The 206,535-nt window shown below is 34.6% G+C and overlaps 8 protein-coding genes across 11 annotated transcripts; 6 read left to right on the top strand and 2 right to left on the bottom strand.

Moving 5' to 3' along the window:
• The first annotated feature begins 14,117 nt into the window (after positions 1-14,117).
• Positions 14,118-115,669, top strand: LOC110379194 (tyrosine kinase receptor Cad96Ca). 2 transcript variants are annotated; one of them, XM_064037282.1, is made up of 11 exons: positions 14,118-14,341; positions 56,941-57,126; positions 86,396-86,625; positions 91,273-91,752; positions 92,365-92,472; positions 93,929-94,070; positions 99,186-99,337; positions 102,894-103,073; positions 111,234-111,373; positions 112,735-112,876; positions 114,606-115,669. In XM_064037282.1, exons 2-11 carry the CDS (start codon positions 57,078-57,080, stop codon positions 114,828-114,830), a joined length of 1,848 nt encoding a protein of 615 aa, XP_063893352.1. In that variant the 5' UTR covers positions 14,118-14,341; positions 56,941-57,077; the 3' UTR covers positions 114,831-115,669. The 2 variants fall into 2 exon arrangements, with proteins under 2 accessions (XP_063893352.1, XP_063893351.1); XM_064037281.1 differs by lacking the exon at positions 14,118-14,341 and adding an exon at positions 43,036-43,193.
• An 82-nt stretch (positions 115,670-115,751) lies between these two features.
• On the bottom strand, positions 115,752-117,740 carry LOC110379185 (uncharacterized). The gene has a single exon (XM_021338727.3). The coding sequence runs from the start codon at positions 117,738-117,740 to the stop codon at positions 115,752-115,754; it is 1,989 nt and encodes a 662-aa protein (XP_021194402.3).
• A 5,745-nt stretch (positions 117,741-123,485) lies between these two features.
• LOC110379193 (carbonic anhydrase 6) lies at positions 123,486-143,120 on the top strand. Of its 2 annotated transcripts, none has more exons than XM_049838895.2 (9): positions 123,486-123,709; positions 130,644-130,753; positions 130,973-130,987; positions 133,469-133,526; positions 133,793-133,819; positions 135,661-135,828; positions 137,263-137,510; positions 139,348-139,557; positions 142,592-143,120. In XM_049838895.2, exons 1-9 carry the CDS (start codon positions 123,634-123,636, stop codon positions 142,700-142,702), a joined length of 1,023 nt encoding a protein of 340 aa, XP_049694852.1. In that variant the 5' UTR covers positions 123,486-123,633; the 3' UTR covers positions 142,703-143,120. The 2 variants fall into 2 exon arrangements, with proteins under 2 accessions (XP_049694852.1, XP_049694851.1); XM_049838894.2 differs by having other exon boundaries at positions 130,973-131,071.
• A 2,222-nt stretch (positions 143,121-145,342) lies between these two features.
• On the top strand, positions 145,343-156,784 carry LOC110379188 (carbonic anhydrase 1). 2 transcript variants are annotated; one of them, XM_021338731.3, is made up of 6 exons: positions 145,343-145,501; positions 151,426-151,575; positions 154,974-155,112; positions 155,531-155,727; positions 156,135-156,274; positions 156,628-156,784. In XM_021338731.3, the coding sequence occupies exons 1-6, from the start codon at positions 145,477-145,479 to the stop codon at positions 156,751-156,753; spliced, it is 777 nt and encodes a 258-aa protein (XP_021194406.2). In that variant the 5' UTR covers positions 145,343-145,476; the 3' UTR covers positions 156,754-156,784. The 2 variants fall into 2 exon arrangements, with proteins under 2 accessions (XP_021194406.2, XP_021194405.3); XM_021338730.3 differs by lacking the exon at positions 145,343-145,501 and adding an exon at positions 148,139-148,299.
• A 5,973-nt stretch (positions 156,785-162,757) lies between these two features.
• On the bottom strand, positions 162,758-164,804 carry LOC110379191 (MYCBP-associated protein). Its single transcript, XM_021338733.3, has 2 exons — positions 164,199-164,804; positions 162,758-164,080 (listed from the first exon to the last, which is right to left on the bottom strand). The coding sequence occupies exons 1-2, from the start codon at positions 164,705-164,707 to the stop codon at positions 162,832-162,834; spliced, it is 1,758 nt and encodes a 585-aa protein (XP_021194408.3). The 5' UTR covers positions 164,708-164,804; the 3' UTR covers positions 162,758-162,831.
• Positions 164,805-164,816: 12 nt separating this feature from the next.
• LOC110379192 (carbonic anhydrase 1) lies at positions 164,817-176,075 on the top strand. Its single transcript, XM_021338734.3, has 6 exons — positions 164,817-164,957; positions 165,131-165,340; positions 167,067-167,227; positions 172,327-172,413; positions 172,523-172,750; positions 175,603-176,075. The coding sequence occupies exons 1-6, from the start codon at positions 164,948-164,950 to the stop codon at positions 175,897-175,899; spliced, it is 993 nt and encodes a 330-aa protein (XP_021194409.3). The 5' UTR covers positions 164,817-164,947; the 3' UTR covers positions 175,900-176,075.
• Positions 176,076-176,524: 449 nt separating this feature from the next.
• LOC110379195 (frataxin homolog, mitochondrial) lies at positions 176,525-177,587 on the top strand. Its single transcript, XM_021338739.3, has 2 exons — positions 176,525-176,874; positions 177,288-177,587. The coding sequence occupies exons 1-2, from the start codon at positions 176,593-176,595 to the stop codon at positions 177,537-177,539; spliced, it is 534 nt and encodes a 177-aa protein (XP_021194414.3). The 5' UTR covers positions 176,525-176,592; the 3' UTR covers positions 177,540-177,587.
• On the top strand, positions 177,548-187,292 carry LOC110379186 (uncharacterized). The gene is made up of 17 exons (XM_064037330.1): positions 177,548-177,689; positions 177,870-178,003; positions 178,311-178,432; positions 178,850-179,007; positions 179,445-179,628; positions 179,950-180,056; positions 180,360-180,581; positions 181,057-181,257; positions 181,809-181,992; positions 182,661-182,803; positions 183,249-183,368; positions 183,820-184,024; positions 184,439-184,534; positions 184,966-185,174; positions 185,572-185,667; positions 186,166-186,309; positions 186,696-187,292. The coding sequence occupies exons 1-17, from the start codon at positions 177,615-177,617 to the stop codon at positions 186,888-186,890; spliced, it is 2,595 nt and encodes an 864-aa protein (XP_063893400.1). The 5' UTR covers positions 177,548-177,614; the 3' UTR covers positions 186,891-187,292.
• Positions 187,293-206,535: the final 19,243 nt, after the last annotated feature.

The raw sequence follows: 206,535 nt of genomic DNA, 5'->3' as shown, positions 1-206,535 counted from the left end.
TAAAAACGCTTTTGAAGTTAAAAGGACCAATAGAGCTGGTTTGTTATCAAAATTAGACATATTATCCGGAATCAGACCATATTAATATACATGTAATGCAAAATAATTTCAGTGAAAATTGCACCATGAAATATAAAACCTATATTTTATTCTTTACAACAGAATCTGACCAAATATTTCCAAAGAAAAAATATAATATTAAGCACCATAAAACAAATTGGTCATTGGTATTTTGAATCTCGCAGTTTCAATTTATTAAAATGTGCTTTAGAATATCGGTTACCTACAACTAACGTAAAACTACCGAAAATGTTTTTTTTTAATAGTGCTTTACAAGAAAAATATACAACAATTTTATTATAGACACTGAACATTATAATAGGTATAACCGCTTCTAACAACAATAATACAAAGGTATTTGATGTCTTTCAAAAACTACAGTAAATATAAGCTGTCTGCCAATGTCCTTCAATTATGTATATTGAAACATATTGAAGCAACGGGTGCAAGGAAATAAAATATGTATGTTCCTTGGGCTGAGGCCAGGATATGTTACTGCGAAGCTATCGTAAAATCTAACGTGCCTTTGTTTTCTTAGCTGGTAAACACGCGGCTTTACTATATAGGATGTTACAAAAAAATAAGCTACTAAGCCGTTAAGCTATAAGGGAGATAAATGGGGACGATTCATATACTTAAAGATTCCATTTACAATATTTAAAAGCCATAGAAAACACTTTACAAATTACGGACAAAAAAGAAAAAAGCTTCTTTTCATTGTTACGACAAACCTGTTATAAAAATAAGTACCCAAAATGATTTAAAACTTAAAATGCCTTCACTTAATATATTTTTGCAGGCATTTTTGTAACAACTTGTATATGTATTTTTATGTTTTTCTTCCCCTCTCAGTATAATTGGAATGCTCCTTAATATATGGGCCCAGGATTCGTGGTTCATCAGAGTAAGATGCAAATGGCGATATCAAGTTAACATCTAAATGTGCTGTGGCTGAATTTGCTGTCGTAAGTTTCTGCAGTTTTGTAAACATCATGGAGAACAAAATAGTGCAAACCTCCCGTGGTAAACATAGTCAATTTTATTGATGTATTTGATTGAGAACACTGAGAAAATAGCAACTTATGTGTACAAATAAATTCTTTTCATTATTAGGTCGATTTTAGTGTTTGGTTGATACCAATTACATGGTATGTTACTTTTGCTTTTAATTTGTAGACAAATTCTTTAACGAATGAAAATATTCAAGAACCTTTAAAACTTAAGATATTTTTACTTCTTTCACATATAAAACAACGTAGTAATTTCCACCATAATTTCCGCAAATATAAACAAACGTCAGCAAAGTGAAAAAATCTCATAAAACTTAAATTTCTTTAGCAAAGTCAGCTTGCCCCAGGGTATTTGGCAGTACCAAAGCAAGAATGTTCTCGAATGTTGAAAAGAGCTCTTCAAAGACGGTAGTAAGCAAAAAAAACTGAGAAAAATGAAGGTATCTTGTTCTTTATGGGCACTCTTTAAAACGCTAGAAGGAAAACCTCTTTAAAATGGTGAAACATAATTCGTTGTGAGAACATTGACACTTTGAAAGGAATTCTAAGAAAGTCAACGGATCCTTCTGGTGAGTTACTACTAAAATTTTTTGCAAACAGAAATAGGTGTATGTAGGTACGCCCTAAGTGTCGACGCGAGTTTACCACGAACAGTGTTCATAAAATAAGGTTGTGATATCGCGGACATTTGAGAAATGTTCGTACGAAGTTATAAGAATAACTTAAAGTTTGTTTAAGGAATTAATGTTTTTAGTATTTTAGCTGTTTACATGTTGAATCCTTTACATCCTTTACATCAGCATCAGCAGACTCTGAAAACAACTATCAAAATTATTAAAATTGAAAAAAACTTTCAGTATAATAATCTTCCTGCTTGAGCTTTGCTCTACGAAAAAAATATAAATAAAGTTTAATTTCAGTGTCAACAAATAATAAAAAATTGTTATATTGATATAACTTCGCATGATAGATGACTAGGTACTTATTTTGCCAAGTGGTTTAAATATCCATTCAATCATACACCTGGTTTTCTTAGCTTTCTTACTAAATATCGTAGTCTTTGTTTATGACGCGGTTTTAAAAACAAACAAACCATAAACCTTTTTGTTATTTTATTAGCAAGGAACCTTTCCTTCGAAGCACCTCGTAAAGCCTCAATCATGGTTACACAGAATATTACCTGTCATTTGAATTCTCCACAGACACTGCAACAAACTTATTTGTTTACAGAATAATGTAAGTTTTATGTTAGCTCTTAGGTACAAAATTTGTTACATTTAGGTACGATATCGTGATATGCGAGTATGTAATGCAGTATAGTTATCGGCATGAATCTTGAGCTCTGACCTACATCTGCGCAAAAGTGATTTATTAGCAAAGAACCAATCCCGACTGACGGCTATGACGCGATGCACTGCGGGCCAATCACCGCTTTAGCCCGCCCCCACGCCTCACTTCATACCACAAAAGGGACCCGATAAATTACTTCTGCGCAGATGTAGGTCAGAGCTCAAGATTCGTGCCGATAACTATATTAGGTACTGTAATGGAAAAATTTAGCCCCACAGAAATAGTGACAATCTAAAAGTGAAATATTTTTTCAAATCGTTTCCACACTTCTTGATATTAGCGCGTTGAAATAAACAATGAAAAAGCTTTACAGAGTACCTAAAATTAGTCAAAGTAAAAACCACGAAAAAAAATGTTTTAATCAAAATAATGTCCTTACTCTAACTAAATATCAAACATTTTAAAAATCCTTCAAAGGACAATGGGCACAAATATATGGGACCTGGTATACCCCACCAATAGGAATGTCATATATACCATTGGATAGGTCTTTTTATGTAGAACAATATTTACTATGACAGCTTTGTTGAAATGTTTGTCCGTTCTGAGATATAGATCAAAAACTGTGCAAAAGTTAGAACTAAATAATCTATTGATAACTCAAGTTTTTAAAGGAAAATCTAAGTACTACCAAGTGTAAGTCTTGTAAGTGCTACCTGCTGTGCCCGTTAGGGTCCATAATTGTTACTATTAGGTATGTAGCATTTCAACCTTTTATAACGGATAACCAATAGAACAAAGCTGTCATAGTAAATATTGTTCCAATTAAAAAGACCTATCCAACGATATATATGACTTTGCTATTGGTGCGGTTTCTCACTACGCCCAAAATCCAGTTGATACAATAAAAGGTTGAAATGCTACATAATAGTAACAATTATGGACCCTAACGGGCACAGCAGGTAGCACTTACAAGACTTACACTTGGTAGTACTTAGATTTTCCTTTAAAAACTTGAGTTATCAATAGATTACTTAGTTCTAACTTTTGCACAGTTTTTGATCTATATCTCAGAACGGACAAACATTTCAGCAAAGCTGTCATAGTAAATGTTGTTCTACATAAAAAGGCCTATCCAATGATATATATGACATTGCTATTGGTGGGGTATACCAATCTGCCCATTGTCCTTTACCAAAGACTTACTTATTTTATTAGACTTTATTATTTACAAAACTTCACAGCAAGGCAAGAAATTCCTTCACTAATTACAAACTACCTCAAGGCATGAAATGAGTGTGTAAACTGTAAGCTAAATTAATTAGTTCACCACGGCAAAGAAAACTAGGCACTTACTTTGATAGTAAAATAGAATAAAGTACTAAAGCAGACTTAGTTCAGGTAATTTTAATTACAAACAGCTTTAGTTATAACTACTACTACATTTTAAACTTTATAGTTATGCCGTCTACTGAATCAATTTAAAGAACACTGTCTTTTGAAATTAAAAAAAGGATTATCTTGTTTGATTTTAAATTTTGATTGACCAGTTAATACTTAAATATGAAATTAATATCTGATAGGTTTACTAGTCTTGAATGTTTTTGTTAGACCAACAGGGATTCTGAAATAATTTAAAATGTTTCGTAATAAAAGTTATCTTTCACACAAAGTGATTTAGGTAAATAGTTCATAATGTTGTTACTATATGTATGTGTATATGTTGTTATTAATATTATATTATATTGTAACAATTTTAGTGCATTTATTTATCTTACAACATATTATTTATATTTTTAAATATTAGATTATAAAAAAAAAACATTACGTTACTATTTATTATTATACATTTATTATAATCAGATTTTTGCAAACATGTCTATACAATTTTAACATTAAAAGAATTGTTGAATTGGATTTAGGTTGTAAACATCATTGTAATGTAAATAGAATTCGACATCAGCCGCTTATTTGTGAAAAGCCAAAATTATATAATAAATATTTTTATTATCATAGAAGTAATGAATAATTTAAGGAGGGAATAAAATCAGAGGGATATCAAAGGGTTGTATAAAATTATAATAATATGTGAGAATTCTCTGGTTATTACAAAAATTACCACTTCAAAAATAATAACATACGCTGTAGGTACGCTTTACAAAATGTCTGATGGGTGCATACTCGTATTTCAAGGTGACTTTAAAATGTTTTATATCTGTGCATTTTCATGAAATTCAGTCTGCACTACGTCAATGTGAAATTTATGATGATGGCAAAGATTTTTAGGTAGCTATAAAACTTTCATATTGAGAGACACAAAATCTAGGCAGAGTCAGCAACAAATGTACTATCAGGGACACTCACGCCTGACCATCACTAGGTTCCTTTTTACTTATTCATTAGAAACACTTTCTTGCTTTGTCCTACTGATCTTAAATAAACCATATTATGCTTTCCTAAAAGGTCAAATCTATAAAGGATTTTCTTTTTTATTTTAGAATTCAATGGATCTTCTTTGAATAGTGTCGTAGGATTATAAATGTAAGAATATTCGCCAGTGGTCATTCGGAAAAGTCCGCGGTAGTACACAACCTTTTACTATATATATATACTTCGAGCATCGGAGAGTACGTTAATGTCAGTCCTGCGCCTGATCTGTCTCCGATCGCGTCGGATTACAGTCCCATCGGGCTATGAGACTGAAGGGACAGAGAGTACTCCTGTGTCTGCGCAAATGCTTGTACACTATTATATGTCCTGCGCAGTTGGCTGATCTCCTCATATGAAAATATCGAAAACTACGTAGTAAGTCTAGTATATGTATATGTTTTGTATTTAAGTATTTCGGTTTATTCATCTGTCTCACTTTGATTCCAAAATTATTTTTAAATGTTTGGCAACATATTGTTTAGAAACTGAGAAAATTATTCACTAGTTTTTTCGGCTACATAAGGGAAATCCTTGGGTACGTGAGTGAAACCACGGGAATCGACTAGTTAGTATGTATGTATACTAGAAACTTTTAGATCCTCTGGGGTCCTCTTTGTTTACAAGGTAGCTTAATATGAAACCAAAATGTTTTTAGATAATATAAACGAAATTCAAGTATTTTGTGGATAGTGGCAATAATTCAGTTTTCACTTAGATACAGTGTTGTATTATGCGGTTAGAATTATTAGGTATTTTGACTATGAGATATACTGAAATAGTGAGCCTAAACTGATGAGGGAAGTAGTAGTATTATATTATTATTAATTCACTACGGAAAGGATGTGCAAAATTATCTTCATCATCTTACACTGTCGAAAAATATTCTTATCATGCCATCGGAAGGGAAGAATGATAATCAAATGTATGGAAATCAAATTATTTATGCTCTAATAAATTTTGCCCCTGAAGATTCCAGGCTTTGTAATTTCAGGCCAAGTTTTCAATAAAGAGTAACAAACTCAACTTTCGTATGTGTATTTTTGATTAGCAATGTTTTCAAAGTTAAATTACTAAAGTTAAGATCTCATTATTAATGGAACAAGTCAATCAGGGGAATGTTATTAGAATACTAAGTGCTTTACGTGGTTTCATTTGTTTTTTAAGGAACAACTTTCCTCTTTTTTATGGGAAATCATTAAATGACCCTTCCTTGTGGGTGCAGCGTCAAGGATTGTCAGATTCTTACTGACTAAAACCCACCATGTTTCTTCTTAAGCCCTTTTTGTACCAGGAATGCGAGAACTCTTTCGAACAATTCCGCAGCCCCAGAGGAACAAATTTCCTCAGCTCGATTTATTTTCTCACTGCAAATGTGATGTCGTTTTTTTTTCGCGTCCCTTCTGACTGGAATCTCGATAGAGAAGAAAGGAACTTTAATCACCACGTTTGTTCAGGGTGGATTGGCTATTTCAGACTTTGAAAGTATTTCGTTACTTAAGTCAGTCATATTGACATTCAAGATAAGCGTAGAGTTCATAATAATAAAATTTAATTTAAAAACATAGATTAATTTTTAATTTAATTTTAAAAAGTCGCTTTAACCAAATCAACCCTATCTTTTATGTTTCTTGCCATAAATGACGTACAAATGTTGTTTATTTTAATAATCAACTCATTTTAAATTCCAAATTAATTAACAGGACTCTAGTAGAATAGTCAAAAACCTTTTTACCTTTAACCTGAACCAACAATCATATATAAATAGCAGTTGGCCTTTTTGAATTATTTGAAAAGTAGGTTAAAGTGCTTCTTGCTAAAATTGAATTCGAGACTGAGTATACAAAATTGTTATTACTTCTCAAATAAGTCTCATTACTTTGTACAAAACCTATTTCGATTAAACAAATATGTACTTATAAAGCAATCGTAATATTGAAATACTGATAAAAGTAAAATAAATCTTTGTTGTCTTGCTTAGCTCAGTCTGGAACATTTTGAGATAGATTCGAAAGTTATGCAAATAATAGTGCTGTGTAAAATTTAGGACACACTGAACTCAAAAATAAACATAGTTATACAAGATAAAGGCTATTGTCACAACGAAATAATTTGTTTGCTCTGAAACACGTTGGTGCTATCTACAGTTTATACAGTAGGTAATTGGATAGACAATAACATATCATATCATCATCATATCATATCATATCATTTATTGCATATATTGTTGTTTCATATATATTGTTTATAATGAAATAAAATATTCTTTGTACGTACATGCGTATCATCATCATCAGCCTATCGCAGTCCACTGCTGGATATAGGCCTCTCCAAGTGCACATACGTATACGTGTTTACAATCTACCTAACGACTCAGGGAAGGCGTAATAAATTAATTATGTATTTTTCAGTAGTTTAACAACAAAAAGATATTTTATTCCAACCTGAACTAAATTGTATAACTTTGTTTATTTCACATTTACTAGAACTTTTATTTAAACTACTAATTGGATGTGTTGTTAAACTTTTGAATAAATAAATGATATTTGTGTATATTTCTTTTATACAATTGAGTCTCCAGAGCGTTTGATAAAAGAATAAAACACATATAATTTTCGTATACGGCCAATATTTAAACACGGCTTTTTTAAATTCTACTCAAACATAAGTGTGAACAATAAGATTCTTTCACACTTAGGTATGTACCTACGTATTTTGCAGACAGCAATACCTCTAAGTAGACAGAAGGTTATGCACCTATTTACTTATTAGAACCCCACTCGATAAACAAAATAACTGAGTGCGAACAATTTTTCATATTTCTGTTTTAAGTTACCCTTTAATCAAAGTAAGTTGGAGCATCTGTCAGAATATAACATCGAAATACACTCTTATAATGACAGAGAAAATCTACGAAATAAATCAGATATAATATTCAATATCAATTCATTTTGTAAGTATTTTATATATTTCAAATTGAAAACTGACTTTGATGTATTTCAGTATTGAAATAAGTTTACCGCGAGGTTTTAATAAAATACTGAAATGAACTCATGGTATTGTCTGTATCAATAATAGTTACGCACTTGTGTTTAAAAGTATTTAATTACACTGTGTTAGATACCTTTTACGTAAGTAAAACTGGTATAAATGTAGACTGCGTTAAAGTGCCTACCTGTATAGAGTATAATTATGTTTTTTTTTTTCATTTTATTTATGAATAGGTGCCAAAAACTGTATATCAACGACTGGTTATCCACTCACGGTGTTGTTATTAATTCCACAAGAACTTTTTGTACCTATGCAGTGATGATATTAAAATAACAATTTTATCGCAATTAGCTCACTTACGTATATTACATTAATTGTAAATACTAATAAACATGATATACGTTAGAGTAGGATTACAGCAAATTGTTAGTAGGAACGTGGTAGGAACTTGGTGCTAAAAAGTTGAACAATAGAGACCTAACTGGACAGAAGTTCTGATGCTGGCGTCAAGCTTGAATAGAACAAACGAGTGTGGTCAGACGGTCAGACTTTCGCTGAAACGTCAGTAGAAACTACTGGGAACTGACAAATAAATGTCCTAGTCAACTAGTGGCTGGAATTTAAGCCATAATTGGCAATATGTATAGTCTGCATTTACAACTTGATTTTGGTTTCAGGTTTGTAAGTATGTCCCACAAAAACTTACTGAAAAAAAAAGTGTAGTTGGCTCGTATCAAACATAAGAAGAAACTAACTCAACCAAAAGGATTGGATATTTAAGAAATATTTTTCGTATCTACTTAATATTAAAATATTTTTAGCATTTTTTCAAACAAAATAAGATTGTCAAAAACACGATAAAGGATATTAACTTTTGGATACCACTTTGAAGTTTTAGTTTATTAAAAAAAACATAGTCACTAAGCAAAAGACTGACTGATTGAAAGCGGCCTATAAATAAAAGGAAACAGAAAAAGATATCTCAAAAAAGTATTTGTTGAGAAGAAAAATTACGCAATTTTATAAATGGAATCATAAAAAATTGTGTCTCCACAAATGTTTTATTTTCATTCAAAGTTTAGTAAATGTAAAACATTAATATCTGAAAACCGAAACTTGGATCCTCTGAAGACTGTGGTTAACCTAACAAAGTTAGATTGACAGGGGACATTCTTGTCGAAAGTAAGTTTTTATTCAAGAACACTAGAAGATTAGCCTCAAAACCTAGAAAGTTTTCAATCTGTAACACAGTTATTAAGTTTAATTGAGGTTCCATAAAGTTTTGAAAACTGTAACATTGTTATGCTAACTTTTTTATAATATTCAAAATCAAAATCAAAAGTCATTTATTCAAACTTGGCTGCAAAACAGCACTTTTCGAAAGTCAAAAAAATAAATTTACAAAAGACAGCCCCCAAACCGCCCACCCTTCACCACTTCCTATGTGTTTTTGCTGGGAAGAAGAAGTGGCGCAACAAACTCCCCAGCAATATATATGTATATTCATATGCATAGTTTCATGTGAAAAGTCGTGGTGGCCTAGTGGGCAAAGAACCAACATCTCGAGTATGAGGGCGCAGGTTCGATTCCAAGTCACGCAAGTACCAATGCAACTTTTCTAAGTTTGTATGTACTTTCTAAGTATATCTTAGACACCAATGACTGTGTTTCGGATGGCACGTTAAACTGTAGGTCCCGGCTGTCATTGAACATCCAGGCAGTCGTTACGGGTAGTCAGAAGCCAGTAAGTCTGACACCAGTCTAACCAAGGGGTAATGTGTTGCCTTGGTAACTGGCTTGAGGAAGTCAGATAGGGCAGTCGCTCCTTGTAAAGCACTGGTACTCAGCTACATCCGATTAGACTGGAAGCCGACCCAACATAGTTGGGAAAAAGGCTCGGAGGATGATGAGTTTCATGTGAAGCCTATTTTCTCCTAAACTTTTTCATAATTACTATTAGAACCCAGTGGACAATATATACAGTACGTTATTTTCGCTGTATATATGTGAATACATAGAAACAAGCCAACATAATCAGAGGTCATCCACATAAGAGAATGCTCTTCATTGTCCGTCTACAACCATGTCAAGTAGATATAATAAAACCTCTTCTATCACACCCCTTTCATATCACAACGCAGCCTTCATAGCTGCACTTTGTAATTTCATCCCCTCTATCAATTTCAAGGTAAGTTCAAATTACGAGGCAAAATGTACCTAACTACTTAAAACGGAGAATTGATTTTTGCATAAATATTTTCCAAAGTTACCTTAATCTGTTTTTAAAGCTTGTCTTAAAGTGTTGTTTAATTAAATGTCTCCGATATCGCAGATTTAGGTTTGATAAAAAAAAAACACTTTTAAAAGAAAAAGACTGTCGTTTGTTTTTGATTGTCATTTAGATTTTCTTCTCAATTACGTTCTAATTTTCGATAAGATTTGTATCTCTAGGTGGCTACACTTAGGTATATATCAAATCCCGTGTTATGGTATTTTAAAGGTTTATTGTGAGACATAACAATGCATGAATGTACCTCTCCGTTTGGAACTAAGGCGGGGTATGCACTTGCGACTCCTCTTGTCGACATTTACCATCAGTCAACTTGTGTGCTCCTAACTTCAAAAGTGAATATCCTTTATTTTCAGCAGAAATAAATGTTACTCGGGAGGTGAGGGCGCGTAGATATTCCAAAGTATGGAAGGAGAAAACATGTTGCTCCGACCTCAAATAAAATTGGGATAAGGGCAGGAGAATAATGATTTGAGCCAATAAGGTAATCCAGGGCGACTATCAAACGTGTTTTTTCCTGAAACATTAATGGAAAAGTATGTACAAAGTCATTTTATGGAACTTATTTACTGTTAGCAGTAAATTTTTATGAACAATTCCATCGGATCGTAACGATACCAATGGCAAGTGAATCTAATGATGCCTATAACGCTTAAGAGACTTTTATCTTGTGTTCGAAAAAGTGGGGAATTTTGCTTTATAGACTTGGTACCTATTAGATATTTTTGGTGCTTACTCTTGCTTGTGTATGAATGTTGAAGTTTTATTAAACGCAGAAATCTGCAATTAAAAAAATATATGGCACATTTAGTCCTTATCTAATAATAATTAGTGCTTGAATAGTTCTGTCCGTAAATGAAAAATGCCAGCCTTAACCGATTAAATTCATTAACGTTCGTTTAAGAAATCGTTTCTACGCACATTAGCAAATTTTTATTTGAGTGATGGGAAACGGTCACACTATGGGCAGTAGCTAGTGATTTTCATATTTAGGTACACACTATGAACAGCTCTCCTATCGATAAACTCATAGCAAATTACGACAATGCAACTGTACTACAACTTTTATGTAAGGATTTGTTCGTTCGTTTTCAATGAAAGTAAGAATAGTTCTCTTCTTTAGTCGGTCCCTCACTCGTTGAGGATCGTGACCCCATCTCCTACGCCGACTATTAGCTGTCGCCAGCGTTCTCTGTCCTGTGCCAGCCTGTATGCCTCCTGGAATGGTTTCTGCAGGGTCTTACTGAGCAAATCCGTCCATCGGGTTGGTCTGCGGCCCCGTGGTCTCTTCCCCTGTCTTTTGCCTAATAATATTGATTTTTCAATATTGTCAGGGGGTTTCCGCGCTATGTGTCCGAAATAACGCAGGTATCGCTTTAGGACTATCGTAGATAAGCGTTCTTTAACGTGCAGTAGTTTTAGGATGGATTCGTTTGTACGGAAAGCGGTCCAGGGAATTTGAAGCATGCGACGCCAGCACCACATCTCGAATGCGTTTATTCTGTCCATGTCCACAGCTTTAATTAAAAGAATAGTTAATTTCGTTATAAATAGCCTGATTGTATCAATCAATTACCATTGATTAGTGACCTTCTTGACATGACAAATTTCTCCGTATTTTGGAAGGCACGTTTAACTGGTGGATCGCGGCAGTCATTATAACGTTATTGTGAGGCGTTAGTAGTCATCTTAAAAAATGGTACTAATCGGCATCTGGTTAATCTTTAGCCGACCTAAACATAAGAAATAAATTATGTAATCCTAGATTTTTTTTATTCGCTCTTCTTCATAAAGGAGTATACAATTTTTTAAATGGAATAGAAAACGTTTATTTGCAATATATAAGATAGAAAAATAGGAGAATAGTCACTTTTGTTCAATAGAAAATGACCGTCTCCGGACTATTTTACTAGGTATATGAATGGACCTAGATACAAGAGCACTTATAATCAGTGAATAATGCTATCGTGACCTGAATCATGGGAAAAAATCACGATATCGAAACGAAGAAGATGCACATTTAATGTGCCTTTCATAGCGTTTCTCACGGATGCTACAACATAAGCACATGATGCATGCCAATTTACTTTGACATATTCTAGGACAGCCGATGACTTATAACCAAATCAGAAAAAGATGTATGTTTGTATATAAACGATTTTGATGCGGTTTTAAATTTTTGCCACTTAAGAGGTTTTCGGTATATTATTAAAGTAGTTTTTGTTTTTAAGTTTTGGATTAATGATAGTGCTTTTAATTGTATACTAGATACATCTTTATACTTAAGTCTAGAGTACTTAAAAATTTAAACCATATTGCTTAACGCTTAAGTTGAAGATCGCTTAGTAATGGCAACGATGGCAAAATGCTGTGTAAATATTTAGTCTCTCTATTGCTGATGGCATAGTTATTCCCGGTGACCCTTATTTTACTGAGCTTATTCCTCACATGAAAAAGTTTTGTCATAATTTGTGGGAGGAACATTTTAGTTTTGTTACAGTGAGAAAAGGTCTGTGGTACAGAACTATTCAGCATGATCTGCCTCGAGCTCCTTGGTTTGACGTGGGTAACATGCCGATAGAACTTTTAGTGTTAGCATTTAGAATAAGGTCAGGCCATGTGCCTGCTAATAGGTTTCTGCACTTGATGGGTGTGAAAACGGGGATCGTTATGTAATACCTGCACTCATCAAGTAGTGGACGACTTATACCACATTCTGTTAGAATGTTGTGCATTCGACGACTTGAGGCTACAGCTGTGTACGGCGGTCGGTGGCGATATGTATAGTGGTGGAGTTAATGTTTTGCTTGGGAGACCTCTCTCGGAACAGAGTATTTCTATCTATAAATTTGTAAAAGATGTGTTTTTGAGGAGAGATTCTTTTTAGTTCGTCTATTTTATTATCAGTTTATTTTAATTTCTTTTTTCATTCAATCCTTAGTTAATTTTTTATATTCTGTTTCGGGTTGTCTCTCAAGTAAGGCGTAGGATTTGTCATTGTGCATGTCGCCATCGATTATATCGAATGGCTCTGGCATTGAATCTAAGAATGCACAATATTTAATGCAATTCACAAAATTTTTTATTGTTCATTTTTATATAGAGTTTATTATTTGTTTTTTGATTTAATTTGTGTAAAACCTTACGAGGCTGGCATAACGCAGCAGCGTTTAAGCCTCTAAAAATAAAAGATTAAAAAAAATATATATTTAGTCTCTATTAAGGCTCATGACAGGTAATTGTAAATTGAAAGTAAAAATTACGACACCCACTTTTCAAATTAAGTGAAACGTATTTTATAGTTTCACTTTCATTTATGAACACAATAATATATACTTGATCCATACCCACATTTGTAAATGAAATGGGAACAAACACGTGACATTTTTGACAAGTGTTAAGCGCTCTCATAAAATGTTTTATGAGGCAACAAGAGGATCCATTCAGCAAGGCATAAAATAAAACATATGTGTTAAACTATTAACTATATTATAAGCTAAGCGAAGGCTTATTTTACTGATGTAAATACTTACATAAATACATTCATAGAAAAACCTATACCTGTCAACCAATGTTCCTGAACATAGCAAAACGCAGAGCCTCATGGTCCGGTAGAAACATTTTTAGAAAATAACCTTTCATAAAAACTACTCACAAAATAAAACTTTTTCTATTATTGCTGGTAATTTTATCGCTTCTAAAAGCATAGTATTACTTAGGTATGCGTACGCGCTTGTGAATTAAACAAGGTCGTGACAATCGCTTCTAAGGGCTTTCCCGACAAGTTCTATGAGTCAATGCAATCATTATTAAAAGCGTCACAGATGTTATAAAACTTTAAAATGCCTACAGATAACATAATGATTATAATCAGGAATAGATAGTATGCAAGCACAAAAACATTGCGGTCCTCAAGAATTTATATCAAAATACAAATCACTTGATCTATACTGCCAGATGAAAATCAACTCTTCTACTATACGATAAAGTATCTTTTAGCTTGACCAGGTGCTGTAGTGATTTCAAAGAGGGGGAAATGAGGCTCTTGCGCTCGCGCAGCCAGTGTGACGCGAGCGTTGGCGCGCTACGCCCGAACAGTTTTAACGGTTTATAAACTACTAAATCGATACAGAACTGCTTTCGAGTGAAAGTGCCAGGATGTTGTGATCCACGTGCAGTGTTAAGTGTACAATCGATTAGAATAGTGCGATAACCAAAATCGATTAGCAAGTTAACACAGTGATCGAGCATCGAGACGTCGGATGACGCTACGGTAGGTCAAGTGGTTCCGTACATACAACTATCTTTTTATGTACATTCGTGGAGAGAAAACGTTGTTCGTCAGTTTGTCGAGTGATTTTTTCACGGCAATTATTATAAGAATGTTGGTTTGCGAAACTGGTCAAGTGTTCGTCGTTTAATTTATGAAATATGGTGGACATTTGCACGCTAATTTGATATTTCCGTATAAGGAATACGGTTGATTGTTCTTTTGTACGAGTTTTTGTTTTGAATTTGGTTTGTTGCTACCTGGTGTTTTGAATTCGATTTTAGAGAGTCATTGACATTTGGAATTTGCAATCTTACTTATCAGATCTTCATACCTACTCACCATGAAATCTCCTACGCAGTCCTTATTTAGTCACTCATAGTAGATATTATTTTTTTTGAAAGTATTGTTACAAGGAGCAATGAGTAATACAAATGCCAAATCATGTTGCATTAATTTTAAGGTCATAGAGCAAATTTCATAAAGTAACCTTTAAAGAACTATTAATCAGACCCCAACTATGCATACATATACTTCAGTTCAGTTCAGTTATTTAATGAATCATCAATTGTCAGCAACTACAATTTTTTATTTTATTTTATTTTTGTGTGTACTTACTAACTTCATCTGTTTAACTGGGCAATAGAATAGAAATTTGCTAGATTATTACAATAGATATTCCATAAAAGGTAAGCAAATTAACGTGTAACCAGTTAAGATAAAAAATCAAACTACAACATTGTTAGCAACTACTTTAATTTAACAAATATTATCTTTTTTTGACAAAAAAGGTTATAAATTTTACACGACTCGCTTTGAGTGTGACACCGAAAAAAAATTTGATACCTAGTTCGCGACACAGAGTCATAATTTCAAAGGGTCACTTTCATGTTTTTTGGTACATGACAAGCAATATATTAAAAACCTTTTGAGGTAGTAAATGTAAATTTTAATTAACGCTTTCCGTATCTTTGTAAGAAATCTACAAAAAAAAAATCTCTTTTTAGTATTTTGTCCACTGATTTTTATCGTTTGAACACGGGCAAACATTTTGTAATTGACACTTAGGGAAACAACGAAATATTTTTCATATACTTTTGTATAATATTGTTCCTAGATTTCTCTAAAATATTACAAAGATTTAGAACCCATATTTTCATTATATTTGTTTTGTAATTATTGTAGTCTTTTTATCGTCCCACTGCTGGGCACAGGCCTAATCTCACACGGAGAAGGATTCATCATATTATTCGAAGTTTTTCCTGATATTTTTATGTAAAGAGCACACCATGAAATGCACGGTTGGAGTCACAATATCAATAATTGGCTTTCAACATACGTCAATACCGATGATATCATATTTTTTAACTGGTTTCCGAACCAAAGGTTGCATGTATTTGAGGATAAAACCTGCAACTCATTGCTCTGATGAATTAAACCAGCTTCTTAATTTAAAAAATCTATAGAAACCCTTTATATTTGTGAAACATTATCGGTATATTTTCGAGAAAGTTGTAGTAAAAATTGCACTGTCATAATCTATACGATTTTAAAGCAGTAATAAGCTGCTCATTTTCATAAGTGTGTATATATTATTACTTAAAAAAACACTTCGTAGAAAGAACTCATGAAAAATATACTTAGACAAAATTTCGCCAAATAGCAAATTGACGCCAAAATTGGTACCTACCTAGTGACTTCAGGATAGTCAAAATGTACTAACAAAACTCTACAACTACATCAACATTTACTATATCGAAATTTACTATATCGTTTACCGTTTCCAACTCCAGAGTGATAAAGTTTTTTGATGAGAAGTCAACAATTCCAAAAACACTACATCGCCTCTATATATTTTAATACAAACATTAATCACTATCACTGCACCTGGTCACTTTCATACATTTCCCTTTAAATCCATCACGAACGATAAGAGCAAACGTCGAATAATCTGAAGATACAAATAGCAAGTCCTGACTTCAGATAATTTGCTTGAAAACAAGTAGTACATGATAACTGTCTGACAATTTCGAAATTGTCACGATATCGTGAGTTAGTACCACAAAATAGTTGAAGGCTTGATTATATCAAGTTTACTAGCTTCTGCTAGCATTTTCACCCGCGTCCCGTGGGAACTACTCCGTGCTTATGAATAAAAATACACTTATATAGCCTTCCTACATAAATAGATTACCGAAATATTATTTCAGATTGTTGCACCTAGACCAGCCCGTTTAAACAATTAGCTCTTCAGTTTTGGGTACACAGATAGTCTAAGGAAGAACTTAGGATATTTTTTATCCGGGTGTGTTACACAATTTCCGCGTCATGTTATAATAGTATTTTATTTATGTATCGTGTTTTCCTAATAGCTTAACATACAATAGACCTTATAAAAATTCAACATTTCAAACATTTATTACAAACAAGATGCATATTATTAGGGTTAGGACCAAATTGGGACAGCCATTATCATTATAGATCCGCCATTTTCTTCAAGCTTTGGGTCAATCGATCGTCGATCCGGGATCATCGCACTACCTTGCTGAATCAGTGATTTGCATACAAAATGCTTCTGGTTTTTTGCTTACAAGCAGTTAGGCTGGATGCTTTTTTTGACAAGCAGTTTCCGTCAGTTCTACTTGCATGATAGAATTAGTTCAAACACTATTAACAAGCGGATATTACTCCAACTATAACCTCTCTTTACACTAGATTTTTATTAAAATTGTTTCAGTCGATTTTTCTAAAAAGAAGGAGTAGGTAGTAGGATACTTACGCTAAAGTATGGTTAGTGTCTAATCACACTATGCCGAGGATACGCGACGGAAGTTCGGCATGATTACGCCTGCAATGCTATTTGAATTACTGGCGACACATTATGCCGAAATTACGTTGCGTTATAGCGTACAGCCGAACTTCAGTCGGGCGTAAGCTCAGCGGAAATGCGGCGGCAACGTATTCTGTAGAAAACACATTATACGCGACCGAAGTTCGGTTCGACTGGCGACGGAGATCGGGAGCGGCGAGCAGCGGGAGGCAGGCATGCCCCCGCCTGCGCCCCGCGTAAATTGCGCAACTGTTTTTCTGCCGCGTAAGTTCGGCACTTATGGTGTGTCATATCGGGCAATTACGATGGAACGTAAAATCAGCCGCGGAACTTCGTAGTGTGTTTAGACACTTAAAACTGATAACTTATTGTATCACTAACTGTGTGCTTTGCTGGGACTGCGGGATTTCTCGCACGAGCTACCGTGGCCCTGGTCAGTAAAAGTCTGACATTTACCCAGCTGCACCTAACTGATTTGGTGGTTTAAAAAAAATGTTTTTCCTAATTTATTCATCAAGAGTTTCGTTCCTTCCTTGACAATTATTAGTGGACCCGGCAAGGGCTCTGAATATATTATATAGAGGTACGGATGATGGCGACAGGAACCTCTCTTATTACAAGGAACCTTAAAGTAACATCTGCTAAATGAGGGTGAACATGCAATTTGGGACACCTTCATAATATACTATGTAGTTGATTTATTACTGCTACTAATTTAATAACACCTTTTGGCTAAACCTTCAGGTAAAGGCGGCCATTTATGACATGTTACATAAGTACAGTCAACTTCAGGTCAGTGGTAACAGTTTTATAGGAAAATCGTACTTATTACTATTGAGTTAAGGTGCATGTCAGTTACCACTGATGTGTAGTCTACCGTACATAGTGACTTCATAATGTGCGTCATTCAGTCGGAAAGACGCAGGAAATCGGCAAGATTGTTGGTACATATCAAACCTCTTCAAGTCATTATTTTAATGTTTATATGGTTATAAATAACTTTATAATTGGTAGTTAGGGAAATATGACAGGATATGGTAGTGGGTATCAATGAAAGAAATTAGGTAGATCCGGTATGGGTTGTTTAATATGTTACAAACTGTTTAATTTTAATAGCACTGTTATGAACTAGCTCGTGCGTCAGTAACAACCGCCAGAGTCGATCAATCAAGGCTCTTCTTGCCACGAATATGATCTTTGTCATACCGAGACTCTTCCGAGATAGAAAAAGGGAGTCAATGATGCAAAATTAAAACCAGCACCTATTCAAAGTAGGCAGAATAACAACACTTTTCGAACCCCAAAATTACGCCCAGAAACGCCCGCCCTTCACCACTTCTTGCTGGGAAGAAGAAGCGCAATAAACTCCCCAGTAATAAATAAGTTCCTAACATTAAGCTGCTGGGTACTGAAAACTGATCAAAATAGTTTGAAAAAGTCTCAGCAGTATCTACCAGGTTTTATTACACATGCTTTAGTATAACTAGTGAAGACTTACAAAAATTATAACCTCCAACATATTTTGCAAATCAACAATTTGCCATTTAGGAGGACCAACAAAAACAAAATGAATATTGTATACAAAGTACACCTGTCTTCCGTGTTTTGAGATGAAGGTTAAATCCGTATAGAAGGGATTATTGTAGTACAAGTAACTTTTGTTACTGCAGTAACGAACAAGGCCGTTGAGACCGCGTCCGCTAGCAAAATTTGAAAGGACGAACTGGTAATGTTAAGTTATTATTTTGTGCGCTTATTATATCCCTACTAATATTATAAATACGAAAGTAACTCTGTCTATCTGTCTATCTGTCTATCTGTTACGCTTTCACGTCTAAATCACTGAACAGATTTTAATAAAATTCGGTACAGAGGTAGAGTTGACCTTGAGAAAGAACATAGGATAGTTATTATCCCGGACTTTTGAAGAGTTCTCTTGGAAACGCGATATAACCGAACTCTGTAGACGAAGCCGCGGGTAGAAGCTAGTGTGTTACATAATTTGGGTCTCTTGTTATTATTTTCGTGAATAGAACCCGGGGCCCGGAATGGAATAGGGCCGGTAAGTGAGTGATGAGTCTTCATCTGTCATTAATACGAGTATTCACTGCATTGTTATAGGCAGGTGTCATAGTTCTCGTAGTTTCCCCGTACCTAGTCTATTAGCATCCTACCACAATAACCCAAGTAATTTCATATTACTTACTCAAGCTATAGTTTCGCACAGAACCGAGGGTAGTCCTTGGGTACACTTTTATAGTGTATACAGTCTAATCGTCGGTTGTATGTCACCATAATTTTCATTAAAGTTGTCTCATCAGGGCTTCAGCATGTTGGCTTCGGCCCCACGTTTGCCTTCCGAAAATGCGGGACTTTATAGCTTTGTGGTCTGTTAGAGACATATCAAGCTAAAGTGAGTCTCGTTAAACGGCTGGATCAAGTATATGATGCAGAGAACTATACTTCTGGATACGGCTCGCATCATGAGAATGTTTCACTAAGGAGGATAAATGACTGAAGAAAACCGAAAAAACATAATATTTTTAATTTGTTACTTTATCATTGTTTGTGCGTTCTCTTTAGGGAATTTCTTGCTGTTCTTGAACTATAAATAGACTGGAGAGAAACGTCTCCTGAGGCCCATCAATCTCAATGTATTAAATGTGGACTTGTTACCGGAAAAGGGCAGTGAACAAACTTCTAACTTGTCATAGCTAAGATTAAAGTAATAACTTAAGTATGTGATTAGTTCCAGCGCAGCGCACTAACAGTTTTTTTGTTCAAACGCACTAATCTCAAGAACTTGTGGACCGATTTATTTCAAATCGATCAATCGATATTTCGGCGTTAGATAGCCCACTTATCAAGGAAGGCTATTATTTTTATCCGGATGCATGAATAGTTCTTATGAAACACAGTATAACCGCTAACGAAAGTGATTATTATAGAAAAGTACAAGCAGTCATTTTGTTTAATTAAGAATACGACTTTTTAATTCTCGATCTCAAAAAGTTGGCCTCGGATTCAAAATTGTTGGCAAGTATCACCAACAACAAATATTGTCATTTAATTACTCGGGGACGTAGTGCTGTGACACGGAAATTTTCCTCGATAAAACATACATATGGAAATTGTTTACACATGAGCACAAATTAACAGATTTCGACAACATTGCCAATCAAAAATTTTCCCGTATATCGATAATGACTCGCGTTCTTGTTTTCATTGTATGTATTATTTTAATTTGGATGTCGAAAACAGGAAAATTCCTTAGCGAACAACGTGATAAGCCATTTTATGTAAAGCGTATGAAATCAATACATATTAAAAAATTGCTTCATCTAATCTTTTGTTTAAAATGTTTCTTTCATACAAAAGAGCGTGGTAATATGCGTTATTACGTGGACACCTAACTTTAAAATGAATTGCAATCATCACCATTATAATTAGTAATAGCTTCTGCCCACATATGTTCCAAGGAAATCACTTCCCGTGCCTGGAGATAAAGTAGCTTTTATATAACACTGATGTATAAGATATATTGCTGACAAAGCTCATCAAGATCCGTTCTAATTTAATACCAACAGAACTCAAAACAAAACTATAATGATCATCTTTCAAAACACTTACCAAAAACTTTCTTCCATCATTAGCCAAATAAATACCCAATAACAATAAATAATTCTAATAAATACTACAAACGCAACGGAAAGCGAGCAACATTCCTACATAGTCAGTTATCTGTGCGGCATTCCTGCTTCCGATTGACGCGAACTGAGCTATTGAGCAGGTTTGAAGACGAGTTAGGCTGTGATTTTGAAGATTTTGTGGGCGGGTATTGTTACGTATAGATACATATGTATGTCCTAAAGCTGAAAATTTTGTTTGTCTGTTCGTGTGATGGATGTGGATCGATTTGAAACACTATTTCAATTTTAGGTAGCGTATTTATAGAGGGTGAAACCAATGCTAGGAGTTTGTAAGAAGTACCAGTTGTAATATTGGAATACCTCTAGTATTAGCCTAGCTAGTAATATCTACGTTAATATTTACTTTCTTTGTACCAAAAAAAAAAATTGGTCAGTGATTTTATAATCAGACAATATCTTTACAAAGAAATCTTTAAAAAGAAGAGATGGCTAAAATATACATCTGTTTATTTGTTACAAATAACTTCGCCTAATCTTCTCGACGATGCAAAAAACGCATTATAAGCAGATAATTCTGAATAAAACATCTATTAAGTAAAAAAACTGCTAAGTGAAATTTTAATCACCATTTATACTAAATGCACAGTGGTTTAACACTGACTAATGATCGAGACAAAATTATCAAACCTGATTTAATTTTAGATTTGTATAAATTATAAAGATATAAGAAATAAAATCTATCTGACTTTAATGCATGGTTAAACATTTAACAATATACGCGTCTAGACTGGTTTAATCGCAAATTCAAGCTTCCATTTGTCAAAACTATTTGCTTTCTGACAAATGAGACTAAACGTTCACGTGTCTGCTCTGTTTTATTTAAATGTTTCTGCTAACATTCAGGAGTTTTAATCCAACTTTAAATACATTTTTTTTTATTTTTTTTTTTTATTTAATTATCAAAAATAATGTTTACATTTTTTTTCACTGATTCAGCATCACTTAAACCTCTCAGGTTTGTATGTGATACTTCACAATTCTATTCGTCTCACACAATAAATTATACATAGGTAAACGTTACGTTACACATTTTATACAAACACAAACAATTAATCAACACTGCCGAATATTTTCTAAGTACCCACTACTTAGAATACACTCGACAGTGTTCTGTTACAGATTTGAGGAGAAGTGTGTTCTTAATTTATATTTTATGTTATTTTTTGTTATGGCATCACGAGTATCAGTAGGTAAAGAATTGATTAATCGAGGTATTATATATGCACTCGTTCTTGTACCGTAGAAATTTTTTGCAGATGTGGTGACAAGTTTTTTTTGTGCTACGCTCCGCGTGTATACAGGATGACATTTTTCGAACTTTATTGAGTTATTGAAAAATTGTTCTTTTAGGATGTTAAACTTAAACTTATCGTGTACAGGTAATGTCTCGCAGTGCTTAAAATATTCAAGGTCATGTGTTAATGTAGATTTGACTTTAGGTAAAATTATTAATTTTAATGTCCTGAGTTGTAATGCAAGAATTGGATCCAGGTAGGTTTTAAAAGTACGTCCGTAGCTGGATAACCCGTACGATATGACTGAATCAAATAGTGCATTATACAACATGAGTCTAGTTTTATAAGGCAGGCGGTTTTTTATAATATAAAATTTAGCAAGAATCGCACGTAACTTATCACACACTCGTGCAATATGGGGACGCCAGTTAAATTTACTATCAATAAGTAATCCTAAATACATATGCGTATCAACCTGTTCAATAACTGAACATTTGGTATCACAATCAAGAGGATTTTCATGGAGACAACTGTGTGAGTGTGCTACTAGCTTGAAGATTGTGGTGTTATCTTTCAAGTAAGCTGATTTTATGTGCATTATTTTTGTTTTTTGGGCATTCATTACGAGTCCCAGATCATGACACCACATACTAAGCCTGTCGAAGTCTTTTGTAGAAGTGCACCTATAAGGGTCAAGTCATTCCCTTCGATAAGGAGACATGTATCGTCAGCAAACTGATATGATTTAGAATTGAGAAATATTGCATTCATGTCGTTCACATAAGCCAGGAAATGCAGAGGACCACATACGGATCCTTGAGCTGTACCGTTGGTCACACACACGGGGTCACTTAGGCTGTTATCTATTCTAACGTGATATTTCCTGTTTTTTAGGTAGTCAGCACACCAGGCGTACATTGGACCCCGCAATCCACTGTCTTTTAATTTCTCTAATAGTTTGTGGTGGTCTAGAGTGTCGAATGCACGGGAGAAGTCAATGAATAGTGCTAGAACATGTTTTTTTTCATTGAGTGCAGTGTTAATATGATCTGTAAATTTTGAGAGTAACTCAGTAGTGCTTTTATTTGGCTGAAAACCATATTGTGACTCATTTATAATAGAATTTTTTCCATAAAATGTGTATATTTGGTTACAAACAAATTTTTCGACAATTTTGTCTATTGACGATAATAACGTGATTGGGCGATAATTATTTTCGTCGTTTCTTTTGCCTTTTTTGAATACTGGTCTAACACATCCTATTTTAAGATTATCCGGGTACAGGCCAGAGTGAACACTAATGTTAATGAGTCTAGCTATAGAAGATGCAATTTTGTCACTGACTGCTTGTAGATCAGCCACACTGATATTGTCTAGGCCTGGTGCTTTCTTATGATTGAGCGACATTGTAAGCTTATGTATTTGTTTTGGAGTGGCATCCTGAAATCTTAAACTAACCTCAGCAGATTTGCAGGAGTAATTGTTAAGAAGTGGAACTGAGCAATCCGGTAATATTTTTTTGACAGCACTATCAAAACTAACGGCAAACTTGTTTGATATTTCAAGAGATGACATATTTTGTGCTCTAAAAGCTTCCATAATGAATTCATCAACAGACACAGATATTTTACCACATAATGAATTCAGAAAAGTCCAAAGTTTTTTAGGATTATTAAAGTTAGATTTAATTTGATCTTTGTCGTATTCATTTCTATAGAATTCAATAGTTTTATGCGTTTTATTTCTCAATCTATTATACTTTAATCTTAATATTTTATTATGGGGATCTTTCTTCCAGAGGTTAAAGCATTCATCTCTCAGATCACACAATTTCACTATGTTATTATTTAACCAGGGATATGATTTTCTGTTTTTTTTATTTATAACAATAGTACGTTTTGACTTATTTAATGCACAATTAAAAGCCTTAATTATGAACTCATATATTGAGTCCGACGTAGTTAGGTTATCGGTTTCATTCCAGTTAGTGTTATTTAAGACATCATACATAATTTTTTTGTCGTAAATGCATTTGGTCTGTGGCGCATCCTGTATAGCACGTCGAGCGGTCAGGCCGGTTAGACATACGATAGTAGCGCGGTGGTCCGCCAGAACAGTGTCGAGTGCCCCCGCGTATGGTGTTAACGTGTGCGATCGTGTGAATATGTGGTCAATGCATGATTTTGTTATTTGATTATTTCGCTTTTCAATTCTAGTATAGTCCGATATCCCACACGTTAAGCCATTCGCAGAAAGCATATCGATATACATGCCTTTGTGTGAAGTATTTGATCTAAGATCGATGTTCATATCACCCAAAACAATAAGGATAGTGTTAGACACGTAATTATTTATCTACAAGAAACTTTAATTGAATTGGAAAAGCCAGACGTCGTTTTTTTCTAAGGATGCAGTTTTTGACGGCTACTTATTATTTTTAGTGGGAATTCAGAACATTTTAGAAAATTATAACACTAATTACATACATAAAATGTCAAATTATTAAAGCAGTCCGTACGTACCTGCTACTTTAGCTAAGATCTATTTATAGGGTCCTGACCGAAGTCTTGACTCATTTTATTCTACTCACAAAACAATTTTGCTAACAAAAACCCTGTCACACACAACACCAACCTTTTTTACATCCCAACTACACACATCTTCATACGAGCACACAAAAAACCGGCCAATTTCGAAATAAGAACATCCATCTTGACAATGCAGTTGGCACTGCACCTGTCTTGTAGCGGTGACCCAGAAAAACCTGCATCAACAACACTACGACTTTTTGTTTCTCACTAAAATGCACGATAAGGGTTTATGCAGACCGGCGTATGATTGTTTTTGACTTACCTTTGCTCGGTTTTATCCGTATGCTGGGGAATAGCGAACCATAAAAACGTAAAAATCCCGCCGAATTTATTTGATAGATTGTTATCATTTCTAATACTCTGAAATCAATGTTATTACAGAACGACAATTATAGACTTCTATTCTTCAAATTACTGTACTTGGAAAACTACTACATGATAAACTCGATAAAAATTGACACCTTGCCTTAAACACGAGTTCAAAAAAATCTATTGAATTTAAATTGTAAATATTTTTTTTTACATCGTAAATTCTTTATTTATTTACATAGATATTAACATATTTACAATACATATAAAAAAACTATTCTACAAACAAAAAAAAACCACTACATTTTAATACATTAAATTAAAATACTTCTGCAATTCCAACCACCCGTCTGTACAAGCCACAATAATCTGTAGGCTCCGTTTATCGGCAACCGTCTTTATACAACCGTACCGAGAACATAATAAATATGTATGTATGTCTTAGCAAAGCAAGCCGACGATAAAGAAAATCTTCAATGATTGATGAGTCAAGTTGTTCCAAGAAAACCAAAGGTAAAAAATTCCAGAAGTATTATTTTGTAACACAGGTATATTTATTTGAATTTTATCGTAAAAATACAGTCTGGTCCGTATTTAACGTATGTGCTTTTGCCGCAACTAAGTTTATTTAGTGTTAGCCATGGAACTTTTTCCTAGGTTCTACTTGAGACTTTTTCATTGAACAAAAATATCTAGTGATAAAATCAACACTGCAATTGGTCAACTACTTTAAATTCCTTGACGCTTATCGGGTACCCAGGTCACTGTTTTGAGGGGATCAGATAAGCAGTCTCTTCATATACCTACCTAAAACTTCAGACTGTAGCATATGGTTAGACTGGAAGCCAATCCCAACAGTTGGGAAATATGTATAAGTAGATGATGGGATTAAAATCCTTGTTTAGAATGAAATCACTGTTATCTTATTACTAGAAATAATATTAGAAATAGAAGACAACACCTGGGAATAAACAACACTGAATTAGCATCTCCAAAGAAATACTCGATTCTATAATTAGATCTTGCTATGAATATTTATACAATCGATAGATTTTAGAAAGTCTAGAGAAATCTGATTCGATTTAATTTGAGCTAATCATATAGGTGACAACTGAAGCGTAACTAATGCTTAATCAGGCTTGCATTCGAGATAATAATCGGAATATTGAATCGATAAACAAATATCGATTAGTTATTAAATCGATTGTGATTGTTCGTGGCTTCACACTTGAAATACGAGGATGAATCGAGATGCAATCTTTAAGTACATAAAGTGGTGATCACGTTTTATGACAACGTGCGATTACTAAAATAAATAATGTCCTCAGTACCGTATTTGTACTATGAGTATGATGTTCTCAAACAGAGACAAACAGGTTTGTTTCTAGAAAAAGAATAGTATGATTGTCATGGTATTTCACATGCAAACATTATTGTACAACCACCTCATAAAGGTACTTAATTAAAGATTCAATCTAAGCTAATATTATATCTAGAGTTTGTCTGTTTTTTCTAAGGCTACTTTTTATCTGTTTCGAGAAGTAGTTCCCACGGGACGCGGGTGAAACCGCTGGCGGAAGGTAGTAATTCATTCACATAAAGTTGCAACAGTTTATAAAGTACATAACTTAGAAATGATGAAAGGTTACTCGAAGTGTGTATTTTCCAATATCTAACGCAACTGACTAACGGTGAAGGGAAATATCGTAAAAACTTAGCGGTTTTCCCCAAGGATTAGGCAAAAGTATTTGTTAAGTAATAAAATACGCCTACGTTCGCTATTTTGTGTCTAGACCTATTAGATTTTATTTAGAGCAATTAATATTGCAATAGTAATCAACTGGACACAGCAATGTCAAACTGTATTAGGTAAATTAGAATTAAAAATAACTCAAAGATTCTGAGCTTAAGGCCCGGTTGTTCGTACGTTACGGTAAAGTTAAAGTTAAAATTTGACCGATGTCAATTTTGACCACGGTTAATTTGACGTTTTTATTATGAAATTTTAAAGTTCAACAACGCTTTTTGAATTTAAACCCTGTTAATTTTACTGTAACTAGAATTTAACCCTAACCTTGACGTAACTGAGCTTTGAACAACCGGGCCTAAGACGCCCACTACTGCTCTTGTATAGGTTTGATATTTTAACCTACTGCCCTTGCAATATCCTCGAAGTTAAATTCAGAAAAAAGATTATTCAAATTCTTCTCGAACGTCAAAACAAAACACAATCGCCTTAACGCTTACTCTTCACCGCTTGTTATGTGTTTTTTTGCTGGAATGAAGAAGAAGTGACCCAACAAACCTAACCATATATGTAGGTTTGAAGAGTTATAGTTACAGCCTTTTTGTCGTCCCACTGCTAGGCACAAGCCTCCTCTCACACGGAGAGAGATTGAGCATTAAAGGTTGAGGTTTGAAGAATCAGGTTTATACAACAACAAGATTTAAACACTAGATGCAAGATGTCGTCAGTAAAATTGACGTTTGCGTGTACATGTATCACGATCTACGTAGAAAGGTAACAGTCACTATAAAATGGTCCTATTGAACGACATCGACATTTTTATTCATGTTTCTCATTTTTCATCTTCCCGTAAACTTTCCTGCAACCCACATAACGGAAGCCGTAAATAGCTACTTACATATTATTTTAAAATGTATAATTAATTTATTGTTGACGAAGCCGTACACAGCCGTCGATGCCTATGTTATTTTAAATTAATTGCTTAGAGTCACGTAGAAAAATATCTTGATACTTATACGCTTCGCTAAGACCACGTAAACTAATTGAGTTTTTATACAAACACAATATCAGCATACAAAGTATTCATCTTAATGAGCATTATTACTGTATTGTATAAGTTTTTCATGATCTTTTATAAGCGGCTACTTTAATTCAAAGCACTTTTCTATGATAATTTCAGCACACAACTGAGATTAATTGTGATTATTTTTCCGACCCAAATATCGACCAATAGAATTGCACCATTCGACGTCACGTGGTACAACCTACATGGTATTATACTGATAATTTTTTTTGAATATTTTCTCTGGTCGTTGCTACGTCAAACTGACAGGTTGTGGCCGACATTTGGGACGGAAAAATAATCCCCCGAATACCACACGAGCTTCAAAATTATCTGGCATTTCCCTCAAGGTTCGTTGCAAACAAATGAAGGAGTCAAGTTTTTCAGGTTAAAAAATAACGAGCGCGAAGCGCGAGTGATTTTTCCTGAAAAACTTGACGAAAATACCCGATAATTTTGAAGCTCTTGTGGTATTATAAGTGAAAATTGAAATAAATATTTATGTGTGTTTCATAAAAATATAAGTTCAGTCAACTATAATTTAATAAATAAATATAGTGTTATGGTTTAAATATTTTTGCTTTCAACAGAATATCAATTTGTTATTGGCGTAGATATTAAAACCTAGATTAGAAAAGGCTCTGACAAAAATAAAAACAAGAGTAAAAATAAAATATTATTGCAGATCATATAAGGTAAACATTTGGTATGCAATAAGCAAAACACAAATACACATAATGTTAAGACTCAAAAGCGTTCTAAAAACACTAGGTAAGTACTAAAAGCGATACTTCTACTCTATAAATTTTCCCTAGCAACACAGTCATCCTGTCCCTAGCTTATTCTTTTTATCAGCCTTTTCCCATAGGTTGGGGCGGCTTCCAGTCCCACCCCATTCAGCAGAGGGATTTTTTACAAGGAGAGACTGCCTATCTATGACCTTTTCAACCCAGTTTCCCGTTTTCCATCTAGTTTCCCAGTTTAAATATTTAATAAAAAAATGTTCTCGTGTTATTCAGATCTAGATAATCACAAGTTAGCTTCGATTCGAGGACAATCCGCCTTTAGACTGGCAAGGACATCGTGGCCATTCCGCCTTGACCAATAAATATATTGTTCTACTCGTACTGTACGAGTAGATGTGCTGAATTAAAAGGAACGAGTGAGAAAGTGCAGCTTAGTTTAAAGATTTCAAAAGTAAAAATAATTCAAGTGGGATTTTGTAGGTTCTTACGGGAGCAACAAAATACTGTAGCTAAAATACGAGCTTTTTAGTTGCATTTCAGAATTTTTTGTCTTTTAAATGCATACAGTGATTGAATTTTCGTTGTTCTCTTGTAATTAACTTTATTGTAATTCTTTTTTATGAGTAAATATATATTTTTTTTTAAATTTTGGATCATCATCTGGATAGATAGAAATTACAAAAATATTACAGACCTCCACATAACTATAAAACACTGTCTTGAAACTTAAACTACTAACTATTTTTTTGGAAGTTTTATCAAAATACAAATAGTTATTACCTACGTTAACATAACCAATCAATTTTAATATCAAACCAATAAAAAGCTAGGAACATTTTCTTCCTTCTAAGATCTAGTAGAACAATCAAGTAAGAATATAAGGCCTGCATAAAATACCTGACCCGCTGACTCACAAGTCACAACTCTATAGGCCTACTAACGGACCTCCGACAATATTCCCACGATATTTACCATTAAACTACTACTCGAGAAAAAAAATGTATGAGGAATTTCACACAATTACACTGTAAAAGTAGAGTTGTTTGCATATAAGTTTGTATGATATTTCATATCTTTACTAAAGTAATAAAAAACATTGTGTTTCTTTGTACCCTAAAGGCTCCGAAACGACAGAACCGATTTGAAACATATTATACAAACGATATTTCACTGTTGGAAAGCTACACTCTTATCGAATAACAAAGGCTATATATTATCCCGGTGGGAGTTGGTAGCTCCCACGGGACGCGGGTAACACCACGGGAAATTGGCTTGTTACTCTATAAATGTAAAATTGTTTGCATACATGTTTTTACAATATTTCATGTTATTTTTATAGTACTGAAAGTCAGGAAGTTAGTTACCAGTTTTTTTTTATTGTGGTAAAATGTCAAGGCAACAAGAAAATGGAAGAACGAGCCTTTTTTCCAAGGTCTATTACCACCCTAAATGCTTTGATTATGTGGATAATAATAAAATATGTAATATTTTTTCTCAATAAATATTTTCATATATCACATACCTTTGGCTTAATAGCCATAACATAACGAAATTGCTTCCAAGAAAAAATAATTACTCATTGGAAAAATACATGAAGAAGGTACTTTGAAGCTAATAAGAGATGAATATTTTGGCAAAATATTCAATAATAATTGGAGCTATACATACACACCATGGAAAACAAAATGACTAGCGGAGATGTCATAACTCAAAATCACTTAAGAAAATAACGCGCAAAAGTGGATGTTCGGAGAACGAGGAACTTTGCTAGCTCTGCTTTTACACATCTTCTGGGGAACCCGTCCATTATTTTCAAAATAAAATCTCTAATCAAACAAGAGCAAACTTTGACAGATTGCTTTTAATTTGACAAGGAACCCTATTGTTTTGTTAGTTCTAATAACTGATCACGCGTGCTTGACCTACAAGAAGGCGCCTGACCTACCTTCCTTATGGCATCTCCGCTATCTTTCCTTCCTCTATGATAAACATACATTCCCAAATACTTACGAATATTTACTGCTTCTATACAAATTACAGAACATTTACGATCGTTTAAAACATTTCATATGAAGAGCCTTTCTAAATTAGATCTTAGTATACTCAATTTTAAGTCCAAATTAATTGGAAGGCCATTGAATAATGATAAAACAAATGACGTTCGTAAATTACAGCTTTTATTCCGCAATCGTATGCGTTATTAATTGAAAAACCTGTTTTGTCATTTGTCTTTGTGATAAAGTTTTGTTTCTTGACTTATTTTAGATTTTAAAAGCTTAAATGAGCACTTTTAGTTCTGCTATAAACCTAAAGACATCGCTAGGGACTGTAAAGGTGAAAGATTTCATCAAATTAATGTTCAGTTGTCTTCAAATAACCGCTCTAAATTTAGCCATTCGTCGTGCATGCCTAATAATGTTCTATGCGTACATTTTGACAAACATGAAGTCAACAACAATCTGCATAGTTATTTGGTAAGGACTATGTGCTTTAAAAGTACATATTAGAAGTCAGAAATTATGATCATATTATTCGAACAGTGGAGAAGAAGTATGCATATATCTTTATACCAATGTGTATGTAGCTATTTACTTGATTTCACATTTATTTGATCCTAAAACGTAAATAAGTTTAGCACCATTTTCTAACGCAACAACTTAATGACGCAAACACCACGAAGTTTCTAAGTCAAGGCAATTAAAACTATAATTAGTAAGGTACATATATTTCCCTGTTTCTGATTTACGTACAATTAAACCTTATAAAATGAAAGGTCAGGCATCAATAACATGTCATTATACCGTTTAATAATTTAGTGATCATTATCGTCAAACATGAATGTCTAATAAATAATAATTATCGTAAATACTATTAATTTTATATGTATGTGAAGATATGTTGGAGGTCGTTAATCCATCCATAATTTTTGAGACTCTGTAGACATGTCGTTTTTATAGTTTTTTGTCTGCCTGTCCGTGTAGTTTCTTGTCAGTTCTTCTCCATACCTTGAACCACCCACTGCTTGAAATCGTCCACCTAGCTATTGACGTATCAAAGAATCCTTTAAGACCTGTTACTAAAGAAATAAAAACGTTAACTTTGACATTTACGGGTTTAAGGCTTATACTCAAAATATGGTTTTAACTTCCATTCTCACCGTATTATCCTTGTCCCTACAGGCACGTACTTATTCCTGCTGCAAAAAGCTGCCAATATAATTACCACCTATTTTCACATCCATTTCTATACCAATCACTTCAGCTGTAACCATGAAAGCATCAAAAACAAAACACACTCACTTTCGCCTTCACCCATTACCTACACTCATAAGGATTGAACCAGCGATAGAAACTACAGTTATTTCGGTATTGCATTTACCGCATTATTGCTTACAGTCTGGTGGTCTCAGACGCGATTGTTCTGAAATGGATATCCGACTGGCATAAAGTGCTATTGGATTTTTTTGTACAAAGTTTTTTCAGTTCGGTGTTTGGTTTGATGGTATTAGGCTTGCTACATGTGTATGGTGTGTAGAGTGTACGAAACATTAGTATACTATGGGAATAACTATTGTACGTACCTAATTACTTACAACTTGGTGTTGCCAAGAGTGAAATGGGTGAATCATTCACGTGAGTTTAAGTCTACATGCACATTGTCTTTGTACGACTCGGCGAGTCGGCCAATACTGAGAGCTCTTGATTTTACGCATACAAAGACATGACAGACACACAAATACGGCTTCATGAAAACGCTTTCATGAAATAAAACATCTATACTATACTTAATAAGGCACATGATTCTTGAAAGTTTTCAAGGTTAGAAAATAATGCAAATTGAATAATCATGTTGAAATAAAATGTCAAAACGTCTGACTACTCGTGCAAGTCACTAAAAGTATTTTGTTAACACATCTGTTAGAATTCTCACGCATCATATGATTTAATTTTGTGAATGGTTTAACTTTAGCGTGACTATACTACACCTGAATTTTCAGAAAAAAAATCTGAAACCTATGAATTTACGTAACCCGGACCATATTTCACGTAACATTATAATCTAGTATTTGAATGTACCTACTTATATCAGCACCAGAAAGTCTGACAACCAGTCTTGTCAAAGTGTATCGGGTCGCCCAGGTAATAAGGTTGAAGAGGTCAGCTGGACTGCAAGCCGAACCCTCAAAGTTGGTAAAAGCCTAGGCAGATGACGATGTATTCCAGCTATACCAACCTATGGTCACTTTGAGATCATCAACAATGTCTTGAATGCAACTTACTATTTGTGTACTTGTGTATATTCAATACAAGTGACATCAAAGTGAAATGTCTTGATTTACATAGAATGCAATAATGTCAGCTATCTAGTAAGATACATATTCAAATTCTATCATACCTATACAATTCCTAGTATTTCTACTACATGATACAAATAGAGAGATACCTTGCATTGATTACCCTGTGCACCCAAGTTTGTATACTAGTTTCCACCCGCGGTATCACCCACTCCCTGTGGTATGAATGTTTTGCACTCATAATATATAAAGTAGCCTATCGCCTTTACGATAAATGGGCTATCTAGCGCTGACATAACATGTATGAAAACATATTTTTTACTGAGATTAAAATGCAAGCAAACAAACTCTTCATCTTCACAATACACCAAACAGCAACTGACTTTAAAAGTCAGTATCCATATTCTCGTCGATAAAATATAATAAGAGAAAGCGCACGCCATGATAAATGGGTTTTAACTAGCTGGCTGACTTCTGAAGGAGCCCCGGTGACCTCAAGAGTCGTGACTCGTGGTTCATGCTGCATGTATTCGTGAACTATAATGGGCGGTGCTTTATTAATTTAAGTGAACTTAGCTATGGCTTGTTGTTTCCCGTGGTTTCACTTGCATCCTGTGGGAAATACTTTACGTAGTACGGAAAAATATAGCCCATTTTTCCTGGGATAGCCTTATTTTCTCCTGGGATAGTGTAGCTTCACAATAATGAAACAAATGTTTAAATCGGTCTAGAAGTTTCTGAGTAATTGCGGTGCAAAAAGATACTAAACATTAATAGTATTATGATGAGTCAAGACATTGAAAATTATATGAATGAAAATGAGTACAACTTTTTAAAAATTGGTATAGAATAAGTTTCAAAGTGTGTGGCCATCAATATAATGATATCTGAATATCGGCTTTTTAACATTTCAAATGTTCATGTTGTTATCAAATTTTTATGTAAACAAAATCGAAATGCCAAACATCCAAAACAGAAAATAAAATTTTACTTTTTTATACCAGTGTACTAGGTCACCATTACATGATGCTAGTGAAATGAAAAGCCAGCTCTTTACCCTTAAAAAGGCGTGAGATTAAATGCATATTTTAGTAATTAATTCAATGTTTTAATGTGTGGAAAACATAATTAATTTAGCTAGAACGTTAGTGCTCTCTGTGGTGGCTTTTCCGAGCTAACCTCAAAGCAATTTAATTTGTCTTTTCTACTGAACTACTTTATTTATTACTCGAGAATGATAATTTATATTGTTCCTTACCGTTTTATCAGCCAGTAATATTCTGTAGCATTTGATGATGTTCTCCTAGCTTATTATCGGCGTCTCACTCACTCTTTATTCTCATATAAGAAGATCAGCCAGCCGCGCAGGACATATACATACAGTACACAAGCATTTGCGCAGACACAAGTGTACACTATACCTTCACTCTCATATCCCGATGGGACGGTAATCCGACATGACCAGAGAGAGATCAGGCGCAGGACACAGATGAATCAATCACTAACTTCCAGGCTCCAGGTTCCTTTGTGAAAGTTTCTATAACCAAAGCGACTTCGGCCAGACCAAAGAATCGAACCCAAGATGCTATGCAACAGCTACACCCACGGGGCAATTTGTCGGGCAAAAATTCAACGGGGCAAAAATTCAATTCTGTGGTATTTACGATATCACAGACATACTTTACGGCTAGAATAAAAAAAAATAATTTATTGTTTCCAAGCCAGCTTAGTTTATGACCACCGTGCATCGTGACCCATACGTTTCGTACTTTCACTGATTGCAATTCCTTTCTCAATTGTTTTTCTATTAATTATTATTTATTGCTCTTTGTTCGGTATTTAGAAAGTTTTAATCTATAGGTACATGCATGTCTTGAAGCGTTAGTTTATGTGTTGTAATAAAACGATTAGTATCTTTAAAATAAATGTTAATGCTTCACATAAATATCAAAACGAAATATTTAATTTAGGTATGATATTATTTTAGTTGAGAACCTAAATCTGGTTCGTGATAATAATCAATTGGTTCAGAATATGTAAATAAAGCTCTTAAGCCTTAAAAGTATTTTATATTTCGAATTCCAATAAAAAGGATCAAATAAAATACCTATTTTTATCATTATATTACGATGATTGTAAAAAAAGTAAAATAGGTACTTAAACATAGAAGTGGCTATTGTATCTTTCGTATCTGTCGTTGTTACCATCCGAAAAGTCATTGTAACAATATAGTACCCATCTATACTAATATTATAAAGCTGAAGAGTTTGTTTGTTTGTTGGCTTGAACGCGCTAATCTCAGGAACTACTGATCCGATTTGAAAAATTCTTTCAGTGTTAGATAGCCCATTTATCGAGGAAGGCTACTTTTTATCCGGGTTCGTGCAGGGGTTCCCACGTGATGCGGGTGAAACTGCTGGCAGAAGCTAGTATACAATAATAATAAAGTAAGACTTCATGAACAAATGAACATCAAGAACCTACTTAACCCAAAAATAGATAATAGATTTAAGCATTATTTTAAAACCCGAGTGGTTTTTCAATGCTTTCTTAACTTAATATTGTACACATTTGTTTTAACGTTAAATAAAGGGGGAAAAAAAAAGATAAAGGATCATTATATATTATAACAATAGAAGCCAGCAAGGGGCAAGTTAATAAATGTATTTTGTTTGGTAGTATTAGCTACGAGGAATTTTCATTATTAAACCAGGAAATTTGGTTCATTATTAGAATATCGATTTATTGGCACGCTTTGAGAATTTAGACAATACTGATGGTTCAGTATTTAGCCGACTTCCTACTAGTTCCGGATCTATATATATATGTATATGAAATAGGTCCTAAAATGGTTTCTAAATGAAATGACAATGACATGTGTTTAGGGTCGGTACAAAAAGGGTAAAACGGGACCCTATTGTTTACGCTTCTCTGTCCGTCCGTCTGTCACCAGGCTGTATTTCATGAACCGTGATGGTAGTTAGAGTTGAAATTTTCACAGAAGATGTATTTCTGTTGCCGTTGCTGTTGATTTTTTTTGCTCATTTTTGCTCCGGTACAGAACTCTTTGTGCGCGAGTCCGACTCGCACTTAGCCGGTTTTTGAACAAAGCAAGTAGATATTCCATAATATACCTACCTATATTTAATTAACGAGATGACATTGCAAAGTGTGCTAATATATTAATGCTAAATTAACCTTTGCACCGAAATCAATGGGAAAATCCAGCCTCTAAAAACATAATAGGACCAAAACGAAATATGACCAATAAAGTAATTTACCTGTCTATATATAAACCTTCTAAGCCCAGTTTCATTCCAAGATCATTTCTGAAGACCCAAGAGACATGGTCCAAATATTGAGACTCTAATCATTGAAGCGTAAAGAAAAACACATTTGTTAGTAGATATTGGTTTCATTGGCTGTGACGAGTCCCACATATTAATTGCTTTTGGCCGGAAAATCACGGGAAAATATTTGGGTGACATAAGTAGGATACGTAATAAGGAAGGTGGTATATGGGTCATATTGCGAAATATGTACATTTATGGGTGATGTTTTTAGGTCAAGATAAAGTGGCTATACGTGGGTTTAGAAATTTGTATGAAACCAGAACAGATACAAAAATAAGTTGGTGGCTTTCTGCTTGAAGATATAAAACAGTGTATGTTTTGTGTTTTACATTAAAACTATACAACCGCATCAAAACCAGTTAACAGCAATTTTCTTGCGTTCCAACCAGTATTACATAATCAAAATTCACACCTTTCTGAACAAATTCATCAAATTCAACAAAAACTCGGCCAGATTATTCGCCAAACCAAAAGAAACAAAACCTTTCAAGATAAGACATGACGTTTTTTCTCCAAGGAAATAGTTATTTTCATCCCACCATCTCGGAAAGAGTAGTTTTACCCTTTGATATCTGAGCACAAAAGCCGTTTTTATCCTCTAGAGCGGCAAAGTGATTTGAATTTAGAACATCGTGTCTAATACTCCATTTGTGACAATCTTGATAAGACTTTTCAAACAAATACGTATTAAACAAATAAAATACTGCTTAAAATAATTATTCAATTAATTAAGTAATTTTTATTATTGTCTTTACATAGATTTTTAACCTCGTTTCATTTTTAAACTGCGTTTTCAAATAAATGAACTTTAATAGGCACTTCTTTTTAATTTGATACTCATAATGTGCGCGCCATTTTGTTTTAGTAATTTCCTCGATGAGGTGGGATGAGATAGTAGGTAGATAATAGAGTTTTTGAGGTGCGACTGAATTTCTCATTTATGATTAGCGTTGTACAATAAATTACTCTGTATCATTATTATTATAGGACATTTATTTTGTTGCGGTTCTACAATTTGGTAAAATAATAAATTACGTATCTTTCGCATACTTACGTAAAAAATTATAACGTTTTATGGTTCATTGATAAATTACTTCTCAAAATATTTGTTCCTCAATTCGTTCAAGGATCCAGGTAAGGTCCTTTTACTAATGAGCTCAATCCCGAAGTCCGTATCCGCAAGTAACTTGAGAATACCTGTTACCTAATTACTTGGTGGGCTGATTATGTAACATCGGTTGTATAATAATAGCTATTGGAACGTCATCGTTGTCTTATTGCTTTGTATACTTTTGAAGTTGAATAGACAAGTAGCAATTAAGAAAAGAAGTCTTGGATTATTATTTGTTCAAATAATTTAACTTTCTACTACCTAATAGTAGTAGCTTAGCAATCGTAGATAATTAATATTCAGTTAAAATATAATGAATGCATAGCATATTACTGGCATTGTTATATATAAGCAACTAAATGTTGCGCGTCTCGAGGAAAATCTTCTTGTACCGGGATAAAATATAACCTACAGTGAAATATAAAATCGGTCCTGTACTTTCAGAGTTTTTAGGGTACAATCAAACAAATAAAACAATGTTTCCTCCCATATATGGGTATTAGGCAGTGTAGACATCAGAACTACATAGACAAAAAACATAGATCTATTTAGCTCAAAATTTTGTTATTCCAACTAAAAAACAAGTAAGATCCGGGTAAAAACCGATTTCATAACCATCGCTCGTCGTCGATGGCAATTTGCAACGGCCAGACCGTTAAGTTCGAGACAGAATACGGAATAAGGCGCTAGTGTTTTAAATGGCAGCTTTGCAACGTTCTCTGCGTTTTTATTACTGACTAGCTTTTGTTGTGGTTTCACTCGCATTTCGTGGAATTTAATATGGTCTATGTTAACATCGGGGATAATGTGTACAAGTTTCCGACAGATTTTTACAATTTTAGTAGTTTCGGAGCCTTTGGTGTCCAACCGATCAAACAATCACAAAACTTCTATTAAAATTTTGTAGAAGTTTAATAGTAGTGATATTAGTTTCCACAAATTGCGATTTTGTGAAAACTATTACCCGTACCTACCCGCATGAAATAAAGCCTATGTTATAATACTCCCGATAAATTTTTCATTCGGTTCAGTTGTTTTGGAACCTTTACAAACAAACAAAATTTTTTTCCTCTTTTTTATAGAATGGATAGATATGGAAGTTACAGATAGGGGTGGTTGTAAATTATTTTTTATTCAGCTCACAAACTAGTGGTGGTTATTTTCATGCAATGTATTTTTAGTTCTTTTTTAATTAGTTAGTTCGCCTTTTGTGTGCACTCACAGAAACATAAATGCGGATAAAAAAGCGTCTAGTCACTAGTCGTTGTTTTTTAGCTGGTTACACATTAAAAGAGTAGTGGAATTTAGGGACACTAGTTATACAAAATTACCTAATTTGTGGGTTGGAGATTAAACTACTTGATTCACTTTGTAACACTGTTTGACAGCTTTGAAAATAGTTCGTGTTAACTTAGATAATAGCTTTTATGTTTAACAGTTTAGAATTTTTATCTTAAAAGGTCCTAGCAATAAAACATGAGTGTTATTGTGTGTGGTGTGTTATTGTAAGAGAGATTTTCCTCCATATTTTTGTATAGACTCTGTTGACGACTTACATTTTGATCATAAAATATCAACTCCGCATTTACACAACAATCCTTTCATTTCAAAATGAGGTTCTTCGACAAAACCACGTTTCTAAGTAAAATCAATGCGGCCATCACAATCGTGTACGTTTAATAAACTTTACAAAACGAATCCCCAATCGGAGAAACTGCAAAACTCTATTCATTAAAACTTATCGATAGAAAAAAATAAGTAAGTGCAGAACCGACTTTATTCTCTATTTTAGAGTCACGACTTCGTGACCTAAGATAAAACTAGTGAAAGAATCGCTCAAGTAGGTGTTGAACTAGTTTTTGATATTTCTATTTCTTTTATAATAATTTTACAAATGGACTGTCAAACATAGTAGTAAGTATTTGACCCCAACTTTAGGTTAACACTTTCTTAGATCTTACCGAGATTAGATGCACTTGCCATCATCAAATAGTTTTGTGAACGTTATCTCGGCTGTCATTTGAACATCTTTGGCAGTCGATACGTGTATTCAGAAGCCAGTAAGTTTGACCACCAGTCATACCATGGGGTATTGGGTTATCCGGGTAACTGGGTTGAAGAGGTCAGAGAGCCAGTCGCTCCTTGTAAAACAACATAAAAAGGGAAAAGTACATAGATAAGAAAACGTAAAGGTAAGAGCCACGTATAAAATAGTTGGGAAAAGGCTAGGCAGATGATGATCTGAACAAATCGAAACATCACTCGTATCTCAAAAAGCATGTAAGTCGTTGCACCTAATCTCTGCACGGTCGTGACGGATTGCTGGAGCTATGAAAGTGAGCGACTAGAGAGTGCACCTGCGTCTGTATTATCATATTATGTTGATGTTTTATAAAGTGTTATGCACCTTAGCAAAGAAAACATGTGGACAAGTTCTCAGTAAATAAAGATGCTTTCTATCAGTGAATGATGAAGTAAAACTACTTTTAATTAAGCTGTAAATAGAAAGATATTATTATTCAGCATGTGATAGTTACGTGTAATTATTCAATATACCTATTTGCTTATTAGGAATGTAATGTAGGAAACAATAGTGTTCAATTCAGTGCATTACTTAAATTAGCTTGCAAAGTTAACACGAGAACTGGTCGTTCTCGTGTTCATCAAAGAAAACAGCAACAAACTATACAGCAGATTACCGTAATTACAAACTATAATTTTAGTTTAATAAGAAACATAATTTTCACTCGACGCTAACGAGTTACTCGTTAAGTATTCGAGTTGAATGCACTCTTTCTAAATCGATTCTAACGTGTACTATGTTGTAAGGTATTACTTAGTCGATGAGCGGAGAATCGAGAAATTATATCGATTGATGTGTTCTTTGTTAGTTTAAACGGCTGTCAGATGCCGTATAAGTTGAGATGGATAAATTCCACTTCTAATTTTGAGTCTCAAAAAGTTCTGCTTGTAGTCAAGTAATCGACAACAACAATACTAGTCATAACCCATAGCTTAAATACTTATACCTATCTGACTACGTACTTCAATACTAGCCGTGACAAAATTATTAAGACTTTTTAAAATAATGATTTTTTAAAATTAGGAACATGTAAAAAATAAGCGTCTATAATTTTTACCAAAATACTAGGTACAAAAAAACTATCCGTTTTGAAACCACCATCAGATCAACGTCATCAGACTTCAACACTTTTTTTTTATAATTAACCATTCTCATACCTGGGTAATTCTTTAAATACCCAAGTCTTTCCCATAGGTACCGATGTTTCATCGAAGTCTGAGCGGTGCGCGTGAGCACGTGCGCATGGTCACTGACTTTATCTAACGGTAGCGTCATGGTGCTTCACATTGGAGTGACCATTTTTGGTAATGTTTCTTAGGATCTGACTTACCATGTTTTATGGTGGAAATCGTGGAAGGTGGATGGGGTATTTTTGAGTGTCTCTGGTATGAATTGGATAACAGCATCGATTTTGATGGAAATGAAAAGTAAGCTATCAAATGCTAGTAAAAATGATAAAAAGAGAAGTTACTAAATTGAAGTTTAATAAATAAATCTGTGATAATTTTGACCATCGTAAAATACCAAAAATCTGTTATTATCTATTTCTTTTTTACCTATTAAATACGATACTTAATTGCTATGATAACCAAATAGCTGGTGCACATTAAAACCGATTGATCCTTAAATATATATCTAATTGTAGTATTAAATTCATTTGCAAATAAAAGCCACCTTCATTTCTGAATTCAAAACTTTAAACTAAGAAATCTATTTTTAAATATCGACATACGGCAATTCAGTTTGCTGCGTTTAAATATTCAGACAATAATGACACGTTCGCATATTGAATTTGCTTCTATATCGACGTATTTCATGTCAAGGAAATAATGAAGAACTTCGTGTCGTATGGAACATTAAAATATACTGCAGTTTAGATATTTTTATAGTCACTTTTTTTTGTTTCAGGATTTAAATGAAGTTGCTTCAGTTATATTTGGCAGCTTTCTAAAGAAATTCTTGAGAGTTGATTGAAAATTTTATTTAGGTGAATATTGATTTAAAACCCTTTTTATGCAATACATTTTTCCCACAGATCTAAAGACCATAGTCATTAGAAAACTTATAAGACCAGGCTGCCTTGTATATACCTAGGTATCAAGCAAAAACTATTGATGAAAAATAATAGACCATTTTCGTGATTTATAACTATTAATAGTTCGACAGTAAATCAAGGAGTAATTATTTCTTTATGACAGTTCTTGTGAGTGACGTAACATTGACGTCATAAGAGGTTTCCACTATGACAGCTGTCGTTTCTACGACTTGAAGGGTGATTAGGAATGTCCGAGCAATAAAATATTAATATCACGCAATGTATTGCTTGATATTACCTATTGAGTGTCTTTCTGTGTGAAGTCAAGGATCAACCTAGGAACGAAATATAAAACTAGAGTAACAGTTTTGGTTAATTTCAAGACTAGTGTCCAGTTTAACAAAACAAAATACAAACATCCGAGTTTAGTACATCCAAAATAAAAAAGCATTTACCCAAAGTGATTATGCTGAAAAACAGCACTTTTCGAACAATTATACGAGGCCCTTCTTCACTTCCTATGTGTTTTTGCTAGGAAGAAAAAGTAGCGCAATAAATTACTCAGCTTCTCCCCTTTTTGGCAAGTAGGTTAATACCAAAACTTCATTAAAATCAACCATCATAATTATAATGATTCCCAAAAAAATATAACTACATTTTAAAGTATAAATCATGAACGGTATTTCACACAAAATGGTTCAACAAAAATATCAGTGAAATGACAAAGAAGATTGAGAGCTTCGGTTTTATTCAAAGCATATTAAAGGCTCTGAGTTTTAGGTTAAAGGTCAGGCAGACTTGAAGTAGCAACAGGTTGCTTCTGATTCTCCAGATGAAACGAATCAAGTTATGTTTGAGAGCAATTTCAAAGAAGTAATCGAGCCTAAGGTAGACGTAATTTGGAATTAATGGGTATTTAATTAGGTTTCTAATTAAGAGTTAAGTACTAATTGTAGTATTTAAAGATTAGATTTTGTTGGCTAAATATATTTGAGTGCGTCATTACAAACGTTTTATAAGTGTTAGGTAAGATTCTTTAGTGCATTGATTAGCACCTCTTTTGTAACTTTTGTGAAATTCAGTAAATACTTCAGTATTTCGCGCTAAATTATGTTGCCAAATAGAACAATTTTTCATGATATTTCGAAACATCGCCACGCTCTCATAACTATGGACATATTTACAACAATAATTAGCAATAAAATTCAAGTAAAGCCTTAAAAAGTGATCTCAATTAAACCTGTGTTTTCCCTGGCACGCCACTTGTTAATTTGTCAGCCAAAACATCGTCGTGTCAATCTATTTCCCACGTTTAGGCGTTCACAATAGAGTCTTAATTTGATTAGATGACATAAAGTGGTGGGGTTGATGTCATTGCGGAGCTGCGCTTGAGTACAGTCAGCCGCGAGGTATGGTGCGCGCGCACCGCGTCAACGCCATCTTGGATTTACGAAATTTAAACGTATAGGGCCTTACTACAAAAACGTTAAACCCTGTTTTACACTTGTCTAATAAAATTTTGGTTGCAAAATGAACCATGTGTCAACGTCATAATTTGACATTTTTTTAGACAAGGCATAAACTGACGTTTAAAAGTTTTTGTGGTAAGACGGGTATTGTTTAAACTTTTAGTGCTAAGTTTTTTGTGTGCCTTTATTTTTCTGTGCAAATTGATACATGTAGTGATTTGTTATATAAAGGTTGTGTGTTTGACGGATTGTGAACAAAATTTTGACAGAACCATTAAGGTAATTATAATTTGTGTTGGTATTTTATTGAGATAGACGTGTTCGGATCAAGTATAGTGATACAATCAATAAACTTTCTACACTGATTAATGGATGGCTACTCAATGACGTTGCAATGTCTTCGGCGTACACTTTCTCTAATACGCGTTGTCGTTGCGTCACTGCTTTCACAGTTTACTTTAGTTTCCAATAAAATAAACAAGCATTTTATGATTGTAAAATAGAAATTAATTATCAGAGAAAAATCTTAAATAAAACATCAGCTATATTTTATAAAGCAAATGCGAAAGTTAGTGTTGCTTAAGTAATGCTTTCACGTTACAAAGGCTGAACCGATTTGTATGGATTTTGATACAGGGACCTTCTAGGTGGTTGTAGGTTATTTATACTTATTATCGGGGTGCATAAACATCCCCGTAAAAGCTAGAAAATAATGCACTTATGTTTAAATTGAGGATTAATTATAAGAAAAGAGAAAAAACTAGACTGACTCATCTATGTCAGGTTGCATGAATATGAACGAAATATTGTAATTAAGTTTGAAAGTAGACACAATTATGTAGGATAAACTAATTCTGAGTTTTGAATTAATAGAGCCAGTTTTGACTGAAAAAAACCAGAAAGTTGTCAGTCACTAAAATAATAATGAGAATCAAGATACTCTTTCAAAGAAATCCTAGCAATAATAAATAGTTTTTATAGTAACTACTTACTTAAATAATAAATGTTATTATTAACTTATAAAAACTTTAGGTACTTTCTTCGGTTTGATCTTAATAACTTTCAGTAAAGTATTTATTAAAGAAAGTCATTATCAAAATACCAATAAGATCATCAAAGAATTTTAAAGATAAAGATAAGAATAGATAAAGGTGTCGGATTTAAATTATAATAATGGTTTTTAATCAATAATAATTCGTTTTTGCTTTCTAAATACCTATTACTGTAAACAGATAACGTTTAGGAATTGAAAACACCATTAAATATTTTAATGTCTTGTTGGATTTATTTTAAGTAACTTTTAACTGAATATAATATTTAACTAAATAATCAAATGTGTTGTGTTTTTATTTTTAACCGACTTCTCAAAAAAGAAGGAGGTTTTCAGTTCAGATGTTTGTTTTTTATTTATTTTCAATACAATTTTGATAATTATAGAGGTTGATAATACAGAGATACTTTATAGGTACGTACCAATTCCTTCAGGATGCAGGTGAAACTGAGTGATAAGCACAATTTTATTGACACAGTTAAAATTTACGGCAGGATATTGTAACTGCTATCATTTCCTTCAGTCAACACTTTACTTTGATTGTTTCCGTTAAATAATTGAGTTTTTGCTCTAAAAGTATGAAAGTATCCATTTCACTTCAGAAATGTTCTTATTCGATATAGGTTACTTCTTTTATTATCTACGTATGAATATTTCAATCATTGTTTATTTAGCAGGTATCATTTATTTGCCAAAAGGAATATTAGGTAAATAATAGTCTCTTAGAAATAACATAAAATATAATTGCTTTTTTATATTCAGCCCACATTCAGGCTAATTACCTATATGAGCACTAAAAAAATACTACCCTTCATCAGAAGCTTGCCATTATAAACTCACTTTGCTATACTTAACTTACGCTAACAATAAAAAATATCGACACAAACGTTAACTTAACAACTGTTTGCTTCTCTTCGTTACAAAACACATAGTTATTTGTATTTTTTGCCATAATTACAAAGATGTCGAAGTACAAAACAATTTAATTATATGAGTCGTAACTATAGATATGCCAAGCATTGATACGCGTCAATGGTCGAAGAAAAAACATGATTACCAACTGTGCAATTTGCCTTATAACTTAGAGCGATCAACAACCGGAGACGACATGTCGGTCCTTCAACTCTCTGAAAAGAACGAGACCAACCACGACGGCCATACTTGTGTACTAATATAATTAACAGGAAACATTTGTATAGTTCCGAAACTACTGAAAATTATATAGGCTCTATTTTTCTGGGTACGGGAAGAACATACCCCGGGCGGCTAAAACCGCGAGAAACGCTAGTATGTAATGAATGAGCACATTAAGTCTATGACTATGTTTATCAATTTTGTCGTGTGTAAGCTTCAAAGTGCATGGGTGACCTATCATATTTGGTGCGTTTCTTCACTAAGCAGACTTTTTCGATATTTGTGTTGATGGCGTTCCAGTCAGTTCCATGCTCTTAGCCTTACTAGTACAAGTTCACGTTATGTTTTATTTTGTTTTTCAATTGATGATTATGTTGTTACTATTTTAATTTGTTAGTGATAAAAAGAACAAATTGTTGTTGTAAGTACGTTGAATTATTGTTACATTTTCTGTAATTTTACACAAATATTTTTACCAATTAGTATTATGATATTAATTCAAATAATTTTCTATGTGACACTATCATGAAATGCCTTAATTGCTATTATTAGGTAAAGCGTAATTACTAAAGTCGTACATTGACATTGGTAAACAAAATAACAGCATATAATAAGAACGTCTTATCACGTTGTGGCCACGTACAATATTTACGTACAAAAGTTAAATAAACTTTACCTCACAGATTTATAAATAGGGTTAAATAATACCAAATATTATTTTATCTTCAAATTAGGAGATTTCGCGTTATCTCTCTTAATAAAGTAGAATAAATGTAATTAATCTTCTATTCATTAGAAATCTTATGAATAATGTTTTTCCATTAAGTTACGGTATTATCTCAGAAGTTTTCTGTTTCAATTATAAATAAACTTAATTTCTGTGTAGCAGTATTTTGTAGAATTAAGATTACAGTTTCTTCAATTTATGTTTATTCTTAAAAAAATCAAGTTATGATTTAGAATCTACAAGAGAAAAAGTGTAAGAAAAAATGACAGTATAAATAATTATTGGTACATCAAACAGAAAACAGAATCATCATCATCTCCCAAGCCTTTTTTAAACGAACAAACAGAAATACGGGAAAAAATTACAAAAAAAAAGTGTTCCAAATAGGTCCAATTCAGCATTGTACCAGACATCTAGTGCGTGATAGGTACTGGTTATAAACTGTAAAAGAGTGATCAAAAAATAAAATTTCAAATATCAAAATTCCATTGCGCTCTTTCATCGATGAACACGTCAACATGTCAAAGAAACGCTACAATGCAGTATAAAATTGATATCAGTAACATGTTTTGTGAAGCGATCGTAACTAGGCGAGTTGGAAATGCATCGCGTCCATCGGAACAATGAGCGAAATATACAACTAGTGGACGTAGTGTTGCAGAAGGTTTAACTAATTCTATCGTGTAAATATGTCAGTATTTTTTGTTGTAAGTTTGGTGAATATGTCGCTATATTTCGGTAACAACCTTGTTTCCGAGGTCCAATTATTCACATCACATCACTTTTCAATGGGCTTTATTCATCCTACTTTGACACATTAAACAAGAAAAAAAAATTAACAATTCGCGAGGCTATTATGAGTAGCCCAAATACCTATATATAGTTATAGAGTATAATGCTTTCACATGTTTTCTTGTGCTAAGGCAAAGTATCTGATATCTATTTTTATAAAGAACCTAATTATCACAAAATAATTTGTGTATTATAGAAACTTTACTATGATTCATGTTCGAAAAACAGAAATTCGTTTTCAAAAGTATCTAACTCAATTATTTTGTTCCAACGTCTATCTACAGACGATATCAGACTTGGTTTTCTGACTACAAACTCAGCTGACCGCGGTCTACTTGACCACGAGCGACGGACCGTGCCGTCCATAAAATCCAGCGCTTTCTCCGCAATTGACGGATCAGTACGTATGAATGCAGGGTTAATTACCGACAATCAGCGGCTTTCTACCATTTTAATGTCGTTTGTTTACATCAAGCAATTTTCATAGTGTACGCGGTGAAGATGAAGCAATTTTTTTATTGTCATTTTTTTTTGTATTTTTGTTAATGTTTTGGTTTAGTAAATGCCTATTTTTTGTCGTGTGTGAATTTATGAAAGTGACCTTGAAATTAATTTCTCGAAGAGAGTTATATGAAATAGTTTAACGGTTAAATTTCAATTTCTCTTAAACGGTTCAATTTCAATTTTAGAGCAATATTAATGCGCATGAATAATTTTATTTAATAAAAAAATATTTACATTTTCCAAGATTAATTTATTGCTTCTGACTAAATTAAAAAATGCAGCTTTATGAATAATCATGCCGTTATTTTGAATCGAACTTGTTGTGTCTTAAAAGGCAATTAATTTAGCTCGTTAATGTTATGCAAGCTCCTATCAAGACTTTCTCATTTCGCGTGTTGTCCTTTCGTAATATCTGACGTAATCATCCAAAAGAAATCTTCGAAGTTACGATTTTAGTACCAACTAGATTCCATGCACAGTTTTAAGCGCATCTCGAAAGTACCTTCCTCCCTCACCCGGATAAAAATTTGCGGGTCCGCTTACCAAAGTTCCGTCAAAGCGTTAGGTAGTTTTTCGAGAGGGTTACATTACAAACATCTAATCATTCATGTTTACAAAATAACTATGTATTTTAATACCTATCGATATGTTTTACATAAAAAGGAATGTTAAATTCCCAGCCAAGTTTTTAACGAACAAATAAAATATTTTATCACATACATTCAAGCATTTCGTGTAGATAAACTTGTCTGCAATTTTTGACAAACCAACCAAATATTTGGTGAGAGCAAATATCATTGTGTCTCTGACTTTTATATTGGTAAAACTACGCAAATATGCACGCATGATATTATTAGGTAAAAATCATAAATGTGAATATATTGAGAAGAATGTACATAATGGTGTTTTTGAGTCTGACATAAATGACTTAAAAGACAGTGCAATTTTTTTTAATGCGAACATTCTTGCCTACATCAAAGTCAAGTGCCTATTCAGAATTTTGCAAGTTAATGTTCTCGATACGTAAATTAACATACAATTTAATTAACATTTACTTCTAGAATTGCTTATCTAGTACAGGTTTTTTATGTGAAATCATCATCGGCTTTGCTTCCCGCACTCCGCACTCACGAAATAGTAAACGTTGTTTACCGGCAATGAGTCGAAATATTCAAGCCATGTTTTAAAACATTATTTTAGACCAGTTATGATTACGTATCGAGAGTATTATGAGAATTTTGTATTATGATACAACACTGGGAATCAACACTATTCATTCAAGGTAAAACACATAACTTAATTCCATCAAAATCAATTCAGTGGTTTTCCATCATAGGGGATGATAAACCTTTGTATTTGTGTTATAAGGTATTATATCAAGTTCGATGTATGTAGTTCTTGTTTTTATTTGAATACATAGTTTTTTCTTCAAAATGATGAACACACTTCTTGCTAAATTGCTATTATGAACTGAACTCAAAGTCAGTGTCTGATTGAGCTTGTTATTTTTTATGAGCGTTTCTATATAAAAACAACTTTGTAGTAGTTTACACTTATGTTTTTTTCTGCCACTTTTTTTGAGGATTCGTTTATTTTATATTCTATCCATCAATAATAAAATCAAATGTCAATAAATGATAGTATCGTAAATAAATAAGTCCAGAGTTTACAAGCAAATTTTATCTAAAAACTAAAGTACTTCTTATAAAAAAATAAACACCTTCTTTTGTATAGTCGGTAGTTCAGTGAACTCGAAATCTGTTACAATCAATTTTGCTATTGTCCCAAAAATTGCGTTGTTCGAGCAATTTACTTCAGTTATCTTTCTGCTCAATTGACCTTGCTTCTGATGATTGGCAGTTGATGGTGGAATCGTATTTTGTACCTGCTGAATATCGGAATTAATATTTCCATTTTTATATTGAATTTGTTTTAATTTGTGATATGAAGAGTAGTAGAATGATGTCAATGTTTTTTTTTTATTTTAGTCTTATTCCTTTTTTAACATTTTTGCTTTTTTATAACGTATGACTTACATAAATTGTGGTAATCAGAAGTTCTTAGGAGAATATTATACCATGAACTAACCACACTCGTATGAATAACATAATAATATAAATAACGGTCAAGATGATGTAATTACTACCTACCTACTGCTGTGAATGACACAATGATGTGTGTACGTACGTAGATTTTTAAGTAGGTTGTTGACTGTTATAAGGTAGTATACAATACATGACTGCTTTAATATTTGTCAAATCTCATAGTTTAAAGTAAGGGAAAACGTTACAATTTATATACGAGTATATAAAAGAATTCACTTCAAATTCATTTCAAGAATTCAAGAATGTTCTTAGAATTAATAATATTACATATATATTATATTCTATATGTATTATGTTTATATACTGTGTAGCTCTACTACATACATATGTTTAGTTTATTGTTATTTAATATTTGTTTAGTATTTCATATTTGTTGTGCACATATAATTGACCCTACCTCTATCGAATATCTCTATCGCTTTAAGGTTGGCTGTAAGAGAACCCAATTCTGGGTTAAGCTCGCCGTTGTACATAACTGTCTGTATCCCGTATGTATTTACTGTTTAGTGTGCAATAAAGAATAAGAACTAAAACATACCTATAGAAAATGGTGAAGAGTTGAGATTTCGGGGGCTGTTTTTTTATAAAGTAGATCTTCAAAAGGAGCCGATTTTCAGCCTACTTTGATTTCATTTGATAAGTGATTTTTAAGAAAAGTATATCTTAACTGTCTCACTTGACTGTGGTGTCAAACATGTTGATGGTGTCTAAGAGGATAAAGATCATTTCTGATTATGATTTACATTACATGAATATTTTACCAGTGCTTTAACCTCCATAACAAAATTTCATTTTTATTCTAGTCAGATCCTCAAGGCTTCGTTCCTACACACATATAAACAAGGATGTTACACTTAACGCTCGTGCGATCTCTTTATAATGGCTACACAAATAACAATGGCGGAAAATGCTCGGCTGCCGATATAATTAACAGATGTTGGTAGAAATAATGATATGCTTTACCTTTGACAAATATCTTAATAGACAATAAGACATGTGAATAATAATATGAACATACATATGTAAGATATTTCAAATGTAGGTACCTTTTTTCTTTAACGACGTCAAAAATCATCAAATGACCCCTCCCGCTGTGGGTTAGCGGCTTTGAGGGAGTGTCAGACTCTCACTGACTAAAAACCGTCGTGTTCCGTCGTAGGCCTTTTATGTACCAGGACCGCGGTAACTCTTTCGAACAATCCCGTAACCCAGATGTAGGTACCTAAAGTTAGAAATTGAGTGCTTCAATTATTTTTCAATTTACATTATCTTCTTGTATTATGAATACATTGGCACAATTGGCATTGAATAATAATAGGTAGGTTAAGTTTTCCGTCTAGTTCTAAGTGTTTTTTTTTTTCTCTTGTGTATGTCTAAAACAATGAGGAAAGCCGGTCAGCTGGTTTTATGAACATTTTAAACTTTCTGCATGCACCTTGATCTTAAGTAGTTTTATATAATTTGTAGTGTAAAAACCAAGTATTTTAGGTAGGTATATTCCTAAAATTCTTTATCGTTACATAAAATGCCATTCATTCTGATCTACAAAAATATCTGAATCTGAAGCAATATTTTGGGATAGCTTAACGAGCGTAAATCCAAAGGGAATCCGTTTCAATCTCGATCCAATGTGGGTATTATTTTTATTTAAGTATTATATTACAATTTGATTAATAATTCAAGCTGCATTACGTGGAATTTTATCGATTAAAGTTTTGTGTGTTAGATATTTTATAGAGTTAGAAAATGTGTCTTCAGATGTCGCCTGTGTCTAGACGCACTTGGTCCAAATTTCACACATACCTTTCTCAAGATTCTCACATAAGTTTAACATTCCTGTCCAAATAAAACAAACACGAATAAAGAGGATACATAAATTGCAGATTTATTACACATGATAGAAAACAGGTTGCTAGGTGACCTACACGAAGCCATTGATGGCATAGAAGAAATAGAAGAGCTTAATGATGATAAAACACAGCGATTTGCAAGTAAAGATAAACAAACGATAAAATCTGAATTTTTATCGTACACTGGAACATTATCATGATCAGGTTATTGATGTCGGTGTATTTACATTGTATCTTCATTAATTCTGCCGTTTATCCTTGTTCAATCTTGTTGGGCTTCTCATTTAATGCTTGAAGAGTTTTTATCTTGATTTTGGTTTATTAATTTTAATTTGCAATTATACCCTCTTTATACTTTAACAGTTTTGTATACTTGCTTGCATAAGGGTCATGCCAACAGCCAGCGCTTTATTTTGTACTTATTTTTCAACTTGGGACATTTCCATTTCATAATTACTTAGCTCTAAACACCGTTCACCTGCATCTGAAAGGTACAGTTCATTTGAATACGAAATTCTGTTAATTGAGAGCTGTTAAATATAAAGCAAAATAATTGTGTAATGTGATTTTGAAGTTACTAGGAAATCATCAACGTAAATTGACTTCAAAGTAATTCTGTGAAATTATTTAAGTATCTGCTGAAATTTCAGTGTAGACCTGTAGAGAGCTTTCATTAATGAGCATATTAATTTGTCTACTTTATTTCCTACGCGTTTTTCCGCCGCGAATCCGGAGGTGACTGATTCCCCTACCTGAATAAAAATTTGCTTGTAAATATCCCCTACATCCAATTACACCTAACTACAGCGCATCTAAATTTTCTGTAAAAACTTGACAATATTTTCAATGTGTCATCATCATCATCTGCCTAGCCTTTTCCTCAACTACGTTGCGTTCAGTCCAGTTGAACCGGAATATATCATAATTTGCAAATATTACTCACTTCATCATCATTGTCAACACTATCAATAAACGTATACTAATCGTTAACATTTACCTCTTATCTTCGATCATCGCAATGTTCTTCCGCACAAGTACACACATCAACTCGATACATCGTTCCTTCACTGTCTTGTTTACACGGAACTTGTCACAGAACAGCAATCTGTGATGTCACATCGATTTTGTGGTGGATTTGAGGTGTATTCAGCATTGAATATATGTATAGGTACTCTCAACATTGTTTGTTTGTTATTGCTTAAATGTTAATACAACTTATTTGAAGACAATAATCTCTAATTGACTCTGGGGACGATCTATGAGTCAATTTCAATTCACGTACCATTGGAAGTTCGCTTCGGATGAAAGTAGTTAACAATACAAACCTAAAAATATGAAAAGCAAGTTTTAATAGATAAAGTATTGAATAGCTAGACCAATTTACATTTTAGGTCTTATCATAAAAATATAGTTACAATAGCTAAGCTAGGTCTAGACACGTAAATCGATTTAGAAGCCTGAAATAGGTGTAAATAATATATGATTGGAGATTGGAAATATAACTCAAAATACAGACATAAATAAAAAGTTATTATTACCTGGCGTAATTTTTGTAACTGACAATCCTAATCTACTATTTATAGCCATTTCTCTTAAAAATATTCTGTTTATAGGTACATATTTCAGAAAATTTTGATAAAATTAAAAAGAAAGGTTAAACATTCAATAGGTATATAAATATCATCCCGGATTTGAGTTTTTATATAGATAACTCATTAAATGTCTGTAAAAATAAATAACAAATTATAAGGATATTACCTAAGAATTTCCTCTTGGGTGGTAAAAGAAAAACATAAACAGGATGATCTGTTCATAAATTCTTGATATTTTACCTGTATGATTAAGAAATTGGAAATCAATTTAGTTTAGTAGGTCCGGGTCTTGATTGAGACAGATTGTCCTTGGGGATTTCCCCTCATAAACAAAATCCGGCTTCATAAACACACAAAACCGATATGCATAATTTGGGAGTGTCATTTGGCGAACATTATTTGAAATGACACATGTTACACAAAAAATAATAGTTGATAGGTTTACCTTAATTAACTGTTTTGGCATTAATGTTGCCACATTTGAAATGACAGTGGAATATGAAGGAAAAAAGGTATGTAGAACCATTCTACTGATTTGTACCACATAGGTAGAATGGTAGTAAGTACTTAATCAAAAGATCAGGTTACCAAAATCGACCGATTGCATAGATCTCTATAATTTCAAAAAACTCAATGGAATCACAAAAAATACCTTTCACATAACACCGATTGCCTTCCATCATTATAATATGATAACCAACAAAGATCCATTTAAAGCTACACCCATATCATCATTATTCGCATCGGCCATAAAATTGAATACTCATTGGAATATAGCTAGTGGTTATTCACTTTCACGGCCCACACTGTGATACGATAATAATGTATCGACCCATTCAAGTGTGGCATCATTGTTATAGAAAGCTCTATGAATCAATTTAGATTATTCGGTAATTGCTTTGTTTGTAGAACAAGTGGGTTTGTGGTTTGTTAAGTAGCCCTAGTTATTATAATTTGGCTCATTCTAGAAGATTTATTTTATCCATATTATCCATGTCCAGGTTTCATACTCTATTTAGATGACTTTATCTACTTTTCGTATAAAAAAAAAAACTGATTCCAAAAGGGTTACAGGGAAGTGCAGTCTAAAAGCACCATTGAAATTGACAATTCTCTGTGTGTTTTTATCTCCAAAAATGCTTCTAGCATTTTGTACATACTGAGGTCACAAAAGTCTATTTTTTTATGTTTCTGTCTTCAAAAAAATATCTAGCTTTTTGTACTAAGGTCACTAAGATTGTTACAGTTTAAGTTTGCTAGATAATAATTAAAGTTGTACAAGTCTAGACAATGCAAAGTCAATCTCTATGGTCACAGGCAAAGTCAAATCATTTATTTCAACTTGAACATTTACACTTGTGAATTTTCAACCAATGGTTGGTCATTTACTCAAAAAGTTTGCAGCCAGTTCTTTATTGAAATTATAGTGTATCTAGTCTAAACTTTTCTTCTTTGTCCCGAGTAACCTTTGTTCATTTGTTGGTGGGTTTTCAATTAAAATTTGAACAATTGCTAAATCTCCCTTATTTTCGAAAACTATTTATTCTTCCTTTTTAGACGAGGGTGACATCGGAAGCGGTGCAGCTTTTCAAAGTTTGTTTTTAATTTAATTATCTGAACTTTGTCTATCCCACAATGGAGCTGAAGTTCATTTGAAAGCATTTGAATAAAAACTTCAAGGGTTTTATTTACTCGTACTTTTTACTTTATTAATCTGCGGTTTTCTCTTGGCGGGGTTTATCTGCGTCATTAAATCTTATTAAAATTTAATTATCGCCCATTAATATAAAATTAAATAAAACCAATCCAACATAAAAATGCGAATTTGCTGTAAATGCAAATATTATTAAAACGCATAATTATCACCAGTAAACCTCCATTAACTACGAATTTATCTTCAACCGATGTAATTTCGCTTAATTCGACCGTTTCACTGTGGCTTAACAGACAGACATAATTACTTGGGCATTTTCAAAATTACCAATTCTTTATTGGTTTATTCTTCATTCTTCGTTTTCTTTTTCAGAAAAGTCTAACAAAACCGTTTAAATATTACAACAAACAAAATCAGAATTACTAATAAAACAAAAAAAACATGTCTTTGTCTCATCTGTTATGCAAATTAGTATTAATGACATCATTTGTATACCAAATTGATGTTAGCAAAACTATTCAACATAATCCATGAATACCTAACAATATATTAAAGAAGTCATAATCTCGAAGGAGGATAGTTAAACCAATGTGAATACATTTAACACTGAATATAAATGAATGGGTGCCTCGTTATAAGTGCTACGAACTTTTATTAGGTCAATGACAACTTACGTTAATAATATTATCCTTACTTATAATTATGAATTTAACGTCTCAACTGATGGAGTTTGACGTACAAGGAACCTCAAAAGATGACAGGCCCGTGTCGGCCGCGCGCGTTTTTCCACGCGCTCCTCAAAGAGAGTAAGCAAACCCCAGAGGACTCAAGGGCTCAATGAGGAGGATGGTTACATTTACACAAAACTTCCTTTTTCACCCATAGTGCGAGGAGTCCATTTGAGGATTTCCCCCCAAAAAAAAAGTTTGAAGTAACTCTGAGAACTTTTACAGACTCATTTTTATCTAGCCATCCTATACCCAGTACCTCGATAAAATTGCATTACTTATTCACAAATATTGCAATGTATGAATCAGAGAAACGTAGGTATTAATAGAGACAGCAAAGCTATTTAAAGCTAACTAATTAGTATGTATTGTATGTAAATCTAGTTGCGAGTTCTCCGAAGAGGCGGAAGGTGGAATTTGTATTATTCTAATCGTTGCAAATGAGGCAGAGGCCTTACACTAAGAACTTTAGACATGCTAAGGATTTGTGCATAGTGAGTTTCGCGAAAGCTGAAGTTAAATATACAAGCACCAATCGGTATATAACTTCGGTGTTAATGTCACGTTACTAAGTTTTAGGAATTTGGTTTTCCCTTTTCGCTGTCCAGTCATTAATTTATATTGAAATTAAATTAGTATTATTATGATTTTACGTCATTGGTACCTTCAAAATATAGTCCTTTAATGAGTTGGCAGTAACATCGTTTATGTCTCATCGATAAATTTTGGATACAAAGGCAAACGAAGTTAGTAATTGTGTAACCATTTACCTATGTATTAAGTAGGTACTTACAAATATCTGGTATTAGGACTAACCTTTATCGTAGACTGACTTTTCCTTATGGCAATACTTTGATGACCTACTACGCCATGGTGACTTTGAGTTTTAATTAATTAGTAAATTCTAAGGAAACTTCTTGACTTAACCAAGACATTACCATTGATAATTTTAATGAGAATAGTTTAAAAAAATAATAATAGCATGATCCGAATTCAGAACCTCCTTTTTTTGAAGTCGGTAAAAAAATATTACAGCTCAACAAATACCTTTTTTCTGTGCAAACATTATTCTGCGCAAATTGATTAACAATGATATGTGAATCACTTTAGGAGTTATTGAGACTAATTTGATTCATAAAAACGTTTCGAATTGTTCGCAAATTGGTATGAAAGCTGAGCCGATTTTTATGTTTAACTGCCAGTTTTTTAAATAAGTTCTTTTGTGTATTCAAATGTAGTGTATCGGATCAATATTCACATATTGAATGGCATTGAATCATGTACACTCGCTGCGGTGTATGATTGTCTTTTTTTTATTTCATGTTTTCAAAATGGATTCTATTCATTTTATCAGCCTGCAACTGTTGGTACTAACTTAGTTCATCAAAAAAATAAGCTAAATCTGAATCTGTCTCTCTATAAAAATCAACTTATACTAGTTTAATCGCATCAAAGAAAGCTATTCAGATTACGTATAGAATCCAACACTATTCATTACAGCCAGCAGTTTCAACCTTAACCTGGGGGAAGCACTCTGCCTATGAAAATTAGCCTCCATCTATAATATAAAAATGAATCGCAAAATGTGTTGGTAAGCGCATAACTCAACAACGTCTGGACCAATTTGGCTAATTCTTTTTTTGTTGTGTTTGTTATTGTCAGGAGAAGGTGCTTATGAAAAAAAAAATAGGGTAAAGTAGAGAAGTCAGTTGACGGGAGCGAAGCCGCGGGCAAAAGCTAGTTTCTCATAAAATAAGCTATATTTGTTCCTTAGCTCGTTTGACTAAACAAACTCTTCAATATTAGTACCAACAGATTGTTCCGTCACAAAAACTATTTTCATCAACTTTTGTCTGCGAACATTCTAACACCCTCTTCATTTGTTTCAGGTCCCAACAATATCAAGCAATAGTGTTGTGAACGTGCATTTATATGTGTGTGTGAAGTGATGCAGTGCAGTGTAACACATTCACAAATGAAGCGACGTAAACCGCTGTTTTTGACACGGTACAGTGAATAGACAGCCATGTTTCTGACAAGCGTCTGGGTGTTCTTATCAGGATGTTTTGTTATAGGTAAGTGTGTTCGACAGTACTTTTATGCTTCGCTCCTATAACAGAGCTGTCACACTGGCGAATTTTCTGCGCGTGGCAAAACCGATCCGAACCGAAATCTTAAACGCTTTTTGTACCGTTGTATACGTTAGTTATGTCTTGTTTGCTATCCACGGAAAATCCGTCAGTGTGAAAACGCTATTGGTTATATTTAAGCTTTATAGACTTAAGTGAAATGAGAAAGTTATCTCGAGATAGCATGACGTGATATAAGTTTGAAGTTAGGTAGGAGAAAAATGAGAATAGAAGTTTGAGAATAATTTTCTAGATTGTTGGAACAGTATGCTAGGAAATTGTTTTAGGTTGAACAGTAAACAGTAAGTACACCATTATACATAACTTTATTTAATTCAATATCATTTATATTTATAATAGAGTACGTTCCTATAAAAAATATTTATTATTCAGTATAATCCTGTCATTTTTCCAATTCATAGTATTCAACACAAATTTCAAAAGAAATTGACAAACAGACAATCCTTAGGTTAATTGTAAGTAAATCTAATAAAGCAACAGTGCATACTAAGCCCATTGTCTTGTTCCATAGTACCTACAGTTGTTCAAGAATGCCGACAGAATAAGCGAGACTAAACGGATGATAATTTGCGTATAATATAAATTATTTGTTTTGAATATAATGTACACTAGATAAGATACTTGATAATTTTAAATTCTAGCCTTAATAAATGCGTGTTATTATATTTTGAGGAATATTATTTGGCAGGTAATCAATATTTTAGAATTACCAAGCTTTCCTTCAAAACGGAATTTTCAACTGAATTTCATTCGTTAAATTGTCTGAAAACGAAATAATAATTTTAATTTAATTTAATTTAATTATGTCAGGAATACAAATTGTGGTAATTTTTTTCAAATCATGAAACATGGAAAACGACATTGCCAATAAACCACTTTGGGACCACTTTGGGACTCAAAGATTTAAAAACGTTAAGAATTTAATGATCAAAGTTTATTTTATTCAGATTTAAAACAAATATTCTATCGGATTTAAATTATTTGTTAATTCAAAACAAATTGGAAATAAGGGATCAAATCAAAGATCGAATGACGAAAAACGATTAAATCGTTTGATTTTTACTGCTTTATTTATAAATGTTTTTATTTCTATTTACCTAAATTAGAAAAATATACAAATTCATTTTATAAATTCGATCTATTTTTTTAAGATTTTTCGTTTCGTTATTCAAATAAAATCTAAGTTTTATTTTTTAATTTATACTTTTTTTAATAGTTTAATTTTGGCGTTAGTAAAGTAGGTATTAGGTAGCCTTATTGTGGTTAAATTAGTGCCATCTTTATAAAAATTGTGGTGTTTAAAAGAGTATGAGTTTTAATGCAAGTTTGTAAAAGTAGTTAAAACCTAGCACTAAAGCCCAAGAAGGTGATTTATAGCTGGTACTCAATCCTGTACTTTAAAAAGACACGTTCTAAAAGGCAGTCAGTCAAAGCTTAGGTAACTAGAATACTTCTTGTAGCTGTATTTTCCCGATTACATGAGCTGAAATGTATAGTACTTTCTCATTACAAAGGTTATCAATATTAATCATTACTCACATAGACTCAGGCACATTATTTAATGTTAATAGTGCTATTTACTTTCCTGTGTTATCTCTCAACAGTGCATTAGCCAAGTTTAGCTTGTTATCAATCAATTAATTTTGCTGAAAGATGAATGAGGCTTGATATGCCATGCTATAGAATGTATTACTGAAATTAATGTTTGCTAGATATGTATGTATAATTAAGTAGTACTTTTGATTCGTTGAGGGAAATTAATCTATACTCCTTTGTATACTACATAATGTTATGAAGAGGATTTTTTTTTTGTTTCCACCGCAAAGGGTACGTTTCCCAATTGAATTGAAATTTTTTTTCAGGGTTGGAAATCTACATTACTCTCGAGTAAGGCTACCAATTTTTTTTTAAATTCAGGTACGGGAAGTAGTGCCTACGGCATGCGCATGGAACTTTGGAAAAACAGCCAGGAAACTTTTAAATATGTTTCATACTGTACGAATTAGATGCTTATTAGAAAAAAAGGGTTTAAATGCTACTGAAACCTGTAAAAATTGAAACTATGTTTTTTGTAATAATGTTAAAACGCAATATTTACCTATCCTTGTTATAAAGGATAGAAAGTGTCTCAGTTTAAAAATTTGGCGAAGACCTATAAAAATGACGGAGAAGGGAGTACTCTCAACAAAAATGTGACCACTTTAAGTCCAGCGCAGGCTAAAATATTAACGATATTTTCTCCCTAGCTTTGCCTCTAATACCTATTTCCATTAGAAAAAACATTTGCAAGCTCCAAATATTTCGAGTGAAAAGGACTGAGTAAATATGGTTATTTCTATAAAAATGGACCGACATTACCACGAATATTGTTGCCTTGCTTAGTGATTAAAGATGGCCCTTTTGGGGGCTGTACTTTTTTTCAATACACAGGGCCTTTTGAATAAGGGAATAAAGTCATGGTCGTATTTAATGTAGACTTTATAGAATATAGACTTGTATTACCATCCAGGAAGCAGCATTTTTAGACTGTACTTATATTATAAAGCTTTAAAGTCTCTTTACTTAAACATTCTAATTACAAGATCCGATTCGATAAAAAAAGCATTTTATTTTTGGTAGCACATTTATCGGGAAAATGTTTGAGGCTACTTTTAACCCGGGTTTGTAAAGTAGTTTTGATGAGATGCGGGCAAACTGCAGGTGGGAAACTCGTAAAATATAAGTAATAGTTTCTTACCTCGGAAACCACTTAAACATCGTAAGTGGAACCTAGTACAATACAAATAAATATATCCTTAATTTATATACAAATTACGTCCACTAATGAAATTCCTTTTAAACCCAACAACTTGTACCTTGTCAAGATACAAATTCGTATTCAAAGTACCAGGGACACATGAGTCAACAGAGCTACTCGATTGCATTGAACTCATAACGTAATTGGGACTTATGGCCATTCTATGGTAATGTTCTTGCATAGCTGCGACGCAAATAGACCCCATGGCTTATAAATGGACAAACAATAGATTTGCTTTGGCAAAGTATGATGTAGCTAACTTATATAGGCTTGGGAAGCCTGTGAGAATTTAAAATTCTCAGGCCTTCTGGTTACTGATAAAGTGTGAGTTAATTATCTGATAGTGAATGCTATCTCCCAAATAATTGATATAGATAGTGATCTATCTGTATAGATATAACTATCAGAGACTTTATCAGTAACCAGTTAAACTGGCCATTAAGATTATGGAATACCCTCGGTGTTTTCACCCAGTTCCTGAGGGAACTACTTGTCAGCCCGGCTAAAAAGTATTTATGTTAGGTAATAGGTATATGTTAATCTGATGTATAAGCTATATTATTGCCAAGTTTCATCAATATCCATGTAGCAGTTTTTGTGAGAGAGGAAGAATCTATACATACATAGGTAGGTACTCAGGAACTTTCGCATTTATAATATTAAATAGGATAGAATAGCTACCGTTAATTTCCACGCGATACTGAACGAATTCAATGAAAAAGCTAGCGGTTATTATTTATTGAATACCGCAAGTTTATGAATAGTTTAAAAATACACAAAGCAAATACTTACCACAATATTTTCCGCTTTATACGTGAGCTCTATTTAATGTGGTACACCTACATTGTTATAAAACTGGCAAATTGGTATTTTTATCTACAGGTACGCAATAAAACATTTAGGGTTCCGTACCCAGAGTCTATTGATATTGAGGACCCTATTGTTTTCGCTCCTCTGCCCGTCAATCCGTCCGTCCGACCGTCCGTCCGTCTGTCGCCAGGCTGTATCTCATGAACCGTAATAGTTAGAGAGTTGAAATTTCCACAGATGATGTATCATGTTGCCGCTATAACAACAAATACTGAAAACTAGAATAAAATAAATATTTTGGGGGGCTCCCATACAACCAACGTGATTTTTTTTTGCTATTTTCTAAACAATGATACGGAATCCTTCGTGCGCGATTCCGACTCGCACTTGGCCGGTTTTTTTGTTGCTGTTTATCTATATGGAAATAAAAAAATAACAAGTCTGGTACCTAAGTATTCCATTTCTGTTGTTAAAACAAGTAATACTAAAAAAATGCTATAAAAGCTGGTTAGCATACATAATTTGTAAAATATATTTTAGCTAACCATAACTTGAAATAAATTCTTCGATTTATTAGGTTTAAGAACATCGGTACCTATATCCCTAAAACTTTATGCTTTTAATCCAAACCCTAATAAAACATTGTACTTAATAATACCTTTTTCAACTATTTGCGTCATCCATAAAGTTTTCATATAAAATAACCGTTTTCCATAAAATCGTAGACTTCAATCATCCAATTTCCATTTTCAAATCTGCAATTATTCTAAAAGAAACAGGCTGTAAATAACAGTTCGAAGTTCGAAATATCGAATAAGTAATTCAAACTTGGAACAATGCCCTTCAATCATGACATTGTGACAACTGTCCTCAATGGTATAAAGGTATGATTCCGAACGACGCTGCACACAGCAGTGCCGCCGCAGCAGTGCTGCCACGACACTACTGGTCCCCGTACAATTTCTATTGGCTTATATGAGATTACATTCCGAGCTAGGCAGCAATGTCATGGCAGCAATGTAGCGGCAGCACTGCTGCGCGTCAGTGTCGCCCTGCCGCCGCGACAGATTCGGAATCAGCGCGACAGGCAGCACTGGGCAGCACTGCTGCGGCAACACTGCTGCGGCAACACTGCTGCGTGCAGCGTCGTTCGGAATCATACCTTAAGTGTTGCCCGTGGCGCCGCCCACATCGCGACCTCTATAGAAATGTACCAAGCTTAGTCACTTTAGCTTATCCGGTCCAATTTATATTTCGTGTTGTAATTTATATTTAATGATTGTCTGGTACAACGAAAATAGAAACTGTTGTCGTAGGTCGGGGTAAGGTGAGTTGAATTCTGAGAAGAAATAGATAGAATTAATTAGTAGGTAAGTTTTGATGGGTGGATCATGAAGTTAAGAAGGCAAACCCAGTGCTTATAACAATTATAGCGTCTAGCTTGATCTTCTTTCTTCCTCCGAGCCTTTTTCCCAACCATGTTGGGGTCGGCTTCCAGTCTAACCGGATTCAGCTGAGTACTAGTGTTTTACAAGAAGCGACTGCCTATCTGACCTCCTCAACCAAATTACCCGTTCAACCCGATACCCCTTGGTTAGACTGGTCTCAGACTTACTGGCTTCTGACTACCCGTAACGACTGCCAAGGGCATGTTCAATGACACCATGGAACCTACAGTTTAACGTGCCATCCGAAACACAGTCAATGGTGTCTAAGTTATACTTAGAAAGCGTCTAGCTAGATCAATTGATGAAAACTACTGGTATCTCTAAAGATATCAGCCAGCTGCGCAGGACATAAATATAGTGCACAAGCATTGACACAGATGCACTCTCTATTCCCTTAATCTCATAGCCCAATGGGGTGAGATACTAGATCAAAAGATATTTACTCGATAACTTAGATTCAAAGTTATTGGAGCTTGAAATATCTTTCAATCTGTGAACCACACTTCAGATCGTCTCTGAATCTCGATAGATATCCAAATAAATGGCTTTCTGCAGGTCAAAGATTACCAAGTCTTAGTCACCTGAAATGGCTTGAAGATACGATTTTCAGAAAGCGAATATGCATAAACCCTTTTTTCGGATGCCCTTGCCTTGTGGTGGTAGACCGTGTTAGGTCATATTTTTTAAAAAAGTTCAATTTACTGAACATTTTTTCTAAAAAGGTATGCAAAGAAGATGAGCGCATGTAATATTATTCTGGCTTTGCTAGTTGGCTTATATTATTATTACCTACACATATAAAGTACCGAATTTTGTAAGAAGTTTTCAAAAAATTTTTCATACGATTTTTCCAAAACTATTATTGAGTGCTCAGCAGAACTTACTTAAAGCTAGAAAAATCAGCAATATTCTTCAGAATGGCTTCAATAACTTAAATAAGTTATTTAGAAACAAAACTTTGGTTACATAAATAACAAAAGAACGAAGTTTATATGAAATTGGCTACTTTGTTATAAATACAGCTTTATATTCTTACAATATTACAAGAAAATAGTACTTACTATAAATTATTTATATTTGCAATTAGGAATTATGAATTTTCAATAACAAAATCTACAGTATGCTCTTATCTCAGGTTAAATAACACAGAAACTAAAGTATGTAACTTTAGTGTAGTTAATCTTCTATTCAATATTAAAACTACTCGACCGCGTTTCTTTAAAAGTTTTATTTCTCATCACACTAATTAATCACAACTTCCACCACTTTTATAAGTTTTTCATCCGACCACACCTCAACAAAGTTTTTGACAGCTCTGCTATCCCGGCTTGGTCAGTGTTGCCAGACATAAATATTTAAAAATAAACAGGTAGGTATTCTATGTCGATGCTTACGTTAGGAACTTGAGTGAAATCAAGAGAGAAAAGCTCACACACTTACATCAATTTCACTCACTCCGGCCAATCAACTTTGATAGTGAAAATTCTAATCTCTTACGTGACCGTGAGTACGAAATATGTATCTACGTTCACTCCAACAAGTTGCGTCGACTCTGGTGATTCATTCATGCTTATTAGCAGCCATAGGTATGTAATGCGTTTTGATTCATGCCCCATTATTTAGAAACTGGTGCAAATCAAAAAGTAAGTATCGATATTAAATTAGAAACACCAACACTTCTGGATTTTTACATCGTGATTATACCTACATCGTAATTCAAACCTATAAACTGAAAGAGCACTCAACAGGGCGATTGGTTTGGCATATCTTCATTTATTTACGTGATACAAGTATTTAGACACTTAAAATTTGCTTTACTAATATTAAATAACGTTGAAAAAGATCATAATGCACTATCAGATGCTCCTTTCGTTTTATGGATTATAATACCTATTTGCAAAGAGATCATGGACACGACACGACATGAACTTCTTGGGAGCTATGCACACATTATCACATCTCCGTCCGTCTATCAATCCCAAGACCTTAAAGGCTTAGCCACTTGATTAATTGAGTTCCAATGTACTTACAAACATGAGTCCGTCCAATTGGCTTACACCCTAGATTAACTAACTGAAAAGGCACAAGTAAATATTTGTGACAGGACTCAATTGCCCGTTAATGCCTGGTTTTCATAGGCTGGACTGCGTTTGAGAACATCATATCAATACTTTTGGTATATGGTTATGATCCGAATAATTTTTGAGGATCATGTGTTTAATTTATCTGGCAAATGAGTAACTGCTATCAATGATAGTATGTGTAAAATTATGAAAAATCAAAATCAAAACTCATTTATTCAAACTTGGCTGCAAAACAGCACTTTTCGAACGTCAAAAAAAATTATATAAGACAGCCCCCAAAACGCCCACCCTTCACCACCTCCTATGTGAAATGTGAAAACAAAAGAAAAACAGAAACGACTAAGTTACGTTACGTACAAATATGGTTTTTCATTTACTTAATATAAATTACAAAGAAAATACCTTTCTAATAGAGACATATAATTTCATTTCAAGGAAACAAAACTCCTTAGCACTATTAAATTGTATTTTACTTAGTTTGTCCGTCCGTCTCGTAAATAAGGTTTTAAGAGGTATTCAATTCGAGAGGATCCTATCGTCAAACAGTTTATAGACAATGGAAAAGTACCGTTATTTCTCTTAGGAAGAGTTTAATCGTAGTGTGATCGTAAAATGTAGAAAATACTAGCCTTAAGCCTACGAGTTATATATGAGGGTCAATAATGTTCACCTGTTGATTCAAATTGAAGGTTAAAAAAAACAAAATATCGTTATACAGCTTAGGAATATAAATCGATGTTAATACTATCTAAGCTTCAATTAATTAAAAGTTATTTTCATTCTGATTTTTTTTCTCATTAAAATAACCCGCAAATATAGAGATTTCAAACTCATTTATAACCTAATTGGAAATTAAGCCGAGCTAGTAAGTATATTATTAAACCTACGTCTAATAATGTCTTATTCAACCAGTATTCAATCAGAACGTTATTTACATAATAATTTTCCTGTCCTACTTAAGAAATAGGAATTCTTAATTGGGCACTAATTAATTAAACCAGCCTTGGCTTGAATACCATTTACAGGAAAAACTGTCTCATTATTATTTAATTTAATACTTAGAATAACTTACACTTGTTGCAAATTCTAAACAGTATTTTTATTAGTCATACAAAACGTGTTTAGAAATTCCTGTCTTCATTCCACCTGTGTATTAGATTCTTCAGAGCATTAGACGTTCTTAGAAAGTACTAGGATATCATAACGATGCAACAGGTCTAGGCTAGCGTTCCCGTATGTGGAACGCCCGCATCCCGAGTCCTGTTCACACAAACACACATATAAACTCACATTACTAGAGGACTTTTCTATGATCCCTGTACCTGTTTCTTTCTATCATTCGCCAAAAGCAGTGTTAGAACGAGACCACATATGGTCACGCGTCTATGAACTAGCTCGGATGCGTACTACCGGTGTGGTTAGCGGGAACAATTTTCTTTTTTCTCGTTTCAAGTTTGCGCGTGTGATAGAGAGGGAGGTATCGAAAGGCCATTTTCAATGAGTTGAAATATTTCTTAGGAACAAAATTAAAAAGTGTGGCTTTTAGTTTGAAGTATTAGGAGAGGATGAAATGGGGTTAAATAAAGCCTTGAATAAATAACGGGCTGCTTGAATTTATGAAATAAACCTCTTTTTGTTAATCTCGAAGGTAGAACAATGGTTTCGAATAAGACAAAGACGATCGCGTTTTGATTTTCAATAAGATGTTTGTTTACCTAATAGATAGACTTTTGCCGAAGAAGTTATAACGTTATTTTGAAGTTTTCGGGTATTTTCCATTACAGGCAATTGTTAATGGCTTATTACACGTTATTTATCTTTTGGCATGGAAAAGTTTTCCTGAAAAAAGTTACCTACAACTATTCAACTTATTATGGTGACGAGATAACATCGAAGGAAATAAATACAAAGTAGCACAATTAAAAAAAGGAATAAGATTATTTCTTTATGGGTGATAATTTGAAAAGTATGTATGTACTTAATTTAATAATTAATTAAACAAATCACTCTTCAAATTGAATAACGAAATAAATAATATACGGTGAATTGATGTGCATAAAATACACAAAATAATACTGGAAGGAATATTTTATACCTCCGGCTTTCTAACAATACGTAGGTTGTGGCAGGCGTGACAGCCTAGACGGGCAGACGTAAATAGCAAAAAAGCTTTAGATAAATATGCAATTATGCACCAGGTCAGGCCTCCGTCACTCCATGTACTTGCGCGCTATAAGTGCCTACCGCCCAGCCGAGCGGTCTCGGTCCGCCGGCGGATCAAATTCAGTTGCGGTTTTCACAAGCGAAGCGCGCGCACGCCGTTCAATTTTTAACCGACTTCTAATAGTGATGTTCGTTCGTACGCGCATTACGATGCCGTGTGGTGCCTTATGTGCTGTAACTTTAAAGATTTTTTTATTTTACCTACACACTGATGTATATAATTATGTTTTATCTAGGTTTCTTCTACAGTCAGCACCAATAGGTATATAAAACAAAACAAACTTACAAAAATAATAAAACAAACTTTAAAAAAAGAGAACCGACTTCAAAACACTAAACCGTAAGAAATAATTAATTTTTTGATGTCGGTGCTTTTTCGATTCGTAATTACCAGCTGTTAGCACCAACATAAAAAAAAACCAAATTATTTCTTACGGCTTTGTGCCTTATTTGAAGTCGGTTCTCTTTTTTTAAGGCTTTTTTTTTCATTTCTAGTGAACATCTCCGAAGATCATCATCAAACTAAGAAGTATTATACTTATTTTAAAACGTTCTCCTAAATGTAACAAATCCTTTTCTGAAAATCGCATCGATATCGGTTTAGCCAAACGCGAGATTATCGCGCACAAACATACATACCTACAAACCATACAAGTCAAACTTCTCAGTTTGGCCTGTACCTATGTCTAATCACCTCCTTTTTTTTAAGTTGGTTAAATATTTTATAAATGATAAAATTTTTAACTGCCACATAAAAGTCAGAACATATTCACAGTTCTCAATAACATAGATAAAAAGTTATGTTAATTTAATTTTACCGAAGAGGCAGCCCTGCGATTACTGTGGAATCGCGCGGTGCGAAGCAATCACTGCTGTACGCTTGAGCATTTAGGCGCATTTTAGCATACAGTGGTTGCTGACGCGAAGGAGTAGGCAATTATCGTAATAGGTATTGGAAGTTTTCTACTGAGTGAAGTATCTGTAGTAATCTGTGACCAGGTATTCTGTGAATGAAGACATTTTATGGAAGAGTGATGGAACAAAATTGTTGGTTGTTGGTATTTTGTACAACACAAAAGTTTATTGAGGTTTAAAAATAGTGCGTTTAATGCTTAATCTAAAAATAAATTATTATCGATCTTCATAATATTTTACTCATTACATTTGACCACAAAATAAAATTATATCGCATTTTCATTATTTAGTTAGTAAGAACATGACCATCTGAACAGGTAAGGTGGTATATCTAATCTACTACTTGCCTGTGTCTATAAAATTTTCCGGAAACACTCTAAGGATCGAGAGGTGTGGAGACGAGATGGGGAGGCCTTTGCCCAGCAGTGGGACAATAAATAGTAAGAAAAAAAATACTTATTCACTACAATTGCATACAATAACTCTAAATACAAAGTTAGTAGCGTCCTTAAACTGTGAAATAAGATCTGTTAACAACTTTTATGAACACTAAAGTTCAGTTTCAGTTTCAGCTAACATTAATATAAAGTGTTATAGCGTATTAAATTGCTACATCAATCTTATTTGGCTCAAGTTCACTGACAAAATAAACGTTAGGTTTTCTTAAAACAACTGTTTTATATGACTGTTTACGTTCAATTTTCAAACTAAACAGAGTGCTGTAGTGAAGTGAATTATAACCTTACTGAAATAAAGAGGCATATTATGCTACGTCACATGATTTAGATATTACATCTTCATTCATTTTGCCGGTTAATAATGTTTATAATCGCAAAAGTGAGCTCGAGTGTAATACGACCGAGTACCGATGACAGTCTTTATTAAATCAACAATTCTGAAATAAGTGCTACGTGATTCAATGGTATGAAAATATTCGCATCGAAAAAGTTACCTTGCAAAACTCGCACTAGACACTACTACTAGACTCACCGTCGTACCACAAAAACTTTTAAACGTCTGTTGAACACTTGTCTTAAAAAAATACAGATTATGACGTTAAAATAAGGTCCATTTTGAAGCCACACTTTTTTTCGACAAGTGTTCAACAGATGTTTAAGTTTTTGTGTAAATTGTTTTCAGAAAACTGACTTTTATGTTGTTGGTGAACTCAGGCCTTGGTAGAGTATAGATTACGTTCCTGGTAACTGGGGATTTTCTTAGCTTAAACGTTGTAGTGATAAAGTGGCCCCATTTTGGGCTAGCGCGTTTGAAACCCGGAAAATTTATGAGGGGAAGAAAAAGAGTTACCTACTCTTTTGTTAGTATTAATTTCCATTCTAGTGTCCTTTTTTCTGAGATTTAAATGAAGTAGAGAATATTATAAAAAGTTTGCCTAATATTAAGTGTATTGTTTATGAAAACAATAATAGGTAGGTATTCACAGTTATTTTTTTTAATGTTAATTAATCGCTTGGTCTGGAACTCTTTTGGAATAACTTCTGTGAAATATAGGTATTGTAACTAATCTCAACATATGTCCCTCCTTAAGAAACTACCCATCCCGATTTCCCACTTAAGTCAATTTCTACAGATCATTTTTAGTTTCCTATCCGAGTTAATACTCAAAACTGACTACGCCTCTAACCAACACGACCAAAACTGCCAACTCAATTAATAAAACCACAAATTAATTAAGATAGGTTCAATCACATCTCGTTAATAGATTAATCTGTGGATGCATCGTCCCTCAAAGCAAGTACCATGTCCACTCAAGCAATCAAAGTTACATAGTGACGTCACAAAATCGAATTAACCTCTCGAGGCAAGTGACATCGAATGGGAAAATCGATTTGTAACGACTTGACGAGTTTTGTATGGATCGGGAAAAAATATAAAGTTCTGCGGATTTTTTTGTGATTCTCGTCAGACTTAGTGCAAATAACAAGAGAAAAGGTTCAGTAGAAAACACAATTTTTTTCTGGCCATCCATGAAACCGAATTTCAAAAAGCTTTTAGAAAAAGAAAAACTTCCACATTTCATTATAACCACACTACTCACATTGTCGATGTGTTGAAGACCGCTAAAGAAACATGTCAAGACAGGTGGCCTATTGAGCATTACACACACAGCAATGCATGTGAGCTTAACACCATAACACTATGAAGACGCCTTGGTTAGGCTCTACCAGTACCTTCAGTTTTCCCTTCATTGTTCAACGCATTTACATCCGTACAAGCCTGTACTTAGAGTCCAGTATAGAATGTTAATAAATTCAATTTACCTCCTCGGAGTTTCTGTTAGCCTAGTACTCTCGAACGCACACACGTCGTGTCGCCGCGATTCTCATTCCATATATCAAGGTCACATAGACTCACATGCAGCTGCCGTTGCCCGTCCTTGTCACACATACTTCTCCAATATCCGTGAGACAAGGGCGGCAATATTTTTCGTTGTGTGCCTACGCTGTCTAGACGATTGTGGAACTTTCTTGCGGTCACCATCAGCATGCTTTCCTTAGAAACTCGACAATCATAACTTTATTGAGGTACTCGTTGGTAGAAAGAATTTCCTTCGTGACAAATTTTATTACATTTACAAGACAGGTATAATTAATGGAATGAAATGGCTGTTAGTAGGTATGAAAGTTTAAATTAAATCCGTGATGTATTAGCACCAACTTACGAGATACCTCTTACTTTTTTTGCGAACTTAGTAGTAGCCTCACAATTTGCTGCATGCCGCATGACGTAGGTATGCGGTATGGTATGCTATTGCTAAACGATATGAAATACCAGGATAGCATAAATTATAAAAGCAATTTAATATCCTAACATCATGTCGCCGAGTAGAATTTACCGGGACCCTTCATTTATCATTCTATGTTTGATATGAAAGGTTAGCAAAAAACCAGCTTACTAGGTAATGTGTAAATTGGACACTCTCAAAATTGCTTCTTACAATCTTGGGAGAAAAAATCAATTAATTAGGCCCGAAAACAATATCTATCTATCTATCTAAGTTGATCTAAGTTAACAATACATTCTTCTTAAATTTAAGAGCCCAGCTCTTGTCGGTGCAGCTCCTTCCATTTACGCCTATCTAGCGCCAACTCCAGAACTTCATTATACTTCACAACATTCACCTTCTCTTTAATTTGTTTCATGTAGCTGTACCTTGGACGACCCCTTCCCCTCTTCCCTTCGTCTTTCCCTTCCACGATGTTTTTTATAAAATCGTCGTGACGTATAAGGTGTCCTATCATTTTTCCTCTCCTGTTCTCTATGCTATGCAATAGTTGTCTTCTGCTCCCTATTCTACTTAATACTTCTTCATTGCTAATTCTTTCCGTCCAACTAATTCTCTCCATCCTCCTCCAGCACCACATCTCAAAAGCCTCCAGTCTGCTTATATCCTGCTTAGTCAGTGTCCAAGTTTCACAACCGTACAACGCAATGCTGCAGATGTATGTCCTTATGAAATTCTTGCGAATGTTTCTGTGTATATTAGATTTAAATAAATATTTTTTGTTGTAAAAGGCTTGTTTGGCCATTGCTATTCGGCATCTGATATCAGCGGAACACCGGAAGTCAGATGTTATGTTGCTTCCTAAGTATTTAAAGCTTTGAACTTGGTCTATTTGTGTGTTATTAATTTTGATGGTCTTATAAATTGGTGTCACTTTTGCTGTTATTAAAGTTTTTGTTTTGTTGACGTTAATTTTTAATTGAAATTCGGTGAAAACTCTGTCCATATGGTTAAGTAAAGTCTCTAGCTGTATGTGATCTTCGGCTACCGCTGCTATATCGTCCGCAAATCGTATGAATAGAACCCTCTGCCCATTGAATTTAACCCCTCCAAAAGGTTGTTCTGCAATTTTTTTTATTGCCTGCTCTATGAAAATATTAAATAGTATCGGGGATAATAAGTTAATTGGAAAAAAATTATGATGACCCTAAAAAATATAGGAATTGATTTTAGAGACAGACGAGTTATATATGAAATATATAACAATCAGGAAACACTTATTGAAATAGGGGATGAGAAGGCTAAAGCCAAAATAAAACAGGGAGTTCGACAAGGTTGTACCCTATCCCCGATACTATTTAACAATACATAAACCAAGGAAATCCTGAGGATTTTCACTGTATTGAAAATGATACCTGTTAATCTTTTCAGACGTAACAATGACAAAAGACATTGTCTTTGTTTTGTCTACGAAATGGTTTTCAAAGGAAACCGAAAGTGTATATTACACGTCGCTAATTATGTTTGTAGGTTTTTGTTTCTTAGTATTCCTACCTGGTATGTTCTTAACTGATTTCCAAAAAAGGGGGTTTTTTATTAGACAATGGCTTGGATATATTTTCTGGTGTTTATAAATACCTTCATGATCTTAAAGCACTATAATCCCTATTAACTTTAAGTCTTGATATGAACTAGTAAAGTGTTTAACTAATTACAAAATAGAAAAAGGTATATCATGTTTCGTATTTCATGTTGAATCAAGCTACGGTTTTAAAATATCTAATTAACAAAGACAAATCCATTCAAAGATCAATTTGCATTTGTAAATCAAAATCTAAATTTAGGCTATGACTCAGCAGAAACGAGAATCGCGGACAAAGACATTCGTTTCGATGATTCAAAAACCAGATTTTGAGGAAAAAATCGATTCGCTTAATTCGATCTCAAATTCATTGAAATTCGTTTTGTTTTAAAACGACTTTGAAACTAGTCTAAGTATGAAATTGATTTTTCTGTTACATCGAATGGTTTTATTACTTGTACTGAATTTAGTTTTATGTGGTTGTAAATTGTTCGTAATATGTATAACAAACGTTGGTATTTAATAGGTTAGTGGTTATATAAAGTATCCATTAAAGTTTTATAGCGTTGATAGTGTCAAATCTGAGGGGCACGGCAGTGCCCCAGCGAAGTCTCGAGCAAAGTGGACACGACATTGATTTAGGTACACTACAAAATAAGTTGAACAGGACTTGGTTTGTATGATTTAAACTATAAATAAGTTGAATAAAACTTGGCTTCACTGAGATCTCAATAATTTTTACGATAGAGAGATTGAATTGAATTAAGACCCTCCTTTTTTTGAAGTCAGTAAAAAATCTCAGCAGAAACTTGTTAAGTTCTTTAACGTTAAATGCATACAAATACAAGGTAAATATTCCAAGTGTGTACTCAGGAAACTATTCTTTAGTTTCTCTTATTTACTTCTCATCGGAAATGCCTTATTAGCAAACCAAAGTACGTACCTTAAGCGATGTGTCATACATACATTTTATGAAAACCTTTGAGCTTCGAATCTAGCTCCCAGCCTTAAGAATCCGTACATTTTTCTTGTAATGACACTAGAAAATGTATTTTTAATGTTCCTGATTTAGCATTCACTTAGGTGTCACGAAGTTTTATTTGCGCAACGTTAACTTGAGCTAAAGTTGTGACGGTCGTGCTAAGTAAATTGTACGTTCTTACAATTGTGCAGAACTTAAGGAAATGACAGAGTTAATTTTTATTTGAGTTGTTTTGTAACATTGTAGACAGAACAGGTCATAGTTTCATTCTATTTCTCCGTGAAAGACAAAAATTACAATCATCGGCCTTTTTATCGTCCCACTACTGGGCACAGTCTATCACACAGAGAAGAATTGAACTTTAATCAGTTCATCGCTTAGTTGAATATCACCTTTTATTTATTTTTAATAACATATACACCATAATGCATATTTAATTTCGTGTTGGCTCAACATCAAATGTTAGTATCAAAACATGCGCTCGATTGAAAAAGAAACCCACTCTTCAAATTCAAACATCGAACATTGTTTGCAAAACATTTTGGCAGGTCGCATCAAGTTTTTTCGTCCCGCTCTCTCTTCGAACATCGGAAAGAGACAGCAGCTGTTAAATAAACAGTCGTTGGTGAAAGCGACCTCACACTTTCACTAAATAACCTTGGATTATGAAACACGTTATATTATTACTGATTCGGATCGTATGTTGCATAATGTAAAACAATTTCACCATAAGACCCACGGACTGCAAACTTTTAGTCACCTTATTCTTTGGGCTCATACATAAATCAGTTCGAAGATGAATGGTAGTAGGTACGCACATAACAACGATCAGGTATTTGGAGTAGATATTTATATTAGCCTGCTGGGGCTGCGGGATTGTTCGAAGTTACCGCGGCCCTGGTACATAACAGGCCTGCGAAGGAACATGATGGGTTTTAGTCAGTAAGAGTCGCACACTCCCTCACGCTGTACCTACAGCGGGAGGGATTATTTAATGATTTTTATAATAACTATGACTGGAATCAAGATTTTCTTTAGTCAAAAATTGCCAATAATCGGGTTAACTGTCGATTGACTGTTTAGTCTGCAGTGTAGGGATACTCTTAGATATATGGAAATGTAAGAAATGGTTACATTCGCCTCAAGCTATCCGAAGCCGTGGAGACATTTTTTGAGCGTATTCTAAGTTTCTTCATGTCTTCTTCGTGACACGTATGTTTTCTTTTATAAATGGAACACAAATATTTAAAAAAAGCTTTGAAGGAAATTGCTTGTTTCATATCATGTTGTAACATTTTGTGTTTTTCCCTTCTATTTTTTATTTAGTGTAGGTTGAAAAAGTTTTAACATAATGTGGATCTATTTCATAATATAAAGGAACTTTAGGTACCTAGTGGAAATTCCCAAAAGATGTTGCGAAACAGTAATTATCTTTTTGGATTATGTTTCTATATTTTTTTTTGGGTTGAATGTTTTCCCTATATACTTTCCTATATAATAAACCCTATATACCTTCCTATTTTATTTAGTTTGGTTTTGTCGAAGTTTTTTCGTACAGAGGTTGACGTCATTACCACATATTTTGGCAACCGACAACATAATAACCGGTTACGGTAATCTGTAGTGGTTTCGGTTTTTGTTATTTTGTTGAGTTAATTTTACATGAGAGTATTCCTAAAAACATGATGCAGGTCGCCTCCAACAGTTGACCTCCAGCAGTGGACGTCCTATGGCTGAGATGATGATAATGATCCTAAAAACTGTTATGACCGACTTCTTATAAAATTCGTACGATTTACTTTATCTACTGACAAACGTTTTTTTACTACGATTTTCAGTACAGAATGGTTACAAAATACTAGAAACTCATTTCTTCAGATTTTTGATCCACGTGTGTTCCTAATATCCACGTGTGTTTTTCAATTTACTTGGGTTCGGCGCAATGTTTTTCCGCGTCCATTCCTCTATCAGTCATCATGATAACATTCACTCCGTTTGATGTAATCCTTCAGGCAATTTTGGTTCCACGTGTACCCTAGATTTACCTATAGAAATACACCTACATTGGGATTGGAATAAGAACTCACAAAAAGTAGGTCGTCTTATAAAAGTCAATCTTGAGAATTCTAGCTAAATGACACTATACTAAATATTTTCGGCCTACATATTTTGGAAGTAGCTGTTTCTCCCGTGTGTGTTTTACCCGCGTCCCGGGAGAACTTCTTTCCGTACGTTACGTTACCGTTACCTACTCGGATAGTCTAGCTTCCTAAAAGCGAAATAATTTTTCAAACCGGTTCAGTAGTTTTCGAGCTTTTGGGGTGCAAACAAAACAATATTTCCTTTTTTCTTATTACTGTATAGATTCAAACAAAGACTCACTAAAAACAGGAGTTACTTTGCTCGAACTATTTTGGGAATGCTAGCAACGTGACACCATAATATTTTTCGCCCATGTTTGAAATACCTATGGTGAAGAAAAACGCCAGTTGCCGATAAAAATAAACACCATTGAAAATCAAATGTTCCGTGCAAAGGCACTTAGATAGAATTTATGGAATCTCGCATTATAGGATTGTATGGGATTCAATGTTGTGTGAGAACTTCTTGAACATTCCTTGTGAGATAGCGACGCTGGTTGTCCCGTGTTACCTTTCTTTATGATTATTTAATTTTGATAAGCATTGTTTTTGTTTGAATACCACCATGTGCAAAATGTACCTAGGAAATGCTGATAGTCAAACTTATTGAGTGTTCTAATTTTGTTTCACTTTGTATAAAATAACAAATTATCGCTTATGAATTTATTAAAAATTAAGAAGAATAACATTACTATGATTATGACGTTTTCCAAGTAAATAAGATAGATTGACACGGATTTGTCAGTATTATTAGTAACTTTAGCTATGTGTAACTATGAATCATAACAAGCGGTACATTGTGGTATAAAGTTCACAGTGGCGCTAAACTGGTCAAGGTTGTACTGAATAACTTTACAATTAAATTGTCTCTAACTTTACGAATATGTATATAGGCTATATAGGCTATTTATGTAGTCAGTTTTAAACTTAGGTAATGGTGGGTTTGTTATAAATTACCTATGCATTACATGAGTATTCACATAGTAACTTTCGACGGCGGTTTTATCTGCTCACTGAGGGAAATTTCCCGCACCCGGATAAAAAAGTAGCCTATACTTAATTCTGATGTATTACACTATTCCATTACTGAAAGGTTTCATTGAAAATCATTTGTGTTTGGCACGTGAAGAAGTATCAAACATTTAAATAAACTCAAAAACTTTTGCCTTTATAATACTTATTAGTGTGATTTATAAATCTCATGTTCAGCCATCTTACAAATACTATGCATCTTGATAGCTACATATATGTATATAGGCACTACATCAATAAGGCAATCTTCAATCTTAATCATAACATTAATATCAAGGCGAGTACATACCGAGTGTCATTGCGATGAGTAGTAATAATTCCTGACACCGATATCAATGGAGATGAGACCGACCTTTGCGCAGGAAAACTCATTGTCCATTGTATTTAATTACCTGTCCTGTAGTGTAAGGTCGTATGTTTATCTGAAAAGATTCTCCGTGTGTACCTATGTACCTAGTATAGGTACTACTTTTAAACTACAGCTATATACCTTCTGGTATTAAACTATAACTTTCGCTACCAGTTGTGTGGGAACTACTTCGCGTACTAGGCTTAAAAGTAGTTTATAGCCTTCCTCAATAAAAGGGCTATCTAATACTGAAAGAATTTTTCAAATCGGTCCAGTAGCTCCTGAGATTAGCGCGTAAAAAAACTCTTCAGCATTATAATATCATTGTGGGTATGTTATCAAGAAAACTTTGCGTATACGAGTAACTTATTTTTCAAAGTTTACCTACCCAAATGAAAAGATTATGATAACCTTTTTCAAACAGGAAACATATCAAATATCATACCTTTGCATTATACGAAACTTTAGGGTCTTGTTGATATAACTTTTTCACTCTTATTCCATGGAAACAAATACATAAAATTAATATCCTTTTCCCATAATACATAAAAGTTGTTCAGAGTTTGAAAAACAAATATGATTTTGGTATACAAGCTTCAAAATGCCAATATGTCGGCAACAATATGTACCAGGGAAGCAGGAATTGATAGGGTTGTAGCGAAACAGGCTTGTAAAGCGACAGCCAACAGTACAACGTACTCTTTGAAAAATTTAACAAAGCTTTGAAATGTTAGGTGACGTGAACAGCTATCCAGTTATGCGACCCTAGTACTTGACGTTAGTTTTGTTAAAGAGTTGTGCCGTAAATCGGGCACTTAGTATATAAAATATTATAAATATACAAACTACGGATTTGACAAATTTTTCGTTGATGCTTCTCGTGACCAAAAGGCTGGCTATTACCTCGGAAGGATCAGCATGGCCATCCAACGAGGTAATGCTGCTGGCCTCTTGGGTACGCTCCCAGTTGACAGCGACGGGGATGAATTTGTTGTTGTGTGTTTGTGTTGTTTTTGTATGTGTGTTTTAGTTTAGTTTTTTACTAGGTTTGTTTTTATATGTATTGTAAATATCTTTGTAAATAAATCTTAAGAAAAAAAAAACCAAGGCATTTTTCGTATTTTTAAAGAAAAATTTACTTTACCTCACTATAAGTGTACGTATATCTATTGTAATTTAAGAATTAGGAAAAGAACAGAAACATAAATATAGGGCCCCCAAAACAAACCACAATATCCCAACAGCTGGGTTTTATTATATCAAAGGTGTCGTCAAAATTAGGAAGCACGTTCGATTCGAACCAACATTTTCACAGCTCGATAGATACTCATTTATTTACGCCATTTCCTTACCTCTACACACATCTAAATAGTGCCTACGTGTCTAAGCAACAAGAAAACAGCAAAAATACGAACCCGAAAAGAAACAAGGAAAAGAATTACGGTATGGCATAATAAAACACGTAAGAGTTTGTTGTGTTTATCGAGATGTAAGGTGAAGGTGGTGGAATAAATGCTGCTATTTTGTAATATATACCATCTCTCTATGTAAGGTTTATAAAATACTTGTAGGTACTGGGAAATCATTCGTATGAGAGCTCTCGTATACTACAAACTTAAGTCCGCGCATAGTCTGATAAATGAAGTGAACAATATATCGCATATTACAACGTTTAGGTGTCGGGACGGTATTAAGACGGTACCAATTAACGAGTTCTTCCTTTTTAGTCGGTTATTCACAAATTGTTATCTAACATTTTCTAGCGCTCGACTATTTAGTATGCGGAATCTTAATTCATCTGATTGACATTGACGACAATCAAATCCCATGCATACCTTATGTTTGCTCGCAATAGTTTATTTTAAAATAATCGTCATTATGTTATTATCGATTCCTATATAATAGGTACTGTGTTACTAAAGAATGTTGTAGTATGCTCACCATAACAAATAATAGGTACCATATAATGGCGATTATTTTAAAACAATAAAACTATTTCTAATGAATCAGATACAAGATATTTCAGATAATTTTATCCGTTCTAATATTCCCCTCAAAGTAGTTTAATTAGAACTTGTTTTAAAGTTAATTGTCTCGAAAGAAACTTCGTGGTTGAAGTTCGTGGTCGACAGATCAAGTATCAAAAGTTTTAAAAAAGTTCAGAAGAAACTACTTTAACTCCACTGAACTGCAGTAAGATTAAAAATGGAGTATCTTTTTGAAATATTGGGTACATTAAAGTTTTGATTAAAAATAAGCTTTTTCCCGCGACTTTGTCTAATTAAGTAAAGCTTAATTACTTAAGTTCAATATAATTAAGTTGATACAAAGTATTATGACGTATAAATGATGTTTAAGAATGAGTAAACTATAAGTTTGTATGTCCTAGTCCATCCTATTCTGTTCAGGGGTTTTATCTTTGTAATGTCACTGAAGATAAACTGGTTATTGATATAACCAGTAACTTGTATGATTACAAGTAATTATGTAAGTGTGAATTATCATACCTATTCTTCTCTATAACTTATGCCTCTAAACTTTTAAAATAACCTATAAGTTATAGTTTTTTAGAGACATTGAAACGGCCATTACCATAATTACTTTAGTAAGTTGCTCCACTTACTTTTTAACTTCAGTTAAGCTGCTTTTAATTCACCTAAAACTCTCAAGATTTCACACGTCACCTCAATTTAATTTAGATTTTAGATTCAAAATCCTTTCTTACCTAGGCGTTTTCTAGATTTTTATTAGTATAAATTATAGCTAGACTAAGAAACTGTCTAGATAGCATTTTGGTAATGGACTTAAGTAAATCTCTTCGCAGTAAGACACTCTTGATCTCAATGAGAGATGCCTTTTGGATGACATTTTCTTAGAAAATGGAGTTTTAAATATAAATTAAAGTTCATTTTAGTTAACATCATTTTATGGAGTAAAAATAATTTTCTTGGTAGCCGATGGACTATAGCTCACTCTAGAGTTTTTATCTTTTAGTTTTTAAATATCTCGGCGATTGTTCGGCTTTTTAAACACACTTTGCGAATATTAAAAGGCTCAACGAATATAAGCAGAACTGTCGAAATATTTTCGAACTAATTCTTTCAGCACTTCCATTATTTTCATCTATTACTTTCAAACTTTGGCTCTTAATAATATTGGAAAATTAGAAAAGATGAGAGACCTAAAAATAAACAAGTGACTGTCTCAACAAATTTAATTTCCTACAGCAAATAAGAAATACCAAGTACTCTTTTTCACAGAAATAAGCGAACGAACTTTGGAGACTGAAAACATTAAGTAAATAACTATTTGTAAGTTTAAATTACATGGTCTGTACTGCAGATAACTTTTACCACATTTAAAATTAAAAGAATAGAATATAATGATTAGACTGTATTGGTTCGATGTAAGTAAGTACTTATATATATATACTGTCGGAAACTAGGGACTTCTAAGAATACACTTTACAGCTCGCAGTTTGCAGTCGATAGTTTGGGCTCATAACTCTGTAAGAAGATGAATGGAAGTAGGTACGCACTTTACAAAGATCTGGTATTGAGCCGGTATCAGACCGACTAAAAACTTTTGAATTCCCGATTTTCTTTAAAAAAAGTTTTATTGCTTACTTTATTGTGCCAACAATAACTGTCAACCGACTGTTTGGTCTACATATTACTTTATGAAGAATAGCGGTAACTTAATTATTTTAAACCTACTGTATTCTTCTTTTGTTTCTAATAAGCTTTTCAGGCCTTCTCATGCTCTGCCGGGGCTGCAGGATTGTTTGAAAGAGTTACTGCGGTCCTTATTTTATAAAAGGCTACAGAAGGAACACTAAACTCCCGTTAAAACTTATCTGGTTCTGACCATTTCAAAACATGCCTTTCTTATGCTTCTAAGTAAAAGGCTTTCTTGATTCTCAGTAAAAGATATTCCGTTTGCTTATTCTTAAGATATCAAAGAGCAAGTCTCTTGCGTTGCTTCTTTGAAAGACAGGATTTGTGGTGAAACTCGCCTTTTGAGGATTATAGTAGTCGTGAGCTTTGGTTAACTCAACTTGTTCAAAGTAAGGAAGGAAATGTAGGTATTTAATGCTATTTATGTTATCTAAATCTGTACTATTAATATTATGAAGCTGAAGGAGTTTTTGTCTACTTCGTATCCGAGTACGTGAAGTAGTTTCCACGAAACGCAGGTGAAACGCTGGTGGAATGTAGTATACTTATATTATTTAATTAAGTTATAACCTAATCTAAAAAAATGTTAATACTCAATCCTTCTACGAGAAAAGTCGTGGTGGCCTAGTGGGCAAAGAACCAACCTCTCGAGTATGAGGGCGCGGGTTCGATTCCAGGTCAGGCAAGTACCAATGCAACTTTTCTAAGTTTGTATGTACTTTCTAAGTATATCTTAGACGCCAATGACTGTGTTTCGGATGGCACGTTAAACTGTAGGTCCCGGCTGTCATTGAACATCCTTGGCAGTCGTTACGGGTAGTCAGAAGCCAGTAAGTCTGACACCAGTCTAACCAAGGGGTATTGGGTTGCCCGGGTAACTGGGTTGAGGGGGTCAGATAGGGCAGTCGCTCCTTGTAAAGCACTGGTACTCAGCTACATCCGGTTAGACTGGAAGCCGACCCCAACGTAGTTTGGGAAAAAGGCTCGGAGGATGAGGATGATGACTCAATCCTTCTACGTGTAAGAGGTACGGTGCCTAATCTAAATTAATGTTATATTAATATGAAAGCTTACAATTGTTGTTTATTGCCAGGATTATCCACGTGAATAGATCCCACCATTGAGACCAATGGTTGTCTGTATAAGAGTAATTATTATGACGAATAACATTACATAAAACAAGGCCTAATTATAAATTAGGATTAGGAAATAATCTCAACCTCATTTAGGTCTAAATACAAAACAGTAGGTACTTTCTACTACTTGATAGAAGACAAATACAGAACTATCTGGTTTTATACAAAAATATTTACCGTACGTGGGACTTGATCGCTTTTCAATCAGACATTTGAACTCATGTGGAAACTGATCGCAACTGTCTGCGGTATAAACCTTTGGCTGCAAAAGGATAAAAATAGACTCTAGTACTCTTTACTGATACATTCCTGAAAACAAATGAGGGACCTACTCAACCGTAGAACGATATACATTTATACCACTTTCACACTGGTGACTTTTCTGCTCGGTTTTTTTCCGAGGGACACTGTTCGGTACAAAATGGCTATGTTACGAGTAAAAGCGACAAATATTGCCCAGCAAAAAAAGTTGCGCAGTTTAGATGTCATTATTTCAAAGTCAAAGTCAAAACTCAAACCATTTATTTAATTTAGGATTTTACAAGCACTAATGAACGTCAAAAATATAACTAAGTTTGATTCTAGTTGCCCAGTCCAAAAGTAGCTTCCTATGGGGAAGAACGGGCAAGAAACTCCATTTGCACCGGTGGTTGTCAATTTTTTTTAGTCAGTCGTCAGCTGACAGCCTATCGTCCGTATAAAACAAGCGTTGTAACGCAGAAAATCTGAGCGGAGAATTCGCTAGTATGAAAGCGCTCTTAAGTATATATTTTTAGAAACATGACTCTCTGCTTACTTACAATAGTTGTGCACCAATTATATACATTGTTGTTCAAATTATAATGATAGGTACTCGAGGACTACGTTTGGTTGGCAGACGGTCTCCTACGTGAATTGTAGCCATATGAAATTAATACTTAAGTACCTTTACCTTTATGTTATTTATAACTCAGTAATAGTAAAAAGAAAATTCGTTATATAGGGTGTCCCAAAATTAACGCAAGATTTGAATTAAATAGAAAACACAGTTTTTAGTCTTTTGATTGTAATTTTTTTATTGATTCATAAAGTACATAGGATAGGGTTATTTATGGAATAACACATCGGGCAAAATTCAACAAACTCTCTTCGCTGTGCATGGTCATTGTGCTTCTGCGTGCGTGTTAATTGAATTTTGTAAGCATGGAGACGCAGATCTTTAGTGAGTATACGCTGTAGAGAGCTTCTTGAAATTTGCTTTTCTTGTCCACGACGCCGAATTGAGGTTCCTGGATTGTCACTGACACTCGCACGCACTGCCTCTATATTGACATTAGAACGGCTTGTTTTTGGACGACCAGTGTGTTTGGCGTCTCCCACGGATCCTGTCTCTCGGAATTTTTCAATTAATCGTTTCACAGTTGACGAAGTTAAAACACTATTCCGACCATATTTTGTATGAAATTTTCGAACTACGGCCGCCAAGCATTCATTATTTTTGAAATATTGCTCAACAATGATGACACGTTGTTCTATTGCGTAACGCTCCATTTTTACTAACCCTAAACTGTCAACTGTTGATTTTTTTTGTTTTTAGGGTTGGCAACACTGTACTGCATAAATGGCGGCAAATTCAAATCTTGCGTTAATTTTGGGACACCCTTTATTTTGCCATAACCGTAAAATTCTAAGAAATATATTCGCATGTGCTTGATTTTATTTAATACATATATTTTTTCTATAAAAAGCAAGGCAATGATGGCAAAATTGGGAGAATAGAAAATTATTTTGGAAAATTATGTCAAGTATTTTGAATTAAAAAGAACATGATCCTAGAATATTATGAAATAGTTAGGCAGTTACTACTACTTCAGACATATTTCTTGGAAAGGTAATAAATACGAGGACAAAAGGACGTCTTTTATAAATATCATGATTTTCTTTTGTCCTTAGAACCTATAAACATGATTCTTTATGCTTATGTTCATTTGTTTTGTCCTAGGAAAAAAAAGAAAATCAAGCCCTCCAAGCCAAAGAAAGTAGCCCTCTAAGAATAGGTATATAAATAACAAACAAATGAATGATCACAGAGAGGAATGTCCTCTTCTGGATAACAATTATTATAATAATAAGGAAGTAAGAAATAAGTGATATGAGACAGGTAATTAACCTTCCGCTTATAAACAGTTCTATATACTAACCAAGCTATTCTTACTTGATGATCACTCTCTACCCAGACCATGAAGAACAAAATGAGAAGCGGAGATGTCATAATAGCAAACATCCTAAAAAAGTAGCGTTGACAAAATACGAGTTTTCGAGGGATGAGGAAATATTACGCCTCCATAAGCTGTTTGAGAATCCGCCCATTTTTTGTAGAACCAAAAATCGACGACAGAATATCACAAGTAACATGAACGCCTCGTTAGTTCACTCATAACTGCTCGCATTGGTCGCGCAAATTACAATTTGAGTCTACCTCACATACATTTTGTTCTTTATGAAATTGCGTATATGTGCCTTATGGTATCTTCGCCCATCTTTCCTTCCTCTGTGATCTGAATCGACAGAATTTTAGGATGCAACTCCGGTTCATTTGTTTTGATAACCACAGATATTGATTTTATGAATTTACGATGCAGTTTCGAACTGGGGCTTATTGAAAATTGACTTTTATTTGGGTATTAAGTTGATTGAAAAGTTGTCCTTTTTGATTGAATATAAAATCATATAGGTAGTTTATAGAGATCATTTCTATAATATATCCCTCATAAAACCTTAAGAGAAATTATATGCACCTTTCAGTTAAGTTCGCTGTCATTTCAGAATTGTTCAATTTGTCTTCTGGTATTGTGATTACTTATTATAATATCTTAAAAAATAACATTACAATACTACCAAAAGACATCTAAATACATGGTAACTATAACAAAAACATATAGCAGTTTGTCAGCCAATGCACCGCGGATCGCATAGACAGCTACAATAAATCAATAAATACAAGCAATAGAAAAGCTAATACTATTGATTTACAACCAATGCTAGTTGGCATTACGTTTAAGAAGATTTATATCGGTATCATGTGCTAGTTTAATTTACATTCGGCATTTGATACTAGTTGGTTTAGTAGTAAATTTGATAGGCGATAAGAACTCATGTTCATTGCATGTTTTTTATAATGAACTATACAATATTGACCACCGGGTCTGAATTTACGGGTACGGTGAATTTAGTACCAAAGATTATTATAGATTTATTATTATAGACTACATGCGATTTATGCACATTGTCATTATTTTTAATTTTTCTAAAATATTTTCTCAAAACTCAAATCCATATCCTTTGTTTTTGCAACTCATTTTCCGTTACAGCTGTTTCATTGGATTTTGTCACTCGTATATTTTAAGTTTCTTCTATGGGCGTTACATTCCTTGGCTTAGATTATATTTAGTACTTCTTTCCAATACTTTATAATTACCATACCTACGAACTAATACTCTAAAAACGCAGTCACTATTTCGTTCAAAGTTATGTCCATAATTTCGACCATTAATACCCATTCGTTAATGGTCCATGAAAGTTTAAGTTTAAGTAATAGTAAATTCTCAAAACGTTGTCGGCAATACTAAAGTTTGTCCTACAAGTAATACTTAGTACTTGCATCAAGAGATTTGGATTGGTGCCATAGTAGAAATGGCATTTTGCCTTCTCTTTGCCCCGAGGGAACTACTTCTTGAACTGGTAAAAAATATGTACTGATTTTGCTTGTCCCTGGTTTTGAATCTGCATGATAAGTTACGTAAATATTTCTAAATTGCATATTCGAGTATTTACAGACAAGTAATATTATTTAGTACTAGCTTCCACACGCGGCTTCGCCCGCGTTGTGTGTTGATAAAAAGCAGCCTATGTGTCAATCCAGGTATATAATCACACATATCAAATTTCAACCAAATCAGTTCAGCCGTTTTTGGGTGAAGTTATAACAAACATACAACCATACATTCTCACAAACGTTCACATTTAAAATGTTTGTAGGATTAGTAGGATATTAGCAGGATATAAAATTATTAAAACTTGTACTTTGTAAAAACGGTAAGCTGATATTTTTCCGAGTATTTATTATATTATAATATTTACATTAATTTAAAAAAATTAAATTAAACTTATATATACAACTTAAAACTAATACATTGCATCAAAAAATTGCTCCTCATCGCTGTCACTGGGTAATGTACCCAGAAGGCTGGCAGCATTGCCACATTGGATGGCAATGCTCAACCTCTGTGCGAAATAAAAGCCAGCCCTTGGGTCACGAGAAGTGTCAACAAGGCGCTTAGAAATTTCCTTCGCAAGCGCGTGAGCACTCGGACCCCACGGCCCGAGAGTTTCAACCCCAAACGGCTCAAACATGTAATTCCCGATAAGGCTACTATATACCTATATATTTGCGCCGTTTGAGGTCCTCTGCTTGTGAAGCGGCGGAGCCGATTAAGTATTTATTAAAACTAATCTCAATTTAGAGAAGGATTAACTAGGATAAACCAGTTCTGAATGCAATTAATATAATAAAATGTCCTTGCATATTAATTTGCAAGTTTACGATGGGATACTTTTAACTATTATAATAAGGTTAATACAATCTTCCTGAGCAAGATTAATCTCATTACAACCTGAGTGCTGTGATTGATTCGCTATTAGGCTGAGATGTCATACGATTAATGAGTTTAATTAATAATTGACAGCATTATTTGTAAGCCTCGCTGTGTATAAAATGAAAATAAATTACGCGTTGCTATCTTGTAATAACTTGTCAGTCACTATCAATAGTGGTTTGTAGTTTTCATGATAGTATTTTCCTTATTTTTTGAGAGATAAGTCCTGTTTTAAATTATTGTATTTTTTTTGCCTTCACGTTATAAGTTATATATTTTTTTAAATTGGGGAAAATGTATTCCCAACTGCTTCGTTTGAGTGTATGATCATGCTAGCTATATATTTGATGCCTATCCCTATGCAATATAAGCCAGTGTGTCATCGCGACAAAACCTTGACAGAATAGTGGTTTTGAGATGACGCCAAACAGAGAATTAAAAATTATGAAAGATGAAGGCATGCTACTGTGGCTTTAGTATTTCAAAGATGAACCATTTCTGGGTTATCATGACTAATTAAGAAACTTTCTTAATCTGATTTTGATGAAGTGTTTGCTTCTTCTATCTAGTCCCAAAAAAGCTGCTGCTTTAACACAAAATAAATTACAATCCTAACCTTATTTTCTCATTTGTTCCAGTATCATCACAAGGCCCACCGGGCTTCAACTTGCCCGCCATCATGCACGTCGACAGGAACTGGTACGTGACGCCAACGGATCCTATCGGCTACTTCGTGACCAGGGTGTACCGTGAAGGCAGTGGTGGTGGTACTGTGACCTATGGGTTGGAGACTACGGGACCACCGGCGCCGTTCAAGATAGACCCCCATTCGGGTGTTGTGACCGTGAATGATACTCTTGTTGATAAGGTATAGTGGTGCTTTTTTTATTTATTTTTGATCTTTAATAATGGGTAACAGATCTTAAAGTCTAGGTCTTGTGCATGCTTCTTAAAATGACTTTCAAAAACCGATCTATCTGAAGATTTGCTTACTGGAAATAGATAGGAATTTGATACTACTCGTATAGGACTTATGCCGAAATTCTATACTTGGTAAGCCAATTTACGAATAGATTATTGCAGTAGTGTGAAAAGAAGTTGAAATTATTACGAGATGAATACATAGCTCTAGCAACAAAAACGATAACGTTGTTGAAGCTGTCAAAAAAATGGGGAAGCCAAATTGACACCTATTTAATAAAAACAGGAAAGAAAACAAGGAAACATATTGTTATTTTGGGAAAACCGAAATTCGACAACGTATATTTATGTTAGCTATGAAATGGAAGAAAAAACTATTCAATTTTGTTCCCCATAATCTTTCCCCAAAATAAAACAAAAGCGGTCGATATAAAAGTATGCAGTAGTGAAGTGTTGAGATGTATCGATAAATAAAATTATTGACGGTACGATTTAAGATGCAATCGTTATTAAATTGTACTGTAAGAGGAAATTAGACGGATGAAACAAGGTGTTAATTACTTTAGGTTATTCGAAGACTTTGCAACGGTAGAACATAATTAGATTTGTATCGTTATTTGTCATAAATTTTATCGATACTGTTTGATCGAGACGCTTGTTCGAGTCTAATCGGATTCCGATCGTTGACCCCTTTGTAAAATAGTGACGTTTTGCAATTATTTTGGTTTCGTTTTTTTTTTGTGTATTTATATCGGTTTACCTAGTATTTTGCTAACTTTATTATGTACAAGTGTTCTAGGATTCAGATATTTTTTTACAGTGTAACTATTATAGTGGACAAAAGCTTTATAAAAATATTACTCTAAAAAGTACTAAGGATAACAATAGTTTTGAAAATAAGATACTTAAATAGCCCTCCAAACAAATAATGCTGTAAAATCATAAAGATACCGATTTTTATTGAAATTAATTAAAAAATATAAGAGTCCTTTTCGAAAATCTCTCAGCATTTATTTATCTCCACCAAAATCGAAGTTGGAAAAAGTCTTATCGTATTATCCAAACTGAATTTAAGAGGATTTCGTCGTATAAAACTTTTGTAGATACCATTAATCTCACCTGTCGGATGTTGGCAGCAGAAATTGGTACAATTCCGACACCCCGTACCAATGTGGGACACTGAAATATGTTCCATTAATATTAGGTATGTCCTTTTTCATCTAGAAAATAGTAATGTGTAGTTTTCACTAAGCTGAAGTAGCTAAGTATGAAATATTGCTAGATTATTTTCGTATATTTTTATAAGTATAAGACTAAAGCTTTTTTATGAAAAAGTGTTTTAAAAACTGGTAAGCCTATATTTTATATAGCAGTCGTAACTTATACCATTTCAAACATATTAAAAATCAACAACTTTGGAAAGCCAAAAAAAATAGCCTTATGAGCTCTTACAATACATGTCAAGTTAATAGTTCTTATACTTTACGATTATTTTCATAAAATGCATACAATAAAGAGTTATTTATCTAATCTCGTGGCCATGACACGAGACAAATCATTAATTTTTCAATCAATTTGATACTGATTGCAAAAAACACTCTTATAAGATTTCGGATGGTCTAAAAAATGTGCTTACACAAATCAATTTTATTTGTCATTAATCAATATGAAGTGGACAAATGATTGAAATTGACAAATATCTTGAGAGACGAAATTAAATTGCGTTTGGAAATATTTATAATATTAGCGCAGGTTTATAAGTTTTTTTTTCTCTTATCGAAAAAAACTGCTTTACATGACATTTTGTTCATCATTCATCATAGAAACAAATATTGAGTATTAATAACCATTGAGCAATAAAGAATAATAATAACTTTAGCTTCGAAAGTGTACCTACACAGGGATAATCGTCGCTTATGTGTCATCATGACTTTCATTAAAGTTACCTCAAAATGACTTCAATGACATTAAAGTTGGCTTCGGCCCCACGTTCGCCTTACAAAAGTCCAAAACTCTGTAGTCCCGTGTGCGTGACAGATATTTACACAATTTTATTTTTAAATACATTTTTTAAAGTGGATCGCATATGTTATAAATATGCGAAATAGTTGACACTATAAGTTTTATCCTCCTTCCCATATTGCCATCCTTAAAAACAATTCAAATATAAAATAAGAACAATTATTCAAACAAATAAAAGCAAAAAATAACAAAAAACCTCTACCAAAACGAAAAGCTTAACTATGGAGAAGTTAAAAATTTTTCATGGGTCGTTATATTAATAGTTAAAGTGGTGGTTTATGAGTACCGCGGCTTGAGGTCAGATCAATTAATATTGATGCTGTGGGAACTTTGGTGCAATTTGTTACATAGTTTAGTAAACGTTTCAATTTTTTAAAAATAATTTTTACTAGTAGTAATTCTGTTAGTCTGTCTTTTGGGCTTTTACGCCATAAGTACAGAACTGAACATTTTACCCAATTGCGGTTCAAATTACAGTACAAATAGGTATGTATTTTTATGTGTGGGTTCAAAGCGCTCGTATAAACTGATAACGCTTGACCTATCCATATGAAATGTAATTACCTAAAAATATGCAAGCCATTAAAGTATATTTTTACTGAAAGAAATATTATAAAAAGATAAAATGAAATAAACAACATTGGTCCTGAACTAATACACAGTGTAAACAAAACCAAAGTTCTTTGATAATAAAAAATGTTATTGTTGCAAAAATCCTTATCTCAATGTGTTTAAACAGTTGCATATAATGCTTACGTGTTTAAAATTCTTATTTGAAAAATCTTAAATGTATACATGATTGTAAAACTGTAGAGTTGTTTGAAACAGCTAACCTTAGAACGGAAAATATATTTCAGTTAGATAGCCCATTTATCAAGGAATTTACTGGCTCATTTACTGAATGCGCGGAGTACCACGTTACCACGGGATGCTTGTGACAATGCCGGGGAAAGGTATTTTAAAAAACCTTCTCAGGCACATATGTATAAGTTTATAATAGCTAAATCTACAGCTTACAGAATATTTTCAGGTTATTGAACAAAATTGGAAGAATTGGTTCTGTATTTTCAAAATTTATCGTCTAAACTGTAACTAAAGATACTGTGACTTTGTAAAACCTCTTCGTAATTATTAATTAACTAACAACTACTTAATAGGGCGCATCATATTTATAGATTAATATCTGAACTTGTATTAAATTAGCTCGAGTAATATTTCTTCTTGCGTGCTTATCAACATCTTCACAAATAAGTACTTAAAGACTTTAAGCACACTGCAAACTTTTAGTGGGCCGATAGTTTGTTTGGGCTCAGATGGTTCATACATACTTGTATGCTAGCTTCAAGCCTCTTCAACATCTATTGTAACATTATGGAGTGTAAATCAATAAAATCAATGAGATCATAGTAGTATGCACATGACAAAGATCAGGTATCAGACCGACTGAAAACTTTGATTGAAATCATGATTTTCTTTTAAACAAATTTTTTTGACAACCATCGGGTCAACAGTCGGTCGACTGTTTAGTCTGTAGTATGCGGGTACTCTCATTAAGACAGTTATTAACGAAATAATTAAGTGAGTAACAACAATTTGTCTTACCAAGTATTGAATTTCTTTTGTAAATAAAACTGCAAACTTAATCAAGTATTCCAATCAATCATTAATAATTGGCTGTTAAGTTTCTGTTTCAAGTGTAAATGAATAGTTAATGGAATATTATCATCTTTAGCTTGAGGGATTCAAACACTTGTAATTTTGTTGCTCGGTTAAACGTTACAGAGTAAATTATTATTATTATCCTTACACGCATATTTTATTACGCGTATTTATTTTGTCTACCTCGCCCGTTTCTAGGTAACCATAGGTAATTTTTAGGTAGTCTGGAATTATCACCCGTTTCTAGGTAATTATAATTTCTCGGGAGTCTAGAATTACAAAATTCTTTGTTATACCTATTTGGATTTTCGTAGAATTCGTATCCGCTGCCTAATAATGAAATGGAATTATCCTTTTGTAGTATCAACAGAAATATATCCTATTTTTTTGCTAAATAATGTTATGTAATGTAGGTTATTTTCAATATTACCATAGAATATCAAACATCTCGTTCGTAGATGAAACATTCTTGATATACGCTATGCATAAAGTTTTACTCTATACGTGCTCAGAAGTTATAAACATGTTCATAAACTTTGTAATAATTTGCTGTGAAACTGCACCTCCTACTTTTCACTACTTTATGTAAATTAAATAAAAGCAACGGAGCAGTGTTTACTTCAACACGTTTTATGTTGAGAGTAAAACGTCTGTTAAAGTAAAGACTAGTGCCCATGAAACTACCATTACTCTTCATATTTTTGTTTCATTCTTATACACTATTTGTTAGCTGTGTTCTTGGAAACTTATTAATGAACTTAGAAACATTGAACGTCGATCTTCATCGTGTAAATGAATATAAAAAGATTCACTATTGTAGACCTGAAAGAGTATTAGATGTTCATATACGAGAAGATCTCATTCAGTTTACAATAAGGAATAGGTTATTAATTAAACCTTTTTTATTTTCCAGGAGAACCGATCCTACTCGCTCTGGGTGACAGCATACGACGGCTCCATACCACAGAAGACAGAAGTCTACGCCACAGTCTCCGACAAATCAGGGCAACGCCCCAAGTTACCCCACCCACCAACTTTACCCTTCCCCGCCTATCACAACATACCTTTACAACCAAAGTTCACGAGGACGACTCAAAGCACTACCAAAGCAACCAACATTTACGTAACAGTACCTGAAACAACCACTACACTCACTACTCTAAGTCCCCCGAATCCTCCTGATGATACCCCGGGAGGAGAAAGTATAGTACATTATGATGTTGGTACTACGAGCACAGAAGCTCCTAATAAGAATCCTACGACTAATGAAATGCCTCTAACTGTGATTCCCCTGGTAGCTATCGGGGGACTTGTGGTCATAGTTGCAGTTGTGATCCTGTTTGTATGCAAGAAAAATAATGCAACGAAGAAGGATAGCAAGAAAGACGATATGGTAAGCAATGACAAAATTATAACAGTAGGTAATATAAAAATTAACCATGATGAAGTGATAATTTAATCAACACCAAAGCTTGGGTGGGATATAATTACGTCGCAACCGATGCGTTATCAATGTGATGCAATTAAATACTCACATTATTTTAATTAAATGAATTCAAAGGTTAAAATAACCGCTGCATGGATATAATTTCAAATTGCCCATCCATAATTTGAGTACGTTGAATAAAATTCAACGTTCAATAAGCAATATTTCATTCAATTTGGTAAACAGTTTGCTTGATATTAAAATATTATCAACTGCTCGATTTTCAAATAATATTTTTGCTAAATATTTGGTCTGAGTCAATTTGCATTATGAATTTCCATAATTACTTTTCTATTTATACAAAATGTACCCATTTAAGATCATCACTGATATCTTATGATATTTTACTTCTTTCTTCCATATACTTAGCAAATGTATTACTCACATCTTTTTGGCTACTTCTATCATTATTTACATGTAGTTGTTCATTCACACCATCATTTAGTTCTTTAGTGTTCTCATTATATTCATCTTTTTGTTCATCATTAATCATGATTCTAATGATGATGATTGTTGCAGAGTAAAGACTCAAGTGGAATAGTCCTACAAGACGCGTCACTCAATATGTGGGACCATCCGCGAGCGTACTCTAACCGATACGAGTCTTGGGATAATAGTCATTTGCAGGTCAGTTGAATTCATAAGAATCTAGATTAAGCCTGTATTTTTGTCTACACTCAGATAATAAACAGTCTATCTCTGGCTACAAAGTATCTCCACGTGGATTTTCAATTTTTTTTTGTGTGAAATCGTAAGGAACAAAGTCGCTTTTACTTACCTCTAAAATAATAATTTAGTTTTGGGGTATAATCAAGATAGCAATCCTGAATTGAAATGAAAATAATGACTTTTACTTATGTATATCTAGTTATGATTTTTGTGCTAAGAGTAGGAACACAAAATTAAAAGAGTTTATTACCTACTTCTACATATCTATTAACTATTTGATATTTTTATTTGTAACACTAACACAATATTGCACACCGATTTATGAGTGATTGTTGTGCCACATATTTTTTCTGAAATAATATCTACTTTCATTCTATGAATATTATTACTATTTGTACAAGATGACTTGCATTCTGATACAGATGTTCCAATCTAATCTTCGCATATAGATCAAACTTTAATAAAGAAAACGTATTTTTCTTCAAAGGCTTCATAATATACGTAAATATGTTTGCCAATATTGTATTTTTCTTGCCTAAAGCATTTAAGTTGCTTTATTTGACTTAGGTTCTAAATAAGCCGCACAGGTCGATCGGTCATAGGGTTAAACAACGCTTAGCGCAGTCGGTCAGTGGATGTGTGAACATCTTGTCTTGACTTTCCTTCGTGTTCAGTGTGCTACAGTGTTTCAACGGAACTACGTTCGGAAGGACACATCCGATATCAATATTGATTCATTTCAGTTCGAAAGTGCACGTGCTTCAATTTTGTAATTTATTTGTAAGTCTTTAGGTAATTTGATATGTTTAAGGGCGAAATTCAATTTACAAACAGTTAACGATAAGTACTTAAATATTGTCTTAGTCAAAAAAGTAACTAATCGCTAAGTTCTTTTAACCAGATTTTTATACAAATTGCAGCAGACGCATAAATAGTTGCTTTTTGGAATTAACTCTTGTCAGAAACACAACGTCTGCAAGATAGCTTTTTTCAGTTTTATTTTGTGGCTGCAATTTGCATATTATTATGTTTGTTTTGTAAAAGCAACATACATGCAAATGATAAGCATTAAATATATTTTTTGTTGCGAGCTAATTTTTAAACTGTCAGCGAGATTTTTTCAATTTTGCTAGGTAACTGTTGTTAATTTTGTTGATACAATTATAATTTTTTATTATTTAAAGTTATCTTTACTTAATGATTGTTAATGCAAAAGTAACTACATCTGTTCCGTCTGACGCCAAAACTATTGAACCGATTGAAATGAAATTTAGTACACTGATAGGATAGTGACTGAGAATAGACATAGGCTATTTTTTTATCCAGATACGGCAGGTAGTTCCCTTCAATCGCTAGTAAAATCGCAGCGATCAGCTATTTATAAATTAATCAAACATTTTCTTTCATCTTTCAGTTATCAGAAGAGACATCGATATCTAAAGAAGATCAGCCGCCAGACAAGTGGGAGTTCCCGCGGCATAAGCTGAGAATCTTCAACATCGTTGGAGAAGGGGCTTTCGGTCAAGTGTGGAGAGCACAGGCCTTGGATATTGCTGGTATGTGATATTATTACTTAACTATCAGGATCTTAGGACTAAGGGATCATAGGTAATTCGATTATTACGAGTTCCGTTTTCAATGACAAAAAGCACAACAGTTTGTCACCGGAAAAATCTTTCAAGAAGTGAATTATGAATTAAACTTTAATTAATATAATTTTATATTGATGTATTGAAACTGTTGCTAGGTATTTATTGATAAAATTTAGAACCTTGCTGGCTCTATTATTTTTACTTCTATCCAAGTGCATAGTAATGATTCATTACTTGCACAGTCGAGAGCCTATGAAATATAGTGCTTATTTTTTTATATGAAGTATCTTTAGGTTTCCTTTACTGTACTAATTCATATTTAAAGAGAATTAAATAAATGATAAAGAGGTGCGATGAACTTTGAGCGCAAGTTTCAGCGGTTTTAATTAAACTTAAATTAAATAAATGTAATCTACCGTAGTTTATTTTGTCACCCTAGAGAGTTAAGTGAAAGTAACCAAACCACAAAATGATAGTTGATTAAATTATTTACCGAACAAATAGGTATGATACTTTCAGTAATCAAACATTACTAACTTTGTAATTTATTACACATAATTAAATGTGTAATTCAGCGAACTTCTCAGTATTTAGATCTATTTGTTTTATTTTATTTGACAATGTTTCACTTTCAACTGTTTTACATTCGAATAGCAATATTAATTATACTAGCTGTATTACAGCGGTTTCACCCGCGTCCTGTAGGAACTACTGGCAATACCGGTATAAATATAACCTATCTTATCGGGAAGAGTGTAGCTTTCCAACTGTGAAATAATTTTTCAAATCGGTTCAGTAGTTTTGAAGGCTGTGGGTACAAACAATCAAGCAACAAAAGTTTTTTACACTGCTGCTCAGTATTCGGTTCTATTTGTTTTAATTTTATTTGTCAACTTGCTGATCCCGCGAACTTCGTATCGTTCAAACCTTCCCTGGACCTCTACAAAATCGGCTCTATCCGCCCAGCCGTTCTCGAGTTTTAATCAGACTAACGAACAACGATTCATTTTTATTTATATAGATGTATTTAACTCTCAACTGCTTTTGCATGCAAACAGCAATATCTATTACGTAAACAAACTAATCGTCACCATTGTATATTTACCTTAATATTGAACGGAATAAATAATGGAAATGTCAATTATCTGTATCACTGTGGATACTAAGTTTAGAACCAACTTTAGTGGGAAAACGCCTGAACTTAAAAGTTTACCAAGTTTCGAAGGCACGATTTTAAAACGAATAAATTATTGAAAAGGGTGGTTTCGCGCTTATTTTCTTTAAGAGTCTTGGAGAAAAAGGAATAAAAGAGAAATTGAACACGAGTACGATATCAGGTTTATTCAAAATTAAATGTTAAGTAATTTTTTTTATATGAAAGAAAAATTGAGATTTAGGAAGTAATAATAAAATACGCAGAAAATTTTTAGACTATTGATGACCTCACCACGAACTACCCATATAAAAACTAGCTTTGAATCATTAAGTAATTTTTGTAAGCCATGTAGTTATTAACACCCTCTCCCTTCTCATATCACTACTAAAATTCTTCCCTCGATCTACAAAAACCATCAAAAGTCCATAAAAATAAAACAAATGAAACATATGACCCGGAATGCGTGACTCAAACTTTTTCATAGTTTACTTAACCTAAGCACGTCGACTCGAGTGGCGGTCTCAAGTAAAAATGTGAGAAATGTCTCAAAAAAGTAAACATTGAAGCCTTATATAATATAGTAAAGTTTGTTTGTTACATTAAAACAAATAACCGATCAGTACAACGCCTAAAAAAATCCAATACAAATTGACATAAAGTTAAATGGGGCGATTGAAGATCTGACGATGTTTATGTCCTAAAGATTTTTGTGAAACCTAATCAAACACAGAAATAAGATAGGCTTTGAATAACGCAGTATCCTGTTATATAAAATTTGAAATTGAATATTTTTATTCAATCAATTTTTAACCATATTTACATTTTAATTCAAAACTACCTATTCTATTTAAAAAAAACGACCTAAAACTAAAACTAAAAGGCATAAAAAAATTCGTCCCCATCGCTGTCGACTTGGATTTAATGAATATAAACAGAGATCTATAACTAGGATTCAATGCGCAATACCAATGCTTCCCAAAGTAACTTTTCCACGCCGCAGAAAGTCACGGACAAAAGCTAGTAAAAATACCATAAATAAAAAAATGCTGAGTCACGTTCGTGGCTGACGGTGAGCCTCATGTTTTTAATGAATAATGCACATGGGAAATGGATTTTTGGGCTATTTTTAGCGGAGAGTTTTTTTAGTGCAAGAGGATTGTAGTTCATCGGGTATGGGGATAGTGAATGAAAGTTTAAACTGGGATGAAAATAATTCAACTACTTTACTCTTCAAAAGTATAAGCAGAAACCCAAGAATTTGTTTTATTTAAGGAACGAAAGGACAATGCTCAAAAAAAACCCAAGCCCGGCGCAAACGAAAAGTAACTCAAATTATAGGTAATAATAGGTAATGAAATACTGCATAGGAGGCATCATCGAAATCAAAGGCTAAATGTATGAAATTGCTATTTGATTTTTAAAGGGGTAACATGAGCAGCTGGGGCTTATAGTTTAATTAAAGTGCTATCTGAAACAACAAACAAGTAATATGGCAAGTAATAAGCTTCTCCAAAAAGATAAATCAATACCGAAGTACAGGCTGCAGCGCCCACGTCATCGCGTCATGAGCGTTTTACATTACTTAGGGTGGGCTAGACATGAGGAACAGTTCGCGCATCCCGCCACATTTTTGTATCTCGTCGTGTCATCGTCCTTTGTTTAATAGAATAAGCGATTTTCAAACGCAAAAGAGTCATTGAAAATCATCAGCTATTCACTCACGTCCCGTAGGAACCTTACGTCCTTTCTTAGGTAAGACTATCAATGTATGACAATTAATTCGATTGAGTAGATGTGGTATGAAAGCGTAAGACTGAATCACTTTCACATTTATGCACATGCATAGACTTGGGTATATGATGATGATGATGTCCTCCCAGCCGATTATCGGCTACGGCGGCTGTTCTCATGTAAGGAGATTAGCCAACTACGCAGGACATATTATAGTGCACCAGCATTTGCGAAGACACAAGTGCACTCCCTATTCCTTCACTCTCATAACCCGATGGGACGGCAATCCGACACGACCGGAAGAAGATCAGGCGCAGGACCGACATTTACGTGCTCTCCGATGCACGGGTGTATCAATCACTAGCTTCCAGGCTCCGGGCTGCTTTGTGAAAGTCTTCTAAAACCCACAAAGCGATTTCGGCCCGACTCGGGAATCGAACCCGAGACCTCGTGCTCAGCAGCCGCACTTGTGACAGCTAGACCAACGAGGCAGGCAACGACTTGGGTATATATGGTAGCAGGGGTATCGATTTTTCTATCTAACCGGGGACATCAGACCACTATTTGCTGCAGCTGAACAAAGCCCTACAGGGAATGAAAAAATAGAAAAACGATCATTGTTTTTTATTTGCCTGTATGTATATACAGCAGTAGACTGGTCCCTGTTTACTCTTATTTTAACTGAAAGCCACAGTAAAATGTGTTGTCTAGTTCGTTATCTAAGCAAATACAATGTACAGATTTATTCGTGAGAGAAAAATCACATGCCTTAGACAGAAAATTAGTTTCGTTAGGCTTTTTACACGGAAGCCGCAAAAGAGTTGTTAACCTTTTTTCTGAAATGTCGAGATTTGGCTTCAATTGTTACCCGCAATTCCACTCGCAAACTTGAAAACTGAAAGCTGCTGGCAGTACCAGGATAATGTAGCTTCCCAACAGTGATTTTTTTTTAAATCGTTTCAGTTGTTTCGGAGCTGTTAGGATACAATTGAACAAAATAATAATCTTCATTATATTAATATAAGTAGAAGTATAGATTATGTAAAAAAAGGATATAGGAACCAAAGAAACTTTGACAAATTTTTATCTAGGCACGGGAAGAAGTTCCCCAGGGACACGTCTACATAGCTTGACATTATAAATTGTTCAAGTTATTGTATAAATTGCAAACTCCTTACAATTTAACTAGAAAACAATCATGAAGTTTTAATTCAGGCTAAATTACCCAGAATTATTTATTGTTTGTTGTTGATAATATCTGTATTGTTAAAACAATGTTTATTTGTTTTTGGCTTTACAAATCAGATAACATTTAGCTTTGCCAGCTTTCACTGATTCCTGTAACAGTAAAACGTTGGGATGCGGGTATTTTATTATTTGGTTTAATTTGCTAAATTTTGTTCATTTGTTTGTTCATTTCAATGGTTTGGTAACTTTATTGTGTCGTAATAGTTTCTATTTGTTTTAGTAGCTTGGTTTTGTAGGGATTAGTAATTGTGTTATTATTATAGCATGAATTCAAATTAAACGTAACTAGTTATTCTTCGCGGTTTCACCCACATTTCTTGAGAATTACTTTCCAGCAAGCGGACAGGAAATGACCTATGTCGTTTCTCAGGCTCTGAACTATTCGTATGCTTTTTAGTGTCCGAGTGTAATTTTAATCGGTTCATTAGTTAGATTGTGTTCAAGCAAACAAACAAACTCTTCAGTTTTATAATACTTATTGGTGTAGATATAGACCTGCCCACACGAAGTCACGAGTATCCGTGAAGGTCGAATAGAGGCCAATTTATGTATCAAGTAGGTACTACATTTTATTGTTATACAAAAGCCTACTGTTATTCTAGTACAGTATCAAACAAAGCTTGTAATACAATGTATTTATAAACGGCTTCCTACAAACAATTTCACGAAAATGATTTATTCAGTACTTAGTTGCTCGTTTCTTTGTCAAGGGAAAGAAAATATTATTTTAATCATTGATTTTGAGACTTGACCTACCTAATTGATTCGGAATTATTTACCAGAAATCATAGTCGTATTTTTTTTTTGTACAAGGACTTATTTTATTTTAATAATACGATTTCCCAGATTTTCTCGATAAATGGTTTTTGTTTTCCACTAATTAGACCTTGAGAAATTCGTGGGCTTTATATTTATAATATTAGTAATTTTTCAAAATGTTACAGGCAAGAAAGGCGAACAAACAGTAGCTGTGAAAACTCTCAAAGAAAATGCGTCAGAAAAAGAAAAAATAGATCTACTACAAGAGCTGTTAGTTATGAAGAATTTGGGAACCCATCCCAATGTCGTGCAGTTGATTGGCTGTTGTACAGAAAAGGTAAGAAAGCTACAACAACTATGTATTTCGAAGATTAATGATGTCATTTAAAATAAACTTTTCATATAGGAACAGATGATCAAGCTACTCCAATCTCAAATTTCCCAATCAATATTGAACCTTACACTTAAATATAAAGTTCAAAATCTGTTAAAGAAAGACAGATAGTAGTAGCTTGATAGGTAGTGTTGTTGTTTTTCAAAGACAGTGATGACTTCTTATAGTTACCATATGATGAGTAATAACTCTGACAAGAATGGACAAATGTATGTTAAGTTTTTGATAGGGTTGCAACTGATTTCCTATAAACTAATAGTCCATAATACCCTGTGTCTCTTCTATGTGTTTCTGCAAAGCATCACATGCAATGTTTGGCGCCACAAAGCTTGGCGACAAGTTTACCTGATCTCGAAATTACTAAGTTAAGTACTTTTGAAAACTATGTATGTACGTACACATGTATGTTGGTATTTAAGTCTTGTCTGTATTTATTTATCTAATCAGACTGTCAATACAAGTATTTACGAATGTCTTGGCTGTTACCAATCTTAGACCTAATATTAATGGAATTCCAATATTGCAATCTAAATGTCATTTGTTCGCGATATATCTTCGGTTGTTTGTGAATAGGGTATTACATGCATTTTTGAAATATATCTTAAATAAATTCTTTAGTCTTAATATATCTCTAAAAAATTAAAAATATTTTTTTTTCTCACGTTATGTACGAATATAAATTAATTGTTTTATCATAATTTCAAATTTCGCGCGTATTTCGCGAAAACGCGGCACACAACGGACGCCATGATTGTTTTTTGGTCATCACGTCATTACGCTACTACAGCTGTCAGTAATACATATTTTGATAGGGTCATTTCGCCTGTTCGCGACCATTTAGTGCAGTTGGCAAGTTCGACGGCGATAATAAAAATGCTCCAGCACTCATTTCCATGTCAAATTTGTGTAATGTATTCCTTATATACTCTATTTTAAGATTAACTTTCAGATGTATAAGAAATATCTTACGTTTTCTATTTAAATCGATAAACCTCAGAATTAGGCGTTTTACCCAGTTTGCGTCCACAAAATCCAATTCGCGTCCACCCATGGTCCAGTTCGCGTCCAGCGGATTTGAAAAGGAATATAGGGGTGAAATTGTTAAGAATTAATAAAGAAAGATTGTATTTGAACAATTTCTTTATTTAACAATACACTTAATTATTAAAAATCAACATTATCATAATTTAAAATTCACTTTACAAAATAAAAATAATTCTTCTCAACATTGGTTTAAGTAACTTAAAATTAGGCAATTAATTTTGAAACTTGAAGAATAAACAGTAATCAATTCTGTTAATTTTACTCTAAATCACAGGGAATGCTTAAGATCCGCCTTGATTATACTAAGTTTTGGCCATATTATTTTTTTTATTAGCCTATGCTGTCCCACTGCTGGGCAAAGGCCTCCCCCATAGCCTTCCATTTTTCTCTGTCCATCGCTATTTGTGGCCAGTCCGAGAGGAAGCTGTCCAAGTCTTCTCTCCAGCGTTTTCTTAGTCTCCCTCTCGGTCACCTTCTATCCTCAGGGATCCAGTGTGTGGTGATGTTGGCCCACTTGTCCGGGTGCATTCGACTTCAACTTTGCAGACTTATTGCCCACATCTACTATGCCCGGATCTTGGACCGGATAATGGTGTTGCGTAGGTATCCGGTCACTAAGCCGTATGCTGAGCAGGCTACGCTCCATGCTCCTTTGGCATACTTTTAGCCTGGACTTTTGAGATTCGGTCAAAGACCAAGTCTGAGCGCCGTAGGTTAGGATGGGCAGAATACACATGTCGACTAGTTTCCGCTTCAGACATAAAGGGAGTTCTCCCTTCATGGACCAGTAGCTCTTCCAGGCGTTTTCGATCCGTAGATCGATTTCATTTCATATTAAATTAACAAAACAATTTAATAATTTTGTGTAAACATACAACTAAAAGAATTGTTGAGTCAATAAATTATCAGACAAGGTAGCATATTCTTTGCATATTTTTTATCGATTTATTCTTCTCTCGAATAACATTTAACGCTTTATTTAAATCTTCTTCTGTGTATGTTGTCTTTTCCTTCTTTTTTCCTGTATCGGAAGAACTTATCTTAAATGAAATTACTTATATCAGTTGATAATTTAATTATAACCACGTATATATCTTAATAAAAAAATGTACTGTTTAATATATTAATATTAAACAGTATGTTTTAATTATTTTTTATAAGCAAGTATTTAACGAAAACAGTGGACGCAATTTGGTTTATTATTATAGAGGATAGTTTTAGTTCGCGTCCATTGTGGACGCAAAGTGGAAGTTTCGTAAAATTCGATGTAGTAATTCGCGTCCAAGGTGGACGCGATTTTACTCGTTAAATATAAAAAACATTACCAAATTCATAATAAACATTATACTTTTATTCATCATTAAACTGTAGAAATAGCTATCTATCCTAAAATTCACATAAAACAATATAAAACTTACCATCAAACACGCCGCTGCACACTAATTTTTATCTAAAATTCTGCGTGTTTTCGCTTTCTTGTTGAAGAGCCTAGACTAATTATTTTTTCTAAAAGGATTGGTTGGACGCACAGAACGTTTGTCTATCTGTGCGTGCCTCTTATACATTAACGTATTAGCGGTAATGACTTTTCGTTTGATTAGTGTGTTAATTGACTTGTTTTCGAGGATTTTTAAAAGGAGATCGGCAAAATGGACGCGAACTGGGCTATGGGCGCGAACAGGCGAAATGACCCTATGTATTGAAAATTTTAACTGACACTTTTGTTCACTACCGTAATGACGTCATTAGCATGGCGGCGACATTTCGTAGTGTTCAAAGACAGATAAAAAAACCTAAAAACTTTAAACTGCAATAAAAAATATATTTATGTACCTTACGAAGTGAAACTAACATTTCCCGATTGCTTTTCCTCTAAACAATCATTGTAATTCACTTTTAATTTTTTTCTCATCTAGACTAAAATACCCTATTGATGACATTAACAATCTTCGATGAGTGAAGTTAAATTGTGTTTATAGAATAGTTGAAACGTTTTAGGTATTTATATATTAATTTTATGAAAAGTTTCAATGAGCATGATTGAGGACCACGGGAATGAAAAATAATTGCAAAATATTTTTGCAAAGAATTTCAAAATGAATCTAGTTTGAACTTAGAAATATAATTTTTCATGGCCTTTTTGTACCTACTCTTTAAAAAATACCATTTATGAAATTCTAAATGTGTGTTTTAATCAATACACAACCGTTGTCCTTCAGAATAATTCATTTCAGTTTTTATTGTTAAGTATATAAGTATTAAGTTTTGTTAATGTTAAGATTTAGTTGGTATTAGAAATAAGTAACTATGCTATTGTAATAGGTGACACCGGTAAAAAAAGGTTGCATGTTTGGTGGTAAAATAAATAAATATATAAACATTTTAGGTGAATTTTCACGACCAATTTTAGTTCATACAATTAAACTATGGTAAATATTACTTATAATTTCTACAGGAACCAACCCTAGTAATAATGGAATTCGTAAGCCTGGGCAAGCTGCAGCAGTTTCTCCGGGACTCTCGAGCTGAGCGTCATTACGGGAACACGCATGGGAGTCAGTTCTTGACGTCACAAGACCTTACGAAGTTCGCGTTCCAAGTAGCTAGGGGCATGGACTTTCTTAGTTTACAAGGGGTAAGTTTTTTATTATTTTTTATTGCACAGTTTTTGAATATTTTGAGTTTTGTCATGGGTTTGTCATGTATTTCAGAGGTTTAATGTAACGCTTTTAAAATGACTTAGAAGTAATTTGGTTAATTTTGAATTGTAGTAGATATATACTTATAAAGAAACCGACAAGTTATATATACTTATACTTCCCTGCCGATTTCGGCTATGGTGACTGCTTTCAGCTACCATTGAGAGAAGAGCTAGGATGATCAGCTCTTCTATGCGCCCTTTGATGGCTGCAGTACCCTATTTTATGTGTAAACGTGCGCGAGCATTGGCTGCACGTTAGGATACCGCCCACGTAGTTATAATGAATGGCTACTGGTGTTTTAGCCTTAAGAGCATCACGCTTCGCATCCAGTGCGGATTTCCTTTGCTCTTCGAAATCTTTGATCGCATTTTTAAGTAGGCCTCTCCATTCAGGGCGGCAAATGGCTTTTGTCTCCCAGTTCTGAGGATCAATGTTGCACCTTTTCATGTGTCTTTTCTGAACATCCTTGAAGCGTAAGAACTGGCCACCTTGTTTCCGTCTGCCGTTCTGGAGTTCAGAAAGAAGATGCGTTTGGCCACCCTATCATCATCCATGCGTAAAACATGACCGCACCATCTGAGCTGTCGCCGCATCAGGTACGCTTCTATGCCGCAGACATTCGCGCGTCGTAGCACTTCGGTATTTCTAATCCGATCCGACCATTTGATTTTCAGAATGTCTCTTATGCACTTTAGATGAAATCGGTCCAGCGCCCGTATATGTTTCCGATAGAGAACCCATGTTTCAGCCGAGTATAAAAGATTTGGGAGGACTATGGCCTTGTAAACGGAGATTTTGTCGAAAGCTTCAAATCATGTGTGTGTAAGACCTTGGCTCGTAATTTACCGAAAGCAGCTGATGCAGCGCCAATGCGATGGTTTATTTCGGCATCAAGGTCACACTTGGATGTAATTGTGCTGCCCAGATATTTGAAGGTATTCACTTGCTTCAGCTCAGTATCGCCAATGTTTACCTTGATAGGTTCTGTAGCTCCTTGAGAGTCGATTGCCATTACCTCAGTTTTCTTAACACTGATTTTTAGACCGAAACGACAACAGACTTCCTGAAGGTTAGTCATCAGGTTCTGGAGCTCTTGTGCAGAGTTGGTAACAAAACACAGATCATCAGCGTACATGATCTCCGTTATAAGAGCATGAGATACTTTAGTATATGCTTTTAATCTGGCCAGGTTGAAAAGTCCCCCATCAGTCCTGAAACGTATTTTGATTCCAGCAGAAGTTTGTTTGAGTGCTTCACTGACAACGACAGAAAAGTAGAGAGCAAACAGTGTTGGCGCAAGCACACAACCTTGTTTGACCCCACAGGTGACAGGAAAGAACTCTGACTGGTCACCATTATAGGTAACACAGCAGGTCATCTCGTCGTGCAGAAGGCGAATCATTCTCACAAACTTCTCAGGACAACCTAATTTTGCCAGTAAAGTCCAGAGGGCTTCCCTCGGCACGCATTCAAAAGCTTTTTCTAAGTCCACGAAGCACATACACAAAGGTTGGCCTTGTTCTCGGCTTTTTTCCTGGAGTTGCCTGATGGAAAAGATGGCTTCGCCGGTGCCCCTGTTAGGTCGAAACCCAAACTGAGTCTCTGGCAATATGGCTTCGGAGACTGGTAAAAGCCGGTTGAGAAGAACTCTGGCAAATATCTTCCCAGGGACAGAGAGGAGCGATATACCCCGGTAGGAGTTGCAGTCGGAACGATCTCCTTTGTTTTTATACAGTGTCTGTATACGGGATATTTTAAATTCAGGTGGTATTGTTTCCTCGTTCCAAATGCGATCAAAAATTTGCCAGATGTAAGTATGAAGTTGCTCCCCTCCGTATTTCAGCAGTTCTCCGGCGATGTTATCAACGCCAACTGCTTTTTTGTTTTTCTGCTCTTTGATGGCTTGAACAACTTCAGCAAAAGTTAGTGGTTCAGCAAGCGACTCATTCGGCGGCAGAGGATGAATACGCCTTATATGCTCAAGATCTGCTGATCGATCTACATTGAGCAGGTGGTTAAAGTGCTCTGCCCAACGATCAAGTATATCCTGCTTAGCAGCGAGCTTTTGGGAACCATCTAGGGATCTTAATGGAGTGCAGTTTTTTATGGAAACGCCAATCAACTTACGCATTTCTTCATAGAAAGCGCCTAGTTGGTGGGTATCTGCAAGCAACTGTATCTTTTTTGCCTTTTCAAGCCACCATCTATCTTTCATCTTCCTCGTTAATTTCCTTAAGGAATCACCACTACTTCGGACTTCTTGACTGGATTTATGATTTCCTTCATTACGCTTTATGAGTACACGATGCTGTTTGAATGCTTCAGTTAGGGCCCTATCATTCTGGTCAAACCAGTCCTCGTTGTTTCGTTTTTTGTATCCTATGGTTTCCGTAGCCACAGTCAGTACGGTGGATGAGATCTGTTTCCATTTTGATATTAAGTCACCTTGCTGGGCATCAAACACATCTAGCGCATCTGTTAGGCCTTTCTGGTATTTTTCTTGAAGATATTTACAATCCAGTCGATCTAAGTTGAGAGATATTGGTTTAGCCCTGCAGGGTCTTCGTGGTTCACGAAGGCGGAGTCTCAACTTAGTTACCAAAAGCCTGTGGTCTGTCCAGCAGTGCGCGCCGCGCATAACGCGTGTGATATGCACCTGGGAGATATCCCTTCGTCGTGTTATCGCGTAATCGAGGAGGTGCCAGTGTTTAGAACGCGGGTGCATCCAGGTGGTTTTGAATTTGTCGCGAAGCCTAAACAGAGTGTTTGTGATGGTGAGGTCGAATTGGGCACAGAGTGTGAGTAGTAATTGTCCGTTACTATTCATATTGCCCACACCATTATTTCCCATCACGCCCGGCCACGACTCAGAATCTCTGCCAACCCTCGCGTTGAAATCGCCTAGCAGCAGTATTTGTTCGCTTGAACGTATGCTGGTAAGGCATTGGCAAAGTTCTTCATAAAACTGATCTTTGACACTGTCCTCGTTACTCATTGTTGGTGCGTATACGCTTATGACATTCAGGTAGTTGTCGTTTGGTAGGTGAAGGCGTAATGTGATAATGCGGTCCGAGATGTATTGTGGACATTCTGGCAGTTTTTTTACGATGGTGGATTTGATGGCAAACCCTACGCCAGCTAGCCTTCGTTCACTTTGGGGTCTTCGTTTCCAGAAGAATGTATAACCACCGCCGATTTCCTCGAGTTCGCCTTGGTCAGCTAAGCGTGTTTCGCTTAAAGCTGCCACGTCTACATTGTATCGACCAAGCTCACGTGCTACGACAGCAGTTTTACGCTCCGGGCAAAGGTTTCCGTCATTATCGATTAATGTACGCACGTTCCATGCGCCAAATGTCATAAATGATGTTTTTATCTTATTTTTCTTGTTACGTCGACCGCGAGTAATGGGGTGCCCAAGCAGCCGCGGTTGCTACTCCCCCAATTTGACGGGACAAGCATTTTTTTAGGACACCTTTTCTAGCCCCCTCCCCGGCTGAGCGGGGGAAGCAGTGCCTCCCTAAATAGGGCTGCTTCATCACCTAAGGTGCTGCCCAATCCACACTGTTGTCCCAAGTGCAGTGCAGAAACGACCACTCTCCTTAGGCTGCCATACGTGCAGGCTTCAGACAAAGCCGGGTGTGCACCACCACCCAACCTCACTACTTCAGCCCATCGCCGCAGGTCTTTTATCAGGATCCAGTAACCAGAAGCAGTCAGTTGCGCGGGAAATATTTAAGTGCGTAAGTGTTTGCGCAGACACAGACGCACTCTCTCGTCCTCCACCCTCTATTCCCAGTGGAACGGAGAGCCGCCACGACTGGAGAAGGTTTTGGATGCAGTGAATGGCCGACGAGCACTTTTGACCTCTGACGTCGCCCTAAGCCTATCACAAGACTTCACTGCCCCGCCGAATCCGCCACTACCGGTTGCCTATCAGCGTTGGTGTGCCATCTTCGCCGGGGCAGATTCTACGCATAAAGCGGGAGGTATCCGCAGCTAGTGGCTACTAGAGCCTGCTCTCGCACACGTCCGGCGCCGGCGGTGACCGCCGCGCTACTGACGGCGCTCGCCGCCGTGCTCGACACTGTGGCGCCCTCCAGCGGACACGCCAGGTACTGTGGAGAGCCTGCTCTCGCACACGTCCGGCGCCGGCGGTGACCGCCGCGACAAGTTATAACCTGTTTCTTTATAAGTGAGTGAATAGGATTGTATTGAAATATTATACCTGCGCTGATCGGTACCTACCCGTACAGGTTTGTCTGTATCGGAAACCTGTTTCATTATGTAAGCACCCTTAGACTGCTTATTAAGAAATAGTTTATCCAATACCATAGACAAAATGTTATACCTACTTCCACAGACTGTTGTCACAAAATACAACAGAAGTCAATCTACATATAAAGCGCGTTCGAGTCACGCAGACACAGGTGTCTATGTGTGCGTGTTTACAGACGCGCTGTCTCAAAACAACTCAAAACAGTGCGAGCGCGGCTGCCGCTTTCTTGAGATACGCGCGTCACACACAAGGTAGATAAATGTGCACGCGTTGTGATACCTACCTGTACTGTAATTTGACTGTAATATTTTTAATTTTAATAACAAAAGAAAAAGTAATAATGGGGCAACAAAAAAAGTCGAATTATAATTGTTCAGTGGACGGTTGTTTTAATACAACAATAAACAGTGAACTGTCGTTTTCTAGCCTGTCGTATTACCTATAGTATGTACCTACTTATTTTCTCATATTTCGATGGTTCGTTTAATAAACGCAGTAGGTAGGTACAGTTAGGTGGGTAGGTAAGCGCCCCGGCGGCGGGCGGCCTCTGGCCCAATGCCGTAATAAGTTTTGCTAGTGTCGACCCAGGCGAACCTCCCAACCTACCCTCAAAGATTATTACTAGTAGGAGTTGATAATTTTTGTGATCATGGCGAGAGTATGTTGTAAGGTAGACGAAATAAAATTCGCACATCAAGGTTTCTGTAGGTAGAAGCAAGCTTAGATCAGGGACTGTGCCAACCCATTACATATTTTTTTTTTTCGCAACTAAAGAGGTACTTTGTTTTACATTGTGTTTTATGGTATATATGTATGAATAACAAAATTATAAATTGCGATTTCTGAAAAAGTTCGGTATCTCGTTCAAACGAATTTCCGTTGAAAGTGTTTATTAACCTCTTGTATGCCACATTAAATATTTTATTATTATTGGTTTATATTTCATTTTTCCTGTTTAACTCTCAACAATAAATCAAATAATTAGATACGAGTACCACTACCACGTTAGTTTTATGCGCATAAAAAAGTTGACAACCCTAGCGCGACCGCCGAGTTTAGGCATGAAAAGTGAAGTACATACATGAGATTGACTTCTGTTGTATTTTGTGCTGTTGTATTCATTATAGGTGTAAGGTTACACTATAAAGGAAAATAATGAAATCTTTTGTAATAAATAGCGTTCTTTTGAATTCGTGGAACATTAATAGAGCCTAAATAATAATTCTTTAGCGCTTGTAGTATTTCATTTCTTCGAAAATTTCATTATATTTTCAAGTGCCTAAGCACAAAATACATAGGTACAGAAGTCAATCTCATGTATGTACTTCACTTTTCATGCCTAAACTCGGCGGTCGCGCTAGGGTTGTCAACTTTTTTATGCGCATAAAACTAACGTGGTAGTGGTACTCGTATCTAATTATTTGATGTATTGTTGAGAATAAAACAGGAAAAATGAAATATAAACCAATAATAATAAAAAAAATTATGTGGCATACAAGAGGTTAATTATCACTTTCAACGGAAATTCGTTTGAACGAGATACCGAACTTTTTCAGAAACCGCAATTTATAATTTCGTTATTCATACATATATACTTACCCTACTCTTTACTTGTGAAAAAAATATTTTTGTATGTAATGGGCTGGTACAGTCCCCGATCTAAGCTTGCTTCTACCTACAGAAACCTTGATGTGCGAGTTTTATTTCGTCTACCTTACAACATACTCTCGCCATGATCACAAAAATTATCAACTCCTACTAGTAATAATCTTTGAGGGTAGGTAGGCAGGTTTGCCTGGGTCGACACTAGCAAAACTTATTACGGCATTGGGCCAGAGGCCTCCCCGGGGCGCTTACCTACCCACCTAACTGTACCTACCTACTGCGTTTATTAATCGAACCATCGAAATATGAGAAAATAAGTAGGTACATAGGTACTAAAGGTAATACGGCAGGCTAAAAAAAACGACAATTCACTGTTTATTTTTGTATAAAAACAACCGTCCACTGAACAATTATAATACGACTTTTTGTTGCTCCATTATTACTTTTTCTTTTGTTATTAAAATTAAAAATATTACAGTAAAATTACAGACGCGTGCACATTTATCTACCTTGTGAGTGACGCGCGTATCTCAAGAAAACGGCAGCCGCGCTCGCACTGTTTTGAGTTGTTTTGAGACAGCGCGTCTGTGAACACGCACACATAGACACCTATGTCTGCGTGACTCGAACGCGCTTTGTATGTAGATTGACTTCTGTACCTATGTATTTTGTGGCCTAAGCGTGAAACAATATAAAAATACGGTTTACGGCGCCTTTTATCCTTCATAGGACTATAAACAGTCTGCTTTCTCATAAAAATGTAGGAAGCCCACTTGTGAAATGTTGATGAAATCTATTTTATTAATGCGCCCTTTTATTTAAAGGAACTTATTCGGGAGTGACCTTTGAGACGGTTAGTTTAGGACCTTAATTAAAAAATGAAAGTAAAATGGAATCATCAACTGTCTAGTCTTTTCCCAACTATGCTTCCAGTCTAACTGAATGCAGTTGAGTACCAGTGTTTTAAGAGGAGCGACTGCCCATCCGACCTACTTAACCCAGTTATCCAGGAACCTCTTGGCCTTTAAGACTGGTTCTCAGACCTACTGGTTTTTAACTACTCGTAACGATTCCCAAAGATGTTCAAATGACAACTGGGACCTACAGTTTATCGTGCCTTCCGAAACACGGTCATTGGTTCCAAGTTATACTTAGAAAGTACATACAAACTTGGAATATTTGATTGTTTGTTTGTAACTTTGTACAAAAATATAAACTGATTTGTAAATGTGAACACCATGTAGCATTTTAATCATTTTTTTATTCTCATATTCTTTGTCTATTGTGATTCTACATGATCTTCGCATGTTATTATAGTATATATCAATACATACAAACTGTAATACCTATTATTTTTTAAGAGTAACCATGGAGTTTCTTGCCCGTTCTTCTCCATAGGAAGCTACTTTTGGAATGGGCAACTAGAATCAACTTTATTTATATTTTTTGACGTTCACAAGTGCTTGTGAAGGCTTAAATGAAATAAATGATTTGACTTTGACTTTGAATAAAATAAACAATATTTAAATTCAATTTAATTTCAAAAAATGTCTACCCCATTCGGGTCAGTCCTCGTTCCTTTATTGACTTCATAACGCCTTGCAAATTATATTCTATTTTCAGAAGAATTAAATGTTTAATAGCTTCCCCGATTTTGTTATTATTTCAGCTGCCTACAAAAGTCAGTTGCCATTTACAAAAATGCTGTGAATTAATTTTGAAATATCGCCTCTTTTGTTTTTGTGGTATCTGAAGTTCTCAAATTGTCTCTGTTTTCTTAGGTTAATGGCCTGAGGAGTGATATTAATCGTTGGTACAAGAATTTTTACTTAGTTCAGTGAATGACTCTTAGTACCTCTGGATACTTCAGTGCTATATTTATATTTTTCAGTCGATGAATGGGATTCATAAATCATTCAAAATAAGATGAACAAAATAATAATGAGTTTTGACTGTCCCTTCACATCTATAAGAAAAATACTTGTATTTTCAGTTTGCTGAATAAGTCAATTCAGCCATTCCCTGTAAAAATGTTGATAGTATTATTAGAATTGGTTATATTTGACAAAACTTTTGACCTCTTGCACCGCATACAATATGGCCATGGGCTCAAAAACTTTTGTGCGTTTCAAGTATCTAATTCACTCAACTCTTTTATATTTCTTTCAATTTATCGATATCGACAAACCATTAACCCCATCTCTATTTGCAGATAATCCACCGAGACTTAGCAGCGAGGAACGTGCTGATCACAGAAGACAGGGTGTGTAAAGTCGCTGACTTCGGCTTTGCTAGAGATGTGGCCGACACTCACGTTTATGAAAGAAAGAGCGATGGGAGATTGCCTATCAGGTTAGTATATATTAGAATATTATCTATCTGTATCTGAGTATACTGAATATATAAAAATAAATTCCTTGGTCACGCCATCATGCGTGAACGTCTGGACCTATTGAGCTGAAAAAAATAGAGGGGGGGGGTAGCTTAGAACCCAGAGAAGGATGTAGGTTATTTCTGTTACCATCCGGCTACGGCAAGTAGTTATATCGGGACGCAGGTGAAAACGTGGGCGGAAGTTAGTATTTAGGTAATAGTGTATAGAACAGTCTTTATATGGATGGAGCATCATCAAATACTTTAGGCTTCACAGAAGTGTCAGACTGTTACTGATAAACTTAAACCGTTGTAGTTATTTATTGCGTGACAGCGGATAAGTCATACTTATTCGTGTTTATGTACATGCACATTTTGTGAGCTTGAAGCCATGAAGGTAGCATTTTGTTTATGACATATAAGCGTTCACTTTGACATGGGATCAAACATTTAATTACCCAAAGTTTAGTTTCACTATCATGGCTTAATCTCTCTCTTACCCTTCCGGGATAACAGGCAAGGTACCTACTTGCCTATAGTAAAATAATCGTTTATTTATGTCACGCCACGTAACTTTGCAATTCTAAAATTAACCTTTTGACCCCTAGAGCTTTGTTCTTACACATATTTTGGAGAAGTAATGTTAGTCCAAAGTTGTCGGCCTATTGACTTCTCCATAATCAAAAATATTTTGAACAAAACACTACTGCACTTGTTTAAGGCGTCAAATCACTAATTTCAGAATTACAAAGCTCGTGGCGCAAACTACACTTTCCGGGATCCCTGGACCAATTAATTAGTTAGGATCCTAATACCTTAACTTTATTTGCATTTTGTTATCATATTGTAGTACCTATGTTATAATAATCCTAATATTTCGCACGCAAAAGTTAGTGTTAGTCTTGTTAGTTACGATAGAAACTTTCGTTGTTAGTTTCATATTACCTACCTGCTCAATTTGTAACCTACAGGGAAATTTGTAAGTTGATGTTCTAGATTATTCGAAATAATATCCTATTTCGGCGAACAGACAAATGAAGTCAGTTATTCAGACTTGAGTTTCTAAGTTAGGTAATATTATCACGCCTCGAAACCCTTTATAAGGCAAAGCTTTGAAATGAAGGGCAATTTCGGGCCTTAGAATCCAGATTCCCTTAAGATGTTTTCCTTCACTCTCACTCAGTCATTGGTGTCCAAGACATATCCAGAACATCATACTAAAACATTGAAATGTTACATTGGGTACTTACTGAGAGACTTTGGTATTGTAACTAACACTACGACTTACTAATAAACTTTGTTTTTGCCCAAATTAAATGCTGTTATTTCTACATTTTCAGATGGATGGCACCAGAATCTCTGTACGACAATATATTTAGCGTTAAGTCCGACATCTGGAGCTTCGGTATCCTGCTGTGGGAGATCGTGACTCTCGGCTCCACTCCCTACCCAGGGTTATCAGCTAATGATGTCATGAAGAAGGTACGTAAATATTTAGCTAGTGTAATTATTTATAGACGATCTCTATCCTAATCCTTTGTCCGAGGTAGTAGGGAGCGAATCTATCTATCTAAGCTGCTGGTTGACACTTGACCAAAAGACTTAAAATAGCATTCTACGAATATTATAAAGGTAAAAGTTTTTGTTTATGGGATGTTTGTTCCTCTTTCACACTACAACTAGTTGATGAACTTTGCTGAAAAATGGTAGCATGTATGTATGTAGGCTACTCTTTACCTTGTACGGGGTGTAGTTCCCTTGGTACACGAGTGATATCGCGGTTGAAAGCTAGTGTACATAATAAAGGACTAAGAAATTCAATTTAATCAGGCAATTTATATCAACTGTTATTACATTACATATGGAAAGCTATAACGTATTGAAAATATTTGCACTCATTGTGAATAAAAGAAAAAGTTTCAACAATGTTAAGAAAACTTCAGTACGGATTGTATATTTTAGATTTATCAAAGTAAAAATACATGTATTAATAGTTGAGTGGACTAGAAATGAGTTAGATCTATCGACGAAACTAACTCAAAACCCCTTTAGAGTAGACATGACAGAATTTACTCAGCAACTTAGGTGATAAATTGTAAGTTTTTCTAAACCTCTCTCAAGTTATGACATCTTAATCTTAAGTTCAACCTTTACTCTTGAGCTTTGGACAATAAATCATGTGTTTATTCAGCAAATAGTTTCACGTGCTAACATCTTCATGACACGTTATTTTTAAGTTAAAATTACATCGAAAGTCGTAGTTAAATCTATCGATATTGGGCGCATTAACAAATGCTACTCAATAGTGGTTGTGACTTTATTTATGTGATTAAAGTCAATGGGGGTAAAATTACCCCAGTCCAAAATTTTATTCAATATTGCCCTGGATACCTTGTATTCTTGCCGCTATTCAAGCAAGTAAACAATGTGTCATCAGTTCACCATAGACGTTTTTTAATTAAAAACAACAGTATTTTTTTTAATTATTGTTATAAAACTTTAATAACATTACTTTCAAAAGCAAAGACAATATGAAACATGATTTTTGCACTGAAGTAACCAAAATTAAAACGCCTCTTCCACAATCTTCTTCCACGCACAAATAAAGCCCACTAATACTGTCACTTGAGTGATAAAGAAATTACATAATTAAATAAACCAAAAGGTTACACATGTTACAAATTAAACAAGTGTAGGCAGTCACCGACAACTTACCCTGTCAACAATTTAAACGAAGTTGAGTTACCTAGTGACAAGTCGACTGGGGAATTATTTAATTGATTCTATTCTTGTACACCTACGGTTCCGGATTGGTGTAAATGTTTATAGGTACCCAAATCTATTTTAAGTTTAGCTAGTGGAAGTTAGATTATGGGAATGTTGTTTCGCTTATATGCGACTTTTTGAAGTCCCATATTCATAACTATTGACAATTAATTAGTTTTGAATCATCAATTCGTTGACTGCCGTTCCTTCAATGAACCGTTTTAACGATTTTCACAGACTAACAAATACTAGTACCTTAAAGTTTTGAAAACACAAATAATCTGAAAAAAAAAAACCTTTTCACAGTTATTATAAGAACTACTGCGAGATAAATTGGCTATCGAAAGCTGAGAGTTTTTTTTGTTAGTAGGAGATTAGCACGATTATAATATAAGTACTGCCTACATATAATAAAACCACAACTAACCACCATGTTTTTCCCCAGGTAATCGAAGGCTACCGTCTCGAGAAACCAGAGCACTGTCACCGCGAGCTCTATAACATAATGTACTACTGCTGGGAAGCCGAACCGAAAGACCGACCCGACTTTGCAGACATTGTTGCGAGACTTGAACCCCTTATCAATAAAGACATGGACTATATACAACTGGAGAGGTTCCCAGATCATTCCTACTATAATTTGCAGCATTTGGATGGGGAAAAACTATGATATTTTTTGAGTATTTGATTTTATTTTTAAGTTATTTTTTCTGGTTAGACCGTTGACGGATAAAAATTGAACTTGATTTTTGACAGCTGTTGCCAATTAATTATTGTATAACAAAATTAAGGGCAGCTCAACAGGCAAATTCTTACACTATTTGCTAATAATATGAAAATATTTTAATAAGCCTGTATACATTTAAAAGTTTTCTAGAAACAATTATATCTACTGGCTGTGTATGATATTTGTAGCAGCTAGAAAATTCTTGATAGACACTAATGTAAATCAAATAATTTATTTTTAATTGTAAACGAACAAAGAAATAAGTGCGGCATGAAATGTACATTAAAACACAATGATATTGTTTTAATTATTTGTATTATATTGTGCATTATTTAGACTAATTATGAATACTTATCTATACCTTCATTGTTTTAAAACTATGGCTTATAATGTAAATATCTTTTGAATATTACTCACGCTTAAAAATTTCAAATGTGTTTTACAGCAAACTTGGGTACTTAATTGCAAAAGTTGGCGTAACATTTCGTAAAATTCAACTCATTTATTTAATTTAAAAATAATAGGCACATACTCATTACAAATGAGTTATGCAAATGAAAAACGAACGATGCAAAATTTTCGAAAAATCTGAGATTAAAAATACTTTTTAATGATTGCAATAATAAATTTAAGTTATTTTAGTTTCTTTTTTTCACATAGACTAGTCTTTAGAATATCATAATGATTGTAATTGTAACTTAAGAATAATGGTCCTATATTAAATGTACAGTAAACTTAAAATAGGTAAACATACGATTTGTATAATAAATGTTTTGTTGTAAGTGCTTTTTAATTTTTTGACTTCATTCCTGGACACCTACTCCTTATCTAATTCCAAAGTATCAAAGCACAAAGCTTACTGAATCAAGACAAAAGGTTCACTCTCCGTTTGAAATTCGCGAATTTATTTTGTACATAATCACAATTGACAATGACTTCAACAATAAGAACCAAAGTTCCACTAACATACCCCAAAGCTAAAGCCAAGAAACCACCTTGCAAATGCTCCGAAGACAACGGATTAACATCGGATTTCTCCTTCAATAATGCTCTCAACTGTCGAGCTCTCCTCCTTTCGTTAAAATGCGCAAAATGCTGCCTCAGACCTTCGTTTAACCCACTCTGCTTAAATATCGTTATTGTTGTGGAAAACTCCATCATGAAAGGAAAGCCTCTTAAAGCTATCGTTTCTATAGGCACGCTAAACACATTATCTGTGAAAGTATAGTACTTATAATTACCGACGCTGTCACTCAGTTCAGGTGTTATTCCAGAAATGTGGGCTAGTTCAAGACGACTACAGAGTAAGGAAAAATTTCTATGCACAGCAACGTCTATCATTGCTTCGGTGATGTTGGTGATGTCAGTCCATTGATCACCGATGCGGTAGTCGAAAGGATCAGTAGAATTATAAAATAAATCATGCAATTCTTCGAATCCACCAAACTTCAAACCACTTTCAACTAACTCTTCAACTGTTTGTATTTGGTACTCATAAGATGGGTTCGTCAACACTTCGAATAGTTTCGTCTGGTATGCCGTCGAAAAGAGCATACAATAAATGTTGAGAAACACAAAAAATACGCGCAGACTTTCTTTGACTGGGTGCAAATAAGATACGAAGCCTAGTACTGTTATCCAAGTGTTAAGAAAACAGTGGCGAAAAGAGCGATTGTAATCTGAATCCCCACTAAGTTCAGCAATAATCTTCCATGTTATACCACATAAGAAAAATCCAGCTATTACAGAATACCAAACCAAGCTCTTGAAAATGATGACTAAGGCTACCCAGGCTGCTGATTTATGAGCTCTTGGAACCACCCAAGTATATGCATCGGCTAGATATGTTACTGAAGTCTCAAAATCTTCATGCACATCAAAGTCTGGAAATATTCCTCCTAATAACAAATGCCCGGACTTAGAAGCCAATTTCTTCAAACCTCCGTTCCACTCACCAACGTTTTCCCTTTCACCTCGATATCCATCAATAAAGTTATATCTAGCCTTCATTTTAAATCGCTTGAGCATAGAGTCAATCATTAACTTTTCAATATTAGCGTCATATTTATCTTCACTGATAAAAGGATGTCTTTGTAAAGCTAGAACTTCGATAACACAACCCTCCATGTCATGTGGGATTTTGTTATCAAAAACTTTTCTATCATGTTTCAGCACTCCACTTTCACACATGTTTTGTACTACAAGTCTTTCTTTAGCTGTTTCGTTGAAGTAGCCACAATATTTTGGAGGATCATAAGGTCTCCAGCTATAAATGATAGCATTTCGAAAGTTGTTAGCTTTGGGTACAGCTATAATCACGTTTATTGCATTGTATTTGAAAAGGCAGCTGAGCACTCTCTCAACATAATCGATGTTCACTTTATCATCCTGAACAAAATTGAAGAGTAAAATAATAAATTTTGCAAATGGATTCCAACTGCGAGATCGTATAAGTTTACTTGCCAAAAACGAAAAGTCTGTGTAGCTATCTATTATGATAACGAAATAGTTGGCAAATGGTATTGCCACATAAACATCCACGTGGAGTACTCCAAGATTATAATTATCTAGATCACAGATTTCCACTTCGTTGTTAGGACTCATAACTTCAATACTGAACTTGATTTCTTTATGAAGTCTTTTCAGTAGCTTCGTTCTGATTCTCGTAACTGATGTACTTACATTATTAGTGTTTGCAAATATCAAAAGTCCGGGTTCATCAAATTCATTGTCAATTACTTTGGCAATGCAATTTGTGTAATCATTGACTACCGTTGGACCAAATGGATTTACAGCTCCATCCGAAATAGGAACTAATATAAATATGACTATTACTATTTTATCAACAGACATCCGTGTTGCCTTGAATTATAAGCTATTAATACTGAAAGCTAAACTCCGAATAAAGGCTCTGCATGTGTTTATTAATGGTTGGTTATTATCTACACTGATCTCTACTTTAGTAAATAATTGAGACAAATCATGCCATAATTTATGTTATAATTTTAAAATTGCTACATGCAACATTGTTTCAATTCTTTAATATAAATAATTATTTGCGTTGACACAGTCATATATCAAATTATATTATTATCTTCATGAACTGTTCGCTATGATTCAATTTAAACATTGATCGTTTGACTTCTATATATATGATCGATTGTCATTGACTTCTATATAACTTTAAAATTGCGTAAACTATGCACACAAAGCTATGCTAATGGTATTTTAATGTTAAAGTCATGAATTTGGAAAATTATATCAATTATATTAATACCAACAGTAAAGACTTACTAAAACAACGTTTTCACAATATTTGAAACAAGTATAAACTTTCTTTGCTTTCCAAGTTAAAGTCAAAAAATATTATACCTAATATTAAAATTCAGAATAGACTACAAGTCGAGACTGCAAACAGCCCGGACACTACCAAACTTATTGCCGTCTGCATGCATTTAATATTAAAATTTGCGAACAAAATCTACATCCACAATTTCGAAAAAGTGTTCGTACAACATTGAATTATTTGAAGGTTTCCACGGACGGTATCTAAAATACACGGATTTTATAGTCCAATGATTTTAGACAAAGATAAAGGTAGGTCTAGAATCAATCTATCTTTGTCCGTGTAGAAATCCTTAGAATCTAGAGGCAATCTTTTAAAGAATTTGTGAAAAAGATAGTGCCGATTTTTTTTTGTTTAAAAAACTCCAATTAAAAGACGCTTGAAATAGTGTTTTTCCTTAACATAATATGTTATAGCCATATTATGGCTTAGGTACATATAAGTTGCTAAAAACGCTCCCGACTATGTTGGGGTCGGCTTATAATCTAACTGGATGCAGCTGAGTACCAGGTGTGACTGCCTATCTAACCTTTTCAACCCAGTTACCCGGGCAACCCAACACCCCTTGGTAAGACTGGTTGTCAGACTTTTTCTGTTTAGAATGCTCCAATTAAACGAAGCTTAAAATAGTGTTTGCCAAACACATGTCATGTTTTGCTTGTATAACTAATTAAGAATATTCTAGAGTGCTGAAAAATTAGTTTTTAAAAACGTTCAACCCGTTGTGACCTTAGTGTTAACTGGTTGTCATGTAATATTATAGTCTGAACATTGTTAGGTTTAATTAAAACACAAGCTTTGGTTATACGAGGTGGTCCTTTGAGACGCGTTCAAAACATTGTGTTAATAAATGTTTTGGTAATTTGTTGCTTTAAATATTGACTAGTTTGTGAATAATTTGATAGTTAGTCTACTAATGATGTATTTATTTACACAGTCGGGACCTAATCACGATGTTAAATATAAAGGTACAATGGGTGTACAATACAATAGGGGTGGACTGATTATAGCTAGGTATATTGTTCAAAATATTATATGTTATGATATGGGGGGAATTAAGTTCCTAAAGTTACCCACAACAGTTGTCATGATATGTCCCTATGGAACATACGTAAAAAATGGTTTGCTTATTGCAATTGTGCAGTACAAAATATAACAATCATTTTGCGTGAGACTATATTGTAAAAATTTGCTACTCCTTTATTTTTGCAGTCTTTTCTATCGTCTGATGTGAAAAGAATAATGTTTGCACAATCCTCGAGACACCGTCTACGTTTAGAAAATGATTTGTTCGCAATATTTATGTTTTATAGTAGATATATTCTGGTTATTATTTACCGCATATAATATACTTTCTGGTTGTAAAGTATTTTAAACTACACTACTTGTAAACTATGGGATAATATACAATAAAAAATATTTATTTAAATTGGTTATTCAATTTAATTTTTAACACTTTCAAATGGAATTTGGCGTTAGCGTGCATTTTTTTGCATTTAATATTTGATGTTGAATCATTCTTAAAGCTCATATGAAAAGTGCCAATAAGTGATTTTCTGTTATTAAAGATAGTTTTGAATTCATATCGCACGTGTCTAAAGGTGTCTACACACCAAAGCCGCTGATGCCGGCGGCACAGCCCGGCGTCCCAACCCGCCGGCCGTATTTTGTACAATCATGCCGCCGGCTTTCATAGAGTATTTGACAATTACTAGAACACCACATGCCGAGGCAGTCGTGCCGCCGGGCTGTGCCGCCGGGTCAGCGGCTTTGGTGTGTAGATCCCTTTAAACAATTTCCAATCTAAATGCACATCAAATCATTTCATTTCAAATCATGTTCAAACTTGTATCTCACATAAAGGGAAGTTGAAACAATAAAATCCAGACATACATATCTCGAACTTTCTATTCGAAGAGAATTCATATTATGTACTACGGTTTGTTACTGAATAGCACGTTCGAAGTTCAAAGTATGAACTTTTGTTTTCAGAATAGAAACATGGAATTTACATCACTGGCTATATTGGATCTGGATGTTCCATTGTTTATTCAAAAATAGAACATTTGGATAACCGTTACGCTATTGTTTTGTTTGTTCAAAGATTTGGAACTAGTGAATAAACAATATGTGACATGGTTGAATTGTTTTCAGATATTGGAATTCAAAATTAAATTGTGAACTATTTTACATTTATATCTACTGCTAGTAGTTTTACTACAACTTTTAGTTTGTTTTATTTTTATTCACATCGCTTATGTCAGTATCACTATCATAAAATGAATAAAAGGTCGATGCTAGACCGTATTTACCAAAAGATTGAAAATCGTAAAATCGTAAATGTCTAATAAAATCTTTAATCGTAGATTCTTTGAAGAAAAAAAGTCTTATTAAAAGTAGTGCTTTAAATTGTTACTAATTAAACCTCAGAACCGAAACCGACTAAAACAATCTTTAGAAAAAAGCATTTTTTTATTCCTTGTGACTCTCATATAACATGATTCCGAGAGCTAGAGTTGACTATCTTCATAAAAAAGAAAGAGTAATATAAAGTAAACTTTTCAAACACTACTTCACTTGGTATTTGTTCAGTTAATGCAGGGCTATTTTTTCTTTTTATTGGTTAACCCTCACGTACAACATTTTCATCAGACATGAGAAAATGCGACTCAAAGGACCAATTCCATCTCTTTCATGATTCCATGGTTTTCTTTTAGTTTATTTACACCCGGAAACTGAAAATTTTCTGGATGTGAGAATGTTTTTCTTTTTTTATTTGTAACTCACTAGTTCAGACTAAAATATTTGATTTATAAAAATAGTACTTAGCTTCAGATTTAAAGAAGAGACTTAAATCCTTTACTACATTATAAATGCGAAAGTCTGTCTGTCGCGTTTTTACGCCAAAACTACGTACACAGACAGGTGAGTTAGGTGCACATATGGTTGTCTAGAACCTGAAAAAGATAAAGGTTTATATTTTTTATCCCTCTGCGGGTAAAATTACCTCGGGACGCGAGTAAAACCGCAGGTAGGGCGCAGGGCTACTAAAGAATTAATTATAAATCCTGATGATGGTAAACATACGTTTCCTTCCAACTAGGTAAATAAGTTTGTTTAAAGTCTTAGTTCTGTCTTATTTTATTATTTTTAATCCGTCAGACATTGCCTATATAAATATGAAAGCACCTGTTTCATCAACACAAAACATCATGACTCAACACATATAGCCACCTTTATTTAAAGTAGACAAAGGGTTAACATATTTAATTTACGTTACAACCTTCATCATAGTCCGGAAAATGTCTTCCATTGTTCAAAAATGCATTCAAATTTTCCAAAAGGCCCCATGGGTCGTGAAATTACTTCGCATAAAGGAGCTATATAGGGTATATTTTGTTTCTAAACTATGGGAACAAAACAGCATGTGTTGATTATTATATTATTCATGGGTTCCCATAAAAGAGCGTTGTAAACATTTTATGGTCTAATTTTCTGATATAAATTATATGGCTTAGTAATTGAGTGTATTATAATTTTTAAATTAGGTTATGATTTCTAGCCCGTTTTATGACTGACCTCGACTTCACGAGCGATTTTTTATGTCTTAACTATAAAGAGATTTTTTTTTATTAAGTGCTTTGTTTCTTTGCACCCTAAAAGTTTCGAAACGACTGAATAGTTTTCAAAAAATATTTCATTGTTGAGATGTTCTTCTAACACCCGGGTAACGTAGGGTGCGAGAAAATTTTCCGCAGACGAAACCACGGGAAACAGCTATGTATTATATTGCTCTTTATTCTGCGAAATGCGCACTTCCGTAATCCGGTCACAAATATAGTGATGAATGTGCGGAAACTAGAAAAATTGGACTAGTCACCGTATTGTTGACCATTCATAAAAATAGAAGTGTTTTCTTTAATAATAATATAAATTTCTTTTTTTTTCTAATCGTTCCTAGTTTTTGAGAACTGCGAGGTAGGAGTAGGAACATGAGAACTGATATAATATGACATTTGAATAAAGAAAACAAGAGGAAAAGTTGAAAAAATTATCTGTATTTAGAAACAGGAAAAAGGGCAAATTTAAAAAGAAATATTACAACTTGTAGAATTATATTTTTACGGAAAGACTGCCTACGTTATCGCCCACACTATTTCTGTAACATCCTTTTGCTCATTGTATTCTACATATGATAAGTTGGTTGGATTAGTTATTAATTACTAGCTTCTTTTTTTAAGATATATTGTATAATGGCGACAAAGACCGGCCGAACGAGATCAGCCAGGTGCGCAGGATATATTGTCATAGTGTACGAGCATATTTTATGCGCAGATACAGGTGCACTCTCTATTCCTTTACCCTCATAGCCCGATGGAATGGCCATCCGACACGACCGGAGAGTAGGGCTGCTATCTCGAATTTCGGACAAACATTAAAAAAACCCGGACATTTGGCGTAAATAGCATTTTTTCCCCGAACGAGTACGATTTTTTTAAATCAACATAATACCTAATTTGTTATCCATTTACTATTAACATATACTTAAATTCAAAGAGGTGCTTCCTTGCATGAAAAGTGGCCGGGTTTTCTCCGGACACTTCTTGAAACCCCGCCCGGACGGCCCCCGGACGGCCTCCAAACGAGGACAAATCCGGCGAAACCCGGACGGATGGCAGCCCTGCCGGAGAGAGAGACCAAATCCGAGACTTCGCTCTCGACCAAGTTCAACAGCCGCGCTAGGTGACTACTAGACCAGTTAGTACTAGACGAGATAATGGAATAAATTATAGAATTAAATAAATAAAGAAAATATATATCACACGTATTCTATTCTAAGAAAAAGCGATATTTTCTGAGATCTATTCAATCTTATTCATAGGGTCCCTATTTCGTTCCAAATAAGTTCGCATAGGTCCACGAAATGCAAATATGTTACGCTAAAAAACTACTTTCAGACTGATACGCCTACAAACGTGACTAGGTACGTCCCAAAAGACATATTTGGGTTACTAGAATTTTTTCCGCTGAATTTCAGGTCTGAATAAGAATGAACCTATGTTTGTTCATATTGAAGTGAGGACGGTAGAATCTACTTAGAAGATTTCTATGATATTGTACTATAGATTCTTGTACATTGTTAGACCTCTTTGGAGGCATTCATACATTTTCTTGCAAAGAGTTTGCATACCAATTTTTGACACTGTCCAGCTCCTGACAACCCAATTAAATCTGACAAACGTAAAAAAGAAAAACAAACAACAAATTTCGAGGTTATTTATTTGTCAAATCGTTTTGCGTATTTTACGATTGACGAATGTAAAATACACCAATATAGAAAATTAATTTACATGTTAAAATTGTATTTTGTAGGTACCACGTGATTTGTTTTTTTATCGTATGTATCTGGAACGAATACCAAAGATTACACTATGTTGTTTGATGTTCATGCACATTCAGGCCTCCGGATATACAGGTATTCCCAACTGATGGGTTTTTGATAATTTGCATATAGAACGAGGAATTAATTTTTAAATAAACATTTTGAGCGTGACTTTATATTCTGGTTCTTGGTGTAGCTAGAAATTAAGTGCCTCGTTTAGTTGCAAATCTAATGAAATATAGCTTAGTTTTGGTAGTTTAGCCGTAGTAAATTGTTTGGATGTCTGGGTGTATGAAATTTGACTAGACTGTAAATTGTTTTGAGTTATTAGTGTGCTGAAATTGTATACTACGTGGCTTTAGCCTTTTATGCTGTCCTAGTACTTTTGCTGTTGAATGACCTTTGCTATAAGTCTTATATAGTGTTTTTAAATATATTTTTTTATACAGAATAAACCGGCAGTCTATAATGATATTTCTACTTTTATTTTCTCGGTTGTTGGGTGATTAATTGCTCACTCTAATATCATAAAACTTATATACAGCAGACACAAAAAATACATATTATTCATTTCTCTAAAACTTTACGACATTTTACATTAAACTAGTATTTGCATACAAATATAATATTTAAGCACTCATGTCTGAGCGTACTTAATATTTATCTTTAAGTATCTCAGCAAGGTGTGTGCTTAAGTCTCTCGCTTTGACGAGTATTTTAGTTCGTCTTACTAGATCTGCGTTACTCACGTTTTCGGGACTAAAAGTTTTAGCTACGAATATTCTCATGTCTACACTGAAAGTGTGTCTTGAAAATTGCTTTCTGAGCTTAGTAATATTGGCCTGGTTTTAAAACGTTTTTGATATCTCAGGTGTTACATAAGATAGCATCGAAATGCATAGCGGTTATTAAGCGACTTTTTAACCTTATTTTTGTGTTTGAAGGATTGCATACTTTCAGTATTGGAAAATATTTGCTATTTTTTAAAACTTCCCTTTGCTGGTTCACAATCTTCGTTGGTCTTTGCTCAAACTGTGTTACTACGCCATTTTACGCAAGTCTTTATTTCAATTGTTTTTCGAAGAACAAAACCCTATTAGGAACAAATACAACAAGACAACCAATTACTTACAAGCCCTATAAATCCCAAAACAATACGCTAACAAAAACCCCGCAAAAAATAATCACAAAAACAATTACAGTCGTAACATATTTGTCTAATAAAGTCACGTTACATATGTGTGGAAATATCCCTTAGAAATGGGTTCAATTAAATATGAACAGAATTCTATTTGTAGCCAATTCGTGCTTGGCCTTATGATTTGTAGCAAACGTGTTGTTGATCCGTGTGTTTTGAATTTTCAATTAATGGGAATTGGGGCTTTGTCTTACAAATGAAGTGGATTAGGTACATGGTTAATTTTCAACGTATTGAAAGTGAGACAGGTTTTATGTATAAATATGTAGATTCACCAATTCTTTATGATTATTCTAAAGGACTTTACTGCTAATTTTACTGTAGTTAAATTGGTTTAAAACAGTACACATATCTATAATATAAAAATGAATCGCAAAATGTGTTGGTAAGCGCATAACTCAACAACGCCTGGACCAATTTGGCAAATTCTTTTTTTGTTGTGTTTGTTATCTTTGTCAGGAGAAGGTTCTTATGAAAAAAAAGGGTAAAGTAGAGAAGTCAGTTGACGGGAGCGAAGCCGCGGGCAAAAGCTAGTATAACATAAATATGCGTTATTTCAGATAGTTTCAATTCAAACACACAGAAATGAAATAACGTTGGTAGGCTACGCCTGAAAACTCATGTTTCAAATAACCCAAATGCATAGAATATTTTCGCGTTTGCTTGTATTTCAATTTTCCATGCCTCTTGCAATATCATACAGCAGACTGTATGTTGGGTTTCACGTCTAAACTGACACCCATATAGCAAAAGCATTGAACAAACACACATATTTAGAAACATGTTTCTAAACCAGGGGATTATCTCGCACAAACATCGCTAAACATAAGCTTAGCGAATCTTCACGCGTCTGTGGAGTGTTACCCTTATGCGGCTCAACTAAATATTTTAATTTATATTTTCTCTGTTACACTACAGACGAAGGCTAGAAAAGTCCAAATTACATTTTGGAAACAGCTGTACCAAAAACACAGTTATTTATTTATTTTTAGATTTTGCTAGAAACTCGCTAGTTTCATATGGGTTTAAATTATATACCAAAACATTCTTCATGAATCCTTCTATCTGTTGGCGAAAATTCGCTCAGTAGTTTTTGACTGTATCTCGATCAGAGGGGATTTTGTTTTATAACATGTAGTGTATTCTTGTTATTGGGTTACGGCCAAACCCAATAATACTAACTGTTGTTTTCCTAACTAGAGGTAGGAATTTGGGCTGACAAAGTGTAGTCTCTCTATAACTATAAGACATGTCATCAATGTCATGAAAAAGTCGTGGTGGCCTAGTGGGTAAAGGACCAACCTCTCAAGTATGAGGGCGCGCGTTCGATCCCAGGTCAGGCAAGTACCAATGCAACTTTTCTAAGTTTGTATGTACTTTCTAAGTATATCTTAGACACCATTGGCTGTGTTTCGGATGGCACGTTAAACTGTAGGTCCCGGCTGTCATTGAACATCCTTGACAGTCGTTACGGGTAGTCAGAAGCCAGTAAGTCTGACACCAGTCTAACCAAGGGGTATCGGGTTGCCCGGGTAACTGGGTTGAGGAGGTCAGATAGGCAGTCGCTTCTTGTAAAGCACTGGTACTCAGCTGAATCCGGTTAGACAGGAAGCCGACCCCAACATGATTGGGAAAAAGGCTCGGAGGATGACTATAAGACATGTCATCCGCACGAAAGAAGAAGAATAGGAATTTGGCATTGGACCTGTATGGTGCAAATATCAAAATTTTATCTCTAGTAGCAACAGATAGATAGAATATTGGAAGAGGCTGTTAGAAAATACAAACACACTTTCGTTTATGTCGCAGCTCGTATGTACGTCAATATGTTCGTCGTTGCGACAGTCAAAGGTTGTAGAACATCAGATAAATTCGAGCGGGTCGCTCGATTGGACGGTCGCCAACTAGGCTTTCCGCTATGTCCGTCTACCCAAATAATAAGTGTACCGGAATTTGATGTATTGGAAATGTATTTCGGCCTGTATCAAGCCTTTTATGAATGCTTCCACAACGCGTTTGCGCACTGAATAAAATCATTCCTGTATACTTCCATATGTACTTCCTTATGTAAATCTCTTATGTACTTCCTTTGTGTACTTCGTTATATACTGTATTATGTGCTGCCTTTTATATTTCCTTATATACTTTATTATGTACTCCACTTATGTACTCCCCTTTCCCCTAATTACTCTCTTAATGTACTATCCTTATGTACTGCCTTTATGTACTCCCTGGGTTTTTTTTACTATGGAAATTTAACCATCTCCTTTGTAACCTCAAACCATCGGATCGTCTCTCAAACCACAAGTTTGTGTGTGAACCTATACAAACTTTTAGAAAATTCTAAAAGGTGCCTATAAAATGTCTGAAATATGTGTTCTTCTACAATTAGTAACCAAGATTACCCTAATTAAAGTCAGTCCGATTAGAACCAGTATTAATTAGATACACATATATACCTAAGTATATACAGATTGGCCACGTGCCAGTTTAGATAGCTGCTTTTCCAATCAAGCAACAAATTGACCTATCAAGAAACTAATCAGGATCAACATTGACGTGACGCAGATAGTCACTGCTACTAACTATACTAATATAACAAAGAGAAAACATTATTCTTTAGGGTTCCTCACCCAGAGGGTAAAACGGGACCTTATTGTTTTCGCTCCTCTGTCTGTCCGTCCTGGCTGTATCTCATGAACCGTGATAGTAGTTACACAGCTAAAATTTTCTCAGATGATGTATTATTGCAGCCGCTGTAACTACAATTAGAATCTGACTTTCTTAACCCAGTTACCCGGGCAAACCTAGCCTAGTACTACAGGTATTACTGGACTGATTTGAAAAATATTACTATTGTTAGAAACCTACACTATTCCCGAGTTACAAAGGCATCAATGTTTTATCTTTTTATCGGGAAAAACTTCCCCTGGGAAGTGGGTAAACCACGGGAAAACAGCCAATTACCTAATTGATACATTGCGTAGGTGTAAAAATACTCTCAAATTGGTCATGTTCGATATTAATTCCATTTCTATTTCTTTCCTAACTTCTGAAAGCTTCAATCATCGTTTTGATTATACGCGGGTAGAATTTGTAATTATTTTGTGTTCCTAAATTGAAATGGTGTTCGATTTGACTGAGGAAAGTTTTGGAAATATCAATGCTTTCCCATTGGAGTTAAATAAATCGGCTAGTAATCATTTCTTATGCAAAATAAGGGTGTCCTTCTTTTTACAACGTAGGTAAAAGCGAGATTCAGTAGCGAAGCTTAATAAAAGCAGTTTTTATTTTCATTTCACATTACTATTAATTTTTTGGTTGAGCAAATTAGAATATTACAGACAACAATAGAATAGAAGAATATTATAAACATCAAAATAGTTTAAATATCGTTAAAAATCATATTAGGATTTATTAATACAAATAAAAGCAACACATAAATAATACAAAATATTTTTCATATCTTTACCTTCTAGACACCGAAAAGTCTGTTTCTTAAAGTAAAATTCACTGCAAACGCACTTCTGCATTTCAGCAAAATTTTCCACTTTATGCATTTTTCATTTTGGTAGAATAATAGTGTCTTACAGTCTACAGCTGGTTTAAAACAAACATTACTTAGTTTAATAACATCAAAGTAACTACGCTAATATGAAAATTCTGAGGAAAACTAGTTATTTTCTGTGGTATTATCGTTACTGCAGTATCCTTGGTAAAATAGTTGGAGAGCTAAAGGATAAGATGTGTTCCTTTTATTTTTCAAAATTAGTTTACGTTTTGCAATTGTCTAAGCGAATATCAAGTAGAAAACTTAAACAATTCAAAGACATTTTTAGGTAGAACTTAAATAAAATAGTAATGTTATTTTATAAATATGAAACAGCGGTGTGAATAAAAAATAGAATTATAGGAAGTCAGTAAATTAACTATGCGTCCTTAGTTTTTAAGCCAGCACAGAAGAAATTAGTTTTAGAAATATAAGTGATAGGTGACAAAATATTGAGACGAACAAAACTGAAATGAAAATCAAGTAGAAAGTGAAATGAGTTTTTCTAAAAACCTGCCCGATTTTTCACTCGTACCGGTGTCAACTTTTTTCAATTGTAATAAAATTTCTCGTCCACATTCTATACCGAAATACCTTTATATTTTGCTTTTATGCCCAAAAGCGTTACTATGTTGAAAATCCTTTGTTAAAATTTTATATATCCACCTAAAAATAACGGTGACTTTTTTTCAAAAGTGTTATGAAATATTTTCTCGTAATAAGAGGAGAAAAGGAAGCCTTTTCAAATCTTAGTAAGTTTCTGTCTAGACATTATTTAGATGCGAGAATTTCTAAATCAAAATCCTTAAGGAATGAGGTCTTATTTGGCAGTTAGTAACATCTTACTAACACTTCAGGCAAGAACGTTTAAAACTTTAAAGTAAGTTTATACTAAGCTATCAAATCCTTTTCATAGTACAAATGACTTTTGTTTGGTGGATTAGCTAGACAAAACTGTTGAGAAAGTTAAGGAAAAGTTATGAGACAGTAGGTATTTCAATATTGTCGCAATTTGCAAAGATAAAGAAAGAACTTAGTTCCTACTGCTGAAAATATCTCACAGCTTAAGTACCTAAATAAAGTTAATCTTCGGCGAATAAGTGAAGCGGAAACTACAGATCACTGGAATCTCTTCGTTTACTTACTTGCCTATTTCATAGGGATCATTTATCAAAGCGAACGTAAATATGTACTTACCTCGAAAATGATTTTTCGAACTGAGAGCAGGAAAATGGTTGTGAGCATTCCGCTATGTTAAATCTTAGAGCTTAGACTTTCGCACGTGTAACTTAATCTTCATGTTATAGCTATGAAGATTTTTAAGGACTAGGTATAAAAACAAGTCTGCTGTCACTAACACACAGGTAGATAGACAAACCAAACTTCGAAGTATTATTCATAAACCATAACGTTTTAAGGGAAAAATATTAATATTTCACATTTCACTTACAAATTGAACATATGTATGATCATAACGCTTACCTCGACCTCTAGACACTTTCATTACCAAAAGAGATAAAAGTATTTAGCCAGCCTTAAAGACCGCGGATTTCGTAACCAAAGAACCAAAAATATTCCCCAAAACATAAATCAAAGAAAACCCATAAACATTGTGTGATATTACAGTAATTCGTAATAAAATATCGCTTTTATATTGTAGAATACATCCATTTTATCGGCAATATTCCTTTCACTATGAAAAGATAATTTCGGGGTTTACTTTACGATCAGAACCGAGGCCTATAATTTACTTAATAACCGGCCTTAAATTGCTCAATAAAAACATCTTCAGGGAAAAGTTTGAAAGGTCAAAATTTTTTACAATGTGACTCTAAAAGTTAGGGAAACTTTTATTGAATTTTTGTCTCCTGATTTATGGTACTTCTGTCAGGAATATTGGAAAAGGTATAACAATGACATTTCTTGTAATGACCAGCGTATTAATTTTTGAAATTGCTGGTGAGTACGGTTTTTATTTAACGCTTCCTCGAACGACATTGTTTACCTACTTTGATAGGCCAAGCTCCGACGATCAGGGTTCCGTAGAGAGAAAACTCTTGACAATGCGTATGCGTGCCGTGTCAAAAAGTACAGCTTTCTGCAAGCTAAAGTTTGAACCAACCCTTTAATGAAAGATTTTTTAGTTGTAGGATCGAGGCTCTTAGCTATAGAGTTATTGACTGAAACGATTATTGGCACGATTACGAAATTAATACTTTTCATTACCATCGAAATATATTTTATACCAATTCCAATAATACGCTTTTATTTTGCTACAGCACAATCACAAGATCAGACAAGTTCAAGAACAAACACACTATTTGACGACGCCGATGATATTCAGAGGCAGCTCGACAATGAAGCCAGGGATAGGATCAAGTATGGACGAGTAAGTACTTATACATATTCTCAAATACTCAAATATATCCTTTTATATTAAAAATACTAACTTTAATTTTTACGTAATCAAGTAAGTAAATACTACCTATCGTAATATCATCATCATCATCATATCAGCCGATTGTCTTTCCCCAATGGGCGCCAATCGGTATTGGGCTGCATATGGATGCATTAAAATGCCAACTAACATAATTTCTTCTTGTTACAGCCGAAAACAATATGGGTATTCCATTTTCCCACACATTTTCCTGAGCACAATTCCTTGATAGACCCCACAGAGTCTCAAATGAGATGTCCACGGGATGTAGTAAGTGAACTTAAGTCATAAAGTTAGGTTCTAGGAAGGGATGGACATAATCCCGTCATAAAGACAAGTAGGTACATGGATAGTAGGAATTCTTTTGTTTTCTATGCGATAGGAAGGAATAAAAGCAAACATTTTAGTTAAGGAAATACTGAGTCTTAAAGCTAGTAGGTAAATGTTTAATACTTAGGCATAGAATTTTTGACCTATTTCTATAATACAAATAGGTCACAAATTAGCTCTCAATAGGCAAATTTTCTAGGCATTGAAATAACGTTGAAACTTTGTTGAGCGCGTAATATCTATAGGTACTTTAGTTGTTCAAAATGTTTGCAAATTCGAAAATGTAGCCATTTTGTTTTCATAGGTTATCAAAAAAACATTTTATATGAAACATACATTTAAATGAAATATTACAATTACGTTGCTATTTTAAGGATTCTAATGGCGTACTGAGTTACATTTATCACTCTTAAGTTACACGCAAATATGTTAATGTCTTATGACACTCGCTCGCTGTATTAGACTTTGCAAAGTTTATGACAGTTTTGACCTCGGTACTCTGCAGTACTAGGGCATCAGGGAATTGGAAAATTCAATATCCCCCCATGAAGGTCTTCTTTATGAAATTATGCGTTTGCGTATATAAAGTTTTTGCTTAATATTGAAAAACCTGAAAAAAAAACTATTGGGACATGGAACTAGTATTTCAATTTTAAAATGAAGTGTTCTTTTGTTACAAAATTACTTAATACCAAACTTATCACTACAATTAATTTGTCAAAGGCAAAATTATTTATAGAAAACTCCAGAATCCCTTGTATTGTATTTTTAGGAACTTCAATTTAGCTTTTTGTTTATTAACATACCGGTATAGACTATAAATTAACTGAAGGGTTTCTTGTTTGCCTGTTTCTTCTCCATTACTGAGCCGATTTGAAGACCCCTTCAGTGTCAGATGGCACAAATATTATGTCAAATACCAACTTGATTACTTTTCATCGCGTCCGCAGAGTAGTTACTATGAGGTGCGGGTGAAACCTCTGGAAGAATCTAGTTCTAGTATAAAATGGTATTTTAATATTAATAGCGCTTTTGAATTTTGCTTCTATCTACATAGTGTTCAGTTACTCGTCGTTTTAGGAAGAAATTTCGAGGTAATCAGTACATGAAAGCTTTGTGCTCTAGTTGGTTTTATTAGGCGAAATAATTTACGTTGGTATTTCAAAAGGAAAATTAGGCCAGGCCTTGAATGTTCTGTGTAAAGGGTTATGTGATTCTTAAATTCTGCTTTGTTCTAATGATTTTGGGAATATTTACGATTTTTTTTTTGTCCAATAATGAAATGATTGGGGGCGTAATGTTTCTGAAATATCTCATTTTGTAAATAGAGTGTAAAGTTAGGTACAGCGTGTTTAATAAATTTAATTTTATTAGACTTAGTTATTTAGTATTTTACCACAAAGTACCTTAATTTATGACCAAAATCTCGGCTTTACCTCCTGAGATTTTGTCCCTAAATAAATAAAACAGACTGCGACTAAAATCCTTTAACAAAATACGAAAATGTTTTCTTGTTTGAAGTAAAATTATCTTTGAAATGCTTAGGAAAGCTGTTCATAAAAATGTTAAACAATTTGAAGATTGCTTAGGAATTATACTGACAAGTTAATAAAGCTTTTTTTTATTAAATATCTAAAATTGAAGAGAAAAATCTCGCAAATTCTAAGAGCAGATTGAACATTATTTACTAAAATAATTATGCGTTGAATTATAATTTAATTACAAAATTATTATTTTCCGGTAGTGTTAAAAAAAACAGTAGACAATGCCTGTGTATATAAAACATTAAAATCCGATTAAATTGTATGCAGATTTTTACCTTCAAGCTCCCAAAAACTCAAAAGTCGACTAAAATCGTTGCACTGTGTATTTTTCAAGCCTATATTGACCAATTTATGCCACAGCACGTACGGATAGACATTTTTCATCCGAATAAAAGTCAGAATAACATATCAGAAGTCAGGAGTAGAGAATAGAGGGAATAAAAAATAGGTCATGTATGGTTTTTGGAACAATCATCACTTTTTTTCGTAGGAACTGTATATCAAAAAAAGAACAAGCTTACAATCTAATATGAAAACAACAAATATACTACACTGATCCTAGTAACGTTTCATGGTTCACTTTTCTGCTTTGGAAAAATCTAATTTTCATCTAAATCAGTAATAACATCTACACAGTCTTAAAAAAATACATAGATATTTTAAATTTTTTATTTTGGTTTTACCCAAAGGAACAAAGCAGTTTTTTTTTAACTTTCAATAACATTTTCCTCCATATTTTTAATTGCATATAATATCTTATGCTTGTACCCTTTAATTGACATTTTACTTGCAGAGAGTTCGTAAAAGTAACAAAAGAGAAGAAGAAGATGACGTGATGACGCCACCGTTGCGTAATATTCTTATTATATTTTTAAAATTAAAATAACAAACCGCATCAAAATCGGTTCAGCCAAACGTGAGATCACATCATGCAAATACATACATACGTCAAAAATGTATTCCTTTCTTATTCTTGGTTTATTTAATCCCTCTTTGAAAATAAGAGTGTGTCCCTATTTTCCGATACTTTTATTAATTGAACAGTCATAACCGTCAATTTTAAAGTTTTTTATGTATATGTACTTACATTTGTATAATTTGTTTTTCTGTTTTACAGCACCGTTTCGAGATTGGGACTACAATGGTAAGTAATTTTGTCATAGATTAATTTAACTGTAATAACTTCTTGACATTGTTAACTGGTCTAACTAAAATGAAAAAAGTGCAACTATTCCATTTTTTTTAATATTTTAGTAATAACTTTGAAAATCATGAAAAGGTCTGCTACGCATGGTTAAACGTCAATGCATATTTCCACAAAATATTGTAATAAGCCTATTTAAAGTCCTACTCGACCAACTCCGTAGATTTTCCTAACCATTAGCATAATTAGACCAAAGAAGTCACTAGTATGAGAATCACGTTTGCATAGTGAATTTTGTTCTGTATATAGGTCAGTAGGTATTGTTATGTCCCACGGAGGAAAGAAAAACAGCAGAGATGGCATAAGGAAGGTAGGTCATGCGCCTTCTTGTAGGTCAAAGTAACGTACGGTAGGCGTGATCAGTCACTAGAACTAACGAGACGTTCGGGTTTCTTGTCAAATCACGGTCAATCCTAATTGATTTATTGTTGATTTTATTTTGAAAAAAAGGTGGACGGCTTCTAAATAAGCCATGTGAATGCGGAGCTAGTAACTCAACGCTACTTTCTTAAGAAATATTGCGTTATGACATCTCCGCTAGTCATTTTTTTCTCCATCTTATATCCTCCTTGGTAAAAAGAAGGGTAAGGTTCTAACAGGAAATGACGATCCCATTATATCTAATGTCACCACTAAAGTGTTCTTTATTTTCTATTAGGTTATATTCGTCCATTTTGTACCTTTGCAAATTGAATATGCTGTCTTATATTTTCATTGACAATAAAATACCCTGATGTCACACTTGCGTTTACGTTGGATTTTGGTATACTATATAGCTATTCTCCGTGGTTTCACCCGTATCCCTGGAGATCCATTTTCCGCAACCGGGTGAAAAACCGGGTATCCTTTGTTCTTTCTCTTTCCAATTTTGATTATATTGGTAAGGTTTTTGCGTTTTTACCAGAACGACCTTTTTTGCCTTACAGAGTTAAAAATGGCTCGTTATTCCTGACTGTTATCTCCAATTCAGTTCAGTTAGTTTTCTGTGAATAAGAAAGAAATATACAAAATCATATTTTTATATAAGTAAGGATAAGTATTCTGATAAGATGCGAGACAAATCTTTTGAAAGGCGTAAACTAATGCAAGTTGTGTTGTCAAAATATTAAAACGAAAAATAAATATTTCTGAGAGTGATGAACACTATCTATTATCATTAGCTTAAATATGAACGCAATGAAAAATGTTACGCATATTTACGTAATAATAAATGCTCAGATATATCCAAGAACGTCAGCTTTCAAATATTTTCTTTCAGAAAAATCTCTTATATATTTCGCTTTATATGTCAGATTCTAGGCTCATTTTCTCAGATTTTCATTATTTTTAATACTCTGGTGAATACGACTAAGGTCTATGTTTATTTTTAGGCTTTGTATTATCAATTATGTATTGCATGTCAGTCTTTTAATTAGCCATTTTAATAAATCGAGATGAAAATAATTAAAATATTTGGATTTCGTAGGTATAATTTATTTCAATTGGAACATCTTTGCTCGTTGGTAAATTAGTTACGTCTTGTTAGAAATCTGATCTTGTATCAAATATGTAAGTACATAAATGCTTTTATGAGTACTTCGAGGCCTGATAGCTGCTCTGTTTAACAATAACTATAAAATACAGAACATTTTTACATTTTTATTCAAAATGTTTCAATCATTAATTCTGGTACTCCTAAATAACCGACAATTTTATTAAAACCTAGGTGGTCAATTAAGATACATACTCCACTAAGCCGATTTAAATGTCTGTTCGTTCAAATGTTTATTTTCTCCCCCTAGATCAGGCGAAATGGCCCCTACAGTTTCCCGAATGCGGTGGGAAGTCCCAGTCCCCAGTTGACTTGCCTATCGCCGGACTGATCAAGTCGAGAGGAGCGAGGGCTCTGCTCTTCCAGAACTATGATGTACAGGCGAAGGCTTTGACCTTGATGAACGATGGCAAACGAGGTTGGTTAAAGCACTGCTGTAATGCACATAGATCTAGTGGAATTAATCAAGTCAAATATGTTAATATGCTTTAAGAGTTTTTTTTTTTGTTATTATTGTAAATCCGATAGTAACTTTCTCGGTTGGGCTTTCTTTCATGCCAAAACTACTGAAATGATGAAACGAAGTAAATGCTTGGTACAAGGATTTGGGTTTCATCCTCCTGCCCTTATCCCAATTTATTTGGGGTCGGCGCAGCATGTTTTCTTCCATACTCTTCTGTCTACCGTCATCTCACAAGTAACGTTCTTACTAGTCATGTAAATTTTCAATGTGTGTTAGAAAAATGGAAAACTCTTTTCCACTGCACCCATAGTGAGAACTTTATAGAAATTAATCTATACCTAAAAGTGGGTTTAAAAGAGATCTGTTTCGACTTTAACTCATAAAAAAAACTTGTTTTACAACCCCAATTGCTTAATTACTTTTCGAGTTCATAGCCCTCTGAAAACCCCTTAACGCCAAGTTAATATAACTATGGCGTGCCTTATCCCATTTTACTCCTCCAGCTTAGTCACTATTTGACTTTTAAAGCCAACATTTCCTAACTTTATAGAGCGGGAAGTAATCCCCTTGGGACGTGGAACCACGGAGAAAAGCTAGTTATAAAATATTTGGAAAAATATGTAGGTAGCTTTAATTCCGCGAGACAATAAATCGAGGTTCGGATGCAAGATGTTGTACCTACAAATTTCATGCATATGCACATGCAACAAGGGCACCACTCTCTCGCATATGCACATGCATAAAGGAAACAGTTGCCAAGCTATCGAACCTTGCCGAAAACCAAACCTCCCTCTATGGGGCATCTTCAGAAAATGTTGACTCGTGGACCACTCGGACGCGAATAAACGTCCGCTTCCTTATATTTTCACAAATTTTCTAAAAATAAACCATCTAAATAATCCCCTATATAAATTATGGCAAACACATTTCAAAAGTTTTCCTTGTTATTCAACAAAATTCCGGGCAATTTAATCAAAGGTCAACGCACAAATGATGATGATGGGGAAGGAAAGAACGTCCCTGAACGTAAATCAGGATTTTTCTACTTCATTGAATAATTTTATGATAACAATGAAATGGGCAACTTGAACAGTAATTGCACTTTTTGCTTATGATTAGTTGAAAATGTACATTGAATAAGTAATTTCAATATACATAAGTATCCTAATGAAAAGAGAACTCGATTATTTTGTAGATCGCCCAATATATTGGTATGGGTAACCCTTTCTTACCGAGCTGAAAGTCAGTAACCGGGAACTTTCCTATGAAATTAATCAGTAAAAGTTCACAGTTTTCATCGGGTTGTTAGTCAGCACTTGCATCCCAGTATATACTATACATATACATACCTACTATTGCCTAACCTTTATAAAAAAATCGAAATTACAGTAATACTCTTCGGCGAATGGCGAATCGACCAGCGGCCTCTAATCTACGGGGGTGCAGCTCACAGCCGGCGGTACCTCTTCCACCACCTCACATTGCACCTCCCAGCGGAACATACAGTAGGAGGCCTTCAATATCCCCTGGAAACACAAGCGTTCTACGTGTCGGCTGAGTATCAGAATATGGGGCAGGCTTTGGACGCCTCGCCGAGCGACCCTCAGGCTTTTCTTGCGGTCTCTAATTTGTATAAGGTGAGTCCTCTTATTTTTTGATGTTTGTAATATCGTAAATATTTTGACGTATTTTTTGTAAAGATAAAACCAACTTCTATAATATACCTCAAACCTTCCACTAAGTCTAATAAATACTATGCTAAAAACCGCATAAAAATCGATTCCGCCAAGCCTGAAAAAACAAAATTCATATTTTTTGAAGACGGTCAAAAAGTTTTTCATGCATTATTAAAACTTCTTAGTCTGGCAGTGGTTTGGAAAATGTTTTTAAATAATATAAGGAAAAATATGTTTACATGCATACGAGAAAATAGATACCACTTTTCAAGAAGGACCTTCTTTTAACTGAATACTGCAGACACATTTATCTCTATTATTTATTGGTTAAAACATGAGTTAGGTGCCAGTCTATAAATTAAACCTTTTTGCCTTAATTAACACCACATCATTAAAATCTGCAACGGTAATAAGATTTGAATCTCTAAAGCTCCCACTATTTCAGCTTAACGTCATATAAATAATAATTACTCCCACTCCTAACCTTTGTACTATAATTGGTACTATTGAAATAACTCTGAAATGTTGTTAAAAATCTTTCATTAAAATAGTTTGAGGTTATTTATCAATTAGACCATTAGGGAGATAATAATAATGCTACTTACTATTATGTTGATTCTAAATTCTTACTTGTATGATCAAAATCTGACTATTTTTGTAATATTTTATAGTTTATAAATCACTTTTTACAATTTTTTGGCTTTATGTTAAGCTTCTCAGTAAAAGATGTTGAGAACTTTTTCAGACTTGGCGTTACGTGGTCTGTAGGTCAATGAATTTTCAAAACACGTACATTTTACTAATGAATTTCCATTTTACTCATGGTTTGAATGAATGATGAGTGTATTCAACGTAAAATGATTTATCAACCAGCTCAATTTTCAATAAAAAATATCACTTAGCAATTTTTTGAGTTCAATTAATCACAAAACAAATGAAGCTAGCTATCCATTAAAACACTTCAAATCACTTTTTTTTTAAGTTTAACAAAGAGGCACGTTTCACCACCCGTTGAAAGAGGTTGAAATATAAATCAACTCCAAAGAGTTAGTCAGATTATAAGAATAATAAATTACATTTCAAAAAAAGGTAACCAAAACTGTGGCAAGAAATGTTTTTCAAAACAAAATTCGCCTCGGGAATAATGTGTCTTATTTAAAAATTTCACTATCAGCTACAGGCCGTCAGCTATGACAAAGCAATTTAGAAAATTACTTAAAAATCATTCTGAAAAGAACACAAAATTATTTTGCAGTAATTTTAGAATGTAATTGAGATTTAATATCTGTCTTGACAGGCTTTGTTTATCTAAATGAAATGTCATCTCTTCCGTCCGTCTGTCCGCGGATTTAATAAATCCATTATTTGTATCTTGAGACCTGTCCTTCAAAATTAAAAGTTGTTGACGTTTTATTTAATTTTATTGGAAACCTCCGAAGATTATGCTTAATTTACTTTGTGGAAAGTGGGTAATAAAGGCGATGTCAAATAACTCTTCATAATTGGTAGATAATCGCATTAAAATTTTCACATTTTTTTACTTGGGTTTCGATAATTTTTGATCTTTGAAAATTAAGTCATATGTTGAATTTAACTATGTAGTCGATTAAAATCTTACTATATTTATTTATTCCTTTTTCATACACTGTAAATGGGCAATGGTTTCTAAAAAGACAAGATACTCACTTAATAGTATACCAAAAAACACTCAGGCATAGAAAATAATACGAGCCAAATTGAACCATATTACCGTACCTTAAAACACATAACAAATTGTAACCCACTCTTATTTTTACAGTATGCAAACCACACACACAAAGGTCTGGAAGACCTTCTGGCATCGGCTAAGCAAGTGGGTTGGCGCAACGGGACCCTTTGCGGCAAGTCCCTGAGTTTCTTCAACCCGCCCTTCAAGGAGTACGCCTGTTACCAAGGATCAATGACCGCTCCGCCGTGCACGGAGTCCGTTCTGTGGCTGATCAGAGGAAGGACCCTGTCTGTCACGAGGGTAATGCTTTCTGTATTGTTGTTAGACTAGCTTCTATCGGCGTCTCACCAGCTTTCTGTGGGACTGCCTGCAACCGGATAACAATAGCCTTTCTCGATAAATGGGTCATATAAGGCTGTAAGATTTATTTAAATAATATAATCTGAATAGTCCTTGAGAATAGAGTTTAACCATCTAGGTTTGCAATATTGGCGTAGCATGTAGATGATTTGACTATAAAGTAGATAGAGTAATAAATATATGACATCGTTACTACATCTGAATTAAATAATGATGAACATAAAATAATAATTTCTCGATCTCCTGAAAGAAGATACCAAAAACAATGTTTTCTTGGCGTTTAACTATTGTTTTCAATCACTAAAAGATTGGCAGTCTCCTGAAAAAAAACATTGGCCCACAGTTTTTGACTTTCAATACCCCAAGTCAATACCGCTAAAGATTTCAATAGAAATATGATTTTTTAAAACCTATTATGATACAGGCTTCTAATATTAGTATAGAATTAACAGATTGATTTATTAATGCACAACAGTCATTAATATTTGACATTGATATATGGATCTATAATTTCGTGCAACGATCCCTAAGCGCAGTATGCGATATCATATTTAATGAAAATAAATCAACTTGCGTGCATACCAATTTGTTTGATAACAGAATAATAAACCGCAGTTCGAGTTCAAGGTCAAATATTGAACAGTCTGGTGAATTATCGGTAGGGTTTTTGATAGTCTCCCGGGCTGTAAGACAGCTAAAAATCGGACGAAAAGTCTTAGCCAAAGGCTGTTTAATTTCCCTTTTCTTTATATACCGAGTTTCCGAAAGTATATAGCATAGATTTTTATTGAAAGACCAAGCACCGACAAAGACCACAATTCATATAAACAGGTGTCACATTTTCAAGTTCCGAAACTATTCTTTGACATAAGATCCCCGTCTGAACTATCAAAGGGAAAAACTAGTATCCCCTTTCGGAGCCAATAATAACATTGTTTCACAAGACCCTTAACTTTCTCATTGATTAGTAACAAAGTTTTAAGATCATTTATCATTAGGTTGAAGCCTGTCTTTAGTAGTTACACAGTATTGATATAATTATCTGTCAGATATAACGCGTGCTTTGGATAAAGTAAATATGAAACAACAAAAGCAAAATCATTTTTTATCATCTGCCAAGCCTTTTCCCAAGTATGTTGGGGTCGGCTTCTAGTACGGATGCAGCTGAGTACCAGTGTTTTACAAGGAGTGACTGCCTATCTGACCGCCTCAACCCAGTTTCCCGGTTTAACCCAGTACTTGTCTAAGACTGGTTGTGAGACTTACGTACTGGCTTCTAACTACCCGTAACGACTACCAAAGATGTACTTATACACGCAAAATGTCTATTATTTGATTTGAATTCTTTGGTTAATATACGTATACGGATAGCTAATATTCGTACTAACCGAAAATACTTTCATATCTCAAGTGAATTTTGAGGCGAAGCATATTAAAACGAAGTAAACGTCTATACTAAGCTAGTTTACTAGATTATTCTATTTCATACAAGTCCGTTATGTGTCCACTCATGACCGTGAAATTGTGTTGAGAAGATTAATTTGATAACTACAGATAATCTCAATAATCCGGTAAACTATTTTACTACCCACACATCATGCTTCTGATAAGTGATTTAGTTTGAATAGGTGAAATCGAAAATAGATTGTCCATTAGAAGTTTATGTTTTCTGGCTGAAATGTTGATAATGAATCTTCAGAATTTTTTTGAAATAAAAAACTGATCCTAGAAAATGCTGTTCAAATTCGTGGTATATGTTCTGATAACTAGATTGTTAGATCATACCATATAACGGTCAATTGCTATAATATATCCATCGGTTGTTTTGCAATAAGATATTGAATTTTGACATTAGGCCCGTATAAATTAGGTATGTCAACCTCCTATCGCAAAATAACGTAGGCATAGATTTGTTATAGAAATCAGCAAAAAGGTGTGAATAGAATCATATAAAATAACAAAACAAAAGAAAAATAACTAAGACCTTTTCAACTTTTCCACTGTAGTGTACACTGCGGTTCATAAAAATTGAGGTGTCATTGTTAGCAGTGATTTATGTTCTGTAGCTAGTGTGATGCAAATTGTGTGCCAGCGACAGTAGGTGGAAGATTTACTGCTAGTACTGGATGTTTTATTTACTCATACCCGGTTTAACCTGTACATAAAGTTCTACGATAGGTAGTTATCAGTTAGCTGTTCTTACTTTCTGCTAGGCTGTCAATGATCATCATTCTGTGTGAAAAATAGCTCGCGAATGAATTTTCCTTAGAGACAGAATTCCTCCAGAATTATTGGAATATCAAATCTGTATTATAACAAAAAGTATTTAAAGAAACATAAGTATTTTTTCAGAGATAAGGTGAACAAAATTTAATCTTTAGGTTACTCCCATTAAGAATAACTTTTTCTTCTATTAATCATCATAGGCTGCCGTTTTAAGATAATTTTGTCTGTTCAGTAGTTATTTACGTGAATGAGCAGTAAACATGTATTCACCTATTCTTATAGATTCTCATATCTGTAGAAATTGTAGATGTAGGTACCGATTACTTTATTTCTCTAAGGTACGTTTTATTTTCGTCTGTGTAAGGACATGTTTATGTTTCTATTGTATGATAGCTTTCTAAGAAATATTTTTAAATGTTTTGCAATAAATTCTAGGCTCTATGAGGTATCATATCTCTTGGGGATAGATAGGTATCATACCTATTCGTTCTGTTTATGACTTTCACTGATCAAAATAAAGATGATAAGTAGAATTATTGATGACGTATACCTCGTTTTAGGTGTATTTATAATGCAGGATGTAGAAAATCCTTAAAAGAAGGCATATATGTATAGTCTTACTCGATAAATAATTAACTTATCTAACACAGATTTTTTTTCAAATGGGACCAAAATATCCTGAGATTAGGTCGTTCAAACAACCATAAAATTTGTTATAGATTGTTAATATTATGATTCTTGCTTGCAGAGCACGGTGGAGGAAGCTCAAACACTGTTAATCTCAGAGACTGAACCCAAGCATTTGTTCTTCAGAAGTACGCAACCGTTGAACGACAGAAAAGTTTACCTTTTCAAATAGGCTCTGTGTCAGCCATTTTGGTATATCAACCGAGGGTTCGTCCTGCTTTGGCGATCCACGAACGCTAACGCGATGCGATCCGAGGCGAAAACAGATGTATGATGTGCAATGCCGTACTGCGCAACGTTACAGAGGCCATTTTAACAAAATCGCATCGCTACGCATTGCGATCGCTCACAGAGTGCCTCTATATTGAAAACTACACACCACATCTATGATAAGGTAAAGAAAATTTCAATTAATAATTTATACTGTTATGTTGAACGTAAAATAATAACGACTATTCCTTTCGCTTAATGAATTAATAACAAGATATTTGAACATCAGTCACTTGTGTGTATTTAATTTCTACTTCTTGTACGTGAATTTACTCCTCTGTTAGTCTTGCTGTAATTATTTAAAGCTTGTAAAATAAACTTGGGAATCAAAGATTGTATATGTTGTTTTATTTATATGGCAGAAGGTTCACTGACTTTACCTACTTTATTATAAATCGGGGAACTTAAAAAGTACATTTGAACTTCATATTAACTTCCTTCAAGATGATTCCAGGATTTAAACCTAGCACTAAAACTGGTACGTTTTAATACCACGTTCCATAATTAGGTGTTATCAGTTTTATCGATATTATGGTTGTGAGAACTTGTACCATCAAATGAAGTAGATGAGCGTAATAAAAAAAACGCAAGCTTTCAAAGACATGACTCAGTTCGACTGGTCAATATTACCATCAGTCAGGTTTTGTAAGTATGAAGACCTGCTTTAATAATAATGTTTTAATGCCGGAAACTGTGAATTAAAAAAATATCATCAAAAACAGATATGTAGCAAATCGCAAAAACAACAATATAGTACTATATTATTGCAACTAAGTTGAGTGCATACAAAATTGGGTATTGAACTTTGTTCTTTTTTGCTATCATGCGAATGATTATCTTGTTGCTCATTGCAATAATAGTTTATCTTTTAGAAATCTATCAAAATATCGAAACACCTACCTAGTAGCTGCTTGTAACAATTGATTTTTAACTCTTGGCAATGTTGGTTCAATTTTGTTTTTTTTTTTTTTAATATTATTTATTATAATAGGTTCACCAACAATTATTTACACAATTACAATTATAAAACACATGCTTAACTGTTAACTTCCGACTTAAAAACTTAACACGGAGACAGAGACCTACTAACAGTCTTATAAAATTAGAAAATATGCTTAATTATGTCTTTTGCATTTTTTAAGAACACTACCAAATCTTTTTCTTTCTGTTTCTATTACTATTCTCCAAGGTGCAACAACAACACGTTTTCCTAGAATATGAAAGCTCTGTGGAAAGCAATGAGTAGGTGAGCGAGTATATCGATTGTATGAAACATTAATGTGAACTGCATCGAGTAGCACAGGTGATGGACAACGCGTACTTGAAGACTTGTCGTTAAGGTACCGTTCTATTGACTTTTTTATTCTTAAATTTATATTTGTTTTTATTATGCAACCTTGATTTCATTGAGACAAGGTGAATGAAATGTAGGGAATTGCGTCGGTAAAGACCACGATTTGACAATCTGTAAAAAGTATTGGAAACATGTCTATTTGGAATTAATTTTGTTAGGTAGATATATTTAAAATGGTCCCTTTCTGCTTATAGTTGAACTTAAAAATATCTTGATGCTTCCAAAATAGGTATGCACACTATTTGTTTACTTTATTCATATTCAAAGAAAAGCAGTCATATTTTAAAAGTTATTTTGGATGTTATGATCTGCATCTGTTTCTCTTTTAATAGCCAAAATAAATGATGCAATTTTGCAAAAAGCTTTAAAATGATCCAAATAATACTTTTAAAGTGAAACATAAGTGCTCCCTTGGCTTGCAACTTAAACTCGACGGCTAGACTGCACACTGAACAAATCACTTACTTGAACATAAAAAACAATGTTTTCTTCATCCCTAGAGAAACATTGCGCAAAGTCATTACGCAGTAACAAGAAAAGTAAAGAAACCTAGGAGTGTCGTAAGTCGAGATAAAATATGTTACTTCTTACTGCTAGGCTTGTTTTACCATCGACCATACTTTTACTAGCAAGCACAGCGTAGGACGTCCACCAACAAGGTGGACAGACGACCTTATAAAGGTCGCCGGAAGACGCTGGATGCAGGTCGCCTCCAACAGGTATCTGTGGAGATCTAAGGGGGAGGCCTATGTTCAGCAGTGGACGTCCAATGGCTGAGATGATGATGATACCTTTACTCATCATTAGGTGGGGTAGTGATTAACCTCTTGTGTGCCGGAGCGCCGACATACAACTGATTTTCAATTATTCTATGATATACTTATTGTATGCCAGAGAGTACAATTGATTGCTTGTTTAGACTGGAAATCGACTCCAACATACATACTTGGGATACAGCTAGTTATCTGATGGCTTATGATAAGCATGCGTTTAACTGTTTATTTGCCGCTAATTATAGAACAGTAGGTTCTATCTTCCTAGCTATATCCCAAGTATGTATATTGGAGTCGACTTCCAATCAAACCAGACGAGTTTATCACAAGAAAAAAAAGAAAAAGATGCTTAACAAAACCAAACCTTAAGCCCTATTACTTATAAACGTAACGGAACCGAAACAAATGAAGGAGCAGTTATCTTTCAGATAGTGTCGAGGTAAATCCACCGATAACATGATAGATCATCTAGCGATAACAACCGATTGTATAGATCTCAATAGTTAACGGTACTTTGTGATAGAACGTTACCAAATATCGTAGTGAACAATGAGGAGCTCTAAGATGTCTGGCCGTGAGTATTGAATTAACTTTTTACTTTTACTTGATTCTGCTAGTGGTTTATTTATTTATTTATTCTTTATTGCACACTTAACAACAAATATATAAAAATAATACAGACAGTTTATGTACAATGGCGAGCTTAACCCAGAATTGGGTTCTCTTACAGCCAACCTTAAAGCCATAGAGAGATTCGATAGTGGTAGGTTCACCCGCTTTCCGGGGGATCTACTTCCGGCGTCCGGGTAAAAATGTAGCCTATGTTATTTTGCTAATAAGCTATATTAATGCCAAGTTTTATCTAAATCCATCTAGTGGTTTTTGCGTTAAATAGGAACAATCTATACATACAAACTTTTGCGTTTATATGAATAGGAAATGTGAGTTAGATCCGGTCCTTTTATTTGATAATATTGGTCCTTTCATACTGGTTTGTTAATTATCCCTGATGTAGCCTGTTTTGTATCTATTTTAGCATTATAGTTACTGACTTTAGCTGTAACTGCTGCTGTAACTTTAGAATAAAGTTGAGTTCATTAACAGTCTTTGAATAAGGTTCTCTCTAGGTGCCATCGTATCACGTAGCTTATGCTCTAACATTAAAAGTACCGTCGTTCTAATAAACTATTTGTAGGTAGCGTAACCGTGATAATTAGATGGCAAGTGATAAATAAGTACAGGAAAATATCCGGTTCCTTTCAATATGATGTTGTTTTCCGTCAATCTTTGAATAGGTATACCAAAATGAATCCATGTTTTTCCTATACACACGTTTGCCACCTACAGAGTGAACTAGATATAGATATACCTTCATGGGTCGTTGAAATTCGTTGTCCCAGAAACAGAACACGTGTCCATTCTAACAATGTTAACAAGCTGTAATTTCTTAAACTTGTTATGTAGATCAGTTCCTTGTGTAAAGGATTACGTAGGTAGTGTTAAGGAGGACGGAAAGATAGCGGAGATGCCTTAAGGAAGGTAGGACAGGCGCCTTCTTGTAGGTCAAGCAACGTACGGTAGGCGTGATCAGTAACTAGAACTAATGAAATGTTTGGGTTCCTTGTCAAATCAAAAACAATCTGTCAAAGGTATTGATTGATTGTTGATCCTATTTTCCACGACCACCTGGATTTTGGCGCGCTACTTTCTTAGGAGATTTTACGTTATGATATCTCCGCTAGTCATTTTGTTCTCCAGGTACCAAAAACTCCCTTGTGACAGAACACTGTTTGAAGTGGGTGTTTTTGAGATTTCATAAATCTCTCTGTTGCTTTGACGGAGTTCAGGATAGTTGGCGATCACCGGAAGAGATCTAAAGCTCAGCAGTAGGTGGGTAAAAAGCTGACATATCGTTGATGAGATAATATGAGAGAGCATAATATACGTTAAATGCTTATTTGAAATATAGTTGGATGCCCCTAATCTATTCAAGAATTTCAGAAGTAACTTTCGCATTAGCGAAGAACCGCCGAATTCAGCCCTATTGCCTATATGTTGAAAAATATTTAGAACTAAGATTATTTTTAGCACTCATGTATCAACTACCACAAAAGCTAATACAAATTACAAAAATACATCAATGAAAGAATAAAAAAACTAGTGATTTCTTGATTGTTTACTCGAACCTCGTGTACTCCTTATATAATCATTTTTAATCTCATAATCTTTGGTAGGTATTGTGATAACAGCTACCAGACACTTTATGTTATCAGTGTCAATAAACTGACATTGAAAATTTAGTGTATAGGCGTATTTGTAGGACGTATTACGTAAAGTTTACATTGGAGGGAATAAAACAATATTTCCGGATTATAATTTTCCGGATTTGTGCTGTCAAATTATGTTTTTGTATTATTTATTTACATAGTAGCTAAAGAAACATTATGCTACACTATTGAATATGAGGCCACCATATATCAGTGAGGCCTAGCATGGCCAAAGCCCCCCGGTAGGCTTAGGGATTGTTTGAAAGAGTTACCGCGGCCCTGGTACTTATAGGGCTTAAGAAGGAATATGATGGGTTTTAGTCAGTAAGAGTCCTCACGCTAATTTGATGACTAACCGTCAAAAAGCGTATATATGCATACCACAACTATATCTATCGGTTACAAATCTATGCCCATGAGCTATTGACAAGTCGTGCTTAGTGATATTCCTTAAGATATAATCAAATCTTTAAGTATCATCTGGTGCAATCATGTCATGAAGAGAGATTCTATTTTCAGTAGCTGACTTGCTGAGATTTTGATGATAGTTGATACGGAAATGATGATGTCATTTTATGACTAAATAAAGCTATCTGCGTGTTATTTGAGTTTTTGACTTTTTAGTATTTTATTTTAATAGGTGTGTAATATTCATTCAATCATATATCATCAATGTAGTAATGGTCCTTCGAGGCGGAAGAGACGGAAAGGACCAACATTGCTGGGAAGTACCACTATGTTCCCACGCAATTTTCTTACACTTGATGAAAAAAAAGAGTTGGTTGTTCAATGACAAAAATTAATACTTTATCAAACACAACAAGAATGTGGACCTATCGTTAATCCTTACATTTACATAATAACTTTGTCAGGCAAGCTGTCAAAAACATGATAACACCTTCTATCTAATCAGACTTCATTCGATTCGAAATCAAATTGTTTTCTTTGCTCACATAATCCGGAACAGAACGTATATAGTGCACGTGTCTATATTAAAGTTTTACTAATTACGTATATAAATAGAAAACGGATATTTTTGTAATGGAGAACAGGATAGTGAATTTCAATCCCATGCGCGTGAAGCCTAACAAAACTGTGACAGATGGTAAAGTATATATTTTTTTTTATTTGTTTTTAATAGTCATAGAATAAAATGTACCTAAGCTATATTGCTTGCTCATTATTCAGAGATTCAGTTAGTTAGACGATAGCTTTGAGTAAACGTTGTTGTGTTATCTTTGCGGTTCATGGTCGAGGTGTAGTGGGCCAATCAATCAAGCTTACAAACTACGTGAGGTTTTAGGTATATACTGATACTACTGACTGACTGAACACATAAACAGTTGTATGTCACTATTTTACACGAAAGCTACTGAACCGATTTAAATCAAAGTAGCCTGAGAATGAAAATAGGCTTTTTATGTGGGAAGTAGTTTCTTCGAGGCAAGAGTAGAACGACGAGTAGCAACAGCTGTCTCCTAGAATTTAGGTATACCGACTACTTGAATCTTTTCAAATCGATTTACTGTAGATTTTTAGTAAATGGTTTAGTAGAGATGCACATTTGTCGACTTGACCGAACTTATACAATATACATGCATAGATAAAGTTTCAGCACATTAATCACACGTTTATCACAATTAGATTTGAATTTGACTCAATAATCAAATTGAAAGTATGAATGAGAACTATCTTTACTGCCTACATAGTATAAAACAAGGTCGCTTTCTCTGTCCCTACATATATATTTTGTATGCTTAAATCTTTAAAACTACAAAACGGATTTTGATGCGGTTTTTTACCTATGTATAATAACATCCAGAGACCGTGCGAAGCCGGACCGCTATATCATATAAGCGCATGTAAACAGTAAATTCATTGTTATAATATGGGTACATTTACTCACGATGGCAACAGTTGTTTTTGACATGTAGATGGCCCAATCTCAAGTGTTGTGACTTCAGAGTCAAACCCTTATCTCAGATAATTATATTTTATCTGTATGACGTATACATTACGAGATTTCAGCGGCGTTAAGCTAATCTTAGCTGAAAGCCTTAGAATGTGACGAATTCATACCTATTTATTACTCGTATTTATTTTTGAGATAATAATGAGACAAAGTTATAGTAAATAGCATTACTGTGACAAGATAATTGAATGAATTAAAAGTTTTATTGGTTAATTACTGAGAGGCTTTTTCTCTTGTCTTATTTGATTTCCCTGGTAACAAAAACAGTGTTTGTGTGATAACTATACCACTTTAAAATCGGACTGAAAAATGTGTATGCAGTGCAAAATTACTGAAAAGTGTGTGTGTCTGAGTGGAGTCTGATTTTATTCCTTATGAATTAAGTAAATGCTAAAAACGCCTTTCATCCTAGTGTCTTATTCATTAATTAAATATGTTTCCAAGGTTTGTGGTTAAAAATATTAATATACAATTCAAAAAATATAACAATTATGGATACGGTAACACAGTTTCGTTTCGTTGAAAAATATAACAATTATGGATACGGTAACACAGTTTCGTTTCGTTGAAAATCTGGCACAGTGTTTATCATTCTTAAGTATGATAAATGTGTTGCACTAATTAATCCTCTTTAGGGCGTGTTCACGTTAACTATCTACTAATGTGGGTAATTCTTATTTTGATATTTTTATGTCGGTAAAAAGTTTTAGTTTATTTGAGAAATGCATAAACTTCTGCAAAAAGAAATAAGAAAAAAAATGCATGGATAACTTTTGAAATGTGTTTCTATTGTGCGGTATATTAGCTGCCTCGTTGGTCTAGCTGTCGCAAGTGCGGCTGCTGAGCACGAGGTCTCGGGTTCGATTCCCGAGTCGGGCCGAAATCGCTTTGTGGGTTTTAGAAGACTTTCACAAAGCAGCCCGGAGCCTGGAAGCTGGTGATTGATACACCCGTGCATCGGAGAGCACGTAAATGTCGGTCCTGCGCCTGATCTCTTACCGGTCGTGTCGGATTGCCGTCCCATCGGGTTATGAGAGTGAAGGAATAGTGAGTGCACCTGTGTCTGCGCAAATGCTCGTGCACTATAATATGTCCTGCGTAGTTGGCTTATCTCCTTACATGAGAACAGCCGCCGTAGCCGATAATCGGCTAGGAGGACATCATCATCATCATATTAGCTGTTATTAATACCTGAATAATTTAAATCTACATTTTCCTAATGATGACGATTTGAATTAGTTTTGTTATGTAAAATAAACCTTATAACAATATAAACAGAAGTGTTTATTCCCCTGAAGCTACGAGCATCATCAATCAAACCAAATTAGTCGGTTCATTTGCAAATACAGCTGGAATACAATTATTAAATGCGAATAAATTAAGTAGGTATTTTCTAGTTGTGTAACGTTGGTCCACTTGTATCCCGAAGAACTACTTCTTACACTCGGATAAAAAGTAGCCTATGTCCTTTTTTTGCACACTCTAGCTAGGCTATGTTATTTAAATCGATTCTGTAATAATGGTGACAAACAGACAGAGTACTTAACTCGCATTTGTGTATTAGCTATTATAGTAATCTGTGACAATAGTAGTAATGGATTGTTAATTACATGAATATAATGTTATTTATCGAAACAACATCACTTTTAATTCGAAATATCAACATATTAGGTACATAAGCCTCACAACCGATTCATTCCCTGATGCCCAGTCTAAAATACAACTGGACTTTACAAAGACTGATGCCATGCATGCATGACATCTGCTTGCTCATCAAAGTCCGTCAAACGTCGGTTTTCTCAATATTTACTAGTTGGACGTGACCTCGCGTATATTCGAAACAAACTGTATGAGCTTAAAGCTGAGATACAATGTTTGAAGTGTAACTGAAATGGCAATGGCTTGGAAAATTCGTATTTTAAAAACTGCTCTTGTGTAAAAGAGTTGTGTTTTGTTTATTAGGTAACAGAACCAATAGTGCTGCATTGTTAGATAATTTTAAAAGAAAACGGCAATTCATCCCACTTGCTAAAGTCACTAGTTTAATAAATAATTTTCCTCGAAATTAGTACATACATAACCGTAATATCAGGCAGTAAATACACGTCTCGTCAATTAATGTTGCTACTTCGAAGAGAAGAGAACATGCTGCACCGACCCCAAACAAAAATAGGATAAGGGTAGGAAGATGATGATGATGAGTATTACCTGTACACCATAATTATATTTTCTTATTGAATTCTTCTTTATTGTCGACAGCCGAACAAATATCCCGACTAAGGCCTTCCCAGTCCCCGCTGGCTATCTCGCTAAGCCGGTGCCCACAATGGTCGTCACTAGATACACTGCAGTTCAAAGGATATTGGGACAATGAAGTTAATGGCATACTCCTCAACAATGGTTCTACAGGTAAGATACCTTAGCCAATTATTATAGTTTGAAGTGGTCTGAAATAATGTTTCTTTATAAAGTTTTGTGAAGTTCCTCTTGGTAAGCCTCGGTTTATGGAAGTTTAAGTATCTCCTAAGTCGATTCATGGAATATAATAATGCCGCAATTTATCCCTCAAGTATTTTAATTCGAATATCTCCCTCTTTAGAGAAATAAAATGTTTGAATGTTATTTTAAATTAATAGACAAACAATCGCGCGTTTTTCAACTCTAAAAAGCCTTGTTTGTAAAGGCGCATTCTAAAAAAACATTATTAACACGTATTTCCTGATAAAGCAAGAATTAAGGCGTAACCCCAACCAAACGTTTAATAATTTTGATGGGAAAGTCTATCTAAGAGCGACGACATTTATCTAAGAAAATGTCGGTTAGTCTACCGCCTATAATCTATCACTCTAATGTGCTGAATATCTTTTAGTTCTAATCCACTGAATCCCTTGATATGTTACCGAGCCTCAGGACACACCTTATAAAAACGCTCATCAATCGCTTTTCACTTGTTTTTTTTTCATGTTTTGACACTAACATAAACCACTGTCGCGTAATAAGCAAATTATTAAGTAAACTCATTATTTTGAGGCCGAAATAAAAATGTATTTTAAAAAAATCTTAACTTTTTGTCATTATCACTTTCAAATAAATAACAGATTAAAAAAAATACCACTAACTTGTCGCCACAATTCTCCACAGCTAACCTAGAAATATGAATGGTACAATTCACCTTTCTCAAAGGCCATAGAAAATCTTTTATTTTTCTAAAAAACCTCGAAAATAGTAAACGCTTGAATTGTGAACTTGTATTATCGTAGTTATCGCATAGTTTGGTAAATATATCACTATTATCTAAAAGGAGTAATCCACTTTTATCAACATTTTTAAGATAATTCAAAACGTCACGTGCGTACTAAGTAATGTCCGATTCATATTATACTAATTTTCGTGTTACATATCATAATTATCTTAATAAAACCTTCATAAGTTCTTGAGAAAGGTCCAGAACATTCTGGGGCATATCGTTTAAGACAGAAACGTCACTAAAAACTTTGTCAACGTGTAAGACATTTTCTTTACTTTTTATCAGTAAATTCCATTCACAATTTTTATCACCATGTAAGAAAGGCTAGGCCTTACTTACTTTCAGGACAAATAAGTTCAAGACAATCGGAATAAAAAAAACTAGAAAATAAGACTGGCCTCATTTAAAAAATTTCGAGCTGTAAGTACGTTTAATCACCCAACAAGGGCTCATAAGGGTTATCTTAAATCTCTGACGTAGAATTGTAACAACGACTGCTACTGAGAAGCATAAGGAGACGCCTGACGCCAGGCACAAGGGTGTAACACCACCAACTTCTAGACTCTCTGAAACTTACAAAGCGAGTAAAGTAGAAGTTATACGTACGTACTTAATCTTTTTAATGACACTGACATTGCACGCTAAAATCAAAAGTGCACTCGAAATAAAGGAGCCTCGAGATAATATAATCCGAATTATTACATAAAATAAAAATCAGTTAACAACGTAATGTTTCTGATAAGATAAAGTTCAATATCGAGTGTTCAGTAAATATTTAACATGGCCCATTATCGTGGCCTAAAAGATAATCGAATCGGTTTCTATTTTTCCGCCGTTTTAGGCCGTTTCTGAGATAAGCCTAATTTGTAGTAATGAAAAACATTGGCATGTGAATTGTGAACGGACTTTGGGCCAAACAGTAAGAAAGAAACCAAAATAAACTAACTGAACTTTTGTTTGGTGCTGATTTTTGAAGTTCAATACTAAATCGACGACGTAGCATGTCTAAAGGTTCAAATCACTTTTTATAAATATTAAGATGAAAATAATATATGGAACTAAACAGAATTTTCAAATCCATATTACAACTACAAAGCTGAAAATTTATTATCGTTTGCTTGAGCTAATCTCAATTTACGGAACCGATTTGAAAAATTCTTCCAATGTAAGATAGATAACCCATTTATCCAGAACGGCTGAAAAGCCTGAAAGGTTCTCAGCCAATTTGGAAAACTATTTCCTTGTTAGATAGCTAATTTATCGAGTTTAGCTTTGGTTCCCTCGAATCAGGACGCGGGTAAAACTCCGTGGAATATCTAGTACTCTACTTCAACGTTTGCCATCTAACGTGGCAATGCTGCCAGCCTCTTGGGTACACTCCCGGTGGGCAGCGATGAGGAGTTTTTTGATGCCATTTTATAATTGTTTTTAGTTGTATACATAAATAAGTTTATGTTTAGGTCATGTACATATGTACATATAATGCATTATTATCTAATTATTAAAAGTAGGAATAAACATTTTGACTACGGAACAGTAAGTATTGCTATTCCAGAAATGCCGAAAAGTGTGGGTATGTATAGAATTACAACAACAAGCATTCTCGTGTAATGAACATAAATAAGGATGGTAAACCCAGCATAATATATGTCCGGAAGTGATGAAAATATCATGATGAAAAGATAACGAGTATTTATATTTTTTATAAATTCCATTGTTATCAAACCATCCCGTTACCGTGGGGTAAAAACACCATACATTAAAATTAGACTCTCCATAACATTAGAATAAATTACTTGTTTGGCTCACAAATGGTTCTGTTATTGTATTTTGTTCCTTTTTGTTGAAGAAACCTTTGTCATTAAACTTTACTATATAATGGTAACTACTAATAAGAGATTAGAGTTAGTCTGTACATAAGGATTCTGCTGTATCAATTAGCAAATGTTTTGGAGTTTAATAATTTAGGTTATGTTATCGCGAATAATGCTCAATCCTTCTCCGTGTGAGAGGAGGCCTGTGCCCAGCAGTGAGACGATAAAAAGGCTGTAACAGTATGTTATCGCGGGACATGTTTAAATTATTTAAACGATTAGTTAAATATAATTTTAAATATACAAATGATAATCAGTTTTTTTACTTGTTTCTACGGCTGTCAATACGCGTGAATCCACGGGAAAAGCCAGATGTATTTATTACTTTCTTGATTGCCTTCGTTGTTCCATCTTCGAGAAGTGAAGCAATTTCAGATAACGTAATGATCACTCGAAAATGATAATTGTCTTGTTTCTGGTTAACTTTTGCAAATGAATTGGATCATAAATTCTTTAGATTGTAACCTTACAATAACAATAATACCTACGGCATATAACGAATTAATGTACTAACTAAGATTGTACATAAAGTCTTTTCACAAAAGTGATACCTTCGCATTAAAATCACAAAATAATGTCCAACAATTTAGTTTAACAGTAAAATTAAACAAATTCTCTATAAATCTCTCTGATACTTATTAAAGACGATATTTTGATTTTTAAACGAAATTTTATTTGAATTCCAGCATACTTCACATTTGAATCTGAGGTCAGACCGATTCTCCGCGGCGGACCCCTCATCGGAGAATACGTATTCGAACAGATGCACTTCCACTGGTCCGTCGATGACTTCTCTGGTTGTGAACACTTATTAGATGGACAAGGGTGAGACATCATAATATAAGTCAAATTTCTATAGGAAAAGTTGTTCTTCTCGACCTCTATTTTACTATTTATAACTTTTTCGTACATCTACCACGAAATCTCAGGTGTGAATGTAGCTGATGAATGCCTAAAACTATGCTATACTGACCATTTTTATTAATCCCAAAGCATACGCAATTTTAAGAGCCTATTTTTCACATCTAGGTACTTATAAGTTTAATAGTTCCAACTTTAAAAAATACTCTCGTTCGCTAATCCAAGATTTTTGCATCAGATACAATATGCATAACATAATATGCATATGCATACATCTCAGCTTATTACTTGGATATCCCAGTCACTATCTCACGCGTCATTAGTCAGTCTAATATACCTATGATTTTCAAATGTATGTTAATTAATTGAAATTAATCCGCAGATACGCAGCAGAATGCCATTTCGTCCACTATAACAGTAAATACGAATCTATGGAAGCGGCAGTAGGACATCCTGATGGTCTGGCAGTAGTAGGATTCCTTCTAGAAGCTGTTGATGCTCCAAATCCAAGGTTCGATAGGCTCGTCGAAGGTTTCGAAAGGATCAAGAAAAGTGAACACTCTGTTAGAGTTACCTCAGGTTGGTACACCTATTACAATATTTTTATTTTGCTTCGTAAAACGAAACATACATAGGTACCTATGTATAACATAAATGAGATATGGCTTACCCCTATTTGGAGGCTCACGCCTTGGAAGTACCCAAGGCTTGAAAAATACATAAAATGACAGCTGGTCGATTCTTTAAGAAGTCACCCGGTAATAGCCATAAACGCAACATCACTGTAGCTGCAAACATAAAGGACCAAGAGAGAGCGTTTACTCTTTTTTATAAGGCCGGCAACGCAATCGCAACCCATCTTGCCGTGCAGATGTCCATAAGCGGCTATAGTTGCTTTCTATCAGTCGATCCGACTCCCTGGTCTTTAAAAGCCATGTATATGATCAATCCGTCGGTCTCAACATTTTTATCCCTGTTTTTTCCAGAATCCCTGTCATGGATGGACAGTGATGACCTACAGGAAGGCAACTACGTGACGTATAAAGGCTCGCTAACAACACCGCCCTACACTGAATGTGTCACCTGGATCATATACGAGAAACCCGTGCATATTGGAACTGAACAGGTAATGTATTGAACTTTTGTTAAGAGACAGAAGTAATTGATTAATGATTGAAAACGGCAACTCATATTTTTAAGTCAATGATACCTAATTAAAAAAAAACTGCCACTCAATACTTAGCTATTTTGTGTACACAGTTTACAATTAAACATATATTATAGTCACTCAAGTCGAGATTTTTTAAGTTATTTTTAGCACCAGTATTCTTTGCATGTGATATTTTAATGTCTGCTTTCTTCTCAGACAACCCAGTAGGAGCTTTACACGGTCTGCAGTAAAACCTAGTGGGCTGATGACCATTCTGTAAGAATTACCTTTATCTCATGCATACTTAAAGTTGTTAATTTTGCCCACAGCTCGGTCTACTAAGACAACTGGAAGGTCCCGACAGCATACCGATTGAGCGCAACGTGAGGCCAACGCAGCGGCATCCCCCCGGTCACTCTGTTATCTACGTGAAGCAAGTCAAGTCTAAGCTTTGAAATATATTTATATATCGTTGTTATGTTACAAGACTTTTGTTTTATTTGCTTGGATATACTCCTTCACCTTTAAATGTTATGACTAATTAATATTCTCGCGGTTTCACCCGAGTGAACTAATCACATCTAAATAAAAAATGGCTTATGTTTAACTGATCACCAGAAATAGTAACAAATAGCAGACAAAAATAGTAAATGATCACCAAAATGAAACTCGCATTTTAATGTAAAATGATAACCAAAGTTTTAACACTTTGCTATCCCATTTAAGTGAAATTACTCCAAAATAAATCATGCGCAAGCCAAAAATAGTAAATGATCACCAAAATTAAACCACCATTTTAAATTAAAATGATAACCAAAGTTTTTACATTCTGCTATCCTATTTAAGCAAAATGAGTCCAAATAAATCATTGTTATCCCAAAAGTAGTAAATGATCACCAAAAGTAGTGAATGATCATCAAAATTATACCGGCGTTTTAATATAAAATGATAATCAAAGTTTTTACATCTTGCTATCCTGTTTAAGTAAACTGACTCCAAAAAAATAAGTTCGGCCTGATACAATAAATGTAATAACATTATGGGACCCTTTTCCTGCACTAGGGTGGAAAATTGTCTATTGCATGCCTCTAAACAGTGCGATAAGAGTGTGTTTTCGAGGGAGTGTATTGAGAAACCCATTCTTCGTCTTCTTTCTCCTGTCCTGTTCCCAATTTTACTTGGGGTCGGCGCAATATGTCATTTTCTTCCATTTTCCCCTGTCACTCGTCATACTGACACTCACGCATGCATTGCAAGCCGGACACATAACTTAATATGGCATCATAATACTTTATTTGATAATAAGCCTACATTTTATGGCAATCACAGTGACTTATTTAGGGGTATAATTTAGGCGGTCACCAAAAATATTTTTAAGACTCTAAGCTGAGGCACCAAATAAAATAAACAACGCCAAAAAAAATAAATTGACTTTATTAAAAGGGCACTAAAGTATATAATGTTATGATCCAAAAAAAATAAAATAACATCAGAAAAATCGCAAATCTCGCACAAATATTATTTTTGGTTCCCAAAATGGATTAATGGTCACCAAATTCTATCCAACTAAAAGATTAATATTACTACCAAAAAGTTATTGACGAAAACGAATCGCTGCAAAACCGACTCCACGTAGTCTGGTCTGCCCTACCCCTAGAGTGCAATTCAAAACCGCGTAGGCGCGGAGGGGCGAGGCGGCCTGCGAGCTGAGGCGCAGGTAGTTTTAAGGCTCGCCGCCGGGGCTGAGGCTGGCCGGCTCCGCCGGCCAGCAAGCCGAAGCTGCGGTGGTGAGCGTGAAAACCATCTGCGACGATAAGCTCGCATGGGACCGCCGGAGCCCCGCAGCGCCGGAGCCGTGACAGAAGCCATGCTTGCTGCATGTTGCGTGCTTACATTTTAAACGCACTGAGTTACACCCAAATTCATATAACAATAAATAAGCGACGTACGTTTGGGAACCCTAGTATATTAATTGGTATTTGGGAAATATTCTAGCGATCGTTAGCTTTTTTAGTCTAACAAAAATGACCAAATTGGGAGTCATGGTATTACATAATTGGTAACATCTAAGTAGTGACAATATATAATATTTGGTCTAAAGTGTATTTTAAAGGCGTCCATATATTTTTTTAGTAGTCAATAATACGAAAAAATTGTATTATCTAATAATATTTTTGGAAACGTTATTTGGTGACCATTTATCCATTTTGGTAACCGTTTAGAATTTTTTTGGTAGTAAAATAGGTACTTTTTTGGGTGGTGTTTAAACACAAGCCCTTATTTAGGCAAAAATAATACATTAATTTGGTCGTCAAGAGTTGGTGATCATTTACTAAATTTGGTGGTCGAATACAATTTAAAGTGAAGTCGTGACTAAAATGGCTGGTACTATTACATTTTTAGACTTTATTTTTCTGGTGTTCAGTAGATTTTTCTGGTTGCAAAACTAAGGGTATCAAAGCATTTTATGGTGGTCATTATATTTGTTCCCATAAAAAATTGCCCATTGTATTTCCCTTCTTTTAGGATACCATCTGTGTGCGTACTAAACATACATAAATGTACTTAATAATTGCCTGTCAGACAGTGAAAAGGTGAAGAACAAATAAAGAATCTCATTTCCACATTTACTATTAGTAATGATACTCCTACATGATATTTTCGATATGATCGTCGACGCAAAATTGTAATACAACTTCTTTAAAAAGAAAAGTCATTACAACTCACCTTTCAAAAGATAAATTCATTTTATAGTTGAGCTGGGATCAAAAGTATGCAGCAGATGAAAAGCCAGTTGAAATTATGACTCGAATCAAAACTGTATCTTGTACCTATCCTGAAAATTATTAGCTAGTTTAGATCCAAGCGAGGGTGCATCGACATTACGGCAACTGCTTTGAGCAAGCTAGGTCATTCCTCCCAAACCATTTAGGAATGAAAAGAAAACTTCCGAAGTCTGTTATTTGTTTTCTTTAACTAAACTGTCTTTTCAGTATTCAATGCATGTTTCTACAGTCCAATGATATATATAAATATCAACAGAACGGTCAATGCATTGATCTGTTTGGTGGCGTGCCTTGAATTTAGTATCTTGTTTTAAGCTTAATAGATACATACAATCAGTTTAGACATGCTAATAGAAGTTAAACAGTTGAGTTAATAATGGTTGAGACACTATCTTGATTGGGCAGTCTGCAATGTAAATATAACGATCTGTACGAAGTCGCCACTCAATCCGGTGACCTTTGATAGGATTCGCAGACCTAATGAGGTTACTGACACCAAGTCGTTTGGTTGGCGTTCTATACTAAACTTTACCCGTAGTAGTGTGAAATGTTTCAATGATTTCGCAACCATTTTCTGCGGACCGATTTGTAATTAAACTGTCCGTCGACAGGATAATTTATTTTTTCCATAGCTGAATCTTTCTCGTATGGTCATTACGTCGACAAAACCTGTCGCCTTCTTCTTCCGAAAGATGAGATTTTGTAGTTGGCTACAAAATGTTTTACCGACACGATGACAAACCTATAATTCTTTTAACTACAGACCTATGATATTCATTTAGTGCTTTATGAGGTTGGTCCATGTATGGATCTTATATACCTTTCCGTGTATAGAAGAAAAGAGAAAAGCTACAAGCTATGGATGGCATAAAGAACTGGTATGTTTATTCATAGCAGCAAACAGTAACAATTTGCTTACGAACATTCCTAAAAAACTGTAAAATTGAAACTATTTTGCTTAAGAGGACGAATTGGAATTTTTGGCGCCAAGGATCTCAATTTTTCTCAGTAAATACAAAACGGATCAAAATACAACTTGGTTACCTGAAAGTTCATGATATAAACCTTATTTTGTTAGACGCAGAAACATTATTAGGTAACTTTTATAACAGAGAAAAATATATCAAACATACCTCTTTTTAAAAAGAGATTCACATATTATGGGCAAACGGGACCGATTTAAGCCTCTTAACTTTTTTAGTAGTTGAGTATATACATACTCTTTAAAATGGTAGAAGGAATATTATCAAATTATCATTTCTAAATAATAAAATTAGAAAACCATTTTCTCGCTTACGACTTTTAGTTATAAGCTAGCGCGCGTATTGTTATCCTCGCCCCGCTCAGACGCTCCGACCCCTTTTGGCGCCTTAGATGCGCGTGCCGGTTATGGAATTATTGTTGACCAATTCGTCGCCTTAAACACAAATTCTACTGAGGAAACTCTTCGACGCCTACACAATTTTTGTTAAAATTTTGGCGGGATCTCGCCATACGACATTTATTTCAAGGAAAAACTTGCTAACTCTAGAAGCTGTTTGTAAATGTACCTACGGCCAATCTGGTAAATGATGTCCTTTTGATTTCCCTTGGGAATTATGAGATATTTTTTCCGTCAGTGAATATATGGTGTAAGGAGGATATCTTTAGGGTTCTGCAGTAAAATAAACTGAGAAGTACTTACTTAATATACCTACTTCTAAATTACTATAATTAGTTCATACTGTCAGTTAGTTCCGAACAAAGAAACAGGTGGTCCGTAACTAACAGCTTTTGTCAAGACTAGAATCTAGAACCCTTCTAGGCAGTCGGGTAAAAATAAAGGATCCACTTATTAACCTTTGACATCTACAAAACATTATCGTTCTGAATGAGGTTTTGGCAAAAAATAGATGAGAGGGTTTGCTCGATAAGAATCACGTACTTCTAAAATTAGAACGAATATTCAGGTCTCTTTTGTTTTATAATAAATCAAGACAAAGAAATCTTCGGTTTGGAACAATAAAGAAATAAATTCTTGAATTTAACTTTATTTTTATCCAATATGAATTTATTACACACAATATCTTCGCGACGAGTATGTCAAAGACCCATTTTGAAGTTAAAAAAAAAATCGTCACCGCTACAGCGAAAAGATTTTGTTCAAACGTAAGTAACTAATATGAAACTTAGTTTTAGTTTTTTAAGCACTCGTATTTCAAATTCCATTTATATTAAACTAGTGAGACTTTTTCCCAACCAAACTCGCTGTTATTCAATTTGTATGACGATGTAGTTATGAACTTCTACCACTCGCATAGTTGCAACTTTTTCAGTTATTAATTTAGCCTTTTTCTCCTACGGCATACATCTATCCTACTTAATGTTTTTTCCACTCTTTTATATAGAAAACTAACTTCTGACCGCGGCTTCGTCCGCATGGTGTGTTGATTAAAAGTAGCTCATGTGTTAATCCAGGGTATCACCTATCTACATAAAAGAATAAATAACATATATCTATACATTCTCACAAACTCTAACATTTAAAATATTAGGTGGAGGATGCTCTAGCTAGGTAGTTCCTAAAAATAACACTCATTGTTAAGCATAATCAAAACAGTCAAACTCAAACAATAACGCTACCACTCGATCATCAAACAAACAATTAAGTATGTACCATTATGATTGTCCTTATCTCAATTTCCATATACTTAACCCCCTCTTGCAAACTTCCCAAGTTTCCTTAACTACTAATCTCTAATATTACACAACATATTCCATGGTTATGTACTTGTTTGCAATCCGATATACTTTGAGTACGCCATACTACACCGTACTACGCTTAAGTATGCGGTTCTGCGTGCTCATCTATGAAATGCGTATTACTTGATCGTCACGTGTTTTGATTGCTTACACCGAGAGCATTAAAGTTTCTAAGTAGCTACATAACACTGTGTCGTGTTTATTCCTTCCGGGTGTGATATAGGTAACATATCAACATATAGGTACACACACACACGTTTTGCCAGATATGTAATTGAAGGAAAGCCTTCTATCACCATCATGGTTCTATCTGTTGTTGACAATATAAAAAGAGGAAACTGTACTACTGTACTTATATTTTTCAAAGCAAACTATATTAATCAGTTATAAATCGCATGTTGACTTATTAAAAAGTTTCAAGCTGATGGTAAAAGAAGTACCTAGGTATTTAGGTATGCCTTAAAGTAATCTTAAGCAATATGATGATGATAATCGCCCGCGTTAAACCACAGTGTAGTTAGTAATAAGTAATGTTAATATACTACCTTTTTTCTTTGCTCCTAAGTTATTTAAAACATCTTACTACTTCCAACAAGAAATAAATTACAACGTTAATATTCTCTTACAAAAGATATATTCGTAGCAACAATGCCTTTTTACATAGATCGGCCATTGTTATCTTGTTAACTTAAGCAATTAGGAACAAGGAAGTGATGTTTCCTGCTGTATTCTTATTCTATTTCACTAGTGACTTACCCTGGCTTCGCACCAATCCATTTTATAATCATTTCCCTCCCTTATAATATTAGTAGGATTCATACCCTTTCAAAGCGACCTTTCTAGTTTTGAAATAAAAGTAATCAAAAATAAATCATTTTTTATTAAATATTAAACTATTTACATAACAAAGAAATAAAACAATAACTCATGATTAAAACTAATAACCCTCACTCGATTAAAAAATAAACTCATAGACTGAAAACTTTTAATGAAAATAGCAGTCAATTACATTCGTCGGCAGAAATCAAATTCGATCCACCTGTTAAGATCCAAACTACTCAGTACTCCAGCACACAACTCAATTGTGGTCCCAAAATGATCATAAATACATACATAGAACACATTTTTGATAGTTTGCTCAATGATAGGATCAACAGGCTTTGGTTTAATTTTGGACTTACTACGCAATGGGCCTGATTCTGAAGTCTTAAAAATATATGTATCTGTTATCCGGGTATATTCACTGTCGAAACGATCGGCAAACTGCCCCAGCAAATACTTAACAGTGCGTTCTTTCTCTTTGGCGAGACCATCACCTTCATACCAAGGTTTCAGAACCTCTGAGTGAGACTTTTGCAATAGCTCATAATATTTCATCCTTTCATCAAACTCTTTCGCCATCATGGCCCTCCTCCAAGAACCTATTGATAGATCCCAATCATGTTTTGGAACCATTTCTGTGTACAGATCTTTCATTTTGCCAACCTCAGTCTGATGGTAGAAGCAAACAGGATTCTTCATAACAAATATCTCTGCTTCTACAAAATATTCCTTGTAAGGATAAATCTGCGGCACAACTTCAAACACCTTGTCAAATATTTCCTCCACAAATTCGGACGCGAAGTTGTTAAGCGCTTTCCTGTTAATTCTTGTTTTGAGAACTTCAACTCTTCGTTTTGACGTTGGCACGTCTTCCACTGAGTCACCATATAAGTTAACAAGAAGCATGTCCGTAACGTTGTCAAAAAAAGTGACATTAAGCGTGCTAAATTCCCAAAATTCCCAATAGATTCCGGGTTGGTCAGCAATAAAAGTAAAATTTATCTCTTTGCTTTGTCCAGGACAAATGACATCTTCATTTTTATTGAAAAAGAATACTTGTTCGTATACCTCTTCAGTTATAAAAGTTAATGGACGTCGCAATTTTTTCCAACAGTATCTCAAAGTCGTAGTTCCGAGGTTTTTCAGATAGAGCTTACATCTACCAGCCTTTTTAACTGGAACATTGAAATAATAGTTCCAAAATCTACAACGATCTTGTGCTTGTTTTTGAAGTTTTCTTAAATGAGGCAGATTTTGGCCAGGTATTTCTTTGTAAAAGATAGTGTTATTTATTTTAAGAGCATATACTCCAGTCAATGGTTCATCACAAGCATAGTCTACTTCATGAACGCTAATATCCGGAATTGTGGGCCTTTTTCGAGGTGGCTCAGGTGGTCTTCTGCCTTTCACCATTAATCTGCTGATATCTGGCCTACAACAGAATAGTATGGTTATCAGTATGGTTTAGGAACAAAAATTTTGGTATGCAGTATAATTTAAGATCATCGTATCTATGTGCCATTATTTTTAATAACTATTTAGCTACTTACTTATAAGGATCAACTTTTCTGATTTCTTTCACCAACTCTGTCTCGCGATGGTCTCTATACATGTCATACTCAGCATTCAAGTCGGGGAACGACGAGCGCTCTCTTTCTCCAATCATTCCCAATTCTTTTCTTTGAATATAAGTAGGAACACCAATATGTTCGATTACTCCTGGACTACCTTCTTCTGCTCGTGTTCTGTGCAGCTCATATACTGGTTCACAGTAACATCGTTGTTTCAATCTCGGAGGTCTATCCCACAAAGACCCTCTAACACCAGTCTTTTTTGGTATTTGAGCATATTCCAGGGCCATCTTTCGCTCCTTGTCCTCCCGAACTCTTTCCAAAAGATTCATTGTAAGGTCTATAGGAGGTCTTTGCAGTTTTTTCCCTAGAGTGACTACCTCGTCTCGGCGTATCTGAATCCATTTTTCCCACAGAATTAATTCGTGATCCGGGGTAACAGGTAGTGAATATATGGGTTCGTCGTCTATAATATCACGTTGCTCCATTTTCGTCGATATTTTCTACTTTTGACGAATTTTGATCAAAATGAAATCAGTCGTATCCATAAATGTCACAATTGATTTATGTCAACATCAATCAAATTCAAAATACCATAGCAACATAATTTATGTATTTGTAAATATGACCGTATTTCGTGCACTTTTACCAAATTAATTTTGTAAAATCATGTCCTAAAATTATTTGTAGTTGTTATATTTTAATACTAAATTTTACCGTCCGCTATCATGGAACCAGGTATTGTTAAACTGTTTGTTTGTTTTAGTGTTGTGTTGTGTGTACTGTTTTATGATCAATGCCAATTTTTGTACATAATTCTTACTCTTATACTTCTTCTTACTCTTATGACCCCTATAAACTAGCTTCTCTTTTTGACATATAGTTAAGCTTTCAACTTTTGTGATTTCTAGATGAAGCGGAAACCCCTGCCGAAGAAAGTCATTTACCTCCACAGGGAACTCTCGAATGGCTTCATTACTGGAGTGACATTGAGGGTCATCTGCCATCACCCATCAACGTATCTATAACTGGTTCCACGCCTTTTAAATGCCCTGAACTGAAATGGTACAACTTTGATATTTATCCGCACAAAATCAAATTGACGAATACAGGATATACACGTTAGTATTAATCTTAAGTCTGTAAGTTATTTTAGTACTGTGGACTTATTATGATCATCATGGATAGTAAATATTTTAACTACAGAGTGTCTAGAGTTACAAAGAGCTTAGGTTCCAAAACAAACCTAAAGCCTTACCTCAAAATCGTTAATTAAGTGAACGGGATTGAGTACTTCTTACTTCAAAAAGCCTACAAAGGCATCCTTACATCGCATTAATTTTATTATTAATATGTACCTAATTATTTACCGTGGTTAGATTTGTATCTCTAGGGTATTTCTTGCTGGACCAGGAAAAGAAGTAGCCTATTTATTGTCCTAATGAATTAGTTATTTTAATCAAAATCCTTCAGTAGTTTTTCCGCGAAAGAGTATTAACGCCCATCCATAGCCACTTTCACGTTATTACATTAGCGTGGTATTAAGCCTTAGCAGATCCGAGTTATTTCCCAAAATAATTAAGTATTTCGACGAAATACTTAACATTTTGGAAACAATTATACTGTTATTTATTAAAGCTTTGTGTGGGAGGGTGGCAAAGGGCTGATACGTGATGGATTGGGAATCCTAGACAAGATCCGAAAGTATTTGGGATCGTAGTATATTTATTAGCGTTATTTATAGCAGCTATTTAGACAAGAATAGGGTTGTGGTAAATTGATATTTGCTAAATTAAGTGTTTTTAAAAATCGATAGGTGTCTTTTTGTCATGCATTACTTTGGTAACTAGAGAGGTCCAAAACTTATGGTCAGTTTCAATGTTACTCTTTAAGTTATGACTTACGTAGGTATGCACCATTTTGAACTCACACTTTGTTTTGGTGGTTTTCCCAACAATAAGCTAAACTACTCTTATGAATAAATCCCAACCAATATTTTGTCAGTAATTACCTCAAAGTAGTCGCTTAGCTACCTTCCTAAACGCTGATCTAGAACTAGGCACGAATCGCTTATCCTGTTTGTATTCCCTGACGTGTGATTATACGGGATTCGGGTCAGCGCCCTGTCCAAACATGATGACGTCACAATAGCATCTCAAGCATATAATTAAGCCAAGACCAACTACATCATTAGCATTACACAACACAATAGAATAATTTAAGGCCTCCTTGTTACGGAATTAATGAAAATAACTATTTTTAGACATATCGAGTTGAATTTGTTACTCAGACACAAAGGATATTTATTATTATTATTTGGTCCTTCTCTCCGAAAAGACTAAAGTGTGAAAGGCTTACTCAAACAATAAGCTTTACAAAATCTTATAGAAGCTAATGGAACTGTCAGTTGTGGTTTGTTGAGAATGATACAATACCAAGTTATGTCTGTAGGTTTGTCTGAGAATGACAGATATTTATTACGTAATGCGAAAGGATTGAATGCCACGTGTACCGAATGATTCCGCCGCAGTACTTTTGATTAGTTTAATTTATAATGAAAAAGACACAGGATATAGGTACCTACTTTTAGAGCTGGCAAACAATATTTTTTTGCAATTTTTATTTTTATGTCATTTTAATGTACGTCAAGAGAAACCAAAGTAATAATGATTAAATAGGTTTGTGGTTTAACCTGGGAGGTGATTCTATCAGTATATAGCTCTACAGCGTGTCAAAGGATATCAATCCAATTTTAGGACAATGAAAACTTTGTCTTCGAACAAGTTGTATAATATTAAAAGTACTCCCTTATGATAATATTTCAATGGAAAATATTTTATTTTCCAGTGCTTCTCTCCGCAAAATGGACGACAGAGCGTCCATACTTGGAAGGGGGTCCATTTTTAGAAAAGCATGTGCTCTCCCAAATCCATTTCCACTGGGGTGCTAATATGATGGAAGGCAGTGACCACGCAGTAGACGACAGGAGATATCCTGGTGAAATGCATGTCAGTTCTACATATTGTACGTAGAAAGTTATTATCTTAAAACTTTTTGAAGCTAAGCCTTATTGATCACTGATTTTTCTGGGTAACCCAACAGCCAACACCCAATGGTTGTTACTGAGGACGTTTCTCGTCTACCTAGTCTACCTCGACTCCGCTCGATTGATAAATCTGGAAATTCATCAATCATTTACCTTCAGCCTATTCCCAACCATGTTGGAGTCGGTTTCTATAATAAAGATATGTAGCAGTATCTATGTTTTACATGGAGCGACTGCCTATATAACCTCTTCTACCCAGTAAACCGCGCAACGCTTTCCCATAACTATTGCCAAAGATCTTCAAATGACAGTCAGGACCCACTAATTTAAGCGGCTTTCTGAAACACGTAAATAAATCCGGAAATTATCGCCCTCAACACTTGATGTTCAAAATTGTATTTGTACAAAATAGTAATTGTATTGTTATCATCTTCTGTGAATGCATTTTCTCTATAAAATTAGACAAAGGGTAATGGAGCTATGTCGCGCCTTATTAGAGAGCTTCCTGACTGCAACCTTGCTTCATCTTCATATTGAGCCCGCTATAAGACCTATCATTATTATCTAATAACCTGCAAATTGCCCGAAGCAAACGCGTTACTTGGAAACAAGGATCCTACTTCATATATCAGCCTCAGCCTTGGATGTTATTACCCATAACCTATATTATGTAGTCTTATATAAACTATGCATAAGGATATATTACGTGCCCATACGCAATCGTTCGTCGATGTGCGATTTTGCGTTGATTTCCCTTGGGGGCAATGAGCGTTTTTCGCTATTTTTATTGGAAGCGGATTGTAATAGGATATGTTCACTATCTACTTCTTTTGTTTTTACATTAATACTTCATGATAATGTTGTGTTGAGTAAAGGCACTGTTCCTAACTACCTAGTCCTGACTCCTGATTGACTAGTTTTCCAACTTAACCACACCTAACCGCAAGGGCTACGAACGCTGCGGTATAATGCTTTGGCGACTCGTGCCCTCGACAAAAGGTAGGTTATTGGAGGTAAAACCCGGTGGATCTTTTGTCAGTAGTACCTAGATCGGCACATCCCTCCATCGATCCCAGGTGGAGGATCGTCCTTGAGGATTTTCTCTGTTAAAAAAGGGGCTACGGAAAAAAATACATACCTACACAGAGAAAAAACTTTGTTAGTAGGTAAGTAAAAAATTAAAAATAAGTCTAAATAGGTAATTAAAATGAGAATGCATTAACAAAAATCGAATGTGTATACCTATTAGGGAGATATACAATTTTCCCTTTCTAAATGCAATCTTGCTAACGAAATTAGAATTTACAAGCACTGTTTGTCTGTTTAATATGCAAAATTTATATTCTAAGCGAAACTTATACAAAATTCAATAAAGGAAGATGTGAACGATTTAAACGAAATATTGCTTAAGTGAAAGTGCATAATAAAATCTAACTAATATTCCAGAGGAGTTCCAGTTAATAAAGTTTCCTAAATGCATCGGGTTCATTGTACGAAAATAGTGCATTGACACGTAAAAATGTTCATGGTAAAAGAATAACCGGCCAAGTGCGAGTCGGACTCGCGCACCGAGGGTTCCGTACAAATCCTGAATAGATAAAAAGTGACTTTCGCGCAAACCGTTCAGTTTAGAACAATCATAGTTATGGTAATTTGGTGAGAGGCAAAATTTTATAATATAACTAAAATAGTAGGCCAGTAAATTGTAAAAGTTCTTTTATAAAAGTTATTTATTTACAACATTTTATAGTCATCATTCAGAAATCTGATTGAAAATAACTAATTATGTCTTAAAGGTCATTGGGCATATCTGTCCCGCTTTGCAAAAAGTGGCGGACATGAATCAAAGTAGTTTTAAATTGTGGAGAATAGTATAACGTTTCTTTCAATATAAATGTTTTACTAAAATTCCATGGAGAAGAATGTCCAGAATCGTTTAAACAATATAAAATGACAAGCAGTTTCAGAGGATTGTACAGGTTGCAATGCTCGTTTATATTGTTAAAGAATTTTCATAAAGAAGGAAGATGCCAATTCGGATGACCAGGATCTGATGAGGATCTGGAAACCCTGATAAATCGAGGTCAACTCTTGAATATTGTAGGCACACATCGAGTCAAAACCAGACATGTGAGTGTATTTTTGAGGGTACTGGTAAACAGTGAAGGTTTGGAGCTGATTTGATTATGGAAACTACAGAGAGTCGATGTTGCAACTACCACGTGTTTGGACTTATTTTATTCGTATTGGCGAAGACTTTCCACATAAATAGGTTTGACTGCCATTGCGGGATCGATAGCAAAGATCAGATATAGTTATGGGAACTCCTTTACAATTTATGTAGGTATATGTAACCTCGTGTTGGAGCTTATTTTATTTTAGGTGATGAGAATTCACTACTGACTTGGGTTAAAGCAGCTATTACAAAATGGGATCTTTTATTTTTGAGGGATTAATCACCTAACTAGCCCCAGTATCAGGTTTTTTTCGAAACCGCCTGACGATTTGTAACTGTCAAATTGTAACAACAACTGCTAGAGAGTAGGATTCGGGGCTGCTGGCTTTACGTTTCTTGACAAAAGTGTAATTCTGTCCCTTTCGTTGTTTTATAAAGTCGGCTTTATTTTATTTTGTAAATAGTTCTCATTTAGTTTATTAATTATGTATATGTCTCCGTAAGATTACAATGGCCGATGCCTCTAAACAGTTTTCTTGTTGTTTTTAGAATTTCTTTTTTTGTAAAAAGTCTTTATTTTTTACTTCTTTTGTGAAAAGTTCTCGTCACTACGAATTATATAAGCCCAAACACGACGTCACTAAAACATACCGTTGAGGAGTTCCCTTGACTTTCTCACGTCTCCATCATCAGGTCAGCTCTAAACCTTTACTGTTTGATAGTATCATCAGACATACTGAGAATCAAGTTTTAACCCTATGCATGCCTACAATTTCTGAGGGTTGCCTTCGATTTCTCAGGATTTCCATCATCAGATCCTGACCTGATGACCTAAACGGCGAGTATACTCTTTGACTACAAAGAAATGATTTCTCGAATCCGTCAAACTTGGTCGTTTAAATTCCCCATTGAAGTGGGGAAAATATTTGATTAAACATCAAATATTTTCCTGATTAACCTGATTTTCTCTAGATTCCCATGGCTCACTTCAAATTTATCATTTTCGCAATTTTTCCTTTATCAGTACTATGTAACGTTGCTTCGTGCCGAATTTCAAGATTCTGAGTTCACGGGAAGTACCTTGTAGGTTTTGATTCCCTATCGTGAGTCGGAAATTCGTCTAAGGTGTCGGTATAACTGCTGTATCTTTTGATCGCGTGAACTTAGGAGTTTGATTTCTTCACTGCTTAAAGGGACAATAGACCTAGGTATTTGGTAATAATTTCAATTTGATACCTTTATTCGTTCGTGAGAAATAAGGTAGTAAGTTTCATTTTATTAAAATACTTTTATTATATTATATAACAAAAAAAAAAAAACAGATTTTCGCAATTTTTCCTATATTTGCATTATATGACAATGCTTCATGCCAAATTTCAAGACTCTGAGTTTACGGGAAGTATCCTGTAGGTTTTGATTCCTTTGCGGGTGTCGAAAATTTGTTGAAAATATCGACATAATCGGCTGTATCTTTTGATTGGCTTTTCTTAGAAGTTTGATATTTTCACAGCTTAAAGGGACAATAGACCTGAGTATTTCATGTGAATTTCAGCTTGATACCTCCACGCGTTCTTGAGATAAAGGGTCTTGACAGACAGACAGACAGACATATATGGGTGATCCTATAAGGGTTCCCTTTTTTCCTTTTGAGGTACGGAACCCTAAAAACTGTCCGAGTGCAAGTCGCTATAGTTCCGTATATGTTCACCGTCAACTTTTTATAAGTTGAATGTTTATAAATACCTTTCAGACAAGGTGAATGACCTTCTTGATATGTCCTCAAGTAATTAGATACATCAATACATTTAGTTCCTACTTTATTTATTTTACTAGCTGTTGCCCGCAACTTCGTCTGCGTGGGCAATATAGAATAGTCAAAATACTACTTATCCCGTAGGTGCATTCTTTCACGTGACAGTATAATTAGGATTAGCACTTAGCAGTCGCATAGATTCATTGATCAAGGTTGTGTTGTGGATGTGGCCATTTATCTAAACAAAAGAAGTAAAGTTTGTGACGTTGTGAATTATCTCTGGACCTAGTTTATTTTATTAGACCTACCATGATATTTATGGAGTTGGAACTGTAACATTCGATGTGACATATTTCGCAATCTTCTAATTCCATTAAAAATCTTTTCATACAAAAAAATCAAAGTCTACTGGGGTTCCCTTTGATATATTTAGAGGCACGGATCCTTAAAAATGGTCCTTCCACGCTTAAATCAGATTATAAGGACCACTTACATAGACGATTTTATTGATTGCAATCCCTCTTCTGAATACCAAGTAAAGTGTTGAATTTAACACGATCATAACTCACCTTCAACGACATGTTACTACGTGGTTTTACTTTGAAACGGGCTAGTTAATCACATCTGCCATATGATATTCCATCAATCAATTTGGAAAGCTTAGGGCTACCTTGCACTTAGGAATGAAGGAATGGAAGGTCCAAGTTCAAATACATGAAATAATTTTTCATAATTTCAGTTCAGAGGCTTATACCTATCTTCAACTTTACACACGGGGACACGGATTACGAGGTACACCTTGTACCTCGTAATCCGTGTCCTCGTGGTCAGTAAAACAAAGAGCAATGTAGACAGACAGTAAGTACTTAATGACTGTCGATGTCTGCGTTGCAAACGATATAAGCAGACTTCTAAGATGTCTCTTGTGGCGTCACCGCATTTGATTCCAAGACAATTACCTAGCACATTTCCTCCAGTATTATTGCTAGGAGCCGGGCGGGAAGGAGGAGTAAGGATTATCCAAACCCAATCAATAGAAAGCTTCCTAACTAGAAAACCTGTAACCTTAGTCATAACACGTACGGCCAAAGAAGCATTTGATTTAAAAGTTAATTGAACCTTCTTATTTCAGGTATCATTCTTTCGTTCAGAATATTTGACGCAAGAAGAAGCATTGCATCATCATGATGGAGTGACCATGATCTGCTACATTATTAAGGTTAATTTCATTTATCATGGGAATATTAAATCCATGTCCAATTTCTATTAAAAACTTACCAACCTCCCAAAATATGTAACCACTATATTTTCTTGAATATTCCTTATAGTACGGTGTTAGTCCAGACGAAAGACTAAGTTGGGTATTAGAAGGAATCAATCGAGTACAAGAGGCACAAACAAATACTCGAATTGGCCCACTACCGATGTCACGGCTTCTACCAATGTTCTTCGAAGATTATTTCCTTTATTGGGGAACTTTGGAGACGGTGAAAGATGAAAAATATGTTATCAAGTGGTTGGTGCCAAGAACAACGCTGTTCGCCTCTTTAGAACAGGTAAATCGTTAGTTAACATAATAGTCTAAGATCCGACCTTACATCGACCTTCACCGACTTGATAATAGAATAAAATATACTTTTTGTCAAATTTCATATATTAGAAAATATATTAAAAATAGGTTGTCTAAAAAAATCCTGGACAGACTATTTTTAAATTTTTAACTAAATTTTGTGACGTTAAGATAATAAAAAAATATTATTCTCACTTAAAGTATAAAGCTTACAGAATGTGCAGCCATTGGGTTGTCTATTATTTACCTGGACAAACTGCTCGGTTGTCAGGTATAAACAGGTATGTTCATAGTAGTTACCTTCACTTGAAATGATAATAGAAAAAAATATTATACCAATAGAAGCGCTGTTTTATTACGAACACGTTGATATAGGGTTGTCTGTGAAAAATTTGGGCCCAATAGGGGTTTAGTTAAAAATTTAAAAATAGTCTGTCCAGGATTTTTTTAGACAACCTATTTTTAATATATTTTCTAATATATGAAATTTGACAAAAAGTATATTTTATTCTATTATCAAGTCGGTGAAGGTCGATGTAAGGTCGGATCTTCCACTATAATACCACAGAGCAAAATAGAATAATGAAAGAAAAGCTACCAAGTATATAGGTACCTACATTGACTTTTAGCATAGGTAGGTACAATAAGGGACAATATAATGAGCTTTCACAATATCTATAAATAAATACCTAAATAAATAAATAAATTGTTTATTACTTCACTTTGTACATAATTTTTACAATATTTGCTTAATTCTAAAAAGTGCTGATGTATAATTTGCCCGAACTAGGTAAAAACCTGTGTCTCGGGCGTAAAAGTGCTTATTATAATATTTATAGCGAATTAACAATAAATTGCTGCTAGTAACTAAAAACTAGGTCAATGTGACAAACACAGTGTTATTATTACACATATTTATAATAGATAATGCTTACATACTAATTTAAAACTAAATGTTCCGATTATCTCTAGGTAATTTTGATTTATTACAATTGACGTATAAAATCAGTAGACAAACTATCTCTAAGTAAAAACATACAATTATGTATTGTGTAAAATTGATAAAATCTAATGCGTGGCGCTCTCAGGCGCCTTCATAATCCACCGAGTTAATGTACCTGTATTCAGCGGCTTTCCTAGCAGGGCAATCCAAATCTCCTGTCTTATGGTTGTGGGGTTTATTGTAGCGCTTGCAAGTTGCACATTTCGGTGGTTGTTCCTTCGAAGAGCACTCTTGAGTCGTGTGTCCTTCTGCACCACAGTGGCTACAAGTAGAGGTGATGGACTTGCAAGTCTTGGATGCATGACCATACTGCTGACACTTGAAGCACCGAGTCACGAGGGTGAAATCTCGTACCGGGCATGAGGTCCAGTTAATATAGATCCTGTTTTGATTCACTAGGGCTCTCCGGACGCTTGCTGGCACTTCAATAATAAAGTTGCAGCTGTCAGCATCCCTATTTCCTGACTTATGGCTTAATTTGATTGAGGATAAAAATGCATCTTTGGTCAAATTTGGTAGTTTGTCGACAATGTTTTGTTCATAAATACATTTGAAAACTTCTATCTCTACCATGTCAGTAGGGACCCCAATAATTACGATACGGGGCTTCCGCTTACGAGGTTCATCAACAGTAAGTCCAGATGTACATAGAACGCTCGACAGTCTGCTTCAATTTTTGGATGTCATCTTTGGTCTCAGTGCTTATTATTACACCACCGTTTCTTATTTTTCTTAGTCCACGTACCTTCAATTTCATTTCTTCAGGACAAACTATCTTTTGTACTAAATTTTTGGTATCTTCACTGGTCTTGGTACTGTCTCTGGGATATATAGCGACTGAGCTGGTAGCCATCCATCCTCCGAGCCTTTTTCCCAAACTGTGTTGGGGTCGGCTTCCAGTCTAACCGGATTCAGCTGAGTACCAGTGCTTTACAAGAAGCGACTGCCTATCTGACCTCCTCAACCCAGTTACCCGGGCAACCCGATACCCCTTGGTTAGACTGGTGTCAGACTTACTGGCTTCTGACTACCCGTAACGACTGCCAAGGATGTTCAATGACAGCCGGGACCTACAGTTTAACGTGCCATCCGAAACACAGTCATTGGTGTCTAAGATATACTTAGAAAGTACATACAAACTTAGAAAAGTTGCATTGGTACTTGCCTGACCTGGAATCGAACCCGCGCCCTCATACTCGAGAGGTTGGTTCTTTGCCCACTAGGCCACCACGACTGACTGACTGAGCTGGTAGCATGAGGCCGTATAAGGGTTTTTGTACCCTTCACCATGTCAGCAAAGGAAGTGCTTTCCTGTTTCTGTTTGATCAGGTTCTCTTCTAGCTTTTGCTTGATCTCAGTCAAGCTACTAGCAAGGTCTTCATTTTCCTTAAACGTTTGCAAGGTGGCGTAGTTTTGGAGGGCTTTATGTTTCAATGACTGGTATTGCACAGCCATTTGAGAGACTGCACGACCGACTTTAAGACATAGACTACTTACTCTTAGTTTTTGTTCGGAGTTCATCTTGCCTTCCGAAACCATGGTCGTCACTTCATTCAGGCACTTTTCAATGATATTTATCCAGGACTGAATTTCGGGAGTAGAATAAATCTCAACTTCATCATCTTGTGCGCGACCTCTGGCTACTGCTGGTGATGAAGAGCAATGCGGCAGTCCGCCACGACGAGAGGGGCTGCTATCCATAATTGTTGAAGTTTACTTTTTGTCCATATTTGCAATAAAACTGTATATTTCAGAATAATAACACTATGTCTACCTATTGACTCAAATATTAGATAACTATTAAAAAAAAAAACAAATGGTAATTATTTTACTAGATGAACGAGTTTCGCCGGCTATGGGGCCCATGGGATGAACCAAACCTGCGAAATTACAGACCACTTCAAGAACGAGGAGGAAGACACGTCTTCTTCATCAACCCACATTGGGCCCAGTACAATTCATTGCTGCCTATATCAAGAGTACCAGAGCCATCTATTTCTGTACTATCTCCAGCTTATAGAAAGAATTCTTGGATGCTACCACCACAAAACAGGACAAATGAGGCAGAGGGATTTCATTTTGAAGCAGGTCTCAAATCTAGTTCTTCTCGTTGTCTTCAGAAAACTATTTAGTGGGATCGTTTTTTATTTAAAACATGCGGAAATTTATTGGCCCTTCAGTGTACAAAGGTACAAGGAAAATTGTAAACAAATTGAGAACTAGCGTCTTATTTGCACTTTTTGTAACTGTTTTGTATGTTAACTTGTAGTTTCTGTACGTGTATATCTCGTCCTGTAAATAAATAGTTCCATGGAATGGCTTATTTAATTTAGTAGGTACACAATTTATACAAAATAGGACCTATTGCGTCAAAAAGAGGGGCTACAGAAAGGAACATTATTTAAGTATTTGAAAAAAAAAGTTTTCTATAAAGATACATACCTATTTCCTCTACGTCTTATTGACTATAATAAATTAAATAATCCGGTTTTAGAACAACCTATTTTACATAGGTGATTGTAAGCTATAGCAAGTAGCGCAAGTACTCAATAAAACAAATAGCTTAGAATGCAAAGGTTTTCCATGATTAAATTAAAAATTAAAATTATGTAAATAAGAGTGTGTGCACAAGTGCAGCATTTCGCCACAATTCCGCTTCCTGCATTTCGACTATCGACATTTTAATTAAATCATGAATAAGTCTTAAAATACTAGGCGCTACTGTTCGAAAAAACTAAACGCTCTGTCAACGCCAAAATGTCAGTGTCAAAACAGACATCAACAAAAAGATAACCTGCAAATTTCGTCTTCGTAATCATAACAAAATGTTGAGGAACGTTTTCCGTACCAGCCGCTGGCTGGCACGAAGGCAGATCAATAGTGTAGTTCCAGTATTAGTGCACCATTCTCGAAGCATATCACTAAATGTTCCTAGTTCGTCTATTGCCCGCCAATTTTCGTCTAACCCATCTGCCCCGCAAGTTTCTGAAGTCGACCCAGCGGTTTTTGAAGAAATATGCAACGAAACATTAGAATCTCTTTGTGATTATTTCGAAGAGCTTGTCGATGCTTCTCCAAATTTAAAAGGTGCTGACGTCACGTTTAGCGTAAGTATTCTTTTTTAAATTTCGTTGTTCTACAATTTCAGAGTAAAGTTTAGTCATTTTATTTAATTACTTTTATCCTGTTTAATAGTTATTGGCTAGCAAAGCTTTCTAGTCCACAGTTCTTTACTTTAAAATATACTGTTAAATCTGAGTTATGTAAGTTTAAAAGTATTGCCAGCAAATTTTTTATATGGTTTACTCAAGTGCTTTGATAAATAGGTACATTTTATTGATGTCTTATCAGAAAAAAATAACTTAATGTACCTACTGATCAGTAATTATATGCCTTTGTTTGGTTTGAACTTAACTATCATTGGGTGTACTAATTAACTTCTTACCTTAAACAACTAAATTCACAATAACTAAAAATAGAACTAAAGCACATAAAAATAGAATTCTTAATCTAATTTCAGGATGGCGTATTAACAGTAGCCCTCGGTTCCAAGTACGGTACTTATGTAATAAACAGACAAACACCAAACAAACAAATCTGGCTCAGTTCTCCAGTATCGGGACCCAAGCGTTACGACTTGATACTGAAAGACGGTGGCCACTGGGTTTACAAACACGACGGAATAAGTCTACACAAATTATTACAAGAAGAAATATCAAAAATAGTAACGAACAAAGTAGAATTCAAAAAGTGTTCTCATAGCTTAGTCTAAAAAGTGTATATTTTATTTATTTTATTATAGTAAATAGGTTTTATTGTTTATTTTTGTTTTATTTTTTTATCCAAAATGGAGGTTATTGAAGATGGAAATATTATGGATCGCATCCCTATTCTGTTGCAAAGGGATTTGGAATATTATCAGGTAAATAATCTTTATAATTTTTGGTAGTTTGTTCTCTTGATACATAGACACACACATACACACATGCAAACATACTTAGTGTTGTTGTAGTAAAATACTTAACCATCTAATCAAAAGTATTACAGACTCTTTTGGATTTTTTTATTTTCACAAATAAAATATCTTTTTCGAATGTTCCAGAAAAACCAAACAGTATTATCCGAGACCGTTTGCAAAGGTGTTGTGGGTGGCCGGCTAGATTTTCCAAGAAATGCATCTTTTGCTTCTGTCAAAATTGTACTTTGGTTGGAAGAGGAATTCTCCATTGCTTTCAAGTATGTGTTTGTGTATTTCTATGATAAAGAAGGTTAAAGTCAAAAAACTTCCATATTTACCTCACAGGATTTTAAACACTTCTATTTTGTAAATCTACAGTTTCTTGCTGGTTCTTCATACACTGGCTATCCCTCGAGCCACAACGTGAGACCCATTGTCAACATTTGTTTTCACACTGTCTCCATATTTATTCAAATTATCAGTGCCAATTTTTTTTGTGTAATCTGGCTAACATATGTAGGTACCGTGTTTTTACATTGTCTTTTACATACTTTTTTTACTTGAATGTTCATTTCTCATTTACAGACAAGGATCAGGCATGTTTGTGATTACAAAAGAGGATGAGAAAACAGACATTGGTGTGGCCAAGACTTCTGACCCTGACAAGTTTGTGCAGCTGGCCATCAAGTCTGGTGATTCTCTATTAGGTAAATGCTATTTAATTTGAATAAACAATTTGCTTATTATTATTCTTTCTATACAGGTGCATAAAATAATATGATATGCTGCCATTGCCTACATCAAATTAAAGTTTTTCCTTTGTGACAGAATCAACACTGATTCTGTCATTTTATCTCAGCTCCATAGCCGTAATACCTAGTTAATTACATACTTATCAATTATAAAGGGCTCGAAAAAGGCCTAATGGTGTGTTTGTGGCAGTAAAATTCGGACTCTGACTGACAAAGTTTTGTTGATCATTTTCCTTACACGTCATCATCAGCCTTTGTCGTGTTCCCCTAATATAGAGAAGGTTTAAGCCTTAACTTAGTTTTTAACCTCATTATAAAATATTTAAAGGATCTGCTTAGCTTTATTTATACCTTTAAAATTTTAATCCACAGAACACCTACACATGCTAGCTCAAGAAGCGTTAGACCACGCTGATCTCCCGGTACTGACAGCTACTCTTGGCGCAGCAGCCTTGTTGAAGAACAGCATGTATTGCTATGTACAGCACGTTGAGGATAGTGGCAACGCTGAGAGATATTCTTTGCTTCAGGTATGGGACTATTACGGTAATACGGTAATTTTTTTCAATGTATGTATGTATGTTTGTTCCTTCTACAAATGCAAAAGGATGAACCAATATGTGTACATATGTTTCTTTTTGTCCTGGTGTGGATAGGGTGTGGTGGGTTCGCCTTGGACGCGGCGAAAGCACTGTGTGAGAGTGAGAGCTAGTTCTCAAATAATTTAAGACCAATGTTTCATTTCTACAGAGATACTAAAATGAATTGAAATGGGTTCAACCATTTTATCACGAATGATTTTTGTGTCCACTATATCTATGTATTTAGCAAATTACCGGTATGATGCTAAGGCAATAATCCTGTAAGTATATGAAAAAATCCTATATATGAAAACGCTAGCGCCATCTACATCTAAAAACTATAACAGCTACAACTACCTGTACCAAATTAACTCCACCCTTCACAGGCTTGCTACAAACGCTACACTGCAATGGCCGAAGCGGTAGGTGAAAGGGTGCTAGACTTACACAACCGTGTGTTATCCTTGTATATCCTGCAAGATTCCGGTGGTCGGCCCATAGATGGCGCTACTAGGACGGTGCATGAGACTGGCACGCCATCTGTGCAGGGCTGGTGGCTTTATATGAATGGTAAGAGTATTAGAACTGTATTTTTCTAATTTAATATAATGTCTTCACTGTATAATGTGTTGCAGATTACTTTTCTATGTAATCTGTAACTGTAATCTTTAGAAGTAGGTTAGCTTTATGGGCACTTCTGTAAAACTTTACTAGAGAGTATGGTTTTATTTTTAACTGTTGGTTTACTAGATGTTGTATCTTATATTTATAGACTTCCTAATTGTCAGTTTACATTTTAAGCATGCCTAAGCTCTCTAAATAATCAGAATATTTTTTTGCCTGTTAAAACTCTGTATTACTAACGATACGAATGTATGATGTTTATTTCAGGTAGTAGAAGAGATCTTTGGGACACAGTACCACCGCGGATGGCACAGAGAATATTCGCTGGAATGCTGAATGAAACACTGACTATACTTACTGTTAGATATTGTCAAGTAAGTTATCTTTATAAAAAGAATACTAGCACATTAAAAGCATTTAATATTTTAAAATCTAGCTTAGGATTTCACTAATGGCATACATTGGATTTAATATCTATTTTTATTACACCTTGAATCTTTTTGACTCCTTGTAACTAGTCTTAAATTCGGCAGATAACTGTATCAGGCATCACACATTTAGTTGCTATTCAAATACGAGCAAAAAAAAATAACTTAAATGTCCTTTTAACACCAAAAATTAGAAACACCCAAACTGTCTGGAAATTACTTGTTATATCTAATGCATTGTTATTACAGACAAATACAACAGAAACAACAACCCGTCTTCTTCTAAACGACATACTAAACATTCTTCTCTGCGTGGCCCAGTTATTACCGTCTATCTGTGCGAACGGTTCGGACTTGGCCGGTCTAGACGTTAAGCATCAGACGAGAGACGTGAGGGATGTGCATGCGAAGTGCAATGAGCTGTTCAAGTGCTTTGTGTATAGAGGGGCTGACTTGCATTTTATACATCAGGTGGGTAAAATAGGTATATGTTCCTCCAGATTGAAGGTTTTTTGAAAAAGTGTATTTAAATGAAAAATCCTAGCATTTTTATATGAAGTCGAAATTAACTAGCAAGTAATGATGACTAGGAGAAAAATATATATATATATCTGTCAGTTATTTTTTTTAAATAACTGTTAACGCGCGCTAAAAGTTGGGTCAGTATGAAAATGAAAACCTTTGAAATGAAAAGTTATTTTTGCCTAAAAAGTGGAATTATATTGACACGCACCCTAACCATAAATTGATTAACTTGATTTTTTCAAATAAAAAGAGTGACTAAAACTGCTTATATAAATTTCGGACGCAGTTCCTTCCTTCTCTCTATGCCAGTAAAACCGCAAAAACAGCAAGCTTCTTCTACTTCTGCCATCATAAACCAGTGACATATTCAGCGATTTACGGTTGAAGTGAAAGAAATATCAAATTTGAATATTCTTTCCAGGAATTCAAAGAACGTGATCCTCCCTCAATACCACGGGAATGTCCATACCCCTGGTTCACATTCGTCAGTCCGAAGCTATTTGACAAGTTAGACGACCCGTCTGTAAGGAGTACTCATGATTTGAACAATAAGACCGCTTTGGGACTCGAGTTGATTGTGTTGTTGGCACAACCGCAACCTAATTGGGCTTTGATTGTTAAGGTTAGTGTCATTTGGCTAGCCTTTTCCAATATAGGGGTCGGCTTCCAGTCCACATGTCTACGATTGCCTATCTAACCTCTTCAACCCAGTTACTCGGGCAACCCCGGGATAAAACTGGTTAAGACTGGTTGTCAGACTCAAACCCAAAAATAAGAGTTTGTATACTACCTACCTAGTATACCTACTATACATATATCAATTGTTCAATTATCGTGAGTATTATCTCACACTGACAAGGATTGAGAGTTAACCATCAATTGCCAAGTTTCCTCAAGATGTTTTCTTTCATCTTTAACCAACTACCTAGTCATTGATGTCCAAGATACAAGAAAGTTTATATAATTTAGAAGTCGCATTGCACCTAAGATTTTGATCTTTTAACCACTAGGCCAACTCATTTATTTATTTATTGCAAAATGTTTAGTGTTACAGATATGCATCCTTATCAAATGAACATAGAACAAGATATTTGAGTTTTGAAGCGTGATAAGAGTTTTTCATTTACTTATAAAGGGATTTTATGCTTTAGTATTTTATTTATTATTCCACAGGTCCTAATGATGCGTGACTGCCACCTAGCCCGGCTCCTCCTCATCCGCGCTATCCGGCACATGTGTACTGACAACCTGCCGTTTGCCGCGAGCGGCCGCTGGTACATTAGTGGTGCAAATGTCAAGTGTAGCGGGTTTTTGTGTACCGCTGATGGCTTCTGTCGGTTTGGGGGGGATGTTAACCGTGAGTTATTAATATGTAACAAATATATATGAATTTTATCTATCTGCCTAGCATTTCAGCCACAAGTATCAGTGTTTTGCAAGTAGCGGCCTGTCAGATTTTCACAACTCAGTTACCCGGGCAACCCGATAACCCTACCTCCTCAACCCAGTAATTCGGTCAACCTAATACTCGTCGATAAGATTGGTAGTCAGACTTTCGGGCTTCTGAATACCCGTAACGACTGCTAAATATGTTTAGATAACAGCAGAACCTTCGGTTTATCGTGTTTTCCGAAACATGGAAGAACTCGTTATGACAAGATGGTCACCCATCCACGGACCAACCAAGAGTTGCTTTACTTTACGATTGATCGATCCTCGCGGTTTTAACTTAGCAATGAGCTCTACAGTTTACACGAATTTACTGTGGAAACCGGCTGTCATGGTATGGGCATGAAAGTCATGTTGCAAGGGAGGTGATGAGTATGAACGTGGACGGATATTGTGGAAGAAAATGACCAAAGAAACGATAGATGGATTGTGTGAAAGTCGATGTGGTAAGAAATAATGTAACTTGTGAGATGACGGCAGATAGAAAAGTATGGAAGGAGAAAACATATTACGCCTACTCCAAATAGAATTAGGATAAGGACAGAAGGATGATGATGAAGTTTTGTTCTATTTTAGCGGGTGTAGAATTAGCCCGTGCAGCCGGCGCCCTAACCTATATTCTAGCTACGATCGGCAGTAAGACGGAATTGAAGACCACTCTGTGTTACGCGCTTGAGATATCTGGCAGAGATTGGGCAGCCTGCTTGGATAAACGACAGGTATTGACATAATTTATTAACTCCTGATCGTATTGAGACGATAATCAGAATTACCTAATAATTCTTATTATTTATAAGGGGTTTTAATGCAAGAGGAGCTATCTATAGGTACTCCCTTCTAAGCTTCTCTATACCTTTTATGTGTAGAGAAGGTATATTCAATTTTTATAGATGAGAAGGCTTTTGTATGTGTTGGGTTAATGAAAGACTGGTAAAAATAACTTAGAGCCTTTTTTGATAAATAGGCCCACTGAACATAGAAATAATATTTGTAATCGGTCCAATAGTTCCTGAGATGAAGCGTTCAAATAAACAAATTAGTCAGCTTTATGCAATTAGAAGGTTTAAATCAATTATGTAATTTCAAACCCCTGTCGGGGCGTTCTAGGTTGACACCCAAAATTAAATTTTTATATGCGAATAATGTTTTTATTTCTTTTTTCAGGTGTGGTGTGATAGAAGACCTTCATGGTTAGCTGGTATTCTGGCAATAGTTGGTTCCGTGCTTCAGTTTATACCGCCTATATTAGTCAATGCGGTACAGGGCGGCGCTTCTATGTATCAGGTAATCTTTATTATTCTTTCAATCTGCCCATTTATATAAAGTAGGAAAATACGGTATTTGACTTTCTTTCACATGAATGAATCTTTTTTACGGAATTAAACTATTAACGGGGACGGGAAGCATAAATATTATATAGTTATTTAGAAATTTTTGTACACACACATAATAAATATACATATATGTAATATATATTTTTGTAATATATATAAATGTATATGTAAGGTTATAGCCATAATATAATTATCGGCACGGATAATGAGCTCTCGGCGGAAGAGTGGCTATCGCTTTGCGCACTGTACACTTAAGGCCAATAAATCACTTCTGCGCAGGTGAAGGTCGGGGCTCAATATCCTCGCCGATGATTATAACAAGGATATTTTTGCAGCAAATAAGGGTTTAACGAGACTTTATTTTTCACACTGTAAATAATAATTATTATGTCTTCTTACAGACAATGGTCCTCTGTCTGTCCTGCATATCACGATCCCTAGACTGTGTTCCCCGCAGTTTCGTGAACGCCTGTTCTATCATAGAAGGCACTTTACCCTCACATATAAACCCAGTAGGAGGGTCCGTCCTACTACAAATGTTGGTGACTGTCACTTATGAAGAAATACAGAAATGGGCTAAGGAAGAAGCTGAGAGAGAAAAGGAGGGTGAGTGTCATTTGTTCTTGGTAATTTGAAGTTGGTTATAGCGCCATCTTTTGGTGTTTTATTGAACGAGTGTATTAAATGACGGCGTTGCGTTCGTAAGTTACATGTTTGAATGTTGTGGGTTTATGGATTGTAAAGTAGATAAGTTTACGGTCCCAGAAGAATGCAATGAAACAATAAGATGATATGATAAGAGAGAGAATGAAATGATAAGAAAAATATAATTATCTATTATTTTTGGGCAATAACTATACTCATCTCTATTATATTCATTTATTCAAAATGCGTGCAGAAAAGGTTAGTTTTTGTAAAAATATATTTCGCAAAAACTTGGTTTACTTGTGGCTATGATGTTTTTCCGTATTTTACTGTTCCTATACTATTTATTAAACTTGAGTTTATCTTGGTTGACAGTAGCATCGACAGCGAATGGTGAGGCCCACACTATGAGTGTTCGATCAAATAAGCCGAGGTCTAAGCATGTACGGATCATGGCTCTTGGACAAACCAGTAAGTATACTAACTTAATAATATAATATTGTGTAGTACCCATATTACAAGTTCTAATTAATTACTGTGGATGTTCCTGCAAAATCGACTCTGTCAATCTGATACAATTTCATGGTAGTTTATTTGGGTATATTGATTTTTGTTAGGAGAATGCTTGAATCCTGTAGAACTTTTGATGAGGCCATTATGGAGCACTTCTAATATATTATGTTCCTTGAAATCTGTAAAGAATCAAATTCCCACGTTTTCGGTGTAAGCTATATTTAGGAATATAGGGTCAAGTATTTTTATTACAACATAAGCGACATTCATTAGTTTATTCTTTAAAGTTGTCAAAAAATGGTTTGTTCGCCTCTCGGAACTACGTTCTACTAAGTTCGCTTCTTATAGAGTACCTAAACTGATTTTATATACAAATTAATTTCCCACAGCAACATCAACCTCCCAAAGTTTCGACGGTACCCACAGTAGTGCCTCGTCCATAGCCCTCGCAGTCGCCGAAGCGCTCTGCTCTATAGACGAAGATGACAAACATACGAGAGACATACAGTTACTTATAGAACGAGCTAAAAGAAAGGTGGTGTTATCTGAACAATTCGGGTTAGAAGACTTTCCGGAGTTCGCTGAGCTGTTTGAAGAGGTATTTATACGTGGATTATCATTTTAGTGTTATTTAGATGGGTAATTTTTTCCTGGATAGAGGCTCTACATTAAAGATAGACAGTTATTTTTCAAAGTGGTCTGAATCAGCACTTTTTTATTTATTTATTTATGAAGAAGGGCTGAAAAGCAGCACTTTTCAATGCAAATTAAAAAAAAAAACTGTAATGTCTTCCCTTGAATTAATAAATGATGGAAAAAATCCCCAGCCATACATTTCTGTCTGTATGGTTTGAAGACACGGATCTTTCGATTCAAATATCAGTACCTGAATAAGGAATTCTAAAAACCCCCAATATATGTTAGCATTTACAAGGTACTTTATAAATATAGTCTAATTTATTATTCTTGTTCTCACTTAGTTCTGATTATTACAGGGTGATGTGCCAGGATCTAACGCAGAGCGAGCGAGTGACGCCGCGGCACTCACTAGTCAAATATTGATGACATCGCCCGGGAGAGATAGCCTTCGAGTGAGTGTTGTATGGGCTCTTTCAACTTATGCGTATCTTGACGGCCGTCTGCGATGCGCGAAGCGGTGCATTAGACGTACAAAAAGCACCGTGCGGCGCCGGTACGTCGAACGCTCGACAACAGGACTGTTGCCGCACCGTGCTTTTTGTATGAAGAAAGAGGATCGTCCGTTCACCGAACGTCTAACGCACCGCTTCGGCACCGCAGCCGTCCGTCAAGAAATGCATAACTTGAAAGCGCCCTATGTGTATAGGATTTATAGTGACACTGTGTGGATTCGATTCCAAGCCATACAAGTACCAATGCAACTTTTGTAAGATATATTTATGTAATTTCTTGTATATCTAGGATTCCAATTTCTGAGTAAGAGTTAAGGAAAACATCTTGAGGAAAATTAAATCCGGATTTCAATGTTTAAAATCACCATTTGATTAACTAGTAATTATTAGTGGTAATTAACGCTAATTTCTTTCTCTTTATTTTATATTTATTTACAGGTTATCTACGAGCACCTAGCATTACATTCTGAGTGGATTTACAAAGAACTCGGCATACAGGAGTCCTGTGATATCAACATACCCCTGAACAAGACTCCGCTGTTGTACACTATGTTCCATATTGGGAAACAGCCTTTCGATCAGGTAGGTCATATTATTATTTAAACGACCTTTAAAGATTTTAAGTAAATGAACGCAAAGGTTTTCTGCAATAGTTTTGCTAAGAAGTACCTAAGACTTTTTATTGCCTCTTGCTATCAATTTGTAGTCACTAAAAACAGAGAATTCGTATTCTTTGGCAGCCATTTTGTTATGCATTTGTTTCTTTTTCTGAAAAGCTTGTGGTTGCCCTTTGTTTTGCTGTTTTTGTTTAAGTTCACAAAGATTTATTTTCTCGTTAGCACCTGAGTGAGCTGTAATATTTAAATTTAGTTTCATTAGTTTTCTTTTTATAATTTCTACTTTAGAATTTTAATTTAACTAAACAATTCAATACTTTCCAAAAATTGACTAAAACTCTTTCTTCGCAGTACCTCCGCGGAGAATGGCCGATACCCTGGAGCAAGTTAGTCGCCGTAGCCAAAGCCTGGTCAGGTTTAGAAGGTGTCCGCGTTCACATCAACAGACGGACAGATGTTCGCAATATGAAGGCTCAGGGCAAAGGAAATAAGCAGCTGATGCAACTATGTGCTATGTTCAAGTCGAATAGTGAAGGGGTGCTGTAGTTCGGGGACATTCGGGAATGTTCGGGAAACTTCGGGTGTGTTCGAAAGTCTTCGGTGAGTTTCGGGGGTTCGTAAAGGTGAATAATGAGACACATGTTGCCTTCAAAAGCTGTTGTATTATAAGTAGATGATGCAGCTGTGTAGGTATGTTGGTAATATGAAGGCTCAGGGCAAGGGAAATAAACAGCTGATGCAATTATGTGCTATGTTTTGCGAGTTTGTTGTGCGAGTTTCGGGAGTTTACAGAGGAATATTTTGTTAAACCTAAAAATATTAATAAACAGTAGGTAGGTAAAACGTGAGTAAAATAAAATTACTAATTAAATTTGAAAACAAAACATAAAAATAGTTATCCACAATTTCAGGTGCTTATGACAATGTTACACTCTTAATTCAAATGATATAACGTATGTGTTAAATAATGAAATATATTAAAATAGTATCTATTCAAAAAAACATGTTTCTTATTTTCTCACCCTTACGCGAAAATTCACTAACCAGCAAAAGCAAACTCAGTAAAAGCGTAAGACAAAATACTGCCAGCAAATATATTTCGACAGCATCAATCTCCAAAGAAAACAAGCCGTTAAATCTTCAACAATCATATCAACCCTTCGATCTGCTTCCAATATCTATAAAACGTCAACACTGACAACTAGACGCCCATATAAAATACAATACATCGCATAAATATTCACAAGTTGGCCCATGAATTGTGAATCAAACACTCAATTTTTCTCACAACTCAAAACTGGAGTTCAGTCTCCAAGTGTCATAAGTTCCGTAAATTCTTGCAACTTCGTCCATAGACAGTGACATTTTAGTAAGTTTAAACACAGTAGATTCTATTACAAGTTGGTTGGTAATAAGTTTCCGAAGTGTCGGGTGGCAAGAAAGATCGTAATTTTGTTCCGATATCTGATATTTTAAAGGCGGAACGACCGGAGTTGCTTTTTGTGAAGTTTTCTTCTGCGTCGCTCGTGTTTTGTTATTGGAAAGTTTTAAACTTGCTGTATTTCTCCCTTGAGTGTCTGACCATGTGACATTAGGGAATAGAATGTTAAAAGGTATCAAACTTGGTCCTTATCAGATATCAAACCTTTTCAGATTTTGTTTTACCTCTCCTATCTTTTTTTGTGGATTCCCAAAATTTTCAGCTGTTGAGGACATCAATTCACAATTTAGCAACTTAAACTACTGGTAGTTACTTTATCGAGATTCGAGAGATACAAAAAGTCACTTGGACTAGAAATTAATTATGCTAAGTTTTAGGAGTACCAAAGAGCTAGAAAATATTAAAACCATCTAAAAACAAAACTAATCTTCTTAATTCTAAATCCAAAACGCAAATCCAAATGCTTTATAAGCCACGAAAACGGTGTATCGGAAACCGATGCAAATAACTTGACTGGGATCGAAGCCCAAATCTTTAGCGGCAAACACTGTCGTTGTGTTGCTACACGCTACGGTCTATGCTCGACATGTTAGATGTAAATTGAGAACGAGTAACTACGTTACTAAGGGAGGAGAAGTCGAAAGGAGTTTGGTAAATGAGTGATCGAAATGGGAGATAGGTCTTTCAAAATCTTTGGAAAATTATTGATAGAAAAGAGAAGAAAGAGATATTTCAAAATCCATTTTTAATCGTCGATATATATGCAGATGAAGAGGTTTTGGGATTCTGTTTTTTTTTTTCAAGGCTTTGTGTGTCACTCTCGGAATTATTTAAGCTGACCACTATAAGAGATTCTTAAAAATAATTTCCTTTGCCAGATTGAGAGCCACCCCCTGCTATGATCATACATATAATTAAATGCATCGCAAAGAGATCGTGAAATAAAGGTGAATAATCAGACGATTTATAGACTACGGTACGGGACTACGGTAAAGTCACTTCGAACTCACAAGCTTGTCATTGCTTGTGAGTTCGAAGTGACTTTCTAGCTCATAGTAGGGGTGGGATAACCCAAGTTGTCCCGGAATTGTTTATTCAAAGCGCACCGCGGACGTGATGCGATTGTTACGTTCCGGGACGATTCCAATCAAATTTTGATTTATACCTTTTGTTCCAGTTTACATTTTCGGTAATGTCCGACTGAATTTGTTGGCTTTTGACGTGAGATCAAATTCTTGAAGAGGGACTGGAATTGACGTGGATCGAAACGTGTTTACGGATGCAATGGCTGAGTTTGTTTTTCACTGTTTTTTTTTGTTCTGTTCTTACTTTACTGAGTTGTCTTACTTCCTATTCCTCTGCTTATATTTATATACGCCTATATTATGTATGCCCTTCTAAATAATCCTGTTTATAACATAATCATTAAAAGTTTCCTTTATGGTCATTGTTCTTTACCACATATTTTACAGTTTCAGTATGAACCGTTTTAATTACTTAATTTTTTGGCGGCATGTCAACTTACCGATTGCGGTTTAATCGCAGTTAGTGGCGTAATTTATTCACGATGTGTCCACTATCGTAATGAGGAGATCAGTAGGATAGGTAATACGGTAATTTATTACTGCATAATTCATCATCATAATATCATTGGTGCCAGACTCCCGCTGATGTATTAAATGATAGGAAATTACTTGATGGAATATTGTCATGAAAATTAATTTTGTCATGAGGTATTTATATGTGACGCGGCTTTGAGGATCAATGGTGCAATAGCCGTGATAATACTTATTCAAAATAGTAATTAAACTTACCAAGCTGCCCTAATTTCAATGTTTTTTTTTGGAGAAGTAATACAATGGTTTCTTAAGTTATTCGAAAATGTATCGTGCTCTAAAGAGTGCGTTATATTTTATAAGTACCTGTCTTTACCCGATGCCATTACCTGTCTTTAATGAGTTTTTCTTTTTTGATTCAGATATAGATTGCACCACTTATAACAACCCCAACTATAATTCCCGACCGACCATATTACATAACTTATGAGATCATTACCCAATATCAAAATTCGCATTACACATGCACCCAGACATTGCACCTTATTAATAATCATATGATATCCGAAGCACATAAACAATAGGTCCAATTTCCTATAGAGACCTCACAATCTTCGGAAACTAGTGACGAAGTTGTGGGAGTAAGCATAAATTGTGTCTCCAGCCAATAGTTTGGAAACTAAATGTCCGCTTTTGTGAGCTATCTAGTAGCTTTGGGCGCAGTTGGCCTGGCTTGTATTTGCTAAGTAAATTGAGACTGGGTTGGCGCTTGCTCTTTACTTGTTAGCTGTAATAGAGGAAGACTTGACAAATTTTGTTTTGGGAAAAGGACATGAGGGTCATAACTGAACGGTTTTGTTGTCCTCGAGTCCCATTGACTAGTAATCTCATTAATTGCTGATTAATTTTCGATATAAAGGAAGCCTTAAAAATATAGAACACAATGAGTAAGAGGGGCTTATTACAACGTACCCCTTTGTGAACACAACCTTTTCTCAACAGAACGGATTGTTATTTTTCTCAATTCAAACAAGATCTTCCAACAATATCAATGAACTGATTAAAATTATCAAAAGAAGGGATTAAATAAACATGAGCAACGAAAGACTGAAACTAATTTCAATAAAACTTTTTTTTCTCGTGTTCTGTTAATTAAAATGCTCTCAGATCAAGCCAGCTCTGACCTGAATCGATATAAAGGAACATTGTCTTCCAAAGATTCATTGTCTCCTCTTCCACTACCTAGGTTTCTGTCTAGCTAGAAGATTGTACTGATGTTTGTATAAGCTTCTATTTTAATGTAAGAAGGAAATTAATGATTTATACTGACTTCAATTGGAAAGGGTTGTGTAGTCGGTAAGAATTGGACCCTCCATTATTTCGAAAGAAATGTCGCGATTTGATATCGTTGTTATTTTATTCGATCCTCTTCTTACAATATGCTTTTATGTAACACTATCTTGAAAGAAAATCTTTCTATGCCTAACAAGTTTTTGTAGATAAAGCTTTGGTTGGGCAAGTAACTATGTAGGTAGGTTATACTTACATGGGTTTGAAATCAATACCTTGATGATTGACTAACTATAGTTACCACGGAACTAACCAATGTTCTGTGATGTTCTAGCATCAGGTATCGGTTTCGGGGTTGTAACTACCCTTGTTTAATTAATTGCTATCGATTTTGTACTACTGGGCAGAATATTGAAGGTATCCTGATTGAAAAGTACCTATGCATGTCAGATGACCGTTGACCAGTCTACTTGCAACGCAGCTTTGTTGTGGAAATCGATAAAAAACCTGACAGAATTTTTTAGTCCAACTGATGTATTTTTTGAACGTTTTTTATTTCGCCAGCAGTTATTTTTCCACACTTTTCGCACCTGGATAAAAAGCCTTCCTCAAAAATAGGCTATTTAACGCTGAAAGAATTTTTCAAATCGGACCGGTATGCGGTAGATTGAATTTTCGATTTTTCTTTGAAATAAATATAGATAAATAAGGTTCTCGTAAATAAATTAAATTCTAACAAAATTTTCAACTGTTATCTCGTAGCTCCTTCCAAAATTGACCTTTTAAACCCACGAAAACAAAACAAAACCGCTATCCTTTCCCATACTGAGTGGTTCTAACTCAACTGCGTCAAAGTGCTTTCCAACTAAGCCTGGACTTGTTATAAAGTGCTTTGTACTACATACCAGCTGACTCTGTTACTTAGTACAGATTGTGCTAACTTTATGGGAGGCTAATGAATGTTGTAATTATGTGCGAACTTGATTTATGGATTAGGGGAGCTTATTATTATTGTGTATGGATGTATCGGCATAATATTGAGGTAGAGGGGTATTGGTTGGTCTTGACTTGCTCAAATATGGCCACTTATTTCATTAGGTATCAATGTAGCAACTATTTTAATCAGCCAATGGGGTAGTTTTAGATGGATCCCTTTTGATTCGATTTACCAAATTGTAGCACAAAGTACCTTTAAAAAAAAGGAAAAGGGATTATTCTGCTACTACTTTTCTGTCTGCTTGCTTTATAGATACCTCAATCAAAATAAAACATTTAAGATGATGTAACAGAAAAGTTGAAGAGACGTTTAAGACGTGCTTAAGAAAATCCTGTGTGCGATTTTTTTAAACACGTAATATCAAACGTTTTTGAGATAACACCACAACAATCTCCCAAATTCTAACTAAGATCAACCCACCACACACACTACGCATAAAAGCAGAAATTGCAAAGCGCTATTCAAATTAAGGGGTAGCTCACAGGATTATTTTCGGCCAGCACCATACGTGTTCCCTCATATTTGTATGAGTATTAGCAATAAAATAATACCAGAGATATTTGGGACCCTCTTATGTTCTCGTTATGTGATTGGGGATGTAATCTTACATAGTGATGAACTTGTGAGGAGTGGTGAGGAATTTATTTAGCTGGAATTTTGTGAAGAGATATCTACTACTGATGTAAGTATTAGAGTCATTTGTGTAATATAGAAGAATGTGGTGATAACACTACTGAAAAATAAGTGTAAATGAAAGGAAAAATGGAGATTCGTGTTCCAAAACAAAAATTGGGAATGTAAATTATGTTTTGCAGAAGTATGCTATGCGTGCGTCCGTATGTTTGAAATTTTTGATTTAGGTATAAATAAAAAATTTCTCATATAATATCAGCACTAGAGATAAAGATGCAGAAAATAATGAACACAACAATATTATTAATTCCCGCCAACAATACTCGTCCGCACTCAAAGGGCGACCTTTCACCAAGTCCTGACAATGGCGACAAAAGTTACAAAAGTCATTGCAATCTGCAAGCGGACGGTTCATATTGCACCGCATACAACAATGCCGGAGCAAGTTTCACAATTTGTGGTCGGGACGTAAGAAAATCGATGAAGGGGAACTTCCCAACTATCGGGGACACAATTTATTGGTGAGAACAACTTGGACAATGGCTTAGTTATACCGTGTCGATCTTGATTCGAGTGTTTTCAAGGATTTCTGAAGTTTTAACTTCGTATTTCATTGCTTATTGGCCACTCGATGATATCTTTAGAAGAGTTCGTAAATGAAAATTGGAGTGAAAGATGTTCGAGTTTTGATTTTTCATTAGTCGGAATCGGTAACTTGATAGTTCGCAGATTTTGCAGAGGAAGTCCTTGTTTATTTTCTGTTGAATGAGCCCTTTTAATTTATTGAAGTTCTTTGAGAATATTGCCACTTATTGCTTCAATTGAAAGATTTATTAGAATTACGGATGGAATATTATTACCAATTGTCGTGGTATAGGTACTGTACCTATAACTAATGAATTATTGTTTATTCTGGAACAATGAAAACTAGATTTCGAGGAAATTCAACGTGAACACACAAAATGGCTAGTGCCAGTAGCCAGTAGCCGTTAGCTCAAATTTAGTTTTGGACCAGTGCTAGATATTGACTTATCAGAATATAGTCTACAGTGCCCGAATTTTATGTTTTCATTCCTTTCATAAAATGCCTAGATATTAACATAATATCCTTAAATTCCTTAGTATTACCAACGCAAAAATCATACCTGACACCGTAAATATATAAAACCTATTACGTAGTAAACTGTGATACAAGTATTTTCTAGTATTCAGCGCATCCCGTGGAAGCCAGCACCTAAAATATTATCGTTTCACGGTTGGCTGATCTTAAAATCCAATACACAACACAATCTTTTTTTATAGTCTACTGAGCGTTAGTAAAATTCCATGCAAAACTAACGGGTAGTTCACCTGTGTAGATATCAACTTTAGTGTCATGTTACGGTGGGTAGAACGAAAAAGATTTAAAAGAACGTGTTTTGTTAGTGATTGAGTTTAGCATGATGTGGCCAATAGACAGTGAAACATTTCATGAAATGGTCGAGTCTTTTCATGAAGAGGTCAAGTCTACGATAAGGCTACTACATGCATACTTTCACATTTATAATGATAGTGATACGACAATACCCTGGACATTGAAAGCATCTTCACAAATAACGCACACAAAAAAACAAGATATTACCCTCCAAGATGCCAGCAAGAAACAATTGAGAAAACGAGCGCAAAGTTTTGATTTATGCGCACATTCCAAGTAAGAGCTAACTGGCTTAAGATTAACGGTATTACATACGTTGTTCTCCAGAAATGGCTGTTTAACTGCTTACTATACTTCATTTTGTATCGTGTTCCATAAAACGTACAGTTAGGAACTATGTAATATAGAATTCTTTTTAATGTTTATAACATGCGAAAGTTCCTCTGTCTGTCTGTCGGAACACTGATATTCAAGAGGCTGAGATAGGATATAGGCTACTTTTTATCTGGGTGCGGAACATAATTATTAGGTATAAGGTTAACGTAATGCCCAAACTAACTATTCCACGTGGCCGAAGGAGCGAGCAAAATGTAGTCCTTACTGAACTGGCAGAGATGACATTTGCCATGGGCACCTAAGGGGTACCTACAGAACCTAAAGACTGAACATCATCATCCTCCGATCCTTTTTCCCAACTATGTAGGGGTAGGCTTTTAGAACCTAGAGACTGAGCGGTCACTTTTTTCTGATAAGGGAGACATGTCCTTTGGGATGCAGACGAACTTGCGGGCGAAACCTAGTTCGTCAATAAACACGATTTACATTCTTAACTTGTAAATTTATATAAATAAAACAAACTTATGTTGTTCACATTACTAAACATAAAGTATGTTTTCTAAAGTTCCGATTGCCTAGAGCATCCAGGTATCTTTCTAGTAAGCACGTTTCGCTTCTAGTTTATTTGTATTAGCTTAAAGGTATAAAGTAACACAGAAACTTAGTACTTGTATTATAAGTTAGTTTTTGTTATTTATAAGGGTACGTTTACAACACGTGTTAATTATTGTATTAAGCAGGCTTTTGAAATACATAATTTGGTATAATGAGAAATCATTTCTCACTAAAAACACTTGGTCTTGTTGTCGCCAAGCGTGAATGCTGTACCGAAATTGCTTTGTGGTTTAAGAAAAGTTTCTCTGAGCATCCTGAAGTCTTGATGTCATGAAGTCCTACATTCTTCTCTCGATTTCTCTGAGTCTCCATCATCAGATCCTAACTTAGTGACAAATGGGACCACCTGGCGAGAAAACAGAAGTACATAGATTGCGAAGAAACACTACCAGTTACGTTAACTTTTGGAAAAACAATTTAGACGTACCTACACTTTCCTTTCTTGTTTTTATTTGAAAACTTTAGAGGAGGTAGTGAGTGCAATATTTTAATTTTTAACGACTACGAGTGACGGCCATTGTTCGAGAAACTTCCAACGGTCGTATGTGACGCGCGTTTCAGTTTTTAGGGTCCCGTACGCAAAGGGTAAAACGGGACCCTATTGCTTTCGCTCCTCTGTACGTCCGTCCATCCGTCTGTCTCCAGGCTGTCTCTTATGAACCGTAATACTTAGAGAGTTAAAATGTTCACAGACGATGAATTTCTGTTGCAACAAATACCGAAAACTAGAATTACTTAAAGATTTTGGTGGGCTCCCATACAACAAATGTGATTTTTTCGCTCATTTTATAAATAACTAGCTTCTGCCAGCGGTTTCACCCGCATCCCGTAGAAACCTCTGCACGAACCTGGATAAGAAATTGTCTATAGCCTTCCTCGATAAATGGGCTACCTATCTAAAACTGAAAGAATTTTTCAAATCGGACCAGTAGTTCCTGAGATTAGCGAGTTCAAATAAACAAACAAACAAACTCTTCAGCTTTATAATATTAGTATAGATAGATGGTACGGAACCCTTCGTGCGCGATTCCGACTCGCACTTGGCCGGTTTTTTTAGTCCGATTCGCTACTGTCACTTCGCGTTAGTTTAAAAATTTTTGCAACTTTTGCCCATCTCTTTTTGTTGTACTGGTATGTAAATCGGAGTGTGGAACATGTTTTTTTCATTGTGAATGTTTCTGACTTGTTATAGTTGGGTTTTGGTTTTTGTAAGTAGGTTTATTGATGTAGCTTGCAAGTTGTGTGCTATGAAAGTAACTGGTAATACCAGCTCAATTAATTTTGTGACGTTTTAGACTGATTGCCAATTTCTGCCCAATTCAATTGTTTCCCGCTGTTTCACCCGCGTCAACCAATGACTCCTTCTAGCACAAAACAACTTAAGCCGTTATTCAGGCTCTAGATTATCTGTGCAACTACATATTCAAATCAGCTAAGTCGTTTTGGCGTTAAATTCCGATATTGTGTTGTTAGACAGAGCTAATTTCGCCTTTACAAATAAATAAGGATAAACTGACTTAAATAACAAAACAGGACTTACACACACCCATAAACACATTTATATCCGAACATTGTTTTCCGTTCACTCCAGTAACAAAATAACCTCTGATCCTTTTACCCAATTTCCATTTAGTAAAAAGGCCGTATATAGCCTTACTCCTCCTTCTTATAAAGATGGACATCTACCAAGTACTCATATCGAACGTTTGGCAAACAGCCCAGCTTCTTTGAGCCGTGTAGTTTATTCGCCTATAGATCGTGGAACAAGAGGTAATTATAATAGGGTTATTACACGGAAAGCGATCGGGGGTATCATGTCTAAGGAATTGGTTTTAAAAATTGGGTAACATGCGTTAGATTTTCCTATGTTGGGACTGGCTAACTTGTACCTATGTTATATGGAACGACTGCCTCTCCTGATCTCCATAACCTAGTTACGAGGCTCACACGATACTCCTTGTTTAGACTGCCTGACAGACTTTCTGGGATAAATGTACTGTCTGCAGTGATCAAATATAGTTCAGTAAGATGATAATTCCTTTATTTCAGACGTTTGAAAAGTGCTGATTTTTAGGCCTACTTTGAATAAACTCATTTTGATTTTTTCAATTGGATAATTGATATTGTCTTTATAAAGTAAATTCTGAAAATATTTACAAAAATCTGCACTATAGATGGGAGGGGATAAAATACAAGAACATTTTCTAACAGCACCCACAAACTTTTCAGCACATTTTTAAGGATTAAAACTACAGCATAGCTCTTCCGATAATACCTTCATTTATATACTTAGTCTGCTCTGAATCTCTGCCACGGAAAATCGAATAGTGACTTCAGTATTACTAATTTGATTCTAGTAATCTAGTTGTAGAAACTTCGTTATGGGCAGAGGTTGGGAAAATTGGAACGCAAGCTCGAGTATACAGGTTGAATATCGGGCAGTTTTTAATTATGTTACCTTTTTAAAAGTGTAAAATGAAGTTCGTAAGGTTCATCTGGGATAGCATTCCCAGGGGAATGAATTAAGTAGGTATGACTAAATATGGAAATTTGTAGTTCTTCTTCATTAACACACAAAGTATGTGATATGTGTCAGAACAGGTTAACTGTAGGCTTAGAACGATGATGATCACTTGGATATGGACGACTTCCTCCCTTAGAACATTCAAATCAAATTCTCAAATTCAATGTGAAGGAATTTACAATTGATAAATATTTCCACGCATTATATCGACTTTCAATTTCTAAGCTTGGCATACATCCAATTGATAATGAAAGGCGTCGCTGAATAATTTTGCATTAATTTGAAGTCCCAACAGGGTAAACAATAATTACGTGTGAAACTAAACGTAGACTGCCATACCTATACGCCGATTTACCTAAAATTACCTAGGACAGTGCTGAATATAGCGTAGACATAGGAACACTAACTAGACCACCGGTACTTACAGATTTTATAGGTATTTTTTCCTCCTTCCTGGAATATATTCAATGTATAAATATCTAAAGTAAATGGTCGTTCCATCCAATGACTGACTATGATTACTGTGCCTCAACCAGCTAGGTTCATCTTAGAAATTTATATCCCAGTACTTTTACACAAAAATAAGTCTATCCACTCTAAGATGCAGGATTAATAACTTTTCAATCTCAAACCAAGTCGACGCTCCTTTCAGTTTTCTCATTAGCTTCACCTTTTCAATTTTAAAAAGCAAGATAATTAAAAAGCAAATTGCTCCAACACTTTTACGGCAAAGGGAATGTAGGTACCTACCTACGAACTTCAGTGGAGTGGTATCAATAATGTTCTGGAAGCTTCGAGCACGTATACTCTCAGTAAGGAATAATACGTGACTGTATCACAGACGCTAAGAATTAATAGACTCTCGTTACAATTTTAGATAGAAGCCTGTCGTACAGGTGTTGGCAATGCCTTTTTAATGGAGACTGGAGCAATTTTTGCTTATTTTCGGTTGAATTTTGGTATTTCAATGTGTTTATATTCGTAGTTTTGTAGGTTGAAGAATGATGTCTTATAAGAGGATGTGAAATTTATGGGGATTTTTTTGTGAGAAATTGACTCTCTCACCTGAAATTGTTATAACCACGGTAAAGCATTTTTTTTGTTAAAACTGTATAAGACTACCATCTCAAATTACGGCTTTTTTAAACCTGTTATTCAGTACCTAGGTACATCTTCACTAAAACTGTAGTAATATACATCTTAACTAAGCTAAAAACCGCAACATCAGCCCACGTTCTTAGACTGACGAATATTTCCCTCCTAACCAAAGGAATCTTCATAAAGTCCCTTTGGACGCACAAGTTTCCAATAAAACACGATTTACGTAAAATAAGTCTTTACCTGTCTCATTTGTGCCACCCAAATTTAATATAGCAAGAAATATAGTTGCAATATGAGTCAATACATGCAATCAGTGTCTTGTGTTGGAAGCTTGCCAAAGTAAATGGGGCGGGCCTATGAAGTTAGTGAATTCATTGGCAGAGATACAAATCTCTGTGGCATGCTTCTTGGGCTTTTTTGTTAGAAATTGAGTCTCTCACCTGAAATTGTTATCTTGAAAAATATAGCTTCATTATTTTTTATCAGCTCATTGCTCGGCCACTGCTGAAAGAAGATCCTCCCAATTAGGCAATTATTTCGGTCTTTCGCTGGCCTCTAAATTCTAAGGTTAAAATATGTGATGATGACCGATGTTCCAATATTATTTATTTACCTCACTAGTTCATTAAATTCTCCTATCCTTAAATTAATAGGTATTATGAATTAGTTTTCATAACGAAATAAAATCCTATCATGATCGGAGTAATGAATAGTAATTATCTCAGTAGTCTGATCAACACGAAATTCATAGAAACCTTTTGTATCGTATTGTATCAAGGGCAGGGAAAAGTTAGATATCGATAAAACAATATCTATCATTAAAACTATTTGGTTTAGAAACTATGATCATCTCGTTTTCGGAACTAGCATATCTAAAGTTTTTGGGCCAATATTTGCGGATGGAGCATTTTATCGAAAAAGTTTGTCGATTTTCACTTCCACTGGCTTGGATATTGATTTTTATCCGGTACCGTGTAATATTTTCCTAGTTCATTTTGATACGAAAAACGAAACGTACCTATACAAATATTAAAAAAGTATGTCCTTTCAAAAATATATGAAAAAATTTACACGATTTTATTCCTTATTTTTCAAAAATAGTGACTTTTCTAACGTCAATACTTACCAAAAACTTCTTTACAGTACCTACTTAAATAGGCACACGTCTCATAAAAGATTACCTTTCCTCGCACTGGGTAAAAAACGAGATGAACTTAATTCTTTAGTAAGCGTCTAAAAACATTAACTTCAAAATTCATCAGCCCTTATAACAAACTAGCCTGCTAACTACTGCTCTGGATAGAATAGCTTTTAATGAGGAAATTTTTCAAATCGGTTCAGTTGTTTTGGAGCTTTTAGGGTACAAAAAAAACAGGTAAACAAAAGTTTCGTCTAGCATATTTATGTTATGAATAAAACAAGATTAGTATCACTGAATGGGAGTTATACTTTCGGAACCGTCATCGTTAGAAAAGTTAGTATCAAAACAGCAAACTCTAAGCAGGTTTCTAAGCAAGTACACATTATTTATAGGACACAAGGTCTGCACATAGCTAGACACATTTCCCTATGAGCTAGGAACTCGGCTCAAGCTTGTAATCTAATGGATTACGTATGTACCGACAATGCTGACGGCACGTGTAGTCAGGCCGGACAACTACTATTGTATAGCGAAGACGGGCTTTTTGTTCGGTTTGTTTTAAAGATAGCTTGTCTATACCAATATTATTATTATAAAGAGGAAAAAAATGTATTGTTGTTCGTTTGTAATGGATTAACTCAAAAACTATCGATTTCAAAAATTCTTTCACTGTTCGATAGCTACACTCTTCCCGAGTAACATAGGCTGTATTTTATCCCGGTGCGGGAAGTAGTGTCTCTGTAACGTGTATGAAAACAGTTAGTTGTAAAAATCTGTCAAGTTTCATGAAAATACGATCAGTAGTTATGGCGTAAAAGCCAGACAGAATTATATACTTTCGCATTTCTAATATTAGTTACAAATATTTGGGTTAAATTTTCAGTCCAAACAAATCATTACGTATAAGCATTAATTATTCAGAAAGTTCGGATTTAAACCCAGCTGTAGGCAATCCAATGGAATCCTAATTACATAGAGCTTAGAATAATGTGCGTATATTTAGCACTTCGCGGAAAACAGGCTTTATATAAATTAATGTACGTAGAACACACTGTTTAATATGCTCTTCAATGCACGGATGCATTTCAATGCAGGCTCGGAATATTCAGTTTCTATTTTAGTTAATTAGATACCTCAAACCCTCAAACGTATTTGAAATTAACTACAATCTAATTATGACCACGAATGTTGTATGTTGGGTGTAACTGGAAACCAATGTAAGGGAGAATTTGGAGATTCCAAGTACTGAATCTTTTGTGCAGTTAACAGCTGTCGATTTCAAGGGAAAATAGCGTTGTTTGTGCTAATTGACTGGGCTGTCAATTGCACCAAAAAACAACCAGACCATACAATGTTCCGTAAGTCATTTTGTTCAAAACATGACAGCTGTCAACATCATTATTACGTTTCTCTCCAGTTAGAATGTAAGATTCTAGCCTCCTCAATATAGCATCTTCACAAAAATTCGAAACAACCTCGAAATACTTTCAAAAATGTTTCCCAAAGGCTTACTACATAAGTATGACAGAGTGGGCATCTTATTTTATATTCTGGACTCTCCTATGCATGTTACGAGTCGTACTCACGAAACTTTGAAAACATTTGAACGTGCAACGTTCGGCCTTTCACGTATGCATGCGGAAAGTTCGTCATGTCTCTGTTTTTGGGTTGTACGAGGTCAATTTGAGACATTTGGATTAGGTTAGGCTGCATTTATTATAAGAGTATATATAGGTAGTATATAGTAGTAGTATATAGTATATATAGGAGGTAAGGTAACAGCAGCACTGGTGATTGATTAAAAGGTAAGCAACGCTTGAAACGGTCGGTCCGTGGATGTTTCTCCCTGTTTCGGAAGGCATGTAAATTGGTGATCCATGGCTGTCATTTGAATATCTTTGGCAATCAGAAACCAGAAAGTTTGGCAATCAGAAACAGGTCGTCTTAAATGTTAAGTAGTAGTAGTATTATATAGTTTACTTATGTATTGTTTACCTTTTGAGTTGCTTTTGTTTTTAAAACTACGACTATTCTATCTATGAAAATCAACAACTTATTTCAAAATTGTTACAAGTTCAACACAAAATCTAACACCTACATCCAAATCCATTCACACACAGTCACAAAACCCACGTATTATTCTTTCATTTCGAACAGAAATAACAACAATTCTAAACCAAACACAGAGGGGAAAACATTTGCAGCAAACAAAACCGAGATTAGACTCACAATATTATACACAATTGCAATATTAAAGATCAGCATTGTCCCGTCCCGCCCTACGAAAACATTTCTTAATTAAATAAGCCAGAACAGGTGGATACGGCGGCGAAATCTAATATACCAGTTACTTAGATTATTGAACCTACATGATACGAAATTGCCATATCTTGTCCGCGGACAGGGGTGTGATACTCATGCTCGTATTTGTTAAATATGTGCCCGTGAAGTTTATGCTTGTCTTCATATTTTTGTTTTGGCACGCACACAAATTTATTTATTTAGCCTTAAAGATGTGAACGAGAATGTAATAATTGTTTTCGTTAGCAGAAGTTTTCGAATAGAGTTTTTTGCGAATTGCGGTTCCCGTTCGTGAAATGCTCTAAAACCAGATAGGAATTCCCTTTTATTTATACCCAAAGTCGTTGTAGGACGCGATCAAAATGTTCATGGAATCAAATTTGAAAGATTTTTTTTTCTGTTCCCACCTTATTTTCCTTTTAAAGTGTTTTACAATTAATTCTGTTGTGACTTTCTATTCGCTGTTTGTTTACGGAAGCGTTAATAAAATGCTTTTTGGAAATGTTTTTTGGTTTACGGAAGTATTGTTAATGAAATGGTGTTGGAATAAATTTAGCTTTTTATTTTGTTAGGGATCACTTTTTCTGTTCCTTCTTTCTTTTATCTTCATTAGACCTGTTCTTTTGAAATTGCAGCTATGAGTACCTATATACTACATATCATATCATACATCTATCTGGTATCTATGGTATAACAGGCTTGGCCCTGTGGCCTAGGTCAAAAACCTAATACAAATAAAAACATTTTCAAGGTAACAATATCTTAATATTATACTTGTTTTCCTCACATACAAATGAACGCATAAAACAAGCTCTTTATATAAACAACAGAACTTGGATCACAAAGAAGCTGCTTTCTTTTGAACTCAATTTAATTATTCTACAAACACACATACACACACATTCATTCATTTAGATCCTTAATACAAATACATATACTTACCTAGACTAGAATATACTACCTAACATTATGTAGCTAAAAGGTTTGTTTGTTTACAGTCACGAATTTCAGGAACTACTAGACTAGATAGTCCATTCATTGAGGAAGGCTGTCATTTGAACTTCTTTGGCGTCCTTGGCAGTCGTTACGGGTAGTCAGAAGCCAGGTCTGACAACCAGTGTTACTAAAGGGTATTGGGTTGCCTGGGTAACTGCTTCAGGAGCCGGATAGGCAGTTGCTCTTTGTACGACACTGATACTCAGCTGCATCCTAAGACTGGAAGCAGACCCCAACATAGAAGGAAAAAGGCTAGGCAGATGATGATATACTTTTTATCATGTTACTAAGAATTAGTAGTAGTTAGTAGTTCATTCTTTTAGACTCAGGTAAAAACAGGAGAAACAAGCAAGTCTTTATAAACACACATAGCCATATTGTATGTCGTATAAAAAGTTTTATCCGTACAATGGTGGTCCGCGTTGAATAATATATTTTTACTTTGCCTCCAATTGTCGGGAGGACGGATGTTCCTAATTCACTCAAGTTATAGTAGGTAAGCATTGAAGTCGCGAGTTTTTTCATACTTACTAAGGTTTACGTCTCATCCTCCGAGCCTTTTCCCAATCATGTTGGGGTCGGCTTCCAGTCTAACCGGATTCAGCTGAGTACCAGTGCTTTACAAGAAGCGACTGCCTATCTGACCTCCTCAACCCAGTTACCCGGGCAACCCGATACCCCTTGGTTAGACTGGTGTCAGACTTACTGGCTTCTGACTACCCGTAACGACTGCCAAGGATGTTCAATGACAGCCAATGACTTACTAAAGTTTACGTCTGCGATTTTTTTATTAACGTGTTCGTAATTGGGTAGTCCTTAAAATAGATCTGTTTTCAAATAGAAGTAAAAGTCTAGGTAGTTATTTTTTTGTGCTATTTTTAAAATGGTGTTTCGTGATTTTGACTCCCACAACACAAATTGGTAGGTAGGTTATTTTTATACTTACCAAACTCCGTAGACCAAACCAATGAATAATGCGGTAAGTTTAAATTACTTTAGACACTAGATTCCTTCTATTTAATTCCTTCTATTTAAAAAAATATATATACAGGAGGGACAGAATGTCTTTGTGTTAGCTATGAAATAACAGCCTATAATATTCTCAAGGTTAACTACCCACATCAAAACAATATGACAACTGAATACACACCTAGATATATTAAGTAAAGATCAAATTATAATCTAGTCCGAGCATGACATGTAACTGACAATTTTTTCTGCTAGGTACAACTTCAACATACTTTATTAAAGATAGGTACTATCTATGTCACAAAATTTCACAGCTCGGAGCTAAATATTTCCCACTCGAATTAACGTTACTTTCTTAGGAGATATTCCATTAAAAGTAACCTTCTGAGATTCCACACTTATGTCTATACTTAACTTCATATTAATTGGTCTTGCTGTTATACAAAACAAACGAAACTTGCATTTTAATATAACAAGGTTCCAACACGTCTACATCTAACAAAAGATAGCAATCATTCGCTACGAACCATTGAAACATGCTCAATACTTGCGCATCTAGTTCTCAAAGATATTGAAATTCATAGGATTCATAAACTAATATCAGAGTTCTAGTTACTGGAGTTTAAAGGGTGGTTCACTTCGCTAGTTTATTTGATGTCTCTAGTCTTGGTTCTTGATTTATTTCTCATTGTATTAGAATTGTGTTTGAGTTCGTTTATTGCGATATAGGTTGTAGAAAAGGCTGTGGAATGTATAATATTTGAGTGTTTCGGCATTTTTTATTGCTCAGTATCATATTTACGCTTCATATATGGCTAAATATGAAGAAAAAATTTGATCAATGAAAAGGCAATTTAAAAATTACTGAAGGGAGCCTAGATAAAGAACTGATATGTTTCAATCTGACAGATCCATGAATTGAAGCTAAAGGTTCATGTCAGCAGAAAAAATCAATGTAATATTTTTTTTGTCTTTTTTTGCAAAGGAACCGCCGATAGCAGCACCCTGAATAATAAGACTCCATGTGATCAATTAGCTCTGATTCCTGAATTAGATAAACACATTAAACATAATGCCCGCCTTGCCAAAGGGCTGCTCAAGTTACTGTTAATGCAAGACACTAATAATTAGCTGCATTTCGTTAGACTGGAAGCCGACCCCAATATAGTCATGAAAAGGCTAGGAAGACAAATAAACACCAAGATTCAGTTTGAATTCACATTTTAATTAATAAACTACACCTTAAAATCTCCTGCAAATGATTTTAGAATAAGATCTCAACCCGGTGCAGTCTATCAGTAAATGTGCAACCGCTACGCGGATACAAAGTTTCCCGAACTTTGGGGAATCTACTAAGAATACGCGACCCATTTTATACAGATACTAGTTCGCTTTAGGTCCTTAACCCTTGTGTTTAGTGTATGTTGATGAGTGTTTAGCTTTTAGGTTAAGTAAATGAGGATTTAGACTACACTTGTTAATTTATTTTGTGTAATTTAATGAGTTTGGTGGAAGTGCAAAAGCATAGATTCTGACTAATTTTGTCCGTTTCAAAATATGAACTTTATAATTCAGGTAAAGGAGTGAGAAAGAAGACATGTTGCACCGGCCATTTTTTGTTTGTTTGCAGGTAGGTACGCTAAAGGCTCCGGAAACGTTTTGAAAAATAATTTCACTATTGGGAAGCTAGACTATCCAATACATAGTAACAAAGGCTATATTTTGTGAAGGTACGAGAAGGAGTTCTCCCGGAATGCAGGTGAAACTGCGGGAAACAGCTAGTGTGATTAGCGATATTTTATTAACAACTGTTATTTAAATCGTTAGCTTATGTTATGCTTGTCTCAAACGCATATCCCACACACATAAGTTGCAAAGACCACGTTACAGTTATCGGCATGGATATTGAGCCCTGACCTTCACCTGCGCAGAAGCGATTTACTGCCTTATTGCCTTATATGTACGGGTGCGCAAAGCGATCCCCACTCTTCCGCCGAGAGCCCAATATCCGTGCCGGTAACTGTAAGTAGCATGAAACAAAACACCAATTATCATCAAGAAGACTGTCAGTTATTAGGTCAACAACACTATAAAGATGAACACAAACACTTTTCTCATTAGTTTTTGTATTAACGAGAATTATCACAGTTTTCCTTATATTTGTAACTCCAGCGTTGAGTGTCCTCAATCATTTGTCAAATGTGGACGTGAGCCATTTCTTCCTAGTCTTTGAAGCTGTCTTACATTGATTTATGTAGTTAGGTCATTAGTATAATAAGCCTATTTTTGTTTTTTGAGCAGTTTAATATGTAAGTTTATAGAAAATTATGCGTTTGTTACAAATCACTGATCTCTGGAATGAATTGTATAAGTTGTAGGTATTATTTAGTCCTGTGTGCGCCTCTAATGGGCTAAACATAAGTGTAAAATATTCTTATAAAACATTATTTTTATATTAGTAAAAAAGGTGGAACATAAATGGTTAAATAAATAAAAATGTTTTGATATCTGAAATCCTACAGTTACTAAAAACCACTGCAAAATCTCTTAGAAATACAATGTAAGCAGACAGCCTTTCCAGGAAGATCGACAGTGATGTTTTCACAAAGCTTTCTAAACTCCCACAACCTTTTAAACTAGGACAAACACTGAAAATAGAATTGCAAGATTTATTCAGGATCTCCATACAGTATTCTTATCTAGGTTCCGACCTTTAGATCCCTAAAAATACCTTGGTAAACTTAGGCTCAGTTCTGAGTACTCATTAGGGTAGAGCAAATAACCTTTTTATAGAGAAGTAATGGAACGCCTAACGCAAATTAGGATGTTACCAGTTTTGTTTTGTTAAAAAAGTTCTTGGCTGTTTTTTGTTTGTTT

The sequence above is a fragment of the Helicoverpa armigera genome, chromosome 12, assembly GCF_030705265.1.
Source record: "Helicoverpa armigera isolate CAAS_96S chromosome 12, ASM3070526v1, whole genome shotgun sequence".
Classification (NCBI taxonomy): domain Eukaryota; kingdom Metazoa; phylum Arthropoda; class Insecta; order Lepidoptera; family Noctuidae; genus Helicoverpa; species Helicoverpa armigera.
Note: the sequence above shows the minus strand (reverse complement) of the source record. Positions and strands in the feature narration are given on the sequence as shown.

Coding starts and splice junctions, on each gene's coding strand:
- LOC110379191 (XM_021338733.3), bottom strand. CDS start 164,707: ATGGAGCAACGTGATATTATAGACGACGAACCCATATATTCACTACCT. Junction 164,081..164,198: donor AGAAAAGTTGATCCTTATAA/GTAAGTAGCTAA, acceptor ATTCTGTTGTAG/GCCAGATATCAGCAGATTAA.
- LOC110379188 (XM_021338730.3), top strand. CDS start 148,236: ATGGAGAACAGGATAGTGAATTTCAATCCCATGCGCGTGAAGCCTAAC. Junction 155,113..155,530: donor CACTTATTAGATGGACAAGG/GTGAGACATCAT, acceptor ATTAATCCGCAG/ATACGCAGCAGAATGCCATT. Junction 155,728..156,134: donor CTCTGTTAGAGTTACCTCAG/GTTGGTACACCT, acceptor TGTTTTTTCCAG/AATCCCTGTCATGGATGGAC.
- LOC110379185 (XM_021338727.3), bottom strand. CDS start 117,740: ATGTCTGTTGATAAAATAGTAATAGTCATATTTATATTAGTTCCTATT.
- LOC110379193 (XM_049838894.2), top strand. CDS start 123,634: ATGTATCTGGAACGAATACCAAAGATTACACTATGTTGTTTGATGTTC. Junction 123,710..130,643: donor TCAGGCCTCCGGATATACAG/GTATTCCCAACT, acceptor ATTTTGCTACAG/CACAATCACAAGATCAGACA. Junction 133,820..135,660: donor TCGAGATTGGGACTACAATG/GTAAGTAATTTT, acceptor TTCTCCCCCTAG/ATCAGGCGAAATGGCCCCTA.
- LOC110379192 (XM_021338734.3), top strand. Junction 172,414..172,522: donor TGATCTGCTACATTATTAAG/GTTAATTTCATT, acceptor TATTCCTTATAG/TACGGTGTTAGTCCAGACGA. Junction 172,751..175,602: donor TGTTCGCCTCTTTAGAACAG/GTAAATCGTTAG, acceptor TTATTTTACTAG/ATGAACGAGTTTCGCCGGCT.
- LOC110379186 (XM_064037330.1), top strand. CDS start 177,615: ATGGAGGTTATTGAAGATGGAAATATTATGGATCGCATCCCTATTCTG. Junction 179,008..179,444: donor AGAGATATTCTTTGCTTCAG/GTATGGGACTAT, acceptor CACCCTTCACAG/GCTTGCTACAAACGCTACAC. Junction 181,993..182,660: donor GTTTGGGGGGGATGTTAACC/GTGAGTTATTAA, acceptor GTTCTATTTTAG/CGGGTGTAGAATTAGCCCGT.
- LOC110379194 (XM_064037282.1), top strand. CDS start 57,078: ATGTTTCTGACAAGCGTCTGGGTGTTCTTATCAGGATGTTTTGTTATA. Junction 92,473..93,928: donor GGGATAATAGTCATTTGCAG/GTCAGTTGAATT, acceptor TTCATCTTTCAG/TTATCAGAAGAGACATCGAT. Junction 112,877..114,605: donor CTAATGATGTCATGAAGAAG/GTACGTAAATAT, acceptor GTTTTTCCCCAG/GTAATCGAAGGCTACCGTCT.
- LOC110379195 (XM_021338739.3), top strand. CDS start 176,593: ATGTTGAGGAACGTTTTCCGTACCAGCCGCTGGCTGGCACGAAGGCAG. Junction 176,875..177,287: donor GTGCTGACGTCACGTTTAGC/GTAAGTATTCTT, acceptor ATCTAATTTCAG/GATGGCGTATTAACAGTAGC.